The sequence below is a fragment of the Anser cygnoides genome, chromosome 4 (assembly GCF_040182565.1).
Source record: "Anser cygnoides isolate HZ-2024a breed goose chromosome 4, Taihu_goose_T2T_genome, whole genome shotgun sequence".
NCBI classification, from domain to species: domain Eukaryota; kingdom Metazoa; phylum Chordata; class Aves; order Anseriformes; family Anatidae; genus Anser; species Anser cygnoides.
In genome coordinates, this window is record NC_089876.1 from 13,814,520 (window position 1) to 14,093,309 (window position 278,790).

The 278,790-nt window shown below is 38.9% G+C and overlaps 3 protein-coding genes across 7 annotated transcripts; 1 reads left to right on the plus strand and 2 right to left on the minus strand.

Moving 5' to 3' along the window:
* Positions 1-14,267: 14,267 nt before the first annotated feature.
* DRD5 (dopamine receptor D5) lies at positions 14,268-16,651 on the plus strand. The gene has a single exon (XM_013176840.3). The coding sequence runs from the start codon at positions 14,528-14,530 to the stop codon at positions 15,992-15,994; it is 1,467 nt and encodes a 488-aa protein (XP_013032294.2). The 5' UTR covers positions 14,268-14,527; the 3' UTR covers positions 15,995-16,651.
* Positions 16,652-50,434: 33,783 nt separating this feature from the next.
* Positions 50,435-181,084, minus strand: SLC2A9 (solute carrier family 2 member 9). 5 transcript variants are annotated; one of them, XM_066995643.1, is made up of 16 exons: positions 181,035-181,084; positions 179,391-179,463; positions 177,487-177,523; positions 161,665-161,754; positions 156,860-156,942; positions 150,960-151,058; positions 140,173-140,333; positions 133,176-133,300; positions 131,773-131,918; positions 115,646-115,778; positions 107,336-107,523; positions 101,591-101,701; positions 91,368-91,469; positions 89,070-89,145; positions 68,916-69,043; positions 50,435-52,220 (listed from the first exon to the last, which is right to left on the minus strand). In XM_066995643.1, exons 5-16 carry the CDS (start codon positions 156,917-156,919, stop codon positions 51,963-51,965), a joined length of 1,587 nt encoding a protein of 528 aa, XP_066851744.1. In that variant the 5' UTR covers positions 156,920-156,942; positions 161,665-161,754; positions 177,487-177,523; positions 179,391-179,463; positions 181,035-181,084; the 3' UTR covers positions 50,435-51,962. The 5 variants fall into 5 exon arrangements, with proteins under 5 accessions (XP_066851744.1, XP_047902642.2, XP_013035410.3 ...); XM_048046685.2 differs by lacking the exons at positions 179,391-179,463; positions 181,035-181,084 and adding an exon at positions 177,597-177,736; XM_013179956.3 differs by lacking the exons at positions 177,487-177,523; positions 179,391-179,463; positions 181,035-181,084 and adding an exon at positions 176,761-176,878.
* Positions 181,085-205,190: 24,106 nt separating this feature from the next.
* Positions 205,191-224,539, minus strand: WDR1 (WD repeat domain 1). Its single transcript, XM_066995644.1, has 15 exons — positions 224,345-224,539; positions 224,077-224,198; positions 220,400-220,490; positions 217,665-217,812; positions 216,065-216,245; positions 214,146-214,223; positions 213,359-213,439; positions 213,007-213,240; positions 212,091-212,180; positions 210,638-210,792; positions 209,877-209,964; positions 208,303-208,413; positions 207,666-207,839; positions 206,362-206,506; positions 205,191-206,050 (listed from the first exon to the last, which is right to left on the minus strand). Exons 1-15 carry the CDS (start codon positions 224,358-224,360, stop codon positions 205,941-205,943), a joined length of 1,824 nt encoding a protein of 607 aa, XP_066851745.1. The 5' UTR covers positions 224,361-224,539; the 3' UTR covers positions 205,191-205,940.
* Between the last annotated feature and the right edge of the window lie 54,251 nt (positions 224,540-278,790).

Genomic DNA, 278,790 nt, shown 5'->3' on the forward strand with positions numbered 1-278,790 from the left:
AGGATGGACAGGCTGCAGCAACGGCCAGAGCGCTAAAACGGGAGCAACAGCTCTGCCATCGGCAATTACTGGTGCTCTGGTGAAGGGCCTGGAGCACAAATCCTATGAGGAGCGGCTGAGGGGACTGGAGTTGTTTAGTCTGGAGAAGAGGAGGCTCAGGGGTGGCCTGAAGGAAGTTGTGGGGAGCTGGGGGTTGGCCTCTTCTCGCAGATAACTAGTGATAGGACTGGAGGGAATGGCCTCAACTTGCACCAGAGGAAATTTAGGTTGGAAATTAGGAGGCATTTCCTCTCAGAAAGAGCAGTCAGGCATTGGAATGGGTTGCCCAGGGAGGTGGTGGAGTCACTGTCCCTAGGGGAGTTCAATGAAGGGTTGGACTTGGTGCTTAGGGGCATGGTTTAGTGGGTGATACTCGTGGTGGGGGGACAGTTGGACCAGATAATCTTGGAGGTCTTTTCCAACCTTGATTATTCTTTGATTCTGTGATCAGGGGTTGCCGCCTTTTTCCCCCAGCCCCTCAGAGGCCGGTTTCACTTTGGGCCGCCGCTGTCACAGCCGGCTGGAAGAGGACAGGCCTTCTTCCCAGGCAGGAGGTTTCAGCTTGCTCTCACGGAGCAGAACGCAAGTTTTAACTTTGTACCACTAGATGGCAAGCACGGACCATCAGATAAATGACCTGATGCCTTCCAGGCGTTGCTTCACATCATAATTAATCTCCGGTTCTATCCTACGCTACATACAGCCGTAACACACCAAGGAATTTTTGCCACCTGGTCTATCTGTTGCAAAACCCAGATCAGGTAAAGAAAGTTCCATCTGAATATGAATTAGATTAACCGCCGGCGAGGCTGAGCGTGAGAGCACCTCTGTTCCTGCAGAACAAGTTCAGTTGTCAGACTTCGAGTGTGTTTTAGGAGTCACTGCCCGGTCACATCGCTGTAACCTCTGCCTTTCTCCAGCACTGCTTGTCATGTCTTTTATCACCTCTTTTTTATTTCGTACCTTTATTCTCAACAGTAGTCTTTTCCCTTGAACACAGTAACCTTACCTCACTTTCTTTCATGCATCTTCTTTCATGAAGCTCTAACCACTTCACTTGGTTCTCTCTCAGACTGGTTTCATTTTAAGTAGAATGAATAGGGCAATTTGTATAATCAAATAAAGCTTTCATCTTCCTTCCAAATCAACTGTTGGAACAACTTTCCAGCTACTTCTGGTGTCAGAGAAAACACACTTCACTAGGTAAGCCCACAAATTCCATTTCATCTTTCAGGCAGTCATAAAAACAGCTCGAGAAAGACTGCTTCTTTCTGTGGGATGGCTCGCATGCCATTCTTCAGCTCAAAGTGGTGCTCTTTAGCTGATTCCCACCACTGGTGTTCAACCAAAGCAGAGCTTGCCAATCCCCAGGGGCAAAAAGAGCCCATATGCTCTATTATAAACACTTAGCGCACATTTGGAAGTTTCAAAAATAAATAACATCAGTACTTGGTTATATTTCATCTGCAATTACTTAGTCCTTTCTGTTTCTCAACATTACTATTGAACTAATTTCATTTGTTCATGGTAATAAATTGATTTTGAGTGCTAAGATTAAAGTTTATTCATAAAAGTGAATTAGGGCAGCACTCTGGCAGTGAGCAAATGCTTAAACCATGCTAAATAAGCAAATTCTATTCCAAGCTGCACTGATGAAACCCCACTGACTTAAATGGTTCTGTTTCAGGGAATCAGAGAATAGATTTCAGGGAACCAGAGAATAGACATAAGAGGTTTTCATGACAAGATTCAACCCCCAAATATTGTTTTATCCAAAACCAGAATGTCTTATGGAACCAGATCTTAGTAAAACTACTCGGTGCAGCGGCAACTCATGAATTTCTGAATGTTTTAGAAACATAGCTTATGAAGAAACAGATTTTTAACCAGGAATGATAATCTCTAGCTCTCTGATCAGTGTTAAACCTGGGCTTTCTCAAACATCTGCTTTCAGACATCTTCTACACCACCACCACCACCACCCTGGCATACTAATACTAATATGTCCCACAATACTTATATGTCATAGTTTTAAAAATATTCTAAGGAATAGCTCTAAGTTAGTTTATTTCTCCCTATATATCCACTCACGCATGCGACAGGAGTCAGGAGAGCTGGCTTACCCAAGAGAGGTCTAACAGTTCATTGTTATGTTTCTGAGGTGCCTCTTGAGGACAGTTTGTCAACTCTGAGCTCTCTAGTGAATGCCTTTGAGACCAATTTAATACTATTTAAAAAGAGATTTTTTTTTTTTTTAAGAAATTGATTTTTTCAGTCAAGTCCAATGTGCATTAGGTATGTAAAGTATTCTAAATTTTTGCTGCATAATGTTAATTAGAAAGATATTCATCATGCCCTTCTGTTAGACTCTCCTACTCCCTCCCTTTCTTTCTAGATATATTATTTATTCAATAATATATGCTTAAGTAGCATTTAAATTCATATATGTATAAGAATAAAGGCTGGTAAGATGTCAAAAGATTCCTACAATCCTCAAGCACTTGCCTGGAGAGTCAAACTTGCATGACCATAGACTTTTCAAGTGTTTTTCAGTGTCAATGAAACTTTATCTAAGATGGAAGAAGGTGTAGGTGTCACGGTTGAGCTGAAAAAAAAGAAATGAATTCCATTTACAAGTATGTCTCAATCCTTTGAATCTCCTCTTTTAATCACTTAAAATAAATCCAATGATAAACATGATCATTTTGCATATATCCCTGTGTTGTAGAGCCCGCTTGCAGTCTGTAGAGTTTGAGTGAACTATGTCACTGAAGAGAAGGAGACAGCTCCAAAAAACAGCAGAGAGGGAAATTATCCAAGTAACTTAAGTACATGCTTCTTTCCACTGACTGGGGAATTAAAGGTCCTTATGAGGATAATTAGTTAATTCAAAAAACCCTGACTATCTCTTCCATTGAGCAGCACGTAATAAATACTACAAGATATAATCCACTGAGACTTTCCTAAGCAGGGGCACTTAGTACATCCTGATTGTGTTATTTTGCCTTTTCCCTCAAAAGCTTTGAACAAAGCGGGGTTACGTCCAGCCAGCTCTGAATTACTGACTCCAAAGAGATGCTGAAATGCAAAAAAAGTAAGATTTGGACCTAAGGAATTTATTTTAAAAAGTGAACTGACCTGTAGTCATGTTGACAAACAGAAGTCGTCATACTACCTGGAAGGATGATAATGAGCATATCTGTAGTTCTAAAAGAGATTTCAAGATATATTCGTTTTATTAAGTTTTAAGCTTTATTGTTTGCCTGTTGTTTCTGGCTGAAAATGGAGCGCAAAATTAAATCATCATAATAATGTGAGCCAGGCAACTTGCTTGGAAATTCGATAACAAAGTTTTGTGTAGCCAATACAAGTTTTAATTTAATTTATTACTTACTAAGATTAACAAAAGCTTAGATATCACATTTGCAAGGATATAGAGAAAAGGCCCTTTAATAGGATAATTCATCAGAGCTTTCTCTAAGCTTTCTGGACACTGCTAGTCCATGGCTTTACAAACAGTGCTTTCATTTTAACTGTGTCTAACTAGGCCTGTGATGGCTTTGTTGGAGTTTCATTACAGCAGGTCAGAAAGTAGCCCAGCAAAACCAGTGCATGCTGCTTGAACATTACATACTCTCTGTATGGCCTGACAGTACTCAAAAGACAGGCTGAACAAAGATATGAGCATCTGTGTGTAATGATGTACGAATACCCTTAAATGATTCATTTCTGGATCCCAAAAAATGAATCCGTTGATCCACCGACCATATCTTATATAACGTATTATCAAAAACAATGTGCTTCATTAAATTGCACCTAGAAGCCATGAAATTAGAAAGATCCCCAAACTTCAAGGTTTTAATACAAGCAGTCATTTTTAAATTGCCTTCTCTGACTTCCTTTAAGGAAATTATTAACTTCATTTTCTGCATTTTTCCCCTTTCACTGAACAATACTGACATCTATTATGTTCGTATAGTTAAGAAACTAGGGATTTAAGAAAATGCCAGAAGAGATAACACTAAAGTTACACCTGTAAGTATATAATGAATCAGTTAGCAAGGATTTTGGCAAATCTAAATGTGCATTTAATTTTACGATCTTGTTCTGTCACATTTGAGACGGTGTACATACAGCTGGCTCATTGGATTGCTTATTCCCTGTGAGCCCTCATCCTCAAGGATTTGGCCTCATTCTGTGAATATGTAAATCAAATGAGACCTGGACTGAAGCAGAATTGAAGCAGCTGCAATTGTTAATGGTAATCTTGAAAAAGAGGATTGGCTTTATCAACTTTATAGGATGGATTTCTGGAAAATCTCACTTCAATGTCAATAGACAATGGTTAAGAGTCTTTTATATTATTATTATTATTATTATTATTATTATTATTATTATTATTATTATTGTTTAGGAGGTGTGTTATACCCCATAATATTAATTTGTCTGAGATTTAAAGCAAATTTTACTGTTCTATATAGCATATTTCCTGCCTTCATCTGCTATTATACTTTGTTTGTCTGTTTTTTTGGTTTGTTTGTTAGTTTTTTGTTTGTTTGTTTGTTTTTTCCCAAATATACTGAATAAGATTATTAGGTACTTAGGGCTAAATCCACACGTGGTGTTTGGGTCAGACTTGAGTCCATCATATTCTGAACTTAGTAATTCCAACTCTAACAGACAAAGGCCTTTTTAGGAAAGTAACCACTACTAGCTATGAGGTGATAAGCAACAGCTTTATAACAACATCTTCAGGATACCTTCCTCATCCCTCCTGATGCTCCTCTCCGAGGTTAGGGGAGCAATCCTGCAGTCAGCAGTGCTCCTCAGGTGGCATTTTCCATCACTGCCTGCTGGAATCAAATAATAGCTTCTTACCGAGAAAGATTTTAATAAGACACGATAATAGTCAAACGTACTATGAGAACATTATTTTCCAAGCACCAGTGTCTTTCTTCTCTCAAAACCTTTCTTTGCTCATCACTTTGGAAAACCTTTTCAGTGCAATAACAATCCAGAACTAAAACTTCAGTATATCAGGAAAGGATGGTTGTGCCTCCACTGGACATCGGATATGTGCTTCAGTGTGACACTGAAACTGGATCTGTGGCATGCAGTTATCAAGTGCAGGTAAGAACAGACACTGGCACGGTCTGCACACCACTAGGTGGGGATCAGACACTGAGACAAAGTAAATTAGTGGGATATCATTAATAGATTAAATGACTCCAGGAAGGAAACTACCTCCTATCCTTTGTAATTATTCTGTCAAAGCAGAAACAAACGTTAAACTTTTGTGCTAATATAATTTTCACGATTATCTTTTGTTTGAGTAGAACTGCAGCTAAAATAAAATAACCCAGCCCTCTTTAGGTCACAGATGTCTGTCAATAGTACTAAAAGAAATTGCAGTAGCTACTTATTTTTAACTAGAAAGACCATGACAGCAGAGGTAAGTAGTTCCAAATTATTCTAAAATTAAAATTCAGAGCTGGGTATCATTGTTGTAGGTAATTACTGCAATCAGTATAGCCTATGAGCAACAAACAGTTCACAAATATCAGCTAATTTGATCTGCAATATTTTCTTTGATGAAAACAGCTAGACAATATTTCAATTGATAGCTCCTGTCCTTGGTCTCATTCTCTGCTCTGACATTCTGGAACCTGCTGTTGCCTACAGCTACTCTTTTTTTTTTTTTTCTCAGATCAATGCACATTTTATGTTTGCCTATGTACAGTCACCTCTGCTGAATGCCCAAGGCAAAAGTAGTCTTTTAGCATATCTTGCAAGTCAATATATATATGAATCTTCCAACTGATGAGTCCTACCAAAATAATATGAAGAAAAACTCACCAGGTTCAGTTACTATTTTACCTACACAAGGATCACTGGGACAAACTTCCACTAAGTTTAGGTCTCACGGTGACCTTTACACAGAAGCCTTCCCTGAGAGGAGTGCAGGGCAGTGCCGCTCCCTGAATGAACCCTGGACTGACCAATTTGCCACATCTGATCGCATATGATGTGATCCATATGATGGTCAGCTCCAAACGATGCTTTCAGGATCCTGACTCTTCCTTGCCTTTTTTCATCCATGGAAGCATGTCACAGGAGATTTTTGTTACAAGGCTTCCCGTTATGCCAATCCACTGTGGCTATGACTTGTTGCAGAATTTGAGGTATTTCCCTTGGAAATCATATTGGAGCATATGATTTTTGACCTGTATATTCCCTCCTCTGATTTGCAGTGTGTCAGGGGTCATAAAGTGTTAGAGGGGGTGCTCTCAGCCCTTGAAATAGTGCATGTTTCTCTTTTGCCTCTTGTTAGGTGTGTCGAAGAATGAGAAGCCAATAGGATGGCAATTCTAGACATACTGTAGGAGAAAGTGCCTCTGCTTATCATCCAGACAGCCATTCACAATTCAGAATAAATAGCTTTTGCTGTCTCATCGGTGGACAGAAGAATGCTCTTTAGTTTGTCTTTGTCAATCTCAGTACAACTCTGCTGTGTGTTGGCAGAATGATGTCTTCATCAGCAGGTGCTCTGTGCTCTGTAACAGCACTAGTAGTCCTCAGGGTTATTGCAATAGCTATTTAATAAAGAACTTTCTCATCCCTGTTGCTGATATGCCGCTATGGAAATGAATGAGACCTCTTTATTTTAAAGGAGCATTTTACTTTACGTCTTACTTGTGGAATAAATAAATAAATAAGCAAGACTAAGTAAAAACAGTAATTTACTACTATTTATCCCAAAGTGACAAAATTGGTCATTCCAACCACTTGTGTTTAAAAACTGGAATTCTTCCCCCAAATAAATCCTGAACTACAAAATCTAACCCTGGCCCTATATGGCTCTTAAGAAGTATAGATCTGCCAACATATTGACTCTGTCTGGTGACTTTCCTGTAAAATCACCTTGCAGTGCAGTTTTCTGTTTAGCCTTTGCAGCAGGCTGCACTGCGAGACCAAAGCTGTCCCCCAGTGCCACTGTGGGGGTCCTGCATCCCACTGTTGATCCCTTCCATTGAGCAGCTGCCTACTAGGAGCAGGGAAGCCCAGCAACAAGCTACTCATCCAGCCCTTTGAGATGTCAGCTGCGTTTCTGGAGATAATGTTTGCTCCATCTCTAACGCTCATATTTTCCTGTTAACAGCCCAGTGGGGGCTGCCCTAAGGTGCTGACACATTTGGTTTTGCTCCTAAAAGAAGGACAAAAGCGAGCACGCAGAGAGTGACCTGTCCTCTGTCCTCTGAGTCCCTGTTTTCTACCAGACATCTTCAGGACAGAGCCCATTTTTACCACAGAAATTGCTATTTGTTTGTTTCCATGCTACACAGTTTGTGCAAGACCATCTCACAGTAAGTTAATGGGCAAGGTAACATCCAAATACGTTGATGGAAAATGTTCCAATAAAAATAATTAATAAAAAAGACTTCTGTAATTTACACATTCAATTCAATATTCATAGGTCCTGTTAATACAGAGGGTTAGAGAAACAGAGAAATCAGAACAATGAAAAAAAAAAATCTATTCAAATTACCCCATAGGGCAAATTGTTAGAGAAGAAATTGCACTCACTTCTTAGGGAATTAAGCCCACCTAATTTTTATTTGCAGTCTGGCAATACAGTTGACTAAATAAATAAATAAAAAAATAAAAAATTAAATCTTGAAATGGTCAGTATTAGAAAATTTAGATAGCTTTTTCATCTTAATAATTTTCTCAGGACAGATGCTCACCTTGGATGTGGCTGTGTATGCACAGAGAAAACAAATAATGTACCCAAATTGTATGACTGCATAAATCAGTTTGCCTTCTTTTTTCTTTATCTTGCTTCAGATCCCACTGATCTTTAGTAGTTTTTCATCATGTGAGGCCCTCTTGTATTAGCTTCAACCCTGAAAAAATATAGATACTAACTTTTAGTATATAATTATGAATATTCAAAGATACAAGATAATATTTTATGAGACAGAAGCCACAAAATGAACTAAGTCAGTCCACCAGGAAATCATATTTACAAAAGTCATATTTCCTTTGTTTTTGGTTGTGACTAATATTCAACTTCCATCTTTCACCATTGGTTTAAATTGTCAGGCATAGTATGAATAAAAAAAAAAAAAGGAAAAAAAGGAAATCTGTGGAAATTGCTTCTGGTAACATCAATTACTTCATGATTTCAACCACAGAATGATCAACAGCTTATGTAGGAACCATATCACACTCATTACAGAAGAAAAAGAATCAACAGAGATACTGGGAGGGCTGTTTATTCTCTTACATGGTTAATTAATACTATCCATCACAGTCTGAAGTCAACAAAAAAAACTTAAATGGGTTTTAAGGCCAGAAGGTAGAACTGCAATAATCTGAAATTGCTTTCCTCCCAACACAGACTACAGTATCCTGCCTGGTCCCATCTGAAGCAGGATGGAGCTGGGAGGGGAGCTGAGGCACTGTCTTTAAGAAATGCATTCAGCCTTGAGTTTCAGACCTCAAACGATGGCAAATCCATTACAACCCTGAATCAATTTTATCAGCCATTAGTTGTCCTCACTGTTAAAAATACACATTTTGTCTATATCCTGATTTCTCATAGATTCAGTTCCTAGTCTCTGCAGTTTTTATAACTTTACCTGAAAGAATAAAAGTTGTATTTTACGAGAAAACCTCTTCCCCTGGCAGATCTTCCCAGCTGGTTCTAACCCTTCTGGTGTCCTCTGTTCAGCTAAAAAAGTTTCCTAGATAAAATTCCTGTAACTCCTGTCTGATCATTTTCCAATTGCTCATATTTATATAGATATTATTTGAAACAAGAACAGCAGAAGCAGACCGAGTCTGAAAGGACTATTTTGTGCTGAATAAATTGATACCAGTTCTCTCCTCTTCCTTCCTTCCTCAATATTTTTGTGTTCCTATATATATATATACGCATGCACCTTTGTCTATCCCTGTGCAGTAAAGCATTTCAGCTTCAGTGAGTGAAACTGATGGAGCCTAAGCATACGTTCAAACATGCTACTAAATATAGCTCCACTTCAGCTTGCTTCTAAAGTTAAGAACACGTCCAGCTACCTTGTTAAAAGGGCCTAATGTGCAGTGACTTCCAGTCACGTCCACCTTTACCTCTTCTTCCCCGTTTTGAGACCTAACTGTAATGGGAGCGCTTTGTTGGGATGCTTTTATCGCCTAACCCTCAGCAGGATGTCTGTGTCTACAGATTTTAACATCCTTTGGGCTTTAATTATTTTTTATCCCTTCACATTGAGTACCTCTTTGGCTAGAATGTGCGACTTTGGGAATGTAAAATAAATAAATAAATAAATAAATGCATTTCTATAGAAAGATGATGGAATACAGTGCACCCTCAGCAAGTTTGTGGATGACACTAAACTGGGAGGGGTAGCTGGTAGAGCAGAGGGCTGTGCTGCCATCCAGAGGGACCTGGACAGACTGGAGAGGTGGGCTGGGGGAACCTCATGAAGTTCACCAAAGGCAAGTGCAGGGTCCTGCACTTGGGGAGGAATAACCCCAGGCACCAGTACAGGCTGGGGGCCGGCCTCCTGGAAAGCAGCTCTGTGGAGAAGGACCCGGGGATCCTGGTGGACAGCAGGTTAACTGTGAGCCAGCCATGGGCCCTTGTGGCCAACAAGGCCAATGGTGCCCTGGGGTGCATTAGGGCCAGCGTTGCCAGCAGCAGAGGGAAGTGACCCTGCCCCTCTCCTCAGCCCAGGTGAGGCCTCACCTGGAGCACTGCATCCAGTTCTGGGCTCCCCAGTACCAGAGGGACATGGAGCTGCTGGACAGAGCCCAGCTGAGGGCTACAAAGATGATCAGGGTACTGGAACATCTCCCATATGAGGAGAGACTGAGAGCTGGGCCTGCTTAGCTGGGAAAAGAGAAGACTGAGAGGGGATCTTATCAGTGTGTACAAATATCCTTCTATGACCAAGTGACGCGCTTGGTGGATGAGGGAAAGGCTGTGGATGTGGTTTACCTTGACCTCAGTAAGGCTTTTGACACAGTTCCCCACAACATTCTCCTCAAGAAACTGGCTGCTCGGGGCTTGGACTGGCGTACGCTTCGCTGGGTTAGAAACTGGCTGGATGGCCAGGCCCAGAGAGTTGTGGTGAATGGAGTCAAATCTGGTTGGAGGCCGGTCACTAGTGGAGTCCCCCAGGGCTCGGTACTGGGGCCGGTCCTCTTTAATATCTTTATCGATGATCTGGATGAGGGCGTCCAGTGCACCCTCAGTAAGTTTGCAGATGACACCAAGCTAAGTGCGTGTGTCGATCTGCTCGAGGGCAGGAAGGCTCTGCAGGAGGATCTGGATAGGCTGGAGCGATGGGCTGAGGTCAACTGCATGAAGTTCAACAAGGCCAAGTGCCGGGTCCTGCACCTGGGGCGCAACAACCCCAAGCAGAGCTACAGGCTGGGAGATGAGTGGCTGGAAAGCTGCCTGACCAAGAAGGACCTGGGAGTATTGGTTGATAGTCGGCTGAATATGAGCCAGCAGTGTGCTCAGGTGGCCAAGAAGGCCAACAGCATCCTGGCCTGTATAAGAAGCAGTGTGGCCAGCAGGTCTAGGGAAGTGATTGTGCCCCTGTACTCGGCTCTGGTGAGGCCGCACCTTGAGTACTGTGTTCAGTTTTGGGCCCCTCACTACAGGAAGGACATGGACGTGCTCGAGCGAGTCCAGAGAAGGGCGACCAAGCTGGTGAGGGGTCTGGAGAACAAGTCTTACGAGGAGCGGCTGAGGGAGCTGGGCTTGTTCAGCCTGGAGAAGAGGAGGCTCAGGGGCGACCTTATCGCTCTCTACAGTTACCTTAAAGGAGGCTGTAGAGAGGTGGGGGTTGGTCTGTTCTCCCACGTGCCTGGTGACAGGACGAGGGGGAATGGGTGAAAGTTGCGACAGGGGAGTTTTAGGTTGGAGGTTAGGAAGTACTTCTTTACCGAAAGGGTTATTAAGCATTGGAACGGGCTGCCCAGGGAGGTGGTGGAGTCACCATCCCTGGAGGTCTTTAAAAGACGTTTAGATGTAGAGCTTAGCGATATGGTTTAGTGGAGTACTTAGTGTTAGGTCGGAGGTTGGACTCGATGATCTTGAGGTCTCTTCCAACCTAGAAATCTGTGATACTGTGTAATATCTGAGGGGAGGGTGGCAAGAAGATGGGGCCGGACTACTTTCAGTGGTGCCCAGGGACACGACAAGGGGCAGTGGAGTTTCTGGATGAATAGGAGAAAGCACTTCTTTACTGTGAGGTGACAGAGCGCTGGCACAGGCTGCCCAGAGAGGCTGCGGGGTCTCCTTCTCTGGAGATACTCAAAACCCGCCTGGATGTCATCCTGTGCGACGTGCTCTGGGTGACCCTGCATGGCAGGGGGTTGGCCCAGAAGATCTCCAGAGGTCCCTTCCCACCTCGGCCAGTCTGTGACCGTTCTGTGAGAACAGCGGGTTTGTGTTTTGAAATGGAACTGGACTGTGTTGCAATAAAAGGAAAGAGAGCTAGTAAAACATACATCTCCAAAATCAGGAACTGTAAAGACTTTTTTTCCCTCCGAAACCTTGCAATAGCAGTTAAATTCAGTTACTTCCAATCTGCCAGCTGTGAGAGACAAGCGCAATTTTAACAGGTGAATAAAAAAAGAGAGAGAGAGAGAGAGAGAGAGAAACAAGACAGAGCTCTGAAGAAAAAGCACAAATGCCATTACAAAGATGATTTCAGGATAAAAAAAAAAAAAAAAAAAAAAACACCCCAAATCTCTCAGCAAGTGACAGCTGTGGTTTTAATGGACTATTAATAAAATGAGATTTATATGCAAACTGCCTACAGAAAGTAAAAAAAAAAAAAAAAAAAGATGCTAGTAACCTATAAATGCTAAAGGCTTTTATCCCAGTCCCCCAAAATATTGATGGAATGGGTGGAATACTGTGACATACCACAAACATCCCCATTATACGATTGCTGCTGTGGCGCTTTGAATGATCTGCCTCAAGCGCTGCAGGAAAGCCGCTGGTCCCATCTCTCCCTCCTGCCCCCCTGCCACACCCCCTGAGCTCACTAGCACGGGGCTGTAAGCCTCACCACAAACCTGTACCTTTTTCTACTACCACTGAAGATATTACTGAATGCCTGAGCATTCCTGTGACTTGAAATAAGTTCTGAGTGTGCATGAAATGCTGCATCAACATTGAAAACTGTATCTCCAGTGCACCTACAGATTCAGGCACGTCTCTGGTTGATGAAACTTCCCTCAGCTCAGCACTAGGTCTCTTTCCATAGGTACCTCTGTGAACTTCAGTTCACAGCAGATGAAATGCAAGAACATTTGCTAGAGATGAAATATGTGAGAGCATTATATGCTCTGAATTCTCAGTTACACAGGAGCCAGACACATCCAAATGCCATACTTGGCTGCTAAGAGATACTTTGAAAACTCCTCCCTACTTCAGGTCAGTCTCTTGCAGACAGTGCTGCGTAAAGCAGAATCAAATTTTGTTCTTCGGATGCCTGACAAATGCGCTCAAGCAATTTTTGCTTCGATGGGTTAAGGCACCTTTCCCAGCTGCTCACACCTCCCCGCTGCATGACCCCAGCACAGGCAGCAGAGCTGGATGAAGGAGATGAAGCAGACGCATGCCTGCACCTCTGCCGCTCCCAGCCGCCTCAAACGCCAGCGCTGATTTGTACCGAGCCGCCGGCGTGTGCCTGCTGCTGCCGAGCTCTGGGCACCTTACGTTATTATTAGACTACGGGTATTACTATGCACAATTATAGCTACCTGAATGTTTATTTAAACATATAGCACATACTGACTGCGAGTAAATGCATGCATATATGTGTTACATAAACTGTGTCAGTGCATTTACATGTCTATGCACATCTCTGCATTGGTGAAGCAATGCATACATGCTAAATAAGCACATCATATGATTGTGGTGTGTTTTTTTATTACATAAAATATCCATATTTCTGGACCAGCGGCTTCTGCGTGTACGTGCACAAGTGCCAGTGGAATTTGGTCCTTCACTTATATAAATTGTAGGAGGCACTGCTTAGGAAAGCAGAGTTTGTGTGAGCAACACATTGCCTCAGCATCCCTGCTTTAGTCATGCTGTTTAGAATTCAGTGGTGACAAAAGCTATAGTCTCCCTTCAATATTAAATATAACTCTGCTTAAATGTGGAAAAGTAGTGCCAATTTCTTAAGCGGGAGCTGAAGCTCAGCTCCATTTTTTCCTCTGACAATTTTAGAAAATTGCCTAAAAGGTTGCAGAGTTGATTCTGTTGACTCTGTATTTAGTAACACTAACGCTGTATCCTCCCTCATGCCGCTTTAGATCCAGCAAGGCACAGTAAGTCTTGCCCACCTGCCTGGAGCTGGATAGCTCCTGAGAGTGGCTTTCTCAGCCCTTTTAGTGCCAAAACAGCACGTTGAATCAAGAACAGATTTGATCTCTGTAAAAGATATTTTAAAAAAATAGGTTTGGGAGAAACTAAGTCTGTAGTATTTTAATCGAAAATCGCTGAGGCATGTCGTCTGAAACGTAGGTGTAAATTAGTGCACGGTGAGTCCCACCGCACAGCGCTCACACCTGGGCTGCCAGAGGTCCCAACTCCGTTTTCTGGCTTTTACGCACGGTTGATCCCATGGAAGGGCTGAGCCGAGGGAGAATCCGATGTCGTTTGCCGGCTTTCCTGCCTGCGATAGATCCCGGTGGGAACCTCTCGCGGCAGTGACCGAGCTGGGCTCCATCTCCCATCCTTGCGGGGGGCAAACGCGGCCGTCCCGCTGCCCCCCAGCTTCCACCAGCCCCGGGGGCGAGGGGGGCACTGCCCCGCTCCCCTCCGTGGGACGAGGGGGACTTTCCGTCCAAAGTGTCCCCGGCGGGGCTGTTCTCGGCGCAGAGATGGCCAGGACGTCTCTTTTGGGCAGGGACGCGGGTATGTATGGGTGTATGGGGGGGGAGGGAGCGGCGCGGGGCATCCCCCCCGTCCTCTCCATCCCGTTCTCCCCGCTCCCCTCCGGCCGGGACGGGGCGTCCCCGGCATCGAGCATGCTCAGAGGGCGGCGGGGGCGGGCGGCCCGGCCCGGGGAGGGGGCGGCGGGGAGCAGGAGGGGGGGGGACGCAGCTCGGCGGAGCTCCCCGATCGCAGCCGGCGGCCCGGGCGGGCGCCACCTCGGGCGGCGGAGCGCGGAGCCGCCCGGCGGGGAGCGGGGGAACCGGGCAGGGGGCAACCGGGCAGGGGGCAACCGGGCAGGGGGCAGCCGGGCGGGGGGCAGCCGGGCGGGGGGCTCCCGAGAAGGAGAATAGCAAACGGAGCCGCGAAGAGCGGGCATGGGGAGGCGCTGAGCCCGCGGAGGGCAGCCGGGGGGCGGCGGGGCGGGGGGCAGCGGCCCTATGGGGCTGGGGCGGCGCTGGCTGCTCGGTGCTCCCCGGCCTCCGCCGCCCCGCCGCCGGGAACCGGGAGCCGCCAGCCATGCTGCGGGGCGGCCGGAGCCCGCTGCAGCCCGCGGCGGGGTCCCCCGGAGGGGTCCGGGGGTCGTCGTCGGGAGCCCCCGGGGCGGCGCAGGTAGCGGCGGGCAGTTTGCTCGCTCTGCTCATCCTCTGGACGCTGTTTGGGAACGTGTTGGTGTGCGCTGCCATCGTCCGCTACAGGCACCTGAGGAGCAAGGTCACCAACATCTTCATCGTGTCCCTGGCCGTGTCGGACCTGCTGGTGGCTCTGCTCGTCATGCCCTGGAAGGCGGTGGCGGAGGTGGCCGGGTATTGGCCCTTCGGGGCTTTCTGCAACGTCTGGGTGGCCTTCGATATTATGTGCTCCACGGCCTCCATCCTCAACCTGTGCGTGATTAGCGTGGACAGGTACTGGGCGATCTCGAGCCCGTTCCGCTATGAGAGGAAGATGACCCAGCGGCTGGCTCTGGTGATGATCGGTGTGGCGTGGGCTCTGTCTGTGCTCATCTCCTTCATCCCCGTCCAGCTCAACTGGCACAAAGGTGGGGATGCTGCTGCCGTGGCTGTCGGGGATATCGGAGATGGGTTTGGCGCTGGTTGGGCAGCAGCGGGTGCTGTCACCACCTGGGCGGAAGACTTGAGCACCACGTGGGTGGCATTAGCAGCAATGACACCCTCCGATGGGACCTCTGGCAGCAACGATACCCTCTCTGGACCATCAGAGAGCTGTGACTCCAGCCTCAACAGGACTTATGCTATTTCCTCCTCCTTGATCAGTTTTTACATCCCCGTGGCTATCATGATAGTTACCTACACTCGGATCTACCGCATTGCCCAGGTGCAGATCCGTCGGATCTCTTCCCTGGAGAGGGCAGCCGAGCACGCGCAGAGCTGCCGGAGCAACCATGTTGACTGCCACCATCACACAAGCCTCAAGTCCTCCATCAGGAAAGAAACCAAAGTGTTGAAGACTCTCTCCGTCATCATGGGCGTCTTTGTCTGCTGCTGGTTGCCGTTCTTCATTTTGAACTGCATAGTTCCCTTCTGCGAGAGCCCACCAAGTGACCCCCATGCAGGCCTTCCCTGCGTCAGCGAGACCACCTTTAATATCTTCGTCTGGTTTGGTTGGGCCAACTCTTCTCTCAACCCCATCATCTATGCCTTCAATGCTGACTTTAGAAAGGTCTTCTCCAACCTCCTGGGATGCAGCCAGTTTTGCTCTAGTACTCCAGTGGAGACCGTTAATATAAGCAATGAGCTTATCTCTTACAACCAGGACACCCTTTTCCACAAGGAGATAGTGACTGCTTATGTTAACATGATCCCAAATGTGGTTGACTGTGAGGAGAATCGCGAGGACCCTTTTGATAGGATGTCCCAGATCTCCCCTGACCCTGAGGTTGCCACTGACTCTGTCTGTGAGCTGGACTGCGAGGGAGAGATTTCACTAGGCAAAATAACACCTTTTACTCCAAATGGTTTACATTAAATTGCATCCTGTCCCGGCCAGTTCTGCTTGGATTATACAACAAAATATTAGCACTGAATGGAAAAACCCGCTCGATTTTATGCTGTAGTTTGGTCAGTCACTTCATGCTAAACTCACTTGTACGTGTAGCACTTTGCAGGATGTAGACACTGTCACACAGGGAGCTGACAGAACAAACTTCATGCAGCACTTCCCCAGCCCAAGAGAGGACTAGGTGGGCTCGTTGATTAGCTGTGGTGAGGTATCGTGGTTTAATTGCAGTCAGTTTGTGTTTATAACGTGTTTGCAAATGAAAGTTGCCATCATCAGTGCTAAGTATTACAACTTTTAAAAACAGGGACAGATGTTGGGGCTGGCATAGATATTGAATAGGAAAAAAAGTCTAGACTGTTCATTTGTTCAGGTCTTATATTTCATTTCTCTTTGGGTTTGTTTCTTTGTTTATTTTTCTTTGAAGATAGAAATAGTGAGGTGGTGATTTGGATGATTATTTAAATGCGTGTTTCTGCCAAAACAGTTTATGTGAAATCCATGTTCTCCTAGGCGGCGTTGTTGCCTATGATATCCTTGCCATGTTCCCAGATGAATAAATAAAAGTTACATTGATCAAGGGGTTATTATCTTTCATTTATCACCCTGAAAGGTTTACAACCAGTATTCAAACTTCAGCATTTCTCTTTGAATGGTTAGAATGACTAACTACCAAACCCTATTATTTTAAAAGCAAAATAGTCTGCACAGAAATACAATTTTTGAATAGAAGGAAGGCTCATAGGAATGATTGACTTAAATGAGCTCTTTTATATGGCTCTACTCACAGCTAGATTTATGTCTATTTTTCTTCTTAGTATAACTGATACTGTCCCTATTTATGATTTCCTTTCTGCAGCTAAGAATATCAAGCACGCCTGCTTGCAAGCTATTAAGGCTTTCCACTTAAATCAATACTTGAAATTGCTTTTTAAAAATACCATTAACGAGAAGAGTTTGGTGATAGAATTAGCAGCTGGATGTGTCTAAAAACATTAATTATGTCTGAAAATGATGTTAGTAATTAGCAGTTCCTGGTGTAGACACAGTATATTAGAGAACTTACTCAAACTGAGAGAAAAAAAAATACATTTTTTTTTTTAACTTTTTCACTGGAAGTTAATTACATTTTTTTTAAGTGTGAAATATACTTTTAGTGCTTTGACTCTACAAAACATTTTAAAGCAGTCTTAAAAATTGTAAACAAGTATTTCAAACTGTATCTATTCGAACAAGTGGAATGTACAGTTTAGAAATTTTGCAAGTTTTCAGATCAGAAAACCGAAGTGATACTATTTACAAGACAAATGATCAAAGGTAGTAAAAGCAAGTTCTTTATGCATAAGATTTGAATTAATTTACGCTTTAAAAATCCCCATGTCACGAGCTGAGCAGATTTAAATTGAATTGTATGCACTAATTCAGTAGCACTCCCTGCCAGGGCCCTGATGGCAGAGATGGCCCTGACCGGCCTCACCATGGCCCGACCATCCCACCTAAATGGGAACTGAAGGTTCCTGTGTGATGTATGGGGGGAAAATATGATTTACACCAGTTAGCATGCTTCAGGGGAAGTCTGGTAAGCAGATAGTAGTATTTGAGAATGTTACGCACTTAGGGTTGAGCTTTTTTGGAAGCCAAGTCCCTCATCGTGGGCAGAAAGGGGCTGCCTTATCTTTGCTTGGGTTATGGGGTGGAAGAATTTTGGAGACGTCTGACTGAGGTCCCTTTGTGGTTGCACCTGTTGTAATTTTGTGTGTGTGGTCTTTGACATTAGTTGGTTATATGGTTATTTTGGATTATCTTTTCGCTTGCTCCTTTGTCACTGAAGATTGACTTTTCCCCGAGTATTTTCTTTCCTGTTGGTATCTCAATGTAATATCCCTTTACAGCTGTCCTCAGAAAAGGATATTGTGTGTGTGGCTTAGGAAGACTTGAAAAATAGAAATCCCATGCCCATAACCAGGTTCAGCCCACTAATGGCTTGACATCTAGGGTGAGCAGGTTGTCATTTCTCTACTAAAACATTCAGGAGTTTCCAGGAGTTGACCACAGTTCTAGCCTTTATGGTGAGATAGTCTTTGCCTGGAATTAAAACAGTTTACCAAATAAAAATGAAGAAAATGGCTCCTGGTGATGAATTATCCCAATCAGAATTTAGATTTTTGCATTTTGTAGTTAACTACTCAAGTTTTGAGGCCAGTACAGCATGTTAAACTTTCTGAATCTGTGTAAAAAAGTTTATGATAAGCAGATGTAAGAGGTGTAAGCATCTGTTGCTAATTCCAGCTCCCAGGACAGTGTCTATATTTTATGCAATTTTAAATCAGAAACAGTCAAGGGAAATAGGGAAGGAAAAAGAGATGCTCTCTTCCAGAGTACCTGCGTACCAACCGGCTGTGAAGTCTGCTGCTTTGAGTGTTACACCGTGGTCCAGGAACAGTTTTGTTCCTTTCTGAGCGATGGAAGAGTGTCAGTAGTAACAGTGAAGACAGAGTCCCCCTTTTCAGTAAGCTTTCCTCTGTAAATAATTCTTGTGCTGAAGGTGTGACAATTCCGTTGGATCTAGCCCCCTGCATGTGTGTTGCAGGGGTAGATAGGTACAAGAACTAGAGCATCCACCTGACAGGTGCCTTCCTCCAAGTCTCTGCCTGGTTTTCCAGAATCAGTGGGTGAGCAAGAAGATGACGTGTCCATCAGTGGGTTCATATGATAACAGCTTTTCATGGTATTTTAGAAACATTCAGTCCTATCTTAACTCAGGTCTGAAGGAAGGCAATTTTTAGCCTGGCCCCAGACTTTGGGAGCATAATTAGGACAGTGAAGAAAACCATTCACATTGCTGCTTTTCGTTACTAATCTTTGGGTTGTGACTTCAGCTGGTAAATGATTTCTGGTGGGCACTCTACAAGGTGTTCTCTCTCCTTGGAATATGTGCATGTCACTGGCTTCATCCCTGGGAGCCCAGGAGCATCATAAAGGGAACATTTCTGCTTTGGAAGGCAGAGAGAAGGTACTTTTTTTTTTTTTTTTTTTTTTTTTTGCTAGAAGCACAGATTGACCTTAAGGATCTGAAAGAAAACCTTGTTCTTGACTTGTAACATGGAGATGCTTTTGTTGTTTTTTAATGTCTTATTTTCTTATCACTGACAAAGCTAGAGTATTCAGAGTTAGAAAGATGAAATTTTTAAAGAAATATGTATCTTGCCTTGAAGTATAAGACTTTTCTGATGAGAACATCCCCCAGAAGGATTTTTTTAAACTGGTTTCTTTCAGATGAAACTCCTGCCCTACTTTTTTAATGGTTTCCCTCTTAAAGACTAATGCATTGCCTATCCATAGAGCAGAGTTCATTGGAATTGTAAGTATGTTTTTATAATCATCATATCCTTGTGGTGTCACTCTGGAACTGATCTGTTTGTACCTTCCATCAACACGTTTTTTTTCCCATGAAAGTCACTTTGTTTCTGTTATGCATTTTACTCCCTAATTAAGCATGATCACGCATTGGCAGCTCAGTTTGGGGGGATTTTTCCTTTTTGTCCTTTGGCCTTTAATGCTTTGAAAGTACAATGCAGTTTGGCTTTGAGTTATCATCACTTAGTCTAGCTCTGAGTGATGGCTGATCTTCAAATCCCTGATTATTTTCAGTTTCTATTTTGTGTTGTTTTTTATAAATCTTATGTTACAATACACATCACTGTTAAATTACCTCCGAGTCAGCCCAGTCTTCCGGTACGGTATATTCTGTTAGCCTTGGAAAACTCCATACCAAAGGAAGGTCAGCCTATCAGTATTCTGTATGTTTTCTGATTAACTAATGGCAGAAGAGTTTATTTTAATGAAAAAAATAATCTATGTATGATGGTATCTTAGTTCATTTTTAAGAAGCCAGAACATGAAATACATGGAAGTACAGTGTTTTATTTGAAATGCTGAAACCACTGTAAAGACTCGCTATTCAAATGTCCAAAGAACTTCTACTAGCACTGGCTTTTACATTTGGGGTTGTTTTGTGCTTTGTGGTGTGTTTGTTTTTTTCCTGCAAGCTAAAGAAGTGTAGATGACTTTCTCAGAGGTGAACACAAACAAAACACTTTTCAAAGGGAGAAAAAAATATTTTTTTTTTTTTATGTTCAGTATTTTATCCTTTTCCTTTCATTGTGTTTTTTACTTTTGCCTGCTAAATCTGTGAAATCTGTGTTTCTGCAGGGAGGTTCCCTACTGAGAGCTCTTGCATTTTTGTAACACATAACAAAAAAGCCTTCAAAATTAGGAGGGCTTCTGATAGAAATAAAACTAAGTACAATCTTATACCATTCAGAAGTCAATCATATAAGCTCAGCATTCGAGAGACTGACAACACTGGAGGCAGTATTCGGAACATGCATCAGGCTGCAGGTATGAGAGGTCATGTGTCCTTTGGCTGTTTTTATGTGCCAAAATTGCCACTCAAAGGGCATTTGAGTCACTGTCACACTGTCATACAGTGGCCAGGGTATATACCTATGTTGGTGTTAATAATAATGCAGAGATTTTTCTTTTCCTCTGAGGCCATCTTTGTTACTGTTTAATTAGATTCATCAGATCTTTAGAGTGATTCAATGCCTATTTAAATCAGTAGAAGACCTCAGTGATGGATGTGGGCTTGGGTCACAGAGCAATGAAATTAATTGTCTTGGCTTCTTACAAATAGTATTGCTAGTATTCCCTGCTAGCAGGTGAAGGCATATTAAAATTGGCATGCTGAACAAAGTATTCTTGCCAGATTGTATGTGGAAATAGTTCTCTTATTCATATTTGCTTATTTGTTTTCAAACTTTTGAAGACTTTTCAAACTTTCCAGAAGCTGCACAAAGTCAACACAGAGCTTCTCCTCTTTGATCATGTCTCAGATCAGCAACAACTAGGTCCATTTTTAGTGCCTTGGTAACTACATAGTGCATTATGCCTGTTTTGAACAGAATTATGCCTCTGTAAGGCATAAGTCAATGTTTGTAAAGATGAAGGTATACTTTTGGTCTAAAAGCACTGATGTGCACAAAAATAACTATAAATGAGGACCTTTTCCATTATTAATGGAACACCAAGAATGTGAGTCTTTCTTTCTCCTATTTTTTTTTTATAGTACCAGTGAAAAGATTGCAGTGAGCAATAATATTTTTAGGGGAGTAAAGAGTGGAATTACAAATAATATTATCCTCTGAAGCAGATGATGGATTGCTGATGTGGGAAGCCTGCTGGCTCTCCAAGGATAGTTTAGTTTAAGAGAAAATTTACAAGATTATTTAATCTTGTTATATGTCTAAATCCTTTCTCAGTTGTGACTGGAGATAGTGTTCTACAATATTTATAGTGGAAAGATAGCTGTTTAAAGAGGATAAGCATTTTTATTGGCTTAATCATTTGTATCATAACCATCATGGTGTGTGAGGCTAGCAAAATGCAATGCAGCAATCAGAAAAAAAATCATTAAAATTTTCCAGTCCATGAAAGAAATTTCTTCTTTAGAATTATTCCCCACCATTAACAACAAATATTTGTGTCTTGTACTGCACTGTCTTTACTACCAGAACAGGCTGGAATGCTCTGGACATGCTACTAGTAACCTGCTGATTCACATTAGGAGGAAGGTCTGAAATACAAAGAAACGGACAGCAACATGTACAGATACTTTCAGTCTGTGTTAAAACAGAGAAGTGTAAGCCAGCCCCAGCAGGTGATGGCACCTCAGTGAGTCATTCCCTGTGACACACAAGTCCTAGACCATAAACGCAAACTCTGTAGGCCCTGGCTGTGCTGCAGGCCCCTGGATCCTGAGGTGGATGCTCAAAATCTGTGTAAAACCCTCATGAAATGTGAACTTTTAACATCTGCTCTGACTATTGTTCACCTTATTGTTATTGTTTTCTTATTCAAAGTTACGCTCTGAAGTAAGCGGTTGCAAATAGTGTGGTTTAAATCTATTTGGAGAACATCCACCCAATGGAGGCCTTCATGGGAGAGCAGCCTGCAAGGTTTACCAGCTGCCTGACTAGTGCTTGAGCTGACGTGGGTACAGCAGCTGCTTGGGGTGTAGATATCATGAACTGCACATGTCCTAGTTTAGGGGTCTAATATTGATCAGAAAAAATCCTAAATTCATACAACTTCCCGTGGGGAGCACTGCGAAGCAAAGCCTGGTAGTTTTACAGCCTAGATGAGACTCAGCCACAGCACGGTTCCTACCACAGACATCGGAGATTTCTTGGCTGCAGCTCACCTGCTGTGGCTTTGAAAATGTCTCATAAGCAAAACATTAACAAGGAAGTTCAGAAAGTGCCCTCTTTTGCCCTTTAACCTCATTTTTCCAGTTGGAAAGGTTTTTAGTAGAATTAAAAATCTACAGTTTTAGCCTTTGGCCTTGACCTTTTGCTTTCTCTGTTAACTTCCTATAATTAGTCTACTTCAGTAAACAGAAGCTCTTGGCATGGTTAGCTGCTTGGGTACCTACCTCACTGTCACCACATCTGGAACAACCTCAAGCTACACTTAGATTACATTATGTCTCCAGACCAAAGGAAATCTTTTAGATTTATTTATTTTTTTTTTTATTTTTTCTCTAGCAACATTTCCTTCTTCAACACAAGATTATTCACAAGAAACATAATTTAGAGGACAAGCGTAAATAGACTTTCTAAAAAGTTCTTAGGGATATTTTGTGATTATAGAAAATAAGAATGGATAGGTATTAGGCATAGAAATAAACAGTGTTTTTCTTACAAAAGGTTTAATTTGGCTTTTCATAGAAATAAAGGCAGAAGTTCTTTTGTTTGTTTGTTTGTTTGTTTGTTTGTTTTCTCAAATATAGAAGTTGCAACTTCTACTATTATTTTGCCTAATGGTTATGGATAATTTTGTACAGTCAGTGATGAGATTGTTGGAAATGACCTTAAGAAACAGAAGGTTTAACTTCATAAAAAAATAGATGTCTGTTGCATAATATTTATTAGACAAATACTCTGTTCTATACAATACAAGGCTCATGCTGGTTTACATCTTTGCAGAATGCTGCTTCTTCTTTTTTTTTTTAAACCTTGTGGTCACCTCTGTCAGAATACCCAGGTGATGGTAACAGCCTGCAGAGATCTGTAGAGTAGACTGTGAAATTTGAGTGTTTTGATAAAGTGCTGTTTGGATAAGAATTGACAATACCTCTGCTTGACCATATTCACCATATTTGCACAAAGTCCTGCACCAGGTAAAGCAGAACATCTCTTACCTACACTCACTCTGGATCCAATGCCCCGTGTTTGAGAAGGGGAGGTGGTGCCCCTGCCCACACTGCAGCTCCACAGCTCTCTTTGGAGAGAAACATTGGTTGAAATCCATGAAGGCTGCAGAAGCCAAATCTCTCAGTTGTCAGCAGGGCCTCTCACTACCAGCATATGATACACATTGCAAGTACTGTCCATACTGGCTACGTTTCTGAGTCCAGCTAAACAGCAGGCTCTGAGTGTGCTTGGTAAATCAAACAAATGCCAGCAATGCAGGAGTACCTAGTCTTCAGGTGCCACCTCTCCATAGTGGGTGGGAAGGTGTCTCGGCAAAAATTAGGGCCAATTGGGTGTATGTGATGGAACAGCTTTAGTCATGTGGACACAATATCGCCTTAAAAATCATCTGGCTGTGCAAGCGGGATTGTTTCAAGACTACTGTCCTGACTTAGGCACCGAGTTCCACGTAAATGGACATTCAAGAATTTCAGTACCTTCTAGGTTATAGATGTGCTTACTCAAGTACACCCTGTACATGTTGCAAATGAAACTGGATCCCATCTGGACAGGCTTTGAAATGCAACACAAAGCTGTATAAACTGGTTGATTTTGCATGTGTAGATTAACCAGGAGTACAAACTTGTACCTCTCCTCACTTGTGAGCATCGCCTTTTTCTGCGTCTGCTGTGTGCCACCCATTAGGGGAGCGACCCTTCAGTGCCATGGCTGTGTTATCTCTTCCCTCACTGAGAGCTGAAGCAAAGCACTGGCAGTACGTGCTGCTGTGTCCATTCATGCACAGGGGACGTTATCACACCCTGGAGCGAGGTTTTGCAGCACTGGGACCAATTGGTATAAAATCAGGACAATCCTATACGATGGCCACCCCCGCACCCCCACCCCCCCCAGCTTGGGCTGGCTAGAGTAGGTCTTGTGCTACATCTGTGCCTGTTTGCAGGTTCAGGCAGCCTTAGGGAGGCTTAAATTTATCTCTAACTTCACCTCCCTGGGTTGAGAGCTTTATTTTGTGGCTCAGAGAGGCACAGCCCACCTTTCTACTGCTGTTTAAAAAGATGGTATGCTTCAGTGCTTTGTATATACAAGCAAATGTGATGAATTCAGTGATGGCAGCAGTACAAACTCTATAACTTTAATCTACTAGGACAGGTCATTCACTGGTGAAGGCAATGTAAAGAGATGACTTGCCAATCTAAAATTGCCTTTCTTCTTGTCTTTCCTCTCCTTCTTCATTTCTGAGCATATTAGTTGGAGCACAAGAGAAAATTATTTGGTGCAGGAAGAAAAGTTATTTTCAAACTGATTAAATACAATAAATTTTCCTGAAAGTGTCTTATAGTCTCCTTAGGGAGCTGCTAACCAGTAGCAGAGGGAGACCTACTTTCCAGATCTTTTGTCTAACAAAGATCTTCACTTTCTTCTCTCCGGGCTCCCTTCTTTACAAGATGGCAACTTCTTTTCGGGAGCCCTGTTTTTCTGCAGTGCACTGTACAGGCTATGTCCACAAGCACATTGCGTGATCAGTCTCGTAAGTGGTGGTGCTCACATCTCTTTATTAACTGGAGGATTCAGGATGCACTGCTTTTGTTCAGGCCAGGTTTTAGCAAAATTTGCACACCTGTGCTGTTTGCAGCTAGAAGGTAGCAGACTTCTGCTTTAGAGTTCAAAAGTGTGATTTCAGACTTCAGCCCTTGCTCCTTCCCAGCAGTTATTTGCAGCCTGTTAAATCCCGAATTTAAGATAGCTTTCTTTCTTGCTTTCTTGCTTTTTCTTTTCACCTAAAGCAAAACTAGAAAAGAATCTGTGCTAGAAACTGTCCTCTACAACTTCCCTTTTCTTTTCTCTCTGATCTCCAGATTCAGAGGAAACTCGTTTCTGCATGACTTGTTCTGTGTTAAACTCAGTGGCTTTCAGCTCATGCGAAAATACCTCTGTGGCTCTGTGCATTCTTCCTGTGCATTCAAGGTCCATCAGGGCAGTAGACTGACTTTAGTTTTGCTCCAGTATAGGAGCCAGACTTTCTCCCTTTAACAAAACCAACAAAACACTGTCTATGGTCAGGAAGCAGTAATTGGGTTGCTTTCTGACTTCGTTTCAGCCTCACTGGCTTCCTCCCACTTCTGCCTCTTAACAAATACATGATATAGGAAAAGACACTTAGAAGGTGAGTTATATGAAGTTATGTCTCTGGCTGGATTTCAGACCTTGTTAGTAAGTATAGGATCAATGAAGTCCATTGACTGACCTATGTAGGATAATTTGTCTTCCCACAGCCCAAGCAATGGGGCCTCCCCTGTGGGAAGAAGTAGAAGAAAAGCACTGAAAACAGTCTTAAATTGCTCTTGTCAAACCTTTAATAAGCCATAGTGTGGGTATAACAAAGTGTTAGATTTAACTTCTTCCACTGTTAAGAAAACTTATGTCCTATTTCCCATTCTAGTATTGAAGTTATTTCAAAATGAACCAATAGCTCATTCCTGGAATGGGGAGGGAGGTTGCTGAGGTCTTCAGGAAGATCTTGCTCTGAAATCCCAGAAGAAATGAACTGTCATGCATGATAAGATGTTTGCACAATTTGTCTTTCTGAAATTGCAACTCAAAATGAAGGCATTTCCTTTTCTGTAGCTGTTTCATGTTAAATTATTCTTCAAATATCAGTGTCTGAGGTATGATATTTTACATTCCTTCCTTTTGTTGTTGTTGTAATTGACTATTACAAATCCTAAGAAAACTATAATATCTTGTATTTAATCAATATAAATAAATGGTCAAACTTTTGGGAAAAAAAGCTCTTGTTAGTTCTGAAGTAGTTAGCCTCTATGTCTTATGAAGCAAAGTGTGTGTGCCTGAAAGTCTGCTTGTTTACCATACGAATAATAAGATATTACCCTCTGCTACAAACTGTGCTGTTCTAGCCTTGACAAGCTGACATTTCTGTACAATTTTAACCTTAACTTTAGATATTTCTGAAGATTGTGTAAATATTCAACTTGCTCTTAGAAATTCACTACAGTTTTACTTTCAAATCTGAGGATATCAAACAAGGTTTGAAAAATTGGTTCCTGTGAACAGCTCTTGACTTGCTGCCTCTCTCTGTTTCATCTGATGGCTCATTATTTCTTGTGTCTCATGGCAAAGAGAACAATAACTCCCAGTCTAGTTTATCTGTGAGTTTATATGCTTTATGGTAAATGGGTCCAAACTTTTCAATTGCACTTTACAGGGGAGTTGTGTAATGTCGTTTATAGTTCTTGTGCTAAACCTCTGCCTATTACAATTCTGCCTAGTTAATTTGAAGTATCCGGTAATCACTGTTGGCTTTAACCAGAACTGAATTATGACAGTTTTACCTTGCCTTAATACATTGCTTAATAACTGTCTCAGTAACTGTATAGGGGTGCAAAACTGAAATAGAGCAGTAGGAATCATCATTTGATAACAAAGCAGCAGGAAGAAAAGCCAAAAACCAACAAACCAAACAGAAAAACAAACAAACAAACAAACAAAACACACCAAAAAACCATCAATACAAGCAAGGAGCATGTTTCCGAAGAGTTTAACTCATTGCTGCAACTCAAAGAGACATTGGACAAAGAATGATCCAATGTCTATTCAGTCTCTTACAGAAAAGTTTTGAGACTGTCATTCCCTATGCAAATCTGTGAAAATGTTGAAGTTATTTTTCAAATTACACATCTAAGAAGTGGCAGGTGGATAAAAGCAAATGAGTCAAGTTTTACTTAACATTCCCATACATCATTAACCGTTTGAGTCAGTGCTGTGCAGATAACATGACATTAAAAAATCCTCTTCAGTCAGTGTTCTTTCATTTCCTGGAAGATTACAGCTACTTTCATACACAGGGTTTAGTAGAAAAATATATATATATATACATATTAGGCTGAGGAAGCAAATCAAATACTTTTAAGTAACAGAACATGTTGTAGACAGTGCTGCATAGGAGCCCCAGTCTTGCATTTGTGGGTATGTGGGTGACAGTGATGGCAGGAGCCATATGTGCATGGCGAGAATGAAGGAGTCGGTCTGCATGCAGAGACCAACTGTTGTTTTTCTTCCCACAATTAAAATGAGGAAGCATATTTATTTTGGTATTAAAATTTGGAGGGAACTACAAAGAAATGATAACTACAATATTCTGTACTAGTAGGAGTAACTGAGTAGGTTTGTTGCTGAGTGAGTTTGTCATTTTTATATCTTCCTCAGTCCAAATCTGATTCCAAATCTAATGACATATAATGAAAGCAGACTTGTCATGCATCAGATACATGCTTTCAAGGTGCAGCTGACAGTACAAGATCTGATAGCCTAGAAGTTTGCTAAGGTTGATTCTCCCCCTTCCCAACCTAAAACGTAATAATTCAGACTACCAATAACAAGTTGAAATGTGTGGATTCAAGTCAAAATACTTCACTCAGGTGCATTTAAAGTAATTTGTGTTTCCCCAGTTGATTGCTAAATTGTCTGGAAATTCTATTTATTTCCCCTAGCTCTTTTCATCCCTCACCAAAAAAAAAAAAGAAAAAAAGAAAAGACAAAAAAAAAGGTAAAGACAAAGCTGAGGCTGCTAGGTGCAATTGAAGGGAAGTATTTTTCTGTAAAAAGCAAACAAGCAAACAAACCCACATTCATGTGAAAACTCTCCAACTTACCAGTTTATGCTACATAAAGAACTCTGACATCAAACTTGATACAGTGTTCATAAGAAATGCTGTTTATAATAAAAACTGTGTAATGCAGTCCTGTAACGCTGACTTTCTTAACCAAAGAAAGAAATAATGAAAATGTGGAGTATGGTGCAAATTACTGTAATTTCCAGGGTAAACAATTTTTGTCTCCACTTTGCCAGTAGCCACTAGGATCTTTACACATTGTGATTATACATTTGAGTGCAAAGCTGTTGTTTCCGCTTTCTGTGTCAAAGGAAAAGAGAAATTTTAGTTGGTTTCATCTCTCTGCTGTACATCCAAAGTATGAATAGCCCTATTTAGTAGCTCTCCTAACAATATCAGAAGATAAAGTTTGAAATCTCGTGGCAGAAGGGAAAAAAATCTCTCATAATAGGATCTCTTTTATAACGAAGAAGTGTCTGATGTATTCTGAGATCCTCCTGAAATGCCCATGATGTGCAGGGGACCTGTACAGAAGAGAAGCTATAGCGTTCTTCTGCTCTGAGATCAGCAGAAAAGTAACCCATCTGCAGCCAACTCATGCTGACACTTAAATTAAGATGAGTCAGTTTATGATACCATGAAGTGGGACTAGCTGGGAAAAGGGTTATAAAGAAGATGGAAGCAGACTCTTCTGGAAGTGTCCACAGAGAAAGGACAAAAAGCAACAGTCAGAAGCTGCAATCAGGGAAATTCTGTCTAGACATAAAGAAAAAAAAAAATCATTATGAGGATCGTTAAGCTCTGGGTGGGGTTGCCCAGAGAGGCTGTGGAATCTCCCTCTTTGGAGATACTCAAAATTCAATTGAATGATGCCCTGAACAACCTTATGTAGTATTGAAGTTAGCCCTGCTTTGAGTGGGAGGCTGGACTAGAAAAGGTCAATAAATAAATAAATTCAGCAAACTGACCCCAAAGTGAGTCATTTTGTGGCTGATACTGTATTGTATGGGGTGGAACTGCTTCACTGGGGAGCTGCAAACGTGGGGTGCTCTGCATGGAATGACAAGCCAGAAACCAAGGGTGGCAGTCAGCAAGGGTACTGTCCTACTGCACCTTAACAAGGAGAGCAGGGCACGTCTGGTGACTTTAATGAGATTCAGCTGAGAGACCAGTGGCCACCAGTTAGTCCATTAGATGAGGAAGTCCAAGTTAAAGCTGGGAAGTCAAGTCAGCAGGTCAAGGTCAGTAAGGTACATGAGGGTACTGACATACATGAAGCATAGTTCAGGCAAGGACCAAGGAGAGGGTTTGAGCTTGGATATCACCATGCGGGTGAAGGTGGGGAGGATCAAAATGAGGTTTTAATAGCACTCAGGTCATCTAAGGCTATGAGGATGCACCATACCATGGCTGGCCTTAAGCGGGCCTTCCCCTACACCAGAAATGAGAAAGGAGAGCAGAGGAGGACTCTGAATTAACAGACAGCTGCAACTTCACTGAATGCGTTAACTTTTAACTGAAAAATGTTACTCAGTTGTTGTTTTTTTTTAATTCCCTGCTCATTTCCTGAAGACTTTAAACATTTCGTGGAATGTGTGGGTTAGAGAAAGGGAAGGTCTTCTTGGACGTACTATCCATTTTCCCCAGAAATCTGGGTGGGCTTTACAGCCAATTTTGTTGCATTTCATGAAGGAGACATAACGGCTGGCACAAAACCATAACCGCAAAGGTATCTGATCCTCTTATTTTTCTGTCAGTTACTTACTACTTTGAACAGAAAAGAATTGAGTATTTTATTTCCTCCTTCCTTTTGTTGGCTTTTCTTGATGACAATTGTAAAATGTTTTGCAAAATGTAAAATGTGCTGCAAATCTCTTTCTCACAGATTCACATTTTATCTTCAGGAAAACTCTTTTCAGGCTATTGCCATTTTGATCCTTGTTTCTTGTTTCTCTCCATTTCTCCTCAACAATAATTTCAGATGCTTTTTGTGTGTGCTTCTAGATCACTGTTAGACCTGTTGGTATAAAATCAGCCCAGTGCCTCATCCATTTCACTGTAAGGTCACCTGGAGACCCAAAGACTGTCAGCACCACCATGCTCATAGACCTTGCTATTGCACTGTGCTGTGCGGAGTTTATAATGTATACACTTTTAAATAAAAAGGAAGAATTATACTAGCAAAGCAAAGATTAAGATCGCAAAACTGAGAAAAAGTTACAAAAAAAGCAGTAACAACAGAAAGCAATTACAGTATACCTTTGCTCACAGGCATAGTCTTTCCTGCTATCCTCTCTCTTTTGTAAATCGAAGGAAAAAGCTGAAAGAAAAGCCAGTTGGAGCTGTAATTGCAGCGGGGTGGTCCTGTGTGCTGGGAGCTCTGTGATATCAGTGGGGCTTGCTGAACCCTGCACCCTGAACCCCAGTCTGGGTGACTGGATAGGGGGGCAGGCAGGGCATAGGGGCTCTTACCATAAGTTGCTGGGACTTGTTCCTTCTGGTTCTTTGCGGGCAGTAATGTCCCCCACCACTTTCCCACTTATACCACAGCATACATAATGGTAGTGCAGTGGCCTGACACATCTGCAAAATTGCCTTAAAAAGAGAAAAATAAAAGAGAAGTTGAAGAGTTGATGGCTGCCTATTGCCTTCATACGTGGGTAAAGAGCAAGATGAAGGCAGACTGATTTGAAGAATTTTCTGTTTGCATGGCTGATCTGATGAAATTCAATTTTTTGAATATATCCCAAATTTATGGGTGATTATTATGTCTCTAATGATGCAGACATTTGTCTGTTTGAGTACTACCTTCAATCAAGCATCAAGAGATACTTATGCTAGTGGAATTATCATTACTGTTATAAAAAGAAATCTTTTCTCTTTCTCTTCCTACAACTTGACTCACAACTCTATTAAGCTCCATTTGTTCTTATTTAGAAGCTATTTTTCAGGTATCCTTTTTCAATCCAAGCCAAAAGTTCATTTAGCAATTTTCTTTCCAATTCAGCTAAAAATGACAGGCTGACAAAAGTGGATAAATTTCCAGGTACTGTTTGTCTTTCCACGTCTACTAATCCCTGATGATACCCTTTTTTCCCCTGGCTGTTGGTCACTCTGCAGCCATCACTGGGGATGCTTTTACAGAACAGCAGATGATGTAAAGCACGTGCATTTCAGTGTAGTGCTGGGGCAGAGGTGAGCCAGTGTGAGTAGGATCGACATCCTGTGCAATCACACTGCTTCACAGCAAAGAGCAAACAGGGGGTGGTCTATACACACCATCATCCCCACTTCTAGATATAGCAGCAAAAAGCAGCAGCCAAGATCAAAACACTCATTCATTTTTCATTCATGTCAACTTTTTCAGGATTCTACAGAAAAAAACAGTCATGTTCCATGCCAGGAACTTCTGAAGAAACGGAAGTGATTGCAAGATGTCACCCTAAATTTGAGGTTTGCAGACACTCTAAAACACCAGTCAGTTTACAGAAATGCCACTGCATTGACCTCAGGTCCTGGGGCTGCAGGCACAGGGGCTGTTTGGGACTGCAGAGGACTGTCTGCTGCTTGGAGGATCAGTATGATTCTTTTTCACGAATGTATCTTCAGTGTAAATTACAGATGTACTCATAGTCAGTGAGGATAGATGAAAGAGGATCCAAGGCAGGAGAAGGGAGTGGAAGAGGAGCAGAAAGTGAAGAACTCTGATGGCTTGTCTTGTGAGAGTGGGCTCATTTGCAGACAAGGGAAAGTATGGAGGTGAGGGGGAAATCTGGAAAGAAATTTTACACACTGGAAATAAGAAACTAAGAAAGAAATCAATCGAGTAATTGAAAATGAGCATTATATTCCATTGTCTGAAGAGAATAACATAGACTCTTCCTCTGAGAAATTAGCAAGAAAATATGTTAAACAACAGTGACCACAGCTCCTTCAGAAAGGGAGGTGAGTTAGAAAGCCACAAAGACTAGTAATGAAATTTGATTATTTTCCCCTCCTGCCTCCCCTAGAGTAGAAGGAAATTTTTCTGTCTCATGATTTTCAGATTTGAGTCATGATCTGAACAGTAGAGCTGGCAACACAGCAACTCCTAGTTAGGCCTAGAAAGACAGACAATTTTTCCTTTAATTTAAAGAGGTAAAGGTCACAAAGACATCTGGGGCATGTGTCCAGAAGCCTAAGCGATGTTGTAGAAACACATAGCTGCTTTGTCCAAATTCGTTCTGAGAAGGTGGAGTTTGAACATCCCATCCCAGACCAAAAAAAAAGTAACAAAACCAGGCCTGCTTCTTGTTGTGCATTAACTGCCAGATTACTGTGTTAGCTGAGCAATAAATAAATAAAAATAAATAAATAAATAATTTTTAAAAAGGGATGAGGAGCTCAGAGGAGCTCTGTGTAGATCTTCCAAGCAGATCTCAGCCTCTGGACCCCAAGGGTTGAAAATCCATCTGAAAACACGGCTGAGGCCTGAGCTCCACTCAGAGACCTAGTGTTTCACACTAGCTCTAGATATCTCTTTGCAGTGTACTGAGGGATTTTTAGGCAGTCCCTTTGAGTATTCCTCACACAATGTGGAAGTTGTACACCTTCCTGTGCCTTTGGGCTCCAGCTAGGAGGCTAGGCTGTGTCCCACTGCCTGTGGGCAATGCAGATTTTTGGCAGCCTTAGCCCACAGCAGCTCAGATACATCTCTCCTACTTCGGTGCCCACTTCTTTCTAGTCTAGCCTGGGTATTTTACACTCAGCTGCTGGCCACTTGGACAATCTCTTCGGTGGAAATGCATTTAGGGAGCCTACCAAGGCTGACGAAGACACAGGCCCATAAATTATGTTACCAGTTCCATTGTAGACAGTCAGATGTAAATACGTGCCCCATATACTCTAGGAGGTTAATAGGCCTTCCTTTTCCATCCTGTTTGCCAAAACACCACTTGGCTGGGTATGATTGTGCAAATTCATAGCTCGGGCCTGTGATGGAAGCTAAAAGGAGAGATCATGAAGATTCCTGCTTGTGCAAGTTTTGCTGGTCTACCTTATGTCACAGAGGTTCAATTGTGCTTGGGAAAAATATGTCTACTTACCTACTTTTCATCATACTGTTAAATCATTTGCTCTAGAGTTGTTCTAATTCATGGAAAACTTTCAGTAGCTTTAATGAAGCTCTTTGTAAATCCTCTGGCCATGGTCTCTTATTCATTGCTACAGTTGTAGTAGGTAGGGAAATCCCCCAGCCCCACTTTGATAGCCTGGACAGCCATCCTTAATTTGCAGTGAGCCTTCCTCAGATGGTTCCTCTAGTTTAAAATAAAATAAACATGTGCTAGTTCAAAAAGTCTCCACCTCACCAACATGAAGAATGAACTACTATATTACTAATGACCTTTGGAGAATAATTTTTTTGAAGCTACTTACTTTAAAAAGCACAATGGTTCCTTGAAAGCTGCTGACATATTTGAAATGTTAGTAATCTAACTGAAAGATAGATTGGTGTGTGAAGATGAAAATGCCCAGAGGACAAGTAAAGTGTATTTGTTTTATAGGTTTGGTTACAATATTTTACCTGCATGCTGTTAGCTCCATTTAAGATATTACGGATACCACCCTAAATTCAGAAAGTGACCAATCCTTGCTGTTTTCCTTAACTATTGTATGCAGCTAAACTGAATACTATTGTGCTTCATTTCTGTTCTAAAGCTGCAGTTGCTTCTGCCCAAAATATAGGTACTCTTTTTACTACAACCCAGCAGTACTCCTGACCCCTGCCCCCCCCCAACAGTGCAAACTGGCTCTCCCTTATAGAAAAGCTAATTTTTCTTTACAAAGGCTTTGAAACTAAAGTGACAAATGTGCTGAGAATTGCGACAAGAATTCATGTCATTTGTGAATTCACGTTAGAAATATATATTAATTTGATTAAGAGCTTGAACATATACCGCAACTTGCAACCCATAAAAACTATCAGTGTCGCAAGACAGTGTCTTTATCTGACAATAGGTTACTTAGAAATCACTGCTTCCTTTGATCACCTTGTTCAGGGGGTTAACAGGTTATTCTGTGTTGTTCTAGGCAAAGATGGTGCCCATTTAAGAAATGAATAATCTTCTTTTGCTTTCAGGCTTTTGATTTATGCCCCACTGGAGATTCCATGGAGAATGGCAACAGCTTTATTCATAGGGAATGGCTTGAATTGTGTATTTGAGAGATCCCCAGGGAACTTCTTCAATAATACTGTAGTTGTTTTAGTGTTTCATGTTTTTCACGTACAGGTTCTCTAAGAGTCTTCCAGATTCCTCCTGGGGCTCTACGCCCTTTTTTATAATTATATCCACTCCTCTTTTAGTCCAGTTAAGAACAAAATGCTCATCAGGCTTTTAAGATTCATGTCAGGATGATTCCTCTCTTTTTCTTCTTTTGAGGTAAATGACTCGTCAGTATTCTCTGTTTTGCTCTCCACTGCATATCTCACTGACCTGACCTGTGCTTTGCAGCTCCTGAGCTAAGCAGAGCTGCAGTTCAGAGTCTGCTGAAGAGCTTTTTCCACTCATGCTTGTCAAATTGAAAGTCATTTTTGGAGTGCTGAACTTGGGAACTTTAGCATTTATTTTCTCTCTCGTTTTTTTCTTCTGGTTCAAAATGAGTAACATCCTGCTACCCTGACACTTGACAATGACAAAGTATTAAGAAAGCCCTTTTCTTTTAGGCATCTCTTTTAGGGAGTTCAGTATGAAAAACATGGCAAACCAAAGGATGGCTCTCCTCAGCCTGAAAGTGCAGCACTGTGGTTGGTGTAATGGGCTTTGGCCTGTGTCTGATTGCTGGGGCATTGTATGTTACTTCAGAAGATACATGGAAGTATCTAGGAAAAGTAAATTTTTTGTCATCAGGTTCTGCCTCATATAGGAGTCTGTGTATCCAATAGAAACTTCTTAGAGGCTAGCAAACTGGAGAACAGTGACAAGTGTGAAACTGGAAGCTTTTATGTCCTTTTCAGCTCCACAACCATAACATAACCAGAAGGTTTTGCATAACATTTACTGAGCCACAACGATGCTGTGCACAAGTGTCTCCAAAAAGTGGGGAAATATATCCTACTATCAAGATGCCCTAACTCATCACAGTGCTCAACAGTAAGCTGTGACAGAGAAATGAGAAATTGCTTATCAGGAATGGTCCTTGGCTTGTCCCAACTCCTGGACTCTGCCTGGGAACTTTTTGGGAGACTGATGGTGTATCAAAATGCAAGAGCCTGTGTGTACTTAATGGGTCTTGAGTACAACGCATACTTTAACTCTTGAAAAGTTTCTAGCTCTGATACACTTGAGCACTGGCTTTTTTTAGAGGAAAGTGGGACCAGGGTTCTGGAGTTTGGTATAGTGCTGTGTGGATGTAATGAGTCAGATTTTAGGTTGATTTACTCTCAGGAATATTGGTAAAACAAATAGGTTCTGTCAGTCCTGTCCTCCCAGATAAACTATTTGAAAATTGTGCATCCATTGCTCTATGGAACCTGAAACATGATCAGTGGCCGAAAGCATTAGCAAATACAAAAGTTCTGCAATGGCTGAATTAATATTCTGCAACAAAATGCTATTTGTTGTTATGGTCTCATTATCTTAAAATAAAGATAAAGATATTACTAAAAAAAAAAAAACTAAAACGAAAGATATTTGAATTCTTAATTTTTAAGAGATTAACAGGGAAAAAAAAAAGAAAAAAAAGAAGAGCAATTTCCTGTGGAGATACAAAAGGGAAGGAAAATGGATTGTGAACACTCATTTTTCCAAACACAGGGCTTTAGGGACTGATCCCAAAAACTCTTTGCTAGTCATGTCCACATGTTCTAGCCTACTACTCTCATGTATTTTACTTATTTTATTCTTACTAATTAGTGCTCACTAAAAATCTAGCAATTCATAAAAATCTAGACAATGAGTTTTGCTAACTGTGAGAACAGTACTAATTATTCTATTGCTAAATATTTTTAAAATCATATTTAGATAAATCCATACTAGAAAGAGTGATTTATTTTTTTATTTTTTATTTTTTAAGGAAAAACTTGTGCACTGAATAGTCTTATCTTTGTTTGTAATGGAAATAATTAACATCATATTTTAGTGTCTGCCTTTGTATTAAGAATCAACAGAGAGATTCAGGAAGATTGGAGTCTAGATAGTCTATACTCACTTGAAGAAAGTAACACATGGAAACAATAGCTTGTATTTATACCATCTTTTCTGACTGGAAGGGTCTGAAAGCATTGTACAAATTAAGTCAAGTGATTTTCAAAACACGAGACATGCTATTTGCACATTACCATCAGAAGAAACCATATAAGCAGATTGATCGTATGCTATGAATAGCAGTAATAACATTTACGCAGCATCTCCAGCCATGAAACTAATATTAATTTAAGTAAATTGTGAAGGGGAAAAATAGAGTAAAGGCCTTTTTTCCTTCAGCAGAGTCTTTCACACCATTATCTGTGCTTGAAAATAAGACTGGTTAGCTGACCACAAAGTAGGCTTAGTCAATGCACTGAAGGTACAACACCTTGATTCTTCGTGTATGTAACACGAAACTACAGAAATATTTAAGAAAAGGCATTTCTGATAACCTGCAGTGCTGAAAACTTGTGACAGCTAAAATGTGTGCTGTGCTTTCTCCATCCCAGCTCCTCTGCCTTCACCTCCACCCCCTGCTCGTGCCTGCTTGGGGCTCCAGAGAGGCTGGAGCCGGGTGTCCCCTCACCTCAGCCAGGCAGGATTTGCAGGACACAGGGGAAATTGGAAGGGCATGGGATGGGGTGGTGCAGGAGCTCCAACAGCACCCATTCAAGCATGGCAATGTCTGTGGCTTATGCAAGATGTTTCTCAGTGCCTTGGCAAGCCCATTAGACTTTTCCTCCTATGAGCATTCTTTATTGCCAGGAGAGTTTCAATATTTCACATCTCAGCTTAGCATAAACTTTACATTTCTTCTTGGAAGTGTAAAGGACTAGGGTTTTACCACCATTATAGTGACATAAACCCAGGACTAATGTATGCAAAGTTACACAGGCACAACAACAGCCAGAATCTCAACAGAATTTGGAGGATGATTTTTACTTTAGGAAAATACTATTTTATTTTTTTTTCAGCTTGATCTAAAATTTAATTATGCGACCTTGGAAACAAAGACTTGAATCTTGTTATAGCTGGGGCAGTACCTTTGGTGGGAAGTAATGTAATGCTATCATTCGCTTATCACCATGGTATCCAGATATTACTTATTTCTCTCAGTCTTCATGCAAAATGCCCCCATTTCTCAGCTTAGCAGCCTGATATTCCTGGTGCAGAGTGATTATAAGTGTGACTCCAGCAACCCTGCTATATCTGACAAATAGGCAATGTCAAGATAGACAGTGAAAGAATAATTTAGGTAATTCTTAGGTTCATTTCTCTCTCTGTATGTCATATCTTTCTATTTAAAATTAATTTCTGTAACATGTAAAATAGGAAGGTGATCATTAGAGTACTGAGCAGTTGCAAATGAATTTGACTGAGGCAGATTTGATCTCTGTGTGAACCTTGTTGCAAAAAAATGGCACTTCATTTATGGTCCTTAAAGACCAGCTCCAGTGCCTCACCACCCTCATACGAAAGAATTTCCTCCTTATATCTAATTTAAACCTACCCTCTTAGTGTATGCAAAGTCCTGAGTCCAGTTCTGGGACAGAGTCCTAAATCCAGGTCTGAGGTCCCCAACAAAAGATGTATTTGGAGCTGTTAGAGCGGGTCCAGAGGAGGGCCATGAAGATGATCAGAGGGCTGGAGCATCTCTCCTATGAAGAAAGGCTGAGAGAATTGGGGTTGTTCAGCCTGGAGAAGAGAAGGCTCAGGGGAGACCTCGTTGTGGCCTTTCACTACTTAAAGGGGGCTTATAAAAAAGATAGAGAACAACTTTTTACTTGGGCAGATAGGACAAGGGGGAATGGTTTAAAACTCAAAGAGGAGAGATTTACATTAGATGTTAGGGGGAAATTCTTCACTCAGAGGGTGGTGAAGCACTGGCATGGGTTGCCCAGAGAAGCTGTGGATGCCCCATCCCTGGAGGTGTTTAAGGCCAGGCTGGATGGGGCTTTGAGCAACCTGGTCTGGTGGGAGGTGTCCCTACCCATGGCAGGGGGGTTGGAACAAGATGATCTTTAAGATCCCTTCCAACCCAAACTACCTATGATTCTGTGAAAGTGCTGTCTTTTTTTTTTTTAAAAAATTTTATTTACTTTTTATTTTTTATTTTCCTAAGTCCTTTGGTCATTCAGACATTCCAGCAGCTGACAAAATGCTACTGGTAAGTGAAGATAATTCTTAATATTCACCAATTATTCACTGTATTTATCAACATGAGGACTTTTTGTACTATTTGGGCCAATAAAGTGTGGATTGGTCACATCCACACTGCAGAATGCCTTTTATAACAGTAAAAATGAAAAGAAATGACAGAAATGACAGTAGAGAAGGCCCCTTCCACCAGGGTAACTGGGTTCTGAAGTTACCACCTGGGTAACTGGTAATGAAGTGGGTTCCAGCTTCGAACAGCATTAGCAGTTAAGTATGTAGGGCACATAGTAATATACCTTCATCAGCATTTTCCAGGTCCTGAGGGCAAATTGTGTTGGGATTTACTTGGCAAATTAAGCTAGGTATGTTAAGGGTCTAACCCCCTCCCTGTTCACGTGCCCTGTGAGATGCTGCATTCCCAGCTTAGACTGAGGTTAAAAAACATGCATTATCCTTCTTTCCTCAAGCCACTGGCATCTATGGGTAGCACAGAGCAGATTCTGTTGGATTTGGTTTTATATTGCTGCTCAGAAGCATGGTGATTTGCTTTAGCTCTGATAAGGATGGCCAGCTTTCCTGATTTCAAGCAGCCTTGTATGACAATCTTTGTCAGGGAAAGAGTCATCCGGTCTCCACTCGAAATGCCGACTCCAAGGGGAGGAAAGGTCTTTGAGAAGACAAGCAGAGATGAGAGGAGAGTAGCTCCTCAGGAGTCCCGCTGCTCTGTTCTCAGACGAGGATGAGCAGTGCCTGCAGATGGGTCCTAGAGTTTTACCAACGTTGTACCATTTCCCATCACAACAGCTCTCACACCAGCACAACTCTACCACTTGTCATGTGGTGTTAGCTAGAGCTGTGGTGACACCTGAGATGCTGAGAGAAATCCATGCAGGTCATAGATGCCATAGATTGCTCCCAGTGTATACACTAGAAACACTAAGTTGGTATAAGCATGCTGATCCTTAAACCATACTTTACAGCGTGTGTCTCTTTCAAAATACACATATTTAAGGTAAAGTGCTATGTAACTACTGGAAATAGATGGAGAGCTAGTCCAAGTAGTTGACTACCTTTGTTATGAAAGTACTAATGTTTTGCAACGGTGTGGCATATGTTTATTGTGGAGCAGCTGTTGGGATTTGGAATATGTATCAAAGAGACTCAGTTTTCTGTTTATTTTCATCATGGTAGTTGTTGCTGAAGTCTATACTATCGTGACTCATTTGGGAAGACTAAACATGTGCCTACCAAATTCCTAGCACACAGCAAAGTGCTTTGAAAGTTCCCCATGGTTAATGGTCAAGTTCCCTCCCTTATACTCTAATAAGACACTCATTTACAGTACCCCGTGGTCCAGTCCCAATGATACGAATTGGAGTCTCTCACTCCAGAATATAAACCAAAATTGCTGCTGCCACTAAAGTCAAGCCGAGGGAATAAAATTATTCAGTAGTAATTATTATTTTTATGTATTTATTTTTGCCACATGACATTAAAGGGCAGTGTAGCTCAGTACTGTGTCATTTATATGTTGTAGGTTTCATGTGTAATTACTAGGAGACTTTCCAGATCAATATGTTCAGCGCTGTAAATTCTAGATACTAATTAAAACATTTTTTCTGTTCCCATTGATTTCCCTTTTTTTTTTTTTTCCTTTTTCCGTCACAGTCAAGAGGAACACTGTCGTATACTATCTGTGGGAAAAGTATAGCTGAGAGCAGTTTGCCACATTTGAAAGAGTGGTAGCTGGAAACAATACAAAAGGCACAGCTATGGCTGTCTCTTCTGATGCACTGTAAAAGAATTTCAGGGTAAAATCAGTTCTGAACATGTAAAAACTGGTCGACAGCTTCAGCTTCCTCCTGTTAGAGCCAAAAATACATAGATTAACAGAAGAGAGGTTTTTCTGGGTGAAGTCACCCAAAAATTCAACAATTATCTCTTGTATCCTGTCAGTTAAGAAAATTGCACTGAAAAGCTTTTATTACCGTGTGGAAAAAGAGAAAAGGATGAAAGATTAAAGGCACTGAAATGCAGGTTATTCCACATGGAGAAGGAAACAGCTGTGTCTGATCTGTGGCTTGGGAGTTCCCTGTTTGCAGCTCTCTCCCAGGCAGGGCCATAGGGATTCGGGGGCACTTCAAAGGAGTTGGAGAAATTGTTATATTCCTACCTGCCATGCAGATGCTGGCTGTTCATAGTTGCATTGTGATTCTGTTGGCTTTATCCTGCCTTGTGCCAATGATTTACTCCAGAAGTTCAAACCTGTGAGCCCCAGAAGAGCATTGTGCAAAGCCATGGGAGATCAACAGCAGCCACCTAGTGCCTCATCGGAGAAAGATTAATTGTATCCAAACCACCTCTGTACAATTTACTCCTTAGAATAACCCGGGAAGAAACCCTTCCCATCTCCCAGAGCCATCTAGCTTGCTAAAAAAAGAAATCAAATTGCAGTTGAACCCCACTAGTTCTTATTCTACCCAGCAAGTTTATTTCCTTCCTTTGTGCCACAGCCTTTTACATATAAGGGTTTTCCCAGTGTGTTGTTCTCAGTATTTGTTCTTTCTTTCATCAGACTTCTTCAGGACAACAGTACTGAAAAGAAATACCACCAGTGTCAATGATGCATAAGCTGACAGATAACAGAAAATAATGTAATAGATAGACAGTATGAGGAGAGGGCTGAAATTGTATGAACAGTGAAGGCACCACAGGAATTGTCTTTAAAAGAAGGTGCTGAAACCCAGGAAAGGGATGTTTTCAACATTTTGGTATTGTTTTGCAATGGATTCAACGGGTAGGCTGAATAATGTGATTTTCCCCTCAATATCCTGAATGGTTCCCCCAGAACATCCATCAGGAACAGGGATGTTGACCCGTTCTTGCAGGCTGTGAGCACCCACTGAGCTGTAAAGGTATTGGGCCAGTACAACATGGAAAATAGTTAGTTGCAGTGTGCAAAGAAATGGGTTTTACTTTGGAAGACTAAATTACAAATGGTTTTATGGTACCTAAGCCATTAAGTCATGTGTAAACCTGGGGTTTAACAGTCAAACCCCAAAGAGTCTCAACCTATTTAAACACATACTTTTTATACATATTGTGATAGAGTATATAAAAAGACGTAGGCATCAATAGATTAATATAACTCTCCATACTACTGCCAATATAAACTGAGCAATGCATAAATAACTTCACTATTTCAGTATAAACAAGATCATAAAAAGTCATGAGACATTCAAAGTTGCTAGTTAAGCTGTGTGAGAATTTCTGAATATGCTTTCTATAGGACCAAACCAAAAATAACTCATGAAAACTTATTTTCAGTGGTATTTTAAGCTTCTCTAAGTTCAGCAACTAAGATTTGAAGCCTGTTGCTATTTGGCCCTAGATTTACACAGACAGCTTGCATGGAAGTATGCTGATAGCATTTACAACCTTTGCATCAGTAACTGGGAATGAATGTAGAAAATCCAAATTGGCAGGGAACCACAATCCTTCTTTGCTAGTTGTGCACAGCTGCATTTATATTTCAAAGGACAGAGCTATCCCAGTGATGATTTATATAACTTCTCCTTTCTAACTAAAGAAAGCAAATAATTGAACTCTACACAGTTACATAAATAATTCAATTTAAGTATCTGTGAACAGGTCAAGAGAAGTACTTAAGTTTGTGCAATTTAATAAAGTCATACTTAATACAAGATGTGTAAGGAGATAGAGTTTATTGGATTTTATGGGTTACTGCTATTAGAATATTGAATTTCTTCTGTTTGAAGTCTTTTAGGGCACATAAGTTCATTTTCTCTCTCTCTCTCCATATAAATATATATAATGAATATATATGTATTACAAAACTCTGCATATGAAAGTATATATATAGTTATTTTCCTGGTGCGCATATGATTTCCATGTTTCTAGGAATGGCTCTGGTAACTGAATGAAGTTATTACCATGACAGGCCATTTTTGTACATATTCTCTGTTTCGAATAAAAATATCTCCAAACTTGTAAATTATTTTGCAAATTAATCACATAGCTGCAATATTAACCCTAAAGCAAGACTTTTCTTGAGTCTGAGATGCACATTTCTCTGTGCATATTATTTGAATATATTGTAGAAGAAACATCGCAAAGTACCAATTATCCTAAAATAACCACTAAAAAAAATCCGAAATCTTACTCCCCGGTTATCATCGTAACTACAAAAGGCTTTTAAAGTTGATGAGCATTCTGCATACTATACTGAATGCATACAAGGAATAACTGCCTGATAACTACCTGTCTCATATATTTTGCCCTCTTTTTTTTTTTTTCGTTGGAATATATCATCTGATGCAGAGCCATTAGTCACCACAGTGACAGAACTGTATTTGATCCACCAAATAAAAGTAATGTTGAAACAAACTGGTGTATAACAGCACTGTCATTGCCAGTGGACTATCACACCTGAAAATCAGCAAACTTTTGACCGTTACATATCAGTCTTTTTTCAAGATGTGATTTTTTCCTCAAGGTAGAAATGTTTGTGGGAGCTTTTGCTATGTGTTAAGTTGAATGTGCTGAGGATGCACCTCAGGTCAGAGGGTCAGCTGGCAGAGCCTGCCTGATCATTGCTTGACATTTGCTTGTTATTTCTGTTTCTCACATTCCCTTCACAGTTTGTCTTTTGTCTGGGAAGCTGTTGGAAACATGCAAAAATGCAGTGATGTGGAGTGGTGCTGCTTCTTCTCCTGATAGGATCTCCACAGCCTCAAAGCTGTGGTACAGGTGTGGCCGGCTCATTCCAGTGCACAGAAGAGGGACTCTTCCAGCCTTGTCACTTTGTTGGCCCTTTACAGCTTTTGCTCCTATGCTGCTTCATCCTTGTTCTCTTATAGGTAAATTCAGCTGACAAAAATGTAGACTGTGACAGGGGTTGTGAGGATGCTATATGAGGAGGAATTAGATAAATATAAGGCAGGGCTATTTCTTAGTTTTGTAATGCAAGAGAATCTGATCTTAAATACAAAACAGAACAGGCCATAGTATAGATTAAACTTTTATCATGTATCGTTTTAGTAAGTTGTAAAGTTTTAGCCTTTAAGGAAATACTAAACAGAGGAGTGACTCTGCTGCTGGCAGTGACAATATGTCACTCAGTCTGACCCAACCTGTTGCAAGGAGGGCACATTGTTTGAGTTGGATATGTAGGTCAGACAAATATTACAGATAGATGCCCAGGGCAAATCCACTCATTGCACTAATTCCTGCAGAGCAGTTTCGCAAATCATGAAGCAAATTGCAGAGCTGGTTTTAATTTCACTCTTCTTAAGGAGTGATTAGCTGCAAATAAACCACAGGGCCACAGGGCGGAGAGAATGGCAACATCTGCAGTATCTGCTGTTGGCTGGACAAGAAGCCAGTCCTGCAAATTTTTTACCTTCTGACTAGCCCTCATTAATGTTGGTAATCAATCCCTTGTACACCTCTGTGAGCATTTATTCAGTTCTGCATAAAGGTTTTGAGTGAAATCCTGACGTGAAATGGAAACAAAGGGTAAAATGTCAATTGACATTGTTTAGGAAAATGTCCAGTTTTCCCCAGTATGTACTTCAGAACCCATCTAAAATATTTAAAGGTAAGACCTCTCCAGGACCTATAGTCCGCAGCTCCAGAGCTGTATTGGTTTTATACTTGTCTATTTTGTCATTTATTTGTTTTGATCATGAAGCGGGAGGAGGCTAAAAGTCACGTCATTTTAAATGTGGGGCTGGAAAAAAAAAGTGCAGGTCTGATGGAGCTGTTCATGGTAAAACTGAGCAGAAGTGGCCATCAAATAGGAGTCCATGATCTAGTATTGGATCAGTACAGAAGAAAGCATTGTCAACATCTACTGTGTACAGTTTTGGGCACCACAACATAAAAAAGACATAAAACCTTATTGCTCTTTACAACTACCAAGGAGGTTGTGGGGAGCTGGGGGTTGTCCTCTTCTCACAGATAACTAGTGATAGGACTAGAGGGAATGGCCTCAAGTTGTGCCAGGAGAGGTTTAGGTTGGAAATTAGGAGACATTTCTTCTCAGAAAGAGCAATCGGGCATTGGAACAGGTTGCCCAGGGAAGTGGTGGAGTCACCGTCCCTGGGGGTGTTTAAGGAAAGGGTGGACGTGGTGCTTAGGGAAATGGTTTATAGTGGGTGATATTGGTGGTAGGTGGATGGTTGGACCAGATGATCTTGGAGGTCTTTTCCAACCTTAATGATTCTGTGATTCTGTGATTGGAGATCATCCAAAGGAAGGCTAAAAACATGGTGAAGGGTCGAGAGGGAAAGACCTATGAGGAGCAGCTGAGGTCCCTTGGTTTGTTCAGCCCAGAGCAGAGCAGGCTGAGGGGAGGCCTCATGGCGGCCTGCAGCTCCCTCACGAGGGGAGCGGAGGGGCAGGCGCTGAGCTCTGCTCTCTGGGGACAGCGACAGGACCCGAGGGAACGGCATGGAGCTGGGACAGGGGAGGGTCAGGCTGGGTGTTAGGGAAAGGTTCTGCACCCAGAGGGTGGTCATGCACTGGAACAGGCTCTGCAGGGCAGTGGTCACGGCACTGAGCCTGCTGCAGTTCAAGAAGCATTTGGACAATGCTCTCAGACATAAGGGTCTGATTTTTGGGTGGTCCTGTGTGGAGCCAGGAGTTGGACTTGATGGTCCTAATGGGTCCCTTCCAACTGAGGATATTTTATGATTCTATGATTCTGTGATCTTTCATTTGAAAAAAAAAAAAAAAAGGAAAAAAAGAAAAAAAAAGAAAAAAAAGAAAAAAAAGGAAGAAAAAGAAATGTCTTTGCCTTCAAAAATCATATTTTTAAAGTAGTTCCGAGTAACTTAATGACAGTGAAAGCATGTATGATGTGTTACAATTTTCTGTCACTTCCAAATTTGAAAAAAAAATTGTCTTAGAACTGTGAACAATTTTGCTTTCCAGAGTGATCATCTCTTCATCACCTCCTACATCCCACGTGCCAACATCACCCACTTCATTTGGACTTCATTTCCTCAGCCCATTAGTTTGTACCACAAGGCTCACCCCTTTTCGCAATATAGTTTGAGAACATCTAAAAGATGACTTATTAGCTTTTTAAAATTTTAAATAATCCAACCCAGCTGTCACAGAAAATACACAAACTTGCCAGACATGCTGATTCTCTTCCTCCTATTGCTTTGTTGTTCTATTTTTATTCTGTCTTACTAACACCCATTTCTAAACCTTATTAGCCAATGTGAATGATCAAAAGAGGCTGAAACTTGTACCATATAACAGCTTTGCAAAGCTGAGTTAATAAAATTCAGTAAAGCTTCTAAAAAGAGCAAAGAAAGTTCAGCACACAATTTCCCAGTGATCATCGCTAGGCATAACGTTCCAATTTACATCTGAAAAGCTCCCTTGTATGGAGAAAACTTAGGGGTTTTGGTATTTTTCTGGAGGACTGTGAGTCTGATTTCTTTTTTTTTTTTTTTTCCTAGTAGTGTTTGGATTTCCCCAATTCTACTGTATTTTAGGTCAGTTCATAGTTCTCACTGCAACCTCTAAAATTATGATAGCATGACTGAGCAATGATCCACATAGAGCATTGTCTTGACTACGTAAGTTATCTGTATATTACAAAAGAAGGTGAAATAATGATGTAATGGCCAATTATAGACTACCTAGCTTCTTAGAGTAATTTTATATCTCCTATTAGCTGTAGCCTTTTGCTTTTTTTTATTTCTCTTGCTTAATTTAAATTGGAATGTTACCATAAATTTAAATATCTAATCCTAAAACGTTAATTAATTCTAATTTGTGCAAATGAATTCTACAGTTTTAGTTATGCTTTTTAAAAACTTTCCATTAGTTTCCAATTTATTTTTAATTGCTCACTGAATAGGTCCTAAACCATGTACTGTAAAAACAAGCAATCTGTCTTGCATTGTTTCCCTCAAACATTTCATCTTCTTAACCTTTTTAACTTTCATTTTCCATTAGAAAACATCCAATAATTATCACTTGCCTCCTCCAATGCCCCTTTTCGGAGAAGGGGACCAGACTTGTAATATTACTTTTTTTGTGTGTGATTTCTTATTGCTATTCCTTTGTCCCTTTGTTTTCTTTGATTACTGGTGCAAACTGAGCAGCAGTTTCAACATCAGATCAGAGTGATACCTGAGAATCCTTTCTGTATGTTTTATATAAATTCACTAGATACTGGAAGAGTATATTTGGCTTAGCCCAGACTATGCACATGTGAATACATCTTGGTGCTTGAGAGACTTGGATACAAATCTATTCTGCAGTTGCATAAAAAGAGTTTTAATGTTTTCCTTTGATACTTTAAAAGAAAACTCAGTCCTTACTACTAAGGATAACTTTTCTATTCATAAATTAATCTTGAAGCATATTTGACAAAAAAAAAATTGGTTCTCTCACTACGTTAGCAATTATTTGAGCATCAAACTCTTTGAACTCATCTCTGCAAGTGTCAGCCTCTAAGGAAAGTTGTATTTATAATTTTTATAATCTTTGTCATGCTTGTTTTTCCTAAGAAACTACTGCTTTCTTGTTTTCAAATATGAACTGTAAAAATATTTATATAATTGAGTGGAAAAAATCAGAAACAAAAGGTGGAACAAATTTAAAGAGGTGAGCATTGCATTTAGCTTGACTGATTCTTTAACTGAGAAATCCAGGAGAATATAACACAAAAATCAATGTCTCTGTATGGCAGCTTACAAAACAGCAGACAAATTATCTCTTACTCCTACAAGGTCATGCTTTTATAATGTACCGTGTTTCAGGGGGCCTGATGGGTTTATATATATATGTGTGTGTGTGTATATATATATATATATAAACTTTTAAGAATTACCTTAAGACAACAACAAACTCCAGCAACCTCGTGCTTTGCACTGTTCTTTACTGTATTAACTAGACTACTCAAGCTCCCACTTAAAAGAAAAAACACACACAAAAAACCACCACCACCACCACACAAACTCAGAAAAGCATCAGATTGATGTTTTTACAGTGTTTGAATAATTATGGTATTTTTTCCTAGATTGAAAAAGCAAGCCATCAGTTTACCATCTAAAGAAAACAAAAATCTGTAATCTAAAGAAAACAAAAATCTGTAAAATTCCTAAGCTTATCTTTTATGTACATCATGGCTTGCTTTGGTGCATTTGTACAGTTGAGGCCACTCAAAGAGACTTCTGTAGACTTCATTAATCACTGGATAAAAGCCTCTTGGAAGCTTTTCTTCTATGCCTTTAAAAAATATGGTTTAAAAAATCCATGGTTTAAAAGCATTTAACTGAAGTGCTGTTTTAGTAGAAACATGTCAATAAGGAGCTTGATCATCGACTCCCTGTATTTCTCTTAGGCTACAGCAAATATGAGGTTAATGCAGTTTAGCTTATAAGAAAGAGGGTTGTAGTGACTCAGGTTATGCATGATTGCTTAGTGAACTATGATAACTCGGTTACAAGCACAAGTACCAAGCCTTTGCCATGAAATTCATGTCTTCACAGGGTTCACTCTGAAATATTGTTCGCAGAGGGTGCAGAACTTGACTTGTTAACAGCTGGAATATTTTCATTTGCAAACCTGCTTCACTTTTTAGGTCTATATAGTTAAGGTTTTTAGATTGCATCTAAACTGCATTTTCTGGAGTCAGACTGAAAGAAAAACATGGCAGGCGTCTCCTAAGCATGTTTTTACTCTGATTTGTTCTTCTGGCTGTGAGAGGTGATGGGAACTGTAATAAAACTATTATTACATATTACTATTATATGGTGATCTCTGCAAGGAAAAGCACATAAAAACAGTCAAAAGAAAGAAATTAAATTTCAAAGGTTTTTTTTTCTCTCTCTCTTTTTTTTTTTTACTTTGAAGATGAAAATTGTCCCATATGGCTGAGATACTCACATCTTCCCCCACTAGAAAGCAGATCCTTGTGGAGTGAAAATTGGCTTAAGAACCTGAAGTATGAAATTCAATTTTTATACATATTTCAGATCTTGAGTTTTGCATATCTTTGTAGCAGAAATTCTCATTTGACTGAATTTCACATCAGAAAGTAGAGCTTTAGCAACTCAAAGTCACCCATAGCAAATGGCAACTTTCTGTAAAAAAGGCCCACTGGATCCAACAATTCTTATACAGTTATTACTACCTCTAGCCACTTTTAGTCATTTAATTCTCGCTGATGTCTTAATTTTTATTTCCACAGCCTATTATAAACATGAAAGAATGAAGCATGGAATCTCATTTGAGAAGCAAAATATAAATAATTCTTCACCAAATATACAGTTTCAGGGCTGATTTTCTTCCCTGTAACTCCCAACCAGCCAATGGAAGAGTCCAAAATTAGTTGGGTCATCCAAATGAAGCCTTGTACTGGGACATATAGAAAGCCCAGGGAGCTGTACAGTGAAACATGGACAGTTGTAGGGATTCAGATTTACCCAGAAGAAAACCTCTATCACTTGTTTAATTCCAAAGGTTTATTTTGCAGTCGTTGTGAGTGAACGTAATTGATCAAACACACACAACTCACTCGCAGTACTCGTACAAAGAAACACCATCTAGCAGTATCTCATTCAAATGTCACAAACAGGAGAACAGAACATGGCACCACACAGCACTCACTGACAAATACATGGGCTGCAGACAATTTGACACATTCAACAAGAAAACCAAATGATACATCAGTGATATTGTCCATTTTGCCCTCTCATTGCTGGAGAAGCCATAGCAGCATAACAATGGTGGAAAAAAAAAAAAAAAGAAAAAGAAAAAAAGGAAAAAAAATTACTGAACAACTTCAAGAGAAATACAAAACTCTCATTAGGGTCACAGGTGAGAATTTATGCAGTACCTGCACATTTGCAGCTTCCTCAGAAACTTCCACAACCCAAGGCAGAGGAGACTGCAGCCACCTTCCCTAACCAGTGAGCAAAGCATCTGCACAAATACACATTTGGAGACTGGAATTGTTTTTAACCTGAACTATGGGCTGGAGCAAATGGCAGAAGAGATGTGCAGCCACAGTCCATGGTGCTCTCGGTCTGCAGCTGCACAGAAAGTGCGTATCTGGAGTGTGCCTGTCTCTGGTATGGCAAGAGATGGGCAAATGGGGCACAGCCCCCTGCTGTTAATACTGTACAAGCCCCTGAGCAGCAATAGGAAATTCTGCAGAACCACCCCTTTACCAACACATTTTGAGCTGGGCTCCTAATGCAACTGGAAGCAATTGTAAGATGATTTTATCTTGTCATGGAAGTCCAATTGAAATACTGTATCAGGCCAAGATATTTTATCAAAGTTACTTGATATCAACATTATCAACAAGTAATGCCTGTAATGTACATCAATGAACATCACTTAGTGCTAAATTCTCCTAATTATAATAATGGATTCCAATCCTGCCACCTTGACTCAATCAGATCACAATATATTATGTTAGTAGCCCTAGTTGCAAAGTAATTTTCAGTCTGAATGAGAGAGTCTGAACTTGCCAGTCTTGCCCTACAGGCAGAAGAGGAAGAATTTATTCTTGAAATGGTCTGGAGGGGTGGTATTCAAGCTCTTTTTTTACATAGCCACCCACTTAACAAGCTCATGTAACACATGGACTAAGCAACTAAAGCCACTGAAAGGTGACATGTCCATTTGCTACATATACAATTTTAGAAGTGGTTATTGAAGACAACTTTCTTCAGTTTTCTTCCATAGTATTTGATTAGTTTCTATATCTGATTATCAATTGGTATTGTCCTGATTTACTGTTTCTTAAGAATAGCACCAATATCATAAATCTGAATCTTCATTCTTAATTCTTTTCCTTGTATGTATCTTTTTTTTTTTTTTATTTTTAATCTTACTTGTTTATGTACCTCTGTCACAGTAAAATAGCTGAAATCCAGGCATAAAGTCTCAGATCAATTTTTCTTCTATTACCTGGTAGTGAAATTGCCCTATTATATAATCTGTGTTGTCAGCTTACAATGTGTGTAGTAAATAAGCCACAAATAAATAAATCACAGTATAACCTATACAACATTTAGTAGTAATAGCTGAACATCAGGACCTCTGATTTTAATTTACAGTATAAAACAAAACATTAAGCAGCTCGTCAGTCGGGGAAATCTGAACAAAACAAGTACTGGAAAGTAATTTTCCATTTTTATATATGTGAATATATGTATAGTCATATATACATTTATATTTTGAATATATATGAGTATATATGTGAATATATATATATTTAAAAATTCACAAATTTCTGCATTACTATATGTTACTTCTGGAAGCAGCTCATTCCACCTAAATGCAGCACTAGCTTCTTTGCCTTACTCCTTACTGACAGCAGCTGTAAGACTTACTGACTTTTCACAGAAAACAACAGTTATCTATTGAATTTAAAAGTGCTTATTACCCCCCTCAGCATCCAGGTACCTAGAAGAGTCAAGAAAAACCATTATCATAATTACAAACTGGAAAGATGATGTTCATTAAAAATATCCCAAATATAAGGGAATGGATCACCTAACACCAGGCAGCCCGCTGAGTCTTGCTATCGTGAAATTAAGCAGACCTTGAGGACAGTTTTACAATGCATTAAATAGCTTAGAAACTTATAAACATGAACAAGGTCCAGAGCTTCAGGATCTAATGCCCAAATGAAAATTAGTGTTCAAATAAGAAATAGGTATCCAAGTTCCTTTGGAAATCTGAGTGTTAAGAAACTACATTTATGGGGCCTCAGGGAAATTTTGGCTCCTAGGAGTTGTTTTAAAACAAGCTTGAAAAGAAAAGCCAAATTAAAAAAAAAAATTGAAAAGAAAAACAAAAACCCTTGGGAAACATGGTGTTTGATTTTTTTTTTTTTTTTACTGCTACATGCTATACATCAGAATTCTTTCACTTGACCATGAGGTTTAGCTTTTCTTTCATATTAAAGATTCTACAGCTATTCTTTTATATATATATAAATAATTTCCACAGAAATACAGTGCCAGCAAATCCAGAAACTACAGGCAGTTCTATTACTAGTTGATCAGGATTTGTGAGAGACATGAGGAAACTGATCGGGACCTGCAGCTCTCCATTTATGTGAAGCTGGGAGGTTTTTGGATGAAGCAATGGAAAGCCAAAATAGCTGGAAATGGACTCAGAGGTCAGGGGAGTGTCACCGGTCTTTGAAACACTCAGTCTCATGTACAACTTTAACGACACATTGGAAAACGTGGAGAAATGCAAGCTGGTCCCATTTCAGGTTTGCTTGCATTGATTCCCAGCAGCCCGAACTCTGCAGGGATCACTTCCCTTTCATCTCCTGCCAAGTGCACACACACCCCACTGTTACCACACAGCTGTGCTCGGCCAAATTCTGCTCCCCAAGGCCAATTTGCTTCTCCAAGTCTATATTGCCCACCCCTGTCGCCATACCACCTATTTTGCAGGTGCCCAAGAAAACTTTGGCTCTTATTTATTTAACCAGCTGCTGCTACTCCCGCCTCCCACTTCCTCTACACTCACCCTAGCTGCTAACGAATTCACCAGTACTCACTTAAAAACGTATTCAAGGAGGAAGCAGTTCATGCTGTCACATTAAAAATACAAGTTGTGCACTGCTATAAACATACTGAATGAAAAGAACATGTTTTCCCCCAGTCCCCCCGAAAGAACATCCTTGTTTTTACACGATTCCTTTTTTGGTTTCCCCATTGTCCACCGAAGAAGTGAAGTTTGATTCTTGCTCTGCACTTGATTTCCTCTCTCCTGAGTAGTGGTTCACTTCTTGCATTTCTAAAGAGACCTTATTCCTTTTCGCAAATGCTTGGCTGATCTCATTGAGTGTCTTGTTTTTTGTTTCAGGCAGGACAAAAAACAGGTAGGTGGCCCCTGCGAAGCAGATGGCAGCAAACACTAGGAAGCAGTAGGTCTGTAAACCACTCTGTGAACAGAAAGCAAAGGAGATACGGTCATTGCATACAGTAAGGGGACAAAACTCAGAAGAAAAGCGACATCAGAAATGACTTGAAGGAAAAAGCGGGTGGCATGGCACAATTTTTTAAGCAAGTACAGTGAGTGCTGGCATTCATTGCAAGTCACAGTGCCTTAGAAGTTCATAAAAATGCATGAATCTTCAGCTCTTCCAACACTGCCAGTGGCCCATAGACAGAGAAGCAGGCTCCTGGCAGATGGGTGCGGATCTGCAATCTGGGTGGCGCTGGGAGACACCAGAGGGGGTCCAGGCACGAAGGAAGCAGGTGGAAGCAGGACTGCTTCTGTCTGCACAGCTTAACCAAGCCTTGCACACATGCGGTGTTGCTGGAGATGAGGCAGGTTTTCCACCGGGTTATTCTGAATACTGCCTCTCCATTTCTAGGTACAAAAAAGGAGGCATGCTTTTGCAATATCATGTGCCTGTACATGACACATGAGAAACCTGTCATAGCCAGAAGCATCTGTATCACAGTTGTTACAAGCTTTGAGATTTGCAAAATAAATGAGGGGAAAAAAAACAAATGGCAGACATTAGTGTACTTTCGAAGGTTACAGGAACTTACAGCAGGAAAAAAACAAACAAAGAAAAAAATACCACAAAATATATTTCTTTCATGCTAGAGACTAGTGCAAGAATTACTTTCCCCAACTTTCGAGGAAAGTCAAAGGGTCCAGGATCCCCATAAGATTTTTTGACCTTCTGCCTTCCTCTATTGATTTACCTCACTATGTGTCCTTAAAACCAGTGAACATTTTTGACTTGCTTTTATTAACAAGGCTAAAGTTAGCAAAAAGTGGCACCTCTATCTCCACAAATAAGACAATCTTTCCGTGGTGCCATGCATGAGGTCATGAATACAAGGAGAAATGGATGTCTCAGATGTAAAATGAGGTTTTCCAAGGCAGGGGCTACCCTAGGAATATCACCCATGATGGAGGAAACAGAAGACTGGTGAGGAGTACCAGGGCACTGGAAATAAGAATAAGTGAGCTACTTCTCCAGGCACGTCCACACGGAGCCGAGTCCCTTGCCATAAGCACCAGCCGCTGCCCCACCTTGTGAATCTTGCTCCTCCATCCTCCATGTGGAGATGAAGCACACCCAAAATCACCATGGGAAACCACAGCTCCTATTCAACATTTTTTAAAGCTTCCTTTGGCTGTGAGTTCCTTGGAGACACAGCTTTCTATACATACATATTTACAGTTGCCTTTAAATGTGTGCGTCTGAAACAATCCAGACAGGGCTAGAACACGACATAACACCAATTTTCCACAATTTTTCTAACATACTCCCATCATTGTCAGTTATCTCAGCTCTATACTGTAGGCTGGGTAAGGTCCCTGCTTGGGGGCTAAGGGTTTATAAAATTCCTAGGACTACTTTTATGTGTCACTTGCTCAATATATGCAAGTGAAACATAGAAATATATGCATCATATCTGGCATAGAAGAAGAACATGAAAGAAAAAAAACAAAACAAACAAACAAAAAACTTTTCTGCCATGGCTTTTTAATATTATGGCTGATAGCCAGCCTGCCTGGCCGCAATGTTTTCTGTGGATAATTCATTACCTTGTTCAGCCCTGCAATTCCTGACTGTAATAGCAAAAGCTGGAAAGCGCGTCTTCCGAAATACTGCCTATGGACTCTTGAAATCAACACTTTTTTTATTAAATCCTAGAAGCACGAATTCCTGAACAACCTGACAATCACAAACCAATGAGCATGGGTGATGAGGGGGAAAAAGATTCTGGGAAGGGAACTGATATGACTTTCAAGTTTATACAGAGGCAGAATCAAATGGATTTAGTAGACAGGAGAAAACAACTTCACAGTGCCTCATAAATCATTCTGTCATGTTAAGAATACAAATTTTGCATCGGGGTTTTCTGCATGTGAAATTGTTCAGTGGAATGGTAGGGCTCCAATCAGTAATCACATTTTTCCTTTTCTAAAATCTTTATTGAACTTTCTCCTTGATGAAAATGAACCATTAAAGCCTTGTTTGACTAAGCCTTGCCACCTGTGTATCTTGGTGGTACAGCCACAAGCTTTGTCCCTCCTTTCTCACTCCTGTTTATTTCTTTGCTGTCCATTATCTGAATTAGTGTTTATCTTCTTTGATCTGTTTCCTTAAACTTTTCATAATTGAACTGAGTTTATAGCTTATTTTCAGTTATTTTACATCACATATTTACATGTATTGGTAATTTACATTTACATTGTGTATTAACATTTATTGGTAATAAACTTGACGTCTTTAATTTCTGCAGATCCCTTTAGATATAGCCCTCCAAGGGCCTCCAGATGAAGTTCCACAGAGAATAAGCTAAAAATTATCTTTTCTTATAAATTCTACAAATGAGCTTTGCAGGAAGAGACCAAGACTTTGTAGTCCTTGTATTAAGCAGGATTATCACAATGGAGCCCTAATTCCTGGACAGGAACACCGCAGGGCAATCACAAAATGCCTTTTTCTCACCAGCTAGTCTTCAGTCATAATATTTCTTTAAAGCTGGTTATCATTTTACACACCCAGAAAAGAGAAACACTTATATTCGTAAGCCTTTTGTACCTCATTCAGAATTCAGCTAATATCACCTGAACCTGTATTCAGCACAGAAGAATGTGAAATAAATTACTCATTATAAGCATGAAATCTTCTATCTGTACTGCACACTGATAAAGGATGTAGAACAGAAGTACAAGATAAAGCAGAAGGAAAATGTCAAATCCTGCATCCTAACTCAAAAGAAACCCTTAATGGGACCTGGGTGGGGTAAAGCTCAGACTAGATTTTTAATTCACTTTTATCTGTTTCTGACATATTCTGAATTGATTGGTGCCAGAGTGGGGGGATCAATGAATGGATTGGCCACAGCATATCTGATGTGCCTATCAAGTGCTGCGGAAGGCAGGATTATGTGCTGGGAGAAGGGTGAGTTACTGAATGATGGGTACTACAAAAAAGGTACCGATGGATAGATCTGACTGGAAAATGTATCTATGTTTTTGTTCCATGAAACTTCTGAACTTTCTCTTAATTGTATTATGTATATTATGTACTATTCATATTATTCTGATTAAACTTGTACCTCCAGTGTATTTCTTGACATCTATAATCTCCCAGTCCAGTCTGTCTTTTCTGTTATATTCCTTCCAACTAGACAAGATATCTACAGAGACTGCAGCTGCCACCGTAGGACTAAAAGCCCCAGATTTTCCTCAGTCTGAAACAGAGGTCTAATGGGATGGTGTGGGAGTAAAAAGCTGAGGAACAACTTCAGTTAAAATCTTTGGTGGCCATGCAAAGCACAGACACACTGCAACACCATGTACTCCGTTACAGAGGTGTTGTGTTCCTCATCTTCCAACACCAGGCAGACTTACCAGAGTTACCAAAATATTTCTTCAGCAATACCTGGTCAGGCTTTTACATACAAGGTTGGAAACCAAAAGGTTAGATGGAAAAAAAACAAACCACAACAATAGTCCTTGAAGGACCAGGCTGTCTGCAGGTTACTGAAGGTTACCTGCCCTCCCAGGCTCCTGGCAGAGGGTTCGATGACAGCAAATATGCTTATTGCTGCAGTCTCTCCAGGAAAGCACCTGTTACATGCAGCTTCTTTCTAGTTAGTCAGCAGGCTACTAAATCCTCTCCAAGGCAGGATTTACACTGGGTTTTTAAAGTCCAGTGAGGGCAACTGACACATGGGATATTTGAAAGTTGACCATAAACTTTTAAACTTATCACCTTCTATTTTTGTATCAGCTTTCTAAGAAGGGTGTTTAAAACATAATATTTCTATAAATGTGCTGCCTTGAATTACTCATTTTTATCTTCTCTGAATTTCTGCAGCTGGTCAAGGCTCTGAATTTGCTGAAAAGTGGAAAACCAGGAAACAATTCACTTAACACATGCACTTGATTACCACAAAAAGGAATCAAAGTCAAAGCACTTAGGTAATTCTCCCAAATCAGATAATGAAAATGGGAAAATAGATATTCTAGGCTTCCCTAGAGTCTTACACTAAGACTTGCTGCTGTTACATTTGTTTTCTTATTTCCTTTTGTAGTTCACTATAAGGAAGTCAATGACATAATCATTTTGTATTTCTTCTCTAAAAGTTCTATGGGAAGGGAAAAAAAAAAAAAAGGAGAGATTCCTGCAGTACAGCTTTAAGCAGATGACAGATGAATCCCTTTACCTTCTCCGCCTCTACAATTTCCACTTGCAGTGTCACAGCCCCTTTGGCACTGGCAATGGATGCCTGCATTTGGAGGTTACCATGAAGTTTAGAGTCACTAGATATGGGTCAAATTGGATTTTTGAAGTGATGATGTCAAATAATGAGGGTTAGATGTCTTACTAAAAAGATCAGCAGCAGAACAGTTATTCACGTAGACATTTGACTTTGTTTGCTTTGCTTCAAATTTGTGTAACCCACTGAAACAAATGGATGAAAGAATATGTGTCCTTTGTCCTTCTTCAGATTCAGGCATAATTTAAGGTCCTACTGAAGGTGCAGGACAAGGAACAAGGACAGAGCACTAAAATATAGCACATTAAATGGATTTCTTAAGTAAAAAATAGAGCAATTTTCAAAGGCATGAACTACAACTTCAACCCTAACCCTCACACTTTTATTACCTCCTCAAAAAGTTAACACAATTAATTATGAGCTTTTTTTTTTTTTTTTAATTTAACCTCCTGATAGCCTACGTTTCATTTCATTTCATCTTTGAGGGAACTTCAGCTACTTCCCTAAGTACAGATACACTTTAAATACCAGTTACTTTAAATACCAGATGTGCATGCAAAAATTTAAATTAGCTTGATTGAGGGAACCATATATAGACTTCTGTGCATACCTTTGCTATTTAAATTTTTGCGTAATAGAAAAAGTCATCAAGTAGTATCACACATTAATGAAATAAGGAAAACCCAAAGAAAATCATGCTGGGTAAACGAATTTCAATGTATGAGAGGAAAAATCTTGAGTGTAAAAATAAGGAAGAAAAAGAGCAGAAGTGCAAGAGAGCCTCCAGTAAAATGTATAGCAACTCAGAAGTACTACCTCACAGGGGAAAATAAATTAGTTTCTGAAAAGGTCAAAATTAACACACATGTAGGTCTTTCCATTACACTAGTAAGCAATTTGAACTAAGGCTACAAGCCGTGTGGCACCTGTATCCCATGTTATACTGAGCTCCATCTGGATCACAGATCCAAGAAGGTTATTTTTTCAGAACACCTAATTCAGTTTAAAAATAAAAGAAAATCAATGCTTACCCAATTTGTAGCTAGTGATAATTTGTATTCTACTTCTTTCAGGCGCCTTTTACTCTAATGTAAATAGAAAGTTTCTAAAAAGATTCAGAGAGTACTGTCTTTGAATTCTTCACTGACAAAGCCAGCTAGTAAAAACACTCAGTATTTGGGGGACATGACCTTGCACCTAGCTATTTGTTTTACTCTCCTGTCATCTCAGTAGCTGCCTCTGCCTCTCAGCATCAGCATTTGGCAACCAGAGTGCCAACCCTGACCTCCTACGCCAGGGCACCAGAATTAGATCTCCACCCACCAGCTCAGAGACTGGGCACATCTGACCGTGACAGCCTGCAGTACGCTGCACATCTACAGCCATGCCCTCATTTTATTGCCCTTTTGCAGAAAGGTTAGGCAAGCAGCAGCACACAATGCCAAGGATTTCTTCACTGAAAAGGTGTTTCCTAGCCACAACTACAGAGGACAGAGGCAGCTCTTCATAATAAATATTTAAAATGATCCTTTTGTTACACATTCTCTATTTATTACGCAATCTCCTTAATAACCTTCTTTGTTCATGCTCTTATACTGTTCATTGCTTTACTTTTCTGAGAGTAAAGGCATTAAAAGGATTTGTTGCTTATTTTAGAGCTTTTTCTAATGTTTTCTATGGGGCATTGATGGGGTGGAATAGGACAGCCCCAAACATCCCATCAGTTTGTCAGGTATTATTGAAGCCTGCACCAAATCTATCCATAGTAAAAAGCACATTGTTTTCCATTGCCTTTCTGAACCAGAAAGGAATTACAGAGGTCATTTGCTTGGTTCCCCAGCCTGAAGAGCCAGGCACCTATCTATAACTTAAGCATTTTATGCAGGTCCTTAATATAAAGTCTGAGAGTTCATCTCTGCGATCTATAGCACGATATATACCTACTTTTTGAACATGACACAGTTTCCATTTACAGGGAAGCAGCACGGAAAAGTAGATGGCAGCAGATACATGTAACTATTACAACTTCATAAAATCAATGTTTTTTTATAACCAGACAAACCATTCAAACTACACAGTGATGTTTATTAGTCCCTGCAAAAATGAGATATTCTGTGCTATTGCTCTGCCAGAGCTGCAAAGCATCATGCATTTTATTACTATTGTTGCCTCAGCCTCGCTGCAAAAATGCTGCAAGAGAATGATGCCTGTCTCCTGTTTTGGGATAACAGAAACTTCTGTGGCAGATGTAAAAGAAGGGAAAAATCACTGCAGTCCTCAAGGACTGTATGTAAGCCTGGAAGATGGAAAACCCATTTTTAAATGTGCCCCGTTAAAGTCCTCTTTCTTTTTCTCAGGAAATGGCAGCAACAATTAAGTTCTTCTTTGTCATTTAGACGGGGATCTACATCATTTTCTAGTACATCCATGCGGAGAGATTTGAAGACCTCCACCAATTGCTTTGCCAATACTTCTATTGAATTCAAACTCTTTCTTTCCTTGCTGTTGGCATGCAGCCCCACAGTGCCACACTTAAAAGTCAAACTCCACCTAGTAGAATCAGTTTTCCACTTAGCAAGCCTGTAATCGTAGCTGGGTCTGCTCTGTCATCCCTGGAAACATTTGTATTAGAAGAAAAGCCCGAAGATGAGTTCTGGAAAATTCCTCCTGGGATAGAGAGAAATCCAGAGCAGCAGCTGGTCTGCAGGGCAGGGAGGTGGAAAAGGAGGGCTCCTGGCAGCCAGTTTTGGTTGCTGAGATGGAGCCACTGGACAGAGGTATTCCCCCAGCTCAAGCAGGCTCAGAAGACTGAAAGCTTGCATGAGGATGGCATGAACATACTCCATGGCCTTAACACCTAAAAAGCAGGCTCTGCACAGTCTTTTAGAAAGAAAAATTATTATGACAGAAAACTTCTGGAAGAATCTGCTATGGTGTCCTGCAGCACACTACTAGTTTACCATGTAGTCTTTAAGTGCCCCAGAACAGTCTAATAAAACAAACTGAAATAAGTAATAAGAATGCATCAGCATGTAGCAAAAATAACATATTCACTTGACGTGTCCTGAAATTAATTGCTAATTATTAATGCTTAGTAATTCTTTGTATTTTCACAATGTATTACAAAAATAAACAGCACCTGTCCCCAGATAACATGGAATTTAAGGTTTTGCTCCCCCATCTGGTTACAGAAGGCTGTCCTGCAAGTTACAGGTAGAACATGTAGAAGAGTAACAGCTGAACATTTACTGGACACTATTGTACCAGGGATTTTCAAGCATTTTTCTGCTACCGTAGTTTGTTGTCCCATCTTTTTGCTTCAGCTCATTGCACCTATTCACACATATATTAATACTTGAATTTCTCATTTACTACGTCCCTGCCCTCCACAGTCCAGCAGCTCCTGAGCATAACCATGCCTACCACTCACTACCGAGCATAACCATTCCTATCACTCACTCTTTAAAACAGATTCTTGAACCACAAGCTCCAGAAAAGTCAGGCAAAGCCCCAGATTTTCTTTCCAGCAACATAAAATAGACCCACAAGTAATAATTTTAAGTCTGGCTAAATTAATAAGGGTATGCCTGTATCCCCTTTTGTACATATTCATTTACCAGATTTGTTCATCTGAATGTTTGGGAAATAGTTTCTTTTTATAGACGTGCCTGTGAGAAAGAGAAAGCAGGAGACTTACAGACAAGCAGACAAGTTTGTTTTATATGTTCTTTAGCCATTCATACACTTTATATGTTCTTTAGCTGGAATAAAGGTCATGTAGAATGATGAACTCCTTATGGTTTGTGAGTGACTTACAGGAATACCACTGCTTGAAATATATTCACCTGAGCTCTTCAGCCAATAATTAAAAATGTATCAAAATCTCCACTCTGTTCTATTCAACAGGATATTAAACAAACAACAATTTGCAACAAATAAAGTAACTGATGGGTGAAGGCTGAAGTCAATTAAATTTAATACAGAAATAGATGCAATTTTTAATTCATCACTGAATACTTTATTGAGAAATATGAAAGCTACTGCAAACCTTCAGTGTTAGTTTAGTGTTGTAAAAGTGAAACACACTCTAGTGAAATTAGCAAATAGAGATGCTGATGTCAGTCAGTCATATTTGATGTGGCCTTTACCTTAAAATTTACAAGAATTCAAGAATTCACGGGTTCCTTTGGTCAGTTTCTTTTTTCTTTTTTTCTTCCTTTTTGGTCAATGAATCACTACTGCCAAAGGGAAAATGATCTGTTTCCTCTTGTTATCCATAAAAAAGAGAATATATTAAGCAGTAATAAGCTCACAGAAGGATGACTAATATAAACTTGAAGGCCTTCAGGTTAGAAATTCCTCACATTTCCTTGGATTCTTGATTCTTGCTCAAGTTGTTCTGAAATTCACAAGGCTTTCTCTGATGTGCCAGAGAAGTTTAACATTCTGATCCTTTTGAACTGGAGAAAATAAGTGAACTTTTCTCTGTCTTCAGTTGTTCAGTTAGCCTTCCCTATCTCACTTTTTTTTTTTTTCCAGATGGAATATATTTAGCTTTGCTTTCTTTCACTCCATTGCCATTTTCGCTTTCTCCTAAAATTGCTCAGATTTTTCTTTCAAAATTATTTAGCTCAAAGCATCATTACATTATTCCTACTATGCCCTCATGATTTCCAAGGAAGGAATGATTGCAGTTGTCAGCTCACTGTTTTGGATTTGGGATTCTGCCACCAAAACCTGCAGCAGCCCTTCTTGCAGGGATTACTGATGTACCACAGTGACAGAAAAAAAAAAAAAAAAAGCTTAAAGGAGCCTAGTGAGCTGCATGCTGTGTGTACACTTAATGAGACACTTCCTGTTCTGAAGGCTTCAAAATGTCAATAAAATTATAGGAAACCACCAACACAGATGCCAGCCAGTCCATTCCCATTAGTAAAGCAGTCTCAGTTCCTGATGGACATCTCTCTGACTGTCTTTTATAGATCTCCAGTGACGAGCAAGCTACACACAGCATTACAGTTACACTATTCTCATGATTAAAAGCTTTGTGTAACATCCTTCTTGATGCAGGTGCCTTAAAATATAATGTGCATTATCTCTGCTTCATCACCTTACTTGCTAGTGGCACCAGTGACCAGAACGGATCTGGACCCAGGTAAACGGAGGATGGATAAGCAACTGGAAGTGGGTCTGGTATGTCTGGAAACGTAAACTAAATTGGGTAACAAAGCACCTCCCTGCTCAAGCTGTTGGCTGAACTAACCCCTTTGTAATACTTAGCTGACGAAGAGGACTTTGTGCTGTACCTCATTAAATGTGAGCTTCTCATTCACTGTAGCAATCAATAAAACAATCCATTCCATTCCAATGGAATTTGATAAAAAGGCTTTATTATTCTTCATGAGTGTTTCAGAAGCCAGGAAAGCACGGCTCAGTTCAGATCTGACAGAGGCAGCAGAAGCCACCTGGGATGGGACCACATGCAGCTGAGGTGTTGGGTCTTCTCACTGCTATTAGGATTCAGCTCTGACCAAACAGGCAGGCTGCTGTATATGGTGTAGGCAGCAAGAAAATAGCATCCTCTTTTGAAAGTACATACTAGAATCTTTCAAGTTCTTTATTCTTCCTGCATAACCAGAACTAAACACTCATTTTTCAGATTAAGATGCTGCACATTTAGAGGCTCCAATTCACTCAACATCACTCATTTGTACAGAAGAGGAGAGTTCTAAATTTTCAGCAATTGCATAGAAAGAGTATCCCTCTACCACTGCCATCACCTGGCTTTTGGAATGTGTGTGTTCTTATCTACCATTGAGTACTTTTTGCTCAGTCTTGAAGATTAAATGATATCAGGATCTGTCAGCTCTGCCCCTGATGACATTAAAAAGATTCCTAAGGACATCTTCCTGCAGCAGTAAACACTACCACCTGTATAGCTGGGTCCAAGAGCATCGCTGAAAGTTAAGCACACTGCTTCTAAATAAGCAGGGTTGCAAATCCCAAAGTTTCTCACATTTCAGGATTCTCTTTTGAGAACCTTTGAGAAGTTCAGGTGTAAATGCAACCCAAAGCTGATTTGGGGTGGGGAGAAGTGGGCAGAAATACAGCATCTGTACCAGAGAGCGTACAGTGCTAGTATAGAAAGAGAACTACAGGCATTAACGTTGTTCCTAATCTAACCATATTTAGTATTCAAATAGCTCTGTGAATGAAAATAGCTTTGTATCTTTTCCAGGTTAACACCCTTCCCACAAGTGATGAGGATGCTCTTAACTGACTTTGAGCTTAAGGAATATTTATTCCAATATCTGCTATACAAACATCCACACAATCCCAGTGTGGAGTCACGCTCTAGGAATGAAAGATAAGATTTGATATCTAGCAGTCTCTACATGTTAAACAACAGTCAGCAAACTTAAGCCACACAATCTACTATATTGGGAAAAAAAACAAACAAACAAAAAAAACAAACAGAGGCTGCATAACCACTGCTGTAATTACGATATTTCTAAAAGGCTTGCAACTACAAGTCTATATTTAAAAAGCACATTGCTAGAAAGAAAGTACACACAACACAAAGAACGGACCTTCAAAATTCTTCTTTATGCTGGCTACAGACAGGTACACTTTTGCTCCCTGTGTGTCAGCCTCACTTCTTTTTGTTAATCCTCTTTGTGTATTCTAGTCAAAGATTAATTGATGCCATATACTAAACTTTTTAGCAACATGGAGGATTTATAAAATACCTACAACCATAGAATTATAGACTGGGTTGAGCTGGAGGGATCTTTGTGTATCACCTTGTTCCAATCCCCCTACCATTATTGAAACGAATGTTTCAGCCCAACCACCCAGATGAACATATTACAAATATGGAAACACCTGGACTTACTCACTAAAACTTACGCACTTACCAAAACCAACCCAATATATTTAGAATATATTTGTTCTTCCCCTTAGCAGTTCCACTGGCTAAAAGAAATTATGGAGCTAAGTACTAATTATTCTGCTAGTGCTACTCATTCCAGTCAGTGTATTTAAACCGAAAATCTGACATATGGAGGTATATTATCTTGAGCTGTGATTTAGTTGTATATCAACACTAATGATATTAGAACAGAGATGGAACTGAGGCACTTGTGATGAGGGAGATCTCTACACACAAGTACATCTCAGTGATGGTGGGCTTCCTGCTCTCTTAGTACAGAACAGTGAAAGTTTTACCCTTAGCATGAAAAGACCTTCACAGTGGCTTGCTCCTACAAGAAATAATAGTATCATCATTGATACTCATGTGTTCTCATCAAAGCAGCCTTTGTCATTTTCTGGAGGAGAAATTGGTTGCCTCACATTGACTTCTGCAGAGCATTAATATCACTGATCCACAAAGTGTAAAGCAAGAAATACCCCGGAAACCACAGACCTGTGCATCAGGAAGCAACATTTGGCTGCTTCTTTCTTCTCCTGAAACATGGGGGAGCTTGAAGGCAAACTTCTATACTTCACTTTTACAAATATTTTTCGATCTATCTCGTATGCAAAGTTCACAAAATTCACATTGTACAGGAACATAAAATGGTCCTATTTGTATTTCCTTTTGATGCTATATATCTAACAGTATAATCTCCCTTTTTCTCAAGATAAACAAATACCTTCTGTCCCATGGACTATTCCTGATTAATTTTCTGAAGTTAATTTTACAGAATGAAAGTAGAACACATGCACCTTTTGACACCCAGCAAATATTCATTTACTAAGACAAGGTGATTCTCATAATTTACCCAATAGAACATATGGATGAGTACTAGGAATTACCCACTTCTTTTTCAAATTTTTAATAAGTTTTATTCCAACTCAGGATTGATAGTGAATAAAATTGAATTTTTAAAACTGAGATTAAATCTATTCTCAGAAATGGCCAAACCCTGGTTACATTTTATCTATTGCCAGTTTTGATTACCAAGTCCTCCAGATTTTAAAACTAACAGAGATGTACCCATTCTTGGAGGTTTTCAAGACACAACTGGACAAGGACTTAAGGAATTTGGTTTGATCTCACAGCTGGCCATCTCTGAGCAAGAGGTTCGACCAAAGACTTCCTGGGCTCCCTTCCAGCTGGGACAATTCTATAATTATATCCACAATTGCTCACATCTTTGTTGGTTTGTTATGCCTGCTCACTTGAGGCACAGATTATTATACCCATTCCCAACAGGTGATATGAATAAATGATGGAATGATACATTGTGGATGACTAGAGGTGCTCATTTTCAATATGCTTTCTGCACACGAAAAAATAAAGCTAAGCTGATTACTCACAGGTTTGCATACTGAGCATAAACTCTCTTCAAATATGAGCAAATACTTGAAGTCTGTTTTATGATATTCCATTTGCTCCAGGTGTTACAGTTAGCTTAGCATTTACTTAGAAAGAAACCACAATGAGAATCTGTTTTATATTCCCAGAAGCTAAAATATTTGGAAACAGAAATTATACTAGGAACACAAGGAGAAGAAAATTAATGCTCTGAGTTTGACATATTGAATTCAAATATTTGTTATACTGAGTTACCCTGGGTCATGTCAACATCATAAAGAAGCTAGAACCCCATTTTCACCAACACTATTTCAAAATGCTGAAGTGAATTTTATACATAGGGACAACACATAGCACATGAGGATATGGCCTCAAGTTGCACCAGGGGAGGTTTAGATTGGATATCAGGAAGATTTTTTTCATGGAAAGGGTGGGTAAGCATTGGAACAGGCTGCCAAGGGAAGTGGTGGATTCACCGTCCCCGGAGGTATTTAAGAGAGATGGTGGACATGGTTTAACAGTGGAGTTGTAGTGTTAGGTCGATGGTTGGACCTAAGATCCCTTAATGATCTTAAATCTTTACAAACTAAATGATTCTATGATCCTATGATTCATTCTCAAGTGAAGGCAATGGGAGAGAGATAGTGTTGAGTACCACTCAAGGTGACGTTTGACATTTCTCAAGATCAAGATCTATGTTGAACGCAAGTCTAAAATGCCTCTGGACTTAAAACCAGACCTTTTACAATTTATTTTTATGTTCTAAAATCCTATGTAATAGTGGTTCTGAAATCATTTTACTTTATACTAAAAAAAAATGCAAGAAAGTGCATGATTTTGAGAACTATTATCAAACACCTTCTAGTAATCACACTATCAAATGTAGTTGTAAATTCATTACAGTATATGTTGTCATTTTAACCTCAGTTATGATTCCTTGCACAAACAAATGTATCAAATAGGCAGTGATGAGGTCTGGAATATAACAACATTTTAAATTAGTTCTAATTTCAAAATTGATTTGTATGCTGAATTTTCTATCTCATCCACAGATTTTAATGGAGAATTTAAATTACACAAGCCAGTGTTTTATTCTATTACATATTTCTACAGATGGCTGAGGGGAGAAAATCTAGACATTCACACTAATTAATTGGTGACACTTGGAGAACTAACTACTGCTTGATTTTCTGAATAACTCTAATGTTAATATATTTTTTCCCAGAAGTTTGGGATAATTTTATAGAAGCATACCAATGATCAAAAAAGTGGTTGCTGTCTATCAAGCAATCAGATTAGCATTTAAATACACAGAAGGGATTATTCACTCATTCTGTGTATTTTTTGTAGAAAAAAAATGTAAAAAAAATCATTTTAAAGATTTTTTTTCTGTTTTAGAATTACAAAAATAAGCTAAGGAGAGGCAACTGCCATTCTGTAAAGAAACACAAACTGAATTTTGAGAATAAGGTTGAATGAAATAGGAAAAAAGGGAAAGTTAGGGAATGTGGAGACATTATAGATTGATCTTGTGAAAAAGCTTTAAAAAATCAGTCCAAGTAACACTGCTTTCATCTTCAGGTGCAAACTGTAAGCTTTCTTTCTTTGTTATTTTTTAAAGGAGAGAAAACCCAAACCCTTGTAATATGTAAATATAATTTCCTTCATTAAAACTAAACTGGTAATCTTGTGAGCACTCAAAGAGAAATTTTTATGACACAAAATGATAAATTTCCCAAGGCAACAGCAAACTTCATATTCATGAATACTAAAACACTCAAAAAGCTTTAATATGCATGTGAAAGAACCAGAAAATGTAGTTTGCCTTTTTACTTGAATTTACTGAGAGCCTTTTTTAAACAGTTCCCAACAGGTGACCTACCAGGGGGGATTAGCAGAACAAGAGAGAAGGTTACACTAATGGAAGAGTCCTGAATTGTGTAAATTCAGATCCAGCTGACAGCTGGAGCTCAGGTAACTCCTTGGTTTTGTGCAGGAGGTAGAAACTGCAATTTTGGAGAAACATAATTATTCATTGTTTCTATATTATTAAAAAATACACAATTAAAGTATTCTGATTATACTGCCCCAGATCTGGGACTTCATTCCCTGCTGGCATCCCGGCCACCATGGAGGCAAACATAGGGACCATTGGTACCCAGCTAGCCAGAGCAGGAGGCATTCTCCAGTGCTGCTTCAATGGTCAGTCCCTGTCTTTTTGGAGAAAAAGCTAATAAGCCACACAGAAGCATCTGCATGCTGGATGAGCAGGCTGATGCTGATGACTAAGGTCAGGTTTTCAAAAAGGCAGAGGATTTGTCTAATTGTTTTTCTGCTGAATTTGGATCTAATGACCTCAGTGGGAAAAGAATTATGTCAACTCTACCTGCTTTTGGAAATATCACCTTTTGAAAATCAGACTTTTAAGTCTGAGCTTGCAAGTCCTTACTCTGAGCTATAAAACTGGTGAAAAAACAGCTGATTTCACTAAGCATTAAAACAAACCCTTGACTCTTATAGCTCTGAGCAGTCTAATTGAAGTTAATGTTAGTAGTACTACAGAGTTTTGAAGGATGACAACCTTTATAATCATGTTAACTTTTGAAGGTGATCCAAGTAATCACAATGACTGGAGACATTTTTCTTTTAAAAGAAATTTTAAATTGTGTCAAACTTAGATCAAGGGTCAGACTTTATAATGCCTTCAAGTTCTCCCATATATTATCTCTAACAGATGCTACTTTCAAACACTAGTAAAAGCAGTTCCACTCTCAAGTGAAAATTAATATATAAAGGCTTAGAGTAAGACATGTTGTACAGTATTGCATATGATAATGTATCATACAATTTTCAGTTTTAAGAAGGCACAAACAGCAGGATCACCTCACTGCCTGTTTTTCAAATCTCATTACTCATAAATGATCTGAAGTGTAACGTTCCAAAATCTCTCTGGAGAGAGTCTGGAGGACTCCTTCCTTTCTATGCCCTTCTCCTTCCTCTTCTATTTTCTTTGTGCATTTTAAGCAACCAGTTAGGAATTCTGCACTTTGTCCTGTAGTTTTGAGCTTCTCACTCAAAATGTTAACAGTGAAGCTGGATGGCTCTTTAAAAAGTTTAAACAGTTTCTCATGGAACTGATCACCTGCCTTTCAGCTCCTGAAAGAAGAAAAGCTGCTCCCACGTTAGCCCAGGAGAAGTGCATGGTCAGGAAAAGGCCCTTCTGTGTGGTTTTGAATGAGAAGCTGCTAGATGCCTCCTTCGCCAATTGCATATCAACCAATATGAGGTATTTATAGGAATCAGAGGGGGGAAATGCTGTTCTATGTAAAGCTTTGAATTTTATTTTTTTCATTTTTATTTTTTAGACAATAAACTTATGCTGTTAAAATACAAACACTAGTTGTCAGACAGGTCTCAAGGAAACTGTCCTCAATCCTCCGCTTGTTCAGCTGAGGAAATAAACAAGCACTCCACTAGAAGTGAAGCTTATGGGAGCCTGGGGAAGGTGGGGCAGGAGCAAATTCATCCATGCAGAAACTAGGCTGCAGCTAGAAGGAACCAGCTAAAGAAGCCTGTCAGCAGAGACTGAAAAGAAGAGAGCCATGAAGACAAGCTCAGACAGAGGAAGGAGCAGAGAGCATTTATACCCCAGTGAACTAAAGAGAATTCTCAAAGCATAGGATAAGCCAGAAGATGGGTGGTCTAAAAGCTGAAGAAGAAGGCAGGGATAATCATCATCGCTGACTGTGACTTCTGGACATAGCCATCAGACTATATTGCTACAGCACTCCCACGAGGAATTTGCCATCTAGGGTTGTCCACTGCTACAGTATAGAGATTTACTTTTTTTTTTTTTTTTTTCAGGACAGATTCCTCCAAGACATTCAAACAATGAAATACGTGGGTAGTACAATTGCAATGCATCACAAAGATGGTGGGAATTTCATCCACTTCAATGAAAAGACATTTATTATTACCTGAAAATTACTATTCAAACATCATATGCCACAGTATATCAACTATATCACAGCATATCAGAGATAAGAATGCTGAGTACCTGAATGAAAGGGAAGAGCAGTCCGACTGCGAAGTTGGAGAGCCAGTTGACTGTCCCAGCTATCATGAAAGCGGCCGGCCTCTGAGACTGCTGGAAAAACTCTCCCGTGAGGACAAATGGAATCCCACCTGAAACACGGTCCAAGAAGGCAGTGATTTTAGTAAACTTCCTCTGCCAACAGCTGCTTCAATAATAGAGATGAACGTGCTCCGTGTTATACAACTCAGTGACTAGCACTGCTCTACAGCTCTCTTTTCAAGTGCACACGGGGGCTTCTGAGCCAGTAAAATGTGATTAGTCAAAACTGTACTTTAGAGGAATGTGACATTTTGCTCTTTCACACCACTGTTATGCATCCTTTCAGTGACAGCAACCAGGTAAGAGTATGGAGAATTCATAGAACTTCGAGAATGCCACATGAGAAGCTGTTTATTAAAAATAAAAATTACTGCTTCTACTAAAAAGTGTGAAATTCTGAAAACTGAGAAATATTCCAAAATACTTTTAGACATTAACAATTGGAAAGACAGGTCCAAAGAGATTAAACAATATTTTTAATAGCTACTGCCCACTTTATTTTAGCAATAAGAAGGCAATACATTTGCCTCTCTATAGGCATACTTTTCATTGGTGTTTATTTAACAAATTCCCTTACTAGCTGACACTTTTGGCAAGGTCTATTTCTCCCATCAGCCAAGGACTCTGACCTTCATAATAACAAGCTCAGCTGAATACTACATTTGCCACTCATGTTTCCTTCCACTTAAACAGTGGACTATTTTGTACAGCACTGGCATATTGCTGGCCTCACAATAACCCCCAGGGAGTAGCTGTCTAGTATCTGAAAGTCTCAATTTATTTTTGGCTTCCTTCCTTTTAATAGGATATTTCTACAGAAATATTTCCGTTTCCATAGAATAAAGCATGAATTGCATTTTCTGATTGTATACTTATTTTAGTTAATATTGCAAATCAGACACATATATGCTTGCAGATTTTTTTCACAGCAGTTTGGAAAAATATAAACCTCATGACCTTAGTCAGGTTTTCAATATTCTGGTACTACCATTTTCTGCCTCAAGAACTTAATGTCTGCCTTTGTTATTATGCCTTATTTTCTGCATTACTGCTTAGCTTTGTAGGCAAGATCGATGTACACATCTATTATCTCAGTCCTTTCTCTGGTTTAGGCACTTTAATAATCAAAAGCATGTAAATAGATACGCCTTCTCTCAAAAGTCTCTGTAACAATCCTGCTTCCAAAATACACATAAATTAAGATAAAAACACCACTGAAGACTTGCCCATCCATTGGGTTTTCGTGGAGCCCGTTGTGCTCAGTGGCATTGCACTTAAACACATGCACTAGAAGCTGTTCTATCAGCAATATGAGATAGTAACTTGCAAACATCTAACAGGACATGCAAATGACACACAGTGTCAGATATTCCTCTATTTCAGATCTTTCAAATGCAGGGACTGTGAATATGAATGTAGAAGAAAGGCCATGTGATGCAGCAAAAGGCTAGATTATACATTAGTAGGCATCACTCTCCTTTATCAACTAATGTGACTTCTTCTGAGAATATATCTACAACTGTAACAAACTCAACTTTATTTCCTAAAGACTGTCAGTATTAATTACACATTAAAAAGTATACAGCAAATAAATATTTCCTCCTATTTCATACATAGAAAACAGAAACATGGAGAGTTGAGGCCATCTATGCCCCTGTTTAATGTCTTTCTGCAAGCCATATGTAGTACCTGAATTCTTGACCAACAAATGTGACCTCTGCAAATAGCACTTTGACCATGCAGAATGAACAGATGAAGAGGTATAACTACTGAAATTCTAGCAACATATGGTCTATTAATCCTTGGTGGCTTCCAGTACCTATTTTGTTATACACTTGGGATTTGGGTTCAAATCCTAAACTATGGCAGGCAAAACAACAATCACATCTGTTCTGTCAATATCTGTTTTAGGTCTCAAGTGCCGTGCAAGGTAGTGGTTTGCCAGAGCACTTGCCCCTTAGAGAGAAGAAGTGAAGGACTAGAAACATAGAAACCATGTAAGATGATTTATTTATGATCATTTATTCTGTCATGCCTTTGCTGTAGGACAATCTACAGAGGTGTTGCTGTTCTTGTCAGTATAATAAAAAATGCTGTTCTAGATCCATTTAGAACAATACACATTGTACACATTGTACAAGAGAGGAAAAAAGCCAGAGGCAAACAAAAGAAATAATAACAAAAAAAGTACAGGGAAAAAAAAAAAGGACAGAAACATATCAGAAAGCATAAATGTTATGGAAACAAAAATGCATGGGCACTATTTTAAAAAAGAAGTTCTTTGAAATTCAGATGTGAATTCTAGATACATATTAATCATCACTAAAACTTATTAGTCATGCTTATCACAAAAACTCTTCAATCTAATTGGAAAAATAATCAATTAAAAATATAGTAAAGTAAAATAGTATTTTGCGAAGTCTAAAAAGAAAAAAGAAATTAGCAGCTCCTCTGAGCTCCAAAATGTTTTGTAAAACAGGAATTGCGAAAGGTGGCTCAGACAGACCTCCAGATTTTCTTATGGCATAGACAAGAATTTCCATAGCATTGCGAAACAGTCAATCTCTGTAGAGGGATGACTTAAGAGAAATTGTATGGAAGAACCAAGGAGCCTGAGAAGTAATTGGCAGTTTAGCTGAAACACAGACCAGGCCTAGAAACAAATAAAAAACTGAATGAAGCCAGGTCATTGCTGTATACTGCTATATGCCTGGAAGAGCAGAGACTTGATCGTACTAAGACTCAGAGCAGGGGATGCAAATGCCTGCCAAGAGCCACATCACTGAGAAGAACACATTCCTCAGCTGAATGAAATGAAATAGAACTTAGGGCAAGTTGAAGGAAAAATGCAAATCCTTAAGACACAAACTGCGAAGGCACCTGAAATCAGCTAAACTCATAGCCCCAGGACTATTGACTCCCATCCCCAGTCATTTCAAGGTGCAGAGGTGTGCTCAAAGATCCCTTCTTAACATGGTTTCTTTGAGAAAGAAATCTGGGTGTGTGGGATTGAAGGAAGCTGCAATATGCTTTGAGTAGGTCAGCCCAGGTAGAAGAGTATGCCACTACTGTCTGCAGCTACAGGCTTGATCCTCCCTCACTGACTCTACAAAATCTCAAGATTTTCCACCTTGCTTTTTGAGTAGTTGAGTCATCACAACAATATGGCATCTCACCAAACATTCCTTCCAGTCAGTCTCATTGCAAGGTCTCCTATGAATTAATTGGCTATATATGTCTGTTCAATGGATGCTTGGAAACCACAGCTAAAACCAATCCAATCAATCCACTGTGTTTTTTGAAACAGTATTTAAAAATTTTGTCATGAGTTCTGCAACCATAATACGTTTGAACATGGTTGAAATGGTTTCACCAAAAAGCTAACTGATATTCTTTCTCATGGGGAATGAACTTGGCATTAGTATTTCCACTGGAATACTTTCCACACATTTTTCAGTGAAACAGCTTTATTTTAGCTCTAATCATAAAATAAAATGTATATTAGGATTTCCTGTAGGAGTTTTTCGGCAAGGAAGCTTCTGAACATTAATTTAAACAGGTAATGCATTGACTGCAATGCTTATAGTGATTCATTTCTAATACTTTGTTATTTTCAGCATTGCAGTGAACATAATGGAAGAAGCTCTCAACACACTGCAGTGCCACTAAAGAAAGACTGTTATATCTGTTAGAATGCTACCTCCACTGAAAATTGCAAATCTCTTTTATTACAGGCCTTGTATATCAATGGTCTGTTTAATTAAACTAGACTAAGCCTACACAACACAATTTGACATGCAACAAAACTTCTATATCTCTGTATTTTTTTTAATTTCCTTCCATAATTTGTCCAGTTACACTTAGAGTCAATGTCACTTGCTGGTAAACATCCAGAATCTGAACTCAATAGTCTTTTATGCATGAAATTGGAATGATAGAACAGAAATAGTATTCTTGCCATACATTCTATGCTATTCTTTTTTTTTTTGAATATATATTTAGATTTGCACAAGTAGCATATTTTCCTATGAAAAAATAAGTGCATATAGTCACTGTTTTGATCAGTGAGCAGTTATAAATACCGCTTAGCAGAAGTTACTTGGTTCATTACAAAAATCTGAATACAGAAAACATGAAAAAGGAAGGAAAATGCTGAGATCCTCATTCTGTTTCTATACATTACCTATCCAGGAGTTAAAGTAGTAGATGATTTATGCAATGAAACTTAAGAAAATAAATGCCTCATACAAATCAGGGAGATTTATTACATTGGTAAACTGCCTCTAAGGGCAATAGAAACTTTGCATCCTAAGAACTAATGAAGAGAAAGAAACACCCTGAGCCCCCTGCTCATCTTTCAGCACAGGCTCAGGACACAACTCCATGTATTCAGGCAGCATTTGGCATCTGGTGAGCCCTGGGCTTTGTAGTCCTGCAGCTGGAAATGCAGCCAAGTGCCTTTCCAACAGGAGGGCCTGGAAATCCTAAAAACCCAGACTAGGGTAAGAGCTCCCAGACTTTTCTGCCCTGTTCTCTGAAAGAAGGAATCTTCAAAATGAAATGCTTTGACAGATCAGGCAAGTACTTCGCAACAATGTTCTGTTTTGCTAAAAAATGTCTGCAGCTCTAGACAAGATCAAGTGAAACAGCAGTGGACTGCAAGGCAAGGTATGTAGGTGGAGAGGACTGATACATCCTAATAGGGTTGGGAAATAGAGTACTGTCTCAATGAAAGGCTTCAGTATGTGCGATTCAAGTGCAAGAAGACAACTCAAGAGGACAGCTATGGTGGGGAGGAATGAAAGTGAGACAAAGCTCCTGCAAGAAGGCAACCTGGCAAAGCAACCTAATATTCTTCACTGAGACCTCAAAAGTCTGTTTGTATTCAGGCCTTAGCTACCAAAACACAAAAACCCAAACAAACAAACGAAAATGCTGGAAAGTACATACTGTAGGAGAACTGCTAGTGAGGCACCCAATACAAACTGTGAATGTTTTCCATATCTATAGGTCAACAGATAGAACAAGAATTTTCTAAAATATTTATATTGATCTTTAAAGAGATGCTGTGTAACCTTGTACATTCTATGTGGTGGAATAATACCCCACGAAATAACAGTGTTATGTATTCAGATGGGACGACTGTATTGCCTAGCTAATCCTGTTAAGAGAATTGGGAGCAGAATGTGTGATATGTGTGTACTGAGTCATAGCTTTGTGCTGCAGACTCTCTTATCTGTCTGCAGCTTTCTGCAGAATTGTTGATCTCATGTACTACTAAATTAAGCAAAACAGGCACTTGGCTTGTATAAAACAATATAGTTAGTTAACCACATTAATTCGTACCATCTGAAGAGCTGGGTCTCTTCTGCCTTAGATTAAGGGCCACTTGAACGTAGGACATTTAAAGCTAAGTCAGTCTATGGCAAACAGGAAGTGTACATCATAGAACCAAATTAGAAAAAAAAATACAGAACATGGCAAAACCTAGTAATATAGTAACTAATACCTTATAGGTATTAACATTCTAGTTTTTAATACAATATTGTGTGGAAAAGGCTTTTGCGTTTAATAAGTGGCATTTGGTTTAGCCAATGTCACTTTAGAGTAAATAAATTAACCAAACAATGGTGTACAACAGAAGTACATATTCATATCCTCTGCAGTAACATCATTAGTTAATATGTTACTTCTCACTTCTCAGTAATTCACATTAAAATGGTTGACATAGCAAGGCTATCAGCTAATAAAGAAACTACAGAATATTCCTTCTACAGTTGCCTTGGTAATTACATTAAAAGTAGGTATTCCACATAATTTTGTAATGTAAAAGACATAAGAATACCCTTATCTAAACCATCTGATCATTTCTTATTCAGTGAAATTCTCCTCCTCTTGAACAATAATTAATGCATTTTCTTATAATTTTTGGTTCCATAAAGCAGTATTCTCAAGCACAATTTTATGAGCACTCATTTACTGACTGAACCGCTTTTCTCTGCAAAATTGTTTAATGAAGGCAAAATACTTATTACATAATTGAAATACCCCAGTAAGTTCAATACTTTCAAGATATCATCCTTGACAGGAGTTATGGTAATTCATTTTAAATACAGCTGTTTTCTTTTGAGTAATATGTCCAATTTTTCATAATTTTTCCTTTTCCCCTTACCCCAAATCCTGCACATCCCCTGAATTCAGTCAGCTTTGACAGCATAATCTTTTTCACTGCAACCTAGACCTGAAAGCCAAGAGTAGAATACACTTTTCACCCTAATCTCTGCATCATTTATGCTCTGCATTCACCTCTGAATTTTGCTTGGTCTTCCAGCACAAAATGTCCACTATCTGTTAGATCATCCATAAATGTTTTAACTATATGCAAATTATTATCACACCCTGTTTAAATTATCCTTATGTCCTTCTATCCAGTGTGCTTTACCACTACATTCTACTTCATGAGTTCAAATACCACTTCTTTGATCATATTCCTTGTCAGTTACTCAATTTTATCATCTCTTTTTAGTTCATTCCACCAACTCCATAGCATCAAAGTCTAACAGCATCTAAAATTTTCTCCATCTTGCATTAAAATTCTTTTGCAGTCCTGCTCATCCTCATCTATACCATTTTATATTCGTCTCTTATCCACATAATTTCTGCCAATCGTTCAGTCCTAAGTTCCAAAATGAAGTCTCAAGTCTGCAAAGGTGGTACCAAACTGTATGTAAAAGTGATGCACATCTTGAAATACCACTCAATAAAAGGATCTGGTGAAAATTAAAGCAAAGCAATCTGTAAGTAATGTAGTCTGGAACTGTACAAGACCAAGCAAATACCAAAACCAAGGGTTTTGTCATGCTAGGGGCAGTTACCAAAATGAATCAACTGGACTACTCCTCTGGTGTTACAGTCTATTAGATTCATATCTTCCCAATAGGAAGCTACCTAAATATGCTCAATACGAGGTACACTTCACTGCAACATCCCCAAATATGAATGTTATTGCACCATGGTGACAAGGACTGTAAAATATATCAATATTTCTTCATCAGTAAGGAGATCCTAGCTAGTTTGTATTGGCCCAAGTCAACCTCATTTTCAGCATTTGAGCAGAGTATCGTTACCATTTTTATTTTTAGTTTTTCCTTCTCTCTCTCTTCTTCTGTGGGTTTATGTTTTAGTATTAACTGAAGACATCTCTTTCTTATCAATTAGTTGCTGCTAATTGGGTCTTGAACATTTCTATCAAATTGATTTTCCTGTTCTACAGTACACATTTCTAGAGTTTTTATAGACTGAATGAAATGTAGTGGCTGTTAATACACATGAAAGCAGGCTAGATGATCAAATTGTCTTCTTAGTCTTAATTTTTATTAAGCAGTAGGGTTTTTTTTGTAGAACCAATATTTGATTTTTAATTGTAATAGAATCAGCAGCCCAGAAACAGGCCATTCTGCTAATTGATTTACAAATACAATTAGTACATAATCTTTTTGGTGTTTTGGTAACACTTTCAGTTTGGTGGAGTTATTTGTGTGATTTGTGTGTGTGTTTTTCTTTCTTTTTCTTTCATTTTTTTTCCCTCTTTTTGTGATGCATAGCCCAGACCAGAGCTAGGTGCAGTAGTTATCATGAAACACCTGAAAACTGAACATCAATATTACATTTCTACTGTAGCACTAGCAATATTTCTTTTTGCTTCACCATTATTATTCTGTGTAGCTACTAAAGAACAAAATACAATTCAAAAATACACTCAACCTTTAACTACATGTGAATAGTCTTTTAAACATCTGTTATATTTCCAGACTCACTTTATCATATCAGAACCTTAATTATAGCCTGGCTTTCTATTCTGTTTGAACGTGAAGAAAAAATTTCTTTATTTAGATATGACTAAGAGACTTTATGATATAATTCATTTTATAATTATTCTCTGTATCATTATAACAATCAGATGGTGATTAAAAATTACTTCTGTTAATATCAACTTATTAAAAACAATGATCTTTAAAAAGGGAGTTCCTACTTTAATAAAAGCAGAGAAATGCCCCTTATATTTTCATCCACTATATATATAGCAATATCATGGAAATACCTGAAATAAAGACTCACAAGTGATCAGTCTTAGGTAAGTGAAATGTTCATACATTCACAGCACTATGAAAGGACTAAAAACAGAAAAAAAGATCCCTATCTAGTTGAGGCTGATTACTTCTATAATAATCTACTTAAAAAAATACAGAGACACCAGGCATGATTTCGCTGTCATGAATTCAAGATGACAACCCATTAGCACAAAATGCTGCTGGTCGTGAAACTATGCAAGCTAAAACAGTCTTGAAAACTCAGTGCGGCGTGTCAGGCTTTCCTCATGAAATCTTTTAACAAACAAATTAATCACAGTAGCCATGCACAATTATGTCATTGTATAGCTGCATTCATCCTGAAGGTTGGATATAGTGGACCAAAGGTCCACTATAGGTTGGATATAGGTTGAAATAGTGGACCAAATTTTCAGAGAAGCTGGGACAGAAGAGTCTGTCTCTGTTCTTCTCCCCTTGTTTAAGATGGGCAACAGACTAAGTCTTCACTGTTTATGATTTCTGGAAACTATTGAAGTTTTTAGGACACTGGGCCTCAAATGACAGCGATTAAAGAATTTGGCTGCAGTTGCAGAATGCAGAGTAGAACAAACACGGATACTGTGCTGAATAGCCAAAATAGATATAGCAAATAGTGGTACCTGATTGTTACCAAATAGAAAGGAAAACAAATAGCCTGAAGATGACCTTTCACTACAAGTAACAACTTGACAGGAGACAGTAACAGTCAATTGCTGGCACCTAAATATGGTGGTCCACATTCAACCTCTGTCTCAAGAATTCCATAACCAGCAGAATGACATGACAGAAGCTGCATGGATGTACTCTGGAGAAAGACATGACCTGTTCACAGGTTTCCCTCAAAACATCTGCTACTAACACTGCATGACAGCAATACAGATAAAGTTGTAGTCTAACACTTTATAGCAGTTTATGTGTTTTTGTGACCCCAAAAGTTTAACTGCATTAGAGTTATGATTTATTTTTTCAACTGAGTGGAAGAACATCAATGGCACAGGAGAACTAAATCTTCCTCTCATTAAAGCCTTCCTTAGGTAGACATTACAGAGGATGCAAGGGGATGAGTAATACAGTATCATTTAATAGTAACTTTGAAAAATACTTAGCAGCTACTTTGATGACTGGACAGAAAACACCTCCCAGTCACAAAAGCCAGCTGTTTTCAGCAAAATTGAATGTTTCTCAAGAAAGTGAATTTTCTAGAGTAGGACAAATAACATCTGGAGATTGAAAAGAAACAGCTGCTAACTCTGTCAAACACAAACTACCAAACTACTTTTGATGTAGTCCTTGTTTATGGATTTGTCCTTCTGACCTATTTTTACTTTCCCCCGAAAGTTTCCTAGTGCCGTTTATTTAGCCTTCTATACTGTGTGCTGGCTGTCAAGAAACACTGTCTAGTCGCTAGAGCAACTTCTTGCTGTCACATAAAGCTAGTGAACATTTGCATTTAAATGCTGGTCATGGAGCTTAGACAAAAGTAGATGAACTGAACTTACAACATTATTTTTGTGTGAATTATGCCTGGTCACAAGGAAAATACATTATTTTTTATTATCTTACATTTATTAGTTCTACATTCATTAGTTCTACAGCTGCTGTTCTACATATTTATTAGTTTGCACTTTTGTAAATATAATTTTTTTATACTAATTCACAGAAGAAAAAGTCTTTCTGATAATAATACAAACACTACTTGTAAATTGTGAATTTCAAAACTTTCAATATTTTTTACTAGGCATTCTGTATCTACTCCCCATTAATCTGAATAATGTACCTACATCATTTACACATTTGAATAAATCAGTCTTTTAATGGAGCTCTAAACCACATGGATGCAATTTTTTCAGCAGCAAATTTCTTAAGTCTGAGTCTTTGAGTTGTGAGCCATCAGCAAGTAATTAACTATCACTCAGGAAAACACACTAGTTCAGGTAAGAGGAGTGCTCTCAAGTGTCAAAGTGTTCACTTTTTGAAAGCTTCAATTAAGAAAATTTGTAAAATCTATTGTTAAAGGGAGGAAGTTCGTTAAGTTTTCCTGCTGCTAAGAACTCCAAATGTCATCTCCAGCAGTTCCTTTATCCAACAACTACAGTTACCTTAAGAATACTAGAGGATCATTTTTCTTTTGAACTTCCACTAATTATAAAGAATTAAAATCACTTCTCTAACAGAACCGTTAAAAGCTACACTTATTCTATACTGCTCTTTAAAGAGAGAAGCATTTGAACAAAACATAAAACATGTATTAATCCCAAATATGTGTTGAATTACACTGTCTTTAATATAATCAAGGGACATGTTATCTTACCCTGCACAAAATTCAGTGAAAGTGCAGCCAGATAGAAAGTTTTTTTTTGTTGTTTGTTTTTTTTTCCTTAACAGTCCAAAAACTCAGTTTGTTCACTGAAAGGCAACTAAAGGAGAAATTCTCATGTGAAGTCCTTAAACTTCCCATTCTTTAGTCTCCTTGATTTAGTAGCAGTAGTTGAAAATACTCCTGTCCCAAGTGTAGGCAGTAGCTTGTCCCATCACTAAATAGAAAAGGAATGGTAAATCAGAACTCCTGCTGCTTGGTTCACAGCCCACATAAATTAAAGAAATGGCACTCCGCATTAATACGGCAGGCTCTGATTGCTGGCAGCTGGGAGGCTGAGATGCTACCCGTAGGGCTACTTGTGTTGGATGGATGGTTTTCTGCAGAAATGGAGCGGCACAACAGGGCAGAGGATGGGGCAGAGATCCCCCAGAAAACCTTCAACTGAGACAAATTTATGCTACGTATTACATAATACATATATATCTCCAGGTTAGTATGAGTTATCCCTGATCAGAACTGTAATTCACGTTTGGAATATTTAGCTGCTCTTAGGGCAGCGGATTTAAATCTACTCTTGTTCCCCCAAAGCCTTACAGCTGTTAAACCAAGCCTTTTATTACATACTAAAGAAAACTAAAGGTTATTTCTGTGCAAATACCCTTCTTCTCTGATGCAGGAACTATTTGGCATTATCAAAAGATGCTTACCTGCTGGAATGACTGTAAAGGTTTCTAGTTTATAGAATAAAAGATCCTTTGAAAATTAACCTAAACTTTGAAATCTACAACTTATTAAATTATATATACAGCAACACTGGTTTATTGGTTTCTTTTTAACACGATATATTTTTCTAATATAAAGAGAATTTTTTTTTCCACACAAGCAAGCTCCAAACACTTTCTCAAACTGTACTAAAAGAATGGCTCAGTGGGAAGCCATGAGCATTAGAAATTCTTACATCCCCCCTCTAAGTGGAGAAATTAAAGCACCACACAAAGCTTCTGTAAATGCCTATTTCAGGTGATAATACTGACACTGCCTTTCATTTCAGTACTTTTATGTCCACATGTGTGCTATCACACCTTTGTTTGTGTTTCACATCCAAGATAATTTTTTTTTTCTTCTCTGATGACATTTCAGATTGAACAAACCTCATGACTTTCAAAGTGACCCTTTTATCACAGCCGCTCTGCTGTCAATACAGCTGTACACTGGCATTCAGAATAAGAGCACAGACTGATTTAAACTTTAAATACCAAAATATCTTTGATACACCTCAGGGCACAGAAATGATTTCCTCTGAGTTTACTTTTGTTTACTTTATAATATCAATTTAACGTATGCTGAATATACCATTATCATGTTTCCACTGTGTCTATATTGAGCTGTACTAGGAAAAACTTCACTCACGTTCAATAAACCATGACAAGTATGTATTATAAAACTCAGTTACAAGACAAAACTCTCAAAACAGAGACAAAAACTAAGTGAAATATTTTTCTGAAATGGTCTGGTCTGTTAATGTTTCTTAGCTGTGCATGAAAGTGCAATCAGTACTAAAAGCAAGACTTGGAAAATGAAGATCCCGCAAGCATAAAATTACTATTTTTTTCAAATTCCATCAAAGACTGAATTTTAGTGATTTCACTTTTCTGTGATGAAAGTGTGTCTCTCATCATGTTTCTCTGGAAACCTACTACTCATCTGATTTTGCCATCCTGATGCATACTGAACAGGAACTTATTTTATAAGAAGAAATTGAAGGAAAATCACAATGATTCACTTCTGATACTATTCACACTGAATTCAACCTCACACAAACACCACTAACGTCAGTATTTCTTCTGAAGGGGAGTGTTACTCACCCACAGAAATACCTATGGGATTTTGGGCCAGAATAACCATTTTGAAGATGTTACACAACATAAGACAGTAAAGTCAGATGCCCTGAAAATACTGTGTAAGGACTAAATACATACTCCTGCTCTCTTCTCACTGAAGCTCCACTGAATTAAAAACAAACAAACAAAAAACAAACAGGTACTGATGTAAGTCATGGGCTACATGCTCTACATAATGACCAGCTACAAAATCCTCTCTAAGAACATCTTTATCTTTGCAGGCACAATGGCTTTTTGACAAATGGAAGCAAAGACAGATTTTATACAGAGGATCTACTTGGAGGTAGAGTAAGAACACAGGACTTGGAGATAAGGGAACACAGGATCAGATTAAATCTGGGTCAAATCCCATATTCAGCTGTTTCAGGCAGTACTTCATACAGTTGCTTTATAAATTTATAAAGCTTGTTTGTTTAGTTTCTCCTTTTGCTATTTAGTTTCCCCTTTTGCTGTTTCCACTGCGCAGCTGAAACAGAACTTAGCTCCTGCAGTGGTTAGGAGTTTTCCTCCAATTTCTCCCTGAATTTTTTTCACGGCTAGCTAGCACCTAGATTTGGGATTTGTTGTTATTTTCTGCAGTTACATTTGCCTTCAGCTTATTCTCCATTCTCAATGTTGTTCTCCCTTTTGGTCATGTATTTAGAAACAGAAAACGTACTCTCAATCTTCTGTTTTGTTAAACATGATGAAGTTATTCAGTATCTTTTCATATAAAACTTCACCTTCACAGAAGCCTTTCTTTGCAGCCTTCCTGTGCAAACTGCTCCATGAGCACTTCTTTGCTCTAACAATCAACTTTAAGTCTTCATCACACAAATGATGATGTGGCACATGACAATATAATGCATATTTTTCACATTAGAATACAGAGATATGATACACGGCAATATGTTAGGACTCTAAGAAAAGATGTAAAAGAATGTGCATATAGTGTGGTAACATAAAACTGTCTTTTAAATGAATTATAGATAAAATGGAAATAGCTATAGTGAAGTTTTCCATGTGATACTTATAGATATCATTCTTATATTCTCCCTTAACTAACATTTTCAGACATCCTTAAATCCTCACTCTGCTCCTTATTTTCTAAGTCTCTTTTATGCTCCAGCTGCCTGAACATACACATCACCTATTACAAGAAATGAGAATGATAAAGTGAGTCTTCAGCCATGTCACTAATCTCAGACTTCAAGTGCTACCAAAATAACACAAGTTCCCCACACAAAGATGGCTTGACTTATCAGGCAATAGATAAAAACGCAACTTCTCAGATTTCTGAAAGTTTCCCTACTGTTACTGCCTGTGATAATTAAAGGTGTTTTTTTTGTTGTTTTGTTTTTTGCTTTTTCCCTTCAGAGTGCTCCAGGTAACACTTGGGCAATGTCCCATGGAGGAAGGAATGTTACCACAAACTTGCCTGTGCACACATGGCTAACCTCCGTCCGAGCTAGAGGGGTCAAAGGAAGGGCAACGCAGACATCTTTTACAGCTCTCGCTACAACAATAAGGTCTTGGGATATTTGTACTTATTGCCAATGGTAAAATATGTCCAGCGCTCAAGTTTACTGTTTTCAGTGTCACTGAATTTGCAAAGGCTTGATTTGAAAGATATAATACTTTTTCAGTTTCTGAAAGAAGGTGATAAAGGAAAGACTACATTAAAGTTAGGAATATTCTTAAAACAGTCCACATCCTACCCTTCATTTAGTTGTTTTAAAGACAGACCTCATAAATAACCTCCTCAGCTGCAGCACTACCTCCTCCATTTATCAAAACTGGATAGAAGGATGTAAACATGTAAACACAATGGTCTTCTAAAGAAGAAATATTAATAAATCTCTTCATACAAAGACAACGTATTGAATTGCTTTATGCCAAGTTCCCAAAGATTCAAGGTCTTGCTGTATTTTTTGTCATGCTTATTTCCATTGGGAAAGTTATCTGTAAATCCATGCCAACATTGCTGTAATCCCCAATTACAGTTGGTTTTCTTTTTCCCCACATGTACCACCATCTGGGGTGAATCTCTTGACACATGGCAGAAGAGTCATTTTCTGGTACAGAGAATGAATATTTAAGTGTTTTAAAGAAATTGGAACAGCTTCAAAAACAGAGTGAAAACCCCTTATCCCAGCATATAATACAGCCTCCCTGACAGGTGGTATTACACCTCTGCAGAAAACTGTCTCTGGATGGATTGGACATATCTTGTGTAAGCTGGTTTATTGTTGTTTGTTTATTTGTTGTTTTTGTAGTGTTTTTTTTTTTTTAAGAGGCCAGTAGATTAAAGGACTCAATTTCCAGCAGCTTTGTAGAACTACCTCAAATTCCCCAATACACACACATACATATAGATATTTTTCAATTCACCCAGCAAAATAAAAAATAATTTGCTTGCACAGCAACTGCTGCAAAGACACAATGGGTAGACAGGGAATTCAAGTAAACAGATAGAAATAAGCTACACTTTTCCTGTTTAAGTCCGATTTTATTGTGGTTTTCCTGAATTAGACATTGATTCTGCGGGCATAGTTCAACATGGTAGTATTATTCTGTGTCCATGAAGAAGCAGCTACATGGATTTAATTGAGAAAGTGGGAATAACTATAGATGGTTTTAGCTTTTTTCTTTAAAAAATATAACTCTAAGACAAGGTCAAAGCAGGAAGACGTTTTGCATGTACCTAAGCCCATCTATCATTAACTAAATTTCCAACAAGTTGCACAGTATTTGCTCACTCAGTCAAGGCATTCCAAATCAATACATTTGCTCTGAAGCTGAAAGTCAGCACAAATGCTTTGTGGAGATATTGAAACTGTTCTCTAATTAAATTTTTTCTTTGATTTGTTTTCTGTATTTCTCTCTCTCCTTTTTTTTTTCCTTATTGTCTCCTTAGGAACGAGAAACAAACTCATCAGTCCTTTCTGTTTACTCTATATTGGATGACACTTCCTCAGTTGAAGCATACTATATATTTATTTCAGGTCAAATGTGTGACCATGAAAAACATTTCCATGCAGCTTTCACATTTTGAGGTGAAAACTGTAAAAATATTTACTAACTTGTTCACATAACCAAAATAACACTGGAAAGCAGTATGTTTCTTTGCAACCAAATACCTTTACTTGAGTATAATTAAGTAAGCACAATGAACCAAATGTCTGGAAGAGCATGATTCCCTAACTTATAGAACTAAGTGATTTTTGGAGGGTATTTTTCTCTTTCACATCACAGATTGTCTATTCTGAACATAAGGGCAACTTTATTTTTTTTGGTAAATATATGAAAGATTTCTTTCTGCTCTTTTGTCCTTTGATAAAAACAAAGTACCAAATCACTCACATGCATGAACATACCTGTTGTTAAAGTTATTGTTTCAGTGCTTAGCAATATGCCTGAAAAACATCTGCAAACTGAAAATCTGAGTTCAGAAAAATGAAACGAATAGAAAAAAAAAATATAGTAACAGCTGATTCTAGCTGTAAAGAGCAGATGGTACTCATCCATATGCTATTCTGAAAGTGGGAGGCCACACAATATATAAGCTATCAAACAAGTATCAGACGGTCTAGCAAGAGAGCAAATACTGTATTTATTATCTAGAAAGTTCTAGGAGTATTTTATGAGCTCAATTGTCCACATTATTTACTATTCTCAGATAGGATAATTCTTCCAAGTACCAATAGCTCAATGAATGTAAAGTGAATTCATCCTAGATGAAGATCTGTATCTGCAGAATCATTACAAACCATGTGGGATTTACTCCATTGAATGCTGAAATGCTCTAAATAAGAGCATAAAGAGCATGGCTCTTCTACAGAAGAATTTCATAAGATAGTAAGCATGAGCAATACCATGACAACAGCACTTGGTTAAACAATATAAACAAATGATGCTCAGCCTTCTACAGAAAGGCTAAAAATATTTAAAAGTTGCAACTTGATAATAATAAAAAAATACATTAATTTTCTGGTGTAAAAAACTTTTTACTGACCAGAAAGATGGGAAATTTATTTCTAAGCCTCAGTCTTGTCTCATTAAACTGCCAGAGTGTTAAAAAATATCAGATATTTAAGTGTGAAACTTTCCTACTAAAGGGGTGTTATAAAATATCTCTGAGAAGGAAGCAATAAGAAATAGCTGTTCAGTCTAGAAAAGGTGATAAGGTAAAAGTCTACTGGATCACAAGAAACCTGAAGAGGGAGGAAGAGGATCAACTATTCCATTTCTTCCAATGGAAGACATAGAAGGCATCACAAAGCCAAAGGATGTAGTTATACACATGGCAGGTGGTAGACATGCAGATTTCTTTGCCAAAGGATGCTGCAGATGTTAAAATTTTGCACAGTTTCAGACAGAGAATGAACAAATTCATGCAAGACTATGAAAATCTTAGAAACTATTCTCAGGAATATACTAAGCTGAAAAGTTTTGCACTCCTTCTGGAAAAGTGTCTTACGTGCTTGCCTTGTTCATACTTTTCTTTAGACATTCTCTAACAGCCACTGCATTGGAGATCTGTTCAGAAGTGGGTTCTTGTTTACTTACTTGTTCTTACTAAAACCCCAACAGTAGAAGGAAATGAAAATTAAGGTTAATTTTCATTAGTGACTTTCCCATTGTAATAAATGATATTTTTGTTTACCATGACACTACAGTGGTATTGCACACTTCCCTGAGAAATAACTTTTTTCCTTAGTACATGTATCATATGAACATAATTTATGCCATATATAGGGTACCTTAATTTAATAACTGTCACAATATATTTTTGAAAAAAACGAAGTCAAGATTTTAAGTCATCTGAAAATTGCTAGTGAGCGTTATTTGCCCTATCTAGGAAGATCCAGAAATACAGATTTTCCATTGGACTGCAGAGCTCTGGAATAAAAGAACGGAAGTACACACTATTCAGTTTTGATCTTTTTGTAGTAATTTAGGACTTAGAATCTTTACTCATGAGTCATTTTTGTTCAGACAGAATTTGTTCCACAGAAGCCAACACTAATAGTTTTATTCCATAAATAAGAGATGCATGATTCAACCCTTACTTAAATTTTACAAAGTTTGAAGCTAAGATCACAGGAAGAGTTCCAGTGAACTCATTAGGCATGCTGTCAAAATGTTTCAAAGCAGCATTACAGATTGTCACTAATGCTCAAATTTCTGAAACCTGGCTGAATTGTATCTTATCTTGTTACACAACAGCATGATGAGGTTCATTCCTCTGTCTTTTAAGATCAATTAATTAGTATATGGATAGTGGGTAATGATCTTCTTCTTTCTATAAGCCCACCTCTACCCATCTAATAGAGGTCTTTCAGAAAGAGAAGATTTAACCCAGGCAATTCATTGCTTTCTTTGTTCTACTGTGAATTAATTATGCCCTTTTATTAATTATGCCCTTCCTTTTATGGAAAATGAACAAATGAAATGTGTTATGTAACTGTATGTGAGTTAACTAATAACCAAAAAATGTTACAATGTCTTTCACACTGGGACAGAAATAAATACATGCAGCTGGTCACTGATCAGTAAGTACTACCTGCGTAGGCTACTATGGGAGAAGGTATAATGATAATGATGATAATGCAGCTGCAGGACCAGCTGCAGAGTGACATCCTTGAAACTGCAAAAAAATGTGGAAATCCATTGGACTCCAAATTTTCTTATGTTGGAATCTCAGAATAATCTTTTCAGTCTTGTATTTATTTTACTCAAAATATTACTGTTTTGACTGTAGTGCCATACTTGACTTGGTTGAAGGAAACACTGAAATTTTTTTCAGTTAGGGAATAATTCTGATCTATCTTGAAATGTTCAGTGTATTGCATTTCATTTATTTAAGGAAACATAAGGATAAGTAATTCCACAGAATTCATCTCTTATTCCTCACACACAGTTGCAATCTTACATCTGCAGCAGCATTTTTGTCTTTTTTTTAAAAAAAAATTAGCAAGTTTTATAATAGTTTGATTAGTTATTCAACTAAATTTTAGATCACAGAATAGCAATACAAAGTAATATTTCACACTAAGAAACCCAGCAAATTCTGAGATTTGCCAAGTAACTTCAATCTTCCATGAAGATATCCTAAGGTCCAGGTCCTCTTGTAGCCATTAGTACTAAATTGGCACAGTTTCTCTCAGGTGCTTTCTGCTTCAGAAATTCTGGAAGTTGGGGTTGGCCCAACCTACCTAGGCAGACCAGTACAATAGTTTGGTTCCAGTTTTGGAACCTAAATATCATTGCTTGCACAAAAAGAAGTGCAGCTGCCCTACTCGGCCTTCTCTTCTTCTGCACTGATAGATTCTTGTATGATTAAACAGCATCAAGAGACTCATTCATCCATCTTAAAACATGGCCAATAATTGAAATTGCTTTCATATTCTGAAAGAGAAATGCTCCCAGCTGAGAGGTAGGAAAGTAGTTCAGAGCTCCTAAGCCCCACTAAACAAAACAGAGATAACCCCTCTCAGAGAAGTTTCACTGAAGATAAATCTGGCCCCACTAAAAGTCAACTAAAAATCTGCTGTTGAATTGCAGAGGAGCCGAGATATGATTCTTTGTAATTTCTTCTCAGCCACTGAAGTGTCAATTACCAAATTTTTCATAAAAAGCAAAGCAATGTTCAATACTATCAAGATATTCCTACTACTGTCGGGTATAAAGAAGAGGTGGAGAAGCCAACTAGGTAGCTGCTGGTACATTACAATGTTCTTTGGCTTTGAAAACAATAAGCATGGTGAAAAACAGAGAAGGAGATATATTAAAAAAAAAATCTGGAGAAAACAAGTAATAATAAAAAAAAAGCTGTCGATCTTGCATATATCTACAGATACTTTGCTCCAAAGACAGTGGAAAGTAAAACAGGAAATTCTGAATAGTCTCAGCAAGGGTCTATGTGAAGCTAAGTGAAGAAAAATGGAATCTATTATGATGAATATTGAGGTAAAGGAGAAATGTAGAGAATTAATTTTAAGATGCTGAAAATACAACGCACAAGAACATATTGATCTGCAGATTCTAAAAACTGGTGGAACGTGTTTGCAATATGCAACAAATTAGAACTCACTTCAACAGATTTTTATGGAAGAAACAAAGAAAGATACTATAAGTAGCTGCACTTAAATTATTTAAGCTACTTAAAACAATTGAAGGGAAGTTCTTCAGAAATTTCAAGTCAACATTTAACTTTCATTAGGTACTGAAATAGCAAGAGCAGCTCTATTCTACAAAACCCTTTTAAAAAACTTCAGTCTAAAAAAAACCATATACCAGTAATACTAGAGACTTAGATGAACCTACAGAAGGACAAGGGGATTGCAAGATTCAATTGCTCCACTCCTCTCCCTCCACTGGTCTCCCAGTGTACTACTGGCATTAACCTGCTAACATAAGCACTGATAAATGAACACCTAGCTACTAGACTCTATATATATTTAAAAAAACAGAAGCAATCCTACAATAATTGCCAACATTATAATTTGGTACTGATTGCAGTTTAGGCACTAGTTCTGACAGCTAAGTAGGAGTGTGTGTACTTGGGTTTTTATTACGTATGTGGCTATCACTGTGTGCTGCTATTACCTTTCCTTGTCTTACACCTCTTGAGGTCTTCAGGCAAGGATTAAGTGATATTACTAACAAGCAATTTGTAAACATTACTGCCAGTGCAAGAATAGCTGGGCTTTGATGTACAAAGAAACATGAAAAATAGACATACCTGGTCCAATGCAGAACGATGCAATGATTGCAAGAATGCAAAATATACTGAGGTAAGGAAGCCAATGCACATTATTCTGGGTAGAAAAAAAAGACATTCATGTTAAGTATATTGTGCTTATCTCCAGTATTAAAAAATCAGAAATAGTTTTTTCCACAATTCATTCTCTATTTCAGAATTTAGTCTAGGACTGCTTTAGAAAATCACAACATTTCTGTAGAATTTTATAAGATTATTTGGATAGAAGGTCTTGCTCTCTGTAAGAGAAATACTAGCCAACCTCCTGCACCACAGAAGTCACAACTCTAAAGGTCTACAACTTCTTGTGCTAAAGTTCAAGCCAATCTGGAAAAGAGTTTTTTCTTTCTGTTGCACAGATTCTGCACCTCTGTCCTCCTCAGATATTTCAAGAATGGTTAAAGAGCAGCTATGATGATCCACAGAGCTTCTAAGTTCTCCAGTTAAAGGCTGGGCAGAAGTCCAGATATGGAAGGCTGCCTCTGGGTAGGACAGCTGTGTCTGAAACTTCACATAGCACATGAAAGCCACAGTCTAGGCATTTTTAGCCATAACCTTACTTTGCAGACAAGGAAGGTCATGTGTGCAAGTAACAGCTACTGGGAAAAGCAAACAAGATATAAATGGTTCTTTAGTGGACTTGTAAATGGAATCACCTATTTTCCTCACAAGGCAATCTTTTTATTTTACTTCAAAGTAGATTTATCTCAATTCATACGTCTAAATGGTAGGAACATGAAATACTCTGCATGATTTCTACTGAGTTTTCAGGACTCTCTTTCTTAACTATCTACATGAATGCTTAATAAGAACACTATTAAGTAAGGAAAAACTCAGGGATTCCCTTTTCTTTCTCTCTTTTTTTTTTTTCATCAGCAAAGATTAAATACTGCTTTTAGTAGAATTTTACTGTTTTTGCAAATTTGATCAAGGTACATATAACTGTAACATCACCTTAAGTGGCACTGTAAAATAAGTAATTATTTATTTCAGTACTAGATAATGACCCCCATTTTCTTATAGTCTGTCTATTATGCAGAAAACATGCTAGTGGTCTCCTAGGCATTAACAGAAAGAAAGTGATTTGTAAACCTACTGAAATTACACATTCTGGAGTTCCCATCTGTAGTGGGACTTGTAGTGAACTCACATCCAGACTCTAAAGGCACTGAGAGAGGGAATGTGCAAATACAGAGTAGATACAAACTGCCCTGAGATCAAGCCTATTTGTACCCTCTAGTATTTAAGATATTGAGACACTTCTGAAAAGAAGTAAAACAGAAAGGCACTCAAACTTCAGAGATTTCCAATAGCTGAATGTCCTCATGTATAAAACTATGTTTTAAAAGTTTTGGAAGAACACCTTTTACTCAGCTTACAAAACTTGCATTAACAGCTCTCTTCTGAAGAGCTGTCTTATAGCTGTCATGACAGGTATGTGAAGTAAAGATTTATTGTGTTACACATACAGGCAAGTCATATAAAACTTTGCAATGGTCTTGCATGCACCTGCTCATCAAAACAGACTCTCTTCAGCCAAGAAGTATGATTTGAAAGTCATATTAATGGAAAAACATGGAAATCAACAACAGCAGAAAAAACAGCTTGCTGAAAGATCACCCAAAACCATGCTGTTCCAAACTGTCAGTTTTACATCTTAAAGGCCCTCAAAAGTCAAAGGAAACCACATGACTATGAAAATGGAAGCTAAACAAGGAAAAATGATTTAGGCTCGGTATTTAGATTGTTTTAATGATTATCCTTTGACCATTTGAAAGAGCTGGAGAACTAACTGCTAATAACATCTGAAAACTTAAGAGCAGATGTTCTGCAAAGGCCAAGTCTTTATATTTTTAATAAAAATATGTGACTTGATAGAAGAGTAAACATGGATACTTATCCAAGCCTAAGTATAATGATGAAATAGTATGAAAGAAGACTGCTTTACAAGCAAGGATAAAAACACAGAATATAACATTTCCCAACTATGGGTAAAACTGTCTTCATGGTAGTTCATGATATGCCTGAGTCTTTCATTTGATGAGAGATGAATGTTCCAAAGCCCCTATGGTTTCTTAATGCAAAACCTGCTACAGCTAACTACAATGCTTTGAAAACACCATATTTATAAACAAGCAAAAGACAGACCTTTGAATCCTTACATCAAACCAATTAAAAGGATTGGCTTATAGAGGAACACTGAGGCAAACAAGTATCAAGTACCTGGTGTTTAAAATAGACAAAAGAGAGAACAAAAATATCTAATGACTGTACTGTTACCTGTAAAGTCAGAGACACAGTAAGAATTGCAAAGAAGACAATCATCAACCCAAAACCTCCAATGAGAAGAGGCCTGCGTCCAAGTCGCTCAATAACTAAGCCCTGGAAAACAAAAATTGGCATCAGACAATGTAATATGCTCTTTTGGTAAGTATGAAGACCAAAACTAAAAATAACTAAATTGATTTTGTACTACCTATCAGCTATGCTATGTTCATAATTCTCCTGACAATTATGTTTACACAATTATGTTTACACAATTCTACATTGATTTAACTGCTTACAAATTTGCACCAAATTCCTATAATAATATTCTTAAAATATACTATTTTTAAATATTGTATTTTGAAAGAAATTACTTCCTTGCTTTTGCATTTCAACTGTTTCTTAATTTCAACAGCTCATTCAACATCTCTTTCAACATAAACTTGAAAGGTTTAAGCAAAAAAACTTTTTAGCTTAGATTAAATAATTTTTATTAATCTAAAATTTGTTTTTAATTTCTGGTTCACCTGAATTCAGAAAAAAAAAAAAAACGAAAAAAAAAAACATTTAGTCATCATCTAGATTTCACTTGAATAGCCATATAAATGAAATCCATCCATCAGAAAACCTCACTAGGACAAGGGATTATAGAACAGATACCTGTGCATTCATGCACAATTTGGATTTATATTTAACACCTTAAGATAACACAACATTGTTAATGGTCAGAAAATCTGAATACTTTTCTGTTAGAAAAGAACACAGTGAAAAGATTCCTGAAAAGCTGCAACATGAAACTGAATTTTCTTTGCTAGTCAGACTCATTAAAATAGGCTAATACCTATTTTAGATCATAATGTTTTCTAATACACTATTCTCGTTGACAACTACCATAATTATCAATTACAATTGGCATTGCTATGAGAAGGATAAAACAATTTTACGAAGCCCAAAATGTATCATTTTGAATAACTTAAAGTCAGAATCATGTGACTGTCACACTGTTATTTGCTAGAGACTGAAATCCCTCTTTCAGACATCCCTCGAGCAAAAGATTAAATGAGCAAATAAAATGAAATCTGGAGCAATACCCTTAATTTTTGGAGACAACATACACTTCCACTGTGAGCATCTAGAAGAAATGTGTTACAGGAAAGCACACAGTTGTTCAAGGAGGAAATGCCTCGTGTGTAAGCACTTCTCCCACAACGCCAGTTTTACCAGCAGTCTTTAGAAAAGGCTTCAAAACATGCCATCCTCATTACCCTGAAGAGGTGGACTTCCACACCAGAGAGTACCATGACATGGCAGAACACAGCTAGCAGCTCTGCAGCTAGCTTTAGCATTCCTTATTTCTTTAAATGAGGAAATATACTCATTTTGACAGTTACCACAGATTCCATAACATAATTTATTTCAGAGCAGTGTTTAAAATAGACCCGCTCTGATGTTATTAAGGTTTCACATTGTACTCATGGAGTCCAAATGTTCTAAAACTGCAGCTGCTGTGCTGTCAAAACCCTACAAGATGCCAAATATTTTGAACGTTGATTAATGAATCCATCTTGCAAATACATGTGGCCACACATAAACTTAACCAAGAGACATTTTTTATAACCATGAAGGATGTAAATTTATCCAATGGGTCCATTAGAAGATGGAGACTTCTGCAGTGTGTTCAGCAATGGATGCTGCACATGTAATTTGACATACCAGTGACTTTCCCTTACTTTTTCAATTACAGACTGGTGGTTGTGATTAAACAATCTTAGTGTTACACCAGCTGGTGGGTTTTGTATTAAAAAGGCATGAAGGATGAATGTTTCTCTCAGGGGAAAAATGGTTCATATACAGAGCAAAATTTGGAAAAAAGTGCTAGACAGTTTCTGGCTCTCAACCTCAAGGTAAAGCAAACCCCAGTAAGAGAGGACTCCAAGGAGATACGTACAAACTCTTGTGCCTACATACATTGAGAATAAGTAGTCTGGACATATCTGGAAATCTAGGTGGGTTGGTGAGGAACTCCCAGTTTTAACTGAGAGCAGCAAAGCACAGGCACAGTTACAGCAGATCTGCAAGTTCCATATGCTTTTTACAGAAGAGAATAATACTTGCTAATATATATAAATTCTATCTTATCCAGAGATGAGTGGGGAAGACAACAGAACAAATCCACGTGAAACAGTTCTTTTCCGTGAGCTGATGCCAGGTTTCCCAATCTTTCATCATCCTACAGAGTCATTGTTATTTAATACAGCAGCACTGAGGAACTTGAATGCTTCAACCTATGGGTGCTTCCTGTGGTTTCTGCCCTAAAGAATTTGCAACTATAATTCCTGGTGGCATTTCTTGTGATTTATAGAATGGACCAACTTTGTTCACTGGAGAAAGTAAACAGCAATTTTGTACTTATTCACACAGATACTGTGATGTACCCAAACTGCTGGAAATTGTATAATCATTTTCAAAGTTAATCCTAAATAAATCACACTAACAACTCTACAAAATCTACAGAATACTGACTAAGAAGGCTTCTCCATTAGACATGTTTAACTTTCCAGTTATAGGGAGAAACAACCTATTTCCAGTTTAAAGCTAAGGAAACCTCTAATTTGTTCAAATGCATGGCCCACCTCTTGCATCACCAATTCAAACCAAACAAAACACCCAGACATCTGCCTATGGCACAGATTCAAATGAGTCTCTGCTGAAATGGGATTCTACACTGAGTCAAGCTCAGGATAAGCCAAGTGCAACAACCAAACCCATGCTCCCTGCCTGGCCATGAATTACACGGCTGTGCTACAGTGAAAAGCTACACTAGCATTTGGAAAGCCATGGCTCTGTGCCTTTGCTACTGGCCTGAGCAGGGATGCAGGCAGTCAGGAGGCAAAGCAGAAGCATCCAGGGACCATGAACAGGTCAAAGCTGTTCAAACGGGAGCCAGTCCACACCAGAAAAGCCTCTCAGAAGGCCCCATCTTTCATCAGGGCTAAAAGGACTTTTTGATTTGTTTAAGTACACAGATGCTTCAGCAGCCATTCCATGAAGTTGTGTAGGTTAACAGTATTTCTAACTAAAATTTAGTTCCCAAATTAATTTATTTTTGAGGATTTCTTAAGAAAACCTATGACAATGCATCAGTATTTCAAATTTCTGTTCCCATTTTCTTGATGGAAACAAATGCTCAAATAAACCCTGAAGATTCCCTGGTTAAAAAAAAAAAAAAGTACATAAGATTGTAAACAGACGACAAGTTCATTTTTGGTTTTAATTATACAAATCCAAATCTTGTTATCTTGCAAAACCCACTAAGATGCTTATGACTCATAGTAGGAAGTAGAAAATGATTCACCAGTTTTCAAGTATTTATAGTTCTGAATGCTCCACTGGTAAGCACTGCCAACACTTACCTATTGAAGACCTGCAACAAGTCAAAATATACTATGTGGTAGAGTAAATGAAATAACAAGAAATTCAGCATATGCTCAAGTATAGCCATAAAAAGAATCTTACAACTGTTTTCTGTGATAGCGCACTGAATTATTTGCCAAATTGTGTATGCTGATACTTATGTAAGTGTGATCATAAACATGCATTTGTAGAAACCTATACCCAGAGTCATGGTAATTAACACAGCTGAAATTATTGAAAATGTGTAAAAAAATATTGCAATCAAACTCTCTCAACACAAATGTTTGCTGATAATAAGGCAACCAATATGCAAACTAAGTTAACAGTTAACATAACTTTCTTTTGTCTGGCAGGAACCACTTGTGAATAAAGTTTAAAAAGCAAACATCAATCTTTTCACTTGAGTCAGCTGCTGATACTGGGGCTGACACAATGAAAGCAGAGTGCATTAAAAAAGATCAGACAAGCTGGGGAAAAAATGAATACATAAGCGAGTTTTACAGCCCAAATGGGAGATCTATTACTTACTTATTTCCTGGCCCCAAATCATACTAAGAAAACCCTATTAGATTTTCTTCATTTCTCAGCTCTATACAGAAATCCGATCTATATGTTAACATAGAGTAGCCATACTTTCTTTCTCATGTATTTTGGGTATAGATCTAAGCAAGACTGTATGTCTAGATTCAGACAATGCAACAAGCCAGCTCTGTGTTATTTTCATTTTAAATAGCTGTGCTGAAATGAATAATCACATTTACATTGCTGTCATGTCTATTTATGACACGGTGCATAGTATCTTGCATCCAGGAGAAGGAGAGTAACAAGAGACTGGGGGTTACAAATGGGGTTTGATTCCTATTGTTCTGTATATCTTTTTGCTGTATGAATCATACAATTGCAAAACAAAGAAACAGGGTGCTTTATTTAAGCCCCTAAATTGGACTGTAGTGGCCTAGCACTGCATTTCACCACATAAGTGCAAACCTTAAATCAGTCTGTGCCTTCCTTGCCTCTCATATCACTACCTGTATCTATGTTAATGCCACAACGGGATGATACCTCACATCTTCTGTAGGTACCATTATAGGGATCACTATTAAGCAAAGGATTTTCTAAGTTTTTCTTAGAACTTTATAAGTTTCTATTTTGCAGTAAAGTATCCTTAATCATCTTGACCTGGTAGTGGATTTTTCCATTCACAGAGCACAGGGTCTCCATATGCAACTCCTGTTGAACCATCACGACCAAGACGCAGCCCATGTAGGGATTTGCTCTGGCCTGCTGCCTTTGCCTCAGTAGTGCCTGGGAACAGCTCTTAGGCAGCACACAAAAAAACACACTAATTCCTGTTGAGTCCCCTCAACAAAACGCAGGTATTCTTGAAGCAAAGGTCCTTCTGTTTATGATTTATTTGTTAAAAATGCCAGGTTTTGTCTTGTGCCAAGTACACATTTCTAAAAGATAGACTAGGTCCATGATAGATTACCATAGCTGGTGCTTTATTTTCTAATGATGGTATTTGAATGCCCTGATGTAGATCAGTCTGAACAGACTGAAAAAAAAATCAAAAAACATTTCAATGCTTGAAAGCAGATGTCTTTAGAATTTTCAATTTCTGAATATAACCTGCAGAAGGATTTGTACCAAAGAAATGCAGTCTCTAACCCACCACCCCTCAGGACTTAGGAGTGTTATTGTAGGGTAGACTTCCATAAGGAGGCTTTTTTTTTTTTTTTCCTGGAAGTCATTACACCATTCCTTCCTCACCTGTAATTTTGCCTATCCAGAAGTACACAGCTGTAATAAAATCATTAAGAACACTAATTTCCTCATCTAAAAATTATTATGTTGACCATTTCTGGATTTAGCTTGTATGCATTAACAGGATCACAATCTGTGATTCACCCTGCAGTGAATACGTGTCTGCCTACACTGCAGCTGTCGGCAAATACCATGGTCTGGGAAGTTTCTTGGTCAGTATCTCTTTTCTACTAATTCTTTATGGTTCCTTTTCTCCAATATAATGGCATATATCCACGCATTTTTCCACTCACAAATTTGCTCCATAAAGATTCCACACATTTACATTTGAAGCTGTGAAATGAGGATGAATTTGCAACTAGGGAGTAATTAGTGACTCCCTGCATACAAAATAATTCAGTATTTTATATTCTAAATGAATCATTGAGGGTTTTTTTTTTTCATGTTACTTATTAGACATGCTCACTAATGCTTTTGTCGGTCTGAGTAAAGTAAATCATCTAAAATTTCACAAAATTTAAATATTACATAGGCAAAACAGATTAGTGTGATAGGCAATTTTGGAAGCCAACTGTTTGTTCATGGAGGCAACTATTTTCAGTTTCTTAAAATTATAGATGATGAGCTGCATAAATATTTCTCTTGGATGAAATTAACAGTCTTCAGTGCCAGGTCACTTTTCCCACCAAATCAGCCTTTTCTACCTCAAAATTTATTAGTAAAAATGAGGCTTTCATAACCTTGATTAGTGAAAATCCCAGAAATCTTGTGAGTCAATGGCAGCGTCTAAGAGCACTGGATCTGGGCAGACAGAGCACCTACCTTCTATTACATGGGGAGAAAGAAGACAGGGTCTGACTCTTGCCTTCTCCCAAGTACTAGGATAAATTATTAACCAATCAAACAGTCTGACAGCAGCTAGAAGATACTAAGGTGGTCAGAACAGTCAAAACAGATTTGTTCAGTGCAGATCAGTGTGACTTTTTACACTGTCAGGGAGAAAGCTGAGTGGATGAAAAGAAAATGAAAAACATGATAGATTTTGACTTCAGCAAGCCTTTTGACACAGTTCCACATGACATTTTGTTTTTGTGCATATTAATTTTTTCTTTCCCAACATACAGCACTGTGTACCTTTCATTGCTGAATTTCATCGCACCAATTTCAGGCCACAAGCCCTGTTTTTTTAGATCTTCTATAGTTATTGCAAACATTTTTGAGTTTCTCAGCCTTGGTGAGCTTGGATGAAGCAGGTGATTATAAAAGGCTGTTTATTACCTCACCCACATTACTAATGAGTTTTAGGACTAACTGACCCAGGACAGATCTCACTAGATATTTCTTTGTATGGCAGTGAAGTGTTGATAGCTACCTCTCTAAGGATAGTTTCGCAGTTAACTGAGCATCCACACTGTTATGATTTCATACAGCCCACACCTACTGTATCTGATATTCTCTAATCTCAACACAAGGGACTTTTTCATAAAATATGTTGTTACACTGGGAAATTCACTGCCTTACAATGCCGTGGGTTCCAAAAAGTTGAAAAGTAACTAGACAAATACAAAGAAAAAAATCCATCAAGGTTATTAAAGACTGAGATATTACCTTCTAATTCTTGTACTCTTTGTGCAGGAGATTGTCAGGGTCAGGAGAAGCCAGGGGAGCAAAGGGGGGAAATGCCAAGTTTGCCCCATTCTTGCATTGTCCTCTACTTACACACTATTGGGGATTATGGGTAGATGAAGGCTGATTCTGATCTAGTGCAACAATGTCACACAGGACTGCATTACAATTCTCACTAAAAGTCAGGTTACAACAAGGCTTCCTAAGAACCCTCAAGATGAAACTATTCGCCACCCATTTTTTTTCACTTACCACAAACTGGCTGTTATTGGAAGGTATTTCTTCCTGTACTGACACCAGTGTAGCCACAGAGTTTCAATGGAGACAAATTGCATTACCCTTTGTATACAGTGGAGGAAATGGGTTGGGGATGAGGACACTTACTGATGTGTCTGGGATACCCTTGTCTTAAGATGTGTTATTTTCTGAGCAAGAAATTCTTCTTGTATGTTAAAATCTATTAACATTAAAGGAAACAGAGAAAAAGTTGAATGCCCCTTTCTCATGATATCCCAGAGTAGAATAACATTATCTCCCTCAATTCATGCTTAAGAAAGCTAGTTGTCTTGACTTCTCTGTGATATGGCAAAGGATTTCCTATGTTCTTCTGTGTTCTACTACTGAATTATATTTTAACTCATTCCACGGCTTGCACGTGCAAAAAAACTTTGCACGGCTTGTCTCTGTCAGAGGCTTTGGAAGGCACATTGGTAAAAACTTATGCAACACCTTATGGGAAATGCTTAAGGCATAATCTTCTCTACGTAGTCATAGCTAGTCTCCTTCCATGAGCATTACATAAAGACCAAATGTGGTGCCACAGATGGCAAAAATGGAAACAGGATGCTTAATCTGAGTAAGATTCCTTTCATTTTATGGTGGTTTAGGAAATCTTCTCACAAATTTCCTTCTGGCTCTATCTATCAGTCTATTACCACATTGAAGAAAGACTGGCAAATTGTTATTTCTGTCCATTAAGAATAGGACAACAAAATTAAACTAACCTCAATTACTGACAAATACAAAAAAGGCACAGTAACCACTCTTACCAAAATTTAACTAAGTTTGTGGAATTTAAAAAACAGACTTCTAATAAACAAGTATTTACCAGGGAATGTTTTAGTTATATTGTATCCTGCTTCAAAGCATGGTGTCAAGCTAGATGTCTTCCCTCTGTGACATGTCTCCCAGTTGGAAGTCTATTCAATATTTCATTCCATCTATTTCTTTGGCTTTTATTCAGGGCTCATCAATGAATGAACCCCAATTATTCCACTAAAGTTCAGAGTCTTTGCAGATGACTATCTAACATACATATAATGATCAGAAACAGTACATGATTCCATTGTGGATCTCTCCAAAAGCTATTCTATTTACCAAAAAAAATTATTCTTTTATTGTTTACTGATTATGATTCTACCATTACTGATAGAAGGAGTATTTACTGAAACCCTGGAAATTTTTAGTAAGAGTCTAGTCTCTGCTGGCAAGCACAATAAAAATATACAAGGAATATTAATTTTTCTCCTCACTTTCTCCTGCTTCTCCCATTTTTCCCTCTGAGCAATGTCGTTAAGACATACACACCTGACTCCATATTTAACACTGTTAAATATATACATATATGTATATATTTTTTTTAAACAGCAAAAATTGCAGCTGAGAAGTTGGAAGTGGAAGAAAATTTCCCATCCTTAGTTCTAGGCATGAAAGAAGTTTAGAGGAACTTATTCATAGAAATATGAAGCTGCAAAACTTTCCATTGAAAAAATGAATTCATGATATTGTTCCTTCAAACAGCAGCAATGAAACATCTGTGAAGATTACTGAAATAAAATTAAGGCTTTTCTCTTGAACTGGAAGAGCAAATTTGAAGGGGGCGGGGATATTAATACATCAGCATTTCTAGAGGCACAGAAAGTAGAGTGAACAGAAAAAATATTAAATATACTTTTCTCATGCATAAAAAGGTTACCACACATATCAGGAACCAAGGTACACACAACCACCTCATTATGTATGAACAGAGTGCTCTGAATAAGCTCCACAAACTGATAGCACAGAAGCAACTGAAGATGACAGACCCTATTTATAGAATGGTTTTAATATCATGGAATTATGTCCATGTAATTTTCATCTGTTTCCACAAAGGAGGTGTATTCTTCACTTAAATTACTGTAAGAAAGAAGTGTTTCTGGAGTATGCAAAGAAGAAATTGTAAGAGGTAGGGATTTCCATTTTTAACTATTTCCCCAAATTAAAAAGAAAAAAAAAAGTAAAAAGTAGATGGTTTATCCAAAAACAGACTGGTGGAAATTTACAAAGACCAGAATAAAAATATATTTGTGACCTTTTAGATTCCTTATGTCCTAGACCATAAGAAAATAAATTTGATAGCTGGACTTAGTTTAACATTTTATAGGTCATAAGCAGTTGCTCTGCCACTGGAAAGTATTTTTGCTGAAGCCATTCTTCTGACATTTAAAAATGCTTGTCTGCTGTGTCCAGTATTTTGCAAATACACTTGGTATAGAATATATGAAGATACAAAAAAAGTTCTAGCAAGGAATGGAAAGAGTATTTGCTTGTTTGAAACTTTCTGTTCCAAAGACCTGTTCTTTGTTTCTTATATATTGCAGTGCAAACAGAAATGAATTTCCTTTAGCAATCAGTGGTGTAGTCACCTACTGAAACTTCCAGTTTTAAATTGTTTTTTTAACCTATACTTTTTCCTAATCAATTTCTCCATTTTGAAGTGGGAAAGAAAAAAAAAAAAGAAAAAAAAAAAGAATGTGAATGGATAATTTTTTGTACCTTTTGTAACATCCTCTTCTATGTTCAGCACATAGTAAAGGTACATTACCTACCGAGGAGCTCATGTATTATGAAAGGATGCCTGCTCGTCCTCAGTGAGTGAGACAGCAGAATGTAACACAAGGGACAATTTTGTTGTAGTGTGCTGGCTTTTCCAGTGAGCCAGGTGACAAACATTTACTCCCATATTTTAAATGGCTGAAGAATTTCCTGCACTGTTCATAAGTTGCTACAGAATAAGTGTCATTAGAACATGTTGAATAGACATACTTCTTTTTTTGCAGTCCACACTCAATGCCCCGTCCTGTACTATGCCCAAACCTTCACCAGCAACACTGCATCCTTTCCAGCAAGTACATGGGAAGACTCTAAGATAAACTGCTACAATAGCCGCTCTAGCAGGTAATTTATGAGTTATTACCTATGGTTCTTTGGGCCTTGCTCTTACAGCCTTCCTCCTCCTTACTCATACAAAGCACAACTGGGTTACGGGTTAAACTGAGAAATAATATATATTTTCAGTTACTACACTAAATCTTCAAAATTTCAACCTTTATAAGGAAATAAAATCAGTCATTTAAATATTAAGCACATTAATGGACTTCTATAACTACACTTACAGAAAAAACAGCAGCCAAAGTCTCAACAGCACCAGTGCTTAGAGCAACATATGGAATTGTTTCAGGATTGATCCCAGCTTCATTGAAGATGTTGTTTGTGTAGTACCATATCTATATCAGAGAGAAGAAAAAGAGATATTAATCATTGTGGCTTGAACTATAAGCTATTAACATTCAGTTCAAGCATCTCTTCTGCCGGAGATCAGACTTGTTAAAATACGGAGCACTGCTGAATGATTGAGGGCTGGCCAGGATGGCAAATGAAGGGAAAGTGCAAATTTCAGGTGGATTAGTCACAACACTGTTACACTTCTGCTTGGAGACTCAGACAGAATTACAAGTAGCTTTAACTCAATTTGCCTTAATTCACTTCAGGAGTAAATCAAAGAAACTCACTTTAATTCACTTTGAACAATAGGATACAAAAAGGTTTCATGTGGCTGAGCCACACCACCTAAAAACCAAATTTGGGTGGCATTACAGAACTCTTTATTGGCATGTAGCAATGGAGGCCAGAACAGAAAAAAAAAAAAGAAAAAAGAAAAAAAAAGAGAGAGAGAGAGAGAGAGAGAGACAGTGAGAGGCACCATGTAAACTGCTGCTTTCTGGACAGAAGGTATGAGATTTATCTTTCACTTCACTGCAACACGGACATCTGCAGTTAAGTAATCACCGTAATCTTTCTTTATTATCAACAGAGAGGAAAGATACCGTTAGACTGAGAGTCATTTGGTGAACAGTAAACAACAGCTTTTAGGATGAAATGAACCACAGGCTAGAAGGACCTGCCATTAACAGACAGAAACACAAGCATGCCAACTTAGAGGAGGACATTCTTGTTTGGTCAATAAAACCATACCCAGTGACAATATCCAGAGAGAGAATATATAGTGGTAATACTTCAAAATAAAAAGGCTGGTAAGTATCACAGACCCATTCACATCACAAAGTGTGAAAACCATATAATATTTATGCTGGGCTTGGGGTTACAACAAAGAACTAGCCAAAAAATTTGGCTGCCAAATCTATGCAAGCAAGGAGAGACTGACTTGGAGAGAGAAAAGATAACAGATTCACTGGAGGGGATGAATAACAATTGAAACGATTATCAGAAAAAAGCCTTGAATTTGTAACACATAGCTGATTATCTGTGATAACAAAATTGAAAGCCAGAGATAACTCATGGCAGAGATAGTGATGACACTAAACATAAAAACAGCAGTGATATTTTTTCCATATGCTGTCCATGTGACAAGCCTTAACAGGGCAAGCATTGCTAAAGAAAAGGCTTTTCTGATGAATGAAAGTGTTTTTATCACAAGAGGAAAACACTGCTGTCTGCCAGCATATTATGCACACGCTACATCTGTTCATCAAAGTGCTAACTTGGTAGCTTTGTTAAAAAACAGTAATTCTAAATTCCCAACTAACCCTACAGCAAAGCTGCTTGTCCTGGACCAAAGGAGAAAATCCATATTATCTTACATAAAACAAAAGCAAAATAAAATACCAAAGACTGAAAACTCACCTATACCACCTTACAGAAAAGGGGAAGCTGACTTAAGAATGTTATGCCCACTACTGCTACATCAGCTGGCACCAAAACAGATGCAGGGACAGTAAGTGATAGCAGCAAGTTTTGCTATATGAAGCAGTCTGCCTTCGTGTCACGTGTGCTGGTGTTAATTACACATTTCTTTGGCTTGCTGAAACAGAGCGCAGACTGAAACAAACCAAAGTATCAGCTCCAATTCCCTCTGAAGTGTTTGTCACCCCTAACAAAAATTTTGGGGCCTGTTACTCTGACAAGGAAAACAATGTAGCACAAAAATTTCATTTTTCCACATACTACAAGTTAACAAGTTTGTTAAAAAAAAAAAAGAAAATTAGAAACTATGTAAGACATCTGGTTCTCGTTATCAGTTTTGCATAGCAGGTAGAACTTCTAGAAAATGATGGCAATATTGCAGGTATACAGATCTTGAAAAAGAACAAAGAAGAAAAAAAAGATGCTAAAGAGTCACTTAAGAAGAAAACTTCAGAATTCATTTGCCAAAAAATTACAACTAGAACTCAGAAAGTTTCACAAGTGGCTTTACGGAGAAAAATGACTGATCATCGATCCTAAGAGTAGTAGTAAAACAGCTAGATTAAAAAACTGTCACAGTGAAGACAGGATGAGGTTCTGAGTTGCATTCACTAGCATCTGTAACAGCACAAAAAACAAATCAGGGTAAAAATTAACAAGACGTACACATTTAAAAACAATAAAAGTGAATATTTTTCAGCCTGTGTATCATTAAACAAGGAAATATATTATTCTAGGATATAACCGAGACAAATTTACTAGACTAATGATGACTACTTTACTTTCACTTAAGTTATTTTTTAACATGGCTTTTGTTAATGAATGGTTTGGGCTAAACATTTTGCAATGAAACATCTGTGGAAAACGGGGCAGAAGGTACCAAAACACAGAAACAACTGCTGTCTAGTTCAAATCAATACAGGAACATCTGACTTCTTATGGTGGGTTTCTGTTTCTTCACAGACTGAAGCAACACTTCACCATAGCAGCCAGTTAAATGTTTGCCATAAGAAAACAGCTACATCTCTGCAGTCTGAATTCTATGAGTTTGGAGATATTTCAGCATTCCTGTCTGTAGCATACAAGTAGCTGCATGAAAGTTAAGTTATTTTTGCTTACCATAAGCTTTTACTCCTATAAACTCTTAGCTTAAAGTGGCATGTGTTATACCACCATCAGTGGTGTTACCAAACTTCTTCACAGCAGGGACCTCTCTAGCACTCACTCAATTTTGCAGTCTTTCTCTCTCATTCAGCTCCCTACATACATTTCTTCCTGAAGACTTCAATTCTTCCCTTCAAAAAGGGAAAATAAATCACTGAAAAAAAGATGGGCAACAACACATGCATATGATGTTGCATGCTATATGCATACTGATCCCTTCCTACAACTTGATGCTAGCTCTTCTCTAAAGCAAGCTTGAATAGCACACTACATTTTTTTGTTTTGTTTTGTGTTTTTTTTTCATACGAAAACATACATTTCTGCATGAACCCCCATCCACAGCATGATTTCTTGCCATTGGAAACACAAAACCTTGGCTAAAGTAGCTACGTACCACAAATAAACTTTATCAGATGAAAATAGACTGATACAGATTCATTTACTTTTTTCAATTTAGGTCAGACTGTCTGGCATTCCATTATAATTGAATAGATTAATATGATCAGGACTTCACCGTTATTTCTGTTCCATGTAGAAACTGATGAATGTACTGTTTTTAAACAAAACAATTTTTTTCATTATAAACTAAAACCTTAAAATGAAGTAAGTATTCTCAGATACCAGCAGGATGATTACAGAAGTCTGCCATTTGGTAATTTCCCGTGAGAGTGACCTGAGACTCTCCCCTGAAAGAGGTCCAACTTTCCCATATGCCCTACCCAGATGGCAGTTGTTGAAAAGACCAGACTGACTAACAGGGTACTATAGACAAAGAGAAGGATGAGAGCTATGACTTAAGAGATGCTTCTGCAGCCAGTTAAACCTTGCTGACAGTGACTCACACCCAGCAGGAGACTTAGACACAGCCAGACAAACTGAGAACCGGGTTCAGCAGTTAGCTGTCACATCTGTACCTGTCCTTTAACTTCTGAGCCTCAGGTGACTTATCAAGGTCAGTCTCAACAGCCGAGCAGAAGAGACAAGGAACTGAAACCTGAGCTCTTAACTGAGCGGCGCAACTACTTCTCTTTGATCGCATTCATCATTTGCCTTTTTTTTTTTTTCTGGATGAACAAGTTAAACAATCCATTTCAGAATGTAAATTTTGTGTGAATTTTTTTTTTCATGTTTAGTGGCATTATACAGTTGGAGAAACAAAGTAAAAATAATAACAATAAAAAGATAAGGCTTGAAATAACCAACTTGGCACCCAGGTTTCCTGACAAAAGCAGTTTTTCTGAGGCGTGATCTCAGAGAACAACCCCCTAATGATACTTTAAAACAACTTCTGCATTCATTTTGGTCTGTACGTCTCACCCCCTGACACACACACACTCAAGCTATGAGAGTGTGGTTCTGCTCTGCCAAAGAATACTGGACAATTTCTGTCATTTATTAAATATTCTCAAAGCCACAAAACTCTTCTCTTTCCCCTTAAGATTTGGCTGTTGCCTTTTTTTTTTTTTTTTTTTTTTGGAAATGTGCTTCATTGTTTGAACAGTTCGTTTCTTACTATAAGTGTCATTTCATTTCACTTATACGCTGATAAACCTTAGAAAGACTGGATGACAGATAATTACAATTCTCTTCTCTGAAAGTATCCACAATGAGAAATAAAATAGCTTGTCATTAGGACTGAAATCCATGGTTAAAAAAAAAAAATCTATATACATGTTTTTATAGTTCACCCCACAGTGTGGAAAATCTTCTTACTTCTTCCTAGTACCTTTTAAAATATCTTTTTGATACCGGAGTTCTAATCATTCTAATCCTTCCTAAGGTCTTGAACAAAATATTTTGTATTAAGATTTTTAAAGCTATACAGACACCTGAGATAATTCTGAACTAGTTAACTTAGAGATCAGAGGCATTTACACTTATTATCACTGAGCAGCGCTGTGGGAAAAATAAATAAATAAATAAATAAATAAATATGCTAGCTGAAGCACGCTGTAATGCACAAAACCACAGTGCGAAGATACATTTGCAGAGCTCCTTTCAGCAGTGATAAGATTGCCTTCCATGTATACGCAATTAATACCCTTCAACTATGATGAAAACCCTCTTCACTTTGAGGTACTTCATGAGAACATTCACGTCATACAATGTAAAGCATTTAACTCAGATGTCATAAGTTGCACCAAGGAAAATTCTGTCTCAATACTTTTCACAGTGGAAGTGGTGAAAACACCTAGAGCAGGTTGCCCAGGGAGGTTGTGGACTCTTTACCTTTGTAGATCCATAAAACCTCAACTGTACAAAGCCCTTGATAGTCTGAGCTACATCTGAAGTTAGTCCTGCTTTGGGTGGGGGGTTGGACCAGACGGGCTCCAAAGATCCCGTTCAATCTAAATTAGTCTATGGCTCTGTCCTGGCTGATGTTATAGGCTCAAAAATCTGAAAATAAGACCTTGATATCCATTAGCCTCAGCCACATTAACAGTCAATTGGATTTATCTCTATTGACTATTCTGTTCTCCTCTTTTGCTCCTTTCTAAGAAAGGAGATTGAAATGCAGCTTATTCAACAACAAAATTAACCATCCAGCTCGACTTCTTGAAATTGTTAACAGGCACTTTTTCTGACTTCTGTAAGTTCGGAACTGAATTATCCCAAGCAGAAATATCTACTGAAACGACAAAGTTTCCCTACCATGAACAAACACAAAGCATACCAGACCAGATATTTACTGGCCAGAAACAGAGGATCCAAATATCGGAAACAGAAGATGCATACCCTTTTTTTCTAATGCATGCTATCTTTTTCATCAACTTTAATGCAACAGTGCCTTTCTTAATTAAACAAACAAACAAAAAAACCTGATACATCATTCTCCAGGCCTTCCCACATGCTGCTGTAACAAAACCATTACTAACAAGGAACGACGAAAAATGGAAAGATATAGAGGTTGCTGTATGGTATAATATAATCCTTGTATTAAAAAGAAAGGAACACCCCAGAAGATGCCATGTGACCTGAAGAAGGACACTTACTGCATTTAGCCCACAGAGCTGGTAGCAGCCCATGGTGACGACCACAGTAATGACCTGCCATCGTACAGAGCGTGTTTTCAGGAGCTGTAGTACTGATACTAATTTGGTGTTTCTTTGGACTCGACTCTCTGCCAAAACTTCTTCTACTTCATGAGACACGTCATCTTTCCCAAGAAAGGTCTGAAATGCTACAAACAGAGAATGTACTTTAGGCCAGACACTTGGTGCTTATAACAGAATCATTTAAAAGAAATTGAAGTGCATGAGACAAACAGGTTACATACATGGGATCCAACTTAATTATTCTTCTGCCAAAAATATGATTCCATTTTGGGTATGATTTGGTTCATCCCTGCAATTGATCTCTGAAGCTGCAAGAATATACATTTTTTTGACACCCTATCAGACCTCTCCTTACATTATTTTATATGTAATACAGTGTAAGGTCCAGAGCAGAGTCAAAGCCTTGTATAAACTGGAAAAAAAGGTTTAATAACAAAGCAATTCTTAACATTATTTGACATGGCTTCTTTTGCAAACCAAACAATATAGCAGATTTTGTTGCTGAAGATAGACAGGATAGAGTAGTAATAATATGTAAGAATCTGGCAAATCTGTTAAAACAAAAAGAAAAAGGGAAGGCATTTGAAAGGAATAGCTACAAGTCTTCATATTATCTCATTTTCAATAGCACATAGACAAGAATTAACTTCTTCAATATATTTAGTATTAGAAAGAATTATCCAAAGCAGTTCAAGACTTTCTATTTGTCAACAATGGAGACATGGGAGTGAATTTATCTGGTAAACATAACCAAACAACCCTATCTTTCCATCTCACACCTCCTCCAAAAGGTGCTGCATGTGAATACCTCCCAATGGAGGTGGTGTTTCTCCATCAATTCCGTTTTACTGATAAGGTATAAATCAATGATATTTTCATCACAATTTTATGAACATACCTCAGGGGTTGGCTTTTTAAGTGATATTTAAAATGCTCATCATCTTGGAATGACTGCAGAGAAACAATTACACTAAACAAACCCTTGCAACAAGCCTTTGTGACCCGGTAGGACGCTAACTCAAAAAACAATCCTTTACACAGCAGGTCATTTAAAGATGTTTCTTCTAAAGGAAATAATGAGTTATTTTTATTAAGTGAATAAATTGACTTATTTATCATAAGAGCCAAATCCATTTCTGTCTTATCCACTGCTTTGCACAGTATTTCACATAAATAAATAATCTTCATATTTTTCATTAAGTTTCCATTCTTTTGGATCACAGAAAGGATATGGATAGTCAAGGAAGCCAAATACACTGATTAGTCAAGACTAAAACACCTGGATTCAGATTTTGAAGGTTTTTTGTGTTTTTCACCCAGCAGGGAAAAAGGCCAAGTAGTGTTGTTTTGATGTTGTGAGGGATAGGCCACATAACGAGCTGATGGTCAACCCAGAGCAGCTTGCTCCATCCCTTTGGTGAATGCACCATGCTGCACACTCTGCCTGGCTTCTGCTTGGGCTGTAAGGGGAACTCAAACTCTGGGCCAAGAGTTTCATATGTGGTTAATGTTTCTACTGCATTTTAATAGGCCCTATGTGACTCTGGTTAACAAGAGGCATCCTTTTTTAAGGGATGAACATTCACCACCTCTGGGTGCTGAGTCATTTCATGACATTCATTTATTCTGATATTCGTTTCTCTCCTGGGAAAGGAGGTCAGAATTTTTAAAAACCCCTGAGACAGCATGAGAGCCATCTTTTCACCTAGGCCTTATAATCAGAAATGAGGTAACAAATTCAGACCTCAGAACCAAGAATTTAAGCTTCTGAGTTTTGTCCTTGAGTCACTGCCCACTTATTAAATGACATACAAAGCACTTGTTAAAATGAGTGTTATGTATTTAAAGGCTATGACAGGAAATGTAAAATTAGAACAATGCATGCCTCCAGTATGTTACAGTTAATGTTTTATAGTTAAATTACACTTTTTTCAGTATTATTAGAGCACTGTTAAATAAAAAAAAAAATCAGATAAAGATGAAAATAACAAGGCATACACCACAGTACTCTTCTTTGAAATTATTCTCATAGATTTTTAAGCATCTGTTTTATCAGTGTAAATTAGGTCAGTGCACAATTTTCTTTATTTTTCCTGTCCTTAGAATCCTCTGCATTCCTGTAGGGCACACAAGTCAAAAATATAGGTGCAGTCAAGTAAAAAGGAAGCAATCTGTCTTTTCTGCACAAGGGAGCCTGCTGTATCTCTAGAGGGACCAGGAGGTTAAAAACAAACAAACAAACAAAAACAATTACCAAAAATTACCGAGTGAAAGGCAGGAAATTATATATAGACACCTGCTTTCTTTTCATCCCACCTGGTGTTAGGACCAGAAATGTAAATGCCAATAGGAAACTTTGACAGATACTTAAAATTAACAAGTCAAGAAATGCTAAGAAAATGTTATGCTATTCATGCATAGTTTTCAGTAGACAACACTAAAACTTGGAAACATGTTTTCCAGCTACGCACTACATTCAAGTTTCTCTCATTAATGCTTTTTCAGTATAGTAAGAATCACACTTTTATACATAATTAATATGGAAATGAATTCTGCACTAGCAGGGAGATGGGAAAACTCGAAGGTCTTTTAATTTGTGAAGTTCAATTCTATTTATTTCACGTTTTAAACCAATGCATTATTGGCACTGAGAATCACAGCAGATGTTCCTAGTAACTCATTTCCCTCCATTATTGTCTGCTTCCTTCTTTAAGGATGCCATGTCTGTATCCTCCTCATGCATAAAAACATCTAAGGAGTTATAGTTCTAGCAACTTTAGAAACTTTTCCAGATTTCTTCTTAATTCTCTTGGACCAGAAGGTCCTAGATACTCAGCTGTCAAAGGCTGGTACGCTGCCTTTATAAATAGAAAAAGAAGTGGATGGTTCCAGTCAAGGGGAAAGGAGATAGGAAACCTTTCCATTTACATCCCTAGTTTTTATTCATCTCAGCTAAGATGAAACATTTGGAGGTGGTTCAAAGGTCTGGACAAAATCAATCTGTACCGTCTTTAAAACCAACCAGGCCTTTAAATTAACTGAAGCTGGGTATTGAAGAACTCTGCCACACATGGAATTACTAATTTTTTTTTTCCCACTGTAGTACTTCCATGACTGTGCAAAGGAAGCAGTTGTTAGAATTAGTATGCAGACTTTAAGAAGACATTTGAAAGAATCAAAATTCTATTTTGTGGTTTACAGAATAGAGCCAACCCCATCTATAATGAAGCAGAAGCAAAGAGGAGTGGTCACAGGTAGTAGCTAGGGTAATAATTCATGCTGTTAAAAAAAAAGTTTTTGTTTTTTTTTAAAAAACATAAATACTGTATGAATATTATTGTCATCTGTTTCCCATTCATGTTCACTTCACTGATTATGAAGTACAATAAACCAAGTGTCTTTAAAATTCTCCTCTGAGTGGTGGAGGACATACAGGGAGCCTCACTGTCTGCCTCAGCATTCGCAGAAAGATAACTTCAGTACTTCTGAATCAGATAAGTAGTAATTTGCTGGTAGTAACTTTACATCATAAAAATATTTGGCAAAATGAAAAAATAGTGTTTTCACATACCACTGATTTTATTACAGTACTGTATAGTCAGAAGAATAATTTGGATGTACCTTGCTAGAAGAGATTTAAACAGATATTTAAATGTAGCAAAATATTAATTAACTACTAACATGTAACATAGACAAGTTTAAGAATAAATCTCTATTTTGCTATTCCAATTAAGTAAATATAACTGCATGCAGATGGTTTTAGGCTTTTCCCATGTGCCACTTCATTCTTGTAAGTAAAAAAACTCAGAGATCTTCTGTGTGTTAGCATCCTGTTTGGGATTACGTCTTTACCTGTTCTTACACCTGGTTTCACAGACTATCATAGGCCTACTCAGGTCCACTTGAAACTAGCCAAGATGTATAGATAAAACCAAATAACCACATGCTACCCACAAATAACACAGGAATTGGTAAACTGAGTTGTACCATAGGTCCAGTAAACCAAGCAACTTTTCTGAAAGACAGGAGATTTAGGAAAAGCTTACAAACAAGGCAGACACACTGTGATCACTCCAGCTTTTGGCAGTCAGCAACCATCTGAGGTGGAGCCTCTGCCATAAGCCAGCAAGTTTAGAAGTCATGGTTGTGTCTTCCTTTCCAATAAGCATAGCTTATAATGCTTAGAGACATATAAAAAACACACATAAACAGAAATGTTTATGTGAAATAAATGAAATATATGAACTTTGTCAGTAATAACAACTTCACTTAAAACACTGCATTTACAGCAATTTGTTCCTGTAGTAACTTTGGTTTCTGTATGGCTCCTATACATGTGGGCCCTGTGAAGGTCTTTGTAAAAAATTAACTAATTGCTTTTATAAATCTGAGACAGATTTGTTCTTCTGTTGCATCAAAAGGTAGCAACTCTAATCCATCTCTCTAAGAATTTTAAAACCACACTTTGTGTTATACCTGGTGCAATGTTTCTTTCATAACTATGGGAGTTTAAATGTATGACTGAACATACTAAATTAACAGATTTTGTACGTCATCAACAGATGTTACTGTGACATTATGTCTAAGTTATTTGATCCTTAAGACATAACATTGTTATGGTGCTCTGGCAAGCTAGGATGCCAACTGATTTCCATTATTGGTTTACATGACACGTTACTGTAGCTGTATTGAAAATACAGACTTCCTTTTTGCAGTAGTACTCTTCAAAAGAAATACATCAGGTGTCCAAATGAAGCTGCCTATAAATAATGCTGTTAGTCAGAAAGCTGTTCCATTTTATTGCAATACTACTAGTGGTTTTATTTGTATTGCATCATACCCAGTAGCCACAGACACAGACCAGGTATCCATTTGGCGGGCAACAAATAATCAACTAATATCAAATTCCTGTCTCACTCTCCTAGAGTTTGGATAGTAAACTGCCTGATGTAATTGCAGCCACAGATTTCTTTTTCTTCCTGTTTCTGTCCTGTTACCCTTCACTCCCACTGCTCCCTAGCAATTTAATGACAATTTCCTTCCAGATTCCTTCTCCTTATCTGAGTATCCATTTCTCTTTCACTGCCTGGTGAGCATTATGAAGAAGGATCACACAAGTTAAATGTCAGGCATGTTTCTCCTTTTTTTTTTTTTTTTTTCTTCCCAAGAAAGGGGAGCTGGGAGGGTAGATGGAATGGCTCTTCCCTCTCTCCATTACCAGACTTTTAATTTATTGAGCAAAGCAGGTGTATAGATTGTGCTGTGGGTCTATTCAGTCATTCTATCTCACGTAGATAAATCAGTTCTCCCACATTCAGCAGTCAATCACAAATACGGGATATAGCTCAGCTTGTGTTGGTCTCAGGAAGCCATCATAGGATGGTGACTCCAGGAAGACAAGCATTGCTTGGCTGTTAGCATTGCTTTCAGCAGCAAACAACTGCAAGTCAGCCACAGCGTCCATATGGCTAATCAGCCAGGCAAGACTTCAGTTCAGCTACCCAGAGCGTTTGCACGGTTAGAAAGGAGAAAGTAGGGAACTGGGTACCTAGCTGATATTGCTCAGGAGGTATCACTCATCTGGAGCCTCCTTACTCCTGAGCTCATGGAATAGCTTGTCTCTTGCTGGTGTGGTCTATGTTCACACATGGCACCAGCCTGCTCTAACCCCATCTCTTTTTCATCACTTTGGTCCTTCTCCCTCTTTCAGGCTCTTATTTGCCACTTAAAGGCATTGTGCTCTTCTACACTGCTGCCAAAAAAGATAATGAGGTCACTTGTGTTTTGGTAGCTATAGTCTGGTTATCTCCTGAGGGCAGAAAACAAGGAAGGGACAAAAGCAGGCGCAGAACTCAGTGGAAACTCAATGACCTATATTATCCCATTGGATTTTTATTACTCTAAAATAATTAGGAAGATTAATATTGTCATCTCCATTTTAGAAGCTTTTTTTTTTTTTTAACTTTTGAAAGAATATTTTATAAAAAGACTAATGTAGTCATCTGCCTTAAATACGGTAGACCTTTTATGAATAATAGTTTTATATTTCTCCGACAAGATATAATCCAGAGTGAAATGTATGATATTTGCATGAGTAGCCTTGATCCATTGCGGAAAATAAAAAGGATTTGGAAGAAAGACTTGCACATTTCTCATATTAATATGCAGATCTAACCTAAGAGGCAAATAATTCAAGAGAATTACTGTTGTCATCATTATAATGGACAACATTGCATGGTCATTAATGGCTTACAAGCAGTAGGTTTTTTAATAATCCACAAACTCCTCTGGTCTCCTTAATACCCAGGCTTTTCCTCCCCCATTTCCAGAGATAATGCTAACATGCAGATGATTTTTCTTGACTGTCAATTCACAGTTATTCATCACAGAGTCCCCCCCTCTTGCTTTCATTATTCTACTGCATTACTCCAGATACTCAGCTCAGGCCCAGCTTATGCCTAGTCTGGAGTTCTCTGCATGTCCTGGGGTGGGGAAACCATTTCATTTCAACTACCAAATCACTGGCAATAAGGTATGGGTAACATAGCTGTCCTGATGTTTTGTACTCCAAGAATCTATTTCCAATGCTTCTAGAGAAGTTTTTTAATCATTCTCAGAACACGTATGCTGAAAACACAGCAGACTGCAGTTGGCCCATTACAAGTGACAGTTAGTGGTGTGAATTTCCAAGCAGGTGGAGTTATTTTCATGACAATTTTTTACACTTTCTAAGCTCTACCTACAAGAGGCCCAGATTCACTTTCAGTGGTGAGGTTTCCAAGCACTGTGACAGTACTCTGAATAGATCCCTAAAGCAAGTCTGACATTATGCAATATCTTTGCATATGCAGGCTTATTCCAAGACATAGCTCTGGAAATACATCTACAATTTTATCAGGTAGAAACGAGCCAGTTTAAATTTGGCACCCAAAGGCATTTCTTCCAAGCCCAGACAGTTTGCCCCAAACTCCCTGCCATGGTTTCCCTGATGGATGGTCTGACCATGGTTGGCAAGCAAACCCTTTCCTTCATGGCCCCTGGAAAACCTGTTTTCTGCCTCATCAAAACTCTGCTGTCCCTGCAAATCCTTGTTGCTTTTGCCTTTTTTTTTTTAAACAAACAAACAAAACAAAACAAAACAAAAAAAACATGGAGTGGTATCTTTAAATGTTTGAGGCTCCATTACAAAATTCTTCAACACCAAACTGAGACAACATGGGAGACTTTCATTAGTGTGTCATTTTCATTTCAGAGTGCTGATCAAAACAAAATGGTCATTTTTTCATTTTACAGTAGAAGAAACAGGACAGAGGGAGTTACATAAATGTAATAATCCTGTAGCATGAAATTAAAGTTTCAGAGGTTATTTCACACTTCGCAAGTAATTTTCTAAACAGCTAGTTAGGGACTGAAAATGCTAAAGGTTATATTTAAGTTTTCAGGAATAACTTTTAATACACAGTAATGTTCTGCAAACATTTTGGTATTACAATCAGCTTCCTTTCTTCCTTGTTCACTCGTCTTTTAAAAGTATTGCTATAAAAAGTGAAAACAGACTTACAACATTCTCTCAACAATAGCATCATGATACATTGGAAGCTATAACTGACCATAGTAATTTTACTGGGGCAGAGTATACAACAGCTCTGATCACAAAAGTAATTTTTTATTTTGTTTTATGCATGGATAAGTAAGAGCAAAATATTCTGGTCTGTGTCTGTGAAACTGAAGCAAGCAATATGGGAGCATTGCATATTTTCAGTTAAATAGGTGTGTGAGGTCTTTATTAGATCTACAAAGGTTATGGAGTTATAGAACACATGATAAACACAGTGACTATGGAACAAAACCCAGAAACAGAATCAGTGTTTTTGTTAGCCAAACAGCAAAGACTCTATATAAATAGACACTCCTGAAGACTGAAATCACCTCTACACTCCCCAGTGAACACTGCATGTAGTGGCTGATGCACAGCAGCGGAATGACTTAGGTAAGTTTGTATCACCATGCATAATACTACAAAGTCAGCTTGCTGGAGAAATTCATTTATAAAAAAAAAAAAAATCAAAGCAACAGTTATTTTTACAGACATATAAAGACAAATGGAGAAAGCAAGGGAAAAATAATCGTCAAGAGAATATTTCTGGTTAAAATATTCTGCTTTCGCTGTGATATCAAAATTTCTTTCCAGCCTGCATCCCTATGATAAAAGTGCTTTCTTACAAGAAACCAAGTAATAGTTCATACCTTTTTCTGCCTTGGTGGTATTATGTTTTTCAAGTAGGAGGTAACGCGGACTTTCAGGAAGAAAAGGCAAAATCATAACTTGTACCAATGAAGGAACAATGATCACTCCAAATAAGTAAGGCCACCGAGATTCCTGTGAACAGGGGCAAAGATGGTAGTCATTAATACTCTCTTGTATTGACACTAGGAACACAAATAGCTACAGTGGAAGTGCTGTAACTTTTCATCATTTGACATAGCATGCCAATGAGCAGAGTAATGTCTTCTTACTGAGATCAGTAAGCGGTCTGAACACTTTTCCCTCAGATCCCCTTACTCAAGGGCTGAGGAAGTCAGAATTTAAATCCTCAACTTATAGAAAGAGAAAAAGAAAAAGGGGAGCTGGAAAACATAACATACTTTTCCTTTCCTTCAGCATCAACAACCATACAGACAAAAATCTTGATATATACACAAATATGTATTCTACAAGTCATCCCCATTCACAATAATATCTCAAATTTTCTTTAATAAACAGTACAGCAGTATCTTCATATAGTTACATATAGCTGTCTCTTACTCTAGTCTGTTTGAAAAAAAGAAGTGACATTATTCGCTTTGAAATCAACTGAAACAAAGTTGTTAGCAACCCCAAATGTACTCATTATTTAAAACTAGCTTTAGAGGGCCACCTGAGGAAAACTATTTCAGTAAAAGGCTGGGAAAGGCTATAAAGAGCGCTTATTTAGCTCTCTGGGTTTACTCTGAAAAGAAAATACTAACAATAGCTGGAGAAGAAAGGTACCTGTAGTACTATTTTCTCAACAATATGGCCCTTTATCTGTCCATGTTCTTAAGATACCTTTTGTTTCAATTGTCTAATGCCAAGACTCATTTTCTTTAGTAGTTTTCTCATTAAAGGTCATCATTTATCTATTTAATTCAATTATTTCTAAATTGAGACTTGGTTCTTAATTGAAAGGTCTGGTGAGACTTCAGTGGGCCCACTGCTCAGTCATAATGTCTAGCACATTTTCAAAAACTTGGCTAGATCAAAAGCAGATTGCATTGCATCCTGTCTGATTGAACTCTGAAAGGCACTGGAGGTTTGGATCCAGTTTCTCCCTCAGAACGAATCTATCCATCCAGAGCCCACATTCCCCCATACAGAACTCAATAAATTTCATTTCAACATAATTTTCCACAGTCATATCAAAGTTCAAAAGGCCCCCAAACTGTTGACAGTTTTTATTTTATGTTCTCCCACTTCAGCAATCCAACTGCTAAAACAGAACGCACTGCACGCTAGAGGACGTAAACTATGCTCAGATCCTGAACTGGAACATGAACTAGTTTAATAACTCCCAGGCAGAATAAGAGGAGAGTTTTTGTGTTTTGTTTTGTTTGTTTGTTTGTTGTTTTTAAGAAAAACAAAACATACCAAAAAAAAAAAAAGGAAAGAAAGAAAAATTCCAGAGATAGCAAAACAACTTGAGAAGGGGATTTTTCAAAAAATTCAAATCTCAATGTTATCAGTGTTCCTCAGAGCCTCTGTTACCATGAGGACATGAGGACTTAAAGAATCTCTTCCTTCACGCTGACTTTTTTTTTTTTTAATACAGGTGATTGAAGAAATTTACCTAATATAGGAGCATCAAGACTGGTTAATAGTTTGTTTATAAATGAACAATCACCAGTCTTATTTTTAAAAATTGAAATTTAAACTTAGGTTAAGACTTTAAAAATAACTAATAAATTGCATATACAAAACAGGCACCTGTTTGTAAAGAAACTTAAGAAAACAGGCAGTCTGATCAGTTGTATTCTGTATCTGCCTGGAAGCACTTATACAAAGTTGTAAAAGAAAATCCATTGTTTTATGTCATCTCTTATGATTACTTCCTATTATATAAATACTCTTTCTACATATCATATAAAAAGTTTACAAGGCTTAATAAAGTTTATAAGGCTTTTACAGTACTTCTGGAAAAAAAAAAAAAAAACAAAAAAAACCAGGAAATATGTGCTGATTGAGAGTATTTTTTTCCATGATGCCAAGGATTCTTTAAGTTAAAAAAAACAAAACAACAACAACAAGAAAAACACCTTCTACTGTATATCGCTATGATTAACATTCTGTCATCTTTTTGGGACTTAACTTGGATTAATCTTTCAACCTTTTTAAAGTCTCCTGTAGTGCATGTTTTCTCAGTTCAGTTTTCTCTCAAGTAACTCTTCAGAAAGTGTTATTTTTAAAAAGCTATGAATGAAACTAAACTTCTGAACTTACCCTTCACAATAAATAAGACCCTGACAGAATAATAAGACATTTATTTTCACTACATAAGACACTGAGCTTCCTTTATTTCATCTATGAAAGATTTTATATTTACTTTTTATTGTGCTAACTTGAAAAAAATTAAGGTAAAGCAATCATAAATATACTTCTACACTTCTATGTTTTCTACAAGGAAATTTGAGCATTTCTGAACTTGTAATTGAATCAAATTCATACATTTGTGATAAAACTGGTGTTTTGCCCTTTAGATAAGGGGCAAACGTTTCATTTCGATGGAAAGAAGAAATTTATTTCATTTTTAACAGTGTGCATATTACAGAAACAACAACAACAACAAACATTGGTAAGTCACTGAGTTTAGTGGAAATGTTTCCATCCATTTGGAATGGATTCTACTTGCTTTTCTCTTAATTAACATTATCCATATTCAGATTCTTCATCCCTATACCGAAAAGAAATATCAGGACTAAACTGAGTTTAAAAAGATCCATAAAAGAGCTACATTTGTTGGTCTGAAAGTATAAAATACACATTGCTGAAGATCAAGCAGAATTAGACCCTATAAAAAGAATTAAAGGAAGCAGGGAAAAGTAGGGTACGCTAACCTTTTTAAGGATTAATAGAACCTGTTCTATACAAACAGGGACAATGCTCAGAAGCAGTAATAAGGTGAAGAGAAAAGACATTTTAGGCATCACTTAGAAGACACTGTAACACTTTGCCTCAGCTGTCAGTAGGGAGAAGAACACAGACATTACTGAGAGAAATGAAAACAACACATTTTATCTCAGGAAAAACTGAGAAAAGCAATAAATATTTTAATTACAGAGGACTTGACTCATCACCTGCTTAGAACTTGTACAAATAACTTGTCAAGATGGTAAGATTTTAATTTTAAACTGTCACATTGTGAATATTTGCTGGAGCATGAAAAACCCAGCTTTGATCTATTTACAAAAGACAGCTAAATAGTAGAGCAAGTTTGACATCCACAGACTCATTCAAAGTCTGATATAATAAAGTGCAAAGCTGTAGAAACACATGGTGGGAAAAAAAAGAGATAAAACATGACACAGGTTTATCAATTAGACAAGATTAACTTATATCAGAATACAGTAAAGCAAATGTTATTAAGTCAGAAAATTACTAATTAAAATGTAGAAAATTGAACATATTGTAACAATTAAAACGTGGAAAGAAACTGGCACGGGGAAAGTATCAATGGTTACTGCTGACAGGTGGACTAGGGGACTATATGGACTTCAATGACCTATTTAAGCTCTGGTTACATTTAAAATTTTTGTTGATTAGGAAGATTTTATTGATAAAATTTGAAGATGCTTTCCACACAGGAAAGGCTAAGAATATACATATACATATAAAAATTAAAAAAAGATATTGTCAGGGTCATACAACAGAGGTGAGAAGAAGTACCATACACACGGATACTCATTTTTGGAAAAAAATGATGAGGCCAATTAAGTCTGCTAGACAAGATGTGTAATAAGAGCAAAAAGACTGAGTTAGGAAATACATGACTGCCACAGGCTTTACTCTTTGTGTATATATATATGCATATATTTATATATATATATATTTATATCTATAATTTTTTGAAAGCATACCTTTAAAAGGATAACAGCCATGCCACCTCATAGAGATATTTGGGGCTCATTTAGCTTACTGCTTGAAACTTTCAGATTAAATTAAAACAATATGTTTACAATAGAAGCATAAATAGACACTGTCCCTTTTTCTCATTCAATGCACAGCATAAATATGATTGATCCATGAGCAGGTATTCAATGTCCATTTACCAGTCACTATTTGCAACTCCTCTAAATATTTATTCAATTAATTCCTTTGAGAGTGGGAAATGGGTTATGGTGGGTTTACAAAAACAGTTAACTCTCTAGCAACAATAATGACTTTTTGCGTAATACTTTTCTTATGAAAAATTACACATTTTCCCCATTTTGTATGTGCGGAACAACACCTAATACAAGATGGAATCATCTGCTTTTTCTTGTTCCTAAAAGAAGTGGGAGCATTTTCATAAATTTATTTTGGCAAAATATAATCACACACACAAGGAATTACATTTACTGTAATTTCTAGATGCCCTGAAGCATCTTGCCTCACCTCCTGCTGCAGCCCCAGAACGATGCAGGTCTCTTGGGTTTTGTATGTCACATCTGCCAGTCCCATGCGGACATCTAAAGTATGTCAGGGCGTCAAAATGATACTGTATGCTTATGTTCAAGCAATTGAATCTTATCCTCTTTAATAGAGGCTCGGTATGAAAACTTCATATTATACCACAAATATTCTGTCACACAGAAAAATCACATCCCTGCTCTGAACAGGCTGAGTAGACTTGCATGTGCAAAGCTGAAAAGCCTGCACAAGTCCTGCATTTATTTGTTCATCTATTATTGTCCCACAGAAAATACTTCTGATGGTAAAGGACAACCTTACTGGCTTGGGGCCAAGGACTGAAAAAGCATCAAGGTGGAACTAATTTCTTAGCATTAAAATTGTCTTTTCTTCTGCAAGTCAAGGGTATGATGAACATGAGGCAGTTAAGACCAGCTACTAGTGTAATGTGCAAGACAACTGCCTTCCTCTTACTTTCCTGGTGCCGCTCCAAACTTGTCTCTACAGCCTCCTCTGCCTGCAGAGGTAGCTAACCTCATCAATCAACGCTTGCATCCCTGCTGGATACAACCCACAACCCCCCATCTGTCATAATAAGTTTTAATAACAGAGTTATGAATTACTTACTTTCTTGTTTAAAACACAGGTAACCCAGACAGTACACATCTTTCCCCTCAATTCTGCACCCATGTGGATGTTTATTTTTATGTCACTACTATAGATATAGCTCTGACAACACTACTACTCAAGTCTCAGCATCTTCCCAGGTATTATACACTACAGAAAGTTACCAGACTTAAGGCTGTACAATCCTAATCTAAAATTCACAGTAGTCAGTGGGAGGTTTTTGTTACAGATTGAATCACCTTTGGATCAGCCTTGAAAATGGTTGATGTCCAATTTCTGTGACCTTCTGTTCATTAAATTGCTTGTTAGACCATGTTGTACATATCGAGACAGAGAAAGCGTTAAGAGTTACCATAATGCTTATTGGTCCAACTTTTTAATGGAGTCAACAATAGCTAGCTTTTTTTCTATTTTTTTTTCTTACCTAACACTTAAATGGCATAATTGCTGCCTACTTTGTTTATTCATTTCTGAAAAATAGCAATGGGAAATAGCAAGCTTTCAGATGGGATTATTTTCAGCAGTGAGCATAACTTGAGTATATTTAGAAACATAAAAAGTATGTTGAAGCTAAACAAAATTTCTGACAGACTTCATTGCAGAAAAGCATGTGGGATCAGGTTAACTTTCATAAATAATACAGTATAAAATAGTAAATTAAAGTAATTGAAGAGGATAACATTCAGTTGTTTGAACATACTGTATGTATTATTTTGATGCCCTAGTATACTTTAGATATCTGCATAGGACTGGCAGATGTGACACACAAAACCAAGAGACCTACATCATTCTGGGGCTGTGGCAGGAGGTGAGGCAAGATGCTTCAGGGCATCTAGAAATTACAGTCTATGTCATTCTTTGTGTGCTTGTGTGATCATATTTTGCCAAACTAAAGTTACAAATGTTAGACTACGGTATATCAAAGTTAAGAAAAATATTTAAATAATTTAAAACAAACAAACAAACAAGCAGAAATTGCTGTTTTAAGATCAATTGAAACAGCTGAACATTTCATCTTGACACATTTTTAAAGGCAACAATCTGGTTTAGATTTAAAAAAAATCTCATTTTAATTTGACATTTACTTTAAATTAAAAAAAAAAAAAAAAACAACTTAAAGGTGCAATACCAATCCAGTATATATCTGCTGATTTTATTTGTTGTCAATCGTTTCAAAAGCAAACTAAGAAATGCAAGTCTACAAAATACTACTCAACACTAATGACTGCATGCTACCCTATGATGCTTGACCAATTTACCACAGTATTAATATCCAATTTGTAAAGGACAAATTTACATATTAGGACATGAATTTGCAGTAATGGGTGATTTTATAAAGGACAATGGGAATTATAACTGAAATTTTAATCATCCAGAACCTTCAAAAAGGTTTAAGTGGTCATTATATTCCCAGACTGTGAAGCACACTGGGAAGAAAGCCACAGGTCAAATCATTTCAGATTTATTCCTTAATAACAGATTTGTAAATATTATCAGATGCCAGATATTATCAGATATTCAGGCACTAAGAAGACATCATCTAAATCTTTGTCTATACCTTCCCATAAACTAAGAAAGTAGAGTCCGACTAATACCAGATAAGATGAGGTTCGTGGACACATATTGCTTTTTAATAAGTCAACCACAATAGACAGAAAAAGGTTATTGTTTGTTTGGTGGTTTTTTTTGTTGTTGTTTGTTTGTTTGTTTTTTGGTTCTAAGTCTGACAAAAGCAAAAAGTCAAACCTTAATATAAGTGGAAAACAATTACTCTGTGTTTAGTTCAACATGCTAACTATGTTTTTGTGGATCAAGAGAAAGCTGTCTGACAAACTATGAATAACTACTCTTAACTTTCATCGTATTTTGAAATCTTTCTTTACTTCAGAGCTGTTGAAGGCCTTCTTTCCATTAAGGCTTGTCCACTGTTTTTTCATCATACATATATTTATAGTTTTTTCTTCTATAACCACACTTAGACCCACATTCAGACAAATCCTCTCCTGCAGGATGTTCCCCTTTCCAATGCAAAATTGGAACTTTTGGATATTACACATGCCAATCAGCCACATGTTATTCCTAAAACTGCAGGAATTTAAGCTTCACAGCACAACTTTAATGGAATGAAACTCATTTGCATTTACAAGGACTCACAGCTGTTTTCCCATGCATTACTTAATGAGTTCTGTACAGAAAAAGAACAAATAAATACCTTTGTGTCTGTCTGGGGGAACCAATAAAATGTTGATTTATGATCCCTAGTAAATACATAATCTCAGCTGGTCCACAGTAGATATAAGCAAAATACCTCACTTAATGTCTCCATTATAAATATACCAACAATACCCACCACATCCTACCAACAGGGCTGGTGTAACAGAACAGACCTTCTCATCCCATGGTTATTATTGATCTTGTATTGAAAATTGTCCTGTGAATATGCAATAGCCCAAAGGGCCCTGGCAGCATTTCTGTATCCTTGTCAGCGTGACCAAGGCCATGCATCTCTAGCCTGGTGGCTGCACAGCAAATTCCCTTCAACTATTGGGTAAGGTGACCTCTAAGCCCCTGTTCAGCAACTCACAGCTTGCAGTTAAGTGCAAATATTTTGATACATGACATAGAAAGTGCTTCAACAATAGGTAACTCAGTGTCTTATGTGATACTCTGAAAAGATGAAAGAAATTTCCCATTTCTTAAAAGAACAGACCAAGAGAATACTTTAAAAAGGATTGTCATCTCAAAAATCACTATCTCAAGTAACTCTTAATTGGCCTGTCTGGTACCAGTTTACAAAAGTGCAGACAGATTTACATTAAAGATACACAAATCAATCCAGGCTCAGAAAAGCACCTGCTGAAATCTGTGATTATCTAAATAAGCACTGAAAGGCTTTTTTTTTTTTTTCTTCCCTTAAGGTTGTATTTAGAAATTTGTATCTTTGTACAGCTGCTTTCGTGAGCTACACTTAGCAGCCACCATCCTCTTATGGAATTGAGCAGCCATTTACAAGTACCAATATGTCTGCTGTATCCTTAAGATACACTTTAAAATACTCTTCTGGGGAATGCTCTAGCCTTTAGGTCAGAGTTTTGCATTTTGCTAGAAGAATACGAAGAGGCTTTGCTTCTCTGCTTCTAAGAAACTCTGTGCAAGCTCAGCTGTTCAGAGGAATGATAGGGACCAGGGTAGACTGGACTGACCTTTTGTAAGTCTGTCTCAATGGCATAGCATTTACAGAGGAACTTAAAAACTCCTCCTCAATATTTAATGAAGCTTACTCCAAACTTATGCAACTCCTGATCAAAAAAATTGGGGGACCAGCACTGATGAACCTAGTTCCTAGTTTATTTTCCCTCTAGAATCACAGAATGGTTTGGGTTCGAAGGGACCTTAAAAATTGTCTAGTTCCAACCCTCCTGCCATGGACACGGACACCTTCCACTAGACCAGGTTGCTCAAAGCCCCATCCAACCTGGCCTTGAACACCTACAGGGATAGGGCATCCACAGCTTCTCTGGGCAAAAGATAAATATCTTTAGCCATAGTCACTGTCATGGTTCAAGGGGAAAATAAATGTATAGAACAAAAGAGGTCACAGAAAAATATGAGGAGGACTGATTGATTTGTATTTTGTATTATAATGCTAGTATGTAAGATTCATTTGAAGAGCATCTCAGGCAGACCATTTTGTCATTGTTGTCCATCTACAGGCTCTGGGTCCCCAGAGCAATTCTGAGTTGCTTTTTCTCAGTTGTAATATACAGACAGTTTTTAAGGAGTCCTTGAATGTCAGTCAAGAGTCTTAAGATGAAGGATCAGTGAAAAAGAAAATGAAAAACAAGAAGAAAAAAAAACACTAAAAATGAAGATTTGACAAGTAAAGTCAAAGGTTAGTTTTCAGAACAGACTTCAACTAAACAGTCTGTAAAACTGCCTATTTCATCACTGTCTATTTTAGTGCAATTGAAGGAATACTTTTGAAAGAACTTAGTAAAGCATTGTGAAAGATTACTATATAAACTTTCCTAAGTACAAAAAAACTATCACTTCAAATACGCCATTTTCAAGAGTCTTTGTAAATAAAATTATAGTTTGACAAGGAATCTGTAGAAGTTCTTAGAGTTTGATTAAAAAAAAAACACACCATACCATTTGAATGATACCAGATACCATTTGAATCATACCAGAACTAATTTGAAAGGGGCTCATCACAGTTATCTTTTCTTACTAGCCTTACTAGCGTAAAGTACAACTAAAATATAGATTAAGTTCATTAGTCCTTTACCAAATTTAGTTCTTTTTGCCATACAAATTGATATTTACATCAACAACATTTTTTTTTCTGCTAGAACAAAGTAACGAGCTGTGGGAGGATTTTGCCTAGTATCATCGTATGTTACAGACTTATTTCCAATTCCTTTTGCATAAACAAGTAATTGCTAGACAGCTATGCATTAAAGCTGTTCAAATTCCTCAAAAAGTGGAATATAAACTGTAATTCATGTTGTTTCAATGACAAAGACAACATCTAACTAATAAAGAGTTAGTAAATTGTAGCAATAGCAAATTCTGAATGTATTTAGAAGGGGCAGAAGAAAATCTAGAAAAATGCGGTGTATCACTTCAAGATGTATTCAGAAGAGAAATTCTGGGTCTTCTCTCAGGTATTTTTTTCATTCTTTTAAATCTGTTTACCCCACATGGGGTTACCCATAAGAGCCATCAGATTGTAAACAAGTATTTTCTCTTCAGGAAACCCTTCCTGCCTTTAATCATTGCTGCTCTGTCCTGTACCTGTACCTTGTATTGTTCTTGTTAAAATAGGGTGACTAAAACTACTTGTATCATTGAAGAGGTGGACACATCAGGAATTTTACCATACTATCAGCAGTTTTTCCATTTGCTTTATTTTTATTTTGTTCCCTGGATAGACCTACAGGAGCGATAGGTATTGTTCAGGAAGTGTTGCCCTAATAGGCCTTTGGAGATAGCACAGCAAGGCTTCCAGGATGACATGCTACTCACCATGAAACAGTGCAATACAGCTAGACAAGTATGACATAAAAAGACTTGAATTATATAAAACAGGACTCCTGAAGTAAACAAAATCTATTTTTCCATTGGCCTACCCATGGCAGACAGATATTCTGGTCTGAACAGCAGGCACAGCCAGGCAGCCACTAGGGGAAATTGCTGGAAAAACAACTATACCTTAGGAAAACATTACACACTACAGGAAATAGGGCTCTGAAAGGCAAAGTCTGAGGAAAAGATGGCAACATGCAACAGTTCCAGTTTGACCTGTCCTGAATACACACACACTGAAACATTTTTGCCCTTTCTCATATCTGTACAAAAATGAAAAAAGATACTGAGGTTCAATGCATAAAAAATATGAATTGAGTAACTACAGCAAATATATTCATAAACTATATCCTCTGTCATTAAAGGAAAGACTAAAGCCCACCTTCATTAAACAAGCTGAAGCAATAAACAAAAATCAACTTGGTGGTCTACAACATTTAAAATATGTTAACATGCTAAGAAAAACCTTTGGAGTGGGACACAAGCTTATATGCAGGAAGAAACAGATGAGTTACTTACAGAGAGATACCATTTGAGAATACCCAGAATACACTGGAATTAAGGCCATGGAATATTCCCCTGAGATCGTAAGGGTAAATTTGAACTTTCAGAACCAAAGTTGACAATGCACTGGCAAAAGATCTGTAGGGAACAATCCGTCAGAAAAATGCTCTGGCTTATTTAGTCGCAGAATCACATAAAGAAAGAGAAAGTGGAAACACCTGAAGGGCAGTGTTTTTAAAAAGTGACAGGTCTGAAATACTTTATCATAAATATCTGTTTTCTCTTTCAGTCAAATACGCAGAAAGCTGCACATGCTATACAATGTAAAATGCCCCAAATTAAATAATCTTGTAGCAAGCAGCAGTAATTCAGTGCCCACCTTATGGCAAATAACATGATTCAATTCCTGAGGGACAGAACCAAGTTGTCATCTACAGTTGCCAGGGCTTCCTGAAGAATAAATGGCTGTGGACTAGAGAAGGCTAGAACAAGATACTAGCAAATGAAAACAAACATGCTATTCTCAGAAGTCAGGATTGTGAAAAGAAGCAGGTCACCAGCATATAAAGTAGCTGTGCTCTGTATTCTGATCACCAGCCAGCTTTAACATAGCATAATTCCCCGAGCCTCAACAGAAACATAGTAGATACGGATTCCCGTAGGTTAGAATGTGTCAGAATCAGAACCTTTAATGAAAGGAGTCGCTGGGATTTTGGTGAATGGGAGGGAATTAAGATAGGGGAAAGAATATCAAAGCACAGCAGCAGAGGACCAGTGTCATGACTGCAGCCTTTCTCCTTTGGAATAATCACTCTTAGTAAACATTGCACGCTAAAGGAACACATTCTTCAGACTCAGTACTCTAAAATTAGTACCTTTGGAGACAAATAGAATAAAAGCCTATATATTCAGAAACCAAAAGAATGCCTGTATTCAAGTTTTAGAATCATTATTATATTTCTTGCATCTGTTCTTTTATACTATAATTTAAAAATTGGATGTAGTAGTGTTTAGCAAGTTCTTGTCAATATGGTATGATGTGGAAAAAAATGTATTTCTAGAATATTTCAACCAAAACTTTTTAAGAAAATTCAGGAAATATGGAGTATTTTGATTTAAAAAAAAAAAGTGTAATTTCATCTCATCTAAGTTATCTCTGTAGCTGTTTACTTGGGTTTAAATTTAAAACCAGAATTGGTATAGAGGAAGGCACCTAGGATAAGAAGGAGATTACAGAGACTGTTTTACTAGAAGATATGATCTAACCTGAAACTAACCTTAAGGATATAAAACTATTAGAGAGTGTGCAAAGGAGGGCTACAAAGATGGTGAAGGGTCCAGAGGGGAAGACATATGAGGAGTGGCTGAGATCCCTTGGTTTGTTCAGCATAGAGCAGGCTGAGGAGAGGCCTCATGGCGGCCTGCAGCTCCCTCACGAGGGGAGCGGAGGGGCAGGCGCTGAGCTCTGCTCTCTGGGGACAGCGACAGGACCCGAGGGAACGGCATGGAGCTGGGACAGGGGAGGGTCAGGCTGGGGGTTAGGGAAAGGTTCTTCACCCAGAGGGTGGTCGGGCACTGGGACAGGCTCCCCAGGGCAGTGGTCACGACACTGAGTCTGCCACGGGTCAAGAAGCATTTGGACCACGCTCTCAGACACATGGACTGATTTTTGGGTGGTCCTGCACAGAGCCAGGAGCTGGACTTGTTGATCCTTGTGGGTCCCTTCCAACTCAGGATATTCTATGATTCTATGAACACAAAAATCACAAGTAATGTGACGAGGATAAAGTAAATACTTCAGTAGGTGGGGAAAAAGTCAGAGTGACCAAAAGACAAAAAGAACAATGAGAATAAATTGACAGAATTGGCCATAAAAAGATAAAAGAATCAAATAAGATTCTCAACCATCAACATTTCCAGTAGAAAGATTGGGAAGGCTGTAGTGATAGGAAACAAGCAACCACCTTTAAGACAAACTTTGACAATTTTTCTGAAGGAGAAATTATAACAATTAGTCTAGGAAGTAGGGAACTGGACTCTGTGATACAGGGGAGCACTTGCTCTCCTCCTCTCACTTCAGTGTTTCACATATTTTCTGCATGAGCTCTGAAACTGTCAGGTTTGCATTCATGCAGTGCAATAACATAGCCAAAGAACCTGACCATTGCCCCCCAGCACCAAATTATGCCTCCTGCTTCACCTGTGTGAGACTTTATAAATAAAAAACTACTAAAAATCACTTTGGGGCTGCTTAACCTACTCAACACAAAAAGAAGCACGTTCTGAATTGCCTCAAGTAATACTCAGAGCTTCAGAGCTATTTTTATCACATTTCCACATTTAAAGGAACACTGTTGCATTCGATAACTGAGGAAGTTACCAAATAGGTTGTTAATAAAGGCTTGTAAGGCTATGCCCCAAAGTCTATGTAAATGCTTTCCTTTTCTGTAGAAAGACTTCTACAGAACCACTGAAGGCAACAACCTCATATAATCCAGATAAATGCACCAAGCTCCAATTTAAAAGTTAAATTTTATGCTCAAGCTACTTCAGCCAGAAGTCTGTTCCAAATATCATTGCTGAATTTCAGCATGCAATTATTCATAGAACATTTATGAACAGTTCTTCTTGTAGCAATACTGTCCTTCAGATTAAGCAACTCTTCCCTCTCTAATTCTTCCTTCTGCATCAACAAGGTGCACCCAAATCTTCTCCCTTCCCTCTATTTCCTCAGCCAAGCAAGCAACGTTCTTGTCATCTCCTCTTATAAGAAGCCATGCTTGCAGCTCTCCCCATGTCCCTTCCTGTTCCAAACAGTCTCTTCCAGCAAGATACCCAACTAGGTCTTTGTTCCTCCTTTCTTCAAAAGCACCACAGCTTAAATACTATGATTAATAACCTTTCAATTTAAGTTACAAGTCATACATACATGACAGACCTCAGGAGAAATTTTTTATGAAACCATGACAGAAGACAAATATTTATAACTTATTTCTATTATTCACATTACCATTATCTACAACCAACTCTGATAGAAACAAGCAACTAGCCACAGAGCAATGAAAAATATTCCTTGTGAGGTTTTAAGCCATGATAATTAAAATTTGGTCATCGCTAGACAGACTTAACAAGGGTGTTTTTTTCAGATACTAGTGCACGCAGTGGCACAGAATGGTGATCACCGGTGACAAGCTCCCACAGATTGGAGCTTTCCATTCAAATGTAGAATTATATCACAGAATGTCATATTACAGCCTTGGCCTAAGTTATAATGGAAACCACCCCAGAATTCTGAGGAAAGCAAGCGTTTGCTTTACAGTTACAAGCGAAATCATTGAGAAGATACCGTGAATGTGAAGCTATCTCTGAAATAGGGTGGCTGTGGATCTGGAATACTGTCCTCACTTCAAATGCATCAAAACTTTCTCCAACAGAAGAAAAAGGAGAACAAAATAAGTATTCTGGGAATAATTTGATAAGCTTTCACATCATTACAGAAGCTACAACATTAATCAGTGAGAAGATGACATCTAGAAGGTAGTTAGCAAATATCTTGAATGTACTTTCAAACATGATCAAACACAGTGACAGAAATTTAAGCAAGATATTTGCTGGGAAGAGGAGGAGGAGAGTCTTGCAAGAACCAAAGAACTCAGAAAGAGGACACCATGTTTGGTTCTTTCCAATTTCAACAGAAGTGAACTCCTCACATGTACCCTCTGCAGCAATTTCCTCTGGCAATGGTTTGTTCCTTGTGCAAAACTCCCACTGGTATCATGGGGAACACCACACAAAGCTATGGAAAAAAATCCTGGCTTGACTGAAACCAAAAGAAATTTTGATAAAGCCTTCAAAAAGGGCTAAGACTGCACGAGGGAATAACATTTCAAAAAGCCTGAGGTTTTCCCTCAGTGCTAAATTTTATTAATGCATTAGAAGAAAAATACACCCACATACCCAACTGGAAAAATCAGGCCAACTCCAATAATTTCATTGGAACTATGCTAATTTACACCAGCCAAAACTGTGCTCCTTTTATATACTGATGTTACTCATCTTGAAAATGAATAATTCCACAAATAAAGTATATTTCTTCTTATATAAACTAATGGTTAACTTTAATGGTGTAACATTAACTAACTAACAACATATTAAAGCAGTTTGTAGAAGCAGAATCGCAATCTGCATGATTTGGGAGTGACAAAAATTAAGACAGCGGGAAGGGGAGAACAGAAACAAAAAGAGTGATATGAAACCAAGGAATAAGTATATCCTTTTCAAAATAACCCAGAGACCTGGCAGGAAAATAAGAATTTTCACATGACACCTCACCTTTAAAAGCATGTGCATGTTTAGAAAAAAAAATAAAAATAAAAATCTACTGCTTAAGAGCTGACATATATTCTAAGCAGTTGAATCAGCTCCTTGACATTTAATACACTCTTTTGTAGTGCACTAGCTTTCAAAGCAAGAGAAAAGACATTGCAGAAGCCATGCAATGAACTGAAAGTCATTTTAAGTTTTTACCTAAGATCTGCTGCCTTAAAAGGGGAGGGAGGGAAGTAATCTGTTCTTCAACCAAAGGGTAAGTTGAATCAAACCATTTGCCTTCAGCAGAGCTTAACAAGATCATAGAATCATAGAATGTTAGATAAGTAAGCCCAAGGATAAAAAGACAATAGGAGAGCTGGTCATATAAAAATAAAAGTGTCAGGGAGGATGCTATCACGTATTTACACGGAGTTGAATTTAGATGGACATGGGAGGACAGGCTCTCCTCACTTTTCAGCTGTTTACTACTTTTGCTGACTGTCAGAAGGGATTCCTAGTTCAGGTTTCACTGCAAGAGGATTGCTGCAGACACTTCCTCTGCACTGCCTTGAAGGCTCATCTCTGGTTGAAAAGTATTTCCAAGTGCTAGCCTGAATAAACCTCGACTTCATTTATTCAGAGTAATGACGACATCCAGTGGCCACCAAGTTAATCTCAGCCTATGGGAGCAAGATAACCTCCTATATCAAAACAGATATTCGCTTTACACCTGGTAGTTCATGAGTGCATGACAAGAAGCACTGTAATTATTGGGCAAGAGTCAGCTTCTTGTTCAAATTCAAAACAAGACTTTTTCTGTTCTATCTCACTTTGAAAAATTATAAATAAAATACATGAAAACCCCTAAGCATTTCCATGGTAATCAAAGAAACAGGAAAACAGTATGAATAAATGTATATAAAGAAAGGGGATGGGACGGGAAAACATGCGTATGCACACACAATCCGCTCAAGCTGTCAAAACTGGTTGCCACATCTACCGAACCCACACACACTTAAATGATATGGAAGAAACCATTTTAAAGTGTTTCAAAATAAAAAAGTAATGGGTCTGTTTCCCATTTTCATAAGGAACTCTGTCAAAATACAGCTCTTTAAACATGCTTGTGTTCTTTCACAGAAAATGTCTGTTGCATACTTACTGTCCCAAATATCTCTGGCAGCCCCAAAACTTGCCCAGTGAAAACACCAACACAGATGAAAATTGCTGTGACCTGACCCAACGAACCACGGATTTCCTTAGGAGATATTTCACTCAAATACATGGGAAGGGCACTCAGAGAAATGCCTACAAAAGAAAGGTGGAAAAAACAAACAAACAAACAAAAATATAAACTAAGTCATAACACCTTTTCCATACACCAAGTACAAAATGAGCATCTACTGAAAGGAGTCTGAGTACTAATCTGCTCATAAGAGAGGCATAAAAAATTGCATATAACAGCATTACATCCACGGATAATATGAATTATCTTTTCTGCACGCCTAATTACTTTTGCACTATTTAGCAGCCATGGGATTGATTATCTCTGTTACACATCTACAGTGATGTGTGTTGGCTGCTATTTGAAGAGAAGCAGCAAAGGTTACTGAGAGATGAGAATCACCAAGAGAATAGATTTTTTTGTTTTTAATTTGTTCACCCCAAAGGAAACAAAATGAAGTTTGCACTGGTGCAGGTAAGGAAGAAAAAACAACATATCAGACACGTAGATCAGACAGTGCCAAGTGAAACATTTTCACTGTAAAAAGTATTAGCAGATGTTCCTCCATATACAGGCTTACAGCTGCAGTGAACTTTTGACAGCAGGCATAAAATAAGGGCAAGAATGCTGCTCAAAACCAGGAGAAAACAAGTGCATGACCCTGGTTAGCAGACTGACCATACTGACAAAGCTCCAAACATTCGATCATCCGCTGGTGGTGTGAGACAAAAATTGGCAGCTAGCACCAAAATTCCCCATAAACTGCATATTGCAAGTGAAATACACATCTACTTTCAAAGAACTGTAGTTTGTACTTATAGACAAGATAGCCAAAGTTTGCCAGAAATGCTCAGTGTTGCAAAAGCCAAAACACTTTCCATTGCTTAAGTTCATGTAATTACACAGAGAGGATAATACCATCTCATTTCATCAAGTCTGTCTCCATATCAGGTTAGTACTTCTAACCATTTAGAAATCTGTAAAGCTGCTGAGAACTTCATTGCCAGGTGCAAGACTACTCTGGTGCAGAGGTGCTTCCATGATTTACTTTTAAATTGGGAAGACAACATTGCTAGGAGTGAATGATGATGTTCCAAACATCCTGTTTAATCCTACCACTGTTAACATCGGATCCAACAACTTCCAAACACACAGGAACAAGAAGCTTTAATAAATAGACTACATCCTCCTAATCAATGAAATGATTTTCATTGCATATTCTATGGGAGCTGATAAAGTAAAGGGGAAAGAATTAGGATTGACACCAGCAGCTGGGGGAGAGGAGAAATGTTATGTGTAAAGCAAGCATTACAGATACGTACAGCATGCTAATAGCTTACCTGCATCAACACCCATTATTATGCGGCCCAGTATGAGCATTTCAAACGATCCCGCCAGCAGAGAGAGCGACATCAGCAATGCAGCCGTCACTGCAAATACATTATTGAGCAGCAGTGTACACTTCCTAAAAGGAGAAGATACTTTATGTAGGTACCAGCATCATAACAGATAAATCTCGTCATATTCCAAGCACACTAAGCTATTACTCTTAAATATTCATAAATAAACCCCAAAAGTGACTAGCAAATTGTGCCTTGTACATGTTGTATAGAGTTCCAAAGCATAACACAACGCTACACCTAAATGGATACAGTTCCAAATCTATACCACAGCATTAAAATAAAAAATATCATAGTCAACAAAAGAGCTGTACTTTGAAGGCATGGCAATTAGCCATCCTACACACCCTAAGAACCCAAGAGCCATACCTGAGACTCTATATGAATAGAAACAAACATATTCTGAGCAAATGAATGTATGTAGGAACCAGCAAATGTACTTCAAATAGCAATAAGCTGACGTAACTATAGGCATTTTTATTCTACATATTGTTTTTGCCATTTTGAGAACTTCCAAGCACTGACATTATTTATGTCATTATAATCCATCCATGACATCCATAAACCCATGACATTAAATACATACATGGAACAAAATTACTGCTTGCAATTTTTAGAAAAAACACTTGGGAGAGGTGGAAGGGGGAACACAGCAATAAAAATCAACCTCTTTCCAAAAGTGTTAAAATTAACCAAAATATTGATTTATATCTTCAACTTTTTCCAGTTTTTGAATTATCTCTTTGTATAACAAGTTGATTTTTTTCAAAGCTCTTCTTTATGAAAAATGATTACTTTGTTAAAAAAAAAGACATGAAAATATATTTTTTAAATTTCAAAACACCTCCATTTCTCATTCACATTATGCCAACAGCAGCATATCTTACAGTTTTCATCTTACAGAACCTTCTGCTCAAATTTAAGTACTCATTAATTCAACAGTGACTCATAAGTCTCATAACTTCTGCAGAAGGAAATACTTTATAAAAGAAATAATATGTATGATTTCACAGGCCTTTGCCAGTCAGATTCAAGCACAGACATACTCTTTCTCTGAACTGACGGGAGTAGCCTGGGTAAAGATATAAGACCAATAGCTCTGCTGTGTCTTCCATTGAAAGATTAAATAGAAAACCCACCCAAAGCTCAGAAAATCACTGCTACCTTATACACGTCCTGTTGTCTCCCCACAAGTGGCTTTTTGCTAAATTACAGCCTGTAGGTGAATGGCTGGAGAAGCCATTAACTTCAGGTTCAGCCCCACAAGTGACTGAAAAACTCATAATTCCCAGATAGAATCACGGCCGTGGCTTGTGATATCTAATGAAGATGTGTTGGCCTCTCTACACTACATCACAATGAAATAGCTGCTTTGCATTGCTTGTGATATAACACAGGACAAAACACAATTGTTTTCACAATAACATGGCAAGAAAATGATCTAACCCTATATTTTCCATCTATGAGTCACCTCACTCAGCTATATGTGGTAAAGCAATGGAGCTTTGTATTTACCAGGTTTTGCAGTCACTTAATTAAGAACAGTTTTGATTTTGCTCTTGAATTACAACTCAATACTGAAGCATCAAGCTCCATTCAAACAACATATGAAGGAAACAACTGATTTGATAACAAAATGTACCTGGAGAAAAACATCACTGATGATGTCAATTATGAGGAATCCATTAACTTTGACGGTAAATTATGTAGGCTGACAACACACAAATTTTATTAAAGAACTGAAGTGGTATTAAATTTTTAAGTATTTTCAATGGATTTTCACCTTCTCTGTGTTGCCACTTCCATGTAAAATAACAGGAATGACCAGAAAGGCTGTCTACCTTTTTTTTTTTTTTTTCCAAAATGAGTAACAAACCAACACAGTGGTCCACGTTCCACATTCTTCTTGAGTTCAACACACAGCCACCAAATGGAAATATCCCAGTCATTGAACAAATGATCCAACTAATTACAACAATTAATATATTTTTAATAGTAAGTATATTAAATATTTATGTTTTAATTACTTTTCCAACTTTCTTTTTTTTTTTTTTTAAATTAAAAAACTGCTTGAACACTGTTTGAATGAGATTGAGACCAGACAAGGAAAGAGATACAGCACATTTAAAGTACATGTTCGTATAACATAGCTGTCAAGAGAATAGTGCTGATTTTGCTATTTGAAACAGGCTTTTCAAATGGATATAATTTAAGAGGGCTAAAGATAATAAATAATGCCAAAAAATGGAAACAAGTCAGGTCAAACAAGTGCTATACATTTATCTGGAGTTGTTACTTTCTTCTTTTACAAGAAAAGGAAAAGGGAAGGGAAAAGGGAAGGGAAGGGAAAAGGGAAGGGAAAAGGGAAGGGAAAAGGGAAGGGAAAAGGGAAAATGTAACCTCCTTTTAGAAAAGGTTGGCCAACAACCACTTATTCTACGAAGCATGCTGGAGCATAGGAAAAAAGCAAGGATGGGCAGAGGGAAGCTGCTATGCACTGACCCTGACCCCTTGCACCACCTGGCCCCTCACCAAAGAGACTCAGTGTAACCTGTGGTGATCAAGGGTGAGTAGAGGAGTCTGGAGTAGGAGGAAAGGTGTTTCAATATTCACCTTCTTTCTTTCCTAATACCTGATCAGTAATTAAATGCTTATGCTAACTGGCAATAATTTAAGTTAAATTCCCCAAGCTGAGTCTCTTTCAAGCATGACAGTAATTTGTAAGCGATTTCTCTTTCTTATTTTTTTGACCCATGAGTTTTCTCACTCCTGTTCCTCCTGTTTCTCTCTGACACCCTGTCCTGCTTGTGGGATGGGGAGTAATGAGCAGCTAGGCGGGGTGCTCAGCTGTCAGCTGGGACCAGCTCAGCACATCTATGAACAGAAATAACCACTTCTCATAAATAACCACTTCTCAAGAAAAAAACAAAAACAAACAAACAAAAAAGCAGAACCCTCTGGACTCCACATGTTGCCTTGCTTTACTTCCAATTAGGTCATGTTGTATTCAGAATTGCTACAATCATAAATTAGCAATGCATTCCTGGTCACATAGGCCAGAACTGTATTACCCTAGACACAGGGCATAGGAAAAAGAAAAATGGAAAAAAAAAAAAACCTTGTATATACTGCTTGTATAACTCCAATAAAATGATATAATGATAACACACTTCACAGTGTATTGTAGCAGACACTTTCCCCTGGGAAACTCCAACCAATATTGTCATATAACTGCTTACCGCACTTACAGAGTGTAAGCATACAAACTTCAAAACTAACCCACCAGAAGAAAAGTCACATACTGGTGCATTGGTCAGCCTAATCATTTTTCACAAATTGATTGATCAAGCAATTGTCAAATGGCACAAGAAACCCACTGAAACATAAATATCCTACCTAGCTCTCACATAGCACATTTCATTTCAGTCTTGCTGAAGGTTATAGAGCACATCAGTAACCCTATTGCTGTAAACAGTTAAACAGGCAAATCAAGAGTGAAGTCGACTCAACCTAAAGCTAACTTGCAAAACAGTGTCAGAGCTAGGAAAGGGAACCTGGACTCAAGTGTGAGTCCACACCTTCACATACTGCACTTACAGGCATGCAGACAGTCACTGTTTTGTGTTAAGAGCCCTGGGTTGTCTCAGTTGAGAGCTAAAGGAAATATGATTGGGGGGGGGGGGGAGGGGAGGTAATGATATTTCTATTAATCATATAGTTTATGGCAAACTGCCTCTGCTGCAGCTATTACACTAAAAATCCTAGACTAGAGTTCATTTAAATGTGAAGATCTTTTTTCCTTCTTCTGCTCAAATTCAGAATTTTCTCTAGCCCAGAGAAATAAAGCATTTATGCATTCCAAAAGGAAGATGCAATCAAAAAAATTTTGATTGTTTGAGCACAGAGCATTTTTTCACAAGCAGCTATATCCTAAGACAAACAATAAGCATGCCAACTTATTACCAAAAATTGGTTGTCTCTTAAGGTTGGCTATTTGTTCTGCTGCAGGACTGTAATTTCTACTTCTATGCTCAGTTGGAAATAGTTGTAAGAGATGAGCAATTTGCTCAGTAGAAATCACAGTTTCTATAAGCATCCCAGTTGAGCTGGACAATTTACACATCAACTTGGCACAGACAGAGCTAAGCTTTAAATAATTTTCCCTTTTTTATTGATTTTTTTTTAAATAAATCTTTTTTCTTTTCTTTTTTTTCAGATATTTTTGGTATTGAAAACACTTGAGTATCTCCTCCTTGGAACTGTTCTATTTATTTTATTTTTTTTTGCAAAATCACATCTATCTTGCGATTTCAAAGTTGTCATTTGCTCTCATGATAATGGATAGTTCCACAAAGGCCGGAACAGAATCCTACTGACTACATGACTTCCGCAGCTGCAATAATTTCAGTTTTAATTAGGGATTTGAATTAATAATCTGTTTGTATAAAACTCTCAACTAGGAAAATGATAGAATTTTTAAGTTTCCTCAAAAAATTGTCATTGCCTCAAAATATAATAAGGATTCAGTACAATAAAGACTCTAGAAGCTCACCTTAGGAAGCAAATATGATACCTTATACAAAAAGTACAGTAAGGAAGCTAGGTGTTTAAATAATGAACTGTCGAGTCCAGTAACAGAACAAATACTGATCACTATTTTAACTACAGCAGATAACCTGAGAATAAAAGAAATGGTAGCATTACTAAGATAATCCAGATAAATTCCTTTAATTGCTTCAGACTCAAAACAATTCACTGGGCTAGAGGTAAGGCCTTACACGTCTTTTGCAAATTCCTCTCCAGCAGTGGCTTAAGCAATTCACTGAGCATATCTCTCAGGATGTTTAGGATGTGCAACAGCAGCTACTCTTCATTAGAAGACAGGAATTTAAATTATAAAGTGTCAAAACCACATCTGAACATGGGACTTCTACTTATGTGGATGAAGGCCCTCTTTGAAAATTTTGCCCTGAACCTCTCTTGAAATAAGTAGTGCCTAGCAATCTGGTAATCTGAAAATTATGTTATTAATCTTACAGCAATATGAATCAAGAGTGCTCTTTTTAAAGTCACACATTATTTCCAACTAATGTTTTTGATCCCCATTAGTACACTATTCTGTGTCAGTATAAATGGAGCACAGCTTCATCATACGCACAGCTCTCTAATTTACAGTTAAATTTAACAGCATATTTCATTGTTCTGTCAACATTTCATAATGTCCTCTTCAGTTACTGTAGCGATATGTCAGTCTGGTTTCCCAGACCAGACAAACACACTGCAACATGAACAGCAAAACCAAGAACAACATTTGATGAGCAGCTTTTATCCAGTGTCTCTGAGAGATGTAATTCCTTCCAATCTCTAATCAAGTACTCTTATACCATATCTATGAGAAAGCTGTTTTCATGGTTTGACAGGGATAAACATAATAAACCGGGACAGAGCCTCCAAGCTTTAAAGCTCTGCCCTGGAAATACAATCTGCTCCCATCAAAGTGGTATTCTTACAACTGACATCAGCCACCACTTTAACTTTCACATAAAATCATTCTACTCTCCACCAAAAATCAAAGTCTTCTATGAACTTGTTTTTTAACTACGTTTTTAATAAAAAAGAGAAGACTTAGTGACAATTCCAGGAATTAAACAGTCTGACTCAGGGAGAGTTTCATATATTCAATAAGTATATAAAAGCCAAATTGATGAATAGAAAAAAGAAATTGCAAACCTAAAAAAAAAATAAAAGTGACTATGAAAAACATTATGAATTAAAAATCAAATGGTGAATTGATGGAATAGAATACATTAATAAAAATTGGATAATAGATTTACAAGGTAGAGAGCAGTGACTTGCAGCAAGTGCAAAATGGAAGAATGTGAAACTATTGTTTGAGGTGTAAAATGGGATGTGGAAGAGTTGGGATAAAATATAGTGACAATTAAGGAAAAAAATCTAAGTAGAGGAGTTGAGAGAGATGACTAACAGGCTTAGGAGAGCGCAATGTAAAGTACATGATTGAAATAGTCAAATGTAGAATACAAAAAAGTGAAAACAATGGAGAGGGCTGCTTATGTTTGAGACTCTATGATGACCTTCTTTGGTGATTTAATCAAGCAGAGATTATCAAATGATATAGAATTTATAATTAAGGAAAAGCCAAATGAACAGTTAATATGCATCTTATAGTGTCTTTTTATCCAGCCCCTTCCAAATACAGGGAAATTAAAAATCACTTTTAAAACTCTTTGGAAGAAGGTATGAAACTGAAATTTGACAGAAGTATCTAGTTGCTACCTACTGCGAAAATGCAGACAAACCAGTAAAAACATTTCTAAAATACTGGTATTTGTTATAGTCAAGATTTGGTCAAATACTGCATTGCATAGAACAGGGAAGGTGACAACAAGCATGTGGAAAAATAAACATGAACTTCACCCTAGTCTATATCTTCAAACCATATTTTAAGTTGACAATAAGGATAAAAAAAAAAGACTAGATTTTTATTACTGCAAGATAACAAATCTGGTTGAGAAGCAAATGAGGCAAACTGATAGTTTTATTTGTGCAGGATAAGATACCCAGCAAACTTGCGGAACAAGAAGCTGCCAACCCTTTCTGAAATTCTTCCTTTTATATGGTATTTTCCTTTTGCACTCTTATCTATTCAACTTCCTTGACATCTGAACCCACTGTCAGTTCAGAGCAGATAGTTTCTATGATTCAAATAATGCACAGTAAGGCCAGAGAAAAGGGTATTAATTTTACTCTTTGAAATTCACAATTCTCAGATACAAGCTTTCATAATTTGAAGATGTTTTAATTTGCATTCTGGTAAAGGTGAAAAGAGTTATAAAAAAAAAGAAAATACAAGTAAAGCTTTCTATAGAAGTTAGGTTAGCAACTTCTTTAGAAACCAGGTTTCCAATGTACTTACCGTCCAAAGAACTTCACAATTGGGGTAACAATAATGGCACCTACAAGGCCACCGATGGCAAAAATAGATACAGTTATAGACCAGAGGAGAGTCAGGGTGCTTTCATCCACTGAGAAGCCATATCTTCTTTCCCAAGTTTCATTGTAAAACTTCTTGATGTACTGAAAGAAAATACATAACAATAGTACATGTAAGAATCACTCTTTAAGAACACTATTTACAGAAATTGAATAAACAACAGTAGCTTGTTTGCAAGGACCACCTTTGCATTTCTACCTCCCTCCTCTAAAAAAAGGGTACTCAACTCTAGATGTAACTGTACTACAGACTAACTGAACCAGTCAAAGCATACAAGGACAAGCCATTTAAAACAAGGTGGAAACACCAGTAGACATGAACATTAAAGAAGCCTATAAAAGAGAAACTTCTTTAAAGAAAGGATGTTACAATTTAGGTTGCCAGTACAACATGAACAACAGTTTGTGTTAGCCTTACTGGGATAAGGGCTCGGGCACATAATCACACTACCCACACATAGCATGATGCTGCACATCAGCTGAGCTTTGCTGGCTGCTCATGTACATACCCTTAACCTCAGGCAAACAAGGTATCACATCACATCCTAGCATAACATTTTTTGGACAAGATAAACAAAACTGCACTCTAGCACACATCATGACTTAAAAAAAAATGCTTAAATGCTAACTACTGCTGGTGAATCAACAAGTAATTGTACTGCTTTTTCATGGATCTATAATGATAATAACCTTGGGGAGGGGGGAAATCAAGGAAGGAAGGAAGGAAGGAAGGAAGGAAAAGAGCCACATCTTGACAGATTTGCATGTGGAGTAGGATGAATTAAATTAAGACTATCCACGCATTTCTACACACGTACCACAATGAAGGTAGTATATTAAAGTAGTTTTCCCATTTACTGAGCTTTTTTTTTTTGCCTTGCCACCATTGTGCTTCTTTCAGAAATCTGTACAAGCACACATACGTGGAAAATACTCTAGGTGTTAAGCTACCACAGAGAATCACAGTCTTTCATGGAGGATTTCAAAATCTGTTGCATACTTGTTGCATACAGAAGATTAAGTCATTCACAGGTAACATCTCTAAGGGTATCAGACAGTTTTGGGTAGTGAAGCAGTGGGTCCAGTGTGCCCACCTCAGGCTCACTACCCATGATGAATGGTCTGCCCAAAAGCCATCCTCCTGGGGCTGCCAAATGGCCAAAAGTCAGCAGATCTCCACCTCTGGCATTAGGACCTTGTCCCAGGCCATATTCCAAACCCAGAACTACAGTGACAGGGAGAGAAATATAGATAATAAGACAGACATTTGGCTCAGCTGAGTAGGTAGCTATAAGGTATTTATAAGCACCTGGGAAAACAACTTAAACCTTCTGACTTACGCAACAAATTCTAAATCCCCACTGAGTATAACACATGAATCTGCTTTCTGTCTTCACACCAAAAAGATATTTGTCTGTTATATTGCATGAAAGTCACATTAAAATTAAGTTATAAAATAAAACCAGGAATGGAGACCGGTTATGAAGCAATTTATCTCCTGGAATTTGTACTACTTTGGTGGTCTGTTCTGATTCATATTTAGCTTATGAAACTCCCTCGAAATTTTTTAACGATACTTTAGAAGCTATGTAAGTAGGAATCCTTTTGGTGGAAGTCTGCACTGTGCTCACCATGAAACAACATTTATCATCTCTATTTTGTAGTTCAGTCCTAAAAGACAGAGTTCAGATCTGCTCAAAAAGAAGTGCATTTTACTTGTCTGTTTTTTCCAAGGGGCAGTATTGTAAAAATGAGTGATGCTATAGCAAATTCTTTTGCATAAGTTTAGGAAAAAAATAGAGTGAACTGAAAAAAATGGAGTTTTATGGATTGAGATAAGAAGGGAGGCTGTGTCCACTTTTATGTCTTACTTATGATAGTGCAGCACCTGGAAGCCATACAAAATCAGGGAACTATTAAGTCAAGCAATAAAAAATAACATTTTTCTCCCAAAGAATTCACAGCCAAGACAAATAACTGTTCGAAGAGGGAGGGAAGAGCTGACAGCTGTTGGTTTGATACTAATGGGGGAAAAAAAATCCCATAGTATCAAAAAAACCTAGCTTTGTTTGACACTGTTAAGAATCACAAATCACTTCTATAAATAAGTTATAGCTTCTCCCCTTCACATTTACATAAACTGCTTTTTGAATGAAGTACAGGCGGCTAAACAAGGTAAGCAATTTCTTTTCAGTAATGAAAGATGTATCAAACATGAAATTAGACACCTATGATCCAGATATAAATCTATCTGCCAGACAAGTGGGTTCTCATAAAAAAATGAAAACCTGAGATCTGGCCTCTCCTATCTTCAGCTAAGTAGGAATAGAGAAGACGGACAGTTTTCTCCCATGGCAACTTAATTTTCTTAAAAGCCTTCAATATGAGCCCTTCCAGAATAGTTTTTGAAAGTCCAAGTATCTCTTCAATCTTTGGAGAGCTCCAACAGACGCCAGAGGCACAGTGCTGCTTCACAAAAGCCATGCCAGCTCCTCCTCCTCAAATTCTCTCCTTTCTATTATTGTTTCTGCTAGTTTGTCAGGTACAAATATATATTACTTAGATGTGTCTTCCAAATCTTCCCCTCAAAACTACTTTTTTTTTTTTTTTTTTGCTTTCAAGTCATATTAGCCCATTCAATTTCTCTGTTACTGAGGAAAGGTTGGATGTGGTGCTTAGGAACATGGTTTAGTGGGTGATATTGGTGGTAGGGAGATGGTTGGACCAGATGATCTTGGAGGTCTTTTCCAACATTAATGATTCTATGATTCTACTTATAAGAAGCTAAACTGTGATATGTAGCATGTATTTCACTTTTTTTTTGTTTGTTTGTTTTTTCAGTCTTAAACAAATATTAAGATATTTTGTCAATTGGATAGAAAACTATCACTAATTTTATTCTATATCTTCACTGACATTTAAATTTCTTCAATGCATCCCTTGTAAAGAAGGGTTCTGACCTGGGACCTCCATGGACTTTTCCAATCCAAAACACTAATTCAGATTTCTTTTGCTGTCCTTGTATATTCTGAAACACCCTTTCTCGTTTTGATCTGTCAGCATTACATTCTCAAGCTCTCTTTCTGGAAGCTTTTTTTCCCTTCTGAAAATATCCAGACCTCAGGACCAGCTCACAGTTTTAGTCATCAATATGCCAGAAGTTTTATTGTTATTAAACTTTATTTATAGTTATATATGAGTGCTTTACTCATTTGAGCACAATTGTAGTTTTCTGAAAGATGGCTTTAACAACTTCCCTTACCCTAGTGTTCAATCATGCCTAAGTTTCTTCATCTGTCTAAAATGTAGCCTTCAGATTCCCATTTTTACATAGTCTCTGTAACGTCTGCAAAGATGTCAGCTATTTAGTTTCTTTTTAGGCAAACTTCTTCCTTTTTATGTCACTCCCGTTTAGAAAAGAAGCAAAGACCAGTACCACTGGGGGTCTGGCACTTCAGTGAGGATGTGGTACCATGTGGTCACTCACACAGAATGGCCCTGCATGCTTGTGCAATGCTTTCAGCCGTTCTGCATCACTGCTCCCCAACAAGCTCTACAGTACCACAAAGTCTCATCTTGGCATCTTAGCCCAGTTTCCTCTCAGATTTCCTCAGGCATGTCATAGTTACTAAATTATCCTGGGGCAGCACTCAACAGGATGAGCCTTCCACCACGCTCTCCCTGTTTAAGCGAGGCATTTCAAGTCTTAGGCATTCCACCCTTGCATGCATGGGCTATTTAATTAGAGGGCTTCATTTAGTTTGAAATACTACCTCTGCACATGCTAAGTATGCAAGAGAGGTGGACGTATATTATACCACCTAATGTATTCCTTCTATCAAGTTTCTGGTAGGGCTATTGTGTCCTGACTTTTAAAAGGAGGACAGGGATATTTTATATCTCCCATCTTATTTTATATGCCTCTATACAAACAGACATAAACAAACATGAAAAAAAAAAAGTCAAACTGGTTCTTGGTCCATTTCACAGTGAACAGAATTTCACAGTGAAATTCCAAATAAATCTGTCCCTAAATCAAGTAATAAATCCTCTCTCTAATATCAGTACTCAGATTATATTTAGATTCAGATATCTTCTTGTTTATTTGGAATTTGTATTTGATAGTAATGAAGACTAAGATAAAACATTTTTAGAACACTATTAGCATTTCTTGCTAATGCTAATGACTAAAAATAGTATGCAAATTATTTTCCCCTTGTGTTATAACTAATTTTCTCAGCACAGCTTTGTTATTTATATCGACACATGAAATAACTGCAAATATTCATGAAAAGAAAGCACAAGCTACAACATTCAAGTATAACAGACAAATGTGTTGACACGTACATCACCTTTGTCTAGATTTCCACTGCCAACAAATGGGAAGCTATTAACACATACAAGTTTGAGGTATTGCGCCTGGAAATGAAAACCTAAAGCACAAAACAAATCAGATCCAAAAAATCTTCTGAGTGCTGTGGAAAGGCTCCTTTTGGATTTCAATCAATTGTCTGAATAATGCTAACAACATAACTATATATAAATTTTCTAGGTCCTAACCAAAGGCTGCAAGGAATGGTAGCTGATTGACATCAGCTACTTTGTCAGGATCAATGCCATGACCACTGCCCTGGGGAGCCTGTTCCAGTGCCCAACTGCCCTCTCAGTGGGTGAAGACCCTGTTCCTAACACTCAGCCTGACCCTCCCCGGTCACAGCTCCATGCCATTCCCTTGGGTCCTGTTGCTGGTCACCAGAGAGAAGAAATGGGAAGAGGTTGTGGCACCAAGCCTGCCATAGTTCAAGAAGTGTTTGGACAGCTCTCTCAGACACATGGTCTGATTTTGGTGATCCTGTGTGGGGCCAGGAGTTAGACTCAGTGATCCTCTGGAGAGCGTGGGAGATAGCTTCCTGACGCAGCTGGTCAGTGAACCTACCAGGGGTGGTGCCCCGCTAGACCTTCTCTTCACAAACAGAGAAGGACTGGTGGGAGATGTGGTGGTCGGAAGCTGTCTTGGGCAGAGTGACCACGAAATGGTAGAGTTCTCTATTCTTGGCGAGGCCAGGAAGGGGACCAGTAAAACTGCTGTATTGGACTTCCGGAGGGCTGACTTTGAGCTGCTCAGGACACTGGTTGGCCGAGTCCCTTGGGAGGCGGTTCTGAAGGGCAGAGGAGTCCAGGAAGGCTGGGCGCTCCTCAAGAAGGAAATCGTGATGGCACAGGAGGGGTCCGTCCCCACGTGCCCAAAGACGAGCCGGCGTGGAAGAAGACCGGCCTGGCTCAACAGAGAGTTGCGGCTTGTGCTTAGCAGAAAAAAGAGGGTTTATAATCTTTGGAAAAAAGGGCGGGCTACTGAGGAGGACTACAAGGATGTAGCGAGGCTGTGCAGGGAGAAAATTAGAAAGGCCAAAGCTCATCTGGAGCTCAATCTGGCTACTGCCGTTAAAGACAACAAAAAATCCTTTTACAAATATATCAACGCGAAACGGAGGACTAAGGAGAATCTCCATCCTTTACTGGATGCGAGGGGAAACCTAGTTACTAAGGATGAGGAAAAGGCTGAGGTGCTTAATGCCGCCTTTGCCTCAGTCTTTAGCGGCAATACCGGTTGTTCTCTGGATACCCAGTGCCCTGAGCTGGTGGAAGGGGATGGGGAGCAGGACGTGGCCTTTGCTATCCATGAGGAAATGGTTGGCGACCTGCTACGGAGCTTGGATGTGCGCAAGTCGATGGGGCCGGATGGGATGCACCCGAGGGTACTGAAAGAACTGGCGGAGGAGCTGGCCGAGCCGCTTTCCATCATTTATCGGCAGTCCTGGCTATTGGGGGAGGTCCCAGTTGACTGGCGGCTAGCCAATGTGACGCCCATCTATAAGAAGGGCCAGAGGGTAGACCCGGGGAACTATAGGCCTGTCAGTTTGACCTCAGTGCCAGGAAAGCTCATGGAGCAGATTATCTTGAGGGTCATCACGCGGCACTTGCAGGGCAAGCAGGCGATCAGGCCCAGTCAGCATGGGTTTATGAAAGGCAGGTCCTGCTTGACGAACCTGATCTCCTTCTATGACAAAGTGACGTGCTTGGTGGATGAGGGAAAGGCTGTGGATGTGGTTTACCTTGACCTCAGTAAGGCTTTTGACACCGTTCCCCACAACATTCTCCTCAAGAAACAGGCTGCTCGGGGCTTGGACTGGCGTATGCTTCGCTGGGTTAGAAACTGGCTGGATAGCCGGGCCCAAAGAGTTGTGGTGAATGGAGTCAAATCTGGTTGGAGGCTGGTCACTAGTGGTGTCCCCCAGGGCTCGGTACTGGGGCCGGTCCTCTTTAATATCTTTATCGATGATCTGGATGAGGGCGTCCAGTGCACCCTCAGTAAGTTTGCAGATGACACCAAGCTAAGTGCGTGTGTCGATCTGCTCGAGGGCAGGAAGGCGCTGCAGGAGGATCTGGATAGGCTGGAACGATGGGCTGAGGTCAACTGTATGAAGTTCAACAAGGCCAAGTGCCGGGTCCTGCACCTGGGGCGCAACAACCCCAAGCAGAGCTACAGGCTGGGAGATGAGTGGCTGGAAAGCTGCCTGGCCGAGAAGGACCTGGGAGTATTGGTTGATAGTCGGCTGAATATGAGCCAGCAGTGTGCCCAGGTGGCCAAGAAGGCCAACAGCATCCTGGCCTGTATAAGAAGCAGTGTGGCCAGCAGGTCTAGGGAAGTGATTGTGCCCCTGTACTCGGCTCTGGTGAGGCCGCACCTTGAGTACCGTGTTCAGTTTTGGGCCCCTCGCTACAGGAAGGACATGGACGTGCTCGAGCGAGTCCAGAGAAGGGCGACCAAGCTGGTGAGGGGTCTGGAGAACAAGTCTTACGAGGAGCGGCTGAGGGAGCTGGGCTTGTTCAGCCTGGAGAAGAGGAGGCTCAGGGGCGACCTTATCGCTCTCTACAGTTACCTTAAAGGAGGCTGTAGAGAGGTGGGGGTTGGTCTGTTCTCCCACGTGCCTGGTGACAGGACGAGGGGGAATGGGCGAAAGTTGCAACAGGGGAGTTTTAGGTTGGATGTTAGGAAGTACTTCTTTACCGAAAGGGTTATTAAGCATTGGAACGGGCTGCCCAGGGAGGTGGTGGAGTCACCATCCCTGGAGGTCTTTAAAAGATGTTTAGATGTAGAGCTTAGCGATATGGTTTAGTGGAGTACTTAGTGTTAGGTCGGAGGTTGGACTCGATGATCTTGAGGTCTCTTCCAACCTAGAAATCTGTGATACTGTGATCCTTGTGGGTCCCTTCCAACTCAGGATATTCTATGTTTCTAAGAGCTCAGCGCCTGCCCCTCTGCTCCCCTCGTGAGGGAGCTGCAGGCCGCCATGAGGCCTCTCCTCAGCCTGCTCTGCTCTGGGCTGAACAAGCCACAGGACCTCAGCCAATCCTCATACATTTTCCCCTCTAGAGTCTTCACCAGCCCAAAATTTCACACAGTACTCAAGGTGAGGCATCACAGGTGCCAAGGGGAGAGAAAGAGAGAGAGAGGCAGTATATATATGGTGATTTTTCTTGTCTCTCTAACTGTAATTAGCTTAGAGCAAGGGAAGAGAAGAAACAAGTCTTTAGAGAATTAAAAATGATTTTGCTGATTTTAAGTGATTAAAAATGATTTTATCTTACAAAGGCCACTCACACTTGGTGACAGTTATCCAATGGCTGTCACAGTCAGCTATATATTTTTGCAATAGTCTCACTTTCTCAATATCAGCTTTAAAAGGAATGCAGAAACACAGCTTCCAGCAGGAAGAAGGCAAGAAAGGCATTGCTGTCAGCAGGAGAGATTTCACGTCCTGCTCAGAGCACAAAGCACGTCATTGTTCTGAAGACCTTGCTCACAAGCGGTCCATGGAATACATTTTAAAAATGCCACTTGGAAAAAGGCAGCTTCAACGTTTAGACAATTAAAATCTTAGTCTTCCTACTGCTGAATGTTCTCACATGTTTTAATAAATTCTGACAGCTGTTCACAGAAGTCAGTGAAGACTTCTAATGCTGGGTTTCTCACATGGTCAAGCACCACATGCAGGGGAAAGCGCACCTGTGACTGGCCATTGCACTTTCCCATAGAAAGGTGGGGGACTGAGTGGGAACTGATCTTTTCCCATCTCTGCACTAGTCAGTACAGACAACTCTGCTCTGAGAAGATCTGGTGCATTACATCTCCCCCTTGCAACAAAAAGGAAGTTGGACAAAGCATACCTTACGAGATGACTTGTGGTAAAGTTCCCAGCTGAGAACTGCAGGGGTATTCCCCTGTGGTTTGATGAGCTGGCAGAACTTCAGCACAGAAAGGTAATGTACACAAGGATTTACAAATACAGTTCATAGATTCAGCCTTAAATGAACTTCCCCTACACAGTTCAGCAATCATGCTGACGTGTTCAGATCCGGTCTCCTGGAAACATCCCATATTTTAGTCAACAGTCATGATCAAGCACTTTCTAAAAACCTCTGGAAGCATCACACAGTGCCTTCTCTAAGGCTTTAGTCATTGAAAGGAATTGTACTGAAGCAAAAAGAGGCAAAAGATATCCAATATCCTACACAGAGATGCTCACTACAATGCGAGCTGTAAGCTGCATATGACCAGAACAAGTTATTTGACCTATCAAGTTTATAAATCAAACTCAGCTTACAACTTTTAGGAGATACTGCACCCCAATATAGCCTCTTGTAAGAGTGCTGCTTATCTACAGGTAAAAGCTGTTTCCCTTATATTTTCCTCAATTAGCTCACATCAGTGTTCCTAAAGGATTACCTGGTAGCAGACTGATTTGGTGATGCATGGCCACACAGGGGGAAAACAGATAGGGCAAAGGTTCCTTTTCTTGTGCTGCAGGAAGCACAGCATTGGTACAGCTCATTCCTCCCCACCATGGCTACAAACAGAGCACAGACTCTCCTCTTCAACCTGGAGAGTGCGTGACAAAGACAGGAAGGTGTCCTGCCCTAGGAAAATAGATGACAGAGCTTGATCCTGGGGCTAGAGAGAGGACCACCTGGTCTTCTCGTATTTTGCCACACTGGTATTTTGCTCTTGAACCACACAGCCATGTATTTCTTTTCAGTAGGGTGTATAACTAGGACTACTCTTTAGACCTACATAATATATGGCTTAGCATGAGTAAGGAGGACACTATGTTCTCAACCGAACACAGCAATACCACACTGGAAAAGGGCAGACTTCATACATATCTGTCAACACTACATCATACCTGTCAACAAGAGCCATCAACATGGTGCCGTCTTTCTGTCCAAAAGCCACAGTAGAGATTTCAAGCAAAAATAGACAAACCTGACAGTGCTACTAACCACGATGCCTGGAATTTAGCATTCTTCATGGTATGGTTGCAACTTCAACCTTCCCACCTCTACTCTTGTCTGGTCACCACTACAATCTGTTACATGGTTCTAATCTAACCATCTGAGTGTTGCCAGACAGCACTTATGATCGCCCTTTCTTTCTTCTACTCCTGCAGAAAGTGATAGAAGAGCTCCGATTACCAAGATGGTCCATTTTGTAAAGGGCACTTAAAAGTTCTGAAGTCAGATAATTCACACTGCTCCTTTGACAGTACTGACTCAGTGCAGGAGAGATGTCTATCGTCAGTACAATCAATACCATTGTTCACAGCATTTCAGCTCCCCACCGATTCCGTTAAGTCATGTTTATTTTCTGAAGATTGCAAGCTGAAGTGGTGCACAGACATGCCATGCTAGAATAAACATCCAATCTGTCTAAACCTGTGTTATCCGTACAGAAGGTACCAGGAACTTCTAGAAAATTCCCAGAAGCTACCAAGGGGACAATTAAAACAAGGTGAGTCTGTTTCTAATCCTTTGGGTCATCAGTTTATCAAAGACCAAAGACAATGCAAATACTAACTGCAAACTAAAAAAAAAAAAAATTAAAAAAAAAGTTTTGACAGCTAGCTGAAAAATTTTACTACATATTTTTTTTGTGTGTGTATTGCTCACAACTTCAGCTGAATTGGTTATTTCTGTGTTTGATTGAATTAAAAGGCTCTGTAGACCACCAATATAAAACCAAAACATTCAGATTTCCATTTGTGATAGCTGATATTTTAATGAAATCCCTCTGATACTGTACACTGATTACACAATGCCCTTTTCATCAGACATATTCCACATGTTGCAGCCAACAGATGGTCAACACAGCGCAACCAAAATCAGAAGCAAACAAGGCATCACCACAAAATGCAGAAGAGGCCCATTATTTAAGAGGCAGACAGAGACATTATTTATATTATCTGTACTGTGAGAATGAAATGCCACGTCAACCTCCAGAACTGAATAATGTGAACAGAATTTGTTGAATGTGCACCTGTAACTACCAAATAGTCACTAGCCAGAAAGACAGGCTATTAAAAATACCTTATAACACAAAAGTGTGGAAAAAGATTTAGCATTATTCTGGCTTTGGGAGAACGAAAAAGAAATGTGCACCCACTCACCTCAACAGGAGCACTTAGTTTCCTGACAGCTACTGAACCTACTTGGAAACATCAGAGACAGCAGAAAACTTTTCAAGCAAAGAAAAGTTTTACCTCTTCTAACTCACTGGCAGGATTACAAAAGCAAGATGTTTCAAGTGCACACACTAGGTGGACAAGGCTGCCCTCTACTGATAACTAAATTCCAGTTTTGTCAGTCACTTACCACTGAAGGAGCATTCACGACGGAGAGATTGTAACCGTAAAGAAAAGATGATCCAAAAGCACCAATTAAAGAGGCTACAATCAGACTTCCAGACCAATTCTGAAAAACAATGAAAAAATGTAGCCATTGTTAGTATACATGAAATAGCCCAGGTTTTAAACACTCCTCATGCTATCTTGCACAGCTCCTGCAGGCAGATCTCCTTGCTACAGAATAATGGCCTGAAACACTTTCCATTTCTGCAATCCTAGAAGCAGTAAATTTGAAGTGACAGCATCTCAGTTAACATTTACCAAGGCATAAGTGAACATTTAAACTTCTTCCCCACGGATTTTGCTTCAAGCGTCCCATCAGCCCCGAACACCAAAAAAGCTAAATGTTACAGAAGCATACTTTCAGCATCGGAAACTCTTTGGCAACATACAATTAAAACAATGAAGCACGTAGTAGCATACATTTGATGCAACAGGGCTTTGGGTAGACCCAACTTAGGAACAGTGTCCACCTTCTCCTATGAGCATAAGGATTAGCAAAACTTTGACCAAAATAATTGAAATGATGCCTACAAACTAGATTTTGTAACCCAAACGTAAGTTTCCAGCAGTAATTTGCTGCCACTCAAAAATGCTGTCAGAGATGCCATCTGCTGTCTTCGTCCAGAACCTCTCCCTTTAGGACTTTCCTCCTTCCACCCATGCCATCCCAACTATTTTTTTTTTTTAAGAACTCCACTAAGAATCCATAATTTCAGGTACCATTGACTATTGCTTTATGTCCAGTCCGATTGCTTGCTGAAGCCTGAATCTTTTCAAAAGGAGAAACACCTGATTAAGCAGGCCTAATAAACTCAGCTTCTGCTACATCCCTTCAAGCGGACACAACAGCTTAATGAATCAATACGTTTTGTCAACTACACAAAGACTCGTGTTTGCTTTGGAAAATGAAGATCTGAAGCATGAGCTACCTTTGTGTAGGCAGTACATGGCATAACAGTGGTGATGATGCAGAGGAACGAGCTCCACAAGCCCCAGGATAAGCATGGTAGGGAAAGTGAATGCAGCTTGGCAGTTGGCAAGTGCCGGAGCTTGCATTGCCACCGTGTCACTGCAAACTCACTTTGGTTCATGGAGAAGTGATGACATATCCACACGTCAGGAGCAGAGACTGCACGCCCAGCTTGGCAGCTTGGCGTGCGTGGGGTCTGCCATGCTCCGCAGCTGCACTCCCCAAGGGCTTAAAACATGCCCTGGGGGACAGCTTAGCATTTTTAACTTCTTCCACATGATGTGGTAACTTTTTAAGAGATTACACAGTTCATTGACTGCCCTATTTTCAGTCAGGTCAGGAGAAAGTGTACGGGGGGAAGAAAGCCTCGTGTAAGGAATATATCCCGTTGAGATTGTTAAATAAGCCAAATACAATTTCTTATTATTAGCCAGCTTCTTAAAATGAACCTGCCACACACACACAAAGCTTTGCACTATTACTTTGATAAGAAAAAAGTAGAAATGTTGACATAAATTTCTATTCAGGTGTTCATAACACCTCATATTAGGTGCCTGTTACTTCTGTACTATGAACAACCATTCCTATGCTTATAGGAATCACTACTACCCTGAACTAATGGCACTGAAGAGAATATTCCTGGAGATCTACCAGATTGCTCCCAAAGAGGTCACAAATGATAAGTGCACATTCCCGTGTGCTGTGTGGTAATCTTGATGCAATATTGCTAAGGGCATCAGCTTCAACAACATTAAAACCCTGGGAAAAACCCTGCAGACAAGGTGATTTGGATCATATAGCCTAGTGTTTATTAAAAAGTCCAGTGAATATTTGAAACTTTCAGCGCAGGCAAATTACATGTACATAGGGTTAAGTGGAAAATAATACAATACAAATCACAAAAGTGTTGCCAAATTAGAAAACCCCACATCCACTTTCTTTTCAAGTGTTGTGAATAGCAGGGTTTAGAGCCTACTCCAGTACCAAGAATTTTTCAAGTATGTAGTCTGCTGCAGAAATCACACAAAGCCTCAGATTTACCCCAAAGTTTTACCGTTCTTGGAACATGCACTTCAACTTCTCCATGACCTGTCTCCTCACACGCTATTTTAAATATTTGCTCAAGTTTCAGCAACACCAGATAAGAGATGAAAGCGTAATGAAGCAAGAAGGGGAGGAAAAAAAAATAAAAGGTTGCTCAGAAAAATATTAACCCTGTGGAAACATTTAAAAAAAAAAAAGCAACAAACTCAGCAACCTGTTTTACAACGACTGCGAAACAAGACTGCGACCACACCTCCTCAGAGGTGGTCCTCTAACACCGTGAGTGCACTCATCTGTTGCTGCTGTCACCAGAGCAATAAACGTGCAGTGAGGAAAGCTGTCTGTCAGATCCCAGCAAAGACCTCCAGCCTCTTGTGTGCTGCTTTCTTGTGAAAGTCCACCTTTTGTTGCTCTTACCCAGGGCACAGTGCTCTGAGAGGTTTCAAAATGCTTTTACCAACACACCTCTTTTGTCCAGCATGCAGTGTAATACTTGCGCGCTGTGCAGCTTACGTTGCCTTTGTTTTATATGCATGCTGGTTTGCATTTGAGTTTTCAAAGCACAGTTTGGGCTATTGCATTTTGGTTAGTTGGCTATAGATTAATCACGGTTGTAAGCTGGAAACTACAAATGTCCGGAAGAAAGTTTTAGGGTTCTTCAACAGGTACTGCTCCGACTGTCTGCTGAATTTAGGAACCCGGACTTCTGCACACCTTTCGCGTAGGCTTCCCGAGAGGCAGTTTTAGGGAAGCACCGAACACCGGAGCGATCCTGGAGGCTGAGAGTGGCCGTGCCCAGCCGGGTGGCTGCCGGCAGGTGCGTGCTGGCACCGCACCGCGCTCCTCGGCTTGCGATACCCTCCTGCGCCGCCGGGGAGGAAGGGGAACCCCCCGGGCTTCCCTCCTCGCCTTTCTCCTCGCCCTTAGGACTTGCTGATTCTGGGGGGGCTTAGCCCGTGTCCTCGCCTTGCTGGTGGGAAAGCAGCCCCCAGCGCCTGCCACTCGCCCACCCGTGGGGTCCCCCTTGCCCGTGGGGTGCCCCTGCGGCCCCAGCCGCTGCCCTCCTCCCGTCCTCCGCGTCCCGGCCGGGGCAGCCGCAATATATTTTTAGCTCAGCCCAACCCCGCCGGCCTCTCCTCTGCACCAGCCGCAACTTTCCGAGCGGGGAAAAAGGCTCGGGCTCTGCAACCTGAGCCCTTCCTCCCTTCTGGGGGAAGCAACGCGGAGTGACGCCGGATCCCCAGCGGCCGCGCACCGGCTCCGCTTTCTCCTCCGCTCCACCTGGAAAGCTGCGGGACACGCGCGCACCCTCCGCGCCTCTCCGTGCTACTTACGCCCTTCCCTGCCCGGCGGGGACCCTTCCCCGCTGCCGGGGCCACCAGCGTGTCCTCCTCGGGCGCCGCCGCCGGGTCCATGCCGCAGGCGCGCAGCGGCCGCGCATCTCCGCCGGGCAGCGCGCAGCGGGGGCGCGGCCGCAGCCGCGCAGAGCCGGAGGAGGGACCCTGGGGGGGGGGGACCCGGAGGGGCCGAGCCTGGAGCTCCGGGGACCGCCGGGGGTCAGAGCTGCTCTGCCCGGAGTGCGCGGCTGACGGGCTGGAGCTGCCCGAGCCCGTTTATAAGCGGGCTCGTCCGTAACTTAAGCAAATTAAGCCCGGCGTGGGGTTTGCAGGCTGGCCTGCTCGCTCGGCAGGGATTTAGCCAGCGGTGAAAGCGGGACGAGGGAATGGCAGCACCGGGGGTTCCTGCCCGGGGCCATCTGGGCTGCCCTGCTGTATACACAGCGCTGGAGGGAGGAGAAGAACTTCCCTTCGTCACCGAAGCTGGAAAGTGAAGCTACCGCAAGCCTTGTAACTAATTAAGATGTTAACCACACGACACAGGGACGTTCCCACAGCCTTGGGAGGTTCAGATCTGACACACGGCACTGCTGCGGTGCAGCAGGTGGTGATTAGACATGATGCCCGAGGAAGAGCTTCCAGCTATTAGTTTTGAAGGTGCCTATTTGTAAAGCCTGAGGATTTTGAACTGCTAAGAGTTAAACTGCACCTTCCAGTTGGCAATGGTTGTGTCTCAGATGAGTACTAAGTGCATCTGGGAACTATTCCCAGATGTCTGCAGTTCATATTGGTGTAAATCTGTGCTGCTTCCACTTCTGACATGCTGCATACCTCACCACTACTTTAGAGTCCTAAAAGACACAGAAGTAATGCCATAAAGCACTGCAGGTTTGAAAGCGGTTCGTGATTCAGAAACTTTGAAGTGTCCTTGGCACACATCAAGCTAAGCAGCCTTTGAATGGAAAGCCAGATGCTACTCGTTAACATGTAAAATTACTGTTCAGATTGAGAAACATCAGCATAGATAGATGATCCAGACATCATTTATAATCTCTTTGAATGGTCACAAGCAGTTAACGAGTCAGGTTAGGAGAATCAAGCCTCTAAAATACGTGGAGTGCATTTGAGATGAATCAGACACCTGTGTTTTATTTAATTTCATTTAAAATAATACAGTGCAAGTAGTTCACAGCAGTTGATGCTCAAATACAAATAATATGGCTGCATGTGCTTAATACAGACTTAGTTTCTCACTTTAACATGCTTATGATTTTTGACATTTTACAATCACCATTAATAAGAGTTACAGAAACTAAAGGTGCTACTCTCTACACCCCTTAAATTTTAATCCTGGCAGCTTTTCTTCAAATCTCCACATTCCCATGGAGACAAAGTGTCAGTTTGCTCACCTCTTACAAGTCAGAGCAGAGAGGGAAAAGGGGGAAGAACACACAGATGCAAGGGTGTGTTGGGTCTGCCTGGGATGGAGTCACCTTTCCCTGCAGCAGCCCACACAGTGCTGTGCTCTGCACTCGTAGCTGGAACAGCACTGGTATCACTCCAGTGTTGTGTCTATTGCTGCATAGTGCTGGCACAGCATCAGGACTCCCTCCAAGCCCCCAAGAACCAGTAGGCTGGGGGTGGGCAAGTGATGGGGAGGGGACATTGCCAGGGCAGCTGACCTAAACCAACCGAAGGGATATTCCATAACACCTGATGTCACACTCAGCAACAAAAAGGGGGGCCCTCAGGGGGGAGGGGACTGTCCTGAAAAACTGTTACGTGTTTTGAGGCCCTGCTTCCCAGGACGTGGCCAAACATCGCTCGTTGATGGGAAGTAGAGAATAACTTTTTTTTTCCTTTCTCTCTGTGCTTCTGCACGGCCTTTTCTTTTTTTTTTTCTTTTTTTTTTTTTTTTTTCTGCATTCCCTTTTCCCTTTAATTAAATTATTCTCTTCTCAAACCTCGAGCTCTTTGTGTTGTTTTTTCTCCCCCTTCCTCTTTGAGGAGGGGGGAGTGAGAGAGCTGTTGGGGTGGAGCTCGGTTGCCCACTCAAGTAAAACCACCACAAAGGGTTCTTGTGTCAGAAACAAAACCAAAGCTCTTTTCCACAGAATACATCCTCCCAGAATTTCCATGTGAAGGCACACAAACTCTTCTGGAGTGTTACGATTGCCCTCAATGACCAAGTCCCTCCCAGAAAAGGAAGGCTTCAACCTATCCGAAAGTCACTTAATCCCAGAATGGTTTACCTGAACAGTTTATTGGCTAGTTCAAAACTAGACATTCACATTAGAAGCATGGGAAAAAGTTGGAGGCCTGTGGTGCAGATGCACAGTGAGACTATCAGCAGTCCCGGTACCAAGGGGAGAAGGGAAAGAGCAACATTCCTGTGCATATGAAGCTGAGCCTGTGCCTGCAAGTATTCACATAGGTTCCACATAGTTATTTTCTGTCTGCAGTCCCCAAATGACAAACACATACATTGGCAGAAGATTTGAGGAATTCACTTACCAATTTTTTCTTCAGCACTTTTTCTTTCATCTCACCATTGCTTTGTTGCTTGTTCTCCATTCTGTCACCTTGTTAGTTAATAGCTGAGGAGGAAAAGAGAGAAAGTTGTGGCAGCATTCAGCTGACATCATTATTTATTTATTTATTTATTTATTTTTAATAACATCATTAATCTAACCCATGAAGGACTATAAAAAGCCTGTAAGTCCAGCTACTCCATTCAAAAATCTAACCCTTGTTCAGGAAAGCACAGCAGCACCAAATTGAATGCAGTAAAAAACAACAAAAATTGCGTGTTAACTATACGTAAGTCATTTACTCAGAGGGCTACATGCACTTTGGAGCAGGCATAGTAGTTCCATACACAACTAAAGTGTAAAGGGGAAAAAGCTACAGTATCGGGCCCTTCAGTGAATGTCCTCTCTCTGTTAGCATGTGACCAACAGACCCACTGCAACTGCAATTTAGAATTTAGATAGGCAGCTGGAACTACATTGCTATGGCTGGGTTGCAGCCAGGACATTTGGATTAATTGTTGTGATTTTAATGATTATGTCACCCCCTTACATTAGCTGGGCCATTGCATGAACACATTTGCAAAGGAAGGGTCCACTTATTTACTGCTCTGCCAAGAAAATTCCTGCCTGATTGTCAAGATGTGTACTTTAATAGTGTTAAAAGACATTTTAATTATCACTTCTTCAGAAACTAAACTGGTTTCTGGGGTTTCAGGGAGGGTGGATTAACATTTATACTGTGCTTCACTGAATGATCTTGGGCAGTTTTTCAAGCTGTTCATTTCATATGGTGTATGGATTACTGGGTTCTTCTGTGTCAACATCTTGAGGACAGCACATTTCAAGATATTTCCTTGCTTTGCTTAAGGTAAAATGACAATATAAATGGTAATGATAGATCTAGTCTTGAATGCAAGGTGTCTTTTAGACTCCTGTCTAAAGTGAGCTATGATACACAGGGACTAACAGTCAATTTAGTGAAACAGCAGGATAGATCGGAAATTGTGCTCAGGTCCTCACACATACAAGATATTTTCTAAGAAGAGATCATGTCTGATAGAAGAAATACCATTGACAGTACTGAGGCCATTATTTCACATGGTTCCAAGAAATCAGGCTGAGCCTTAAACGAAGAAGACTTAGAAAAGTGATGGCATCTTATAATCATTAAACCCACGAAAATTACAATCTTCCCTCTCCACCTCCTAGAGCAGTCAGCACTGAAAAACTTCATACAACTTTATTTCTTTCTCTGCAAAAGGTCTTCATCAATCCCTGCTAAATTACTCTTCAAAAAAAGAGCTTTCAAGGCAAATGCTTTTCACTTTATAAGAGATACACTTAGTCTCACCATCAGACATTTCACCTGTCCCATGCCACATTTAACAAGCATACCAAAAATAATCTGTCAGAATTCCTCACTATGGCACCCATACACCATGCATTTTTTCATACTTAAGGAAGATAATTAAATTAATGAAATATAAGTGATGCACTTCTGACAGCACCAACAGAGCATCATCAAACTGGAATTTAAGAGCTTACAGGATGAAGAGTATATGGGGCATAGTCCTGAAACAGAAACAGCACAAACTCAGTCACAAACTATCAGGTAAGCATCTAAAGAGAAATAACTCAACCTCGCAGCTATGCCACTAGCAAGGACAGATAACTTATGTCTCCTTTTCATCACCAAATTTTTTTAGATGGCTGAATCTTCTTGTTCTTTGGGCAGTCTCTGAAACACTTTAATAATACTTCTGGCTTGTCTGGAAAACCAACAGTGCCAATGGTACACCATCTGTGTAAGTGTTCAGATCAAACAGTCCCTCCTGTATTTTGGGTAACTCTAGTTTCACTACTTTTTAAACAGATCCAATTGACTGTAGAAAAAGGAATGTTACCATATCTGTGACAGACATTCAATGTGACACAGAAAATAAGAAATCTAGACTGGAGAGAGAGTATAAATCATGGAAATCCTTCATGGATTTGTCAATATTGTTTCTGCAATCTCATTGACTTGGGTGCAGGGAAGAGATACAGGATCAGAGCAAGTAGAAACAAGATCTGACTTCAGTGTCTTACAAAATCTATTGAAAATTAAGCAAGAAATTAAGCAACATTTTGCTTGAGAAAATAAAACTCTGGGGTTTGCCCTGCTGTTGTCAGTGGCCATTCACTGAAACATTTTAACAGATGGGGGGAAAAGTGTATTCTGTCTCCCTGCAGTTCATATTGCTTGTGCCAGAAAAGTTACTTAACATGTAGATCCAGAAATATTCACTCATTTTTTATTCTCTGTCATGGAAGATTAGATCTGTCTGCCCCCCAACTTATATAGTCAGTCAGGAGGTGACTGAAAAATCAGGAGAAGTTCATTTATATCAGGCCTTGAGACACCTTCCGTTTCAGCATTACAGTACTACATTTTGCTTACCTAAGTATCCAGCAGTTTATTTAGCAAAGTATAGGTTGAGTTCATTAGCAGGATATTTAATCCAACCAACTCCTATAATTTGTTAGCCTTGGCAAGGATGGCTCAACAGCTCACAAAAAGGGAGCAATTATGGCTGGCACAGCAAACTGAACTCTGAGAGGTGTGAATAAACTGAATAAACTCCCTCTAATCTAGGTTTCATTTTGAGTTTGAATCGAACATTCGGCTTCTGTTGACTAACTACAAGTCAGGAAAAACAAAAGCTATCAGAAAGCCGTCCTGTTCACCAAGAGCAAATATGTAAAGGAAGCAGCTCAGACAAACTCCGGTTGAAAGGGCTGTGTTTAATGTGTTACATGACAAAATTGCTAAGGAGGTGACGACCTCAGAAAAGCTGAGTTTAAGCCAAAAATATTAAGACATCCCCTCCTGCCTCCCAACTGTGAAGAGTAAAGGAGCATGAATAAAGCAACTGTTGTTCAGTTCTGAGAGTTTTTGAGTATGTTTGGGCTGGTGGCCAGTTGGGGCCCGTTTGCCACCTTGTTCAGATGGCTCTGGACTAACAGCAACACACCAAGCACCCCATCCAAGAGCACCAGGCACAACACAAGAGAGCTTCAAAGCTTCAAACAGTTCATCTGAAATTTAGAAGGTCCTGGTGACACAGATTCCTCTTGATGGGCATACATCACCTCCACATCTGTCTCCCAAGCACAAAATATATTACCTCTATTAAAAGATTATGTCTGTGTCAACACTGCAATAACATGCACAGAGAAAATGTGGAAATCAGAAGAGCAGCTTAGAGATGAAAAAAATTACTGTAATTATAAACCATCACAGCCTCTCAGAGACCAAAAGGGACAGATTTGCACTCAGAGTAGGTCTCTTTCAGGTGTAGCACAGAATAGTTTATTTTCTTTTGCAAATGGGAAAAAGAAGCACTTGGAGAGACAGCACTGAAATAGTGTGTGAATTGCAAAGCTTTGGAAAGCATGTTGGTGTAAAAATAACCCAAATAGATTCAGTAAGTCCTATTGTACCATGGTAGACTGATGTCTAATTATTAGATCTCACTTTGCAAACATCTATTTTTAGTGAGTGTCCTTTTTCCTCCTTTCCTCATCTCTTATTTGGGAAGGCAAAATTGTTGTTCTGGTTTCAGCTGGGATAGAGTTAATTTTCTTCATCGTTGCTCAACTGTCCAACTTGAGTACATTGGTTACCTATCTATTTTATTGGAAATAGGTGGGTGATTCAGAAGACTATTTTAATTCAACCCTAAAACTCTAGTAAAAGAAGATTGAGGAGCAAAGTTTGAATCTCACTCCTTTCCCTAGCTTGTGTACTTTAGAGTTACTGCTGCTACATTTTTCCACGCAACTTACAGCCAAAATTCTCTACAGCTGAACACTTGCACGTTTCAGAAAAAGGAGTCATCCTTGCAAGGTAATGGACTTAAGCTGAGGAATTCCCTGTTCTTCCAGTTGTGTGCTTCCATCACTAGTCTATGGCATGTACTTCAATGAAGTGTGTTCCTCTGATACTACAAATTGTGCATACATACTTATACAAAATAAAACCACCACTGATTATTGAAAAGATTGATTAATTACAACATCCAATGTGAAGATCAAATGTAAAGCTTATTTTTTTGTTACCCAAATCAGGAACAATTTATGTATTAGATTTTTATAAGTGACAACTATCTGATTAAAATAGGTGTTAAGGAATTTCATTAATAACAGAAGGGATTATTTACCCTGTAAGTAGTGTTGTTAAAATAGATCTATTCCTGTGCAAATGAGACCATGCAAGTCAATGCTTCTCATACTATTTGTGTAAAATGTCAAATAGTTCCAATATTAATGGGCCATTGCTGGAGTCAGGTATGGTATGACTTCAATACATCACAGAGCATTCCTATGGTACTGAACTATCTATTAGAGCTCACCTCTAGCACAGATACTGTAGACACCTCAGCTTCCAGAAATACCTGTTCTCTTAAGTAATGAATTGATAGTGTTACAAAATTTATAATTTGTCTTTTTTTTTTTTTCAATATCTGTAGTGTCAGTGCTAGAGTGTTTACAAGGTGATGTATTTCTGTATCTGGATTTCAGTATTTCACAGAATTTACAATCTGATCTCCTCTACTGAGAAACGAAAAATTTAATTTAAAGCTGAGTATTTGACAAACACAGGAAATTATTTGTTGACAAATTGCAAAAAATTGGTTTGTATCAGGTTTAAACTATCCCTCCCTCCCTGAGTCAAACCCTTCAGAATGTTGCTAAATTTGAGAATTTACTCCAAAATATCAACTCCAATGTCTAGGCATTACTTACCACTTCTCCAAAATATTCTTCACTCTCAGTGCTTTCTGAAGTTCAGTCAGTTCAGAACCAATTTTTGGATTGCTAGAGCAGCTCTCTTCTCTGGAATAGGAACAGTTGAATTATTGAACTAAGCTTAATGCCAGCTTTAACTTTTTTATACCTTTTCAGAACTAATAAATAATTAACAGTAATAACAACCAAAAAAAATAGTAAGACACTTTGGCTGGAATTCATGCAATAAATCTTTTCTATCCAATAGAAAATGAACTGCCTTGTATGGCTGCAATACTATACAAGAGATCTTTGTTTCCACTGCCGCATGGTGTGAAAAAGGTTTACTTCCCACATTTGAACCAATAGACATTTGAAATGCAAACGCCTAAGGCTAGGACCTGCATTCATGTACTCTTACTTGTTTACAAACGACCTGATTCAGGAACACCCACAGCATTCCATGTGCATAAATGACCTTTAATAGTGATGTGTTGGGCCAGTACTTGTGTGTGTAAGAGTGCATAGGACTGGTCAGGAGTCACTCCTTTACAAGGTTTTGAAACATTGAGACAAGACATACTGTACAGTAACAAAAAGCACGGTAGCTCATAAAAAGATTTAACCTGTCTCTTGTTATGGCTTTGTGCCATAGAGAAGAACTTCATATCAATGTTGGTTTAACTACTAAACAAAATGTGGGTCGGGACAAGGCTGTAACAGTTCTGACTACTTGTGCTGTCAGTTCCGCATATCACAAAGCTAAGTGCAGATAAGAACAATCTTAGGTATGAGAAGGTGTGCTCCATGTTGCCTTTCCGTGCTAGTATGCATATTGCTTACTCTGAAAATCCATTGCATGTTAAGTTAGGCTCATCAGCATTTCTTCAAGGACATTGATAGCTAATTTAATTGGATTATCTATATTCTTGCAAGTACTAAGCTATCCAAGATGCACTAGGTAGAGAGGCAGCTGTACAGATGTTAGTTGGCTGAAACTCCAAATTCTAGATGAGATTTGAAGTAACTTTGTTCAAGTTGGCATTATTGAGCATGTGGTGCTTGGTTTGTCTTTCAGGTTATGACCTGGCAGCTCCTATGGATCATTTTTAACACTGTTGCATAAATGTCAATGAAGGAAACAAAGGGATTGAGCCCTCAAAAGATATTACCATCAAATTTGCTTCAGCTTAACATGGGCATCCTTCTCCAGTTACAAGGAGACTATTATGAAAACATCGCTTTTGAGGGACAGGAAAGAAGTTCTGTATAACGTTCTCTAGCATGTTTATCTAAAAGTATCCTTAAACTTGGCACCCAATATCTTATAATTAAGAGCAGCCCACTCTGTGCTAGAACTAATCCTTCCAGACTAAACAAAACTACTTCTTTGATCCAAACTTTTCCTAGTTTTAGATTCAAGTTTATGAAGTTTGTATCAGCTTGAGCAAGAATACAAAGAAACCATCTCAAGGGCAATTTACATAGTCATGACCAAGAAATAGGACAAACAAATCAAGAATTACTTTGTTAGATACCACACGAGAAAGAATCAATGTTTTTTTTTTAATTGAAGTTATAAACTGAAGAGAAAAAAGAGAGACAATATTTACAAGCAAGCCTAAGTTGAAAGTTCACCAAGTGAATATTCAGAGAAAAGTCAGTGAAATTTTAATTTCATGTTCAAGAAGAATTTTTTCATTGTTATGAAGTTAGAAACAGAAATGCCAGAATAAATGTGATAACCAGAGTTGTAATAACCATAAATAAATGAGATAACCATCCAGTGTTTGTAGCTATATGTGAATGCTTGTTCACACTTAAAGATGTGGTTGGTTTCTATGCAAGCAAGCCTTGTTCACAAATTCAGTCTCAAATTTGTAAACCAAACTTATGCTCAGATTTCAGTTCTGCAAAAACTTCCTACTCTGACAAAGCAGTAGAACATAGGTTAATTTTAAACCCAGTTCCATAGGACAATTAGGTGTGTACATACTTCACTAGAGAAAGAGAACATCTCACTTCTCACTGAGTCAAAACCCCAAAACTGTGATTTCATATCTTTCATAGCTGCATGTCCTTTATGGAAACATAAATTCTTCCTGTGCTGCTAAAACCACAAGTCTGAAAAAATAGCTAGTACACTGATCTTTTTTATTTAATAGCTTTTTCAGCTTAAAAGTGTCAAAGTCCCCAGTATATAGGCTTCAGTACAAGCAAGAGCTTGCTTTTTCAGTCATTTATAACATACACAGTATGTTCCTGCACTCATTATAAAAGATCTAACAGATCAAGTGGAAAAACAGAATATGAATATTAAATATTTTAAAAGAGGTTTTTACTAATTATTGGATGATACTGCCTTGGGTCAGCTACAGCAGAATATTTTCCAGTTCTTTGTAGGAAAAAGTGGTTAATAATCACCTTTCACTGTGTTGGTCATTAGTGTTGTTTTAACCATTTTCTCTCATTTACACATGCAAGTTTGGTATGTCATCATTTAGGAAAAATCTTATGAACCATGAGTTTAATGTTATTGTTACATTAGGGTTACTGCCAGTATTACCTTCCATGTAAATTAAAGCTAGTTTAATCTTTGCCAGGTTACTTCCAGTGAGGTCAGCCTGGCATCCACCTGCCATTTAGTAAATGTTGAATTAAATATTGACAAGTGGAAGCTTTTACATTGTAAGGTCATGCCCTGAGTTAAGATCAGAGCTACTCCTGGGTGTACATTCTTTCCAGGTGGAAAGGAAATACCCTCAAAGTAACTTTTTTGTTAGAAAGCAGGATTTCGCCCCAAAATAATGCCTTTCTAGGATGGAAATTTGGAGCTCAGGATTGAAGAATTTATTTTCTGATGTTCAGAAAATAATTTCAGAATTCCCAAGACTGAAATGCTTGGGCAGTTTATATTGTCTTTATTGATGCTGTAAGCAAGGAAACTTCTGCTCACCACACTACTACAGGCGTAAGCCTCCCTCCTCTCCCTCCATAGTAGTAGCAGCTGCTTCCAACAGGCAGGTATGCCCGGACAGATGAAGTCTTTACATATCTTTGATTACGGTCTCATTATAGGCACCAAGAACAAGTAGATGATTTCTAGAGAAACAGTTTTTCCAACAATGAATGTAACAATTCTGGTTACATTTATGAATTGTTTCCTACTCCTCTCAAAGCCTTCAGAGGAGGACCACTGATCTGTTTTGAAAGATCGCTCAAACTGATACCATATCATGCTCAAATACAAGGCCCTTCCAGATGAAGCTCCATGTTCTGATGTATGAAAGGGATCATCGTTGTTGGTATAATGACTCCTCTCAGACTTAGACATCACTCTTGACTTCTGTGGAGGGGTAAATAAAGCAAAATATGCACTGCATCCTCAGACAGTCTCCAGCTTTCTCAAAACTTGAGTTGCAGTGCTTGAACTTCAGCCCTCTGGGAGCCACAGGCAGTTGCTGAAGCCCAGAGTCCAAGCATTCCTTGCACTGTTGAATGTGCCTAAAAAGGAGGCAGAGCAAGCTCAGAGTAGAAATATCTGCCTTTGTGTGAAAGTCAGGCCTGGAAATCAGGCTAGGAAAGTAAGCTTTGCCAGACTTCATCTTGTACAACCCACCCCGTTATTTTAAAGTCACAAATCCCAGCTTTGCTTCAAGTTGCCAGATCCTTTTAGCTTGTCTAGCTGTAGTTTTAGGTCTGATATCTAGTTTTTCCTCATCTTAAGACTAAAAATAACACAGGGATATTTGTGTAACAAATTAGTGTATCTGCAGATTCGCGAAGCCTGGCAAGCAGCAGCTCAACATTTATTCTCATGTGAAATTACCAAAATATTCCCTTCTAAAAGTAGGGAAAGATAATGTGTTATAGGAATTGGCTTCAAAGTGTCATTACCTTATTCCGTGCAAGTAAAGCTTCATACATAAATATGGTAGACTTCAGTATGTTATGAAGATAGGTGTTTTTGTCCCACTGTGAGCAATGAGAGGTTGGAAGAACTAGTGAGGTGGACCCCACACACACATACACACACCTTTGACTATGATTTCCAGAGACATTTAAATGTCTTTTTCTGTAGCTTTAAAAAATATTACAAAAAAATCCTTTGTCACACTTAATAGGTTTCAATTACACAAGTGTAAGAATGTGAAACTCACTTATATTTCCATAGGTTATGAAATACTAGAAAGACTGAGGGGAGAAGTGCCTGCTTTGCATTTCAAAAGCTAGTGGGGTCAAAGTCTGTTAGTTATTACCATTTCCAGCCGTTCTTGATGTCAGGGCCCTGGGCCAACATGGTTGATAGGTGCAGGCACCCAGCCATGAGGAGAGCTGCTTTGAGCTGATCTGTGGTGAAGCCACAGCGGGGACTCTCCCTCCACCTTCATTCTGGATGATACGGTGATATTCTCTGATCTTTTCCTCTGTCCACCACAAGCTGACCCAGACCTTTATCCTCACCAGCAGGCCTGACTTTGCAGGTGAAATTCAGGCCTGCCTCCTCACCATGGACTCATCTGTAGGCCACTGGGCTGTGCCTGACCCTGGGTGCTGGGGTCAGGGGCCTTTTGCTGACTTCAGTTCCCATCTTAACCTCACGCCTGCCTCATCACTCAGGGGCATCTGTGGATCAGGGCTGTTGGCTGAACCTGGCCACTGCCACTAGATGACCTCTGCTCTCTGTGCTCCCAGCTCCCTCTCCAGCTGCAACTTGTGGTTGCTGCGCCCTGACACGTGGGGCCTCCTGACTGCCCTTCTCTGCCACCCTGACCGATATTCACCTCCATAGTTCCTTCCTCATTTCCAGCAGAGCCAACTGACAGCAACATAGGAACATAGAAGGGTTTGGGTTGGAAGGGACCTTAAAGGTCACCTGGTTCCACCCCCCTGCCATAGTCAGGGACACCTCCCACTAAATCAGGTTGCTCAAAGCCCCATCCAACCTGGCCTTGAGCACCTCCAGGAATGGGGCATCCACAGCTTCTCTGGGCAACCTGTTCCAGTGCCTCATTGCCCTCATATTAAAGAATTTCTTCTTAATATCTAATCTAAGTCTACACTTTTTGTTTAAAACCATTCCCTCTTGTCCTATCACTACACTCCCTGATAGAGTTCCTCTCCAGCTTTCTTGTAAATCCTCTTCAGGTACTGGGAGGCTGCTATAAGGTCTCCCTGTCTCAGTTAGCATCTGCTAACTGGAAACGTAAGCTGCAAACAAAATTGATTTTAGGGATAAAAATGAGACCAGAGATATAGTACCTAACATACATCAAAGGCACCACATATAGTAAATTCAGATGTCATGTGCAGCTGCAGACCAATCAAGAAAGAAAAACAGACTGGATGTGCAGATGACTTGCCATCACCACCACCCTCTAGGGGGGAATGACCAACCTTAGGACTCAGAGGAGAAGGGAAAAGTTGGACATAATGCCAGGGGAAGGGGCAGGAGCTGGGGAGTGTGTGTATAATAATTTTCACTGTATTGTTAGCCTCTCTATTTCTGTAATAGATAGAGACTGATAATGATGAGACTTTTAAAACTCCGATTATACTTACAGTAAGCCCACAATTAATCATAAATCTTTCACTAACAATAAATTCCTGTTATATCTAAGGTGTGCCTTCTCTTTGTCCATAAGTAGTATCTTGAGCATAACAGTGTTTCCAGTGCATATTTTTCTGCTCTGGAAACCAGAGTCACTTTAACTGTGATCTCTTTAACTGAGATCTCTAGAAAACTAGAAAAGGAAGTGGATGACACTGTGGAAGTTTAATGTAGTATATTTATTTGTCAGTAGCGGAATTCTATTGACTGGTTAACTCTAGTATCAGCAGAAGGAATGCTCCATGAAAAGATTCTTCACTCCAGTTGCAAGCAAGTTGTAAAACATTTCTTCTACGTTAAACTGAAATGTCAGTCTTTAATCAAAATGGTAAGTAATACTTCTCAACAACTTAATTTATACAAATAATTATTTAAACAGGACAGCATATTCCAGGAAGACATTTGAAATGAAATTAATTTCACTGTGTTTTCAAGTAGATAAGACAGATTTTTATTCATTAACCAAAGAACATTATTTTGAATCCAAACTTTTCTTCCATGGAGGAAGTATAATTTGTGAATAGGTCTTCACACAAGCTTTAGTATACTTAAGCCCATTTCAACAAGGAGATGAGCATGTCTCTAGCATGGGACTGAAGTTTGAGGATGACTTTTCATGAAAAACTGCTCATCAGTTCTAATTCTCAACATCATACTATGAAATAGTCCCATAAATATTATTTCTTGTGCTTTCTGTGGTTCTGATTGTACTGTAATGGACAGATCACAAATTTGTTGTTATGGGGAGAAAGGAAAAAAAAAGATCTACCCTAGCACTGTTGCAGTGTTTCACACTGCACTGTTGCAAGCACTAATTACTGATGTTGAAAAAAGTACCCCAAGCCTTCAAAAAAGATATCAAAAGCCCACAGGAAGTAATCATGCATTTGGTGAATAGCTCTTAGCAAGAGATCTTTTCGAGAAAAAAGATTGCCTGCCCTTTAACCGCACAAACCTCCAGACACATGTATGTACAAATTTCAGGTAACATAAAAACATCAAGTTATAAATTTGCAGAAAACCCTGTAATAGCCCCGTAGCTTCCTTTTGGCTTGATGCTGACAGCTACTATATAAGGTTTCTTTTGTCTGTTCCGCTTCACCCATGCTCAATTATTTTCTGTCGTAGCAACCTTTTGGTCTGTTGATGTTAATTACTGGCTTTTAAGTTCAGTCAGAGTTGATCTCTGCCCACTCTTGCTGCTGAAGATTTGCAATTTGAACAAGCTACAATAATTTTATGATGTAATCTAATATGAAAGGAAGAACATTGAAATAAGGCAAGTCCTTAACAGTAAGATTGTCACTAGATTGTTGGAAGAACCTAGGTCATTTCACAAGACTCAAGTTTTATTGCCAAGTACACCAACACAATGTGATCATGACTGAATTATAACCGAATGCATGACTAATGCAATATATTTTGAAAATCCCAGAACACTACCATACTGCATTTTGCTTTGCTGTTGGTTCAAGGGGCATTACTTTCATGATAAGACTTACATTGTTAATTGATAAAACAAACCTGCAAACAGAAGCAGGAATTTACAGATAATAGACAATAGCCAATACAGAAGAATGTATGCAGACACAGGCTTATTTCCCAAGTAAGTATTGAAATAACTTAATTGTATAGCATGATTTGAGGTATAGATCTCCACACCTCGTGTTTATGACTGTAATGAAAATCAAGGTCCCGAGTACTTTGCGTGACCAGATCTGTGAAGGATAATTTGGTGTTCCAGACCAATAACAGAATGCAAGAACATGCACGCATACAAGTTATACAAGTGCTAAAACTCCATGCTAAATTGGATATTGGTCATACTGCCGAATTTAGCTACTTCTGCATAAAATTAGTTCCATCAAATGTTAAAGCAATGCACAGTACCACCAATATCTGGGACTTGTATTGCTCAATCATTGAGTTATTTTGAAAAGCAGGGCAGATGTGGGAAGGGCTTTTGCATAACGGTACTCGGAACAGTCCTTGTATTGCTACAGATCCAGACAGTAGCCAGCAGTACATTCTGCTACGGATATTTCCTCTTACAGAAGTACTAAGGAGCTGGACAAGATGCAGAAAAGTGCAGAAATGATGAATATTACTATGTGAGACTACGTATACTAAGAACTCTTTAGCTTAGGAAGGAGATGGCTGATACGTCTCAGAACACAAGAGTTAGGGAGCTCCCATAGATGTCATTAGAAAAGCTAAAATTAACAACCTCGTGTATTGATCCTGTGTAAGCCAATGCCATAACATGTTGGAATGACAAATAAGTACTTGGAAGAAGAAAAACAATCATGGAAAGTAGTCCATACTGTAAAATAAGATATTCCTAAGAAACCTATAACCAGAAACTAGACAGCTGAGTTGGGGAAGGCTTTTCCTTTGTTTGGTTTTCTTATTGTTTCCTTAGACATGTTTTACTAGCCATTGTGAGATGCTAATACAAGGCTGAATCAAACAAAACAATGGTTAGTTTCATTACACTGAGACTGTTTGGTTAGTTGACTGTCCCTTGTAAAGGTTCTCCAAGCAAAAGAACTCAAGAGAAAGGGCTGGTAAACACAGCTGGATTACAAGCACATTTTGTGCACAAACAGGATGTCTTGAAGTTAGAAAAGTGAAAAACAATTTTATGACATTTATATGTAGCTTATGAAGCCAAACTACTTTATATGGCATAACAGGAGTGTGGCCAGTGAACAAACCAGTTGACACTGAAGACCTGGCATTTGTACAGTGCAAAACTTGGCTGTGGCTGGGGGATAGAGGAGAATAGGGAAACAAGAAATATTTATTTTGGATTACTGGTAGTTGATCCTATGGGCTGAATTATTATCAGAAATTTGATGACCTCCTGGAGTATATCTTTTGGTTTAACTTCATCTGAAAGGAAACCAGTTCACGTTTCAAGACTTCTCTGCCTCACAAGCTAGAGCATGTCTTGGTTTACCACAATCCAAACAAAAATAGTACTGTGGTTGCACCATAATCTCCCCAATATGCCCAAAGAATCACCCCTCATCTAGAAGTGTAACAAACAACCTCACCCTTAGGTTTCTCCCCTTCCAATAGAGGTTTGAGGTGTTTATTTTAAAGAATTGCTTCACACGGGAAATGTCTGTTTTGGTAAAGATTCTCCAGTTTTCCTGAGGTTCCAGTTTTCCTGAGGTGCTGCAGCGCTGCCAGGAACTGTTGCAAGAGAGAACTCAGCACAGTGGTAAAACTGATCTGGTGCCAGACCCCCTCAGGTCAGAGAGAAGCAGAACACCACAGCCTTCACTGCTTGCTAGGGAAGCCAGTAAAGGGCAACAATCAACACAATAGTGCACTGCAGCCTGCAGAAGCAGCTTATTGGTAATACAGCCCTACAAGTTAAATACCCTCTGTTAAAGCAAGAAGCTGAAAGTGGGATGCAAAGAGCATAGGAAGTCAATCTCATTGTGAGAAGAACTGGACTGCTATCAGACTGTTCCAAGCTCTTGGTTTGCCTTAACTGCAATATTTAAGACATTTATTTCTCCTCACCTTTTTTCCATCCTCACAAACTTACCAGAAGCAAGACCCTTATTTAGTTGTTTATTTCCTTTTCAGAATGGGTTTAATTTAAGTTCTCACCTTCTCACTCCCATTTTATTTGATAATTGCTTATACTGTTTCTACTTCAACTGGAATACAGCAGATCATTACTGGCTATAGGTGGGGTTTGGCAGGTCCTGGCTATTTATATCTAAAGACCAGGAACAAGTACTATTGTAAACGTGCAAAAGTCTCTATAGATTCTTTTACTTTTCTTTTTGTGGTAGAGAAATACGACACATCAGTGTTAAATATCATGTGTCTGTCATGCCTGCTCCATTTTCCTCCACAGCCCAAACCCTCTTCACAAGAAGTGCATGCACAGTAGGTTTTCAGAGCATTTTTGTTCACTGATGTTGGTCAACAAAGGTTTGGGCACATCAGGTGTATAGGGTATGCTCCTGAGCCCCACAGACTGCTGCCATCCCTTTACAATAAAGTCCCACTACAGAGAACGGAGGGGCACAAGGAACATAGGCTTATTGGCAAACTCAACCTTTTTCCTTTCACTTATTTTCATAAAGTTATATGCGTACGTATATTATAAGATTGAGTAGATTCTCAGTTTATGAGAATAGATCTGGTCTAAAAAGAATGGCTTAGCCAGGCACATAACTGTAAGCAGCAGAAATAGACATATAAGAACTTCCAGCAATAGTAAAACACTTCTCTGGTCTCATGCACGTTTTCTCCTTCTCCTCTCCCACCCCACCACCAGTTAAATTCTGAACATGAAACCAGCAAGTCTGATATACAGCAATAAGAGGTCGTCTCAATAGATGGTTTAGTGTAAAACTGCTCCTTGATCTTCCATAACATGTCACGTGTCAACTGGCGAGACGAAGACAATGGGTTATATTAATCCTATTCCTGAAAGAGTCATCTGCATGGCACTTAGACTTCAGACCAAACAGTGTAAAAGGCATAACAGTGTTTCAAAGAAACACCAAGAGCAAATATCCACCCCATAGTTTAATTACTGATTACCAAAAAATTGTATGACATTTAAACAGAACCAAAGACAATTTTATCAGCTACACCAGAAGATGATAATCTAAAAGCAAACATGTTAATGCCACTGCCGTTGAGGTTTTATATCTTTGTACTCAAGATCTTAACAGATGTAGAGAGAATAGCCACCACAGAGAAATGAAACACTGCCTAAGTTTGTCTAAACTAGTGAAACATCATGAGTTTTCAGCTAATACGGACTCTGTTTGCTATCCCCCCATTCTATCCTGACCTGGATCAATTCTCAGACAGTTAATAACAGCTGGAATCTTGCCTGGTTGTTTCATTAGACTGCAAAAGCATAACCCAGGAAAGCCTGAACAGTAACAACAATAACTAAATTGTGCAATAATTACTGTTGCAAAAGACATATGCAGCTTCTAGTCAGCCTGTGAGAAACACCTGTCTAATGGGACAGGACAAGATGGACAAACCTTTAATGTAGCCACAACTACACCTGTATGTGTGTGTTTGTTGTTTTTTTTTGTTTGTTTTGTTTTGTTTTAATGTCTCAAAGCAAACCTTCCATAACTTACTGTCATAACCTCTCTCACTACAATACCTGCCATCATAAATGTTGATGCATTAGGTTGGCACATATGCCATGTGCTATAGACCCATATGTAGAGTATTCCATGCAAATGGCAAATATGTGTAACTCCCTGAAATAGTTCACTGATGGTGTCCACTCCAGTCTGATACACTCTCAACAATTGTCAAAGCAGCAAGGTAGCATAAATGCTAAATCCTGCAGATCCAGGAGACTTCTAACTCCTCTCAAAACAGAAATTTGCAAAGTTTTGATTTCCTCCATTCAGTCTCCTGCCACTGTTCTTCTGCTACTACCCTTCCCTGTTCCACTATCCACAGCATTTGATCTCAAGCCACAGAACTCATTCCTGGAGCTCCATAAGCCGCTGACCCTGTCTCATCTTGCCTCACATCTCTGCAGGACAGGGGCATGATGTTATCTGAGGTTCAGTTTTACCCTTGTGGCTCCCACATCCTTCTGACTTGGTTTGTCATTTAATCATTTTGATTAATGCTTGTTTCCCTTTACATGTGAAGTACTACACTACATCCTCCTGCTGTCTGCAACTGCCCCAAGGCTCAGTTTTGCTTGAAACCCTAGCTTTACCTCTTCAACTCCTTTCTCTGTGTATAAGTAATTTAGACCTAAATGTAGTAAAAAACACTGTGTACTGTTGTTCATTTCTTTTTAGGGATATTGTCTTCACGCTTCACCCCAAAATGCAGAACAGGAAATACTAATGCTAAAGACTGTTTACCACACCAAACCCTATGGCATTCAAAACTCATTAAGTGACCTCTGTCCTGACCTACATTGATTGATTAAAGCCTAGCATCCTTTGTTGGGTAGGAGATACCAAGGACAAGATAATCTCTCAAACCCAAGGTTAGATTGCTGCAAACTTCCATGAACATCTTTGCTGTGACTCACTTGTACACACAGTTTCACATGAGCCACAGCCCAGTTCAAGACTTGTCTGTGTTACACAAGTCTCTGGCTGATCATACATTTTAGAGACAGCAGATCATATATATTATTCCTCAGATCTAAACTTCTGTTGTAGTGGACTGTATGTAAAATTTTGGATGACTCCAACTGCATTTAGACACTAAACATCCCAACTTATCCTAATTCACCCTCACATCTAAGCTGATGTTATCTTAACTACCGATGCAAGTTGTTTTTCTGTCCAGGTTGCCAAGAAAATGCTTGGAGATTAGAGTGAAGGACTTTGCAGATCTGGGTATTAAAAGGGATAATGTGACAGTTTCAAATAACTACAGAGACTGAGAAAAGACCTCACAGTTTTTAAATCACATGCTGCTTAATTTTTTTCCAAAACCCAAGGAGGGAGGAATCTGGCTGTGACTTCCTTTTAAACTGGCCTCTTCTCTGCATGCTCTCTCATGTTTGCAAGAATTACCTTGAAACACTGACACATCAGCAGATAAAACATTTTGAACTGCAGTTGCTCCTTCTCAAGGTTACACTTAGGTGTTTTTGCATGAAATTTAACCACTCAGTTTCTGTAAAAGTATAGAAAGACCCCAAACCCTTTGGATGAGCGCAATAATTGATATCAGTCTTTTCAAAGCATTCTGGTGATACATGCTCTAGTTGTGTTATGATCTTATTCTATCTACTTCACTCGCTCAAGAGCTCCAATAAGTTATTTCCTAATCCTTTTGAAAAACAGCTTGCTCTCCAAGTAGTGGAACAGCTTCCTATTATGGAACCTCAAGTTCTTTTTCATCTGAAAATACAGATATCTTCTAATATTACCTATTTATTCTTCCTTTTAAAAATAAACTGATAATGCACAATTGTTTTATGACCACAACAAAAGGAAAAAAAAACTTGTCAAGTTGCAAACTAAGAAGCAGTAATAAAGTAATAAATGTTTTTTCCTCACACTCCGTGGCGCAACAGAAAATCCTTCTGCAGTTATAGCTAGGTAATTTGACAACTCCCTAGTTAAACAAATCTTTACTACTTTGCTTTCTTCCCATTGTCTCTGATGTTTGTTCATAAAGTTTCTTCTCAGTAAAAGTCTAGGATGAGTCAAAAGCTTCATTGCCACATCCACTTTAACACCAGGGCTAGGAATGAGGAACATCTGGCTGCTAACACAAAGCCATGAGAAAGACCCCATGTTCCTTAGTAGGATTTGTCTACCTTAGTGCAGTAAGGAAGAAAAATAACCCCCCTTGATCCATTACTTGTCCACCTTCCCTGCTCTTGTTCATAGGCTAGTTTTGTTTGAGTTGAAAGCCAACAGAAAAGACATACTCTTTTCAAGCAGCTTGGATTATAGCCTAGCACTAGGAATAAGGAGTTCATTTCTACTTCTCATCTCTCACTGTTTTTACTACAGAGAAGGACGGAATATTTATCTACAGCAATTCGATTTACATTTTTAAAAAATGATAAAGTGATGTTTTATTACTGGGAAACATATACTCCCGAAGTACAGTGAGATAACCAGGTGGCTAGGATCTGATATAGGATGGGGGTGACCACCCCGTGCCTTTGCACAGTAGTAGTGAGATTTTGTTTTTGAAAAAAAAAATAAAATACCAGAACTAAGCAGCAGATTTTGCTGTTCTTCAGTTTTCTCCTTAGAGCCACCTTCTTCTTCCTCTTCTCCCCTTGCTCCTTTACTGCCAAGCAACATGGAGCAAATCTCATCCATAGGATGAGGGCCAAAATTATTACTCAGTATAGGGACAATATGGAGGGGACAAATAGGGAATATGAGGTTGGCAGAACTAGAGCAGGTGCTTACAAGGAGAGAGCTAATACCGTCTGGACAAGACCCCTGGGAAGTATCACGTCTTGTTGCTTGAGGAGCAAGCAGGCTGCATGCATAAGCTCGCAACAGCTGGCTCTCCTGGTCCCTACCTCCTGGCCCCTTCCAATGGTGCAGAGCGAGGCAGGCCAACCATCTCACATGTCTGATACTAATGGAAACGTGGATTTTATGCACATTTTTACTCATCCTCTTGTATTACTGTTAAATACATTCACTGTGACCAGTCTAAAAACATGAGTGAATTACTAACTGCTAAATTAAGGGTCTCTGCCAGCCTAGCTTCTAGCTTTGCAGCCTTAATGAGTTTTGTACTTTATGACTTAGTGCAACTGGACTTTTCTAGATAGTCCAAGTCAAACATTTTGGTTACTGAGATGTTGCGCAGCACTCCAAAACACTGGAGACAGTAGATGAGTATTTCTGAACAAACATACAGAAAAAAATATACAAAAAGGTTGAAGTCAGTCAGTAAGCAAGCCTGCACTTCTTGTATCGTCAGTTACTGCCTCCTAAAGATCAGTCTGAAGTGCCCAAAGGGTACTTGAGAAAGGCATTTTATAGGCCTTGGGGTATTGTTCATCTCAATGAAGCATCATGAAGTGAAGATTTACTCCAGATTAATTGACAAAAACATTATGATGGATTTATTTTTCTGATCTCCTTGACATACTTCAGACAGTTTGATCATTGCTTGCTTTTCACACTAGGTGCCTAGGCAAATACAAAGCAAATTGCAGAAAGCAGCCCTTTCTTCTATCTTAGGACTCAAAAGATAATGAATAAGAGGAAGAGATACAAAAATCAGAGCCTCAACTCAAGCCTTCAGTAGTATACTGTGTTTTTTTAGGAGAACAGCTTAAATTTTCGTAAGAAAATCTTTCCTCCATGAATTGCCTCAACACATGTAGCATATATGATACAGAATTAAGCCCCTTGACTGAGAAAGGAATATCTTTATTGTTTTTAGAAGGATATATGCTGCAAAGATTTCTCAGCCTTGCTGTCCTGCCTTCCAGTTAAGGAAAACATATTTAAGTTTTTAAAATGTATGTAAATATAAACTATACCCCATAAGATCCAGTGTAGAGATTCCCATTAACTTGCACAAATATTTGATCATTTTTCTTACAAAGAAGGATTCAAGAGTCGCAACTATCTATTGCACGTTTCTACATACATTACTACATACTTTAAGAATCACCATATCAACCCCTTTTTTCTTTAGATCTTACTATTGTAAAAATCATTTCCTTGCATAATGGTTAGAATTTTTATGCCAAACCCCAAGTTTATAACTCAGAATTTGTGCCAAGGACCTGAAACTACTTATGATTATTTTTTTTAATATGAGTATTTTACTCTACTTGAAGACAGAAGCAATTTGCAATAAAGCTACTTGCCAAGTTAGCATATGATTAATCTATGCTTGCATCAATTAAAAAAGCATTAGAGTACCTCTGAGGAGCTCAGTGGTTACAAAGCAATGCCTTCAGAAGAAAAATTGTGGTATTACATGCATAGCCTTCTCTCAGAATCAGAAGATTTCCCTTAAAAACAAACCTCTGGTGAATCTAAACAGACGAGTGAGCGCTGGACATCCTCTGCTGTGCTGACATGCAAGAGAAGCAATGAGAAAGTGAAGAGCTTCTCCTCCCAGTCAGCAGACAGGATACAAACAGTATTAGGAAAGACAGCCAACCCCTATGTTTGCAAGTCGGATTTCAATCACTGCATTGCTGATGGAGGTGGGGGAGGCGTGCCTGCCATCTCCACTCTCTAGAAGTTGCTAAGGCCTTATGAGTACAGCAGCCAAATACATAAATCACACCTTTCAGTTCACCAAGTCTTCCTGTGTCCAACACATTCACTCCCCCATGGGGATGGTAAGTACGTAGCTATAAGTTTCTGAAAAGGAGGTAGGAGCTGAATGGTAACTGAGAAATAAAGTTAGCCAGCAGATGAAGAGAAACTTACAGCATCTAAGCTGATCTGTTGGCTTAATATTAAGCAATTAAGTGTACTAGAACAAATATGAGAGAACAAAGATCAGTGTAGTAAGACCTTAAAGAAAGCATACCTCTTTGTTATTGTTTCATTAGCTTTCCTGTCAATTGGTCAGTTTTACTGCAATGAAAGCCTTGTAAAGACAAGAGCACTCTGAAGATCTTAGGGCTAATAAAAAGAGAACGGTTTCCTATATTAGACATTAAAACTTTAATACAGAATTGGTATTCATTGAAACATCCAGTTCTGTACTTGCTATTTTTTTTAAAAATTTGGTCTTACCTTACAGAGAGTTCTGAAGAAGAAACAAGCCGAGTACCTAGAAAATAAACACACCTAAGAAATCCTGCATTTTATACCTTCAGTCACATGTATGCTAATAAGTTAATTACATTTGGAATGTACTTCAGAATCCAGTTGTTTCTTTCAGTGTTCTTTTCAAATCACTTTGTCATTCCCTGCCTGAACTTTACTGGAACTCAGCCTTGGACTCACAACTGTCAGAGATTAACAATTTCCATCGACTCGGTGATATCCAGCCAAAATGACCACACACTGCTTGAAGAGGCGCTGATAGAGAACACTGTTGTATTTACGTTAGTGCCTCACTTAAGAGTTTAAGTGTGCTTCCTCTAACATCTGCCAGACCTTCTGGCTTGAGTCCAGGGAACTGTAATAGCAGTGCCAGTAACACTTATGGGCGATACAACCTTTTTCCCAAAGAGCCATTATCACTGATATTAAATATTTACATAGTAGTGACTACAAGCCCCAGGATTAGCATTCCGCTTCACTATCCTGGAGATAAATAGTTCCTTAGCAGGGAGTTTAAGGCACTTTGAGTGAAGAACATAAGGTGAGAACAACAAACAAGAGAAAGGACAAGTCACAGATAGTCATGAAATACATTTAGATCTCATCCTGCTGGAAGCTCCTGATGGGCATGCTGAAGGATTATTCTAAAACATAGACAATTTTTTCAGTAAGCACTGAACTATTGTGCTAAGTTTTCAGGACTGTGGCTGAGCCATGAAGAGTTTGCCAAAGATTTTGTCTCAGGTCACTGCAGATTTTTAAGAGAAGAGTGTATACCATGGACAGTGAGTCACAGAGCATGGCACTGAGTTTGCCTCTGGATTTACAGCTCAGAAACCTTCTGTGAGTACAGTGACAGCAGACATTCTTTGTGGGAACAGTCTAGCACTACTGGAAAATCATTCCCTTTCCTCTAGTTCTTGCATAGATCAGGTTCAAACCAGGGGAGATAGGAGGCCAGAAAAGGTACTGCTCCATCCTGTCCTGATGATGCTACCCAGCATGCAGCAAGGAAGAGGAGGTTCACTAGGGAAAAAAAAAAATCATAGCTAAGAGAAAGTTTAGGTCCTGTGGCACAAGTAGTTATGGCACTCCAGCACAGGGCCTAGGATACTCCCTCGTCAAATGATCACAAGAAGTGCTGTTGTTGATGTAGTCTTTTGCAGAGCAACACACTCTTACTCCCTTCAGCCCTCCAAGAGATACCTGTAGCCTGTGACTTGCAATGAGAGGTAGTTGGGGTGAGCAAACCTTTGAAAATCACTGGAGTAAGGAGGGCATTGAAGCTGCTCCTCCACTTTGAGTCCTCTTTTGGCCTATTTACATGGTATGGGCAGTTGTTCCTCCAGTTACATGTCTATGGCTGCCTCTTTTTGTCACTTCTGGACTTATCTGCTGTATTAAGGCATATATCTGCTTGGAGAGCCTCCCAGAATGCTCAGAGGTAATTGCTGGTCAAGACCATTTCTGTCACCTTAGCCCAGACTGACAGCACTGTGGCTATTGCAGAAGCAGCAGCCACCTAGAGAAAGTTAACTATTGTGCTTAGGGCTATCAGGTTCACACAAGAGAGTTTAAAAATCAAAATCGGCTGAGCTTTCATAAGATCAATTTTGAATGTTCAAATTCCATCTAGATCCTGCAGTGAATTAAACCTAATATGCCAATTAAAACCCCATATAATCCTGTTAATTCACAATCACCAACCAACTATTTTGCCAGCCTGGAGCCGGATTTAGAGGAGATCAGGACAGAGAGCTCTCCAAACTGGCTCAGAGACAAGAGGCAGTGTTAGGTACACCAGTCCACATCGGTCCAGTGGCCACAGAGCTACAGGCGGGGAAGGGCAGAGCACAGAGCCAGAACCTTACCTTCCACTGGGCTGAGGGTTGCACCAACTCACAGCACTGGTGTGGGAGTCTCAGCACTGTGCTCCTATAGACCCTGTAGAGGAAGCTGCAGATAGGAAAATATAGGCCATGCATAGACTGCACAACAGTAAGACTTAGGGAGAGTTTTCCTATGAACGTTAACAAGAGTAACACGCTGAAAATGTTGAGATAGCAGGGTAAGAATAAAGGGCTGTAAAACCCACTTTGAACAGATCAAACTGAGCTGAAATAAAGACTGGCAGGACACAGCTGAAGACAATATACAAGTATTTGGCCCAGTGATTGACCTCTGACCACAACAGACAGCATGCTGGTGTTCACTGATGTCTCCTGTATCAGATTGCCTTCTCTGTGGAATTGCTGGAGAGCTAACAAGGCTTTATAAAAGCACAGTACCAACTCTACCCCATATCCCCTTGCCCAAAACAACAGCAGCCTTGTACATATGTATAAAGCCACTCTACACTCAAATAAGTGAAACCCTAGAAGAGAAGTAAAAACCCAAACCTAGCTCTAGTGTGTAACATTTATATGTTGAACAGTTAAAAACCTGGCCATTAAAATCTGCTCAGTTTCTTTCTTAAGAACTATGTGAACTATGCACAAACACTTGAAATTGTAAAGAGCATGAGCCATATTTAGTATTTCATAATGTGACATATGTAACAGATACTTCTGCTCCTTTCTATTACTATTTGCATTGTTTGTTTCTTTATTCTACTTCTTAAGAAGATTATCTGCATGTAAAACAGAGTTTAGGCTTACATAAGAATTTCTTGGTCTAACACCCTTTTCTGACCCTAGTAAATACATGCTAATGTGAGAAGTCACATTATTAGACTAGATTATGCTAATAAATGTGCTCCATTATGCATCATGTGATGAATTAAGATTTTGTTGAATAAAAATACACCTTTGGGATTTTATGGTAAATGTTAAGTTTTATTGAAGAATAAATTGTGGTTAATTATCTGTCTCAAAGGATGGGACTTCTGGGGTTCTTATTGCTAATGCAGACAACCACAATATCAGCTATTCAGCAATTGTAGCAATGAGAATGTTATCCAAAAGAAGAGACCCATCCTGGAAGATATGCAAGTACTGTTGGCAGGTCAAGGAACAGATATATTTTAGAGTTTCAAGGTATATTATATATATTTTTAAAAACATTTATCATTTCTTAGCTATATTTCTTTTTCAATCTAGAAAATGTATTCTGAGTAATTTGAACAGAATAAAGGATGATAAGATGTGTGCAGATGAACATATAAGCAGAAGAACAACCTAGAATCTGATGTGAACCAAGACAAATGTATTAGCTATGTTTGAAAAATTCCTGTAAGTTAAATCCTTATCTAAAATAAGAGACAAATGTTTTGATAGTATCAGTCAGCACATAAGGAGCATGGTCATGACTTTTACGTAGATCGCAGCCTATGCCACCATGCTAAATATGCATAAAGTTAAAAAGAGTACAAAATAACCACCCATCTCCTCTGCCCATACATACATGCTTAACATACTAGCTGAGTATGCCCCAATTCAATATCTCAGTTTATAAGTAAATATATAAATAAGGCAGGAGAGAACCATCAACTATATTAGATACAGTCTTCTACTTACTATAGTTTTAATTCAGGCTGCCATCCTTTCTCTTACACACTCTTCCACTAAATCATCAGCATTTCCTCTTAAGCAATGCTAACTCTCTTTTATAGTACTACTCCATCCTAAATTCAGATAAACTGACTAATTAAGCAAAGCAGTTTAACTGCATTCCCTCAGCTGAAGTGTTCCTGGAGGGGGAGGGACTTGACCTCAGTCTGAGAGGAAGTTTCACACTTGGTGGCTCTTGGGGCAAATGGACCCATTTCCTCAAGCATTTTTCTGTTGATGTAGCTGTTGAAAATAATTTAAAATAGAATACAAAATGCATTCAATTTATATCAAAGCTAACCAAAGAAAATAATTGTGGTTTATTTAGTATTTTCAAAACTTCTTGATTTCAAACACAGTAAAATTAGGCCAAAATAAACATTAAAAAAATAAAAAAAAGTCAGTGATTTCAGTAGAAGCATGATGAGCTAACTCTAAATTCTTTCAGAAGTACCTATCTTTTACATTTAAGCTCTAGTCTATGGTAGGGATTTAGCTACTCTGAGGTAAGAATACAGATCTGTAAACTCACACAATTTAGAGAAATTCCCAAAATAGATTCAAAAAGAAAAATTATAACTTGAATAGCTTTTCGTTAATTGGTTAGTTAATTCTTTAGTATTCTAAGTGGTCTCCACATGTCTTAAAATGTGATTACAGGAGAAAGACTAGTGGTACACTGGGCTGTAAGTCAAGAGAAGTGATAATGGATGATGACTTGTTTTTTGTGATGATGCCTCTGCAGTACCATGTTAAGCTCTGGGTCCCCTGGGACATCAGAGTGATGTGCAAATGGATGGGAGCTCATGTGAGGATTGCAAAGCTGCTCCAAGGGTTGGAGCATCTGACGTAAATGCAGAAGCTGAGGGAGTTCCAGGCTTGCTCAGTCTGGAAAAGAGGAAGCTTAGGGGTGAATTTAATTTCTGTCTTCCACTTCCTAGCAGGGGGAAGACCTAGACATGACATAGCTAAATTCTTCTCAGAAGCAATGATCAATGACCAAGTGCAGAAGGGAAAGTCCTGGTTGTATATGCATTAAAAAAAAAAAAAAAAAAGTTTACAATGATTGGTGAAGCTTTAGAAGAGGTATCTGGAGAAGTGCTGGCCTCTGAACAACCTAATTTAAGCATGATGTTAGCTTCACATTGCTAGTCCAGGAGTCTGGCCTATGTGGGCTCCGGAGGTCCTTTCCAACCAAAATTATTTTGTGATTGTATGGTAAGCATTTTTTAATAGGCATAATTTTGGCATTGTAAATTATAAAAATTCCCTTAGAGAAATAAATTATGCTACCAAAAGAACTTTCCAATTGGCATACTTCAATTTATTTTAGAGCTTTTCCTGTATATAAGGACAGCAAAAGCAGTTAAACCAATAAAGCTACTGAAGACATTGTAATATTGACAACTTTCTACTTTAGCTCCAGTCTAAATATCTAGGCAGGAGTTGGCAGGGGTAATACACATATACAAAGCCTAAATCTTTCTGATTAATTCTAGGAATGAAATCAAGTCTTGAGAAAAACACATTAACAGCCACAAAATATGTCAGGCTGTGCATAATTTTCTACTGGACTTTGAACTGTTGGGCTTTTAACTAATCCAAAGGAAACCCTCATTGTAATAGACCCTTCCCACATTTACAAGGAACAGCTAATTTTTTGTCTCTCCCTCCCTGGATTTCATTCTTCCCCAGAATATTTCCCCATCACATTTTATTAGTAGTATTTTTTTTTTTATTATTTCTGTCATATGTGATATGCCTACTAGTGATCTGGAAGTCGTATTTTTTTTTTTAATTATTATTTTTTTTTTTGGCAATTCCACAGCCATGGGAAAGATAGTAGTTTGAGAAGTTAATTCCAGGCATCTAACAAAATCATTCTGTAATTGATTTATTGATAGATCTAAACTAGCAAGCCCATTAAAGTGTAGGGAGCTGAAGGATCAGGACATATTTGAGAACTCTGTGTGAAATTATAAATGTAACGTGGACTCCATGACCTTAAGCAGTATTTTATTTCTGCTTCATTTTGTACCCTGGCTGCACTGCAGATAAAGCCAGTTATTGCTACAGTCTAAACACAGCTTGTGATAAATGTTTAGATGATGGCCTGAAATTTGGAGTTTAATAATTAAGAATTGTTTTCCTATTAGAGATTATTTTGACTATGCAGCTGATAAACTGGAGCAGTTCACAGAAAGAAAGTCAAGATCTGTTCCCACCCTAGAATTAACCTAATTCTGATTTATTCCTTTGCAATTATATAGCTTACTCAATTAGATTGTTATTTATATTTATCTCTTCTTTTTTTTCCTTCTATTTGTGTTTTTAGATTTCTCTCTTTCTAGTCCAACTACATTCAGCATTGGTGTTATATCCTCTTCATTCCCTGTAGTTGAGCACCCACCCACATACCACACGTACTCAGGAAGAGCCCTAGTCCACTGAAGTCCTCACCTTTCTTACACAGTGTCACTCAGCTGTCCCTTATCCTGGCATGACAGGCAAGAAGCTGGGATGACAGCCCTCCTGGCCACCCAATGCCCTCTGTTCATGACAAGAGTCCTGGCTCTCTAATCATTCTTTCTTGGTTCTTAATTACCTGCCTCCCCTTTACTTCTGCCTTTGGCCTCCTGGTAGTTCTTCTACCCCCAGCCAGCTTGCTGTCCTTCAGCTGTTCATCCCAGTCACAGAATGGCTGAGGCTGGCAGGGACCTCTGGAAGTCACCTGGTCCAACCCATGCTCAGGCAGGGCCACCCACAGCAGCTTGACCAGGACCATGTCCAGACAACAGGTCTCTTTTCTGCTCCAGGGAAAGATCTCCCAGCATACTGCCCCTTCTCACAGAGCATGCAGAAGAACTCAAGATGTCTGATTTTTCCCTTAAGAAGAGGAGTATGAAATCTGAGGAAGATGATGCCAGAACACATCTGCTAGACCCCAACACCTTCAGATCTGTTTTGGGGTGATGCAGGCTACATATCTGAGTAAATTGTGGCTGTCTTTTTTTTTTTTTTAACTTCATCTTCCTGTTCATAGATGGATTTTCTTCATTCTTTAAACACACTTCTCTTTAGGGTAGCCTATTTTTTGTACTTATTAGCCACAGTGGAGAGGAGATGGCTGTTTTTACTTTATCTGTATACGTGATTCATTGAAAATTAGGGCACTCTGTAAGCACATTGATCTTGGTATTCACTTCCGACTGGAACTTGGACTAGTTAGTCAGACTTGGCATTTGTAATGACATAAGGAAACATGTTTACTGGAAATGCAACTGTTCTTAATTGCTGGTGATTTTATTATGGATAATTGCATATCATTCTCAGATTTGGCTGAGAAAATATAAACACAAGTTAATGTGGTTAGTAGGCTGGGAATAACTACAGCTTTCTAAAACCCATATGTTATTGCAATGGGCTTTGCAGGACTACTTGCTTTGCTGAACTTGAAGCTGGCAGTATTAAAGGTGTACTCACTTGCCCAAACGGCCAAAATATGTGGAAGTACAAGGACCCAAGGAAACCCACTCTGCCCCTTTTTCCTTCATTGGAAGATAAATATGAGGATTTGGAAGAAATTGCCCATACCGAACACCCACTAATGTGGGATGACCACCCTCTCCCTCAACTCACCTGTACCTTAGGCTTGCACAGTGAAATACCTGACTACTTAAAGACATAGACGTTAATGTTGAATGTACCACTTGCAGTCCTCATTTTCTTATATATATTTTTATGGTATAGTCTTCAACTACAAAATCATACACCCTTTTATAATTCTACAACACAGAGACTCGGTCTCCCACCAGCCTTGTCCTTGTCCTAGTTGTCCTAACATACACTGGATAATAATGCCTTATAAATCCCTATTCTTTGTAGCATACTACATTTGGTGAATGACAAATTTGAACAATAAAAGTACTTGTAAATAAAATAATTAATAAATAAAAATAAAAAAGAATAGAATTACCAATACGATATACCAATCATATTGATCAGGAACTTTCAAACAGTTTTCAAAATGGAAGTCTTGAACACCAGTTTTTTTTAAAGGTCATTGTTGGGAATGTATGACTTTGGAATTAAAGTAATCGTACAAGTGAAACACTAACTACTTGGAGCCAAGTCTTGCTTACTGTTTTCTTATAATAAGCAAAAGACATGCCCATTTTGTATAAAGATTGACTTTTATTCTACCCATTGTTTTTCTGGCACGCTGGTAATGGCTTTCCAAACACATGGAAAATTCCAGATTGTAGGTTCGAATAGTAGGTATATGGTTAATTGTTTCTTGATGCGAGATCAACAGATTTTGCCAAAAATAAAGTAATAACAAACATCAAAAGTACTTTATATTAGCTACTTTCCAATAAAAAATTCATGTAACAGATCTCACAGAGAGAAAAACAAAAAAGGACAACATTTATAAAATGAAACACAAACAAAAAGGTTTTTTTTTTTAATAGCTAGGCCACAGTTTATAGGCAATAAAATGATAAGCTTTGCACTCAGTGCCATGACTTTCTTTTATATGCAATTCTTCCCTTTGACATCAATGACCACACACTTAAATTACACTTGAGCTTTTACTTTATAAAAAGTGATTCCTCGTTTATACTTATCTTATGAGAATGACAGATGTAGATTGCATCTCACCTACATCTTTTATTTCTAGGCTAAAAGCAAACACTTCCTTTCAGCTTCAGTGGAAGACATGGGGACTTCTGCTGAGAGTTTTTTGGGTCTAGGGCTCATCAAGGATGCAAAGAGGATCTGCCTGTAAGGACAGAAGCTCCAAGGACTCAGACCTTGGTTTCTTGTGTGGGAACAATTCAGTGCTGTTATTTTCAAAATACAGTGATGAAATATGAACAGTTTCAAACCCTACTCATGCTGGGTTTAGGCCACAGTTATCACTGAGGAGTTGTCAGTTATCATTGAGCTATCACTGAGTTTTTATCAACTAAGTTCATAAAAGATCACTTTGTGTTCTAGCTTGCAGTTTATGAGTGTGTGTTATGGGATTTCACATGTCAGGATCTTTAGCTGGATAATCTATGGCTTTCTACATCAGCACATTTTGTATATAACAATAATTAATATGCATTAGATATTTTAATATATAGCTGCAATTGTGTATTACAAGTAAATTCAATATTAAAATACATAATTTAGTATATTACAATACATAATGCATTTTTATATATTACATTATTCAAATTTTCATCTGCAGGCTCAAACTGTTTACTAAGGCTTATGATTTCCTGCCTGTTACCTCACATTCATTCTCTTTCAAGAATATCAAGACAAAAATGAAAAGGATTTAGGAGCAAAGTTAACTAACTTTGCTGCATTATGGTACAGAGAAGCATTTGTCCAAATCACTGAAAATAATCCAAGGACATACTGTTAGGTCAGATCTCTGTAATCTGGATGAGATCCCCTGCTGAATACTCCCTGACAGGTTATGAAACACTACCACCAACTCCTCAGAGAGTTTCAAGCCCCTGAAGCTATGAATGCCTGTCTTATCGAACAGCTCTCTTGCCTCCAGCTGCCACCTGAGAGACAAGACTTCTTGATCCAGTCACCTAGCACTGACTCTAGTAGTAATCCCTCAGCCCGACGCAGACCCCTTTGAAGTCTGAACCTTCTGATTTACTAATGATCTCTGGTTTATAGATGACTGATGCAAAGAAATGGATGCACAGAGACAATCTTTGCATTTTTATTGATTTATTTTTAAATTTTAATATTCTATTTGTTTTTGTTGTCAAGACAGCAACAAAAAACTAAAGGTCATTTAGAAACCATCCCATTTCCAAAGTGCAATTCATCCTTCACTTCTGATTCCTTTCTTGAGGCCCAGCAAAGCCAGGTACCCTCTCTTTTATCTGGCTGCTGTAAGCGTGGCTTGGTTCCTTTGCTGAACTTTTGTCTGGCTCAGGACCAAACCCTCTTAGTTATTATTATTATTTTTTTTAATCTCTCCTGCCAAAATCTTTCTGTGCATGTTGTACTCCTTTCTCTTCTAACACTTAGTCTCTTTGTTCAGATCCTGGAAATGTTCTATTGCTCCAAGATATTTTCTGAGGCTTAAAATAATGTATTTTCTGATTTATGCCAACTCCTGACAATTCGAGTGCTTCACTGGTCACGGTGTACTTGTTAATAAATCTTTATTTTCTGCAACAGGAGCACTGTCCCATGGTGGCTGAGGAAGCACCCCTGAACGTGGCTGGTACAGGAGTTGTGTCCGATGGAGACCTCACAGGGTGGGGGAATACAAATGGTGAAAAGTAAACAGACATTGCTGTAAATCAAGTGGCAACCTCAGGCTGTTTAAGGAACAGCATGGAGGTAATCTGTGGCAGTCTTTGCCTCACTCCATATTCTCACTTCTAGGAAAATTCTAGGAATCTTCTTTCCTGAGAGACCCTGTTCTTTTCCGCATAGTCCGGCTTTTGGGCATGGGAACGGAAAAATACTTGGTTCAGTCAGTTCTCAGCTGGAGAGTGGGGTTGTGGGAGTTGTCAAGAGCTAACATAAACTGGAGCAGCCGTTTCACTCACCTTTTACCAGATTCAGACCCATGAATACTTAGATAAGATTTGTCATCATCTCAGATCACAGTCTTTTAAAATCAGATTCAGAAATGTGATACTTCAACCCTATGCAGAGAATATAATTAGGCCTAGGCTCTCCCACTCCACCTTAAAAGATCATGTGTAAAATCAGGTGCTTCTTAGTTGTAGAATAACTCCTTGTAAATGACAGGACTTGGCCACAGTTTCTAGGGCAGAAGCTACACTGTAAATAGTGAGAGAACTATTCACATTGCTGCTTGTTGAGCTTTAAATAGGTTTCAATGTTCAAATGGGAAGAGTGTGCTCCTGAACACAGGTGGCAATAAGCTACCTAACAAATGATTTAGGAAGAAGAATGCTTCCTTCCGCTCTGTCTCCATCTGCATTTAAAAAGCACTTTCAGAAACACTGCAGCCAAAAAAAAGCCCATAGGTGCATACTTGGCAGGCCAGAGTAGGATCAAGATGTGAAAATGTCTATCTGCAGAAATAACAAAATTTTTCATCCTCCACTTCAGCTGCTGAGTCTATTACTCAAAATAAAAACATCAGGAATGTTTTACTGCAAAACTGTTGGAAGGAATCCCCGGTTAAGAGATTAGAGCATTGTACAAGCCTTAACCACAGTATTTCTCCTTGAAAACGATGTTAATATACCTTCTTGTCTCCCGCCTTTCTTACTAACAAGAAACCACTCTAGAGGCTTCCTCCATCTTAGACCATGATCCAGTCACAGTGCTGTAGTCTGTCTTCCGGTGGAGAGTGTTGCCATCATCCTTCTCTGCTGATTCTCAATGAAAATTTAGTCCAAAGCAACTTATTTTCAGAAATAGTCTCATTTTTGCTTTAAAGGTTAACTATGAGAGTATTCTGATGAATCCTGCTAGCAGATGAAATAATTCATAACGTTAAAGTATGTCATGTTTAAAGATGACTATGACATTGCTTTTTGAAGCTAAATAGAAGAGTAACAGACCTAATGTGAACAGCTAGAGCGTGACTCAACTCTATCCCCATCTCCGCTACTTTCCCAAGGGCATTTCCACCACCACATCTTGAATTTCTTTCCTCTTACACAGAGTATATGACATAAAGAGCAAATACAAACGTCAAAGAAGTAAGTAACCACTCCTTTTTTTACAGGATTAATATACAGACTACATATTAGTTTCAGGAAACAACTGCCTGGGGAAAATCGTTTTTTTCTACCTTGAACATCCCTGAGTCTCCTGCAGTTGCATATCCTGATGACGGCAAAACCCTGTGGCTGGCCTTGACCTGTGACTGGCTTTGACCTAAAAATCCTAATCCTACCAGTCTGCAGGTCTCTTCTGTTTCATTTCTCTTCCTTTTCTTCCAGACTATTGTTAATTAGTAAATGCTTTCAGAATTGTTAGCAATATGTATTTATCTCTTTCTATACACATATTTCAAAAGATAAACTGTGAGCAGGAAATGCAAAGTCTTTCTGATAAAGGAAGTGTGGAGAAAAATAAGCAATAACAAGAACAAGAAGAAATAGAGCAGTTTATACACTGTTCATTAGTGAGTGGAGCTGGTTTGAACCACCTTCTTTCCTGGTTCATTAATTGTCCTTTTTAAAACACCAAAATAGTTATTGTTTTAGTTAATGCTAACTTAGTTTAGTTTAGTTTTTTTTTCTTTTTTTTCTTTCTTCTTTCTTCTTTTTTTTAATTCCCTTTTTTCTTCTTTTTTTCTTCCTTTTTCTTTTTTCTTTTCTCTTTTCTCTTTTTTTTTTCTTTTTTTCTTTTCTCTTTTCTCTTTTTTTTTCATGTCTTTCAAAGTTAGAATGTTGCTTTCACAAAAAATGCTCTAAATGCTTTTTAAATGAATCCTCAGGGAAGCAAAGGAGCTTCAATGCTGTGTGTTGAGGGATGAAGAAGGTCAAACATATATTGACCTTCTTTCTTGGACAATTCCATCGTGATTTTTGACAGGCAGTAACATCTTTCCATGTATTGACCTAAGATGTTGCAAATGAGATGGGTTTCAACTGCACTTAAAGTGGTACTTCAGTGTAAATAAGGTCTTTTACATTCTATAAAAGGTAATCTAACATGTTTTCTTTGTCATTAGCTCCTGAATGTAATAGCAGATGTGAAAATTACCTGATGAAACCAGGAATGCTTAAATGTATTTTGTTATTTGTGAGATTATATATATATATTATTATTATTATTATTACTGTTAATCATTAATTTTTTTAACTTGAAGGTCTCAGCACCCTGTAATGTCACCTTCCCCTTGTGGGACACACCCAACTGTGAAGGGAACAACCATGCTTGAAGAGCTCCTTTGTAAATGTCCCAGAAGAATCAGGACAGACTCTAATGATTTTTTTTTATTTTTTTATTTTTTCCCCAAAGCAGAGAAAATAAAGAATATGCTCAAAAGTTTTCTGTAAAAGCCAGAGGCAATGAACAAACACAGAATCTGTAAAGCAAGAAGATCAGCATCACCACTACATTGATTCACCTCTGTAGTGATTGATCTCTGTAATATATAAAAGGGCAGCACTGAGTAGGAGAAATTTGCTGATGCCAAACTGGCTATGACAGCCAAACGTACATTTCACAAACTTTCCAGAGGCAGAAGTGGCAGGTGGCTTGCTGCCTAAATTAATTTTTTGTCTGCTTAGTGGCTCAGATGTATGTGATATACTCATGTTCCTTAGGGATCTGATACATCTCCTATCAACCTGATGAAATTTTCAATGTCCTGAACTTTCAGTATGGACTCCCTTCTCTTTTTTTTAACTTCAGAATATCTCCAAAAAAAAATCTAGAAAGTGCCAGAAAACATTTTGAAATAAAATAAGATAGAAAAGTTGTTTTAACCTGGTCTGATTCAGGCTTCCTGCCACCTAATTGGCATGTGTCAAAGTTTACATCCTGTAAAGAAAAATATTTTTGATAAAAGAGAAAAAAACACACTTCAAATTAAAAGGTAGGATAAAGCATAAAATTAGATTATCTTGTGTGTGTGAACATGAAATACAAACCTTCTGTAATGCTCAAGTCTTGCTGCTCAACAAGGAGAAATTCTCATGAGTTCACTTGTAGTTGAAGTTTGCACACTTCACTGGGTTCTAATTCATATTAAATGAAAATTGCACTTTAAATATTGAAAACAACGTTAAAAGAAGACAAAGACTAGCATATTGACATGTCAATATGGAGCTGTCCTTATCCTACATCAAGAAGATGTGCAATATTTTCTTCCCAATTGCACCAAATGTAGAACATCACTTTCTGTCAATGGTGATCGTGACAGACAACCCACTCAAGCAGAGGTGCAACAATACAAATTGGCAATTTCCACACTATTGGCAGACCAAATTCAGTCACAAGACCTCAAAATTGAGTGCTGCTGGCTAGGAAGCATGGATAGTGAAGCCCGGAAAAAATTAATTCAATGTATCATATATGTACAGTCTTCTAGTGAAACCCTTGTTGATTCATTAGTAAAGATTAAATCTACCCTCACATCAAATACTGCATGACAGGGCATCCGTACTGTTTTCTTTGTGAAACACCCTAAAACTAAGCTTCTCGAGGAAATATTGTCTTCACATCTTTTGCAAGTTCAAAAGTCAAGCTTGGCTTTCTATTGTTAATTAATGTGAACAATTTTTCTAGAAAATTAAGGCCTTTTTCCATTCTTATATTTCAAATTTACCCTTGAGAACAGGCTTCCTGTGGAGTATCCTGATGGAGCCGTATATGAGAGAAGATGGCTGGACAAAAAGGTTTCATGCTCTGTATCATACTGATGTCCCTCTGGGTTCTTCACTATGCCCCAAAGCACACCAGGTGGCATATTTGCCAGCTTCCTGCACCTCAGGGGAGCACTGAACCTCATTTTCACAAGGTCAGTCATCTGTGTTTGGCACCACAGCACTCCATGCAGAACTGATGTAAGATGCGAGGAGTGCAGCATTCTTCTCCTGTTACACACAGACTCCAAAATAACCGCGACTTTCATAACCCCAGGTTTTACCTCGAATGCACTTGTGGAACTTGTTAAATATAATCAGAGTTTCCTAACAGCAAAGAATTTATGTGGGCCCAACTGTCATGCCTCTGAGTCATGCTACATTGAGTTCTTTTAAGTAGATTTGTGTTTCACATGTAATTATTAAGTGTGCTTCTGGAGAGAGAAAGACAGAGATTAGATCTTTCACAGTTATACAGCATCTAAACCAACAGGACCTGAGGTTTATGATTCCATCATTTTCAATGGATGATGAAATACAAATTAATGAAAATGAGACTGCTTTATATGAATCCTTGGTCCATTGAATCAACGGAGATTTTGTCACTGGCATAAACTACACAATGACCTCTGCGTCTTTTCTTACATTTCAGTTAAAAAGCAGTCTTTCAGATCAATTTGAAAAACAGTGAGAAAGGAGCTCCCTTAATAAATTGCAGGTTTGGAGTTTTCTTTATCTGCTTCTTTGACTTTGTTATACTTAGTTCTTTGGACCCTTTAAAATTCAGATTGGTGTTAACAAGGATGAAAACATAATAAAGTTATGAACCTGCTGGACATTTAATCTGATACAAAATTTTCGTGGAGATTTACAGCTGTCTAGCTATCATAGAAGCATATATATTTATGAATTTTAAAATATTAAAAAATGTAGGTTTATTTCTGCAGATACCTGACTCTCTTCACAGGCTACCAGAAGTATCTTGTCTCCCTCACCAGCTCAGATGCAGAGAAAAAGGATCGGTTTCAGAATGTTCCTTGCTCACTGTTATAGGAATGGTTGTTTGCTTGGAGGAAAGAAGGTGTCTGGTATGGTGCTTTCACAAAAGATCCCTCCAAATATATATTGGCCTCTTCTCCGGGTTCAGAGCCTCTTTGAAGAGCTGCTGGCCATTTCAGTGTCGAAGGAAGGATGCCATCTTATTCCAGATGTGATGCTGGGGAAGTTCAGCGCCTATACTGGCAAGTTGGAGAGAATCTGCAACTCAATATTTTTCCAATACTATTCCATACATTAGCACCAAGTGACATACAGAGATGCATCCAATCCATTACAGAGTGTAAAGTTTATATGATAACAAAGTATAATGTTATGTGGGCTCATCCTCTCCTGTCTAAGATTTTAGGAATAATAGCACATTAAAAATGTATTTACAAATGCCAGCTGCAGCTGCATATATGTAATATCTACTATCAGTAGGATTCCCTGTTTAAGATTTGGCACATAACTTCAAAATCCCTGACAGGGTTTTCACTTTTGTCTCAAAAAAACTTAAAATTTGTTCTGATTTGCACTGACTTTTCTTTAAAAGGAAAAACAGAAAGTGGAAGAGGTATTCCTCAGTCTTATCTAGAATAAGGCCTCAGCAGTATTTAGAAAAAGCTTAATTGTTGAACCAAAATGCAATAACGGGTGTGATTTAATTGCACAAGTAATAAAGTAGTCCGTTTTCATCTTGTCATATAACTTACTTGGGACAGTCTTGGGCTGATCATGGTAACAAGGACAAATGCTATAACATGTTGATATACTAAAAAATGTCACGAGACAAGAGTCATAATTCTTGTCTACTGATAAAGAAATCCAAGTTTTTAAAATTGTAGCACTTACTCTCATGTTTTTTCATTTAACTTTCATTATTGTTATGAAAACCTTGCAGTTGAGGGTCATGATACTGGAATTGGGATTGGTTAAGGGTAGGAAGTACATTCCTGACCTACATGCAAAGGGCATATTTTATTGCGAAATTAATGAGCCTTTTCAACCTGTAACCTGGTTTAGCATTGCCACCAAACCTTTCATCTCAATACTTGTCTTAATCTTGATATGCTGTCATTGCTCAAAGATGCCATAGCTTTCCCTCGCTTTGAATTTCTGTTGCTCCTCATTGATAAGGAAGACCTCACAGTTGTACTCCAACTGTAAATATTTGAGACAGGTGGGAAAAAAAATGCACAGACAAGTAACCTGGTTTGCCCTACAGAGGTGTTGTTTCTTGCTATATGTAGGTAATTTTTTATATTAAGTGCTGTACAAGCTGTGGTTTTAATACCAACAGTGGGACCCTGAACAGCTATTTAAAAATGTGTTAATCTACAAGATACCTGGACTCACCATGAGGACAGGCTCATCCCTTCTGTAGTGAGTAGAGAATCAGGTACCAGTGAACTGCCCTGGCTGGTTACCAAGCTGCAAAGGGGAGATGATTCTATGATTATGTTGAAAAATAATTCCTATATTAACTCTTCTCCTGTTCATATTCAAGGCTCATGGTGAGAAATATTTCATAATCTAATACAATGGCAAACTGGACTCAAAGCTGCTGCAAAACCCTTGAGAACATAAGAAGGCTAGGAAGGTGTAAATATATAGTAGCATGTTTTTCAAAGGGAAATACCCTTCACCTTTTAATGAATAACTATGGCCAGAGGCAGTACTTCAGTTGGTTATGTAAAGATTACATTCTATTAACTTGCTGCACGTTCATAGCTTTGATTTGGTCACACGTTTTTTGCTGAGTGGCTGACTTGAATGAAACTAGAGTTAAATATGAATTGGAGAATATTGGCTGATAAGGTCTTTAAAAATTATCGCAAAAGAAAGACCAAACAGTATGGTAGACTGTATTGCCAAAAATCCCAAAAGGCAGTTCACAGTTTGTGTTTCAAGGAACTGGGATTACATCCAGTCCAGTTCTCTTACTTCCTCATGGTTTTGTGAGTCCGGAGTGAAAAAACATGCCGATCTTGCTGTGTTTGGGACTGTTGGTCCCATTTACATGCTGGTCCTTAATCTGAGTTGGAATAACATTCTCCCTAAATCAGAGCTGCTGCTTGGCACAGTTACAAGCTGTGGGAATGCTGCTAAATAGCACAGGGGTAGGCTGCAACCTAAAGCACTGCAGTCGTTGTCAGTACGTGGCATGGCCACAGGGCCTCCCTGTCAGGGAGACAGCAGGCTAGAAGGAGCATTCCCAATAGGCATTATGTACAAAAAAATGCCAGGTCTGTCTCCTCCACCCTGCACAAGTCCTTCAACATTATCCGAGCAGACTTTGCACCCTCAGGTGACTCCTGAAGGCATACAACACACCCAGGTCACGTCAGGCAATCAGACTATGCCCCTGATGGGTTGCAACACAGCACATGTATTATTTCAGACACTGTGAACTCAAAATCTTGTTTTAGGAGCCCAGAAACTAATGCTCAGGAGAGGTGCAAATCCAAGCACCACATTGCCCCTGACCAATCTGTTCCGTGTGTCCCTGTTTTGTCTTGCAGTATGGAGTTGTCCCTGCTTTACTTTGCTGTATGTATACAGCCATAGGGTATTTGCCCTCTAGGTTTGCTGGGCCTGGTGAGAGCAAGAAATAGTGTTTCTGCTGGGGGTAAAGGGAGGGGCAGTCTTTGTTAAGCACCAGACAATTGTGTAGATTCATCACCTGAAAACTTAATATGTAACAAGCAAGACATTGCCGGGTGAAATTTAAATGCCTTTGAATATACATCAGGCTAAATTTAATGATCTAGTAGTTCCTTCTGACCCTAATTTCAGTGAGATATGCCACCCAGAGAGCTGTCTCATCAGGGGTTACTGGGAAGCAAACAACAGCCCACAGATTTGTGGTCTGCATTGTTTCCTGTAACAATTTTTTTAGCATGACACATTACCGTCTTCTCAGGTAATAAATGACAGAGATGGCTTTTTCCTGCCTAAGAGAAGAAATCATATAATTAATGATAAAAGAAGTATGAAGACATTGCTGTGACAAATATGGTAACATTAGTATAAAATCAAGTACGATTCTCCCATAACATCTACTGCTATGGAGCAATGCTTTTAATGTAGGTTTTAGGTGTAACATGGTGGTGGTACAGATTGCAGAAGAGATGTGGGAATGGTGTGATCACGTTGAGTAGCAAACAGGAAATTGTTCCGCTTACAGTACTCTAAGAAAAAAGCCTGTCTTTCATAACATGATAAACCTGACTAAATCACCAGGATATCATCAGTTGCACTTGATGAATAGCTACTTGTACTACACAGAACACAGTTTTGGCAAAGCATAGTACTGGCAGAGTACCAGTCCTGCGTGCTCATGAGACAGGCTTATGTGACTCAACAGCAAAATACATAGGTGTAGAATAACTCTAGGCTTCTCTTGTACTGCAAGCTTTTGAAGTCAGACCTCTTGTGCTGTGGAGGGGAGGTGGGCACACCATTGGTGCATCTCTGAAAGGCAACCTCCAGAAACACTCATAACACGATTGCTGGTGCTCCTTTTTCCTTAATGAAATGGCAAGTATTCATAATGAGCAAAACAGACAGAGCAAAACAAGGAGGTAAACGGATAAATAAATAGTGCAAACCAGTTCTACATTCTTTCAGAAATACATATTGCACCAGCATCCTGCTGGTGATGGAAAGACATCACCTGGATATTTGTTAAGTCATGCGTTAGCCAATAATGGACAAACCAATATAAAAATAGATGAAGGGGATTTTTAGGTATAGAATTCAGGATTAAAATCAAGTTCTGTTACAGTACGAATACCAGTAAGTGCACTGTTGTTAATACAGGGCTTGCCTAGGTCATGGTAAAAAAGAAAGATTTTACAATCAAATAATTTCATCCTATTGACTTCCCCCTAAAAGAGTAGTCAAAATACAACTTAGTTTATCCCTTTAAGAGCCTAGTTTCTATGGAGAGATCAAATCACTGTGAGTCGAATTAGGACAATTGTGATTTATATATTAATTTCTCTTAGAAGTATCCACATGCCATTTTTTGTGCTGCCATCATAATCTAATAATCTAAAGTATAATGATTTAATGAGAACTTTACAACCCGCTGCCAAACCAAACAGGCGTATTCATACTCAGGAAGAATGTCTCTTATACTTATCAGAATCTGGCACCATTTAAAAAAACACTGATAGGAGATGTTATTTTTGACACTCAGATTCCCATTGTCCAAATTTGCATTTCTTTTCCTTAAAATTAACAAAGTTAAAAATACCTGGCAGAACTTAATACATTTTGGTAAATGATTGGAATGCTATAACCTAAAACACAGTATTGCAGCATTATTGCTTAATGTATAATGCAGGTCTCCCAGAGGTTAATATTTATATTAGTTTAATGTTAAGGCTATACAGTGGCTTGAACAGAATGATTTCTGGGAAGGCAAACTTGCCATTCTGTAAATAATCATTCAAAAACCAGTCTTACCCTTTCCGAGCTTCATGTGGCAGAAGGAAAAGAGGTTAAAAAAAGGGTTAACATAAGTATATCTGTAAAAATGGTACAGCAATGTCAGCTGGGTGCTGTGTTCCACCGGACTCTCCATGGATCTCAGGAGCACACAGCTGTGTGAGCACACACCTTGCTTTATCTCAAGCTGTTCTTTCATGAACATGGCAGTAGTTCTTTAGCTTTGGAACAGAAATCATCTGATCTGTCCATCCGATACCTTATGGAAGAGAATACTTTGGTGAGGCCATTCAGGCACTACTCCAAGGGACCAAGTAAAGATATTATGGATTGAACAGTTTAAGTTAAGTAACTTCTTCCTCAGGATAGCATTTCCAAAGCTCTAGCAGGACCTTGTGATAACAGGCTAAAACCTTCTGGAAACCAAAACAGACACATTAAAGCAAGCGAGAGCTGGCTGATGAGGTCTTGTCCTCTTGGTGGAGCATGCAGAATGGGAAAACAACCACACATACATCCAGCCATACCCTGATCAAAATAAGGGATAAAACAGGCATCTAATATGAATACTTTAGAAATGGGGGCCTGATTTCTCAGTCTGGAAAACTGATCTCGGGGAGGCCATCTACCTTTGAAGAAAGATACACCAATCAAAAGTCATGATGAGGCTGGGGCCTAGAAAAAGGTACTAGATTATAATCATTGTTGGCATCAGAAGCCCAATCAAAACAGAATCCAAGAACATCTTGGAGAAGCCAGAACATGGCTGAGAAGGAGCTGAAAATGCCATTGTGAATTCCGGAATCTGGGACAGGACTAGGCTCACTTCTCAATTCCAGCTGAGCTGTGGGTTTACTGCTACTTGCTATTAATGATCGGTACCTTTCAGCCATTTATCCAACATGAGTATGACATGTCTGTTCTCTGCAGGACCACTGCTGGGAAGAATTTGGTGAAAACACCTTGAAGCTGCCAAGAGCTGAGCTAGTGGGAACTGATACTTGTTTGTGATACAGGCCCCAAAAGTTCCCAACGACATTTTTCTGGAAAAGCACAAGTGTTAGGTAAGAGGCACAAAACTCAGATCATATAAAATCTGTACTCCTGTCCCGGTTGCTGTGACAGGAATGTGACTCAAAACTGTAAGAGAAGGAAGTTTGAGGAGAAGGACCTGGGGGTCCTGGTGGACGACAGGTTGACCATGAGCCGGCAGTGTGCCCTGGTGGCCAAGAGGGCCTATGGGATCCTGGCGTGCATTAAAAGAAGTGTGGCCAGCAGGTCAAGGGAGGCGATCCTCCCCCTCTACTCCGCCCTGGTCAGGCCTCACCTGGAGTACTGTGTCTAGTCCTGGGCTCCCCGGTACAAAAAAGACAGGGATCTCCTGGAAAGAGTCCAGCGGAGAGCCACCAAGATGATACAGGGCCTGGAGCATCTTCCCTATGAGGAAAGGCTGAGAGACCTGGGTCTGTTCAGCCTGGAGGAAAGAAGACTGAGAGGGGATCTTATCGATGTGTATAAATACCTGAGGTGTGGGAGACAGAGGGATTTGGCCAATCTCTTCTCAGTGGTTTGTGGGGACAGGACAAGGGGCAATGGCCACAAGATAGAGCACAGGAAGTTCTGCACCAGCATGCGAAAGAACTTCTTCACGGTGAGGGTGACGGAGCACTGGAACAGGCTGCCTAGGGAGGTTGTGTAGTCTCCCTCTCTGGAGATATTCAAGGCACGTCTGGATGCCTACCTGGGCAGCCTGCTCTAAGTAGCCTGCTTTGGCAGGGGGATTGGACCCGATGATCTTTCGAGGTCCCTTCCAACCCCTTCGATTCTGTGATTCTGTGATTCTGTGTAAATGGGATTCTCCCTTCAAGTGTACACCACTGGCACGTGGAATGGGCTTTGGCATGGCTACAACACAAATTAGGACTATGGAATTTCAGATAAAGAAAGGTTCATTTCTGCAGCACAACTGATCCAGTCAGCTGCAGTAGGCTGCCCACAGACGTGAATGGCACCTGTCTGGCAGCGCCATGGAGTGTAATCCGGCCACCTTGAAAGACCTTTCCTTCGTATCTGTCCTTTGTTGGCTCAGCTGGCCAACTCTTGCGCAGTCCAGCTGTGACGTTCTCTGGGCATTCACGGTTATCAGGGAAGGGTCAGCAACTCTCTCCAGCTCCAGCTCTTTGTAGAATTGATTTTGCTGCCTTGTTATATACTGCAGATTTTACTTCTACTCCCACTGATTCTCTGTTAACCTAGATATTAATAAATCAAGTTATGCTGACCACAATAACTAAGGAGTTGATTTAACTCATTGTGTTGGTAAGTCATAGATGATATGGTCCCCTGATAAATGGACTCATTGGTTCATATTTTGTTTCAGCATAAAAGTGACTGTACAAAGCACCACTGTTTTCAGCTTTGAGTTTCTCCTAACTGATCAGTCACCTCACTGACTGTCTTAGCACTGCTCAGCCCTTACAGTAACAAGTGCCAAAGCTCCAGTGCATCTACCTTCTTCCACCATCTTCCCCGTTTGCCGCTCCCACCAGCTCCTCTTGCCTGCATTACAAATGGAAGACTCATCTTCTCTTGGATTCAAATTTGATCAGACATCACTTTCTATGCCTTCATAAGAAATGATTGTTACAGACTTATCATTAAACAAATAAATACTACATATAGTTAAAATTATGAGTATGTACTTCTGATACTATTTACCTTTTTAGCTCTTCATTTTTTTTGCATAAGTTACAGCCCTTTAGTAATCCTTGTACTTTTCTACATAGTATGTAACTGAAAGGGCCTTCTTTGCTGAGATGGTAATTTACTGATCTGACACGATGATCTGATGATGGTCAGATGGTAATTTACTGATCTGACTCTCAGCTCCTTGTCAGACAGACTTCTTCCCCGTTAGACTCACTGCCCTGCTATATGGTACTTTGCTCACTGATAGTGCTGTGTAAATGAACAGCAGCAGCAGAAAGCTGGGTAGAAGGCACACAAACATAACTGAGATGTGGGCTGTTTGGCCAGAGCTGTGAACTATCCCTGTTACTGTGCATGCTGCAAATTGAAATCACACACGGGAACAGGTAGGTAAGTAATTTCTGAAACAGAAGTAATTTCGAAGTGTCAGTGGGGATATGGCAATCCGCTGGAAATAGGTGGAAAAGCAGAAGTGGGAGATGCAATTGCCAGTGCTACTCTGCCACCTGGTGCTAGAGCCGTGTCCTGGCAGGTCACAGCATTTGCCCTCCTGGCAGTTCACTCCTTCCTGGGCTAGGGCTGGCACAGAGCAAGTGCCTCTCCTCGCAGTGCTGCCAGGATTAAATCCAGTAATTTAGGGAATGCATGCACCACATTACCAAAGATAACTGTCAAAAAGTTCTTTGACCCTTTATGACTTCTAATACTAAAAAATATCATTCTCCTTTGTGTAGAGCAGCTCTAGGGACTAAATAACACCCTATAACATAGGAATTACTACTTGCAAAGATGTAACTACTAACTAGTCCTTTTTATTTGGCACTTAATATCATTGTCATTCTTATTGTCTAAATCTAAAAACCATCAAATACATGAATGATCTGATGAGATGTCTTAACCCCTTCCTTACCTTGATGTTTCTTACCTTGATGTTTCACTCTACATTTTTCTATGATGCGGGTGTTGCTGTGGTTGTAAACTGAGGTACCGCGTAATCTGCTGTGCACATCAAAGATTTTTTTTCCTTTTTATTTATTTATTTATTTATTTATTTATTTATTTTTAAACTACTTGGAACGGGATTCTCCATGAAGGTTATTAGCAAAACTCAGCAGTAAGGGCCTCTTTCCATCTCCATATAGATGCTGTCGAGAAATCTGCTGAAAGACTGTCTCTAAGTATTTTGCACCAACTTATTTGGCTGTAGCAACTTCTCCACACTACTTCCCCATCCCACACCACTACTCCTGCCTTGTGGGGTTGTGGCTGGGTACAGTCACCACAACCACAGTTTCTGCACTGATAGTGATGCTGAGAACTTTGCAGAGCTGCAGCATCCCAGCATTGCCCTGGCAGGTCAGCATGCTGTGTGCAGAGGAAGCATGGTGCAGCAAGCAGCAAGTTGCTGCACGGGCCACGCACAGGCTACAGACTGCATAAAACCAAAAAGCTAAGGAAAACACAGGTTGTGTATGCCAACCCAAAAATCACTTCTGGCCTACGATCAGAGCGTGTGAATCACAGCACAAATGCCTGTTATTCACCCCTGGCTATGAGTGCTTCAGGGTACTGTTACTCTGAGGACACCCCTCCCTTCCGATTTTAATGTTATGCAAGTGTTACGGAGCAAAGCAAATCCACAGTCAAGCACTGGGACCTGGCTGACACATCGAGGAGCTCTCAGGTAGTCTGAGCCCCTGACATCTCAGCCTGACTGAGGTTGATAAGCCATGTTTTCAGGGGTTGCTAAATATGGATGACTCATTTGTTCATGTGGAACAGACTTGCCGTAAATCATGCAGACCAGGCAATCTGGACTGACAAGCATTCCTGGGTATCCAAGAAGAAATTCCTCTTGGCATCACAGATAAGCCGCACTTCACAACTTTTATCTTTCTCTAGGGGAAATCAGAACTAACCAGTCTGAGTCACGGACATTTCAGGGCTGACTCCCCACAGTGCATGCTGGCTGGTTTGAACCCACAGCAAATAACCCTACCGTAGATGTTAATGACTACATAGGGACATACACTTAATAGCCAGCTAACCTATAGAACAGAAGAAAACAGCTATTCTTGGCTTTTCTTCTGTAACTCTCTCTCTCAGCCTAGTTTATACAGAGCTAGTGTGAACTACAACCTATACAACTTGATGCAAGATCCTACAGCCACCTGCAAGCCTCCCATCATCAGGCTGCAATTGTTACAGCAGCTACATGATTAAGTACTTCAGAAGTTCAAAATAAGTTTGAAAATGAGGCATACTCCTCAAACTCAGTGCATTTCCTGCAAGACTCAGGCAACTAGGCCACAAAGAGTTAACAGTTTCTTCTCCTGTCTTTGTTATAAAAGAGAAATACGGGAATGCCTCAGATATAACTGCACACACCAATTTTATGTTTTGAATATTTCAAGGAAAGCTGGGAGGCTGTTGTTAAATGGGTTAAGTAACCTAGCACTAGATGATGTAGGAAAGGGCTCAGGTACTCATCACATTTTTTGGCCTTGTTTTTCAGACAGCCCTGCTCCAATACCAATGTGATTTGAAGAGGAGAGGGGCAAATGTTTGGAGGAAGAAATGTTAGGGAACACCTACAAATTGGATGCATTCAAGTCCATAGTATTGTGATGGGACTCACCCAAAGCTTTTGAGATAGCTGGCCAGTGTGATTATAAGATAGTTATCTATCATCCCTGAAAAAAAGCATGTTTACCATGGGAGGGGCCTGATGACTAGAAAAATGCTGATGTACCCAGGTGCAACCTTGAATAAAAGGAAGATCCAGAGCACTAGTGGCTCATTAGCTTTCACTAGTCCCTGGACAGCTGAAGGAGCACATCCCCTTGAAGTTCAATCCTAAATACTTGCAGGACAAAGAAATGGTCTACCCTGACTTGCCATATGCAAATCACACTTGACAGCTAGGTGTTTCACCATCAGCATGCAAATACAGTACATCTTTATTCATGCACCTCATCCCCCAGCAGTTTTACTTAAAAACTGAGGTATGTGGGCTGGGAGAATGGACCGCTGGGCTCTAAGCACCAATCAATAACTGAACTTCCATCTGGCGGCCAGGAAGTAACAGTAAATTATTCCAGGGAGGCAATACTACCATGCTGTTCAGCCTACGCCTGATTACAGAACATGTAACAAGGGACAGTCACCATGTAATGAGGCTTGGGAATTTCAGGTCGGGCATTGGGAAAAACTTCACTGGAGGAGATAACTCAAAGAGGATGTGTAATCTCCCTTGGTGTATGCTTTCTATGACTTGACTAGGAAAACAAAACAAAACACGCAGCTGACCTGATGTATTATTGCTCATAGCTCTACTTCCTGTAGGAAATAAGACCAGATGAAGGGGATCGTCACTGTCCCTGTCACCAATACCTCTGTGCTATGAATAGGTGTAACTGATTTAATTCATCTCAGTAAAAAAAAATCAAATGAACTTTCTGTGGTAGGCAAAAGACATGCACTTACTCTTTCACTAATAAGCCTCATGCCCAAGTCTCTTCAAGGAACTTTGCTCTCTTAGCCCAAGCAGTTCCTGCATATCCGAGAACTTGCCACTTGTTCTCAGTTCGGCCAGTTGAACTGTCATCCCACTCCTGGGCACATGGAAGGGACCTTTTTCTCCTCAGTACACATTCATCATAGATATAGCCATGGCTAAATTTATCACTGAGAAATGATTCGATCAGCAAATCCTTTCTCATGCCACAACCCTGAAACAGTATCTGCAGTGGCACACTAACATGGGCAGCCGAAGAAATTCTTGGATTCTCTGCTTAGAAACGTAGCTTCAAATATTCAGTTCCAGGTTGAAGGATCCCATGGCTTTGGCTTTTTGCTTAAGAACAATAATCGCATGAATAAAATTTTCAGGCAGATACCCTCACTCCAAAAAGATGCCGTAATGCTTAAAAGCAAGCAAACAAAAAACTAACCATTTAGCAGATCAGCCATGCCACAACACATTGCAAGTCTATGCATAGTTTCACCATCGTGTGTCTCACTTTCTATAAACACTTCCATGTCCAAATGATTTATGATGTCCTTTACCTTTCCGTTTACCCATTGCCAATTAAAGATGTCATTTGGGATTTGCTGGTGATATTCCACAGAACAGCTGCTGCTAGTTTCTGGCTGAGAGCATAGACCAACTTCTTGGAAGGCCAATGTTCTGTACAAACACAGCAGAAATGGAAGAGGCAAAGAGGATTAAATGGCAATGTTGAAGGGGGAGGGGAGAATCCATGCACTACAGCCTCATGAGGAATTGCTGGTCATGTTAGTTTTCTAAATCTATCCCTGGCCTAATTAAGCCGCATTTTCACTGTAAAGCAGGCAAGCTGCCAGTCATGGTGAAGTGAAACCTGCTTTCAAGTAACTGCCAGCTAGAAATTAAAGCACATGCATGCTTGAAACAGAAACCTTTACTCCTGAATGGGCTTGAGAAGTCATGTTTGGTCAGGGCTTCAACTAACATTAAAAAAAGAAAAATCACAACTAGCTTTCTAATAGAAGAAAGTGTTTTGTTTTTCCTTCTTGTCATTGCATTCCTATTAACAGCCTTAACTCCATACTCTTGTTAAGTATTTCATATTTCCTTTCACAGGCACTAGCAGCTGTAAACTACTACTGAAGAAAATAATTGTGAGTTCGTAGAAATCAGTCCACATCCCATCTATTGTTGTTTTTTTTGTTCTTTTTTTTTTTTTAAAGAGGTCAAGAGGCCTGTAGAGCATCTTGTCATAAGCTGCCACAGACAGAACAGGGTTGTGGGAAAGAGAATGCAGAAAAAATATAGATATATGATAGCTGAAACAATCACAATTTGTCCAGCCAAGCCAGTGGCTTCTGTTACCACACATACATTTTATAGTCAACCTAACAGTGAAGGCTCTATTTCCACATAGATCTGTTTCCACATAGATGGCTCCAGAAAGGGCAGCAGTTTCTTTGGAAGAGGTGCTTTGCTTATATAGCCAAATAAACGTTCACTATTTGTTCCCCCTTTACAAAAACATAACATGATACATCTGACATTGTAAGTTATCAGTGAAAGGCCCAGTGAAAGAATTTTTATTTGCTGTACAATTAACCATTAGAAATATGACTAATAAGAAAAACAACATACAAATCCACACAGAAAGGAAAGCTTAATAAAAACCAAACCAATATCGGAGGGGTGACAGTGATAAAGACTTCGAGGAAAGTTTGAAAAAAAGTATTCCAAGGTTCTGGACACCACCAACAACTTTTGGCCAATAGAGATGGTAACAAATCCTACTACATTGCACCAGTGCCCTCCTCCAGCCTGGCTGGACTGTTAGCTTCAAATCACTTAAATGTGCTGTACAGTGCGAGAAGGGAACCAAACACAAGAGCATGATCTGTCTGCATTAGGTAACAGCTTACATGCAACTGTTCTGTACATGCGGATGCATAGAAGGTACTTAGCAAACACTATCTCCTCAAAAAGCACTTTGAGTCATAACAATGCTTCACTTAGTTTAATTCCTGTACTTTCAAGAAGGGTGGTAGAAGTACTGCATTTTTGTGAACAATAACATGCTTCTCCTCCTTCAAACAGAAAATATCTTTAATCTTTGAAACAGATTTTTTCTGACACTGAAATGACTAGACATTCTTATTCCATGATAGTAACAAATGTGTTTTCGAAGCAAGAAGTTGCCACAACAATTATTTGTAAACATTATACCCACAACAGTAAATACATCAAAACCCCACACTTTCATCCTAAAATAAACCACAAAGCTTTGACATGAAATACATAAAAAGTTTATTATGTATGTACCCCATTTTGTTATCTGGAGGAGAAAATCTGAGGCAACAGTTTGGTGCAGTACAGAGAAGCAAAGCAATATACAGTAGCTGCACAGAGCTTGATTGGTTTCAGATCACAACTAAATATTCTTACTATGACCGTTAGTACAGAAATGTTCTGTAATTAGAAAAAATGAGAAGTATTACTCTCATGCTGTACAGTCTCATGTTTCTTGGTTAGAAAAGAACAAGTGATTGAGTTTGAATCTTTCACGCCTGAATCTTTCACGCCAACTTGCTAGGCTGTTGCCTCTGGAATGTTCAGCACAAAGGTTAAGCTCCAGACATAATTTAAGTGCTTTTCATGTGCAAACTGTTACTGGCTAAAGCTTTCAAAGTACATTTAATTACAGATATGAACACCCTGTAAAGATATGAGGATATGATAGCAGACCCAGAGGCCAATACAGATTCTTTAAGAGAAATGCTATGTTCCGCTGCAGTAGTTCTAGTCCCTGATTAGGTCCTTCCAAAGAGACAACTTATTTCAATTGTAGGAGATAGACCACGCTTTGACAGAAGCATCATGGGATGTTGTTACCAGAGTATGTTCGTCCAACCATGCCAAGCCACTTACATGATGTAGTCTGTGAGCATCTGTATGGCAGCGAGAAATAAGAGAAAATTAGGAAGGCTAGACTGACAAAATAACTTCAGCACATATTCCAAAAGTGATTTTCAGCTGCATTAAATACTAGTACTATATTTTGTGACTACATAATAAAAACATAACAGAACATAGCTAAAACAGCCAGCTAACTTATATGGAAGAGATTATCTTGAAGGCAAAATTAGCTTGGGAACATACACAGCAATTTATCTGCTTACTGTCCAGTTCTAGAAAACAAGCACCATGTTGGATTGTAAGACTAGCAACTTTCAGAAGTTAAATTCTGAAGCAAACATACCTGGTATTTTGACTCTGGTCTCTGGATCACCTACAGTCCAAACATATACCATCATGTCCATGCCTCCAGAAGCAAAGTGTTCATTATCTGGTGACCAGGCAATACAAACAATTTTTGCATGGTGTCCATAGAAGACGTTATGTTCCTATTTGAAAGTTAACAGGGATACAGCGTCATTTCATTAGTTCCAGCTACTGCAGGAAATTACTGGCTTTCAATGTATAGCATCACAAACAAACAATGGTAATTTTAATGTGTATCTGAGGTGCAGATGGATGTCCTAAGCCAAGTGCTGACTTCTTTTGATTAGAGTTTAAATAAATGGCATAAAATGTATACAAAAATCCAGACCTTTTGTGAACAATTTGAAGACTTTCTATGAAACATGGATCTGTAAAGGGCATGTACAGCAAGTTCTTTTTATTTAGAGGCCTTTAAAATAACCCTTCGGATATTTTCAAAAGCACAATTCGTTAAGTTTTTACTTAGAAAATGAAGTGTTTTTCTGGAATGTCATCCTGAATTGTCTACTTCAGTGTGGTTTCAGTAAACTTCTGGAAAAGTGACTTTAGAACGCTGATTCACATATTGGCTACTCAGCTGAGAAGCAACAATTGCCTGTTACTTGGCTTTTGGTTAAAGGACAGTAGATTGAAGGATAGCACAAGATTCCCTGCCCTACCATATATCCCTTTCGATGTTTAGTTCTTACCACAAAGTTGTATGCCACAGCTAGCAAAGTTACATTGCTAAGTCTGCTTTATTCACTTCATTAAAGTTTATAGCACTGCAGAATTCTCATCAAATTGGGCCTGCATTCTTATCTATTGTACAGAAATGCACACCAATTCTCTACTTGACATGCATGCAATTCATTGACTTTTGTTTTGCAAAACAAACAAGCAAAAAAATACCCCATGTTATTGATTCAGCTGATCCAAATAAGGAACCTGCATACTCTGTAATCTTTTGTATTTCATCACCCCTAGCCTGTGGAAACCTGACCCTTCACCCTCTACTCCACTCCATTTATCTGCTTATTATTAGACTGAATTTGAGCATTTTCCTAGTAATCAACCTATGCTATACATTTCCTCACCTATTCTAACAATCTGATGGCTTCACATAAGCTGCTGTGAAAAGAAACGCTATCCCAAAGTGTCAGGTAAAGTCACAGAAACACCAAATGCACATTTGTGATTTAACAATTATGGCCCACCAGCTACACATTCCACCACAACAGATTTAGACATGAGATGCCAGTACGTGTTTTTAAACAAAAAAACTGATGCAGCTTTTCTTACCGCGTAGCCATCAGTGACACTAAAGACAGTGACAACTTTGTTTGCATCACAGACCGCAAGAAAGGCACCATCGTGAGAATATGCCAGGTCAGTAACAGGACCTTTGGCTTCCAAAGACTTCTCATCACTTTTCAAAGAGGTTCCTTGGATTGAATACAAACGGACATTCCCATCCTGCAAGTTAAAAGTGGAGAAGAGGGGGAGGTACAAAAAAGTCACTGTACAGTAGAAACGGGAAGGCTCGCCGAGCTTCTGGACGGTTGTCATCAATTCCATCTGGTACTGCTTATATTGAGAAACAGTTTAAAGAACTGTCATTTATACTGGCTACAGTCCAACAAGTCTAGCATACAGAACTGAAGAATTTGCCTACTTTAATCTTGCACTGAGTAAAAACAGTTTATAGACGGTGAAGACGAGATGGGAAAAATGAAATAGATATTGGTCACAATGGTGGAAGAACCTGGGCTTTCATTCCCCAGGAATACCAATTACACATAGGTTACTTATTACAATACTGCTGTTGTTACAACTTGCCATCTACTACTTCTCAACACAACAGACCTACTATTGTTAAAGGCTTCTGTTACTGGTGCAAGTATTCACAGAAGTACAGTTGTAAGAAGTGTAACCTTACCGTTCCTCCCACTGCTACTGTACCTCCTCCAGGGTGAACAGCTACAGCTTCTGGCTCATAGCCAAGGTCATCAATTGCAAAACATTTTTTCTTATCTTTCATCAAGACAATCTGCAAAAATCAAGAAAATCAGTAAGTATTAAGATTATTCTTCCAAGTGCCCAATACACAACTATGATTAAGCCATGTTGCTTAGTCACAAATCCACTCTGACCGCTCAGAAGTCTACTATATTCTGATCCTAAGGGAACTGATTCACTCCTTTAAAAATTAATAAAGGCCTGTGTGGTGACTAAGTACTCTAGTTCAGCAGATTAAGCATTCTACATTAGGTAGCACAGGGCATGCTCTACTGCATTCAGCTTTACCTCACTTGGTCAGAACAGAAAAGAAACGTGGATAAAGTAGTATTTTTAGCAGTGCTCACTCCCTGCCCAGTTCACTATTAAAGGAAGGGACACAGGACCAAATTAGCAGCACATTAATACCGCAGTATTACATTTTGAGGGCTATTTCCTATCTAGATCTATATAACAGACAACTAGAATTATAACTCACATTTGAAACAGGTTTGGACAACCTTAATGAAAGGCCCAAGCATAGAACAAATATCCACACAAGGAAAAGAAATCATTAGAATTTAAGCAGGCTTTGATACATGACTGCCTTGATGATACAAATCCTTCTGGAGTTTTGTGATCTGAATACTGCTGACAAGCAAATTAGAGCTATCCTCACTGAACAGCATTTTTCCAATTGATTAGTTGGATTAGTTGCCAAAAAAATGCAGCAGCAAGATGCAATTTTTCCCCAGAACTGCCTCACTGAACAGAACAGACAAGAACATTACTTGGAAGTTAATATTCTTGCATGAACATAATGCTTAATCCCTATAATCTTTAGAAAAGAATCAATAAAAAATCTCTCATAAAAAAGATACACCAGAGAAGTCCTATGTACTAGCAAAAATGTTCTTAAGGCCAGCATAGTACATAGAGGTAAGTGCGCTTACTCCAACAGAGTTACATGACAGAATAAAATTAAACTTTATTGCCTTGCCCTTTTCTGCTCTCCCTCTCTTCTTCACCTTTCCCCCAACCACCCCTTCTCTCTCCAAAAAGAGAACGAGTATGGAGAATGAAATCTGGCATAATAAACTTGAAAGAGACAGCAGATCAGAACCCCGTTACAATCAGTACCTGAGAGGATTTATTTCAGGCACACTTATAACCAACAGTCAAGACATGCCTGTTTAGCTTCCAATTCAGCAAGTAAACAGGGTTCTTTTCTCCCTATCTCAATTTAGACTTGTGCAGCCTTCCTGCACAAAACTGTACTGATAATAATGAATTCAGATGTATGCACACAAGGGACTACATGAAGTTTAAATCCATACATAAGACCATTCAATTGGTACAAGAAAAAAGGCAAGGCTATCACAAGGGCTTGTTTAATTATGTTCTCCAAAGCTCTTGCTAACGATCCCACACTAAACAAGTTAGAAGCCATCTTGTTACCATACACTGCATTATTAACAGAGCAATTGTGTTGCAAGTCCAGAAGTTAATACTTACTTGTCCAATGCATAAAACTACAGTATAGCCACCAGGACCCACAGCTAAACATTTTGGTTGAACATCCATTTTCACAGCATCCTGGCCACTAGAGGAAGGTGTGGTAGGGTAGAGAAGTGGGAAGGGCAAAACAGAAAAAATATTCCATACTTAATATTATTGAATAATCAATTTTAAAATAATCACCTAATAATGATCTTCATGGATATGCCTAAAGAATTTTAAATTAACATCGGCAAAGTTTCCTTACTGACATTCTAAAGAGCAAACATATCTTAATTGGGTAGTATACCTTCTAAGTGAAAGTCAATGATACTACACTAGAGTATAAATTTTGGATGTAACTAGGTGATCTTAATACAATTCTGTAAAGTTTTTTTTTTCCTTCAATTGTAGTTTTGATGAAGAAACAGCCGTATCCCAGCCCTCCTAACAAGCTGCTTATTAACAGTATTCTTATGCATTAATGAATCATAGAGAAACTGACACTCTTCCCACCACCCCCTAAGTAAGCCACCTGATACAGGACAGATATCTATCTAACCTGTGGAAGGGATGAGATTAAGTGAAAAGCCTGGGATGCATTTTCCTTTGTCACAGAAAAAAGTAAGGTTGGTGCAGCAATCATTTCTACAGTTCCCATGGTAACTTAAAACCTGAATAAATCGCAGCATAAAATTATATACCATATAAATCAATAAAATGGTTGCTGGAAAATAAAAGGCTTCAATATTACAATAAAAGATAACAGTTTAACTAACCTGTAGTCCCTCTTGCTAAGGTTAGTATAGCGCACAGTATCATCCATACTGCAGGTGACCAGCTGATCCATTTCGTCCACTGCCATTCTAGAAACCTGGTTTGTATGGCCTTTCCCAGAAAAGCCATCATTCTCTCCAGTGTCCGAATCCCAGTAATGTACACAACAGAATTAAGGAATATTTGAAGATGCCAGTGCAGTCAGATATAGAACAATATCCCAATTAAGAAGTTAAATAGCTTATGTAATCAGAAAACTGAGGTCAGAAGTAGCCCCTAGAGACTGTTTAGTCCAAACATTTGCTCAAGTCAGGTTCAGATAAAGCAGATCGCTTATTCAATTGGGTTTTGAGCATCTCCAATGATGGAGTCTCTACAATTTCTCCAGAAAACCCATGTCAGTGTTCAATACCCCTCACACTATTTATTAAATGAAATTCTGATGATCTGTATAAGCTAAATGAGTTCTTACAATTGATAGTAAATACTGGAACAATTAGCATTAGGTCTGTGAACGCAAAATACTTTTCAAACGAATTACATTTAGAAGTCCTGCAACATTGGCTTTCCCTCATAAGAAGTATTAATATCAGTTTGAACTATCAGTTTGTACTAGAGCTTTGCTGAGAGGTAAGTCCTTTATTTTACAACGGTTTCTGCCAATGCGATGCCATTTTAATGCATCATGGATTGCATTGCTGGATGAAGGACTGCAGTTTTATTTATAATCTTCAGAATGTTGAAGAAAAGCCAACAGTCTTTTAGCTAAACACACCACAGCCTCACTCTTTACCCATGCCCTTTAGGGATCAGACTGCATTCCCAACATTTTGATTCAGAAACCGAAAGGGACTGGAACTGAATCTTAAGAGAAATACAAGTTCTCTTGAGTACTGAGAAAGCCTAGTGACATTTAGGATATCAAGTAAAGAACAGGACTGGTATGTCACAGAACATGTCACCTGAATACAGGTGGGAAGAACTGCTGTAAGAAGTGCTTGTAACTAGGTCAGAGGGAGATCAACAAGAGTTTGTCATCTTCCTTGGCCTGAACATCTAAAAAACCAAAACAGATAACTTCCAGCTCATGCTGAAACCTACCTATTTACTGCATGTAACAGCAAGCAGCAGCAATGCATATTTAACATGTGTAATCAAGTATATACAGAAAGTTACAAGAGGCTAATTTGTATATTTATTTACTTCTCCATTCTAACAATCTACCTACCACAAAGAAGTGAGAACTGGCAATTAGGAACTGGCATGTATTTAGCAGGCAAATTTAAAGGCAAACAGTAAAATAAGACAGGGAAGACAAAATAAGTTCCTTCAGAAGATGTAAATTAACTTGTGTTCAATAAAGATAATTTTTGTCTTTGGCGAAGCATTTTTTTTCCTAACAAGCTTTCTTGGACTATAAGGTTAAAACAAGTATCACATTATTATTCAAAGGATATTAATATGACCATCATTACTGCCAGAGTAAATATAGGACTTTCCACCATTTTTATGCACTGTAAGACACTGAATTGATTTACTATGACCCTGTGAATAGGACAATAATTACTGATAGGCAATTTTTCATTTTAACATCCATACATAAGTTCAAATCTATTTGAGAAGAATTACAGGTTATTCAGAAAATAACATTTATAAGCATTGAAGGTCACCCAGAATACAAACCACTAATTAGTGAAGTCATTTTACCACTGCAGTATTGCTATTTACATGTACTACCCATTAAGGAGAAAAAATAAGCACTGTGAATACCCCTATTACTTAAGACTGCTAGCTAGGCCAAAATACTTTCACAGTCTTTTCATAGGCAAAGTTTACTTTTCAAGCACTTTACGATTCAGATGAAGATTAAATGTGGTTGTGCACCCCTACCAGCTGCCAGAATTATAGTAGCAAGAATCTGGGACATCTGTTTCTAGTTCATGTAAAAACGTAAGCTCCCGTGAGAGTGCTGTGTCAGCGAACTCCGTAATTCCTAAAATTAAAGCTCACTTGTATAGTAACCCTAGTCACCTTGTTCACAACACAGTGGCTCTGGTTGACTGAGTCATCACTGGTAGTTTTCTATCTATGTTGTATTCTTCTCTCACCTGAAGAATGCTTAAAGCTACTACAAAAGAAAAATTTGATAGCCTCAATTGAAACCAAGTCAGTCTGTATATTTGCACAATATCACTGCACATAACATTGTAACTTTTTGATTTACGTGACTTGTGATAGTCACATATAGCTTGTTTGCCAACGCTCATTTAACCAAGCCATCTTTCAGCACTCAACTATTCCATCTAGACAACTTCAATCAGCAAACCATTTATCAGAGAGACTCTGGTGTGACAATGTAAGTTTCACCTACCTTTATGACACGTAAAGGTTTATCTGGATTGTTCTTGTCCAGATAATTAATATAGCCAGAGAGGGAGATAGTCAGTAAGTGGTCTTTCTGCCACAAGCAACCCAGCTGCTGATCCAACACATTTGATCCCATGTTGAAAGTATTGACAACAGAATTAGCACCAACATCCCAGATTTTAGCAGTTTTATCTCCAGAAGCAGAAAGCAACTGGCTACTGTCAGGGCTCCAACTAATCTGTAAAATTAAATGCCACCACAAGATAGTAAGTGCATTTATTATTGCAAGACTTCACAGTCCATGAACTTCGTAATGAAACAGCATGGATCATTTGCACAAATGAAGTGATACTTACAGCATAAATACCTCCATCATGAGCTTTGCCTCCACCAAGAGCACACACTTTCTCTCCCGTCTTCCCATCATAGATGAAAATCTTGAAAGAGCACACAGACATATCACAAATAGAAAAGCGGTAACAGGAGAAAAAACACTGAAGAACTAAAACATTGGTACTTGCACTGCTCATGTTCTTTTGTTACAAAGCACATTTTCCAGCTTACAAAGTAGCAGATTTTTGAAGAGGCACAAGTATTCCTGCATTTAATATTTAAGCCTGAATCAATAAAGTGACGATTCTAAATAAGCACAGTAAGCCACCCTGTACACTGGATCCTGACATTTGAAATTGTGGGAGATGTAACATTTTTAACTCCTGCTGTGATGGCAGCTGCTTAGCACTGCTGTCAGGGGTATCTGCCTACAACATGGAAATCTACTACATAGAAGGAGCAGCCTATGGTAAATGTTATTAAATCTGCCCTTAGCAGCAGGGTGTCCACATGGAGCTACAATGCCATCTATGAGTTCAGAATTCTCAGGATCATAACAAGGATGCACATATTGCAGAAGTCTGATATATTCCTACCAAAATCATCTCCAAGAGAAGTAATACGCCAGGGAGATGGAACAGGGACAAGGCTAAAGTGAAAATGGTCTGACATCAGCTGTTACACCTTTATAGGGAGACACTAGAAGTTTACATCAGTCATTTCTCAGAATAAGAAAAAGCAAGAATAAGAAAATGCACAAGAAAATCTTATTCTAAAAGTCAATACAGAAAAGAGTTACTTGTGTTTTACCTGGCCATCTGCACTAGCTGTAGCAAATCTGTTCCCATCAGGAGAAAATCTCACACAGTTCACAAACCGCGTATGGTCCTGTAGAAAAGAGAACAACCAGCACACAAGATAAGAAGAGACCAAATTACATAGGAAATAATCCAGTAACAGTGAAGTTCTCTTATATTCAAGCCATAAATTAGTTATGTAAGAGATGCCTGCTGTAGAGAATACTGCTATTCAGTTTCTCAAGAGCAAACCAAGCCTCTGAATATACGAATATATCTGAAGATGATCATATGGATCAACAACAGCCCAGGGAAGAAACTGTTGGATATTGATGTAGTTCACACCACTTGCACAATACCAGGTGAATGAGTAAGCCCTGTATCAGGGATATGTAGGGGTAAAAAAGAACTCTCAGGTGCAGCCTATATGCAATCATGGGATTCCTGCCCTCTAGTCAATTAATTCTTTTGCAGCATTCGCTAAGTTTTGACTGACTTCATTGTCCAAGTAAATCTTACACACAGAAAAGTATTTTATGCTTATTATTGTAAAAAAACAGCAATGAAGAATAAATTGTTCACTGGAATTCCAGTTCTGGGAGACTGCAGTCATATTAGCTCTGAAGTAACCAGGCAAGACTGATGTATGCTCCGCAAATAGGCCACTTACAAATAGGAGACTATTCGAACGATGTTAACTAGAAAGCACACGTTAAATAGGAAAGCACCACAATGAGGCCAAGGCTCCCATGCAAAGAGATTTGGAAGACTATTTTTAGTATTATAAAAGACAGGTTCTAACCTACTTTTTTTGATTAAATACTCCCCCCCCCCCCCCCCAATACCTCAAGCTTCAATCTAAGCCATTTAACAGCCTGTACTTGAATCCCATACAGCAACTCAAATATCACTTTAAAAGGAAGGCTCCATCACATACCAGTCTGAGCAGCACTGGTAAGCAATTCAGACCTCACAGCTCCAGAAGAACCAACTTAGCAAAATGTAAGTATCAACTTAAGTTCAGAAATATATTAGGCAACTACATCATTTCATTGGATTGCAGAGCTCAAAACAATTCCTTTTCTAGAACTGGAATGGAATCCTTACTAAAGTCAATGTATGAAGCTTACTCAAAGCACATACTTATGAAAATAAAAGTCCTACTACTGTAGTTTTTTTTAAAAGAGAGCCACTAAATATTTGGAATTTACTAGTCCAACAAAATTCAGTATCTCTGCAATACTGTTGTTTTGTTTTTTGTTTTTTTTTGAGGCAAGACACATTTTGTGGCATCAGAAAAAGCTACACAAGTTCTTGGCTTTTTTGCCTCAAGTAACAACGAATGTCTTAAATGTGGTAGTTCCAGGCTTTGTTTCAGTTAGTACAATAAAAAAGTAAGAAAGAATGTAAAAAAATTGATTTCTGCAAGTATTGGGTATATATTTTCTGTGGTTAGTTACATTTCAAAACACCTCCTCTCGCCCTTTCAGAGCTGCCTTGGGATTTCAGATTTGAGCATTCTTAAGCAGATTGGGAAATTCCACTCTCACAACCACATTTCTTGAATTAAGCACCTTGGAGTCTTAAGAAACACTGTGCACTTCTCTGTCAGGAAGAAGAGCTCAAGGAGCATCACAAGGGCTGATGAGAATTTCTACTGCTTATGCTACGAAAGAAGATGTAAAGCCAAAATTAATTTAAAATGCTTCAGGTTTTCTTCTTACCCAATGATTTGTTTTGGTTGTAGGCTTGAGTCAAGCCTTCAGTTATATGCAAACATGGGTTTAAGACAGACACGTGACACCAGCTGTGGCTCAAAAGAGGGAATTAAGAACTTATTAAAATTAGCTGTGACAGAAACTGCAAGCTTGTTGGAAAGCTAGTTAATTTTGTACACAGTTTAATGTAACCACAACTAAACTTAAAACTCACACTTAGTGTAAACTTGAACTTGAATGGAGGTCCCTCAAAGAAAGCAGCACAGTTGTCATCACTGCCAGTTGCTAGACGATAAGGTCTTGTTTGTTTTATGTCCACGCTGTTGATCACTTTGTTGTGTCCAGTGATCTCACCAACAGAAGAACCACTATCCCACAGGAACACTGCTCCAAATCTAGTTAGAGAAGCACACATTAAGTATAATTCATAAAGGTTACATTTAGATTAATTCCTTGATCATCTGCAAACAGCAGATTCGAGTGCACTCAAAGAAATTAGGTCATCTCATTAATCTCATGCAACCGCATCACAGTTCCCTGAAGGATATTTAAGATCTTGCTGGAGATAGAACCTAGACTTTAATAGGAGACATTCGGTGAAAATGTCAGACAAACATTTTATGTACAGAGCTTCTAAAATTCAGAGATCCAGAAGATCTTCTTCAGCAACTCTACTGGTTTATAAAAGAAAACACTAAGTTTTGCCAACCAACACGTCACTACACAGAACTCAGAGAGCTAGGATAACAATAACATCAGATGAATTATCTGACAATTTAGCCCAGATTGGGTACCATCACTTTTACAACAATTATTACTTAAAGATATAAAGAATTATTATAATAGCATTTTTGCCATTTCTTATTTTAAATTATGTTTTTTAAATCAGTATGGTCAGTACAATGGCATTAAACTATCAGAAAATCACTATTTAAAATGGGCTTTGTAGAATGACTTCAGCATAATTCTAGATTTGAAGTACACACACCTAGTATGAAACAGTCCAGTTTCTTAACACAGAAGAACAAAATTTCTACAGTATCTACCAAGGGGCAGGTAGAGGTGAAGGGACAAACAGGGACAAAGAACGTCTCTCCAGTATCAGGACATAGTACATGATGGTGTTTAAAAATGGTGCAGGAGGTGGGCAACAGGACCACACTATATTTTTCAGACATCTAGGTATACGACTACTTGGTCTGAACTCTATTTTAAAGATCTGCCAGTCTTTAAGCATTAAAGGAAGGACACAAACCTGACTGAAACAGACACCTTATTTAGTCAAACAAGGACAACCGGTTGCAATTTTAATCAACATAGTAATACCTAAAAGTATGGGAGTGTTGCTGGGTGAGAAAATTCAGATACAAGGTTTTCTTTATTTGTAGTCTTAATCACATCCTCAATTTGAGAGGGGTGAAAGAAGAGGTAGAGAATCTACTTGTGGCTTTTCTTTCCTACTCTATCAGAATCAAAGAAATCCCTGAAGAGTCACACTGAACAGATATTTAACATAATATCACCTCTAAGAAATAAGCAAACCCACACAATTTAAACTAAGCAATTGTAACAGAACTGTATTTTCCAAGTAGCTCTACAGCTGTCAAATACTGCATAAAGAACTCTGCTGCAGAACAGGACATTTTGAAGTCTAAAGAGTGAACAAGCCACAATTTCCTTCCTCTGAAGAAGGAAAAGCTTTCTGCAAAGAACCTGCTTTGCTAGATTACAGAGGTTTACAGTGTGAATATTTATACACACACACAAATACATATGCATAAATACACAGACATATACAAAAAAAATTTACTCACTTTTCCCTTCCTTCTCCAACCACAGCAATTCTCTTGCTGTCTTCAGTCCAGGCAAGGTCCTTGATTTTTCCTGCAAATGGCTGATACTCATACTTCAGTAAGTGTTCCTTCTGTGTAGTATCCCAGATTCTTAGCTTTCCAGAGACATCTGCCATAATAAAACAGAATATAACTATTGTTGTTCCAGCATGACTCAGTCACATGACTCAACAATCTGCCAGGATACAAATTTTCAGCTACACTGAACATTGGTACTAAGGACCAATCTTATCCTATTGCAACAACCACAAATCCCTTGATTTAAGAATGCTGAAGACTACATCTGTTTCACTGATGTATGTTTTTAACCAGATATTAAGGCTTAAGACATGCTGCAATAAATACAATGCATGTAAAGAACTTTTGAGAACGTGTGAGAAAAATTACATAGCGAAGAGAAGGTAGGCATTTGCATGTTACATGTCTACATTACCAAAAAAAATAAAAGTCCTCCTCCAACTACAAGATGGCTCACACATGCTACTTTGGAAAGTAAGCCACTCTACACTATAATAAGAAAGGAAACTGGTGGACAGTGGCTGTTGCACTAAAATTCGCACTTGAGCTTTTTTGCACCTTTGTAGCAAAGCTTTTTTGCACGTAAATACAAGGTATATGTATTTAGAGGTACAAAGAGACCTCTACCCATAAAGCTCTATTCATGCACACATCAGCATGCTTTTTCAATACAAAAGCACGTACGCACTTATTTGTACAGATATCCACATGCAGTTTCTAGAGTATTACAAAGAAATCCAACAGAATATCAAAAAACGTTAATGACAAGCAGCAGATGTAACAGGTCTTAACAATCTAGGACAACATAATGCCAGCTGCCTTGGTCATTATTTCCTCTAAGTATTACACAAAACTAGAGCTTTCTTCCATTTGGAAGGCATTACTGTGGTGCAACACTGCAACCAGCAGAATTGTTCCATGCACAGACAGGTTTACATATCTGTAACAAAGCCCACACAGTAGATTTTGTGCGTACTGAACCCTTCATAAAAGCCACTTTTTAGAATAAACTACATGTTAACAGCATATCTTCTACCACAGCAGAGCTCTTTTGAGTATCAGTGCATCTTTACAGCATGGACATACAGCATCCCTGTATCTTTGGGACCTGCCCACTGACTCACCACCTCTACTTCTGCTAAAAGGTCAGATTCAGAACCCTTCATTTTACACCTAGAATGCTTTTGTAGTGGAATTCAAGTTCAAACTTCAAAATCAGTGATATACAGAAGACAGTTTTTAAAGAAAATATTGCAGCCTGAACTTGTTTACTGGGGTAGGACAAACAACTTCTGAAAAAAAGCCAAATGAATAATTCCCCTAGAAGCAAGGAGCTTCCTTACACTGATCATGAATGAAAGACATCTTATCGGATCAGGCTAGGCATATATAACTTACTTTAAGGAGGTCGGTAGAATAAAAAAATACAAACTAGATTTTAAGAAGGTACTCGGTTTGACATATGGTTCACACACAAGACTGAGCCAAAAAAATCCTGGCTTTCATTTCGTTCAGACAAGGAGGAGGGGAAAAGGAACAACAAAAATACAAAACCTAAGACTGTGTTATCAGTGTTCTTAAAGCTCCCCTGGTATTCAGAAGATAGATTTTCTAATACAGCTTTTGGATATGCAGGAAAGGACAGATATTTTACAAATTCAAAAAAGTGCTCTACCCATAAAATTGATGAGAAATTCACCAACTACTAATACTTGTGTAAACAAATCTGGACTCCCTACGGGGTACATATTCAGAATGTTTATTTTCAGCAACAGTAACTGATCTATTATTTAAAATCAGGAGGTTTTGCTCTATTTGGGTCCACTAGTTGCTTCTCAAGTGTTTTTCATTAACAGCAATTTTTTTTAAATATACAAATTGATTGCAATTCTTTCTAAGAAATGGATGTTGCAAGTTAATATTCTTCAACCGTACACCAGTCCTCCTGAAAAAGGATCAATTATTTGAACCAAGCTACTGTTAATATGGGATTGTTTAGTTCTTTGTTTGTAAATCATCAAAAACTGCAGCCATTTTTATTAATAGTCCAAAAAATTCACACAGAAGGAAATTCATGTTGCCCATTCTCAGATATTCATTCACATATATATTTCACAGAAGTTGGGAATCTGCCACTTTCCCTGTTAACTTACCAGTGAAAGCCTTTTTTAGTCTGTTACAACTGTAAGAAAAACGATGCTAAATCTTGCCAAGTTCTGTCAGGAAAAAAGAGGCTATGGAAACGAAATGCATATACTCTTCTAGAATCCTCCCTCACCCCTAAAGTATCTAAGTATATTACTGAGAAGAAACAGTAGTCCCATATTTCAGAAGTAACTTTTCATTCTGCTGCATGTACAAATGTCATTTATTACACCAAGCTTTTTTCTCTTTATACTTTGTAAAGTTGATTTCCAGGTTCCTTCTGATTTAAGCACCAATTTTAAAAAGACCAAGCAGGAAACAGAACTCAATGCTTTAGAAAGAGGCTAGAGGAACAACTACACAAGTCCTTCCTTCCTCCCTCACTTAATTTCATTGCAGCATGTCACATTGGTTGCATACAGTTTGGACATACATTTAAAGGTTGACTCCTCTGTTGTGCCAATAAGTTTTGTGCCAAGCACTTTAACAGCTCTGCCCCCATAGCCCATCCAGCATGCGCATCAATACCTTACCTCCAGACGCTATGTAGAATCCACTGGGAGCATACTTGGCAACTACAACCTGGTGGGCATGCTCGGTATAGATGTCAGCAATTGCAGGATTCTAATTTAAAGGAGAAAAAATGTTACTAGGTTGTACTTCCTGGTTCTCACAGAAGTAAAATCAGACATTCCATGAAAGAATTCATAATTTCTCCCAGCACTCCTCTCACTCTTTCTTCCAATTTGTCCTTTAAATCAAGATATAGTCCACAACTGAGAAGAAAACTGCAGGGCACATTGCAGAAAATTACTGTCCAGTTATGACTGAAACATCACATGCTAATTTCTAACAACTGCCACAGTTAAATTATTTCCTCTGACAGCCAACACTAGCTGTGACCCTCTCTTCTTTTCAGTATCTGCTGAAAAATAGAAAAACCCTCTCCAAAGTAGCATGCTAAGCATTAAACGTCCTTTTTATGGGGCTGGCCAGGTAAGACAGCTCTCCAGGTAGATCACTAAACACGAGCTGTGCTTCGGGACACACACCCAGAAGTTGTACTATAGCAGAGTATGAAGGTTCAGCAGATGGTTAACCATACTGCATGGCCGTTACTCATCAGTACGCACACTCCGGATTACTCAGTAACCAATGAGCTGTGCAAGGCTTACTCATTCTTGCCAACTGAAATCTGGTTAAAAAGCGACTAGACTAGCACAGGAAGTCTTCCCCAGTAGCAACAGCTGTACAGGAGTTCTGAAAGAAATTTGCTGCCATGCCATCGCAGTTTTTATCTCTTCGGTCTTATGTGCTTTCAGAGGCTTCAGGCCGGATAATAAAACTGACTGTCTCTCATAAGATCAGTGGTGTTACACTACTGAGGTGCCACACCAATCAAAGGATAACATCTAGACAAGAATTCTTCTGATGCCTGCTCTCAAATTAACTGCATAAACAGAAAAGCCATTCTGCACATCTCCCAAACACACTGCTTAAGCTACAATGTAATGCGCTACTCCTTAAAGCAGTCTTTTTCTGGCAGTTAACAGGCATCTTCCAGCTCCAGAAACATTATTCCTATGGTCAAAACAAAAGTCCATTTTATCTGCTGTAATAAATACTGAATTATCCAACCAAACCAGAGAACCACCTGATGTGGCATGATTCAGCTGTCCAATCAGGAAAAACTAAAGCACCTGCTCTGTGCTAGAAAGCAGAGTCTCTTGCTTGCATGAGTTCTTGCTGTTGCAGTACTGCTACATCTCAGGAGACAAAATATAGCTTACTCATGCAAGAAGCAACTTTTTCATTCCTGCTTTTACATTGCTTGAGTACGTTATAGCCTTACTTAAGTCACAATTGTCTGCATTTGCAGCATCCTCGTGTCATTCTCCATTTTGTGTGCAACTGGGATTTTAGCTAAGCAATACACGATAATGTTTTCCCTATGCTATAGCTGCACCATCTCCAAGTTCAAGGAGCTCAAAACAACCCCACTCTGTTAGTAATGGCATACATAAGTGGCTGCTGTTTTATAGCAACACTCTCCAAGAGTCCAGGGACCTAAGCAGAAGAGACTGAACTTACAGACTGACTTAGAGGGTGAAATGCACCATTAAGATCAAATTCCCAAATTTAAAATACAGTCAATAAATTCAGGATATCAGGTAGGTCAGAATTACCATTTTAAATCCTATTTATTTTTTTAAGTCTCATGTATCTTTCATACCAGGAGGAAAAGAAAAAAAAAATCAATTCTAAAGAGGTTTTCGGATAAGTTTGTTAGCTAGGACAAATACAGTACCTAATACCGGATTCAAGAAGAGAAAGCTTATGTGGCTTATTTTGAACACTGAAACCAGAGCCACATATGAAACCAAGCAGTTAAAGTTCCAAGCTTCAAAGTAGGCTTGGACCCATGAAGACAGTATAAATTATTTATTAAGTATGAAACCTTACAAATATCACTAGTCCTGTCTCTGAGAGCTTTTTCAGCACCATTCCAGGACTTTTTCTTGTTAAGGAATGTCTCTACTTCATGCTCACATATTAACCCTGAAGGCTACATTCATCACCACTGATTAGCTCTTGATTTAGAGGTATTTAGAGGTGGGTGTTCTTCCTACTTGCCAGTTCAGGTAAATTTGCATGCCAGCATAAATAACAAAACTGAAGGGTTTATGACTTCCATTCTCAACATCCCTTGAGAGTTTAAACAGTCTAAATTGGAATTCCCAGAGTCCCACCTCGCTTTTGTACTCAGACTTTGCAATGTGCTCTACATTCTGTCTCATGCTGGGACTAACATTTGCACCAGTCAAACCTTCAGTAAGCTGATTCAGAAAGCTAAAAGCAAATTGTTTTCTTCCAATTCAACCCCCCAAAATAGGGTCAGAGAAGCACTAATGACAGTGCAAGGGAGGAGGTCACAATCCGTATCTTGGGCAAGAACTGTAATGTAAGCAGAGTGGCTTTTCTCTCTTCTCTCATTGCACTGTATGCCATTATAGTGTTTAACTGGGGGTTCTGGTTTCAGAAAATTGAACTTTTCTTGACACCAAGAGTGAAACACTATTACTATAGGATAAATACTGAGACGTTAAAACCAGAGTACAAGCATGGATTTGTTTTTCAGTGAATGAATTTAAACTGTTACCAAACACGAAATTTGCAAAGAATTAAGTGTTTACTAGCATTTCTGTGTTATGACATGATAGTGAAGAACCATCTGAATACAGTGGGAGTTATAAGATGAATCAGGAAAATATAAAAAAATGCAGTTTACAAAAGCAGAAGCAGCCATCTACAAATACACTGTTGTGGAGACCTAGAAATTCCAGAGGTAGGATCTGTCCCCTTGCAGCCCTCCCTACTGCAAGCCAAGTTTACAGTAAGAGAGGAAATTAAATCTGGGGGAGAGTTTGATTTTTCTAAAGAGCAAGCATTTACATATAAGTAAAGAATGATTTTTGAAAACCAATAGCAAGACAATAGCTTGGACATGTAGCACTTCCTCCATACTTCTCTAAGGGATGCCATCTTTGAAATCATTTAAATAACTCATCTAACATTACTCTAGTTATCACCAAAGTAAAAAGAAAGAAAGACACCAGTGAAAACATTAACTGGGGCATTCTAGTATTCGAATGATGATAAAAATTCCCTATGAGCCGGGTGAAAGCTCAAGGTGCAGCTTGCCACAGAGTCAAGTACCTGACAACTGGTTCAATTCCTGGAGTGCTCACAGGGTGGGGAGGAAAAAGAGCTACAGAATAATGGACTTAAAGACAGTTGTTTGCAAGTATTTGCATGCTTCTTTTACTAGCAAAAGGCCCAATACAGGAAATAAGGAAGATTTCATTTATTAGGCAAACAAAACTCTCAACTTCCTCACGTTGGTATATAAGGAGATAAACAGGGCCAACCAGAACACACCGCTCTCTGCTCTATAAATCCCATGCAGAGAAAGGAAGGAAATAATGATTTTATTTTTTTTTTCCAGATTTTTGTAGCTGCTGCCCATGGCTGCACGCCTGAGTCATGCGCCCTTCCTATCCCCCTGCTGCCGATCACGGAGCCGCGACCTCAATTGCGATAATTAAGCGTGAAAGGAAGCCCGGGCTGCTACAGGAGAGGGGCTGGGAAGGAAAAGGAAAGTTAGCGAGCGGGGCTAGGGCACGGAGCGAAATAAATCGGGATACGTTACATCGGCGTTCCTGATGACGACACATTTTCCGTTGGTATAGAGAAAATTATTGCCCTTAGGATCACCTCCGAGGATTTTGGAAACGCCTCGTTCAACCTGCGGGAGGCTGGCGAACACTTTTTCTGAGGAAAAAATAATAAAAAAGAAGGAAGGGAGACAGAGAGAGAAGGCGGGTGGGGGGAGAGAGAGAGAAGGCGCGGTCACTTGTTGCTGCCGGCGGTCCCCCGGTGCCCCCCACCCTCCCTCCTCCGCCTCGCCGGAGGCTTACTGATCTCGTACGGCATCTTCGCCCGCTCGCGGCCAGAGGCGCTGGGAAGGAAGGGAAGGGCACGGAAGGGAGGGAGGCGCAGGCGGGCAGACCGGCGGCCGCTCGGCTCCCGCTCTGCTCCTCACCCGCCCGCCGCCGCCTCAGCGCCGCGGCCCGAACCAGGAAGCGGCCGCGCCGCCCGCCGCTGCCTATGACCATATATAGTCAACTCTGCTCGCGCCGCTCCCTCCCGCCCTCCCCCGGAAATGCCGTCGGCTCGCCCGGGCACGGGCCCGCCCCGGCGCTTGGGAGCTGCGGGGCGCCACGCGGCGGCGGTGCCCGGTTTCGGGTTTGGGCGTCACCCGGCGCCTTGCGCATGCGCGGGCCTCGTCGCTCCACCTAATGTTCCTGCCACCATTCTGAGCGGCGCATGCGCAGGAGCGGTGGTGAAGCCTTATAGGGAGACCTGTGCAGGGAGGTTGCTGGCGTTGCCATGGGGACGGCGGGTGGGTGGCGGGAAGTGGAGCTGTGAGGAGAGGGAGGTGGGGGGGCGGTGCGGGCTAACGGGGTACGGAGTCTCCGTCACCAGGGCCTTCACCTCTCTCCCGTCTTCTTGTCACTGGCTCCCTTCACAGTGCCACATGGGCCTCTGGCTCTTGGTGTGTGGTTAAACATGGCACCTAGGGGGTATTTGTCCCAGAAATAGCTACTGAGGGCACACCAGGCATTGGTCTGAAGTTATTCTGAGGGCAGAGCCAGCCTTTGGGTTTGGAAACCACCATGGCGGCGGCCAGAGATGGAGCCGGCTGTGGTTCCCTCCTGCCACACGGGCCGTGAAGGCGTCTGGCCCTTGGTTTCCTTTTGTGGCGGTGTTAAGAAGCCGAGTCCTGCCTGCAGTCAGTATTTCGTCAAAGATCAGTCCTGCCTCATCCCTCTGAAGTTTGCAGTTATGCTGTAATTGCTAATAGCTGGGGTATTTTCCTGTAGTTTCATGCTATTTTATGACACTCAACTCCAGATACTGCTCAGGTGCTTAGCAAACTGATAGTTTATCTCAAATCTTACCATGAGGTAGAACCAGGTGTCCGCTTAAACGAGGACAAGTAGTAAGGAGAAACATGTACCACCTTCACCACTCCTTTATAACTTAAGAAAAAATATTTTTCTCTTCTTCCAATGCTATTATTATACATCCTGAGCATACCCTCAGTTCCGCATTATGCAAAGAGGTGAAGAATTTATACCTAATTGGCAGAAGCTCCTGAAATGGGTGCTGTTTTGTGCTTTTGTTACTGTAACTTGCCCCATTCATAAAGTGACCTAGTTTGGGGTTTTTCCCTTGTTGTGCCTGGTTTCCTTGCATTACTTTTCCCTTAAATGAATGCCTAGTAAAAATCAAATTATCCATATGAAGACAGATTTTTTTTGATGTGTTCATTTTTGTTGTTGTTAATAAATATATGAAGCTATACATTTCTTACTATGCCAATATTTGATAATGAATACAAAATAAAAATTCTGCATTTGCAATAAGGTGGTTTTGTGCACCAAAGCTGTGTTATATCTTGTGTACGTGAGTAGAACCTTACATGCCCAAAACCATGACGTGGTGCTTGGGGACATGGTTTAGTGGTGACATTGGTGGCAGGGGGATGGTTGGACCGGATGATCCTGGAGGTCTTTTCCAACTCTAATATTTAATGTTTACATTTTTTTAAACTACATTCATTCACAAAAAAATATTACCTCTCTCTGCAAGGATTGCATTTGTAATTTCTTAAAGCAATGACCTCTCCTCATAAATGATGGTCTAGGTTTGAAAGCAGCAAGTATGCCTGTGGGTACTTGTGAAAAGTGTAGGGTCAGAGTTTCAGAATTGATTTTTTTTTTAAGGTGTCTATATTATTTAAGGGGCTAGAAATCAAAATCTGAAGTAGACTAGTAAGGCTCAGCATGGCACGCCCAGAGCTTCCATTTTGTCAGCTTGTAGTGGTCCATGGAATTGAAGAAGAGGTTACTTTTTCCATTGCAACGACTTAGTTTTTGGTAACTTGGTTAGCACATTAATAACTTTTTCCTGGCCTTAGCAATTTTTTTTTTTTTCACAACCATCCTCATACTTTGTCAGAGTCTTGGAATTTTTTTGAATGGAGATTTCCATTTATCTGGAGATGCAAGCGCTCAGCCTCTTGGAGAAGTATGGTCGATACATGTTTGGTAGCAGGTTTATTTGGAATGGTTGAAGACATTACTGTTCCAGCTGTCATTTGGCTCATCTGTTGAATGTGGGAATCTGCCACTGTCAGTTTACATCAGTATAGCTGTGGAGATGGTGGTCTTTGGCAGAAGGGTGGGCAGCTATTGCTAACTGCTTCAATCAACCAAACTAAATGTGCCAGAGAAGTCTGCCACCCCTGGGCTCAAGCTTGGCATGTGTTAGGACATTTCTAAGTATTTTGGAAAGCGAGGTTTTGCTATGTCTTTTTCAAGAGCATAAATGTGCCACCTGCTATACTGTGCTTCATCCACATAGCATTAATCACTTAGTGACGATGGGGACATCATGTTAGGTTGCTTTAGAGAACGGTTGAATGTTATTATTACTTAGTTGGTCACAGACACATACAGTGGGTTGTAAATTATGTAATGATAAATTTCTGTTCCAGAAGGCTTGTAACCTACTGCCTCACTTCTCCAGGCATGTAGGTGTTTGCCATTAGGCATGTGATATCAGAGATGTTATTCACGTATTTAGGGTTGAATACTAATGTTATGCTGGAGGCTCTGGGCCAGCATTAGGGTAACAACATGCATAAATGACAACATTGCATGAAGAAGAAATGTGGATCTAGGGCTGGACTTCAGGCTATTAGCTAAAGAAGTAATAAAAAGTCAAAGATTGTGCTGTTGTATGGCTCAACACAGGGAATTTCTAAAATGCATAGGAACTTTTCAGATGTTTCTGGCACTATTTACCTTTCTCGTTTACTCACTAACAAATATGACTTGAATACTGATGCAAACACGCCCCTTAAATTTGCAGCTCAGCAGTATAGCCTCAGGCACACGTTAATAGCTCTTTAGAAAGTATTTCACAGTCTTTTGGTATTTCCACATCACTTAGCATAGCATTGCATTTATACACAAGTTTTGTGTGATGCTGAGTAGCCATCAGCTTTTCGAAAAAGAATGTTAAATAAAATAGTTCTTTGTGCTGTGTTTTTTTTTTCCCCAGGCTGCAGCTGGTTTATCACCATTTCCTGAGGTATAAATGGTGGAAACTGCTCCCAGTCACAGAAATGAAACCCAGAGTTCGAAATGAGAATTAGCATTACACATCATACCTGCTGCTACTATAACAAAAATTTGGAATGCCAGATGTCAGTAAGTCAGGGCTTTATATATTATATATAATTAATAAAATATTTATTGCAAATACCAACAAAATAGTCTAATAGTCTGTTTTGCGCACTAAGAAATACTGATTTTTTATTCCAGACAGACTCCTGCGGGATCAATATCAGAATGTTGGTTGTAGAGTCAATGAAAAAAGACAGACTGCAATGAGTATTATCTGACCGTGATACCCTGAAATAGACTGAAAGCTAAAAACTACAATAGTTTGAATTGTTACCTTAAAACAAACAAACAAAAAACTATAGCCCCGTGATCACGCAATATATAAAAATTTAAACTGTTGTTTCCCTGGGCCTCATCTTATTCCCCCATCCATTGTTCTGATACTTGTGTGTTTCCATTCCTAGATTGGAGACCTGAACTGGCCTAAACCACATCAAATTTTTGCCAGGTTAGTTTTCAGTTAAATGAATGCTGGCCTGTTTCACAGTCCTGTTAAACGAGCTCAAGGGCTGCTGCAAGGGATTTGGAATGTATGATGGGAAGGCTGTGAAACGAGCAATACAGACTTAGGTTAGCTATGGCTGCTACTGAGCTAAACCTTGGTTATTTCTCCATTTTACTGGTTCTTAACATTGTCAGAGAGCCAAGAAAACCTGAGAGAAAGCTTCACTGTCATGAAACAATTTGGAGAGTAACCACTTAAGCACCTCACATGCTCCAGCTGGCATTTGTAGCAATTAGAGAAATGCTGCAGAATCCCTGTCTCCCTGTGATCTGTGAGTTGAAAAGAACTGCAGGAGCCCTACAAAGGTGAGAAAAAGTAAAATGGTCATATGTGGACCTTTCTGGAATGGCCAAAGTGCTGCAGTCTTCACCAACATGTTCAGAGTTTAGTGTTCAGAGCATCTCAGGTGCTCCAAAATGCAGGTTTATCTGTTAAAATATTGCTGTTGGTCCCCCTTCTGAAGATACAACCCTCTTTGTGTTTGAATCAATACAGATTTAGCTGGAGCTGTTAGTAATACAAAGATACTGCCTTGTTACACAAAGTTCTGGTGAATATGCTCAACAACAGTATTTATTTATTTATTTATTTATTTATTGTGAGGCAGATCTCAGTAACATTGACAAAAAATGTAAAGATTTCTAATATGCTCAGCTGCATAAAGGAATGGAAAAAGGTACAGAAAATTAAAATTCTTGGGGAAAAAGAAGAAAAAGAAGAAATAAAAAGTTGTATAGATGTAGTCTGTGTTTTCACCAGTAACTTAGCATTCTGTTTTGGATATCTTGTCAGGAAATTTATCAGAGAAAACGTGAAGAGATGACAAAATAATCTGCAACCGGGGAGAAGGAAGGCGTTTTGATACGTGATCAAGTTAAATTACACAGAAATTCAGCACAGGAGTAAAAAAAGTGAATTTCAGAGGGCTGTGTAGTTACAAGTGGTCCATAGGGAGGCAATTAGATCCTTTTCACCCTCTTAAGAGGGCAGTCATTGAAATTAAAAGGCAATTGATTTAGAAATGATAGGAGTATTGTAGAATTAACACATGCAATTCTCTGCCACAGGCTAACTGAGTCAAATGGCTTAGCTGAATTCTGTGACTTAAAAAGATAACAGGTATATATAACAGATTATATATACATTAAAATACCATCTGTAATTGCCTCAAAGAAAAAGAAGAAAACCAATTGCTTTCCTGATTCGAGGCATAAAGTATACACCATCTGGAAGCAGGTGTAAATTCTAGCATAAAAAACATCAGTTGACTGTATTGCAGAAGTTTTATGTCTTTGAGCATATAGATTTGTCTGGTTCCTGTAACATGATATAGGTTATGGGCTACTTTATTTTACTCTATTTACATTTATACAGACTGAAACAGATGAAATAACAATCTTTTGTAATGAGGACTTGGGAAACCATATGTATTTATATCTCCATATTTCACAACTGCCTTAAACCAAATTAAACGAGGCAGTTTACAACTGCCAAAATTGTCGAGCAGTTAAAGCTCCTCTCTTCCTAACCAGCTTAAGTGGTTTAAAAAAGGATCTTTACTACATCTGGGATCACGGGACAGAGTTACCATGTAATGGAGCACATTGTACATTTGTTATGACGACTGCTATGCTGTAGGTATTCCAGTGTCAGCAATGTTTCCATGCCTACTGCCACACAGGAGAAGCTGTACCTGTATTACTCCTAACAACAAAAGAAATATGTAGCTTCCAAAACAGGCAAGCTTTTGTTTCTCCCAGCTATGTATTACATGCTGTTTGTAGTTAGACACAGCTGCAAACAAAAGCTATTCCTTTCTGAGTGTTCATCGTTGATTTGGTCTGACAAAATTTAGTTGCAGTGCTGTTTTCAGCATGGCTAGAAATGTGGAAGTACATTGGAGACATAAATCCTTGAAATTTCTGATCATAGAAAGAGTTTTAACTATTACCAAAAAGAAATGTGTATTATGGCCAAATATGGATATTCTTTTTTTTGAACTGCATTGGCGTCCAGATGACACTCATGTACCCAGGACACCCTTAACAGTTAGATCATGTCCTTTATAGTGCCTTATTTGCTGATTCTCTTGATGCCATATGTGGCATTCAAATTTGACACTAGCATTTTATTTTGATTCATGGTACTCTTCCTACATGTTGGCTCTGATAACTGGCCACCCACTCCATTTATAGTTGTCACATTTTGCTGGTGACCTAGTCTCTGCTCCCTGTAGCATACCACTAATACCACTGGTAAAAGCCAAAATAATTCTGCAGCGTGACACTGCACACTGTAAGATACAGCTCTCCAAGATGTAGTAGCTCTCCTGTGCCATTCAGTGTACTTGTCTGGAATTGGTGTGCTCTTATTTTTAGCAACGTGAATCCAAACTGAAATTGTCAAAGCTGAAAGTGAATGCAGTTAGGCTTCTAAATAAGGTGACCTCATTTTCAAGTGTACTGAATACATTCACGTTCCTTCACCTCCATTCAGAGGGGTGTGTGTGTGTGTGTATGTGTGTAGCACCATAAAAATCAGATCTATAATAGAAACGGCTTAAAGTAATTGCCTTGAGGCACCCAAGATCGAAAGTGTTGATCTTCGGCTTTCTGATGGTAGCTTGTATGTAATTAAGGTTCCTATAGCATAGTTAATAATGTAAGAAATACTTATATCTTGAGGCACGAAATGGTTTTTCATTCTAACATTCATATTAATCCTGTACTGAAGGTTATTTTCCAAGAATTAGAAGCGTAACACAGTTTCTCCATTCTACATTAACAGGCTGTATAGGAATTAGGCTTTGTTCTCATTAGTAGAGCAGAACTTTACTCTTAATTAAGCAAATAAGGCAAAGACTGACATATGCAAATGACGAAGAAGCCTGGTAGTTAAAAGGAATAAAAAGGGGAAAACCACTTCAAAAATACAGTAGTGTCACAGAATAATTCATCTGACTGCATTTGGTGAAGAAGGATTCACGTCAGAAGATGTGATGGTGGAACCAGAAAAGGTGCAATACAGAAAACTTTACTGAGAGCCCTGAAACGGGGGCTGTCTCAGCTCCAGTATGTAAACAGCAAAATGTTTGTTCACATGGGAGATTGCTCAGTCTAGCAAAGGGAACTCTTAATTGTACAACATTTGTGAGGACATACTTTAAATGAACTCCAGCCAGGCTGGTATCATTTTCCTTGCGGTGAAAATCTGATTCTGAACTATTTAAGTAGCCTTCAGAGACCTTTGTCTTCCCTGTTTCTCTAAGCTTGTTTTAAAGTAGTGTCTACCAAGATGACCCCACTCTAAGAAGGAATCAGAGCTGCTTAAGTGAGAAGCTCCTTAAGTGGGATTAGAGTAACTCCATTGGTAACCAATTTCTTAAATGACTACACTCAGGGGATTCAACTATGTTAAATATCAGGAAACTTTTCCTGTTGCATAGGAAGGAGTTCTTGCGTATTCCTGATCCAAAATCCAGTATGTTCAGTAAGAGTCTTCTCAATAACTTTAGATCTATACAGTCCAAAGCTCTATAGATTTTTTTTTTCTTTTCTATTTCAGAGAGCTTTAACTAATGTTCAAAAGATGCAATGCTAAGTGACAGAATACAAATGAAACACAACAATGAAGTTTCATATGGGTTTCTTAGCTCTATTCACCTGTGTTCAGACATTGTGATTGTTTTTTTTTTTAATGGTGATATTATTATCACCGTAAAAGCAGATTGCTAAATATAATTGATAATGATCCAAAATTCTCCCAGAATTTTTGGATTATATGTAGTGACTAGCTTTCACAGAGCATAGAGTCAAAAGCTAAAACGGTCAACACTGAACTGTCTGGAAAGCAGTGGTGAACTATCTACGATGGAAAGACAAAGGCTTACATCCTTAAAGGAATTAAACATCTAAATCCTGTTTAAATTACCTTCTTTCCATTGAAACCACTGAGAATTAGGTCTTTAAATAGAAGTTAAAACCTATATATCTCTATGGTGTTGCATCAAAGTGATCACATGCAATATCTGAATATTACAGAGGAAACACCATAAGGAGCTAATAAGCAATTTGTTTTATCAAAGCATCTACTGATTGTTCTACAATCCATAGGCATCTTAAGAAATGGATTAACTCCTTCAAATTACTTTGGGCTACATAATAATCGGAAATGCAGGAAAACAGCTTTCAGAACTGTTTATTTTTGAGATTACAACTCCGTGAATTACTGTAGGCATACACAGACAGCCAGATGCTATGAAATAAGGAAGAATTTTGACTTTTGAGAACTAGAACTCTATGATGTTATTGAGGATTTTGGCATGATTGTTCATGATGGCATGTTTTCAGGTCTGTCATTAGACAACAAGCTTAACAGCATTTACTGCCAGGGACATTAGATTGTCCCACGGGTCTGTTTATTAGATAACATCTCATTAAAAAGGAAAAAATTCTAGAAATGATTGTGTATGTGACACAGTGCACTTCCTATAGATGGTCACATCTTCACTTCTGTCATGGCAAAAACATGTACAATAACCAGTCTACTCAGAGGAATGCGTTATAGCAATGGTAATACTTATTTTTAGCTGGAACTCTTAAAAATTGATCTCACTTGATCCCTGCTTTAGCAAGTTTAGGTGTGAACAGTTGTGTGCTCTTATTCAACAAATATAACATGATTCACTATATTCTGTGCTCCTGACAACTTCCTTTAGAGAACAGAGAAAGAGCGGATGGAAATTCAGGCAACCCTGGTTATGGGAGTCAGTTAAATGAGACATATTCAGGGAAAGTAGCTTTGACTAGTGAATAGAGCAGGGGAGTCAGGACATGAGATCTGGTTTTATACAAACTCACTATAAAAAATAATAGAGCTCTCGTAAGGCTCCATGAGATCCTCTGATGAAAGACATTTCATAAATGTGGAAAATTATAATATGAAGTAAACTGTCAAGAAAAATTGTCATGCTGTAGAGATCACAGGCATCCCATGACAGAAAAAAAGTGTGTCAAGTCGTTTAGAAACCTTAAGGATGCTGATGTGGCTCTTGCTAGAAGGGCAGAGCCTACAAGGGAGTGGGGTGTTGTGATGGTCCATAAAGCACAACTGCATCCATGGTCTCCATGCTATTGAGTGAGGGCCGGATGCGAATATTTCTCTAACATGTTGGTTATTTGATAATAAAAAAGTAGGTGTTATTGGAAAATAACACAGTAATTGCTGTTGCTATTGAAGCTGGTTATTTTTACCCCCGTCTGCCATAATAATGTTAGGAAGATGATTTCATGACTGTTTCTGCTGGAAAACTATCTTTTGGATTTAGTTGGCTTCCCCTGTTAGACACACCAGAACAAGGCTATACTACAGCAATTATCTTTCCTTACCAATTTAACACAGTTATTTTTTTCCTTGCTGACCTTATACTTACACACCTAAATGCCAAAAATCTCTATAGGCTTCAGTACTTAGATTTTTTTAGAAGTTTCTCAATGTTAACAACCAGCTAGAAAACCAGCTTTGTTTCAATCAGTTGTTTCTTTGTATTTTTAGCTGTGGAAAATATGTTACAGATCCAGACAGCTAACATGAATGACTTTACAAAACCTGTTAATCTGCTAAAACAGCAAAAGGAAACATGGTCCTCTTCCATTTTTAAGAATATCAATGTGCTAGGGCTGACATTTCAGATTTTTTTTTTCTGTTGCTTATTGCAGACTTTCTGACAGCTCTAGGATGTTTGAAAAAAAATTTTTGTTTTTTTGTTTTTAATGTCCTTACCACCTCCTAGAAAATGGGATAAAATATTTTAGTAGAAATAGCTGATTAGTTATTTTGAGGTAAAATATAAAAATATGCTGTTGAATGGTGAACTTTGTAGCAGGTCTCTAACATGTCAATGTACTCTATGTGCACATAACAAATTTAATCTAAAATACAACACAATAGGTTGTGAAAACTAATGTAGATTTTCAAGGTAAGTGCTTCTCTTTATAAAAGAATTATCTGAGTGATTGGGAAGTACTGATATGAGGATTTGGAAGAATTAGGGTTTTTATTTCCTGTGAAACTTCTTCCATATGATCTGCAAATTATCATAAGATAGATATTATCTCAATATTTTCAAAGAGAAGTTTGCATTTGCACATTCAGAGAAAATATCCAGAAGAGGCATTTTTGTTGTGCACATTTTCGAAGTTATATTTATAAGAGAGAAAAGTGTGTTCATCCTGCCTCTTTTTGAGTGGTTCAGGTGTAGAGGAAATGAGAGTTAAAAGGCTGTTTGCAAAAATGGGATTTGATCCATCTCCAAATGTTTCAAGTACTTTTTAAATTAAGATGCAATATACATGGTGAAGGATGGTATTATAAGCATTCTAGAGAATTTCAGTAGATTATTAACTAAAATAAAACTTAAACTCTTTTCCAGGTCTTTGGCCTTTCTTCACAAGAAATATCTGACTTAAAAGTGACTACATATTTGTCTTATCACAAAAGCAAGTTAATCTGTTACGGAGTTTTTGAAAGTATTCAGCATTATCTTTATAGTCAAAGGCAGTGGTCTTTGCACCCTTGACTTCACAAGGAGAAGTAATAAGCCAGCACTGAGCATTTTTAAAGCCCAACTTGTAGCTCAGAAAGATCTTGGCTATGTGACAGAGTAGTGGGAAGCAGGGCTCAACACCAAGGAACTCCAGAGAATGTTTTGTTCCCAGATTTTTAGACTTTAAATTTTACGAAGTTAAGTGTCTTGCAAGAACTGTTGTTTTACTTAATGTTTTAAGACATTAGGAACTCTGACTATTGAAAGCAAAGCTAAGGGAACAAGCAAAAAAATCAGTTTCCTAGTTTGCATTCAGCCCCTAACAACTAAAGTTAAGTTGCAGTTCAGAAATATCATCCTTATTAAAACCATAATGTGATTTTATGAAGGAAGTGAAGAGAAGCACAGACAATGTTCTAGATTAGAACATGCCAACAGTATAAAAGGTAGTGCCAAAGAATATGGTTACCTGAGGTGAAAGATTGCTTGGCTTGAAAGACTGGCTCTTCAGACATGAAAAAGATTTTGTAGTTTGAAAACTATAAAAGTTGTGTATGGCTGACTATGTTCTAAGTGACAGAAGCCCTGAAAGCAAACTATGCTGTTAATGGTTCGGTAATATTAGTGAAACATTGAGTTTTGATGGGATAATACAACAGCAGGATAAATAATAATAAATGATTACATTTTATTTTATTATTTATTTATTTATTTTTAAGGACAGGGTAACCGTAGCAAATACTTATAGTTTCACTGGTTTATACAGGAATTTGTGGCAGTGCTGAGAACTGACTAAGACTCCAGATATTTGGGCTAGAATTGTGTATACGATCATCTTTCTCTTTGGGATGTAGTGTCTCACAGAATCCCAGCATGGTTAAAGTTAGAAGGGACCTCTGGAGAAGATCTAGCAGGCTCAGCTAGAGCAGGTTGCTCAGACCAGATTTTGAGGATCTCCAAGGATGGGACTTTACAACCTTTTTGGGTGACCTGTGTCAGTGTTCAAGCACAGCCAGAGTAAAAATAAAATGAAATAAAATAAAATAAAATAAAAATTTAAAAATGTTTAAATGGAATTTCCTGCATTTCCTCTTGTCCTGTCACTGGATACCACTCAGAAGAGCCTGTCTCCCTCTTCTTTACTCACCCTATCAGGTATTTACACACACTGATAAGAGCCCCCTGAGCCTTATCTTCTGTAGGCTGAGCAGACTCGGCTCTCTCAGCCTTTTCTTATAAGAGAAATACTGCAAGCCATCAGTCACCTTAGTGTCCCTTTGCTGGACTCTCTCCAGTATCTCCATGTCTCGCTTGTACTGGGGGACCAGAACTGGACACAGCATTCCAGGTGTTTCCTTGCCAATGCTGAGTAGAAGGAGGAGAATCATTTGCCTTGACCTGCTGGGAAAGCTGTGCCTAAAGTAGTCCAGGATGCTGTTTTACTTCTTAGCAGCAATGTCACATTGCTGGCTCATGTTTGACTTGTTGCCCACCAGGATCCCCAGCTCCTTTTCATCCAAGCTGCTCTCCAGCTGGGTGGCCCCCAGCTTGTCCTGGTGCCCGGGGTTGCTCCTCCCCTGGTGCAGGACTTTGCACTTCCACTTATTGAACGTCATGAGGTTCCTCTCTGCCCACTTCTCCAGCCTGTCCATGTCCCTCTGGATGGCAGGGCAACTCACGTGTGCATCAGCCAGTCCACATCATTTTTGCATCATCAGCAAACTTGCAGCAAACACTTTCCCCATCATCCAGGTCACTAATGAAGATGTCCGTAGTATCAGTCTCAGTTATGACCCCTGGGGCGTGCTGCTAATGACTGGCATTAATGATCTCTTTGGAAAAACAAAACAAAACAGAAAAAAACAAAACAAAAAAAAACTAAAACAACCAGAGTCTGTGCTATTAGACAGAGGCTATGCTATTGTGGAAATGAGAGAATATTAGAAAGAAGCTATATGATAAAGGAAAAATCCTTTTGAACTATATGCTCTGTTGCCTGGAAGGATATCAAAATGGCAAGGTTACACTGTGTTCCTGTATTCATAAATTTATAGAAAAAAAAGGAATGTGGAAGTTGAACAGTATTTTTAGCAGAGGATATGAGAGAATAACTTAAAAGCCCATGGTGCTGAGAAAAGCTAAATCAATATGCTGGCATTCTTATAGGCTCTGGGATTGGTCTACCCGCAGTCAAATCTTCTGACAATATACCTTTCAAATCTTGGATATGGCCCAACCATCTTCTGGTTTCTGGCAAAGTTTCAGGTTGATTTTCTAGGTGATTCGAGTTGTTGCTGAAAGTCCACTCTAGGGTTGAGCACAGTGGAGACAAAGCTATGCACCGTGTGGCTTTACATCCAGGAATAGTGTTTCAGGCTAGAAACCTCCAAGCAGCATAGAAATAGCTCTTGGTTCTGTCTGGTTCTTGCTTAAATTGATTTAATGAGACTGTGAGTGTTGTTCATTAGTCAGGAAGTCAATGATATGACTGGCTATGCACCCTCATCTACCCTTGTTCAGGATAACGGCTTTCCTATAGAGCAAAGGTGAAGAAATTCACTCCTCTGAGAGCATTTGACTTGAGAGTCAAAACTCATTGACTACAATGAGTTTTGGAATTACGTAAGTGGCTTGGTGAACAGTTACTGAGGGAAGGTTGATAGGATTTTTTATTATTATTATTTTGGCTTTATTTTGCTGTGTCTTGGACTGTGTATCACACGCTACATGTAAATTTTGTGTGTTTTGATAAGATTTGTAGTAGTAATAGGAAGTGTTTCATTGTATTTATAGACCAGGGAGAAAGACTGATTTCAAATTAACCTGTATGAAAGGAAGAAAGTTGCCAATATATATTTTAAAGCTTCATAGACTCCTCAAAAGAAAGACTTTCTTTTTTTTAATACTGCTAATACAAAGAAAATTACATTCTATGTTCCATCATTGTTGCAAATATATGTATACATAGAAATCTACGTCATGCAGTGATATGATTGCTGCTAGTCCTTAAAAGTGTCAGCAACTACCTAAATATTGGCCAACTGTTCTTTATTGAAAAGTTTTTGTTCCCATACTGAGTTTCCAGACATCTTTATGTATTAGCCTGAAAGGATTCCAGTATTTAAGGAAGATTTGCAAGAGTCCCGAATGCTTGATTTTAGGTTGTTATACTTCTGTAAAAGCCTGCTTATTCACTTTGTTCTGGTAATTGCATCCTGGGCCAGACTGAATGAAACATGGGCAGGAGAATAATGCAGCTCCCTGTGGGCCTTTGGTGGAGCAAGCAGAGGGGGATGCACGTGGAACAGGCACTGACAGCACGTTTGGAGACCAGGAGAGTTGAGAATAGCAACAGTCAAGTCTTAGGAGGGGACAAGAAGATAAAAATCTGTCCCAAACCATCCAGAGGGACACTGGGGAGATGATGGTAACTCAGCAAGTCACCAGAAGCTGTTGCACTGGAAGAAACCTTTCTTCCAGCCTGCAAGGCCTCAGAGAGAAAAACGTTTACAGGCACTTTATTCTGCTTCACCAGATTTAATCTCTTTTAAGAAGTTTATAGTTCTAGCCTACATTTTCATACTACAAACAGCCAAAGCCTGTTTTTTTGTGAACTCATCTAAAAAGAGGAAGCCCAGAGGGTGACAGGGCTCTGAGGACAGTAACACCACAAGAATTTAAGGAACTTAGGGTAAATTCACTCATGTTTTGCCTGGAAACGTTCTTTCTTGCATCATTATGCTGTAGGAAAGCAATTATGACCATATGCTCTTCCCCGCTGCCACCACGCCCCTTCATTTGAAATTACACAGGCACCACATTCAAATTTAATAGAATAGCCATAATCTAGGGCACTCGGTATTGATTTTAAACAACTTTCTAAATCACCCAGTTTATAAGTCCAAATATACCACAGTAAATTATGTGCTAAAAGCCTTGCTTTTATTTTTTTTTAATTACTTTTTTTTTTTTTCCCCGTCTGTTGCTATTCCAGGAGCACCGAGGTTTTATGGTCTACAAAGATTTCTGGCAGATGGAATTGTTAAATCTTTCAGTTGCTGATCTCCTTCCTCCGTGAAGAACAGTGAGTTAATAAATATGATACATTTTCAGCCATGAACTTCATTGCCTAAAAGTTATTCTTTAGGACATCAGGCTTTGCAGGACTCAGCACTAGGAAAAGTACGCTGCAGTATTGATTATATAGAGAATCAGGTACCTTCATAAGAGAGTAGAAGTGGGCTTACGAGAGAGCTTTCTGCTAGTCATATTTTTTACATATATTTTGTGAACCTCTAGAGTTACAGTGGTCAATATTTTTGAATCCCTTGTTATAATTTGCTAAGAGCAGAGCTGTAGAACATATGGCTTTTGAGAAAACAGTAGTATGAGCCACCATGTGTCCCCTTAGGAACATTCATCTCATTCATTGCTCATGAACATTTTCATGGGATTTTGCTAGCCAGAAGTAGTTTTTTTTGTACCCTTTTTCATATACGTTATTTACCTAAACAATATGGACTGAAATAATCATGCCAGGTGAGGACGTTCAAATTACTTTGTCAGACCCTGCAATGCTGTAGGTTCCTGATCTGTCTCCCCACAGCTGTCCTGGCCACGGAACCCACCAAGCCAAGTCTGCCCTTGGATTGACATCCTAGCTTGTCCTGGCCATTTTTTTTTGCATCTTCTATTGCAGCTGGAAGTCTGTTTCACAAGTTCAGTTTACTTTTTATGCAGAACTTTCTTCAAATTTTCTATCATAAACCTATTTATTACCAACCTATAATTGTTATTAACAAATTGTTCTCTCATTTAGGTAGAATTTTTCTTTCCTAACAATGCAGTGATGTTTCAATGATCAAATCAATTCTCAGTGCTGAATTGCAGCATTAAGTCAACCAAACCACCCTTACGTGACAGCATCTCTAAATTCAGGGTCATCCTGGCCATCTTTCAGTTTGTGTCCCTCTCTAGGGCATGAATGATTAGAATGACACACATTACCCCAGAGAACACAGCAGAAACGCTTCACACAACACCAATATTTTCCTATATCTGCTTGAAATACAGTAATTAACACATCCAAAAATTGACTTTGCCTTTTTCAGAGTTGCCCTTCACAGGCAGTCTGAGGTATCTCATTACTTAGTATATTTAGATCCACTTACCTCAAAAACATGAGATTCCAGCTTATAACAGCAGTTTGTGTTATAAGCCCTCCTGGACACAATCGTCCATTGTGTACCTGTTGTGTCCCCTTTTTTCTTTTACACTGACAAAAAAATGGGAGAACAAAGAAAGTGAAGAGTAGACAGCAAATTCCCAAAGAGTGATGAGTTCAGGAAAATGACACAACACCCTAGGGAATGCTAAGCTATGGTTTTGAAGTGTGCATTGTAAAAAAATAAAAAATCAACATAATTTAGGGAGAATATTTTCTGATCTAAGGAGAGGACTGTAACTGCCAAGAAACCACCTGTGGGCTTTCTGTGCTGCAGGCTGTGGAGAGACGTTCAGTTCTGTACAAGTGACATCTCACATTAGTCAGTGCATGAATAAGCACTGACTAATAAGCCCATCTTCCTGAGCTTTGCAAGTCTCCTTGTTTGTCTTTTTTTGCATAAATGTCATTTCATAAATGACATCTGTGTCATTTTAAAGAGTTCCTAATGGCTTCTAGAAAATCTCTGTGCAAAGGATTGCCACTGTTTATACACAGCAGTTGCAGAAGGAGTAAATTGTAAGCACTAATGAAACAGCACACAATGATTTTACTTAAGAATGCTTTCTCTGCATATATAACATGCACTGTAGATAAACTCATAGTAAACTGTGCAGTTTCTGGTGTGTACCAATTTTAAATTTGTGTTAACATTTTTTTGCCTCAAGTTCCACATCAGCATGCCTGTGTGTGTTAGTAACTCAGGATGAATTCAGTATTTGAAGACTACAAGCAAAGAAGAAAGGCACACTTCAGGCAAGCCTGTTCATCCAAAGTGCTCTTTTTTTTCCTGCTTATACATGAGGCATCCCCACTAGGACAGCACAAGTATAAAACTTTTTGCATATTTAAGTGGAAATTCTGACATTAGATGTTTTCTCAAACAAGACTGCGGTCCAGGTCTCTAGTGAAAAAAAGACATACTTTCTACACTAAAGTCTGAGAAGAACAGCGGATTACATTAATAATAGAACTAATAATGCCTGGTTTTCTTGGCTTTGTGTACTCTTTCTACACTTGTCTCACTACATGACATTGGGATTCTCCTTCCATGTTCCCTGTGACATTCTTTGCATCTGTAATATCTCCAATAAACCTCACTTATCAGCTAATCATCATTTCTACACAAAGTCTTTCTTAAATATTATCAAAGTACAGCTGTTTCCAATGTGGATCTGTGGTTTTTGACAAGGCAAAAAGAAGAGATGACTCTTGAGATTATACTGGAGCCTTTCCCTGAGGGACACTAATTTCCTCTCCCTCAAAGATTATTATGTTCCTACAGGTTTCACAACTGGTGAAACTTATTGGGAACTTAATTATCTTTGAGACTACACTTCTCTTTTCAAACCTTGCTGAAATTAGATAACTGCTTACGAAGTATGAGAAGGACTGATGAATGCATACTACAGTCACAAAAGCCCAGTTTTTGAGGAAACTGGCATGCAGTGATGGCTTGCTTCAGGCAAATGTTCAAAGTCTCAAAATGCAGCATGGCTTGTCTCTTCAGATACCTAAGAATAGAGAAATGTTTTACTTATTGTTGGTTTACATTTAAGGAATAGAAAACACAGCACTTATTGAAGGCTGCTCCAATGCATCATTAATAAAAGTGAAGGAAAACTGCAGGGTTGTTATGGCTTCCCAAAGAAAGGCTAGCCACAAACGAACATTTATAAAAGGTGTATTCTGACTGTGACTACACATCTTGTAGGAAGAATTGTTGAAAAAAATCAAAACACAGCACCTCTACATGCAATGTAGCAGCATTATTTGGTCTTTGATATAGACAGACACCATCTGATACGCCTCCCACATTCCAGAAAGCCTAGCTTGTCTGGGGGAGTGGGCAGAGGAGATGCTGACAGGCAAGCATATAGCAGGGAGATACAGCTCTTGCTTCTGACTTGGGCTTCAGCTTATGCCAAGGGCCTTTCTACCATAGATACAGGATTTCGTGAATTTTTAAGAACTGTTTTCTCTACAGATTTGTGAGATTCATGGAAAGTGTCAGTAGACAAAGAAATGAGTCCAAGATCATCTGAAACTGTGCCATAGTCTAAAAATAAAAATAAAGGGAGTTTTTTTTTTTTTTGTCTCTCTTCAGTAAGCAGTCATGCAATATTAACTTCAGCCCAGCAGAACTGTCTGTGTGAGTGAGGAGACTGAGAAATGCAGACAATGCAAGAATTTGAAGCATGATTGAACCTAGGTAGATGCCAAGAATGCAGAATCGAATGAAGCCATGTCTTTGCCAGGAGGTCAGAGTAAATCTGAGGGAATTGCTTTCCCCTCTGGGTACTGGGCTAGGACTTTTCCGCAGGAACCATGGCTTGTGTAGGCACCCCTGAGTATGTGTTTAACTATTCTGCTGACGTACTTTTGCAGCTAAGCATAGGAGGCTCAAAACACAGGACTTCTTCCCTGTGGTAAAGCGAGGTCAGACATGTTCCCTGCAGTCATTCTGCAGCATCACATCAGCTGATGCGTTACACTGTCAGGCACCACACAAGAAAATGCACCATTTTGGGTTACCAAAGATGCATTCTTTGGCCTCTCTGAATAAAGCAAAATAAAGCTTTGCCATAGCAGGCCCCAGTTCTTGTTTAGAGATAGGGGAAATACAAGACTTTGTTTAACTCTGTTAACGTGACATTTTGTTTTGGCAAACCAGAATCTCCAAAGCAAATTATGTGGAGTTTACCAAAACACATCCTGTTGGTTAAACTGATTCATTCCAGCAAAGAAAAGAAAAGAAAGCAAAGAAAAGAAAAATTCCTGTGATGATTTCTCTTGTATCATTCTGGGAACAGTTAAGAGTTCCAGGGGTACATGTGTGGAGTGGAGATGTTTTACTAAATCCCTTCCCTTAGCCGAAGAAATGAGGGAAGAATACTGGCAGTGCTTTGGGTCTGGCAAAGTTAATGTACTGCATCCTATTAAGGGTAACACCAAATCCAGTGGGATCATAGAACCAAAAGGAGAAAATTCCTTACAAGGAACCATTTAATGTTACACAGAATGTTATGCAGATTATTTTGAGAATAAAAATAAACATAATGAAGGTAAAGATATAGTTTGAGATGCTGCCAAAATACTATTTTGCTAGTGCTGTCTTCAGATCAAGGAATGTTAGTAAACTGATGAAAGAAGAAGTCCTTCTGAAAAATTAAAAAGTACATAATGGGATTGTCACAGTTTAAAGAAAAAAATATCAAAAGGGGAAATTAAGAGATCCATTGTTACAACTGAAGAGTGCCAGCTCTATATCTCAGTACTCTTTGTTTGAAAATGGAGGTCTGATGATAAATACTTTGGAATTTTTCTTACAAGCGGTGCAGCATCTGAGAACAATAGCTTCTTTAGAACAATGGCATCTGATAGAACAATGGCATCTGATTTATGAAAATCCTAATCCTTGAAAACATAGTTAAAATCTGTGGATGGCAGCCTGAAGTCTCTGAAAGCACTCCAGGAGTTTTAACTGAGCACTCCAATGGTTTTGGCTATCTATCTGTGGTAGCGTTGTGACAAGAAGCCCTAATTGAGATCAGCTGTTTTAGATACAGCACACATTCATAGTCAGAGGCAAAGAATTTGCAGCCTAGATAGACAGAGGCAAAGGTGAACACAGGAGCTGTAGCATTCCTTTTTACAGAGAGAGGGATAAAAGCACAGGGAAAGTAGGAGTCGTAGCACTTTGCTTCTGTGCCAAATGAAGCGACCTTTTTCCTTGTGTGCCAAGCTATCCAGAAGCTAAGCATCTGCTTAATCTCATCAGAGTTTGCTAATTTAGTTCAATACTATGCTGCTCGTGGTTACAGCATGACTTCTAGTTTGGAGACAGCCTCTGGGATTCAGGCTGGAAGGGACCTCAGAAAGTCTCTAGTGCAATATCCTGCTCAAAGCAGTGTCAAAGCTGAATTTAGGCCAGGCTGTTCACAGCTTTATCCAGTCAGCTCCAAAGGGATGGAGATTCCCTCTACAGTCACTCTGGGCAGTCTGTTCCAGTATTTAATTTTCCTCACAGACATTTCTTTTTCTTCAGATCAAGTCTGAACTGCCTATGCATTAATCTGTGGCTGTCATCTTTTGTTCTCCTAATGTGTACTGTAATAAAATGCCTTGCTCTGTCTTCTCAGTTGCCTCTTATTAACGGGAAACTTGACACTAGTCTCCCCTGAAGCCATCACTTCTCTAGGCTGAACTAGCCCAGCTCCCTCAGCACCTCTTCTTAGGGAGGTGCTCCAGCCACAGGCCATCTTGGTGTCCCTCCTCTGGGTTGCTTCATCTGTTTTTCTTGTAGTATGTGAACCAAAACTGGACGCAATAAAATGGATTCAGAAATGCAACACTTTCATTTAAAAAAATCCTTCTACTGATGTGTTCTTCAAAATGTGGTTGAGAACTGAAGTAGGAAACTCTGAGCTTCAGTGCTTTACAGGTTATGAAAACCTAACTAGTCAAATTCTGGAGTTACTTGTTTTAAAGAACTATTAAATACCCCAGCTTAGAGGTATTTCAGCCTCTGAGCAGGGCAGGCTGAGGGGAGGCCTCATGGCAGCCTGCAGCTCCCTCACGAGGGGAGCGGAGGGGCAGGCGCTGAGCTCTGCTCTCTGGGGACAGCGACAGGACCCGAGGGCACGGCATGGAGCTGGGACAGGGGAGGGTCAGGCTGGGTGTGAGGGAAAGGTTCTGCACCCAGAGGGTGGTCGGGCACTGGGACAGGCTCCCCAGGGCAGTGGTCATGGCACAGAGCCTGCTGGAGTTCAAGAAGCATTTGGACAACACTCTCAGACACATGGTCTGATTTTTGGGTGGTCCTTTGCGGAGCCAGGGGTTGAAAGTGGATGACCCTTCCAACCCAAACCATTCTACGATTCTATCCTACCAGGTCCCTTCCAACTCCAGATATTCTATGATTCTATGACCATGAGAGAATTTTATGGTTCATAAGATCAGAGTTTCTAAAGATATAAATCCACTGTATTGGAGCAAACTCAAACCTCTGTTTCTCAAGGATCTGAAGGAAATATTTCCTGGAGATGACAAATTCCCTAATCATCAACATCACATTTTTTTTCTACCTTTTTAGCAAGACTTTGTTAGAGATGGGTGACCAGGTGCTGGTCTAGCTGTATGCTCCACTGATTTAATATGGCATTTTTTCCTCTCCTCAGCATGATGCTCCACCTTTCAACTGCGTAAAACTGTTTCCTACTTATCTGTCACTAGTACTTTTCACAGAGCTACCTTATTTTTATTTTTATTTTTATTTTTATTTTTTTTTTAATTTTAATTTTAATTTTTTATTTTTAATTTTTTTCGGAGTTTTCTCTGAAGGCTGAAAAATCCTTAACCCTGCATATGAAGAAGACAGGAACCAATGAAATTCTGACGTGACTGAATAAGGCCCTTCATCACTCTCATGGAAAAATGCTAGGCATGCCAAGTGTAAAGAGGATGGTGCCCTGTGGCTCCCCACCAACAGTGCGTGTGAAACAACAGGAGGCCCTTCCAGCCTTCCTGCCAGCAACATGCACAGATGGGGATATCCACGAATGTATATTGTTATATATAACATAACGCAGGGACAGGGTGCAGGGATGTGACATTCCTTGTGGGTGTTGGGGATTTTCCCAAGGAATTGATGTTTCCTCCTAGCTGCGGAAGTCTTCTTCCCTGCCTGATCCTCTCTGTTGAGGCATCAGTCCTTGGCTGAAATGATAGCACTAAAAACAGGCTGAAGAAAATGGCAAATGTTTTTACAGCATCAAGAGCAAAAGGTTTATGTTCGTAAATACTGCAAAGGACAAGCCTCTGCCAGCAAAGCACTTAAAGCCCTGCTGCAGGAGCCAGCTGTCCTCCTGGAGACGTGGTGGCAACGACATCTAGTGTTAAGAACTCAAATAGGAGGTTTCAAACCATAACCGAATGAAATCATGTCCATGGACATGGATGCATTCGAACAAGTCCAGAGGAGGGCCGGGAAGATGATCAAGGGGCTGGAGCACCTCTCCTGCAAAGACAGGCTGAGGGAGATGGGGTTGTTCAGCCTGAAGAAGAGACCTTATAGTGACCTTCCAGTACCTAAAGGAAGCCTACAGAAAAGCTGGGGAGAGACTCTTTATCAGGGTGTGTAGTGATAGCACAAGGTGTAAAGGTGTAAAGTAAAAACTAAAAGAGGATAGGTTGAGATTAGATATTAGGATTTTTTTTTTTTTTCTATGAGGGTGGTGAGGCACTGGAACAGGTTGCCTGGAGAATTTGTGGATGCCCCATCCGTGGAAGTGTTTAAGGCCAGGTTGGATGGGGCTTTGGGTAACTTGATCTCGTGGAAGGTGTCCATGCCCATGGCAGGGAGGTTGGAACTGGGTGATATTTAAGGTCCTTTCCAACCCAAACCATTCTATGATTCTATGATACATCTACCTTATCTATCTTATCTATCTATCTTATCTAAGATATATCTACCTTCTCTACCTAAAAATCTTTCTCTCTCTCTCTCTTTTTTTTTTTTTTTTTTTTTATTCTGTGTGCTCAGCAGAAACTTAGTGTTTTCTTTGGGGTCTCTCCAAATATATCCCTGGCATGCCCAGCGAAGTAATGTCTCCTGGTGTACACAAGGTTTTCTGCTTCCAGTATCACACCACTTCCTCCTCCTGTCGTGGAGCTGGACAGACAGTAAAGAGATATTGACCTGATCTGTTGACATAGAAGTATCATTTCCTATGAGTGTTGCTTTTTAAGGATTATACCTAAAAGGAGTTAAAAAGAAAAGCTTAATTTTAAGAGTGAAGACAGCAATTAGACACTTGGGGTTATTATTCTCCTGCGTGGATAGCAGCTCAAACATTATCTGGTCCTTTTTGCAAGAGACCTGAATTTCCAATACACCAGCATTTCCAGTTCCCTGAAGTGACCTCAAAGGCTTTTGGCAGTGATCAGAATTCTAGGACTGCTGTCATCCGAGCTGGTTAAATAAAGGAGGATATGGAAGGAATTATTCAACCACTTATAAATGTTCCTGGACAACAAAGATGTTCCAGCAGTGAAATTCTCTCTCTAAATGAAATCAGATGCTGGTTTATCCTTTTGAGGAGAATACATTTTAATCTCAAGAGTAGAGTACCACTGTGACACATAGATCATGAGATCAAGTAAAAAATGTGAACTGCGAATATCTTACATGTGTAAACAGCAATAACAAAGACATGTAGTTCTACACTGTGCATAGATTTTTTCTTTATTTATGGTCAGAGTGGCCACTGCCTCTTTAGAAAATTTCCTGCTTGGAATTTTCACTTTTCAAAATGTAAGTCAATGTTCAATGAGCAAACATAAAAAATAACAGCCAGTTATAGACTAGAGTCTTCTCCAAGTAAATGTGACACAACAAAACAGTAAGTTCAATGAGCTGGTAAGGACACACAAATTCTGTTTAAAATGTTCTTGAAGTCTGAAGGACTATGTGGCTCAGATTTCAGAGAATGGTATCATTAATCTGTGAGTGTCTGCAGAGAGATTACTTGTTCAGAATGAGAAGAGTCAAAATTTACTCTTCCTAGCTGCAATCACTATTAAATGTAGAGCCAATTATATATAAAATATTTATAGCCTCTATCTGAATCTCTTTTTACTGAGATATATAGATATTCCAATAAACTTGATAATTTGGAACTGGTCCGCTTTCACTTGCTGATCTCATCCTTGCTGTTTATTTATTTATTTATTTGTTTGTTTCCTGGGATCTTAGACTGAATTTCAGGAATTTCTGCTCTTCTTACTGGACCAAACTGATGAGTTTGTATGTTCTGTGATGCCTTTCCCAGGGGTATTCCTGGTACTCCCAGTATGAGCTTCCGGAAGGTAAGACATAGAAGAGATTGCCTCTCTAAAACAGTTGCTCACTCCTGTTGACTTATTCCTGGGAAATTGTACAAAAAATACAGACGTATTTTTTTCTGTGTCTGTAAGTAATTAATCTTCTCAGATGAAGTTGACTGTACCTTTGAAGTTCTATTATTAGAATGACATTATACCGTTATTGGTTAGTGGACTTCCTGCAGTGTCCCACACATTCTGCAAAAGGCAGTTTCAGGTTTGCTTGGAGGGCTTTTTGTTTGCAGCTGCCAATCTAAATGCAAAGTGTGAGGCTGCCTGCTCCATGTTGAGTAGGGGACACCGCCTGGTAGTTTGAATTTCACTCTTTCTGATGGGACAGAAAAGATACCTTTTTTCTTCTGACCCTATTCTCCTTGCCTGGCATTATCCTCACTTTCAGCACATCTCTCTTCCTGGTACAGGAATTCAGATCTTCTGTATTTTGATATAAACTGCTAACATAAACTTGTTGGTTCCCACTGTGATGAGAACTCCTGTGTTGGCCAATATTGGCAGCTAGGCATGAGTTTTCTCCCTTAAACTGTGCTACAGCTATTGCTGCCAGCCATGAACTTCTGGGTAATTGACATTTGGATAGCTGAAGGGGAGAAGTGTCTGTTTCGCCTTCGTCCATAGGGAAGAGATTAACAACAGCTTTGTCAAATGTATTCCCCTAAGTAATATTACTTTTTAATTCTAAATTAATTCAGTCTTCCAAGTTACTCTGGAAAGAATGGGACAGTCATAACTTTTAAGTTTTATTGTAGAGACAACTGTCAGGATTACATTCACTAATGTCTACTTATATGCTGCATGTCTTAAAAGCACCCCTCCAAAGACAGATTAAGACATGGAAATGCAACTAATTGTATTTCACTGAATAAGGAATGTTTGCTTTATTCTCTTTCTGAATATTTGCTTCTGTTTTTTATTATTTTTTTTACAAATTATTTTTATCTTAAAAAGTAAGGCAGTAATTGTTAATCAATAAACCCCACCTTAGTGGAATAGCCTAAATTACACTTTCCTTCTATACATATATGCATTCTAATTTTTTAAATGTGCTCATGATTTTTCTTGTAACTGACACTTTCTTATTATTTCTTATATAAGATTTGGTACAGGTAATTTGTTTTCCTATGTATCTGTTGAGAGTCTTACTCATTTTTATTTTTAAGGCAAAATAAAATAATCCTGTTAGGAAAGAAAATCAATCTTGTTTATATCAGACAGCCTAAATGAAAATAAACCAGAAAAAGTTGGAGCTGGATCACAGCAGAATTATTCTAGGTATATTTTTGAAGAAAAGTTTTTACATCTTTTATACTGAAATTCTAGGAATACAGAAACTCAAGTCAGAAAAGTAAAGGCATGGGGTGAAAAGATTACTGGTAATTTTTGCAAAATACACAGATGTAAGAGAATAAAATGGTACATCAAAGATACCAGAGCTCTATGAAGTCACAGACTCAAAAAGCTGACGTACCAGAGTCAACATGAATCAAGCACCATCTCCCTGTTCTTTAGTGAAGACCTTACAGACGTGCGTGCTTTAAATACAAACTGCAGAAACTGTTTTACTCTGTAGAAAGAGATGCTTGCAAGAGGCAGCAGAGGACTGAAAGTACCCAAGAAGAGGAACCAAAACACAATCAACCATTTTTCTACATTTTCTACCATACAGAAGACTGACCTATTTAGTTGCATTTTTACACATTTCCTCTCCACTGCTGGTTTCCCTTTGAAGTACCTTCCAGGCTGCTGACAATGCTCTGTGGAGAAGACAGGAATTCATACTGTGCTTAACTCACTGCTTCATATATTAATCCTGAACAACTTCCTGTACTTTTTTGGTGGTTAGTTTTCCGCTGGTGAATCATGAATGCACCCCTGTCCTTGCATGGTGTATCCAGCTGTGTGCTGCAGATTGTCCCTGGCATGTCAGTTCATGATGCCCTGGCAGCTCAAGCTTAGCACTGTAAAACTGAGCTTCTTATTTCTCATCCTTAATCCTTTTGTTCCTGCCTTTCTCTGTTGCTGCTGACAACAGCTCCATTCTGCCAGTGGGGCTCGTATTGTGAAGTAAGGACTCCTCCACATTCTGACTTGGCTGTGAATATCTCTGCTCCTTTCCTCCGTACAATTAAATACAGTTCCTTTATTGAAAGGTTAACATACATTCAGATATCTTTCCTCCCTTGCTATAACTTCTCTCCTTGCAGATTCACTGGGAAATGTCTCACTCCACTCCCTATCTCTGAAATACAACATCCCACTACACCTGCCACTGTTTCCTGTCTTGCTCTTCTCCACCAGATGGCTTAATGTCTCATCTTTATCTTGAAGACCATCGTAGCTCCACCTCATTCAGCAGTCTAGTCTTATCTCTTACCTTGTCAGTCCTCACTCCCCATGCTCCAGTAATGGCTCCAGTCTTCTCCAGTTTTTTTCAGGACTTCTTCCACATTGTACCAGTTCTGAAGAAGGTGCTAGTAAAGAGGCTAGATTCTGCAACTGGTCTCTTCCTGTCTTAACGTATGCCTGTTCGTAGGACTGCAAGCTTTTCAGACAAGGGCTGGCTTTGAGTGTTGTCTTTTAGATGCCTAACTGCCATGCCTCACAAGTAAGTGTGAGAAATCTGGTAACGTATTGCTATAAACTTTAAGATACAAGTTATATTTTTGATTATATCAAATATCACAGCAACCTTTTCCATAATATTAGGTGGCTTATCTTGCTGTGCTGTGATAGCAATTTGGAGTGCAAGTACGGACATTGTGAACATTTCAGAATCAATGTCGTACTGCCCATCTGTTTCTTTGGCAATATCATTTAATCACAGGGCTTTTTTTCCTCCAAATGTTCTAGAAAAGGAGTGGAGAGATCTCTCTCTCCTCTGTATTTAAAATACCTTTACATTTGGGTGAAGTCCTCTGATATTTCTTCCCCGTTGATTCTGTTGTACATTTATCTCACAGCTGACGACATCTTTTCATTAAGGAAGATATACTGGTCTCATTTGCAGCTAATATCATGAATGGTGTAATTTTAACTTATTAAAATATTACCCTTCATCTCTTTGCCTATCAGCTGGATGTGGGATGATATCTGCATGGTAGATCCTGGTGACAACTGAAGTACAATATCCAGTTGTATTCTGCAGTCTAGGAAAGCATTAGTATTTTCACCATCTGTTCTCACTCTGATTGTAGCATTTTGCCTGCCACATAATATTAAAATGCTGACAATCTCAAGCAAAATACGGACTAAATGTTTGTTCCTGTTCTTATCATGCTCAAACAGACTTGCATGTGGTTCTTATTTCACCATCACAAATTGAAATAATACACACTGACTTAGCTGCAGCATTCCCCTGTCACTATGCTTGTACCTGCAATGTGCCTAACAAACCAGCATTTGATTTGATGAAAATTAAACTGTATAAAAAGTATTTTATTTATATAGATGTATATATTTAGAAACAAATAAGAATTTTAGCACAAAAGACAATGTTCTATGCAACTATGGACAATAATTCAAATCCAGTATATATGCATATATATATATATACACGTACATGTGTGTGTGTTTTATATATGTGTGCGTTATGCATATTTAACATAATGATAATATACAGATTTATAATATTATTTGTATCATACTTTTTAAAGATGTAAGTAATCAATGAAATATATCCTTTACTAGCTGTTGTAATACAATTATAAAATCTTGGCTTTCTCTTCTTGGTGATTTGCATTTCCAGAGCAATATGTGCTGTTTGTTAGAGACTAGTCATTAACTGTGAACAATAGCTCCTTACTTTGCTGTAAGCAAAAGTAATAACAATAATATAAAATATAAACAATAGCTCCTTACTTTGCTCTGGAGCTCACTCTCATTTAAGTGTGCAGTTTCAGTTATAAACAATCTTAAGAATCTGGATGTATTTCCTATCTGCACTTTTCTTCAGTTATGGAGTTGTTCTTTAACCCTTGTATTTCCCAATATAAAAATGCAGGAAGGATGAAATACCAGGTGTACGCTGTTACTTCTGTGAAAAATCAGACAGTCTGAAAAGTCAAAGTTAAACTTCATGTGTGAGAGAGAATATTTGCATTGTGCTTATCATACCAGGTCTGCTTGTCTTTACATCCTTTATGCTGACCTGATCACAGGCTGTGTTACATGTGCGATTATAGTGCCGGCTTGTCAGGAAAAGAAGGACAGTCATATAATCAATGTAAACTAATTTATTACACAAACAAGCATCTCTGGTCCAGATGGATTTTCCTGATGGAGAGGTTGTGGCGTGGCCTTCGTTTTGGGCAGATGGAGTGATCAGGTTGATCTGATTTTAGAAAAGATGAAAAGTAGGTTTGTAGTATATGTAATAACCTTCTTTCTTCTTTTGGCTGCTTTTGGATTTCTGTTCTTACAGGAGTGTGCATATGGAGGAGTGTGAGTATGAGTACTGCTTAGTAGTAGAGCTGTAATGGGGGAGGGCAATGAGACTTTGGGGAAGAACTGAGTGCTAGACTAGTAGCTCTATTTCTTCTTATTACCATAAAGCTTTCAAAGCACCTGGAAGCAAGCAGTTACCTGGTGCCTTCTCTTGCTTTGTTTACCACAGGCAGCAACGCCTGGAGGAGGCAGCAGAAGCTCTCTGACAGATCAGGGTCCCCACAAGTTGACTTCTCCTCCAGGCTGGAGCTATGTCCCTGGATCCCCTCCATCAGAGCCCTTGCTTTCCTTACCTCCAACCTTGTCTCAGAAGCAGGAAAACTGGTACCTGTGGGGGCTCACCCTGGATGCCTACTCACTGAAGGGGATGGGTGTGGGGTGTGGAGGTGAGAAACAGAGAGTATTCAGCAATAGCTAAAACACTGGAGTGTTACCAACACTGGTTTGGTCACAAATCCAAAATAGTACTCTCTGCTCTGAAGAAAATTAACTCCATCTCAGTCAGACAACACCTTAACAGTTTGTTTACAATAACTTAACGCTAGCCATGTGTTATGTGGATCAAGAGAAATTCTTTCAAGCCAAATCAGTTTTCTTGTTTAATTCACCCAAAGTATGATAAAACACAAATAAAACAAAACAGAGCTGGTAAGTTTTCTTTGCTTGCTCTGTTAGAGTTAAAGGGATTTTTCTTGAAACACAAGTCTCCAAATTCAGAAAACTATCCTGAATTTGAAGCCTGACAGAACACAGGAATTATGAGAGTTAGATTGTCTTGATAGCTCTTTCTAGTTTTCTAAAGAAGGGAAATTATATGGATCTCTTACGGCTTTCTGTAAACACTGTGTTGTCGATTCATTCCTTTTGTGAAGTGTGCTTGATGTTTCCATTCAAGTTGTTAAGTTTAAGATGGATGGATACTGTCAGGGTTTATTAATCAAGAGCTCTCCTAGTGGCCTTCCCGTAGCCCAAAGGCGTTATATGGGAAATTACCAGCTGCAGTATAGAAGATGGGAATTAATACAAGGATGAATGAGGAGCTGGTGAAAAAGGAGGCAACAGTATGCTGTGTTGCAAAGCAATGTATAGGGTCACAGAGCAGTCTCCAAGATAACTATCAGTCCTAGTACGGGTCTTGTTTGAAATCTTCTTTGATGACTATGACTCAATAGATGGTTAAAAATAAGCATTTCTGATTATATTGGACTTGGATGCGCTGTTGAAAGAAAATAGGGTCAGAATTTCATAAAGGGAGAACCAAGCAACCTTTGTAACTGTAGAGTTAAAATTGGCATGAAATTCAAAGTAAAAAATGAAATTGCAAGGTCTTGTATTCAGGGTCTGACAGATACAGCTCCTAGAAGCTCAGTACTCCATTAGAGAGAAAAGACAAAAAAGACCTGAGAAGAAAGAGCTGGAAACCTGAGCTGATCACGGGATAAATATCAGTCACTCATTTTATGTGGGCCAATGTGATTCCAGAATGCATGAGGAAAAACATTTCCAGTAGTGCTGGTGTGAATAGCAGTGAGACTCCTGGAAAACTGTATAGGCAGGGTACCTGGTGTTTCAAAATGGCTAGAAAAAAGAGAGGCTGTTGAGATAGCTGGGGAAGGGAAGGCTTAAAAAAGTGTATATCTTTTCTGCCTGTAAGTGCATGTTTTAGGAACTTCACAGGAAAATATGGTGAAGAAAGGAGCTATTTAAGGTATGAAGAAAGTTGGCACAAAAGTGAAGATATATACCTTTGTCTTGAAGAAGCTTAAGCAAGATTACCTCTTGCTTTATTGCTGGGTCCCTCTCTATACTGTAGGGAGGGAGACTGCAAGAAAGCAAGTTCTCAGATATCTGCCAGGCTGCTTGGGTCAGGGAAATCTGCACAGAGCAAACAATGGATTTTGTAGGAATGCTTTTATCACCCCAGCCTCTTTAACTGGCATTAATTGGTTAGGGTGGATAAGAAGATTTAACCATTAGGATTTTGCAATATCTTAATATTGCTTGATTATTATTATTTTTTTTAATACTACTAACAATGGAGACATGGCTGGATAAAAAGGAAAATAGGTTATATGTATTGAATATAGTTTTCCAGTCACAAAAACATATATATACATTTAAAGAGATATGACTTCTGATTATGAACAGTGGACATAAAGTTGCATTTCTCTCCTTAAAGCAATATAATAGCATTACAGGAATAGTTGTTTGGCTTGTTATAGAAAAATGAACTGAATGAAATGCCTGAATCTTAAGTTAATACAGCCCTCAGACACACTCTTGTACTCACAGCAGATTATTGTCTTTTTCAGCCAGTTAAATTACAAGTTCTCCAAACCATGTAAACTGTCATTGACTACTTGGAAGAAGAAATATGATATGTTTTGCAAAAAGGACAGACAAATAGTCTGTCACTGCCAAACATTCCCAGAACTGAGCAAGGCAAAAAAGTCTTAGTCTTTCCTTACCATTTCTGAGCATTTATTGACATTGAAGATTTGCCAGACTATACAAATTGGTACATTTTGTGAAATTAAAACTAGTCTATCTTTGTGGTTTTAAAAGTATAATTTGTGTTTTATTTATGGGTGGGGATGAATAGTGGAAGGATGGAAAAAATGGTCCCCAACATTGTCAGATAATAGAGCTTTCCTCAAACATAATTTCAATTGCCCTAGTTCATTAGTCATGGAGTTTTCAGATGGGTTTATAGCAAAACAATAGCACACAAACTTCATTTGATATAATATTTCTGGCAGATATCTATGCTTTGTAGGCAATTGAAACCCGTCTTTTGTTACATGATAATTAGTTTCTGAAGCCCCTTATTATTGGGGGGGGGGGGTGAAAAAAAAAAAAAGCACCTTTGAATGCAAGTCACTGGAAATTTTTATACACCTTTCTGCTGACTGTTAACCTCAAGCATCAATTTTATGTGCATTCTCAGCCTGTTGGGATTTAGAAAATTCTAAAATTTTAAAATAAAATAAGGAATAATAGGCCCAGTAATGTTCACAAGCTTCATTAGTTTCTTTCTTTGTTACACAAATTTATTGAAAATAACAAAGGAAATAAAGTAGTTTGCAAGAAATACACCTAGAAAAAGCAATAAATATTATTTTTAATATACCTCGCATCCCCACCACTCTGTTCTTCTTGTAGATCTCTACAAGCTTGTAGGTGCTTTCAAGTTCTTTGTAGAAAAAGGTTTTCCCCTGATTCTACAAGGCTGAACCCTCCATGTTCCTAGAGATGCTTCCTCCCAACAGCAACGCATTGACTTTCTGCAGACCTGCAGAGAGGCTGCTCCACGTGAGCAGAGCCAGGGGCTGATAACGGGGTCCACTGACTGTCCCAGAAACAGCAAGCAATGAACCAAGGCCAGGGTACAGACAGGATGTCTGGTGAACGACTAAAGAAGACGGGACTGGAGACAGGCACATAGAACAATGTAACTTGGGCAGTGACAGAGTACCTACACTTGAGCAGAACTAAGATCCTGAGGCCCAGCAGTTGGTGCATTGTTAGGGGCCCTGGTGAAGCTCCTCTAGCCGATTAAATCCCATGAGTGCCCTCAGGGCTCTCACAGTTTTCTTTTTTTTCTTTTTTTTTTTGTTTTTCATCCATTCTTTTTTTCCTCTATTTTGTCTTTCTCTCTGATGCCTTAAAGTTCACTTTGCAGTCATTCAGCAGTGTCTACTAGTTTGCTTCCAGGTTTCACAAAATACCCGTCTGCTTGTTACACCCCAGCTGGGGATGATTGAGTGCCATTATTCATACAAGCTGTTACACAGAAACCATTGCTGGAGCAGACTAGCTAGGAAAGCCTGAAATCCTGCAAGCACACTTGCAGCCAAAAGCCAATGGATTACAGGGACAATTTCCAGGTATCTCATAAAGTCAACCACAGCTCCTGAGGGTGCTTATGCCTTATGCAAAGCAGCAGCACCCTTCTGACATGCCAAAACCTTTTATCTCAGCCACCCCTCGCTTTTACACATGGCTAGTTGTGAAAATAAGTGAGGTACGTATGATTAAGATGTATAATTGTTCCTGGGAGATCTATTGTCATGGTTCATGACAACATAATTCATGTTCCATTCTTCAAATGAAACTTTGGAAAGGCAAGACATTAATAGTGAAGATTCATCTGTTCTTCAAAAAAGTGCAGAGCTGCATCCTTTTTCACTTTGGAGCTCAGAAAAATTCACTGCACTACTAAAAATGGATATTTTGTTGAACATAAATGTTTTGTTTAGATGATAAATGGATAAAAATTTTAGATTCACCATTTCTTATCTGTGCTTGATTTGAAGATTTAAATTAGGTATTTCTAGATTTTCAAACTTAACATCAAGAGGTTTTAGAACACAGTACTATGTCACTATAACATGAAAAGTCTGTATGACCTGCGGTTCAGCAACACAGGTTTCAATGTGCTGCACTAGATTGTCCCAGCAGAAAGCTATCTGTGTACGAGATGCAGACCTCAGTGTGTCAGTTGCCAGCTATCTCCCAAGCAAAAAGTAGGAGGGAACTCATCCAGTCAGCACAGTCACTGGGTTTGCCTACAGGACTTTTCCTTCCCAGTAGAAGCTAATAAACTCTCACAACACACAATGAGAAATACTGAAGATCAGTCTAGTCACACCCTGTACATGCACATTTGGTTGGAACAAGATATCTCGTAAACATTGCAGTGTGTCTGTAGCTTGTAGTCTTTGAGTCTGTCTTTGTTTCTTTAGATGTAGTCTGCCTTTGTCCTAATGAGTAGTCAGGAATCCTAACTCATCCTATTATTCAGGAACAGTGTGGAGCAGGATTTATTTTAACTAATAGCCTCTGGTTCAAAGATGCCTGAATTCAAAGTATACATATATGGACTCCAAAGCATCCCTCACATAAACCATTAATAATATGCAAATAGTCCATATTTCCTGTCATAGTACACCATTAGCTACAAGAGGAATGTTGTCATAATCACCACAGTCATTATTCCCACTCATAATTGCTAGTAGATGACTTTAGTCATTGGTTGCATTCAGGAAAATTACAGATGGCATACCTGAATAGTCTGCTGCCTGCCTTGGAGATGTAGAACCTTGGTGCAGTCCAAGACTCTCTGTTCACTTTAAACTAAAAGAGGATAGGTTTAAATTAGATATAAGGAAGAAATTTTCTATTATGAGGGTGATGAAGCACAGGAACAGGTTACCCAGAGAAGCTGAGGCTGCCCCATCCTTGGAGGTGTTCAAGGCCAGGCTGGATGGGGCTTTGAGCAACCTGACACAGTGGGAGGTGTCCCTGCCCATAGCAGGGGGATTGGAATTAGGTGATCTTTCCATTACTCACATTCTTTATCATGTAAAAATGTTATTGAATTACATGGGTAGATTGGGAAGTTCTTCATTCATGTCTGTACTTCCCTATGTATTGGTGGTCAGAAACTGCAAAACTCCATGCCTGTTTAATTTTCAAAAGATACCCTAAAGAAATTTGGGGGACTTCAGACTTTTTATCCCCATTTGACATTTGGTAGCACAATGTGTTTCTGTCACACAGAGCATAAAAGCATTACAAGGGAAGCTTTACTACAGAGCATTTTCTTTGTTTTAATGGGATTTTGTCCATGGTATTGTTTTTGTTCATCAAATCTTCATCATATGCAGAATAATTATTACCTGCAATAGTTATTTTTGAAACATTCATCTTGAGATTCATTAACACACAGATTTAGCTGTCTCTTTGAGGTGCTAAGGAGCTCTAACCAGATAAATTTGTAATTTCTAGGTGCATGTATGCTTCCTCATTGAAATGTCTTCTTCACTAAGATACCTGTAAACTTGTCATACGTTGTTCTCTCAACAACAACATTCCTTGTTCTCTTGTGTCCTGGTTCCAGTTAGGACAGAGTTAATTTTCCTCATAGTAGCTGGTAGGGTGCTATGTTTTGGATTAAGATGAGAAGAGCGCTGATAACATGCTGATGTTTTAATTGTTGCAGAGCAGTGTTTACACCAGGCCAAGGACTTTTCGGCTTCTCGCTCTGCCCTGCCAGCGAGCAGGCTGGGGGTGCAGCAGGAGCTGGGAGGGGACAGACCCAGGACAGCTGACCCAAACTGGCCAAAGGGGTATTCCATACCATCTGGCGTCATGCTGAACAATATATAGGGGTGGCTGGCCGGGGTGGGGGGCCGGCTGCTCGGGGATAGGCTGGGCATCGGTCAGCGGGTGGTGAGCAATTGCATTGTGCATCACTTGTTTCTTACACATTATTATTGTTAATACTATTATCATTATCACTATTATTATTATTGTTATTATTATATTCCTGTCTTAATAAACTGTCTTTATCTCAACTCACAGGCTTCACTTTCCCGTTTCTCTCCCCCATTCCAGAGAGGGAGGGGGGAGGGTGAGCGAACGGCTGTGTGGTATTTAGCTGCCAGCCGGGTTAAACCACAACATCTTGACATCTGACTTAACATTTCAGACATTCTTATGGGTCATGTAGGACCAGAAATGAGGTGATTTGCTCAAGTTAACCAACAAGCCTATAAGAGAGAGGAAAATAGTCCCAAGGATTCCTGTACATAGGGTCCCAATGACTAAGCTGCACAACCTGCTTTTAAATTTCTGTGCCTTGCTAGTACTATTTTAAAGGCTGAGTCAAGCCAATTTTATTTTCAAGAATAATTCCATGGATGTTAACACAGATTTTGAGGTGGCTTTTGTAGATCCAATATCATGTGGTTATACTTGAGTTCCTGCAAGTTAAGGATTGTTCTGTAAAATTAACAACTCCCACATTCAAGATGCTGAGGTAGTTCACCCCATGTAATTGAAGGGTTGCCAGTGTACTGGTAGTGGATAACTCTTGAATGTTATAATTTTGAAAAGCACACTAAAATGCAGCTGTGTATATTAAAATTTGTCTTATTTCATGCACTGTATTAGCCCTACATTTCCCAGGAGAGAAAGTGAATAAGAACTCCATACATACATAAGCCCTGTTTCAGGACTTGTCATGACTATAACCAACAGCAACTACTGTGCTCAACCCCAACTAGACTTGGCTGAGCTAGAAGAGCCCTATTACAGGGAGGGGAGCTCAGACCATTTTTCAGATACTACTTGCACAATGTTGCCATCGATGTGTATGAGCTACCTACTTGCTGTCTGGATTGTCATTCTTAGTTGTACCACAGTACTGCTCTGAGCTGCTTATTGCTGATGTTATAGTACGTATATCTGGGGGAAAAAATCCTCTGCTTTTTTCTGGCTCATAACTGAAAGGGGAATTTGCTCGGCAGTGCTTCTTAAATGGTGATTCTTGATGTTCTGAGAAGGACTCACAGACACTTGTGAAATTTCAAAATACTGTGTGTGATAAGGCAGGCATATATGTTTAAGAAATTGTAGTTAACATTCAGGGGTCTCACAAGGACAGAGGTTTAATGGAAATTGTAATTATTCTGTCATAAATCTTGAGCAAATCTTGACAGTGCATTGTTCCTTCTCGTGCTTTTTCACCGCACGTTTTTGGGAAGCTTTGAATTCTGCTCTGAACCACACCCTTCATGCAGTGCTGACCCTAAAACAATTGCCATTTTGGATATAGGCACAAGATGTAGTAAGATGGCTCTTCAGCCATGGCTAATTGCCCTCAGAAAGCATAAATATCCCTTGATGAGTTTATCACCCAAGCCACACCTATATATGATAAGGCCATGAGACATGTTTTGAAGCTCAGTCTTTATGCAGAGGTAGTTGTAGCTGAGGAGTGTTAATACCAAGTGGGAGGACAGGATCACAGGCCTTGGAGGAACAGTGTTGAACCTAGAATGCATGTTTGCATTTGTTTCATCTCAGGAGATATGGCCTCACCAGGACATTCTGCAAACAAGTATTCAGGTATTTCAGATGTTATTCAAGCTTACCATACCATCTGCATAGTCAGGGTCTCTGAAAATCATAGTGCTAATTGCTTGTGTCACCTGCCCAAGGCGGGTTATCTGCCTACCTCTGGCATTGCAAAATAGCAAAGAAGGGTGTTAGAGAAGGCTTCAGCTGCTCCCAGTTCTCTTCCCTTCTCCTGCCTCCCTATTTTTGCTCTGTAGGGCAGTATGAGACATTTAGCAAGAAACATCTTTCTGTGCCTCATAGCAGGACATATGAGTTCTTCACAAAGACGATGCATGTGGTTTTTGAAACATGCTCTGCAAGTGTCATACTGAGGCCATGGCATATGTTCATTCCCTTTCTGCTAAAGGGAGAACAAGTAAACAACCACACAAATATGAGAACTGTGATGCTGAGAAATCATCTCATGGCACATGAGGGTAATTTAACCAGAGATATTGTCCCAGGAGTGATTATTAAGGCCATTTACAAGAAATCTGTTACAAGTGAAGCATGTAAGTTATTTTCATTTGTAGAAATGGCATGATGAGCTTTTAGAAAATAACTCTGAATTAGCTTGCATTTTCTTCAGTGGAGAAAACAGCTGTTGGATCTCAAATTTGGTATTTCAGTTTCTCACAACTTCAGGATTTGTGATTCTTACTGGTAGCAGTAAGTGCAACTCTGTGTTTAATAACTGTGTTGGAAATAAAGAGAGAAGTGACATCCAGGAGACATTGGTTCATTGCCTTGGGATTTGCAAGGAAGTTACTTAAAAAGGACTCTTAAAAGGGATATAGCTTTCACATAGCTCACATTATCTGAATAAAATTCCTTTATCTGATGAAATATTTCAATAAAATGCATTATTGGCAATGCTAATACTAGTTTGGAAGTTCTGGCTGTCAAACTGGGATCCACAATAGGAAGAGTACTAGGCAGAAAATTATGGTGTGTTTTCAGAATGAGATTACACTACAATATCATCAGGAAGTTTTCTGGCCAAATACACACACAGTCCCACGAGAAGGAAGGGAGTACATATCAAAGACTATGGAGAAACTCTGTCTAGTCTGGGCTTGAAAACAGGTTGTAAGTCATGTAAAATGAAAGACAAATCATAATAATGGCTTCTACTACTCTGAAATGGTTTAAGTAAGGCAGATATTATCTTTCTGTATTAACAAGCAAGTAAATCTCACCAGTTGTTGTATTGCCAATGTCATAGTCTAAGATAAAATTATGAACTAAAATACCGTCCTTAAGTCATTTGAAATCTTGGATAGTGTTACAACATTTCAGCTGAGTGTTGTAGTGTACCGAACCCTCTGAGTGTTGCTGGTTACAAAAGAATTAGGGTGTTAGAGAAAAAAATAATCTGACAGCCAAGACTGAGAAAATAATGACAAATCCATCCTGCATAATTCTGAAAAATCAGCTCATGCAAGTATCTAAACTTATATCAAAGAGACACTTACTGTCTTGCAAATGGTGTTGTTTTAAGAAATGGCTAATCAATGGTTGTATTATACGTTCCAGAACATGGGGCCAGAATGTGTTCCAGATGGGCTGAGGGTAGGAAGTCTGAGAAAAAACATCTTGAATTTTGGAGGAACTAGTACTGTCATCACAACTTACTGGTTTTTAATTTCATTAAATGTTCAAAATATTTATTTATCGGTAAATAATAATATAGAATGATTTGTTCTGACAGCATTTGTCCAAACAAGCTTTTAAAGAAAGGAAAGCTATAAATTTTAACTCTGTTGTCAAAGTTCAGGAAAAAAAAAAAAGGTTGCTTTTAACGTTTTGTTTTCCGCTAAAGTTTAAACTGTACATATGCTAAGGGATTGTCTTTCTTCTAGACAAAAACTCCATGCCATCAAAGTTCAGTCCTGCCTATATTAGTAAGGATTTCAACATTTATTGAATGAAAAAATAATCTTAAATGTAGACACATTCACAGGGGAGTTCAGCTGCAAAATGGGAAGGCCATGTTACTCTAACTTTCACCTTGACTTTGACCACATACGATAGCAGAAATTGGTATTTGGGTATACACACGAGCCAAAAATACCTATTCAAGATATTTTTTTTCTTGCTCTTTTCAATGAAGCTGGTAAGGATTTGGCAACAGAGGAGATAGTTAATGTTTCTGGTTGGCATTTTAATCACAAAATCCCAGAATCACAGAATGGTTAAGGTTGGAAGGGACATCTGGAGGTCTCTTTGGGGAAGTAACTGAATTCTCCCATTTACTTCCCACACCTCTATCAGTGACTAACATCGTTTCAAATTTCCTCAGCTACTTCCTGATTGCAAATCCACTTCAATTTGACATTTTGTTTTCATCGAGAAGATATTCAATAATCAATCTTTATTTAGCAGCAATCCTATTTTCTTTTTCAAATCCACTGCAGCTTCAGTTTAGTAATTTGAACAGAAATATGGTTAAGGCTTGGTTCTATTCCAAACAAAAATAGATTCCTCAAGTTCTATTTTAGCACTGGTCTGACTCACTGCATGCAACTGCTTGTTATTTACAGCTGGCTAACAGTTGTAATACATTTGAAGCCTTCTCTATTGTACTCTTTCACTGGCAGGAAGCTTTTAGCAAATATTCTAGTCGGAGCCATCACAAAATAGTTTAGTGATTCTGTTAATACTTAGCACACTGTATCTCAAATCATGGGTCTGTTAGGTCCTATGCTGCTGGAAACTCTTTCATGATGCTGAGGGGGCTTATTCTTCCTTTAAGCTACTGGATCTCCCTTCTTAAGTATGAAATACATGAAGGGTTCTTATCTTAGTTAACTAGCTCTTTTCTAAAAAAAAAAAAATTTATTTTACCCAGAAAAAAAAAAGACTAAACATGAAGAAAATACTGATTAGTGATGTTTCTTAGAAGTTGTTTCGTTCTGAGTTGGTTCATTCACCATTAGAAATATGTGACTACTGTCATTTAAATAGTTGTCTCTTTTCTTCTCGGTTGACACTCTCTGTTATATATCCTGGTTGAGGCATGTGCTCTACTCTTTTGTTTATATAATAAGTTCAGGTTGTAGTTCCTCCCAAAATAAGAAGAAAAGGGAAGTTTTAGTTAGTTGTTTTTGTTTGTTTGTTTTTGGTATAGGCTTAGCCTAACTTGAGCTATAAGAGCTGTCCCTTAATTTTAAATGTATCAAGTTTTTGCCTACATTACAATTACATATTCTGTTTTGTAACGGATTTTAACATTGCGAGTTTAGAGAATAACATTATTTCATTAGATATCTGAATTCCATTTAAAATGCTGTTACTAAGTAGCTGCATTACGTTTATATGTACTTCTTTTAAAGAGGTGACATGATAAGTTAAAATCATGACTGCTCACTGCAATTAACTCAGTAATGAGTTAATTATTACTGTACAGAAAGCAGGCTGAAAAAAAGAATTCTTAGTGCTTTCTCACACTTAGTGAATAAAGTGTGCTAAGATGTATGAAGAACCAACAACTGCTAAATATACCCTCAGGACTGCTGGATGTCAGACACAGTCCTCAGTATCTTGGAAGTCTTTTCCAAACTTAATGAATCTATGATTCTATGATCTTACATTAGGCCAGAAAATTACAGCTAATCATTAGAAGGAATGTCTTTCTTGACCCATGTGATGCCAGATCTCAAACTGGCCTGAACTTTTTTTGTGAAAACAAAACAAAACAACAACAAAACAACAACAACAAAAACGTTAAAAAAAATACATCCTATTATTGCTTGAATATCCTGAAACAGTCTGCTAGGAAACAAAGCTCTCATTCAAAATTCCAGATCCCAACTTGTAAAGAATATAACCACTACAGACTTAAAGTTTTGTAATATTATCCAAAGGCTGACATTACATTTCACTTGATTTAGATTAAGATAAGTGGAATGGAATCAGCATCAGAAACAGAGAGGACAGCTGCACAATAATAAGTGTTTTTAAGAGGCATCAGTGAAAAAAAAAAAGAAAACAAACTATGCTTTTATCTTTTTTATAAAAAAAAAAATCTGAAGTCAGCCTGCATTAAGCCAGCATATTATAGACTCTTATATAGACTCTTTTCTGGCCCACACAATCAGGAAATCCTCTCTTCATTTACTCCATGGGTTACATTTATCAGAACAAATTTTCTGTATTGTTTCCTTACTTGAAGTTCTTCCTGATCCTCTCTAACAGACTTGGAGACTGCTCTGACATTCTGCCCCTAAACTAAGGACTGTAGGATCTCTTTCAACAAGCAGAGGTCATTTTGGCAAACATCATATCCTTGATTGACCTATGATGTTATTTGGTAATGAAGGAGTAAGCATTCCTTAACTTGGAGGAATTGTTTTCTTAACATTAAGAAAATAATTAGGGAAATAATGCTGAGTGCTGCAGAGCAGGATCTTGCAGAGAGGCAAGAAATTACTGGGAGCTTAGCTACTAAAGGTCTTGGAGAGAGTCATGGTTCAAGCAAGTAGCTGAACATTTTGTTCTAATGTCAAAATAATCATAGAGCAAGAAATAAGGTTCAATTTATTTCATTTAAAGAAGACTTTTCTATGATATATATGAAGACTTTTAGGCAGGCCACAAAACACACTTTGGGGGGGTTATCTATGGTATTTACATCTGTAAAGGAATACAGTGATAATTTCATAGTTCAGCACAGTAATTCACTGGTGAATATTGTACATTAGATTGGTAAAATCCAGTTATATTCCAAGGATTTTTTATTTTTTATTTTTTGGTCCAAGTGTTAATGTTTTAAATGCTTTCGAAAAAAATTAGTGAGATTTATTAAATCATTTGTTCATCTTTGCCTCTAAGAGGTATTTGCACAGTTCATTTTGCCATCTCATCATTTTCATTTCACTTTCTGTGTGAAGTGGCTTGTTCCTGGGATGTTTTCTATCGAGCTGTTAAAAAATTTCCACTGCATGCACACCATTGTGATTGTTGCACCCTAGTTTACATTGCTTTGGTACTGTGGTAATAAATCACACTATTCTGTGGGAAATCTGGAGCAGAAAATACAAATTTTATTCAAAATTCTTATTTTCTTAACTTATGAAAACTCTTTTCATATAACTGCTGAGTCACAGTAGCAAAATGTGGGGGATGGCAAAGCAGAAATTGCTCCTTCTCTGCTAAAGGTGAGGGAGGGAAGAGCTGTGGCTAAGTAGCAATGTGACTCAGACACGGCCTCTGCAACTGGAAGAGAGGGTGCTGGAGAAATTCCCTTATTTCTGTTCTTCCTTTGTTTCCTAGCAGGGACTCTGACTGTTATTTGCACTTTCTTGTTATCTTTGTGTTTTCACTGTCTATAGGATGTCTATAGGATGTTTTACATATGTTAGATACATTTTCTCTGTTCTCTTTGTGATGCCTTAAAATCAGCTCAGCTTGGCTCCCAAGCTTGCATTCCCGCACTGGTGAGTCACTGACCTCCTGTGATTTGTGTTTATGCCCCTGGGGCCTGAGCCTCTATTCTTAAAGCCTCTGTTGTTATCTTGCACTTGTGGTCTCGGGGGCCTTTGCTACTGTGAAATCCAATAGGCTTGTGGCACTCTGTGCCAGATCTTCAAAGGGGAGTAGCATCCCAAAGCTCAATATTAACATAATAAGCCTGATCTCCCAAGCTCCCTCCACAATCAGTGTAGCGAGATAAGCTCTCCAGAGAGAAATTAAAGATGGGAAAATCGGAATTCCACTTCCTTCTGAACTGCTTTCTGGAGGACCCCACCTCCAACTGTCGACACTAGAAGGAGCCCAAGATGTTCAGTCTCACTAGGTTACAGCAGCCTTTGAATATATTGCCCGCTATCCATCATCCCCCACCCATTGCCTCCACAGCCTCGTTATGGAAGCACAATTGTCTTGAGGAGTAATCAGTGTGGGAATGCTGTGATGCAGTGACAGGAGATACTAAAAATAAATCCTCCCATAAACTTGTTCAACAAAAGAATTGAATTAAGTTACTGAAAATAAGGAGAGGAACAATAACATTTGAAGAATACACTTGAAACCCAGTAAAATCAAAGGAGTGGGTTTTTCTCATCTAGTAAAGTTGCTGTATCACTGCAGTCTTTATAGTCTTCAAGAACCTGTAAAGGAAAGAGGTTTGTCTTAATTGTTCAATTGTTTTGCCCCTGCATCTGAAAAGATTTTTTTGGACAGACCTTCTTATTGAGCTCTTCTCACTTTACCCATATCTTACTTTCTTAAAGAGTATTTATACCACTGGTGTTTATTCCTATTTTAATTAAGGAACTTCTTGTTTCTGATTCTAGGCTTCCTTTCTTTTTTAGTTTAATTTTTATTTATTTTTTTTTAACATCTTAAAACTACTACCAACGTTTATCAAGCTTTGGATGAGGTCTTGTGGATTATATATATATGCATATATATATGTATATATATAAATGGAGTAATACTGTGAAAAAAATATGGCAGATTCATATTATATAAAATGTACAAAGTGGTTATGCTATTTGCTGAACATTTGAGCCAAATATCAATGGGAAACATATTCCTGCATGTTGAAGATCCCCAAACACCTTTGGACTTTTAAGTTGCATTCTTGTTACGTCACTTTTTAACTTATTCCTTCTTTGTGTCATAATAAACCTGCTTTTCTGTAACAAATGCCTGTTGCTGTCTTTGATGGGAAAATCACCATCAGTAGCTTATTACGTAATTTTAATTTACTGATCCCTAACAGGTCTCCATTGCTTCTGGCTTTTCTTTTTGACAAGGTGGAAAATGATTTGTACTGTGAATTAAGCTGACGTGTTTGAGATACGAGGGTACACCTGCAGCTGCCTGAGAGTGCACAAAAGGCATGTTAGGCCGAAGGTCCTTCCAACCCAGCACCCAGCAGTAACCAGCAGCAGAGGCTTAGTGAAGGGTACAAAACCAGCAACCGGGCAGTGTTCTCTGAGAGTGATGTCCCTCTGCTCAGCCCCCAGCAGACACTACTGCTTGAATTTGTTCAGTCCCTCACTGAATCCACATGCACTTTTATTATGAACTACACTCTATCACTGCAATTTTTGCAGTATATCTGCTTGTGTGGAAGATCACCTCCTTTCCTTTGTTCTGCATCTGCTGCATGCTTCTTTTATTTAAGAATAATACCCTTATCTCTTGGACTGTAAAAAACAATTGTCCTCTATTTATTCTCTGTGTTGCCAATGGCTGCAGAGGCTGCTATTGTATTCCCTCCTCAGTGGTTTCTTTCTCATGCTAGCACTTATTTCTTACAGAGCTCGTCCAGCCCCTGATAACCTCCACTGCCCTTCTGTGAACCCATTCTACTGGCTGGGATGGGAAAATCATAACATCTCAGAATACCCAAGGTGTATGCATACTGCTTCCATATAGAGAAAAAATAACATCCCCTGATCTGTTCCATATTCCTTTCTTTGTCATTTCTAGCATTTGTTTCTCTGACCTGAGCATCTGCACACTTAGTTGACATTTTCCTAAAATTTTCATTTGTAACAAATAGATCTTTTCCCTGAATGGTAGCAGCATTCAGAGGCCATTATTTTATATGCAAAGATTTCCTGGGTGAATAATCTGATCTTTAATACTTTCCTCAGTCTTGGTTTTGTTCCCAATACTCCTGGCCTTTGTTACTGGTAATTCAGTGATGATTTTGAAAATCTTGTTTTTCGTCAGATCATTTTCAGCAGCTGCCTGCTTTGCATGTTGGAAGCTCATATCCAATTATTTGATGTAAATCAAAGCTTCCAGGCTACTACTCAATTTAAATTCTGCTTCAAAGCCATGCCTAATTTGAATAGAAAAGGTTAATATCCCCTCTTTGTATTCAGAGATATATTTTAATTCAACATAGTTTTTATCATAGAACACAGTCCTGTTTTCTACCTTAGATGATATGCATTTTTAAAAAAATAATGTGTCCTTGTACTTGTTCTCACAAAGGAACGTATATATATATATATTTCTCTTTCAGTTAGTCCTGATCAGATCTATAATCATTTATCTTGTTCCCACTTCGCTTTTTCTCATTCCTGGAAATTACTTCAACAACTATATATTTTTTTTTTCCCTGTAGCATGTATATTCCATATGGAATGCACTACATTAAATGCCTTGCATTTCTGGATTCTTGTTTTGTACAAAACTTACGTTGTCATCTGACAAACTATACTTGGTCCTGTTATTTTTTGAGATTCAGGTGTCTACCTATAAAGCCATTAAGACTTCTCAGACATTCTACAATATTATATGCTGTCACAAATTCTGCCATTACTTATCTTGTACATTTACATTTTAACCCTTTAAGGACAGGGACGCTCTCTTTCTTTTGTTGTGCAAAAGACTCTATTGTGTCAGTACCATGGAGCTGGAAACTGTAGAAAAAGTTTGGTTTTTTCCTGTTTGTCACACCGTCCTGCAGGACAAATACATTCTGTTCCGACCAAAACTCTTCATTAGCTCTTTGCTGATCATACTAAACATTTATTACAAAAATCTCTTCGAAGAAAGAGGTTATCAAAAATTTTGAAACCACATCATGTGATGTTTGGATAGGGAGAAGAGAGGAAAAAAAGGAATATTTCTTTTCCTGGTGGCAGCAGATAACAGTCAGTGCATTGGAAGAATATTATAGCTGATTCAGATTGTATGTGCAATTGTTCTCTAAAGGTGTAGCAAAAAGGCTTTTGAATTGATATAAATTTCTTTATGAACTTATTTCTCCACTTGCAGTACTCCAGTGAGGGTGTATATCAGTATCAATCCAGTATATTTTTCCATTTAACAGTTTTCAGGCTTTCAGGCCACCATGATTATTGATTCAAACAATCCCAGGAGATTTATTTATTTATTTTATTTTATTTATTTATTTATTTATTTGTTTGTTTCATTGAGTTTGGTTTTGCTTTTCCTGTTTTTGCAGTAGTATGGAGAAAAATATTGTTATGTTGGGTGTTTTGGTTTATTCTCCTGTTCAGTGAGTCTGTTCATTTTGAATCCAAGCATTTGGTTGCTAAAATCAGCAGAATGTCTAGATTCTCTCTTGCATGTCTTATTATCCATATAATAGTTGATACAAGAGCTAACAAAAATTTTAAGTGATTCATATAGATTCTTATAAAAATCATTAGAATAAAATATCATGAATTCTAAACACAGAAACATATTTAATATTTGATACCAAAATAATTAGTATCTCCTTCTGTGTTGACTGATATGACACCTGCATTAGAAGGTCTTTTGTATGTGTGCTGCTAGGAGTGACTGGAGTCCTTAATAATTTTTGGTTATTTTCATGAGGTATACTGTGAACTGAAGATGATGCTGATGATGCTGATGACAAATAGAACACCAACCATACCTATTAGCTGCAAATGTTGAAAATTACCCTCATAGAGAAAAACATAGGATCACATGAGGCTTCTGTATTGACTCTCAGAGGAATTTACCATCATGAGTTTTGCATTACCTTTCTGGAATAACAGTTGATCTACATGACCGCTCCTCTTGAGACAGTGAAGCTGTGATGATTTATCATAGGGCTCTCACCTGAAGTCTCACCTAGGTTTATAAATGCATGAGAACTATGGTTTCTTTTAGAAATGTTGTACAACTATAATAATTTGTCTTTTCTTTCTATCCTTCATTATTTTATGTTTCAGAACTGGTGCTCACATGCAATGACTGCTTTATATTCAGCTTTGCTTTGCTCAGCTGTTCACTGTGTTTATCCTACAGTTTAGTGTCTCTTCCTCTGCATAGGAAGGCTTAGGCTTGCCCTGTAAAAAGATTCATTAAAGCTGATGCAGCCAGTAGCATAAGGAACCCTGGTGATGTCTTCTTAAAAACTTTGTTTTACATATTAATGTAATAATTCTGTTGCATTAGTATGCGTATAATTCAATTAATTCACCATTAAGAAAGATATTTTTTTTGATGGAGCAGTAAGAAAAATCTGAAACAGTTCAGTTCCTGTCAACCTCAGACCTAGACATGGGAGGAAAGTGCAGTGCAAAAATATTGGGCTGTAGCACAGAGAGAAGCCAGTCAGAGGCAACGATTTCCCTAGCTGATCTGAGATATGCTGAGCTGGACAGGATCTCATTGTGTCTTACCAATAGGGTAAAACTCCCTTCAAACTTATTCTATTGATACATCCATTATGCAAAAACCAATAATAACTGAAAAAAAGCACAGAGAACAGAAATAGTATTCTTAAGTCAATTTTGAAATGTTCTGGCAGGTTGTATCAAGAAAAATAAAGATCAGAGAACTAAAGTAATAAAATGACACTTGCACAGCAGGTTGTTTCAGGTCTGTCTCTTTAAAGTCTCCTTTACTGTTGCACTGTTTTGTAACTGATCTATCCAGTATAGTGAGATTAAATGAGAATTTTGACCTGCTCCATCTCTTTTGTAAACAAGAACATACAAGGAGTTCCAGCTTGTTCATTGGCACAATTAGCTAGGTCATCTGGAGCTTGACCAAAGACCTGTGAAAATCAATGGAAAGACTTCTGTCAGCTTTAGTGGGTTTTGAATCCTGCCTTTGGAGCTTGGAATAAAGATGATAGAGAGGACTTTGGAGCATAAAAAGAGTCATGCTTCCATATTTTGTTTTGATCAGTTAATCTCTGAATTTTAAATAGAGAATTGAATATCGATCTCATGATATTTCTAATTATGTTAAGAAGTGTCTTGATAAACATCTTTTATAAAGAAATTAGGCATGTAAATTTAATAAATTTAATATTGGTATTAATGTCCCATTGAGTGACATGAATGTAAAAGGAAGAGCCTTTTGCACTACTTAAAGATAACTCTGAAGAAATATAGTTAAAAGTACTAGCAAATAATATAACATTTTGTGTTGTTAAATAAATCAGCAGCGTGTGCTGGGCAAAGGCTTTAAAGTTCTGTTGGTGGCTAAAGAGGTAGATAGGTTCTTGAGGCCAAGCAGATATATAAGCACTGAAAGACCTTAAATAAAACTTTTTTTTTTTTTAAACTCTTAATAGCAAAACATAGTAATAATTTATATGAATCAATGGTTGCTGAATATTGCTCTAAGGCTTTTTTTTTTTTTTCTTTTTCTGGGGGGAGGCAAGAATCGCAGAAACTTTCAGTAATAGCACAAAACTAGACCAGTGTTTTGCTTCTAGAGTAAAACTGCTGTTTAATGTTCTATGTCTAAACTCTATATCTTATGAAGAATTGTTCACTTTAAGGACTTAGTGAACTAAATTGGTTTGAACTCAGGGTCATGTGTTAGCAACAACAGTGCAAAATAAAGTGGAATACAGTAAAATAACAACACAAAGAGTGTCTATTGAAATCTGATTGTTGTTGGTTCCCTTTATGTGGAACAGTTTCCTGGAATGGAGGTGGAAGACTATATTTTTTCTTGAAAAAAATACCAATTTGCAGCTGCTAGGAAATGCAGTCTAAACTTGGAATTCTAATTTGACTAAAGATTTCCCTGTTGCAAGCCTCATTATTTTGTGAAATTTTTTTCTGCAACTAAAAATATCACTAAAGATGCCTGTTGAGACATCAAGTTGACTTTAAAAAGCTAAATAAGCTCATTAGGTGTATTCAAAAGACTAGCTGCATCCATTATCTGTTCAAAGTCAATTAACCAACTTTTATTTAAAACAAAAATCCTTTCTACAACAGTGCACATTTTTTTTCAGTGATGATTATAAGATTAAACACATGTAAAAAAAGTAATCTTACTTTAGAATACATTCATATCCAGGTCTCTCCCCATCAAAAGCTGCTCAGATCTATTTTCTTCCACTGCAAATGGTAAAGGATGCAAAAACAAGGAGTTAAATTGGTCCTCAAACTGTAGAAGTCTCTGTGTATCTAATATTCTGCTAATACAGTTTTCCACCCAATTTTGCTGTCTGAACTATCCAGACTGATGCCATCAAACTAGACTTAGGTGGCTAAATTTTGAAGCCCAGGAGACTCCCAAATTATTGACATCAACTCTTGCACAGGACTAGTTATATATGGCCTTTTGATCTTGTCTTTGTCACGTAGGGTGTTTAAAGTGCCAAAGAGGCACGGGGAGGTGTGGAAAGAGAGTGAGTGTAAATATAAGGGGCTGAAAAGTGGTTGTACTAAAAAAAAAAAAAAAAGTTTTTTTTAGCCTTATATAAAGTAATTTATTGTTTACTACCTTTCTCTGCAGGGTGCATTTAAAATAAAAATATCTAATAATTGCAGTGTGTAGGGAGCAAGTGTGATAGGATTTCTCAGATCTAACTTTTGATAACAGTAGAGATGATAACCCCATATTTATAGCATTTAGTGTGTTGCATTTGGTGCTTTACAAATTGTTTTTCAAGAGTTTTTAAGGCTCTGTCTTGGAGCTGTTTGGTAACGTGATGCAATGTTTCCTCACACTATCACAGATTTCTAGGTTGGAAGAGACCTCAAGATCATCGAGTCCAACCTCCGACCTAACACTAAGTACTCCACTAAACCATATCGCTAAGCTCTACATCTAAACGTCTTTTAAAGACCTCCAGGGATGGTGACTCCACCACCTCCCTGGGCAGCCCGTTCCAATGCTTAATAACCCTTTCGGTAAAGAAGTACTTCCTAACATCCAACCTAAAACTCCCCTGTCGCAACTTTTGCCCATTCCCCCTCGTCCTGTCACCATGCACGTGGGAGAACAGACCAACCCCCACCTCTCTACAGCCTCCTTTAAAGTAACTGTAGAGAGCGATAAGGTCGCCCCTGAGCCTCCTCTTCTCCAGGCTGAACAAGCCCAGCTCCCTCAGCCGCTCCTCGTAAGACTTGTTCTCCAGACCCCTCACCAGCTTGGTCGCCCTTCTCTGGACTCGCTCGAGCACGTCCATGTCCTTCCTGTAGCGAGGGGCCCAAAACTGAACACAGTACTCAAGGTGCGGCCTCACCAGAGCCGAGTACAGGGGCACAATCACTTCCCTACACCTGCTGGCCACACTGCTTCTTATACAGGCCAGGATGCTGTTGGCCTTCTTGGCCACCTGGGCACACTGCTGGCTCATATTCAGCCGACTATCAACCAATACTCCCAGGTCCTTCTCGGCCAGGCAGCTTTCCAGCCACTCATCTCCCAGCCTGTAGCTCTGCTTGGGGTTGTTGCGCCCCAGGTGCAGGACCCGGCACTTGGCCTTGTTGAACTTCATACAGTTGACCTCAGCCCATCGCTCCAGCCTATCCAGATCCTCCTGCAGCGCCTTCCTGCCCTCGAGCAGATCGACACACGCACTTAGCTTGGTGTCATCTGCAAACTTACTGAGGGTGCACTGGACGCCCTCATCCAGATCATCGATAAAGATATTAAAGAGGACCGGCCCCAGTACCGAGCCCTGGGGGACACCACTAGTGACCAGCCTCCAATCAGATTTGACTCCATTCACCACAACTCTCTGGGCCCGGCCATCCAGCCAGTTTCTAACCCAGCGAAGCGTACGCCAGTCCAAGCCCCGAGCAGCCAGTTTCTTGAGGAGAATGTTGTGGGGAACGGTGTCAAAAGCCTTACTGAGGTCAAGGTAAACCACATCCACAGCCTTTCCCTCATCCACCAAGCGCGTCACTTTGTCATAGAAGGAGATCAGGTTCGTCAAGCAGGACCTGCCTTTCATAAACCCATGCTGACTGGGCCTGATCGCCTGCTTGCCCTGCAAGTGCCGCGTGATGACCAGTGCTTTCCTGGCACTGAGGTCAAACTGACAGGCCTATAGTTCCCCGGGTCTGCCCTGCGGCCCTTCTTATAGATGGGCGTCACATTGGCTAGCCGCCAGTCAACTGGGACCTCCCCCGATAGCCAGGACTGCCGATAAATGATGGAAAGCAGCTCGGCCAGCTCCTCCGCCAGTTCTTGCAGTACCCTTGGGTGCATCCCATCCGGCCCCATCGACTTGCGCACATCCAAGCTCCGTAGCAGGTCGCCAACTATTTCCTCATGGATAGCGAAGGCCACATCCTGCTCCCCATCCCCTTCCACCAGCTCAGGGCACTGGGTATCCAGAGAACAACCGGTATTGCCGCTAAAGACTGAGGCAGAGGCGGCATTAAGCACCTCAGCCTTTTCCTCATCCTTAGTAACTAGGTTTCCCCTCGCATCCAGTAAAGGATGGAGATTCTCCTTAGTCCTCCGTTTCGCGTTGATATATTTGTAAAAGGATTTTTTGTTGTCTTTAACGGCAGTAGCCAGGTTGAGCTCCAGATGAGCTTTGGCCTTTCTAATTTTCTCCCTGCACAGCCTCGCTACATCCTTGTAGTCCTCCTCAGTGGCCCGCCCTTTTTTCCAAAGATTATAAACCCTCTTTTTTCTGCTAAGCACAAGCCGCAACTCTCTGTTGAGCCAGGCTGGTCTTCTTCCACGCCGGCTCGTCTTTGGGCACGTGGGGACGGACCACTCCTGTGCCATCATGATTTCCTTCTTGAGGAGCGCCCAGTTTGGGACTATGTCTGAAGATCCAGGAATTTCATAGAATTTATTTTCTGACTGTATAAATCTGAAACATTATTTTTTTCCTCCTTAATATTAGATTGTAGAGAGTGAATGATTACTATAAAAGATCAATGAGATTCTTTGAATGGAAATAGCAACTCACCACAAAGAAAGTTTAATAGATACTTATGACTCATCAAGGGGGGTATTTAAGAAGCATTTATTGCTAAAGTTGCCATAGCAACAGAAAACTTTTAAACCCCCATGGGCCTCAAATATGGAAAATCTGTGATTCTGTAGCATTTTCTAAAATTCAAGCTCTTTTGCATCAAACAATATATGTGAAATAAATTCTGCAATAGTAGACTTGCTGGAAAACTGTCCAAAAAATTACACTCTTTTTGGTCTTATGTCACAGGGGTGCACCTCAGCTGTCAGACATCTGAGAGACTTTCCAGAAATCTACAGGTTCATAAAAATGTTAAGCCAGAAGCTATATAAAATTTTAATCTCCTGAGCCCTTTCTGAGATAAGAAATTAAAAGATGCCCCTTAAATGTGTTTTTGAGAGGATAACCAGGATAAGTCAGTTTTGATACCACATCACATCTCAGGGCTGTATTCAAAGGCTTGTACACAACGAAGCATAGCTCAGTCTCCTGCCATGCTCAGAGCTCTGTGCAGACAGAACAGCTCTAGGGGTTTAGGGTGTTGAGCAGGAGGAAGAAAAGTTCTCAGGCTTGACTGAACCAAGTATTTACTCATTCTAGAGCCTTGGGAATACCTTAAAATATTTCGTTCTATTAATTCATCACCTGTTCCACTTTAGGAATTAAGCACACATCAATACAGAAGTAAAACAGAAGCAGTATGGATGATCAGAATTGGATATAGATGATCAGAGCTATTAAGGGGAGAGGGTGGGGAAGACCCCAAACTCCTGTTTTGTCAGTTTTCATTTATTCTAGAGAAAAAGACACACTGAACAGTCTTATATATACCCTTGAATATTTTCTTTAATGTGAAACTAGGATCCTTTATAAAAAGCCATGAAGAAAAATACTTTTAAATAAAGGAATGCCATCTAAGGTCTGTATAACTTTAACTCGTTTTGAATATGTGTAGATTTAACAGGGATGATCTTCCACCTGTCTTTAATTTCCTCATAGACGACACAACAATAATGAGAAAACAGAAGCTTCACAGAATGGCTAATTACCTGAAAAAGCTCTTAGAGCAATTATGGTACTTAAGGAGAGGTCTAAAGTACATTTGTTGAGTCAGGGGAATGAGGTCCCTATCTCAGTGGGGGTGAAAGTACTTTTGCTGTAGCAAAAGTATGGAAAACTGTATTCCTAAGGGAAAAAAATGTATTTAATTCTGTTATTACAGAGCAGCTATCTCTAACACAGGTAAGATAATACCCACACTGATTTTACCACCTGTTTGCTCACTATTATGTGGTAAGCCTCTCCCATTTCTCCCACACAGGTATATTTTACTTTTTATGGTCACTCCCCAGCAGAACTTGAAATAGACGATTAAGTCTGATGGGATTGGTTTTGTAGGAAAGCACTAGATATTAAAGAGACACTAGAACAGGATTACTGCAAGGTTTGTTTTTACCAGGTTATATCAACATGCAATTGACATGACAGACGTATTGTGTTACTGCATGTGTAGATATTTGGAAATGAAACACATTTCTAATAGTTTATTTATCCCACTTTCAAAGATACCATATCCTTGATGTTTTAGTAAACCTGCAGATAGTGTACGAAAAGCCTGAAATGAGTATTAAGACATGTTAATGATAGCTATTTTTCTAAATTTCATGCAAAATGTAAGACTGTTTTCCACATTTCTGTCTTAATGTTCATGCAATGAGTCTGCCATGAACACTGTGTTGCTTGACTAAGGCTGTTGCAAGGCACTTTCACAAAGCTGTGCTGGGGAGGTTCTGGCTGGATAGTAGGGAAAATTTCTTTACTGTGAGGGTGGTCAAACACTGGAACAGGCTTCCTAGAGAGGTGGTTGATGCTACATGACTGTCAATGTTCAAGAGGCTTTTGGATAATGCCCTTGATAATATGCTTTAACTTTTAGCCCTGGTCAGGCAGTTGGACTAGATGATATCTGTGGGTCCCTTCCAACTGAGCTATTTCTATTCTAGAGTTATTATGTACATAGGTGGTCTCAAATATTTATAAGAAATAGCTACAAAACACAAAAATAAGCAGTGATGGAGAACTCGTCATTTGTAACAACACGTGTTTTAATCTAGTTGATATACTTCTAAGTTTTGCTTCTGCTCACTTTGCATTCCCTCCCATGCCTTCACGAAGCCCCCCGCCCCCGCCAAGGATCAGAGTGTAAGTTTCCTTAAACTAAAGGTAAATGTCTGCAGAGGGGTTTATAATGTTAGCATAGTGCACTCTGATAGCAAAAAACATGAAGTTAATCTTTATAAGATATAGGAGCAGGGTTACGTGTTGACCACTAGAGAGCAATAGAAAACCAGTAGTTTTACGGGTGGTACCGTAAAATCTCAGCACCCTACAGGGCTGTAACATTTTTAAAAGTACAGATGCAGAAATGAACATCATAATGTAAAATTACCCTCTTGCCACTTCTTAATAGTCCTGCTATTCTGTTTGATTGGAGGGCATTAGAAGTGAGCACTCTGATAATAAGCAGCAACCTGCACCTCAAGAAATGTCTGAAATGTATCATATCTGACATGCACTTTGTGTAGCCGCTTTAATCAGGAATGTATCATAAAACATTGAGATCAGCTGCAGAAATGTAAAGCTGTTATTTTCAGTCTCCAAGCCCAATCCTGCAAGTGCACCCCTCCCCCGCCCCCCCCCCCCCCCCAAGAGGAGTGGGGAACTTTCAGAATTTAAACTTGCTTCTACTTCAAATTCTCATTTTTGTCATCTGTATGCATTTTGTACTTGCACACTTCAGAAAACAAAGATTGGGTTTTTCTTTTCTAAGTGCTCTGAACTCTTACAAAGTGGTATACTTCCACCCTGAAAGACAAAATGTTCCTCTGTTTCAAGTATATGTTTCACTCTTTATATAATTCAGATCTACAGTGTGTATTCACAGAATACATAACCAAATGAAGCACTTTCCCCTCTATTCACAGATCACAATAGACTGTGCAGTTGCATTATCACAGCATATAGTGAAACCATATCCACCTGAGTGTAATTATGATAGTCTTGAAGAGATAGGAGGATGTTATGTGAGGGTACTTCTACAGTTCAAGGAGAAATTTTGTATGTCTCAAAAAAAGTGTCCCTTTTCATTGGCAACTTCTGTTATCACTACTGTTTTTCTCAGGTTTTCCAGTACATCTCTTTCCTACTTTTTGAAGCTTGTGTATTTAGTAATATGCACAGAAAACTCTTCCAAGAAAAACTCCTAGAGCCCTTCATTTAATCTTGTAGTCCTTTTACCCTCTTTATATTTTTTCGTCCTGGTTCCTCTCCAAGCACATCTGTTTCATAGTTTTGCAGCTGAGTTGCAAAGCTATAGCTCAACATCAAAAATTCTCTGTGGCCCTCCTGGCTCTTCAAGCCATCATCAGCATTTCATGTCAGATAATCTTGTTACTGAGTGGAAGGAAATGCAGGCTGACAGAAAGACAGCAGCAGATGAGTTGTGCCGAATTCCTGGTGGGCAGGTCTCACAGGGGATAACAATGGTACAAAGAAACAATAGATTTTGTCCCAAATGCAGGAAGAGCATCATCTCTTTGCCGCAAGAACTAGGACTCGCTCTAAAGTAAAGCAGGCTACTTACTTAGCTGATGATTCTGTTTGCTAATTGGTATCATTACCACCAGCATCTACCTAAGCAACAACCCTTACCATTACCAGGTAATGACCCTCACTTTAGGGTCCTCATTGTGGATGCCCCCAAGTGCCCGACTAACACTGGTGGTACCTGTAGGGTCAGGGAATTAAAGGACAAATAGGGAAGGAATGGAAGACCTCACAAGGGTGTGAATTCACTGGTCAATGGCAAAGGAAGGGGGAGTGATGAGGTGATAAGTCTACAGAATTATCCTGTCTCTGGTAGTCTAAATAGGTTGAGGGCTGGAGA

Bases quoted from the DNA above. Each gene is read 5' to 3' on its own strand.
- DRD5 (XM_013176840.3), top strand. From the start codon at position 14,528: ATGCTGCGGGGCGGCCGGAGCCCGCTGCAGCCCGCGGCGGGGTCCCCC.
- SLC2A9 (XM_048046679.2), bottom strand. From the start codon at position 154,423: ATGGACCCGGCGGCGGCGCCCGAGGAGGACACGCTGGTGGCCCCGGCA. The intron at 115,779-131,772 runs GTAAGTATGCAA...CCCTGTTCACAG, and splicing joins TGCCAGAGATATTTGGGACA to GAATCTCGGTGGCCTTACTT. The intron at 91,470-101,590 runs GTAAGTGTAGTT...TTTGTTTTCCAG, and splicing joins CTTTGGCTGCTGTTTTTTCT to GGCTTAGTTATTGAGCGACT.
- WDR1 (XM_066995644.1), bottom strand. The intron at 213,241-213,358 runs GTAAGTATCACT...TTAATTTTACAG, and splicing joins ATGATGGAGGTATTTATGCT to ATTAGTTGGAGCCCTGACAG. The intron at 209,965-210,637 runs GTTAGTTAAACT...ACCTTCCTCTAG, and splicing joins CTTAGCAAGAGGGACTACAG to TGGCCAGGATGCTGTGAAAA.